This window comes from Xiphophorus hellerii, chromosome 10 (genome assembly GCF_003331165.1).
Source record: "Xiphophorus hellerii strain 12219 chromosome 10, Xiphophorus_hellerii-4.1, whole genome shotgun sequence".
NCBI classification, from domain to species: domain Eukaryota; kingdom Metazoa; phylum Chordata; class Actinopteri; order Cyprinodontiformes; family Poeciliidae; genus Xiphophorus; species Xiphophorus hellerii.
The window spans coordinates 15,329,113-15,557,410 of NC_045681.1; the positions used below are offsets into that span (position 1 = coordinate 15,329,113).

Below are 228,298 nucleotides of genomic sequence, written 5' to 3' on the forward strand. Positions count from 1 at the left end.
CATAAAGTGTACATTCAAATTTATTTAAACTTTGTTACTCAATTTTTTCCTTCACAATGGCCTTAACATTAGCCTACCTTAAATGACAGATTTGTGGAGTGAAAGACTTAATACTTGTCCCATCAACAGACAACAAGAACACTGCTTCATAATTAAGGTAAAAATGTTATATTTGACTTATTTTGTAGGGTTTTTTTTATGTAGAAGGTTGTCTCATGAGGGCCTCCTTCCTTGTCACTTCCCAACAGGAAGCCAAGGGGTCAGGGTGAGTTTGAATCGCATGTCGGGATTGTCCCCACGCTGACCTGCGCCTGACTGGCCTCCCAGCAAAAAGCCCCTGTGAAGGTAAGAGGAACTGGGGTCCCCTCCCCTGGAAGAGAGGTTCCCTCCCCTTGACAGCTCCACAGAGCCCCAGCCTCCTGCCTGCTGGGCTGGCCCCCACATAAGAAAAGGGAAGCTCTTTGTAATCCAACGGGGATTACACCACCCAACAATGCGCCACTGAAAGAGCGACAAAAGCCCTGTATCAAACGCTGCTGAGGGGGAGCACGGCTATGATCTCCCACTACTACCAACACTGACTCCTCAGCCACCTCTCATCTCCCCAAGAGCCCTCCCCCTCCCCCCCAATGCTTCTGTCCTCCTTCTGCCCTCTTCATCGCTGGGATCTGGCCTTTTATCAGCGCATTCCTTTTCATTTGCATTGCAGCGTGGGGAGGGATGGCAGGTCTCTCTGATCTGATAGCGCCAGGAGAGAGAGAGAGACAGGAGGATCCTCAGGGCATGATATGTGCATCCTGCTCTGCAACACACACACACACACACACACGCAAAAACACCACGCTGCATTCTCCAGATAGGCAGGGACCTTTCTGCAGTCTAGAGGGACAAATAAAGCACTCATGCCTGTCTTTAAAGGTCTGTTTGTCTTTATTTTAAAGGGAAAAAAACCTACAAAGTCAAGCGAGTCTGACATGTGGAAAGCTTCAATTAATTCTGAATGTGACTCATTTACACATTTATTTAAATGTGTCTGTCATAAACGTTTGCATTGCTCAAGGGAATAAAAAGAGGCGTTTTGCCAGAAATTCCTCTGGTGGACTCTCTTCACTATTTACTTGGCCTCTGGAAGCAGCTGATTCCACTGTTCTTTATTTAGGGGTATCAGAGAAAAAGGGACAGAATGTACACCACATTTTAGATTTTTAACTTCCACTTCACAATTTTGCACCGTTTCATGATGGCATATCACCAAAAAAAATCCCAATAAAATACATAAGTTTGTGTTTGTTAGTTTGTGGCAAACTGAAAAGTGTGAAAAAGATCTAAAGAGACTTTAAATGTCTTAAAAACCCTCAAATTTCCCATATAGGGACTTAAATTTCCTCCATTTAGCTCTTAAATTAGTACATCTGTTCAGCCCTCGCTTCTTCCATTGAGTTTTCCATTCATTCTCTGTGTTGTAGTCCTGAAGAATCTCTTCTCTCAGCGAGTCTTGCTCAAGATGGTGCCATGAATATATTCAGTTAATTAATGCCATTTTCCGCAAGAAGTTAGAGGAGAAATTAAAAGACAGATGTTAAGAAGTTGAAATTATACCAAGCAGAATCCAGTGCATGGCTTAGTAAACCCTGGACAAAATGCAGAAAAGTTCAAGCAAGGTGAACACTTTGCAGGTCTGTAATGTGATAAACTTTAAGATTGTCTTTATTTAATTAAGTTAATTTAACTTAATTTTTAAAGAATCAATATGTTACCAAGACACCCATAGCTAAACTCGCTTTACCAAAGCAATTACTGTATTTTAAGGGATACCAGAGTAAAAGGGGTGGACATGGATGTACAATTTACAGAATTTTGGTGGTAAAACCTTTTAAAACTATGAATAATTTTCCTTTCATTTCACAGTTATGCACTAGAAAACCCAATGAAATAACTGGAGGTTTGAGCTTACAACAAAAGTTCAAGCGTTGCGTATTCTTTGAACATTTGACGTGTGAAAAACTCTTAGAAATAATCCTGAGTGGTTCATCTTAAGTGTGACATTAATTTACTAATTTATTTTTTTTAAATTACGTTTGTTGTAAATGTTTGCTTTACTCTTGCAGGTAAAAAGAGGCAGTTTACTTTTCGGATATCCTCTAAATCATTGTGCTCCCAGACCCGCCCGTTGCTCAAACATATGTCAGTGTAAAGGAGGGGAGGCTTTTGCTGCAGCAAAGTAAAAGAAAGAAAAAAAAAACCCTAGAATGATAGATGGAGGACACAAAAATCTGAGCCTTCAACCTGCCTCAAATTGACTGACTTGGATTGTTACCACAGCTCAGATCAATGTTAGCCCTGAACGCGTTGAATGGAAAATCATTCGGATTGTATTATGTTAGAATATATGAGCCATTTCAAAATATTAATTCAGCATTATTTGAGGTGTCTGTTAAGGATGGCAGTTAGAGCTCGCACCGCTTTGACACGACTGGGCGATTACACACCTCTATTACACGTGATGTATGAATGTGTGAGAGGGACCTATTTTTCATGACCAAGACATTGTCCCTGGAGGGAGGTGAGAATACGGCTCCCCCTGAACAACTGGCCGGCTGCAACCCGAGAACAGAGAGGGGAAGAAGAAGGGGAAGCGCAGCACAATTGGTATTGGTGGAAACTGCGAAGACGTGTCTGCATTTTGCTTGCCGCTCCCCCCTGTCCAGTTAATTGGAATACAAAGCAGAGCAGGGTCGATGGGAGAGCGGCGGTGGCGAAGATGAAGAGGAGGAGGAGGAGGAAGAGGAGGAGGAGGAGGAGGTGTAGCCGCTGTCTGTCTCCAGCAACCTTCACTGCTCGCTGGAAATTGACTGTGGAAGCAGCAAGCGAGACCGACACACTGTCACTGGTAAAATGAACTGTCACCTTGCATTTCTCAACCTCCTGGCAGCGTCGAATTGGCCGCTTTGAACCATGCGACGTGACACTGATTGAGTTCTGGTTTTCCCCTCCTGGGCTCCAAAGGAAGCAGGCCGCTTTTATACCAAGCGCGCAGGGCTCTCCACACAGAGAATCCCTTCAAAACGCTCACTCCTTCCTTCACCACCCCTCATTATTTCATTGTGCTGCTTCGTTACTCTGCTTCTCAGCTAGTCGTGTTGTTATTTATTCATCTTTTTCCCTACAGTGTGCAGTCATAGAAGTCTGACAGGGACGCAGAGGAGGAAAACTATTAGGGGTAGCCATTTGGATCCTGGAGGCAATCCCAGGGAGTATTAAGACGTTAACCCTGGCCAAGTCACTTGTCTCTCTCAGTTACCGTGCTGATGGAGTGGGGAAAGGATCCAGGCGCAAGGGGAGATCCAGGAGACAGGAGCTTCGGGTCAGTTGCCGCTTCCAGGTCCAATCGAGCCTGACTCGAATGGGGGATGGTTGTCAGGAGCCTCCTTGGCTGGGCTTTAAGGAGGCTCAGCGCCAAAACAAAGGGGAAAAAACAGAAAATGTGCCATTTCTACCCACACTGGATTCAGGAAGACTCACTAATATCTGTAAAAAAGTCAAATTAATATGTTTAATTAATGTAAGCATTTTTTTATGAACAAATATTGAACATTGTGACTTTCACATTATTTGCAAAAATATTCACATCCCTTCTCATATATTGCAGTAACATGGTGTGGTGTTTCATTGGGATTTTATGTGATGGACCCACACAAATTCATGCATAATTGTAAGAATTGTAATAGTTTAAGACATTTTGGTGAAAACTCTCCACACATTACTAGATTACTAGATTAAAAATGTCTTGTACATTTGAATTCAGCCCACCTGAGTTAAGACTTTGTCTGCAAATTACAGCTGTTAGTCTTTTATATCTTCCAGCTTTGTACACATCTATAGATGCCAGAAATCCTCCAGAATCTTAAAGGAGAATTTGTATATTAGATTTAGGTAAACCTCCGTCCTAGCCTCCAGTTTTTGTGTGCAGCTCCTCCAGAGTTACCATAACTCCCTTGGGTTACGTCTGGCATGAATGCGTTCCTTGCCCAGTTTAGGTCCTCAGGTATGTTTTTCTAGAGTTTCAGTTTCATACATACATTTTCAGATGATGGATTGAACAGTGCTCTCTGATATGTTGTTTTATTATTTTATAATGTAATAAAGAAATTATTTCAATTAGATTCTATTAATCCAATTGTTTTTATCCGGATTACTAGATTATTTATTGCCGCCTCTTATTCCTGATGTAGATCATGTACTTTTTTCTTCCTAATTTGCTAATTTAATTAAATTATTTAGAATAGCTATCAACTAAGCAAACTGAAATTCTGAAATGATATGAAGTCCAACTCTGCATGACTTTATCGCATTTGATTGCAGAAGGACAAATGGTTTTGATCTAAAAATCCCATGTTTGATACCTGCCACTAAAAAAACCACCTCCTTGTGGCGTCTCTCAGATGACCAGCCCCCCTGTTATGCCATGAATACTGGATCCAGTTTCCTTTGAAGCCTTGGAGACCCCGCGGAGTGACATGCGACAGAGGAACTGGTAGAAATCCAAGGAAGTGAGCCTGGCAATAGACTTGTAAAAGAGCCTACAACAACTGCAAGCAGCGTGGGGTACAAACTGCACCAGGCTGACCTCACAGTGCAGAGGAGGGAAGAAGGGGGTGGGGGGCATGTGAGTGGATAAAGATGTGCAGGACATGCTGGTTTTTATTATCGCCCCGTTCATTCAGGTGTTTGTGGTTCTATTTGTGGGCGTACGCCGAGGAGGATGATTTCTCTTTTCTCTTACCGTCCTCTGCGTCTCTCCTTGTCCTGCGTCCTCCTCCATCAGAAAGCAAGGAGGCCCGGCGCTGATGGGAAGGTGAAAAACATCCTCTTCCTCCTCCTCCTCTCTCCCGGCTGAACATCTGTCTCCTCGGTGTTGGCTGCACCACCGACTCTGACACCTCCAGATGGAAAGCCTGCTGGGAGCGCTGAGGTATTACCTCCAGAGATGGCAGGGATCACACCCCGGGAAAGAAGTCCCACACTTGCTTTCTGCGCCGACTCCTTCTTCTTTTTTGCTGTTGTTGTTGGATCTGTCACTGCTCTCCATATCCGTTGTCACTTCCTGCCCCACCAACCCCCAGCCCTGCCCTCTGCCTTTGTGACTCATCTGATGAGCAGGCTTTGGGCCTTGTTAAGAAATACATGACATCAAACGTCTGAGCCCTTCTACTAATTTACAGTAATGGGTCGTATGGTATTTCAACTGTAAATTCTATTCAAGGAACTGAATTAATTTTTAATACAGTTGTGAAAGAACTGCAGGCTCATGCAGATGTATTTCAAACGACCGCTGATTTCCATTTCCTAAATGATTGTTTTCCAGATGCCTTAAAATGATTAAAGTTCACACAATCCTGGTCATGGCCCAAAAAAAAAAAAAAAAAAAAAGCGCCCGTGCAGTTTATTAGTGTGAATATTAGAAGCAATACCTGTGAAAATCCAGAGCGTAAAAGCCTGGGAGTTTGCTTCTCCAGAGCCAGTCTGCCGTCTTGACAGATGGACTCTGCATTCATTTGTGCCTGAACTCTGAGTGAACCTCGGCGTTGGAGAAGAAGGGCATCAACAGGCCAGAGCTGTTGGGGCAGAAACTGTGTGTGCAAACCCATCACCCAGAGCAAATATTGAAACTGTGCCTCCCTTTACAATGAGAGGAAACAAGGTGGTCAGGTTCTGGAAGCCACAATAGACACTGTTTCTATTTAAAAATGTGTGTTTTCATTTTAAAGTAACATTTCACTTAAATTCGGTCAGATAGAAATAGATCTGTGGTAAGAAGTGTCTGAGTTTGGGTAACAAATCAAGAGTGAGACTCGACTTCCTGGAGTTTGTTGTCATGTTTAAAGCCCCCGGAGGTATTTTGAGGTGAAAAGGTCACTCAGAACCACCCCGTGTGTTGTGAGAGATTCCTCTTGTCACATTATGCAAGCAGACATTGTTGGAGTTGAATAAATTCAAAATCTACACAACAAATTAGAAATGTGCCAATCAGGCTTTTACTGGCCATTACTGATTTCTGATCAGAGGTAAGCAGAAATCTGATTTTTTTATTTTTTTTTATTTGTCTTTCTAAAGTCTATGAACACATAACAGAGAAAAAAAATGTTTCACAAGTACTTTGATATAGGCAGAATACAGTAGAAAATTAAGGAATTACAACACAATTCAGTTTTTAATGGGTATGTCCCTAAACCTTATCTGATATTTACTGAACTCCACAAGTGCATGCTGTTTGTTGAACGTTGCAGGAGTTCTGAGCTTTGATGGGTTCAATAAAAAGTGTAAAAAACAAAAAAGAAACAAATCTGATCTCGTTAGCATTTGACCTGCAGATCTCAGAGTCAATCAGGGAAAAATCCTCAGATTGATGCATCGCTACAAAAATCTGTCCAATCAAAAAAAAAAAATTAGGTCCAAACTAGACTAAATATGAAGACATGGTCAGCTTTCACAAACACAAAAACTGCAATGTTATTCTTTAATATTTCATAGTCTTTATTAAGCTATATCATCTGAACAAGTGTTGGAAAATACCCTGTAAATAAATAGTGCAAAACAATGACACTGAAGAGATCAGTGACACAACACAAAGCACAGCTTGCGCTCATGATGGAGACGCAAAAAAAATACAAAATTAAAAAAAATAATAAATCGATGAAAATATTTTTAAGAACCCACTTCAGAGGAAGAGCAGCAGTCAGTCATACTGCTGACTGCTGCTAAGATTCACAAGTCCACAAGCACTTTGAGTATTTATTTTCCACGGAATGGTGAAACCCAACGTGGAAAACCGCTTTAAAAAAAAAAAAAAAAAAAAAAGTCCCATCACAGTTCACAGTTTCTCCCCTTTAGTATTTGTGGACGGGGTTTCAGAGAGTTTCTCCGGTGGAGTGCTGCCGGCCAGGACGCAGCCGAGCTTCTCTCGCTTCTTCTGCTTCATCCTGCGGTTCTGGAACCAGATCTTCACTTGCGTCTCATTGAGCTCCAGGCTGGCCGCCACCTCCACCCGCCGCGCCCGCGTCAGGTACTTGTTGAAGTGGAACTCCTTCTCCAGCTCCGTCAGCTGCTTGGTGGTGAAGTTGGTGCGGATCGCATTGGGCTGGCCCGGAACCCCGAACTCCGACAGAACAGCTGTGGGGAGAGATGAGGGGGTGAAGGGGTGGATTGATGGATGGAGAGAAACATGGAAGTCATGGAGCTGAAGAAGCATGAGGGGTGAAGATGTGAATGGAGAACGTGAGGGTTAATCGCATTGCTTTGGGCTGTACGCACCAGTGATACGAACCACCGACCTGTTTTAGGGGGGTTCCTCTTCACTTTCATCCAGTCGAAAGTTTTAGAAGTTTCCTCCGCATGCTCCTGGTCTTTCTCCTTGCACTGGGGTGGTAGCCTCCTGTAAACACTCTCTGAGTACTCCTGCTGCCGCTGATCCGGATACTGCACGTACTGGCCTGGGCCGCAGCCGTCCCCGGGGTAAGGAGCCACGCTCGTTCCGAGAGGGGATACCTGTGCGTGCACGAAGCTCCGGTCCTGGTCGGGGCCGAGGCCGAACTGGTGGTGTCCGTACTCCAGAGATGAGCCGTACACGGGATTTCCTGCTGCTGAAAACTGCAGATCCAGACTGGCGTGCTGCTGGTGGTGCAGCGGGACGCTCGGAGCCTGGTGAGGCACCAAACACCCGTCCGGTGCGTAGCTATCACTTGTTGCGCACGAGTTGGACGACGCGTACCCGTGGTTTAAATTGGAGTATCCGGCTTTTGCGCTGAAAATATTTGCTCCACGACTGCATACCGGATAGTCTAAGTAGGAGTTCATCCTGGAACCTGGGCCTGGTGGATTTGTTTTAGACCTGATCGGGAGCGAGCCGTCATTAATGGTCGCTCCCTGTGCCCTGACCTTAGGTAGTATGTCAAAGCTGTAAAAAAAAAAAAAAAAAAAAAAAAAAGAACGAAAGAAAGAAAGAAAAACTACCTTCCACCCTCATATCACCTTCCTGACTACACCACGTGACCAGCCAAACACCAATGGCAAAAGAGCCACAGCACTCCGTCAAAAGTCTGCAGGCTCGTCCATCAAAGGGCCGCATTTACAAGACAAACGCTTCAATCGGAGAGGCTCATCTATCTGATAACAACACAAACATCAGGACACATGTGCACCACAGAGGAGCATCGACCGAAAAAAGGGAAATAATCACAACATAAATCGTTATAAAACTACGAAGAAGAATAGTACCACATCTCCCGAGATTAAAAAAAAAAAAAAGACGGGGGTATAATCAATTTAGTCAATGGCAGTACTTTATCGACAAATAACAATCTTATTAATAATAATTAAAATAATTCTGAAGAAAATAAGATTAAATACAACACAAATAATAAATAAATAAATAAATAAATAAATAAATAAATAAATATAATGTATTATAATTTGGTCGCACCTTATACCTGATGGTTTGTTTCATATATATTATTATTTTTTGCTTCCAGTGCACTAATGAGAGCTTTGTATTTTTCTGTTGTTGTTGTTTCTCTTTTCTAAGCAATGTTTTATTTCTTGTAGTGATTGTGTGTGTGTGTGTGGGTGTGTGTGTGTGTGTTTTTCTGAGCTCCGGGATCCCAATCTCCATTTTTGTGTTTGTCAGACTTGCAGGACGGAGGCTGAATGAGGCATGGTCCCTGAAACAGTCAGCGCAGTGAATTCAGTGATCCATCACGACTCCTTATAAACGCTGACAGCTTGTTTGGTCCATTTTGAGCCATAAAAGAAACAAAGACCCGTTTAAGAGCCAGAGACGGAGCCTTTTTTCCCCTCCTCTGCTCTGCTTAGGAGTTATAATAATGTGGGAATTTCGCAGAATATAGTCCTCCTAAACGGGCCCTGCAGTTAAACCCGAGTTTAGGTGCTCCTTAAGAGAAATTAACTAAAAAAAGGATTTTCCATTCAGCATGGCGTTTCTTCTTCTAATTTGTAGACCATGCATAATGGGTTGGAACCTCAACATGATCTGTTTTTAATTGCCTAAATATACCAAGTTGTACTTATATGCATCTTGAGCTTTTTGAGATGGACTAACTGAAGCTAAAGGAAGCATGCTTAAAATATAAATCCGAATATGCTAATTATAAATAAATACTTATTTTTTAAAACCAGTGGATAATTATCAGCGTTGCGTGCAGAAATCCTAGAGATGAGTCAGTTTTGGAGCTTGCATGATTCTGTCCTGAGGTGTGCAGGCCTGCAAGAAGTACGACCCGCCGTGGCCGTCCAGTCCCTGGTTTGAGTCTGCGGTGCTGTCCTGCGTGTTGTACTGCGCCGTGTCAAAGTGCGGGTCGTGCGTGAAGCTCGGGGCTGTATATTTGGAGTATCCTACCGGGTAAGCCTGCTGCTGGGGCTGTTTGAGCGGAGGGGAGGGCGGCTGGTAGTCAGCACCCAGATGGACATAACCCAGGCTCGCCAGAGTGGGGCTGCCCGCGGCGGAGGGGGAGGACGGAGGGGAGCAGGAGCTGGTGCTCGTCGCGGTGAGGCCCTGCACTCGCTGGTCCTTCTTCTGCTTCATCCTCCGGTTCTGGAACCAGATCTTGATCTGCCTCTCGTTCAGGTTGAGAAGGCTGGCCATCTCCACCCGCCGCGGCCTGCACAGGTAGCGGCTGAAGTGAAACTCCTTCTCCAGCTCCACCAGTTGCGCGCTCGTGTACGCGGTGCGCGTGCGCTTAGAGGCCTGGCTCGAGCAAGGAGACTTCTCGGTGCAATCTGCGGATCCAAAGAGAGGTCCAATCAGCAGCAGCAGTACAGCTTCATGTCCTAGGTCCAATGTGTATGTGACCCCTGTGTTTGAAATAGGACGGAAAAAACTATACAAAAGAGGAAGTATCATCCTAATAATTTAACATATCTGAATATTGGCGTTTGATATGGGCAGTAAGGCTCTCTATCCAGGGCGCCACTGCTTCACAGGGTGGCAGGAGGGCTTGAAGGAAAAGGGTTGTCTTTCAGATGAGTAACAAATAAATAATTGCTTTTATTTAACAGCTTGAAATAATAATAAAAAAGGTTCTAACAGTGGTGCTTTGCTTTCTTTTCAGATGCATTTTGAATTTTTTTTATTTTTATTTTTTTAATGCTTGTCAATCGTGAGTGAACACTTCCTGTGTTGTGCACCTTATATTTAAAAAATGCTGGCAGGCTTATTAATGACAGTGAACACTGGCATCTGATTCAAAAATCACCAAAGGGTACAAAACGGTCAGAACTGGATTAATTAACATTGAAAAAAGATCATTTAAAACATTGGCATGTATGAAACCTTTATTTGTGAAAAAGCAGCATTTCAAATCCTTTTTTTTTAAAGAATTAGGAACTGTTTAGATGGAGACAACATCTAAAACCCCAACATGTATGCATGGCTATAAAGAGTCCTGATATGACTCTGACAGAGAATCTGTGAAGGGAAGCTCAAAGTTAGGGTGATGGAGTGGAGGCATTTTAACCTGAACATCTTGGTGTTCATCACTAAAGATAAATCATCTAAGATAAATCGCAAATGTCAACAACACACTAAGAAAAAATATTTCTTTATTGAGTGATGAAAGGGGAAGAAATCGTTTCTGACATGCCGTTTTTAGTGCAAATAATAAAAATTTGTTTTTTTTGGTATACTGCAAAAAAAGGATTTGGAATGAAGTATGTCTTTTAAATCATATAAATATTATTTTATTGGTTTACAAGTTATCAAGTTATAAGGTGCTTTATAAACATCAGATGAAACAGTTTTGTAACAGAAAGCACTATTCCATCCTTGCAAAGAAATTCATCCATAGATACATTTTTTTCATATATCTACTTTTGAAGTTTATGCCATTGAATTAAAGGTCTGACAACACTGCTTTAAATATTGTACCATTAAGATATCAAGGAATAAAAGTTTTGTTTGCACAATTATTACTAATAGTCTAATAAAAGAGAATGTTGGAAACCTAACTCCTGTGTTAGAGTCTCTGCTGGCTCGGAGACTCTAAGCAGCTGCTTAGTTTGCTTTTTACTTAGGCTGGCTCAGTTCTTGCAAAGATTCAGCAAAGTCTCGTTGTGCCACTTTATTTCATATTTTCTACAAATAAGGCTTAATTTGACTATATTGAAGAACTTCACCAGAGGATTGGGGGGATGATCCCTTAATGAGATACCACGTTGTGTCGTTTTGTGGAATTTAAAGTCCATGTGGGCCTTTGATTAATTTAGAAGTGCTGACTTTTAGGTTTTAGATACTGAAGCCACTATATTTTTTGTAGCTGTTTCATGTTTTTTGCTTTTCTTCATGTGTTAATTCTGTCTTGTCACACAACATTCATATACACAACATCAACAATAACAGCAAAAAAAACAAAAAAACCTAAATAAAAGAGGGTTAATCTAGCCAGGGAATTCTAGAAGCAGAGAGTCATTAACATTTCTTTTAAAGGGCAAAATGCATGCCGCAATTACGCTAAACTATTGAATGAAAGAATGTTTGCTAATTGTGATTATTTTATTATTCTCATTATCAGTATAGTAGTTGCTCCTTTAGGTTTGTTTGGTTTGATGGCTATTACTTTATTACTCTGATGTAATTCCCTCTCATTAACATCAAAATATTCCTCTTAACTTAATGTCTAATGACCTCTTTCTTTATGTGGCTCATTACAGCATAATTAATAACCAACTGACCACCTAAACCTTAAAAACAAAACACAAAAGTACCTCTATAGCTTGTTGAGAAGATACTAGATGCACATTAATCCTTTTAAGCTAATTTAACAGTAATAACACTGGCTGTTAAGATGTAAAAAAAATAAAATTGATGGAACAATTTGGATCATTTTTATTTGGCTAATTCATGTAAAATGCTTTTGAGCAGAAACTATGCAAACCTGCCATCTAAAAGACACTTTTTAAAATAAATTAGGTTGAATTGTAACTATTTGTGATTAATTTTGCTAATCTGTTTTGCCTTCAGGTGTTATAAAAAGCTTCTTTGTGACTAAAGTACAGTAAAGTGCTTGTAAAACCAATGGACAACTGTAATTGTGTCGTTCATTTTATTTTAATAGTCAAGGTATTACACATTAACATGTCAGATTTATATCTTAGTCAAACATAATTTGTATCTGTAATGAGCAATAATGGTTACATTTCATCAGCTACTTTGCTGTTGTAACAAAGCCCACATAAATTATTAATTAGAAGATGGTTCCATTTTAGCTGTACTTATTTCTCATATTGGAAAAAAGCAGTAAAACTGTTTATATAGTTTGGATTATGAATAAATATATTTACAAAGCATTAAGAACTGTCATGAGACCTGTGATTAAGAAGGTTTGTTATGAAACTTACTAAATTAGCAACAGTGCTAATTAGCATGCTACGGTCAAATTTGCTAGCAAACTTAGTTTCTAAACTCGGAGGCAGTCATTGCAAGTGAATAGCAGATTTTAGCTGCGGTTATCATCAAAGACTAATGCTATTTTGTTAGAATAGATGTTAATCTTTTTTGTCAAGCATTAGCTAGTTTAGTGACAGTGCTATTTTGGGTCAAAGTGACTAGCAAATGCAGCTTCTTATTGCTAATGAGCATCCATTTAGCATGCTAATAATCTGAGTTTCTAAGCCTGAGGTTGTCGTTGCTCGTGATATGACAGATCTCTCTGAAGCTACTAGAAAAAAATTGTTCATATATCACTTTTTTAGAGTAGATTTGAAAAAGTTTGCATCCAGCTCTAAATAGTTTAGCAATAATGCTATTTTACAAGCCATAGTCAAGCTTGCACGAAAACTACCGTACACTGCTGGTATTGAGAAGGAACGTCTTATTTGTGGTGTATCAGAGCAAAGGTTGATAATTAGAAGACAACTTAGTTTGTTGAGAAACAACATTTTTTAAAAATTCTACTATAACTTAATCTTCTCTCTAACATCTATCTAAATCAAATGCTTGCTAATGTCAACAGATCAAACACCTTATTAGCTTTAGGGTTGTACATTAGCATTGCGCCCTGCCATACGGCAGATTATGAGGAAATAAATGCAAAAAGCTGTCAAAACTATATTCAGATCGTTTTAGGTAAAACTGTGTGACTGTAGATAATTTATCTTTGAAAATTGTGTTACAGTTATGGTTAAGAAGTTGATAAGGCCAGCTGACTTTAGCCTGCTTTCTCTAAGGTACGTAGACTTAAATTGTTGCTTCAGCACATAGAGCTTCTCAGCTGCAGTCTTTTCCATGAAGTCCAAATATTATTGTTCTCTGCTGGACAAATGAGAATAACCGAACCAACATCTGAATCAACGTTTTTTGTTAAATCCTAATTAAAAATGTTTAAATAGGATTTGTTACTGAAGACACTTTTCCAAAATAAATTTACCGACATTTTAATCATTTCAGTGAAGTATTTCAAAATTCCCTTTTATAGTGTAAATGGGAAAAGGCCTTTTTAAACCAATTGCTGTCGGTGTTTTGTATCATACCAACCTGCAACCCCCCTGTGGGGATTCTGATTGGAGGGTCTCGACTCTTTCATCCAGGGGAAAACCTTTTTGCTCATTGTATACTTATTGGGGCTTTGCGATTTGGACCTCCGTGGAAGCTCCTCTGCATGCTGGTGGGTCGGGGGTTGACGGGAGCCCCCAAAACCAGACGCACCATCCACAGGCTCGATGAAGAATCCGTGAGGATGGCTGCAACTGTGGCGGTGGATGTTGCTCTGCATTGCCATGAAATGTGCACCGCGGCCCCCTTTGACCTTCTGGTGCACTGCTGGCAGCCAAATGTCACATGGCAGGTTTCCAGAGAGCCGAACGCTTCAGGCCTGAGAGGATCCAGGAGGGAGAAGAAAAGAAAGACTGAATCAGGGAGGAGATTAAATGATCCATCTTATCAACTCAATAGTAAGCTGACATGAATGGCAAGCAGGGCTGCCAGACAAAACGAGGACTTTGGTTGAGAAACACACAAAAATAAATAATAATAATAATTAAGTTTTGCGTTTTCTATCGAAAGTGATATGCATTTTTATAAATTTTTTTTTTTTAGAATGTGGGTCAAATAATATTTAAATCGCTGGAAAGAAATAACGAGGTCTGTTTTTCTGAATGCGTGTCTATCTGTTATTATACAAAGAAACCTTTAAAAAGGAAAAAAAATAATAATAATAATTACGTAACATTTCTATAGAAAATCAATGTAAAAATTAACGAGGCTTTATTGTGTTCTCCGCGGTGTTTCCTGACATTACATTAGGCCTTAAAAATAACAGCCTTTGTTCTGTTAAAGAATAGCTCTGTTTGCAACCGGGGGAAAATTAAATGTTGTATCACAATGTGCTGAAAAAGTCATCCATCAAATGCAAAATTATACAAATGTCTATACTGTGCTGCAGAAGCTGCACGGTTTGTGCCCCGCACTGAGATAAAAATCCATCTTTTTCTGCAGCGTCCCAAAGAGAGAAAGAGAGAAAGGGGGGAAAAAAATAAATTAAATTCGCCGCCCTTCTTCCGAAATTAAACAAAACCAAATTATTTTTGAGCAAGAGGAGAGCAAAATGCAGTGAGTGAGCCAGAGAATAAGTCTGGAGGCATGCAGCTTTATGAACTCTGGTTGAACCGCGGCTGGAGTCAGGCTCGTAAATCATAAAGACACATAACCCAGGCACAACAGCTCGGCTGCCTTACCTTCAGCGCTCATTCCGGCGCGGGAAACAAAAACACGTAGGACTCCTCACACCTTTAGGAGCGAGTAAAAAAAAAAAAAAAAAAAAAAAAAAAAGGTAAAATAAAATAAACCCCCCCAGCAGGTCAGGATAAACCCCGAGCAGAGAGAAAGAGTTGCAGGTGGATGAGGGGTGAAGAGCAGCAGAGTGGACACGGGGTTTTTCTTTCTGCAGCTCAGACCGCCCTGCGCGCGCTGTTAATCTGCACACTGCGTGGGTGTACGTGGGTGCGTGTGTGTGTGTGTGTGGGTGTGTGTGTGCGCGCGTGGAAAAAAAGAAGCCCTTTCTGCTGATCATGCAAGCTCGGTTTCATGTATGGCGATAGCTCTGCGATAAGATCATAAAGAAGGATTTTGTATCAGAAATAACAATTTGACATGAATAAAAATAGTTTTTTTTTTTAAAAAAAGAAGGAACATCTCAAATATTTTTTTATCTCTAATCTAAATACCATTACATTGTGAAATAAACTACTTTTAAGGCATTTTAGTCGAATTTTATGTCTGAATTTATTTATTTATTTATTTATTTATTTATTTATTTATTTATTTATTTATAATCGATATTCCCTACATGCGGCCTCCCGCTTAGGGCCGAAGAAGAAAGGCACGCTCTCCTTAACGAGCCCTTCTCCCCATCCTCTAATTTAAATCAGTGCTCAGATGGGCCCATTTCAAGGCATTAAAGTGGAGACAGAGCAGAGGCGGCCGGCGCAGCGGCGTCCATTAAAAAGTCTCCGTGCAGAAAGAAGTTGATACTGTGACGTTGCTGCTGATTTGGCTTTCCACGGTGACAGTCAGGCTGCTGCAGCGGATCGATCGGCGCTGCTTTGATCCTCTCTTCTTACTTTCTTTCTTTCTTTCTCTCTCTCTCTCTCTCTTGTTTTGCTCCGTGGTTTTAATTGGATCCTTAAGGTAATATTTAACCACGTAGCGTTAATTAATGCAAATTGGTGCCTTTGATCGCCGAAGCGAAATTGATCAAACAGAAGAGCAATCTGACACAACAACCATCGGAATATGATGTTTTCTGCAAACAGACTTTTATTGTGGAAGGTAAACATTTTTTGCAAAATATGCCACAATTAAACGCTTACGGCTAAGGGTGAATAAGCACTGAGATAAATAAAACCACTAATTATACAAATTGTATGGTGATTTAATCGATTGCATTGTGCGTCATGTTTCCAGTTTATTCTGTGGGGTTTTTTTTAATGACATTTAATAGAAAGAAAACACAGTATCGATCCTATAAACGCTCCTGTTCCGTGACACGAACGCAAAGTTCAATTTGTCGCTTTTGGTTTAGCCCTGAAACATTAAAACTCCCCAAATAAAATCAAAATGAAACGTGTTTGCCTAAAATGTATGCTGAATGCACTGCGGGAAACATGTGTTCGCAGCCAGGCTGGTCAATAATCCATACGTCTTGCTGATGGCCTATAAAAGCTGCCATAAAAACAGAAAGAAAATCAGCAATGAGTGCGCTGTTTAGAAAATAAACCGCCTGCTGATGTATGGGAGGACGCGGAGGCTGTTGGAGGGTGACGGCGGCGGTGCAGATGTGCTGATCTGATTCTGTATAAATACCCAGTCAACATGTGTATGTGGGCCCCATGTGGGTCTGAATGGGCAGCTACTGAATGTGCCTTGGCTCACAATGAGCGGCTGGTACGGGACTCGTCTGTGTTCACTAAGTTTGGTGTCTATGCAGGTTTTAGCTGTTCAAAATGAGCAACGTGGGTCACACTTATTACCCAAAAATGTCCAGCGTCAAACCCACTGAGTCAGTTCACATGAAGCCATCAAGTTTCCATGGACAATACCAGTTCTCAACCATTTCCTATTCATGTGGGACCCACAAATAAAAGTTGTCTTCCTATTAGTACAAGCAGAGGTGGTTCAAGCTATGGGGCCCAAAGCAGAATCTAAAGTGTCTTTGTAACACTTTCGATTCTGCCAATTTATTAGCAAGTCAAAACTATTACTACAAATATTGCAATAATAGAACGAGGTTTGTTCACGTCACATGAATTATTAGACAAATAGTAAATGAATGATGGAGAAAATGCTATTTTTCTGACCTATATTTACAGTGTGATTCCAGCCACAGGCAGCACCACCGGGAGGTCACAGGGGTCAATGGCTACCCCTATAAAGTAACTGTCCCTCCCCCAAAGCAGGAGAAAATAACAGAGGAAGTTCAAGAAGTTTTAACACTTATCTTTTTATGAAAAGAAATGTTAACATCGCAGTAAAGCCCCTGCTAATTCTGCTGTGGCTTTTGGTTTTGATGTTCTATGAGACGGCCCCCGTCTGGCTACCCGATGAAGACGTTTTGGAGACACCCCTGACTCCAGCACAGAAGCAAAGGTCAGAAATGATGTCATCAAATTTAATTGTTATCGCGACTGCCTGAATCTATGAAGGATTTGCTTTTGTACCGCTACTAATTGAGCTGTCAGTTCTTCAAACCCTGAATACATTTAAATATCGAATTGTAAAGAATTTAGTCGTCAGAAAACTGTACGGTGAATTTAAAAGTCGGCTGATAGAGGATAAAGGTAATCAAAAATCTGAAGTTTTGGAACCTATGTTCACTCTTGAGGACTGGTCTCCTACTGGCCTGTAGACACCAAGCAGAAGCTTAGTTCACACATGCCTTAGGCCGGCTCTGGACACACACACTCGAAGCTGAGCAGACTGTAGTTATCAGTCAGCGTTCCTGAGCTCATCACCTCACTGTCTGATGTTTGATGGACATGGGCACTTTCCAGCAGCCTCTATCCAGTCTGCAGGGCCCGCTGACAAATGCAGCTCTCCGCAGCCGCCGCTGTCAGTTAGCTGCAGAGGAGCCACGTGTTTGCAGGCACAGGCGATTCATTGCTCTGAATTAATCCAGGGACAGTTGAATCAACAGTGGCAGCAACTCGATTTCCCACCGACAACACGAGCGAGGTAATAAATAAACTAATACACTGATAAACATGCAACGCAGATTCACTTTCAGAGCCTTTTAAGAGCAGCAAATAAGCAGATTTACAACATTTCCAAGTTAGTCAGTAACTCCTACAAGAATATTTATAACAAAAAGGATTCTGCACTAAATGGCATTACCAACCAGTTCCTAATTGTCTGTAAAATTTCAGCATGGAAAATGGTTATTTAAATTAAACTGAAGACAATCAAATAATTGTTTTATTTAATTTGCTTAATTTCATTTAACTGTAAGCTAGATTGTAATTTACTTTCTGAACGAGTTCGAAAACACTTTTGCAAACCTACTTCTGTTCTGCAGTCTTCCTCTTTCTCGTCATCTTCCTCTCCTCTCCTCTGGACAGATTCCCCTTCCAGCCGACTGGGGTTGTAGCTGTTTGGTCGAGCTCCTCTTCACATTTTACCCTGCAAACAGCAACTCCTCCTCGGCCACAGACAGAAAGGACGTGACAAATGATGTGCTGAACAATGACCACATTCAAGGCTCGCCCTGCAACTCTCCCAGATGTCATATTCACTAACAATGTGGCGTAAGAAAAGGAAAGAGAGAAAAAGGGGAGGGGAAACCGGGGGGGGGGGGGGAAACTCCACTGATGGCCTACAGCTTAGTATAAATTCAAACAGAAATGTTGGAAAGTTTGTAGCTTCTTGATAGGTTCCTTTATTCTTCTTCTGCTGAAGTTGAGGTGTCAGCGCCTGCATGCTCCCCAAGATGGGAATTTGTGACTAGTTATGTTTACACAAATTCGGATCTACAGGGTGTATACAGGTGACAATGTCATTTGTCTCTGCTGACACAAACCTGGAAAAAAAGTAAATCATGCAATCATGTCTCAAAACTGCAAATTGTAAAAAGCAAACATGTTTGCCAGTATGAGATTTGACAATGAAGTTCGGTTGTTGCAAAATCTCTTGCTGGTTTATTCTTTCATTCTGCAACACTAAATATTGACAAACCAACCGGAATGAACATTTCATCAAATCCACATTGCTCTTATGACTGTTAATTAAGCACTAATAAATTGAATAATGCCTACAATAGAACTTTATAAATGCTTATTTATATGTCTGAGTTTTTCCTTTTATGGAGTAAATTGGCCTGTGACACTATAAGGCATCCCATCCCACTCGTCTTTTGTCCAAGCTGCCAGGAAAAAGACAAAAAGTAAAATGTTAATTAAGCATTTGAAATGGCATTTATTCACTAATAAATTAAAAATAATAATATTGGTTTAAAATTGGTAAATCAATTTATTAATAGGTGTAAAGCTATAGAATAAAAATAAATTAGGTTAGAAATGTTAAATAAAAGTTAATAAAGGATCTGATTATATATGACACCATTAATTTTAAATAAGTATTAGAAAAGGGCCCAACGTATAGTCTGCTGATAAAATGATATTTTCTTATAATTTTCAATATATAATTTTAGATTAACAATCTTAAACACAAGCATATGAACAAGACTAGCACACTCAATCCTCTCTTATTAATATTAATTAGGATTTAATAAAGGGCCTAATATGTTGTTAAAATGGTATTTACTCACCAATAAAGCTTTCAAATAAAAAATAATACTTGGTTAGAGATTTTTATATAGATGTATTACGGGGGAGTATTTTAAAATCGTGTTATTAATGTTATTAGTTAAGGAGCTACTACTCGTTATCCATCACGCCTAACACATTTGATCCATAAATGTTAACCATGTATTAATAAAACATAATTCATAGAGTTTGAAATGTTTAAAAAAGGGTTACTAAGTAGTCTAACATAATAACACTCATGTTATATCACATCAGAAAATACATGGTGAGGGCATGCAATATACAAGTGTAATGCTTAAAATAGTAATACTTCATTTATGCTGTTTAAAATATAAAAACATTTTGTCACATTACAACCACAAACCTTTTAGTATTTTGTGAAGTGAGAATATTTTCCTCTCACTTCACAAAATTAGGAAGTGAGAGGAAATTATACACAGATTTCTCTATTTTTTTTAACTAAGTCATGCTTTTACTCCCCCTCCCCCTTTATCCTCCTACACATAACTAAAATTCAACGCAGTCATCTGATTAAAACAGAGCCCAAAACAGAATTCACCTATATATAACGTATCTTCAGTATAAATCCAGCTGTTCTGCAGAGAAGTTTAAAGCGGTATGGTTGTGCAAAGATAACTCAAGCGTTTGGATATTTCACAGCATTGTTGAATCCTTCATGGAAAGAAACAGGGCCACTAACCTGACACATGGCTGTCCACTTAAATTGACATGCCAGGCATGGAGAGCTCTTATGACAGAAACAGCAAACCTGTTTTTAGTACCACAGGAAGATATGAAGAGATTCACGGATCAGGTGTGAGAATCCATTACACGGACTATTACTATTCAACTATAACTCTCTACGAATCTGGCCTTCATAGAAAGAAGACCAGGACTGAAAGAAAGTCTTAAGTAGTCACATCTACAGTTTCCCTCACAGCAAGTCGGATGAGATGATTAGTGTGACTCTTTGGTCTAAATGCCAAATGCTTTGTGAATCAGAAAAGCAACACACATCACCCTGAACAGCCCATCCCTCTGTGAAGCATGGTAGTGGCAGCCTCATGCTGTGAGAGCGCTTTCCTCCAACAGGTACAGGAAAACTGATCAGAGTTGACTAGAATAGGAGAATTAAATGGTGGGTAATCCTTGATGACAACCTGTTAAAGGTGGCAAAACTCTTGAGATCGAGAGTTGCTCAAAATTCTTCCTTTTGAGCAACACAAGTTTATAGCGTCAACTGTGGCAACGCTTGAAAAATAATCTAATCTAATCCGACTGATGTGGAGCAATTTGGCAAAGGATAAGGACCACAAATTTTAAATCTACTTATGCAACTTGTGGCTATTTTCAGCAAAACAGTTCTACAAAATACTGACTCAGACAGGCTGAATACAAAGACATGCCACACTTTTCAGATTTTAAATGGAAGAATGACAAGAAGTACTTTCACAGTTTTATTTCATAATGTTATGATATAATCTGCTGTTCCAGCCAAGTCTGTGTATGGCAGCCTGTGAAACAGTTAGAGGGGTAGGAATACTTTAGCAAAGCACTGTGTACATAATCCAGTGATTCTAGTTTAAAGGGTACGGCTGACAGCGAATAAACAAAGCTTCCCCAAGGCAACATCCTTTATGAATATTTATTATATCCATCTGAGATATTAACATATTTGCTGGATGAAATATTTGTTCTTGTCTCTTTGCAACGCTCCTTCACTTCATCATCTTCCCGTTTCGCCACTACGCACAGTGTTTTATTTAATTATTTATTCATTGTCCATCTACGGCCAATTTGAAGTGCAGAAGTCTTTCATTTTCCTACAAGCACTTTATTATTGCTCCGTATTGGGTTTTTTAAAACAATAAATATAAATCTTTTATGCTTATTCTTACAAGTGTTTGCAACTTTTAAAACAAATGAGAATCCGCAGAAGCATCCTGCAGCTCAGAGAAGCTTTATTTACACCACTGAACCCAAAGACTTAACCAACGAACCACTCGGCTTGCTTCTGCTTGGTAACCTATCGCTGATAAGAGCCTGACCTGAAAGGGAGGGGAAACAAACTCATCCATCATCCGCCTGGTCGGTCTGAGGCGCCCTCTGCTGGCAGAACTGCTGCATCACAGCACCTCCCTCTCACACAGACAGATGTTCGTCAGCGCACGTAAAACCGACCAGCCCCCCCAGAAAGATGCGCAAGGTGACATTTGTTTCATCTACTTTATCATCATCATCATCATCATCATCATTTTTAAATAAACAAAAGCGAATCAAATTAATTTTGATAGAAAATCTAAATGAAATGTAAATTCTTTTCTTGTATTTGAGTACCAGCAATAAAAAGGTATACAGTTTTGCACAAACACCAACTGTTGAAATAACAATAGTTGTGATAAAAAAAAGAGCTCTCAAAATAACAATAAAAATCATTCATGTGTTTTTATTCTAAAGCATAATAAACAAAACAAGCAATTCATTCTCTATCTTAAGTTTTTGTTTAGAGGTTTCTATCTAACAAAAAAAAAATGTCACTGATGATAAAAACGTATGTCATTATTAACAATCATAGATAGAACATTTAGCCTTTTTTTTCTGCAAACAGCCTTTTGTCAGCACTCTTGAGGCTCGGAGTAGTGACAGTGCAAAGTCTGGCTGCAGCGCGTTTCCTTCCTCCTGACGCATCTGTGGCTGCAGTCTATCGTCTCCTGACCCGCCGATGATCCCCTGCTTCAATGAATTATGCATGAGATCCGGGCACAGATTACCCCTATCAATATGCAATACTCATTACGCTGGCTAAATTGCCACTTAATAGTTATGAATATGTGGAAAATGTCTGGAACTCATATATAGCCCACCACTACTTTTAACTCTTTTTTTCTTTCTTTCTTTTTTTTTTTTTTTTTTACCTGAAATTAGTTGGGTAATACAGCTTCCTACTTCCTTCATTATATTTTATTATTAGTTGCTAGACAATCCGCGATGGGTTCAGGCTGGGATTTCAGCCTAAGTCCAGCTCGCGGTTGTCCGAGACTTCACCTTTGGCCGCTCAGTGACTCCGCGGAAAGGCATAAATCACCCGCTCAAGTTCGCTCCACGGCAGCCCGATTGTGCTTAGAGAGGTTTGTTTTTCCTCCGACTTTTATTGTGATGTTGAAAATAAAGCACTTTATTATGTATGTTTTTCTCATTTGGAAACAATATATTGCCACTAATATTTACCGATGCGCCAAAAACGGAGCAGCACGAGTTAGAAGATCTTTACTGACTGAAACTGACGTGTTAAAATCTGTTCAGGAATCTGGATTTTATTTTAATTAGCAAGACAAACATATCAGCCATACCGTTTTCTCACACAGTAAGAGTGTAGGAGACGCATTTTTTTATTCTCCCTTAAAAGGTACACTATAAAAAATTATTTTTCGAAGCGTATATATTAGTCCATTTAATATGTTTTTTTTTTTTAATCAACTTTGTAAAAGTAGTGCTCAAGTCTAACAATATTAATAACTTCCTTTTGGAAACAAATATCACTTAAGTTTTAAATTTGAAGTGAAACATTAGTTACGTTTGTCATTGTTCTCAGTTAGCAAACAATAAACCTGATTTGTTTATTTAAGTTGTATTATGAATTAATATATCAACTTTGTAAAAAAAAAAAAAATTACATACTGTAATAAGACTTGTGGTCGAGATGGTTTCCATGTTTGGGCAAGAATATAAGAATATCCCAGCTTTAACTATTTTAGGAACAGTGCTATTTAGCATGCTAAAGTCAAACGAGTTACCAACCTGAGCTTCTTAACCGTGAGCTAAATGTTGTCAATTAACAGGACATATTAGCTGTGGTTAGAAAAGAGGCTAATATTCCTTGTTAGAGTAAACAGAAATAGAAAACCAGTAAAGCTTACCTACCTCTGGTAGCAAAGTGACAGCGATAATGCTAACATCATACATGCTAGCAAGCGGTGCTTCCTAAGCCTGTTGTTGCCCTTCATCTTAGCTGTCAGATGAAATGTACTTAAAAACTTTATAAATGTTTCAATTGATCTACACTTTTTAAAAAGCTGAAGGGAATTTAACTACTTTACTGAAATTGCTGCTCAAAGCCACGCAACTACTCTTCAGTGAAAGTTGAACTTCCATAACTTAAACAAGCTTTAAGGTTTAAGTTAGAAATGCTTGGACAGTTTGTAACTTTTACAAAGTTGATATATTCAGTCATGACGTGGCACTTATCAACACACCAGCTTTTCTGGGCTCTGTTGGACAATGAGGCGTTTGTTTTAGGAAAGCAGCATAGCGTCATTATTAGGTATATTCTTATAAAAAATAGTATATAAAGATATTTATGCTATTTAATCCTTAATTTAATCTCTTAGACACAAACGTGTTCTTAGTACTAATTTCTTTAAGAAAGAGAGAACAAAACACGTGAGCAAAATTAACTTAATAGTTTGTAATAATTAGTTGGGTAAGTTGGTTGATGGTTATTTTGTTAAGTGAGTCCAGTTGTTAAATTAAACATTATTTCAAATTAGAAATATTGAACAAAATCTTCCAAAATATAACGTTTTAAATACTTAATCGCCTTTTATTAGACCGTAGCAAGGACTGAATCTAAAATAAAAATAAAGGAATAAACTTTTTTTTTTTTAACTTCCTCGTCGGTTCAAGCTGACTAAAAACATGACTGGACATCTCTTCTTCCCAAGTCCACCCTTTGCAGTCCCATCCATGCAGTTAAGCCGTCACTTTCATTCAAGGTTGTGAATTATATAGTACATTGTCTACTCCCCAAAACCATAAAACCAACTTTATGGACCTCACGTGACTTTTCACAGTCTGTAAGTAATATAGGCCTTTACAATCTTTGGTAAGGAGGTATTTTTTACCAACTTCTGCCTTGCCAATATACCTTTTGAACCCAAAGAAGTCCCTTTTTTTATTATTATTATTACTATTATCATTGTTATTATGAGAGATGGATTTGATCAGGATTTCTCCCGTGGAAAAAAACAAAAACAAAACCAAACTCGTCTCGCTTCAGGGAGTCCAGCAGAGGTAAGTCTGAAAAAGTCTTCTCTTTCTCTTTAAACGGAGGGAAAAGCGCGTTTAAAACGCAACGCCGCCTCATGGGCTAATCATTAATTTGGCTGAAAGTTGATATGCCTTCCTGCGCTAAAAAAAAAGAAAAGAAACAACTCAGGAAAAGTCAGGCAGTTTTTGCTTATTTGCTTTTATTCTAACCGATATTTCACTGCACACGAAATCAACCGAGGGAAAGTTTATTTTTCAAGCGCTATGAGTTCACGTACAAATACAAAAAGCTCCAAAAAGCTCACATCACTGCCTATATCCACAGAATAACCCTTTGCACTAAAAATTCATCACATTGACAGGTTGAATACACTTGCATTGCTTGTTATTCTAAACAATAATAATTAGAATAATAATAATAATAATAATAATAATTTTTAAAAAACGCACAACGTATCCTATAGAGCTACACATTGGCTTGCTTATGAAACTTTTCTATGGATTTTGGCCACAAATAACCATCACTAAAAGCGCTTTACATTCAATGAAGAGCAGCATATGGTTTGGGATTTTTTTTTTCTTCTTCTTCTTGTTTTTCTTCTTCTTCTTCTTTAACTGTACAATGATTTTTTTTACTCCTGTTAGACCGTCAAGAAGTTACAATAAAGAGCTCAACTCTAAGAGACAGAAGAGACAGAAAGAGAGACAAATTCCCAGAATGATATTTACATCTTATTATTATTCTTTTTTTTTTACCTCCCCACCCCCAAATAGGACATCTAAGCTATGATAGTACAACAACAGTAAACTAAAAATGGCATTTTAAGACCACAGAATACTTCTTTTTTCTTTTTTTTTCTATCACAATGGCATGCTGGAAGGTGCTGCGCTTTCAAAAGCTTTACAGTACTCATCATTTTTCTCTCTTTTTTTGGGAGGGCGGGGGGGATATTATTAACACTTTTCTTTTGTTTTTTGTTTGTTCCTTTTTTGTTGTTGTTGTTGTTGTTGTACCCTTGCCTCCCAAAAACAAAGCAAAAAGAAAAAAGTTGCTCAGTTGTGGAAGGCGCTGCCTCCCGTCACAAGGCTCATACTTTTCAGCTTATTGTCCTTCTTCCACTTCATCCTGCGGTTCTGAAACCAGATTTTGATCTGTCTCTCGGAAAGACACAGGGCGTGGGCTATCTCTATCCTCCGCCGTCTGGTTAGGTACCTATTGAAGTGAAACTCTTTCTCCAGCTCTAGCGTCTGGTAGCGGGTGTACGCGGTTCGGGCCCTTTTCCCGTCAGGTCCAGTCATATCTACATTTTGCACACACACACACACAAATAATAAATAAAACTAAAAAAGTATCCAGAAAATTAGCAGAACAACTTTCTAAAGGGGGAGGATACTGCCAGTTTATTTAATTGTTTTTATTCTTATTATTTTTTAATTTTTCTGGGTTTTTTTTTTTTATGATGGAGCATGGGATGGTGCAAAGAGTGGGGGAAAGCATGCACACATGCAAACTGTCAGTTATTACCGCCTTTCCTATTTGCAGCCCTCACAGAAGGCGCGTCCCCATCATTTCTGCGCGCATTTAATCCAGATTTCATGATTTCACTAAGCGGTCTCTCTCAGCCGTGGGTTTCTAAACCTCCGCCGACAAAACAAACAAGCAAACAAGCCCACAAACATCTAACAAATGCTGCCCTGTTTTCCACCAGCCTGCTCACTCATGCAACGCCTGACAGATTAATGGCACACCGGCAGCGTGACATCCCCTCCAAACACAATAATATTAGACGTGTGTGGATATACCATGGCTTATGTGCAGTTTCCGCATCCAGGGGAATATTTGTGGCGTTTGGCACTCATTTGGTGTGGGAGTGGAGGAGGTGGCGTTGGGTTCCTGGTGCTGCTGCTGCTGCTGTTGCTGCTGCGCCCTGGATGCCGCGCCGGAGACTCCGCCGCCACCGCCGCCGCTGCTGTGCGCGCCTTCCTCTGTCTCGGCAGCGACGGCGGCGGCGGCGGCGGCGGCGGCGGCTGCTGCTGCTGCTGCTGCCGCTGCGTCCTCTATCTCCGCGAAGTGCGCGCCCCCGGCTTTGCCGAGGCTGTTGCCACCCGATGAAGAGGTCGCGCTCCGGTCAGAGGGGGGAGAGGGGCTCTTGAGCTCCAGCGGATCCCGGCCGGCCGTGGCGCACGAAGGCGGCACCGAATCCGGGGACGAGAGCGAGCAGTTGGGCGTCTGTCTGTAGCGGGCGTCCGGCGCGAATCCCCGGGCGTCCTCCCGCACGGCGCCGAAGTGGCCGCCGGTGTTGTTGCGGTTCACGGTTAGGTCCATGCCATTGTAGTTGTAGCCGAAAGACCCGGAGTGCATGGTGCCAGGGTCTCTGAAGGAGCCGCTCACAGCGCCGTTAGTCCCATAATTTAGTAACTGATAGTCGGAGCCATTTGGATAGCGCCCTGAGAACGAGTTTACAAAGTAAGAGCTCATTTGCTTGGATTTTTAAAGCCTCGATTTGTAGATCTTTGTCGCTATAATCCTGTGTGCTTGCACGATTTATGGACGCAATCATGAATTATAAGCAATGAAGCCCTACTGTACTTTGCCAGGTATGCGGCCAAATATGGGAGAGCGCTCGGGAATCACGTGCCTTTGTTGACCAGTCGTAAATCCTCACTGATGACTTCAAGAGGTAATTCATGCTCCATGGTTACAAATGATGACGAAATAATGGTCGTTAGGCTCCAGTCAATGGTGCCTCCCCGCTGCGCCCCCGAGAGCCGCGCAGGCAGCGAGCGCCATCTGCTGGAAAGTGGCGGCATCGCTGCGAGGCCGCGCGGAGTCCATCCATCATCTCTGTAAACCGGCTCATAACAACAGGCCACAGCAGGCTCAGGTAACACATAACAGAAAGTTTATCAGCCCCGCTGTTGTCATGTTGCGCTACAGTGCGTCGAACCAGAATTTATTTCACTCTTTGCTTTGATGTTATATCATTTTATGGGCCTTATGGGTGGCATGAACGGCAGCAGAGACGCCACGGTAATGATAATGAGGGCAATAATAATATTTTTTAGGAAGAATGAGAGCAGATTTTGCAGATTTACATCAAAAAGCCTTTATTTTTCTTATATATACAATTCCCCTAAAGAAAATATTGCACACAATATCCAGATGTGCATTGAACACGTGAGACAACAATAAATAACATTTGTACAAATTGAACTCATCGGTAAACAACACGCCTAAAGACTATATCACAGAGTCACATCAGCGCAACTACACAACAAGGGACAAAATAAAAACCTGCTTTAATGGCACTGAGATTAAATAAAGGTGGCGCCCAGCGGGCCGATAGTGATGAGGTAACAACACTGAGAACTATAAACACTGGGTTTTATTTACAGTTTCGCGGTTTGTTGCATAGTCCTCTAAAATAAAGACACGAGCACAAGGACAAACAAACAGAGGAGGACCTGATAAATGCGGACAGAGTCACCGTGCAAATACTCAAAGTCACTCTACACGTCTCTAACGTGGGGTTTCTGCAGCACTTCTTATATCTACAAAGAATTTATACATCATTTTATGTGTACACACGCACACACACCCGCACGCACACACACACACGCACGCACACATTCAAGCGTTTCTTCTTCCGTCATTTTTTTGTCTCAGAGTCCCCTTTGTAGTTTAGCTCTTCTTCTCCGCCTGCTCCTGTTCCTCCTCCTCGGCTGTCTTTGAGGGATTCAGGAGTTTGTTCTCCTTTTTCCACTTCATCCTGCGGTTCTGGAACCAGATTTTGATCTGTCTCTCCGTCAGGCACAGGGCGTGGGAGATTTCTATCCGGCGCCTCCGGGTCAGGTAGCGGTTGAAGTGGAACTCCTTCTCCAGCTCCAGGGTCTGGTAGCGGGTGTAGGTCTGCCGGCCTCTGCGGCCGCTGCTCCCAAATGGGCCTGCAATCCAAAATAAATAAATAAATAAATAAAAGCACGAAAACTAAATTCACCTGCAAATGATTAAAACTACAAAGGGAGATTTAGCTTAGATAAAATAAAACAACAAAATGACAGTCATGATGAAACTTTGCAGATATTTGACTGAAATATGTTTGCGTATTTGTAACGTTTTCTTTCTTGATTTGCGTTTCGCAGACTGCAAATATCTTACTAAGACGATATTTTGCAAAAGAAAATCTATATTTTATAGTAGGATATCATTTCCCCCCCCCCCCCCCCAAAAATGACGCAATATAGTCCATCCATGTAGAATCATGTAAAATGACATTAAATCGACCAAGTGTGGGGTGAACTCACGTTGTTTACATTTTAAGCTATATATCTTCTAGTGCACGTTTCTGACAGTAATGCACTGTGGGTAACTATGAAAATCAACCTGCTGTAAATTATCTCGATCACTCGTCGTCATGTGCATTTTTCTGTTATTTCATGCATGCTCAGTTGGGTTTGTTTTTATTCGTTCATGCATATATATATATATATATATATATATATATATATATATATATATATATGCTGAAAACCTGCGATTTCATTCTATAAATAATACGTCGTTTAGTTCTATTCTATTCTATTCTTTTCTATTCTAATATGATACTTGAAGAATTTTTGTGTTAAAATCTGAAAAGGACCATGTGACACGGGCTTGGTGCAGGCCCAGTCAGTGCGTGCGTTGCTGGGTGCGCGCGTGCAGTCCGGTGTTTGCGGTCAAAACTGCGATAACGCACGAAGATCAGCACATACAGTCCTTATCTAGTCTTCTGTCCTGCTTCCACGCGTGCTTAAACTTTGCAAAGTTGATACATAAAAAAATATATTTTTTTTAAATTTTTATTCTTAACATAAGTGAGGTTAAAAAAAAAAGGAAAAAAAAGGAGCGCGCGCACTCACCGGCGGAGCAGGCGTTCATCCTCTGCATCCAGGGGTAGATGAGAGTGGAGGACTTGTCGTCGATGCTGCCGCTCATGCTGACAGCTTGCTCCGCGCACTCCGCCTTGCGCTGCTGGTGCTCCTGAGTGACGAACAGCGGCTGCTCCTCGCGGCCGCTCGAGAAGGCGCACGAGCCCTCCGCGTCTTTGTAGAAGGTGCCCACGGGGTTGTAGTCGCACGGCGCTCCGCCGCCGGCGGCAGCGCGGCCGTAGATGGCCGCCGCCGCCGCCGCGCCCGACTGCTGGTAGTAGGAAGCCGGGTAGACCTTCTCCTGCATGTTGGCCGCTCCATACGTGGCCGCGTTGGAGTAGTGCCTCAACGGGTCCGTGTATCCCGAGGAGTAGAGCGGTATCTGACCCAGGAGAGAGTCCTGTCCTCCCGGTAGAGACACGGGGAAAGTTGAGTTAACGAAATAGGAACTCATTGGGTGGACAACGGGGTGTATTTACTCCGGAGGAATATGATTTGTTGTCTTTTATAGTCCAAGTGCTTTTGCCATTACTTTATCGGAGATTTGGTTTTTGCTGAAAGGGGGGCTGTGAGGTGCCACCGGATACAGAGGGGAAGTGTACCATCTGATCAACCTCTGGCCAATCACCGCCGTCTGTGCTTGCACTATTGCACCCATGGGGGGCTCTTGTTGCGCACAGGAGTCCCCGGTGAATCGAAATGAAGCGCTCGAGCCAGTCGGTCTTTACGCGCGCTCACATAAAGGCACACTTTAACTCACAGAATTGCACAATTAACAAAAAGAATCATACAAACAAAAAAGAAACACACCATTTGTTAGACCCAAAGCACGTGCAGGTATAAGCAAATATCAAAACAAAACAATTATCTCTGCTTTACTCTCCCCTCTCAATTTCCACTTCCGCCCTATTAATTAACCCACTTTGATCAGAACCAGGGTGGTTAAACACTTCATTCTCAACGCAGCGTCTGAACAAGCAGCAACTGACTGGTCTCATCTCACGCTTTCGTTTCCCTAAAGGTGCGCGTCCCCTGCTGATGTGTCCAGATGCGACTCTGACGTGCAGGAAGCCGCACGCAGGAAGGACTCGCTCAAGCGCCATCATCGTCACCACCTTCATCCCCATCACAATTAACACACACCGACCGAGTGCACGACCGTCCCACAGGTTTAATAAAAGAAAAGGTGGGCTAAGTTTCAGGTATGTGCATCGCTTCGCCACATGTATCGGCGTTTGCTCGCCTGATGGCAACACAAATGTCAAGATTGCAGCAGATCAAACAACTAAGTCGTTGCGTTTTAGTTCGTTTTAATCTTGTGGGTCAAATCCTTCGCTCTCAGATGAAAACATGCGGATTTTTGCAAGTTGAACAGAGGAGTAAATAAGTAAATAATTAAATAAATAAACAAAGAAGAACACTCAAGTCAATCCACGCAGTTAAATGCTAATTATTTAAGTTTATTCGAAAGGGAGAATAACGAATATCTAATATTTATCACAAAATTAATCAGAGCAACATTTGCAGCAGGTTTAGATTTTCGCTTATATAAAAAAAGCCTCCTTCTCTCTCTCTCTCTCTGTCTCTCTCTCTCTCTCTCTCTCTCTCTCTCTCTCTCTCTCTCTCTATATATATATATATATATATATGTATATATATATATATATATATATATATAACTTCATTTTTTGTTTGTTAGTTTTTTTTAAGAAAACTTATGAAAAAACAATCGAATAAGATTTTTCTGCATTACATCCAATGAACTTTTGTTTTCTTTAAACATTTTTGCAAGTGTATTGTTCAGACTTTAAAGGGAAAAATTATATATTTTAGCATGTTTTAGTGGACGTAAAATCCTAAACATTAATAACTGTTTTGTAAAAGCATGAAAAGATTCTTTTTTTTTTTTCTATTTTGAATCAAATTTTGAATCAATTTCTGGTTCTGGAAATAACGCATCGACGCGCAGCGGAGGCGCCACTGCAGATGGAAACAAATAAAAATAAAAATGCATTCAGGAAACCGGAAAAGATGTGAATTTAAAATCAGAAATAAGGCAGACAAAGGTTGATTTTTGTCCAAAAAGAGATCGAAACTGCTGTGAAAGACAAAAGCGCAATGAGGAAACGGTGGTGCGCCAAATCACCAAAAAGGCTCTAAACGTGTTTTCCTGAAATAAACAAAGCAACAACAACAAAAAAACGGGGGAACAACAAAACACGATATAAAGAAACAGAACAAGTTGTGGGCAAATTAGGTTAATCTCAAATAAGAGACCCAGTGGTGGCGCGGGGCCTTCATGACCCTCATCTTTACCTTCATCATCATCAACAAAGTCAAGCCTGTGGCCTACAGCCACAAATTTCACTCCGTCAGACTCCGAAAAGGGCCTCAAAAGCCAAACCTTTGCTGCAATTCCCCCTCATTTCAGCAGACAGATGTCGGCGGTTGGAGGCGCTGCAGCACCTCGGGGGTTAATCAAAGTAAGCAGCTGCGTGATAAGAGCACCAACAGAAAGAGAAAACACGCTCGCCGAATAACTGCCCTTTCTTAAAGGGGAGCTTTTCCCCTTCCCCAGTCATGTAAACACCAGGCCTGCAGTGACAGCTCAGCCGCAGCAGCAGCAGCAGCAGCAGCAACAGCGCAAATCAGAAGCAGGGTGCCCTTACCTTTGTTGATAATCCATCATCACCAGCGTGGCTGCCACTCCGCTGGAGGTCCTTTCGCTTCCCCCCCACACACACACGCACACACACACACAAAAAAAATCTCCACTTTGCCTAAGTGACAACTTGAAAGTAATCCCTCCATCCAGAAGTGTGCTGATCCCTCATTTCCAAAAGCCACAGAGGTGCAGCTAGATGAACATGGCGCACGATGGAGCAAGAGGCGCCATCATCCCTCCAAAAAAAAAAAAAAAAAAAATCACACAGCGAACAACAATAACAGCTTCACCTACACGCGTGTTTCAGCTCACGGAAGACTCGGGAAAACCAAACATTTAAAAAAAAAAAGAAAAAAAAGGTTGGGACTGTGAAACAAACTGTTATAGGTGAGTGAGCGGTGCAAAAAACAGCAGCTGCATTATAACCTCATGGGGAATAAGTTCCCATTCCTGCTGGCCACATGACCGCCACGAACCAATCCCAGAGCCGGACGAGTCGTAAACTTCCACGGGAAAGTTGTAAATTTTCATAAACCGCAGAGGGGTTTTTTTTGTGCTTTTGGACGAGGTTTCCCTTCGCCATGTTTGTTCTTTTCTCTCTTTTTTGTTGTTACAAAGCAGGAATGTTTGGCAGTAAAGTGACATTAGAAAGGAAAGTGGAGATGTTATGAGGTGTACAGGAGGCGCGCTTGATTCCTCTGCTGCTGTGTGAAAGGTTTGTTTACCTTCTTAGAGCTCTGCTCTGGACTCTGTGCGCCAACAAATGCGTCACAACTATATATATATATATATATATATATATATATATATATATATATATATATATATATATATATATATATATATATATATATATATATTGCTTATTAAAATTATTTGTTGTTTAATTTACGATGTAAAGATATTTGTGTTTAGAATTAAACTACATAATAAAAAACAAAACATATATATATATATATATATATATATATATATATATATATATATATATATATATATATATATATATATGTATATATTCACAAACACAGAATTACTGGGTTTTTTCAAAAACTGAAGACATTTTCAACTCAATTACGTTCTGCAGAGAAAATGTAAACAAACATTTTCCCCAAAAATTTAAAAATAAAACTATCACTACTGGCTCATTTATGGGACAAAGTCTGAAAGAAATTTCTTTTTTTTTTTTTAAAGTTCTTGTTCTTTTCAGGTCTCATTTCCGTTTTTGCTTTAGTCAGAGTGCATCTTTTCCGCTGGCCTGCTGGTGTTTTTCAGCACTAAACGAGGATTTCCGACGTTTATAGACGCAATAAAACCATAAATTCCTTGAGTGCCTCTAGTAATTAAAAACTCTAAAAAAAAAGAAGGACTCAGTATCTATTTATTTATTGAAACAAGAAGTTAAAAAGGGGAAAAAATGGATGCATTAAAGGCATTCCGAACCAAAGTTGTGCATTAAATCTTTTTTGAGAACTCCCCCTGAAAAATAACGAGTGAAAAGGAATTGATAAAATTAGCCTAGTTTTCTCCTAGAGGCCCACAGCTGCGCGGGGATAGTGGCGCATTCAGCTTAATAATAAATTCATAATTATGATAAACAGACAGCGAGGCCTGCACACATTTCTGCTGCAAATCAACCAAACAGAATATAGAGATGTTTAAAATGCACCTTTTTTTTTCCCTCCACCAATTTTATCAGAAGTTTGTTTTGCTCCAGTCATTTACAGAGCTCTATGAAATCACCTTTTGGGTTTTATTGTTTTTATAAATTGCGGAATTTTTGATTATTTTTAACAATTTTTATAGAACCATCTAAATCTTTTTGTTTTTACTTTCTTGTTATTCTATTATTATTATTATTATTATTACTAATAATAATCTCTGTGTTTTCCATTTGTAAAGCAAACAAAGATGTTTTTTAAACTGTATGGCCTTTAAAAACAACGTGAAGAAGAAAAAAATAAATTTAAAAATTTCAACAACAAAAAAAAATAAAATTTAAATATTTATCTTAAATGCATTTATTCTCATAGTTATCTTTTTGGAAAACAATGACATGTATTTTCTTACAATTAGAACATTCAAATGTATAATCAAATTCATTAATTAGTCTGTTAAAACGGTTTCAATGGTGATTTTCAAGCATTTTTATATTGTCTTGAGTGGCAAGCAGAACATGTGACATCCATGTGGTTGTTTTTAAAGAATTATTTTAAATTAATCAAATAACACTTCAAGAAATTTTCTGATTTCAATAACCCAGTTTCTTTATTTAAAATGTTCTCAAATTAAATACATCTCTCTTTTTTAATATAGCAGATAACTGATTTTTTTTTTTTGTCATGGCACTCAACGAGGGTTTTATATGATATAAAACTTCATAGTTTTGTGGGCCGTTTTATTAAAGGAGTGTAAACTTGAGCTTCGCAGATATAAAATCCATTACAGCATTTTTTCATACAGGCACTGTGTATTTTACTATAAATTCACAGTTAAATATTGCTCTGCCTCCACCACCCAGGTGCTTTAACAAATCCTGCACAGATCGCGCTGCCCCGTCTGGATCTCCCGGTTCTCCTTCGGGGGGCTTCAGAGGTCGGTGGCCCCGCTCCTCAGAGTCTTTTATAGGGCCGGGGGACTGTCCTGGGGGAGCTGTGTTCGACGTGAGAGAAGCCAGGCCTCTGGAGCAGCGGGATGCGCGTGGAGACGATGAGGAGGCTCGGCAGGTCTGCAGAGTGGTTGGACGAGTGCAGACCCTTCTTGGCGTTTATGACGGGGACCTTTCCTCTGGACTGTGAGGCGTCCATGGTTCTGTTAACTGAAAAGAGGAGGAGGACAATGAAAGGAGCGCCAAACAAAGGCTTCCAAGACCGCGTCTCGACCGATTCACGCAGTTTATCATTTATTTGTTTATGTATTCACGCGGTTATGAACAAGCATCGATGGAGTCGACGTTAAGGATTCAATTTTATTCCACTTTTTTCCTCCCTCCAAGACGTTTTTGATCTTAGGAGTCATTAAAAAGCCATTTCTGTTGTTGTTGTTGGTTTTTTTTTCAAACAACAGAAAAGAGAGAACGCGTATATACTTCATCAGCTGCTCTTGGTCTGAAGCACGTGGATCTGATGTGCCGTGTCGGGACTGGACTCTACCTTGACAGGGTCCCGGGTGGGTGCCGGAGGTCCGGCGCCCTTCTCCCATCCTGTGGAAGCTCTCCATGTCTAGTTGCAGGCAGGTGCGCTCGTTCAGGCTCCTCTGTTTTCGATGTGGGACAAAAGCAAATACTTTTGAGTCATCATGCGTCACTGAGACTGGCGCAACAAAACAATCAGGAATGTCCTTTGAATTATGTCACAAGATTATTTGCAGCTCTGCAAATAATTTGTGTACGGCTTGAGCGTCCATGATGTGCGCACTTGACGCCGTCGTTTTGATTTTCCACAGATGTTCTCTTTAATCACAGAGCTGCAGGGCTGGTTGTTCAATTCTCTGCCATGTTTTCAGATCAAGACATCAAACTTCAAAATGAGGAATGAATATTTGAATGTTGTTAGCTTATTTGATTCGGGTTGTTCTTTGTCATGAACACTGAAAAATGCTCTCTTTGTTCATATATATATATATATATATATATAAAAGGATATATATATTCTTTTTTAACACTTTTTGTCAAGTGACACATTATTTATAACTAACTTATTTGTAATTGCAGTTATTTTTGGAAGGGACCAGGTTACAGGCATTAAACTGGGGACAATCAGAAAAAAATGTTTCCTAAAATATATTTTTTAAATGAAATTGTATAAAAAGGCAGATTTATCATTATAATAGGAATATCTATTAAGGATTGGCTTTATTTAAAAACTATCAGATTGATTCCTGATTGCCGCTTGCTTGAATTTTCCTGCATGTTTGTCATATTACCACCACAAACCTGTACTATATTTTAATAGAAATGTATTTTTTTTGTGCCTAAATTAAATTGATAAGAAAATAACATATTTTTATAATATATGTTTTTTTAAGTAAAAATCTTATTTGTATGTATCTTTATGTTTCTCTCTGAGTTAACACTTTGATGAACCACCTTTTGTTCCCATTACTTTATACAATTATAGAGTGACTTTTTCTTTTTCTTTTTTTTACCAATTCTTCTTTGAGAAAGAAGCTTAATCAGCTTGACTTTGACTGGGCCATTTTAAAATTTGATCTAAATCCTTCTGCTGTAGCTCTGGCTGCATTATTCTGCTGGAAGGCGAACCTCTGCCTCCGTCTGCAATCTTTTCCAGCTTCTGGAAGGTTTTCTTCCAGAATCGTCCCGTATTCAGCTCTATCAATCTTACCTGATCTGTTTCCATGCCTCTGCCGAATAACGCTGCCATGATGCTGCCGTCGCCATGTTTTAAATATGACGTGCCGTGTGATTTTTCTGCCACAAATAGTTTCAGTTTATGGGGACGACCATGTCTTGGTAGGGTTGCGGTTGTATCACTCTTTTTCTGAAGAGTCTTCGTATATTTTATCACCTAAACCTGCTTTAAACTCATCCGCAGCATCTTCAGTTTGGTTCCTTCATCTTCATGATGCTGTTTGTTCACTAATGTTCTCAAGCAAACCTCAGAGGCCTTCACAGAACGGTTGGGATTATACTCTGGATTCAATTAAACACAGATTAACTCTATTTTAAGTGTCTCTTAAAGGTGACTGTTTGTACTTTAAAGCACAAATTAATTGTGTCTTTAAAATGATAAAGTCATCTTTTCAATATTGCAATCCCCTCCTGTTGTAGAAGCGTATTTCCTGCACAGGGAAAGCCGAACAATGCTACCACACTGTGTGCTTAAGCTCTCTGGAGAGAAGAGTTTGAAATTAAATTGTATCTTTATAAAAAATAAAACAAAATAAAAAAAAATTGGATCACTTTGTGTTTGGTCTGTCACATAAAATCCCATTAGAATAAATTGCAGGTTGTGGTGGTAACGTGACAAAATGAGAAAAGAAAATGTGTGAATTCTTTCAGAAGGTGTGGTGTAACTTACCTGATATCTCTGTTTATCAGAGTAGTGTGTTGGGACGTTTATCTGCAACACAAGGGAACAGCTTAATAAATGAGAGGATGAATATTTTTACATCAACAGTTTTGTCTGTTCCTGGATCTGAACTCACGTCTCTCCTCTGATGCTGACTCTGACAACCAATGTCTGTGGAATAATGGTAGAGGCCCCCTCCCTCTGCCCGGCTCTGCAGCAGCTCATGGACCTTGTCCACCACCCCCAGGCCCTCCACTAGTTTTTGTCTCTGGAGCAGGGACTCGTGCCGCTCCTGCTCCTCCTCCTCGTCCACCTCATCTTGGAGGTCTGCAGCTTCTAAACCCACAAAAGCTCCAGAAATATCGGACTGCAGAGACACAGAAAGGCGTGATTTAATTTTGTTTTTATTGTCTCGGCCTACGTTTGTAATATATTTGCATTTGGTCTCACTTAGAAACATTGATCCGCCTGATTGTCCTAAAGTGACAGTAAAAAAAAAAATACTTCAATATAAAATAAGAGTCATCCAATAAAAAATATATATATATATATCTGCAAAACATTTAGCTTCTGCGATTTAAATCTGGTAAGTGAGCATCAACTGTGTGAGGGGTCAGCCAGGAGAGCAGCCATTCATCTCAGGATGCAGGCTCTGTGGAGCCCCCCAGTGGCCGCATGTGGACACTGCACCTGAGGGCCAACGTCGGGCAGATCCGAAGGCAGCAGGTCACGGGGAGGCTGCGTTGACGCTTGCCGGGGTTTGCTCCTCTCCCCTGCCGTCTCCCCCTGCGTTTCTCTCCTTCTGTTCACCTTCAGGTGGCGCTCATTCTCCTCCTGCTTCAACCGCAGCTCCTGCAGCTGCAGCCTGGAAACACAGACGCAACATCACGCCTCCACCGAAACATTACCCATTTATTTCATCTAAACGAGGAGAGAGATTCAGTTTCAGACTTGAGGTCCTTGGCTATGCAGGTGCATCTTGAGAAATCAAAAATACATAATAAACATCACCCAAAAAAGTTTGCTTATTAATTTTTTTTTTTTTTCCAAAAGGTTAAAATTCACATACGGACGAATATATTTCAAGCGATTATTTTTTGTAAATTTAACACTTATGGTACAAAGACTAAATTAAGTTTTTGTTCGTAAATTTGAATATTAGATTTCTGTAATAAAATGAATTTCAATACAGAAATGTCGGTATTTCAGTTTGGCATGTGGGCGATCAGCCTGAGGTTCTGCTGGGTGTTCGGGAAGCCCAGATTTGTTTTGTGTGAACCTTCAGCTCGTCTGGGTTGCTGCTTTCCTTGTGATAAAGCTGAGCGGACCAACACCAGCAGACGAAAACCAAATCCTTTTGTAATAAAAATCATTTTTATTGTCCTGACCCGAGGTTCTTCTTTTCTGAGAAACTGAATTTTCACAAAATACTTTTACAAATCCGCCATTTTCACAGGGCATGTAGTTTTAACAAGGGCAACATATGTCAGGATTTTAATTTAACAATTTTGAATCACAATTTTGAATTCACATAGCAGAGCATCATCAGTGAGAGGATATCCAGCTAATGATTCCATTTAAATTGCTGAAAATCACATCACAGACGATGTACTGGAGCAGGTTTAATTCCTCCATTCTGTTCAGTGGGTGGTTGTTACAAAGACATGGATACAAGTTTTAATTCTTCTCTCATTTTCCTTCTACGAGTTATATCTTCAGTTTCTTGAGAAGATAATTGAGCGAGGGTTAAACTCCTTCATTTACCAGAATTTAGGTTTCAGCTAAACCCAAATTCCATCCAGTGGCTCTTTAAGGACAAATAAATAAATCTGTTTGCAATATATGTGAAATTAAAGGTGTAAATGTTTATCATGGGCCCATTTTCATACATGAAGAACAGCTGGCATTTTACTTGAGGTTCTACATTCACTGCACATATATATATTTTACTTTAAGCAGATTTAGTTTTCCTCTTTTCTCTCCTGACCTCCTGACCTCTCTAATTCAGGATTCGTCAGAAGCAGTACACCCTCACGCTGCCCACGCTTTCTTTCTGCCCACGCTGCAGTTACCTGGCACACTCCTCTCTGGCCTTGGACGCAGCCGTTTCCTGGAAGAGCGAGCTGCTGTGTTTGAAGTACTTGTCGTATTTCTCGCCCCCGTCTCTGGGGTAGATCCGTTTAAAGCCCCCCAGGTGTTTGGCCTCGTACTCCTCCATCTGTTCCACCGTGGCTGCCTGGCTCTGTCGCAGCTCCTCTGACCTGGCGGCCGAGCACAAATGAGCGCAGTAACACACACACCCGCACCCTGCGTGTCCACTGCAAGCCTACGATAACGTGTGCGTGTGTGTGTGTGTGTGCGACCGTGGAGGGAAACTCCACGCCTCATTTCCTCACCTGGCCTCTCTGGAGCGGTTTTGCTGCAGCCTGTCCTTCACCCTGCGTCTCTCCTCCAGGATGATCTTGCGTCGGTCGCAGGCGCTCAGGTTGATGAGAACCAGAGTGTCGTACAGGAGCGCGTCCTTCACCTCTCGATCCAGCGGAGAGTCCGTGGTGAAACTGGGCGAGTGATTAACCTGGACGGAGACGGACACACTGAATGTTTTACTACGTCAAACAAAATTATGGAGAAACATTTTCACTTCATGTTTTACCTACAAATTGCTTGAAAATCAAAAAGAAAGTAACAGGATTGGGTTTAGAGTAGGGCTGAATGAGATGAATTGATTATTAAAATAATCAGCAACTAATTTAGTAATCGATTAATCGTGAACTGGAGAATACAGGCTCAAAAAAAATGGCAGTCTGCTGAAAGAGCAACATGGTTAAAGCAGTAATTAAGCCAAAACTGTGCTTAATACATATAGATATACATTTTGAATTTAAGATTAAAAAAACTTTCACTGTAAGTATGTTCTACCCAGAACTCCTCAATGGCATAGTTTTAGCTTCACCCAGTTCAGATTCTGTAAAACAAACAAAATATATATTAAGGACTTTTTGCTGTCCAATAATAAATTGGTTAATCCATAAAAATAAAAAAATTTCAACAGATCAGCCTGCTCAGACAACACTTCTGCTGACTTAACATTAATCTTGATGTTATAAACTTTTTATAAAGTTTTGCATTCATGAGTTTTTCTCGCTGACATTATTGTGTGATGAATGGAAAACCGAATTTGATGTTTTGAACAAAAGTCACCACATTTTGTCTTTGTTACCAGCTTCCTTGTGCTTACCTTCCTTCATTTAAATTCTTTCAGATATTTTCCAAGTGTAAATCAATATAACTATCGTGAGCTACAAATCCGAGGATAATTAAATAGCAGAAGTCGTACAAATCACACGTGTCCTTCAGGTTATTTTGAGCCTAAGCGGACAGAAAGCCATTTGAAGAGTTTTCTATCTGTCTTAAAAGCGGGTGAGCTTGAGTTCTGACAATCTGAGCACATAGGGTTCTCTGAATGATTTGCAGATTCCACATCAAAACCGGGTTTCCGCCACCTCTCACCTCCAGCAGCCAGGGTTTGAGCCGGTGGTCCAGCAGCACGTCGAAGCCGAGGATCTCGAAACAGGCACTGCTGGAGATGTGGTTGGGAAAACACGTGTTGTAGTTGTGCTTCAGGATGGGGTGAGCAGATATCAGTGTCTTAATGATGATGTCCTCGATGTCGTTCCACATCTTCTCTGTGTTGTAGTTTAAGTGCTCGAGGTGCTTGTTGAGGCTGGACAGCTTTCTGATTGGCAGGAATCAGAACAACGCTCCGTAAACACACAGACATGCCTTCGTCAGCACAGCACCTTCTTGGCACCTCTTTACCGTTTGCTGCCACAGTTTTCATCGCGGACAAAGTCCTCACTGTTCTTGTTGATGGAGTAGTTTGTGAGATGCATGCATACATCTTCCTGAGGTGGCAGAGTAGAGTTCAGTTTCACACATGGAGGAAGGCGCTCTGGCCAGACTAAACCTGCGATAACAAGAGTTCTGACCTCCAACAGAAAGACTCTAATCAGTCTGCACACACTGCATCTACCTGTATATATTTCTAAGCCTTTACTTGTAAACAATGTTGTTTTCATTTGACCTTGACTTCACTTCATTTGGAAATATTTCTAGGCTAGTTACCCTTGGAAAACGAGGAGCATTGACATCACATTTCACGCTTCTTACCACGTTGCTTTGCATGGGCTCGTTGTACTTCCTGGTGCAAAAGCGAGCCAAACCTTCCTTAAACATGAAAATCCTGAACGGGTCGCACGACGTCACCAGCACATAGACCCTCAGGTCAAACTTGAATCGGTCAATTATGAATGGCTGGAGGAGAAACAGAGGCCAGGATTAGGGCTGAAACGATTAATCGGATTAATTGTGATAAATGGATGATTGAAACAATCGTCAACTGATTTAGGAATCAATTAATTGTTAACTGGAGAATGCAAACTCAGAAAAAGGGGATTTGGTGAAGGAGCAACACACTCAGAGCAGTCCAGTTGTTAAGAGGTTAATCTTAATAATAATCAGGAAAACAACCCTACATTGTTTTGATGTGAAGTCAAGCAGAAAGTCCTAAATGCTTCACATGCTGATGTTAGAAGTATGTTTTAGCTACAGATGCATCGCTTGCTACAAATCATCAAGCATTCACTAAAAGAACAGAATGTTATTGCATTTTATATAATAAAATGTTTTCTTATTTTCAAAAGGATTGTATTTTTAATATTGTATAAAAAAATAAATAAATGAAAAATCTGTAGAACAATTTTATTTTCTGATTAATTGCTTAATAATCAGAAAAATCAATACCGTAGAGCTGTAGTCACATCCACAAACAACAATGTATCTTTTTCAGGCAGAAAATACAATGTAGTGCACGACTGTGAAGTGGAAGGAAAACGTTACATATTTTTCCAAAGATTTTATAAATAAAAATCTGAAATATGGGGTTTGCATTTGAACATCCACCTGGGTCTCAAGTCTCAAATGAAGGTTCATCTTCTAGCAGAACAACAGCCCTAAAAATACAACTAAATCTGCAGTGCAGTGATTCAAATCAAAGCATATCAATGTATTATGTCAAAGTCCAGACATATATTCAGCGGGAAAATCTGTGTTTATAAATGTTCCCCATGTTATCTGATTGAGCTTAAGTTGCTTTGCAAAGATAAATGGGCAAATATTTCAGTCTGTAGCTGTGTAAAGCTGGTAGAGACACACTGTAATATTTACAATTGTACTTGCAGTAAAATTCAAATAAAAGGGCACAAATTTATTTTGTAAAAAAAAAAAAGTGTCACTTTCTTCCACTTCACTGTTCTGCACTACATTATCAATACCATAAAATTCCAATTAAATACGTTGGCGTTTGCAGTTGAGACGTAGGAAAACGTAAAAAAAAAAAAAAAAAAAAAAGGATAAGAGGCATGAATACTTTTGCGAGGCTGTTCACAAAAGCCTCACCTTGGAGATGTAAACCTGGCAGATCATGTGCTCTCCAGGTTGTATGTCTTTACTGGACTTAGTGATGAAGATGCCTTTACCTTGGCACCCGGTATCTGGCTTACAGATGTAAGTCTTGTGTTTTTTGGCTCTGATGTAGGCTTGGAAGTCACTGTAGCTGTGAAGCCAGATCGGACAATTAGAGACACATTCGAGGTGTGTTTTTATGCAGCGTGACGGTGAAACAAAAGGAAAACTTACTCTGCGGGGAGGCACCATGTTCTGGGGAAGATATTATAGTCTTTAGGGAAAAGCTTCAGCATGCGGTTCAAGTTCCTCGCCAAAAAGTCTTTGCGGCAGATCTCACTCATCCCTGGGAAATGGTTTATTTTCTGCAAAGACAAGCGCGTTTACACAGCATGAAAGGACCACCTCCACTAATATAACACATTTTATACGTATGATTATGGCCGCATTTAATTCAACTTCAAGAGGAGAACTGGCTGCAATTTGTCTCAACCTGTTAAACAGCCTGGATAAGCATATCACAGTAGATTGCAAATTAAAAGCCTGACCTGAGAGAAATGCTGGGAGCTGCCGATCCTCTCCATGAAGAAGAGGCTCTATTACAACAGAGGAGCCCCATTTCTAATTCACTTCTCTCCGGCACAAATGGAATTACACGGTTAATTTGTAAAGCTGAACTCAGCTGCCGCGGTTTGTCCTGATGTTGGCGGTAATGAGGTGCTTAGTGAAGACCGCCTGACTTAAATACCTGGTAACGCTTCATGTCCCTAACACGGTCCAGAGACACGGAGAAGTCAGTCCAAACCAGAACCCAGTCTTCATCTTCTCCCGTCTCCTTGAGGCCGTATCTGCGGGCCGCTCGCCGCACTGAGGGACAGCAAACGTTTAATTACTAAAAAGATATTCTAAATGTTTCAATGATGAGACAATTCCCCGAAAAACTTTGCCAAAAGGTGAAAATAAGAATAAAAAACATTATTAGATTGGGCTGAAATGATTATGTAACTATAACTTTTTGAAAGATCAATTTGTTTTTATTTGACCAGACAAAGCACAAACTCAAAATATTAGGGTTTTGTTTTCAATCTGTATATTTTCATTTGGACTGAGGTCAGGGTTTCTTGTTTGTTTCTATGGGTGTTGGTTTTTTGTTTTTTTTTTCCATTTAAAAATCAATATAAAATATCAAGGAGGTTGTTTGTAAACATTTGAGCTTGTTTTTATATCTTCAACCATGTGTGGATCAGAGAAAATTGGCAATAAATTAAAACAGGTGCAACCGGTTATTATTTTTTTAAATTGATTGAAGTGTTGTATAATTACCTAACCTGGAAAAAAGAACAACTCAAACATATCCTTAAAGGTCCAGATGATGCATAGGTGGAGAACTAAGGGTGCAAGCCAGGGCCAACAATGAATTTTTTCTTAAAAATAGTCACTGCACTAACATCTAAAGTGCTTGTGCAGAATAAGTGGTAGTAACTTGTAATGAGTTGGGCTTCCTTCAATCTTGATACTGTCTACAGCAGAGAATTTGGGATGCCTCAAATGTAATAATGATGTTTTTGTAGACTTTGACACTGCAAGAGACGCTTGAAGAATGAGATAAAAATCCACCTGAAAATCTAACTTGATTTAAGCAGACAAATGCAAGGCATTTAAAAAAAAAATAAAAAATCAAACGTACCGCTTTCATATTTGCAGCTGGAGAGGTTGATAGCCAATCATCTGAAAGAGAAGAGAGACAAAGAGAAGGACAGACGCCTGCTTTGCGGTGTCGCCGTCTTGTCAGAAAATGCCTCAGCAGTTCACTTCCTGCAGGGACACGTACGTTTGGAAGTTAAATCCAACAAGATCAACAGGGAGAAAAATACCTCCTCTTGTATTTCCTTCTCTTCTTGGTGGTGGGTGGCGGCCGGAAGGGGATGTAGGTCTCTGTTTGGCTTTCACCTTCTTCCTCCTCCTCTCCCAGCTCGTATTTGGGTGCATCGTTGTTTGTATCTGGGCCGTCCAGAGGTAGTCCCATCCTGTGTCGGAGCAAATTGAGGGGGAAATGCTATTTGATTTTGGCGCAATCGCCAAAAACAATACGACTGTGCAGACGTACAATGAAAGCGATAGTTTGCAAAAGTATTCATGCCTGAACCGTTCCACATTTTGTTACATTACAACAATAAATGTCATTGTATTACACTGCTAATTTTAATGTGACAGAGCTGCTAAAACTAACCTGAGCTGCCACTATTTATCATTTTACGACTATTTCATTAGACAGTTATGCACAACTTAGCGTCTCACATAAACCCCCCCAAAAAATTCAAATGAAGTTTCAAGTCATAACAAACAAAATGTGGAAAAGTACTAAGTGGGTGGATACTTCTACAGCACACGGTGCTGAAATATGGCTCTATTGTCCAGCGCTCATTTACATGGTTCTTTTTTTTTTAAAGCTGCCTGCTGAAGCCCCTGACACCGAAACTCAATCAAACAGAACGCAGAACATGCTGTAGGAGAGCGAATGGAGTCAAGTTTCTGTTTCCACTCATCTCATCAGATGAGTGCCACGGCTGTCAGCATGTAGTCACACACTGGCGTTTAAAAGGTGTCGCAGCAGAGCAACTAGTAACACAACAACCATGACGAGAAATAATCCAAACTCTGATTAAATCTTATAAAATCCACTCTGCATATCACAAATCTGGCCTTTATGGAGGAAAGCCGTCGTTCAGAGGAAGTCCATCAACGGTATCCTCGCTTTTTCATTTTTCAACCACTGTTGTGCCGTGAACACGAGTCCCACCGGCAGCCAAGCGATTCTTCAATATGATGCTGCCGTCTGTCACAACAACGCTTGACATTCAGATTTAAGTAGTAATTTGCTGCATTCACTCAGATTTGAACTTGAATCACTTTTGTAAAAAAATAAAAATACTTTTAGAAGTACTTTTACTGAGCTGTACATTTTACTTTTACTTGACTAATTTTATCATGAAGTATCGCTTCTCAAGATTCAGTAAAATTTCTGGATCCTCCACCCACTGTCAGTGACTTTTGTTAATGTTTAATAGGTTCTATATTGAAAGAAACTGATTTGGAAAAATTTATATTCTGCCTGATTTTGCTCTAATCATGTCATTTATTTAAATTACTTTCATATTTGGTCCTTAATCTAATCATGTGATGATCCATGTGACGCTGGAATTTTTAAACATTAAGCGATTGATGATGTGAGAAGCCTGTTTACCAAATACTTTTTTAATATAATTTCATGGACTGTGACTTTTTACTTTTACTTGAGTAAAAATATGCTGAAGGAGCCAGAGCCAGGAGGAGGGATTTAGTGCTGTCAATCACTCTCATGTATGCACAACTCACATCCTCCCCCCCATTGCTCTCTGCTACGCTACAGTTGGTTCACCATGAATGTTCAGGCAAGTTAGTATGGCCACAGATGATGTCGGATAAATAGTTTTCCTGTAACGGTAAGTTGTGTTGGCATATTGAGCAGCACGTACAGGAGCATGACAGACAGCGCTAAGACCTTCCTCCTGGCTCTGATTGGTTGTTTTAGACCGGGAGCGGTGCAAGGAGGAGATGGAGGAGCTTGATTTTTTCACATACGATCTGTCTCATACCATACTGTCACAACATGGTGACAGTATTAGCAAATATAGAAAAAACATATTTTTGTCAAGGTTACTGCAGGTTTAAGCTAATATATGCAAAAGACAGCGCAACACACATAGTCAAGATCCACTTCCCAGAACATAAGAAAGTCCTAATATAAGAAACAAGCAAAGCTCCACTTGCTCGTCTCAATCTGTCCTCTGATCTGAACACAGCAGGAGCCGTGCACCCCCGTGTCCGATCTGGTGTCTTACAGGCAGGGTTTGAGGTGAATTTTACTCAGTTAACTCCTGGTAATCATTGTGACAGAAACCTGGGGTTGCTGGTGGTGTCGAGGGGGGACATCCCAGGTACACAGTGGGAGGCTGCGGTGCCAGGTAACGGTATTCTGATCCAGTGATCTGGATAATCCTGGCCTTCAACTGTGAGTGTTGCACTCGGCTGAGACGCCCCACTGACCTCAGCCCAGATTCAGTTACGGCCCAAGACTCTCCCTCAGTGTGCGGCGAGAACAGGTGCATGAACAACACCTCTGGTTTGTCGGACGAGCCGTCCTCACGAAACAATCAAAGTTTCCGGTTAATGTGACGCATTCAGATTTTACTCTAAACGTTTCGTTCACAAGAATATCTGGGTTAGTGATGAGTCTTTAAAAAAAAAAAAAGTTAAAGGAGAGTTTAGAAAATCAAAGAAAAAATATTTAATAATAGAAAAATAAAAGTGAAATATGTCTGTGTACATTTGGTAAGTATCAAGATAACTTTCCCTTGAATTGCTGCAATAAATCACGGTTGGGTTTTGTGGGATTGATCAACATAAAGCAGTGCAAAATATTCTTATAAAGAGCAAAGAAAGTTTTTCAATTAATTAATATGTTAAAAACAGATTTGTAATTTAATCTCGGTATAAATACAGCTACATATAAATAAAGTGACAGAGACCTAACTCTGTGGTAAAAGATGTTCTCCGTCCAATCTGACTGAGATGGAGTTATTCTGTGACAAAGAAAGGGGAAAGATTTCAGTATCTGGATGTGCAAAGCTGGCAGAGAGGTAACCATCCTCCTATGCATTTCTCCATTTGACCTAAATACAAACGCCCCACTTCAGATTTGTACTTGGAAGGAAAATTGAGAACAGTGTATCATTTTCCTTCAACCTCCCAGTTACGCTCTACTTAAAAATCCCGATAAAACCCGTTGAAATTTGTGGCTGCAACATGCGGCAAACTGATTTTAAAAGACATACAAACAGTAGAAAAACATGGATTACTAAAATAACAGCTGTCTGTGCTGTTTGTGTTTTTATGCCCCTGTTTAATGTTTAATGTACTTCAACCAGCAACAGTTGGGGCTCCAAGCCTGTGTCACTGTTATTTTCTACTACCTCAAAACAGGAAGTGGGTTTCAGAGCCTCACAGAGAGACTCGAGCATTAGCGTTCAGCTTTAGCTTCAGCTCCTGTACGCTCTCAGACAACTTCTTTAAAGAGAACAGCGTTACTCACCCGTAGTGTTGCTCCTACATTGATGAGGAAATTGGTGTTGGAAGACGCTGCAGCCGTTTGTCTCCACGCCTGCTTTCCGACGGCTTCAGGAGCTTCTCAAAGTGCCACCACGCTCCACAGCAAACAAATCAGTGAAGAACCTCATCCCACCTTCACACACCACCTGAAACTAATGCCCTGCAGAAAACAGAAAAGATTCATTGTTATCATAACGGTGGTTCAGCTCAGACCAACTTAAAGGCTGGAGAAGAAGTGGATCTGGTAACCGGTTAGAGAAACCCGATACGTCTTGACATGATGGAAGAGAAAACGAGCAGGGGACCTTGACGTGGCGGGGGGGTAAGAAGAGAGGGATAATCCCTGATGCTTGTTCACTGAAACAGGAGAGGCGCCTTTCAGCGCCGCGTGTTGTTCAATTTAAATCTGTGCTGAAAAGCTCGGCGGCGCTGTGAGTGAGCAGTGTTGGCTGGGCTAAAATAAAGCCGGGCTCTCCATTAACGACGTTAAAAATGGAGCAAGGCAAGAGGGGGAAAAATGTTAATCGGAAGACGTGGAGAGGAAAGAAGCAAACAGAGGGTAGGTATCAGTCAAACTAAAGAGGGACGGCGAGGAGGAAGAGGTGACAAGGAGGCCCTGATACAACTCTTTAATTCTGTAACTAATTAAGGATTAATTAATCATCCACTGATATCCTACACACGTCTACGACATGCTCCGTTATGAGACGTTCAAGGTTAGCTACTAAGCTTTCAGCATGGATATTAGTTGAAATGAATGACGTTGTGTGTCTAAAGGCAATTAATTTGTGAATCTGCATGTTTGACATTGAATTAGGTCAGAAGGTCATTTGTTGTAATCTAGGCTAGGGACACAATAAGCCATTAAATTGATCCATATTTTATAAGACAAAAATAATCCTCATTTGGAGTAACGTTACTAAGACATGTTATAAAGCATGGTGAGGGCTCCTTGTCTGTGAGTTATTGCATCAATGCGGGGTATTAAAGGATTATGGGTCCATTACAGGTCAGTAGTGTTCCATAAAGACAGTTGCCAAAAGCAGATTATGTTGAAAACATCTGGATTATAAATTACAATCTCAATGTCATCACTGCCACACCTGCCACCGGCAGGATCTACTTTGATTTTAGACAGACTTTTCTCAACCATATAGATTTTATCGCCTCTAAGCGCTGCTGTTCCTTCATGTCACTGCGTATTAAAACAGGAGACCAGACCTTTGCGTTATGGTTCTGAAGATAAGAAACTTATCAGACAGGTTGGCGGCTGGGGCTCATGGAAAGCACAGGAGATGAAAGTAAGGGCGAAAAAAAAGAGAGAGAGTTTTGGGAGCATTCTTTGGCACCAGCTGCTTAAATGATGCTAGTTTGTTTGGAGGTGAGGAATAATATTTGAAGTGGTTAATGCCTGAAAAATACTATCAGAGGTAGAAGATGGGAAGAAGTGGTTTGGTAATAAAATAAAATAAAGAGTGGAATATTACAATGGCTTCAATGTTCCCTAAGTTCATCTCTTTGCTTGGAGAAAACTTGGAACTGTTGTTTTCCACAGGTCCACGTATCAAAATCTAATAAAACAGTTGAAGGTTTTGGAGTGGCCTAGTCAAAGTCAAGACCTACAGTATATCTGATGGAGATGGAGGCTGCTCATGCTCCTTTATATATTACCAATGGCTGTTGTTGCTGCCTGAGTGGTACAAGCAGTTGTCAGGTTTAGGGGCAGATTACTTTTTCCCCATAGGCTAATTGGAAGAAGAATGAGTTGAGTCAGACAGATTTTTAAAAATAAAATGCTCACTGTTGCCTTTCACCCATTTCTTAGCCTTCAGCTCTCTCTGCTTCTCACACAGACTCGCTTCCTTCTTTAAAGTCATTCTGGGACACTTTTGTCTCCTTATGATTGTTTGTTCCTCTCTAATTTATTTACTCTATTTGGAGCTGATTTGTGTCCTTCTAAAGCCATTGAAACATTATTGCGTTTTTTGTCTTCAAATCATATGTTTGTCACTTTACATGTATTTTTTTATACCTACTGCCTCTCTTTATGGTTATATATGAATTATTTATGTTTTATTTGTAGCTTTTGTTGATTCTGGCACCTTGTGGCTTATTTATGGAACCATCTTATTTACTAGATTTTCATAACTCTTTGTCTTTCATAAGATACAGGTTAGCTTAGCCTTCCTTCTCCATTTTATTGAACAGACTTTTGTTTCTTTTTTCTGTGCCAGGTCTCTATCCTCACACTTATTTCATCTCCCTTTTACAGCAGTTTTGTCTGTACTTGTGCTTCTTTTTCATGCAATTAAAGATAGTTAACTTCATGGGGTTTTGTGTGCATCACCCTCTTCTTTTAGAGACTTTTGAAAAGCATATGAATCCCTAGAACATTTTCAAATTTTCTTCTGGTTAGAACAGTAATTTTCAATTCCTATTTAGATTTTACTTAACAGACCCACACAAAGTAACACACATTTGTGACATGGAAGGAAAGTTGATTATGGATATTATATTTCTTTTACAAATAAAAATGTGAACACTTTTGTGTGTATTTGCATTCCAATAGGTCCCTCTTCAGTGTTGTCTTACTGTAAGGTAATCCTCCATCTCACTCTCAAGTCTTCTGCAGTCTCCAGCAGCCTTTTCTTATTTGCATCCACCATTATGTCAACTCTAGCTTCTACATCTCTGCTAAAGAAAGCAATTACCACAGCATAATGCTAAGGAGTGATGCAAGTTTTACTAGAGTGTCTTGTCTCCAGCCGATAGCACCCAGTTGAGGAGGAATGCCAAAAAAACTGGTTTAACACTTGACGTAAACAAAGTGGTAAATTTAATTTATATGAACGGAGGAACATAGCGCCTTTCATCAAGTCCTTGCTACAGAACTGCATTGAGCAAAGTCTTCATAACTTATAAAACATCCTAAAAGCACCCTACAGTTCACTGCGCGGCCTATATGTACGGCGCCGTTACTATGGTAACGGAATGCCGACCTCTCCCAGCTCGGGCAGCGCTGGGCTAGCTCCTATTAGCAACTGACTTTTAAACGCGTACTTTCAGAGGCCAAAAAAAAAAGAAAGAAAAAAACAGTTGGTCGAAAAAGTCACATTTACCCTCCAAAAAGCGTTTCCTCCGGTTCCCGATGTGAGCCTCTAAAAGGCGCTGCTCTCTCTGCAGCTGTTCCCACGGATGGTCGTGAAGTGCTGGCTGGACGCTGAGAGGACAGTAAAAGCTACAAATGTAAACATGAATCAACTCGACGGGGGTCAGATCCAGCCAATCGCGAGGCAGAGGTGAATCTCGTCTGTGATTGGCTGGTGGCTAACACACGTAAAGACAGAAAAAAAAAAATCAGCCAAAAAACAAAAAGGAGGGTAAAAAAAAAGAACAAAAAGGAGGGGTGTATTTTAGATGTCTTAAAGGATTTTGAACTTTAAATTGCCATTTTAGACAGATATTCTTATTTGTGGAGGAAATTACTAAAAGTGTTGAACCTTATAATTTTTCTTTCTCTGGATAATCTCAAGAGAAAAACGTATGTTTCTGCCTACGAGTCATCTATTTCTTTTTTATGTATTTTTCCTCAGCAGATATTAATCTGCTTGGATTATTTGGCACATTTAATTAGTTATTTAAGATTTTATTTTATTTTTTACTTTTTGCCTTGTAGAAGTAGTTGTTTTTGAATGTATGACAAAATGTTATTTTGACACATACTTTTTGTTTGTAGACAAAGACTGTATTGCAACAGGTAATGCTGGCTAAAACAAAAAAAAGAGAGAAATGTGATCGTTTGTAAAATACAATAAAATTTAATAATAGCATAAACAATCTCAGAGAGGCAAACATGAAACACTGCAGAGACACTGTCTCTCCATTTTGTGATAATTCTTATTTTAAAATGAAATGTCATAGCTGTCATAAATGTAGTTGCTGGATAGCTGCATTCTTGGAAGTGTCTTCTTTTGCATTATTTTAGGAAATAGTGGCTAAACGTTGGAATAATGAAATATTTTCAGTTATAAGCCTGCCATCAAGGCAATTATTTCTTCACATTTTCGTTTTTAGAACCATCACCACTATTATTCAAATAAGTATAACATTCTCGTAGCACAGCAATGGATATATGTGTTTTCACAATTGTTTACATGTCTTTGAACGTTTTGTCATTGTTTCATGATGCAGCCACAAACTTCAGTTTATTTCATTGGTAATCTGTACGATATACCACCACAAAAACTAAATTGTGAAGGGAAAGGAAATGATACTTGTGTTTATGTTTACCTTTTAATTTAATTTGTAATCAGCCACTATTTGGAGAAGCACCTTTCTCTGCATTTAGAGCCACAAGCTTTTCTGTGTGGCCTTGTGTTTCTACCAGCTTTGCTCATCAAAAGACTGGAATCTTTAGCAGGTTTTTTTTTTATTATTTCAGTATGGTGATACTGAAATCACCACACTGTATCCAATTCAGATCCAATTCTGCAACAAAGAGGAGTTTGGCTCCACCTAGCGTGTTTGAATAACGCAGTCGTGGGCTGATGTATTCGTAACAATCTGAAATAAAGGGATCGGGTCTTGTTACAATCGTAAATAAGGAATATAAATGTGCTAAGTGTAGAGTTGGGCGACCATTTACAGAGTTGTATCTGTTTACAGCATGTTGTTTGTTTTTGTTTCAGCTAGAATTTTTTTTTCTAAAGTCCCACCCCCCCATTCCCTCTGCATTTTTTAAAGCCAAGAAGCTGCAACGGTCTACAATATCAATGTGGATATTTATAGTTCATTGTAAAATACCATTTTAAAATAACATAAATAGTTTTTATGTTAGGTTGAATAACATCTTCGATTTTGTTCTTTTGACGTGCGCAGTGTGTCTTTTTTTTTTTCTTTTTTTTTTTTTTTTTACATGCCGTGGCAGTACAAAGGTCCGAGGTGTACGTGAACACCTCAGTCGCTGCCTCTGTGAGAAACAGACGGGAAATCTCAGGGCTGCGTCAACTGACAACAAATGTAAGTTTTATGACTTTATCTTAAAGTTTTCTTATAACTCACTGGGTTGTTTTGAACGAACTAACGCTTACAACATTTTTTTGTTTGTTTTTTTGCCGGTTTTAACATGTGTTTACGGTACACTCTGAAATACTATTTTGGTTTCGGTTTTAAGAAGTTTTGTTCTGTCGTTTTTATATAATCCTTTTAGCGACATTAAACGTAATTAAAAATGACTTGAGCACATTAATGACTTGGGCACTTTCGGTTGTTTATGTTTGTTGTAAAGTGATTCGTTAATCCTAAAGATATGAGTAAGCAGTTTTGTAACAACCGAAAGCAAAATTCTAAATGCGCACGAAGGCGTATAAACAATGCCAGGAAGAATGTAGGCTGGCAACACAAGGGAGCTGCTTTCTGACGTTAAACGAGCCGATCTGTGCTCACTGTTTACTGCAATCAAGCTTATGGGATGTCGTGTGTTTCGTTGTAAGACGGTAGGTCAGTATGGAGACCTTCCCAGAGGCAGCAGCAGCAGCGACTGATGCCCCGGCTTGCACCTTCTCTCAGGTGGTCTTCATCGATATCCCGTACTCATACCCGCCTTCCAGCCCCATCACCTGCCGCTTCACTCTCAATGCTGCCTTCCAGCCAAATCCCAGGGACTGGGTGGGCATCTTCAAGGTGGACTACCTCACTTACTTTTTGTTTACAGTCATAATAAATTAGAGCTACTAGCCAGATTTTTCTCCTTTTTAAATCAAACTCACGTAAGATGTAGATTATTACTTTTATAACAACTTGTCGTGGTCAGTTTTTCTAGTTAGTGTGCCATTTTGTCCCAAGTGTACCTTTGTATTAAGTAGGTCTCCATACACACAGCTCTGTGAGGATGAGGAGGCCTCAGTGACCTTTGCCCCATGTCTTCCCCCTCTCTCAACCCACTTTCCTGTCTGACACCTGTGAAATAAAGGCCACTAGAGTTGACAAAACCTTTAAAAAAAATCAGTCAACGTTGCTCATCCTCCATGTTTAGCCATGCTACACTTTAGCCTGTTGTGATGTCATCAACCCAAAAACACAGAAAGAAGAATATTTTTTTTCCCCTTAAGGTGTTTTGTAAAATCCTGAAGTGAAAATTCATACTTTGTCAATATACTGTGTTTTATTGCTAGTGGGGAAAAAAATGCCTGCCACTGGATAGTATCTTAAATGAGTGTTTTTCTGTTTGTTTTGTGTTTTTGACCAGGTGGGGTGGAGCTCAACAAAGGATTATCACACATTTGTGTGGGTGGATGCAGTCCATGATGCTCAACAGACAGAGATGAGACAAGCTGTGTTTAAAGGTAAGTTTCACTTTCTCTGCATGGCGAAAGACCTTGTTTCCTGTTTGTCATGTACACTCCTCGTTGTGCGTCACGTCTACACTTTGTGAGCAAAAATAACCTTGAAATCTGACTTTGCAAATAACTGTAGCATGAAGACGAATCCTGTTTAATCCTGTTTTACATCCAGTGGATTTTCATCTGGGAGGGATTTACTTTAAACACGGAGTTCATAAGACGGTGAAAAATGTCAAATATTTTGAATTTACTAATAAAGTAGCAATTGCAATGCTCGGATATTTTTTTTGTTAACATGTCCCAAATAATTTTGGTAAAATGGGGAGGATTTAGCTCCGACTCCCCTAAAATTTTCTGAGTAAAACTAGAATGACAGGTGTGTTTTTTTTTTGTTTTATTAATTGATGTGCTGCATTTGGCACCTTTGCCTAAAAAAAGTATCGTAGCTTGGAAAACTATGCTGCAATTCTGCAACCAAATGGAGCAGTGGTATCTGCAGCAAAGAAAAAAAAATTCACTTTTTAAATTTGTGAAATTTATGCCCATGCCAGTTCCTCTTTAAGGAAAAATGCAATAGAGTTGGGTTTATGGCCCAGTCTTCCAACTAGAAGACAACCAAATGAAGCTACGGCGCAGCACCATTTGCATGCAGAACTCCTGTTGGGGTTGTGATAAACGGTTGAACAACTCAATATTTTGTGTTCTATAGTTGGTAATTGGAGATTTTTCTAATAAAAAAAAAATAGTTAGGAAAATCTGTTAAAACTCTTATCTACAGCGGTTTTCTTAGCACATATTGTCTGAGACGTCTGATCAATGTTGATGTTCAGCCGTCTGTTTATTTAAAATTTGTTGCTAATTTTTAAAGTGTTTTTAACATTTTTACTGACTAAAAATGTACATATTCATACAAATATGCATAAAAGTAACAAGGTTACAATCTAGCATAAAAGTTCATCCAGTTTGCTCCTTCACTTTCCTACCAGAGTACTACCTGCCTAAAGACGAGATCGAGTACTACCAGTTCTGCTACATTGACAACAGCGGGCAGGTCCGAGGAGCCAGCACTCCTTTCTGTTTCAGAAATCCATCAGAACAAAACACAGAGAGCATCGCAGATGATGACCTGCTGGTTATCACGACTCAGGTATCCCATGCAAACATGTACATAGATTTAGTTATGTAAACCTAGCTCATGTAACTGCTGGAAATAACCAAAACTGGACAGCACACTTAAAAAAATCATTTTAGTTTTCCTACTTAATTCTCAGGGAACTGAAGTGACTTTCCCTACAGTTGCGATAAGAGCAAATCAAACTTTCCAAATGCTAAGAGACAATCTGCAATAAACTAAATTGAAGGTGAAGGTTCTGCATTCACACTGCCGTTTGGTCATTTCCATAAAGTTGTACTGCCTGGGATTTATGTAAATAAACATTATTATAAGGAAGTGAGCATATATATGTCACCTATGGTGCTTGTAGTTCCCATTTTGTTGTATTTTATTAATCTTTTAAAGTGGTCTTCAGGTTTTCCGAAGCTCTTTCAAATTTTTTTTGTTAACAATGTGGATAAAGAGCCAATTTAACACTTATAAAACAGACATTCCTCGTGATACATGACTGTTATATCCGCTTTACATCTTTATAATTGGACTTCAACATAATTGGTGATTTAAATTTCGGCTTGTTGATTTCGGCAACTTGTATTTAACCACAGGAGCAAGTTGAACAGAGTCAACGTGAGAAAGCTGAGCTGCAGAAGCAGCTGGATCTGATGAGAGCAGAAAACGAAACCTTAAAAAGGGCTTTGCTGAAGGATCAGAAGGATATCAGCAGCTCCAGGGTAAACCCGTCAGGGTTCCTTTGCTCATTGTCCAACACAGAGGGTCATTAAACTTTAAAGTGAACTTTGATAAGTTGACGGAGCGTGTTTGATTTGTTCAGGAGCAGAACGACCAGACAGAGGCAGAAATGGCTAAACTGATCAAAGAAATGGATCAGGTGAAAGAGCACAACGAAAAACTCAAGAACACACTGCAGCTGCAGATGCAGGAGAACGACCGCTTAAAGGTTTGTCATCAGTTCGTGGTGAAACTTAAGCTGAATTGTCGGGATGAAAAGCTAAATTTGATGCTGGTGCTACTTGCTAGGAGGAGATGGTGATTGAAATGACCAAGCGGATGGAAATCCAGAAACAAAACTCCACAGAGCAGGAAAAACTGAGCTCTTTGTCATCTAGAAGTAATGAGGTAACATGGTTTCACTTTCTCATTAAACTGGAACGTATGGCAGCCTCTTCCTATGCTCATTCGTATCCATATTATTTCTTAAGGAGAAATATGATCGAGCAGTGATGAAGATCAATCAGATGAAAGAGGAGCACGAGGAGCTGAAAGGGAAGCTGGATGCACAAAGTGATGAGATTGCCAAGTAATGTTTGTACTTTCTGTTTTTTCTTCTGGAAAAAAAAAGTTTTTCTTTTAAATGTCAGTGGACATTTTATATTCTGCCCCCTTTACTCTGTTAATCCAAAAAAAATTGCATTTCAACCAACTGCCTTTAGGATATAACTTGACTTAATAATTTAATCTTAGTATAAAATATAACTGTTCTGTGAATTATCGTTATTATTGATAGCTGCCCATATCAGCTGCAATAAGAACAATATGAATATTAGCATCCCCATATTGAAAACCTTGTTAGCTGTGTAACCAAACTGATTTGCTGACATATAAGATTGGCAAACCTATTCATACTTTTCCATAAAACTCTGTTTTGTGTGATTTCAGGCTGAATTCTAAACTCAGAGAAGCAGACCGGGAGTTGTCAAACATATTTGACCGCTTTCAGCTTCTGCAGGTAGACCTACAGTTCTTCTTTTTTCAGAAGTGCACAGTTTTAGCCTTATTAAGGGTTTAAAATGCGCCTTAGGCGAGGCTAACAGGAGGTCACCGAAACATCCATTAATCGTCGTAAAATGTGTGCTTTCTCATTACCAGGTTGACCTTCAGAGCACCACCAAAGAGAAGGATCGGATCTTTCTAGAACTGCAAAAGCTGCAAAGCGTCAAAGGCAACATGGACGAAGTGAGAAGGGAGAACCAGGAATTGAGCAGGAGGCTTTCACAGCAAGATTCACTGCAAAGGGCTCCACAGGACGACCTCACGGTACTTTTTTTTTTTTAAAACAAGGAACTGAATCCCTCTTCAAAATACCGCTGAACAGATTTCAGGTAAATGTGATGAGGCTTAATCAAGCGTCCTCTTCAGGCGCAGTGTCAGACTCTTTCCAAGCAGCTGCAGGATGCGCAGGCGAAGCTGCTGGCCGAGAGAGAGGAGAAGAGGGCCGTCGCCAGGCAATGTGAGTTTGCAGAAAACGAGCTGCGGGACGTCAAGGAGCAGCTAACAAGTTTGGCCCAAAATTGTGAGATGGAGCAACGCCAAAGCAGCAAATTTGAGGTAAATCTAGGTTAATTTCAGTTTGCATTTCTTGCATTTCAAAGAAAAAGATGCTATTTACCTTTAGCAATCTGAAAAGGGAATTATTTTTGCACAAATTTCATCACACATTTAGAGAAGCAACAATATCTGAATCTGTCTTAGATTAGAGTTAGTTTCTAGAGTAGTAAATTAGTTCCATCTTGGCTTCTTTTTGTAGTTTTTATTTAATTAAGTCATTAAGAACTAGACCTTGGTGTGGCTGATAATAAAATTAAACCCTCACTACATAAATCATCAGTTCTCACTGAATTTAAGTCTGAAGTATAATTATATAAATTGAGACTAAAATGCATCTTAAGGGGATACATTTTCTGAGTAAGAAATTAAATATTCAGAGTATTTTCTAATATAACTAAAGTGTTATTTTAATCAAAAGTTTATTAACCTCAAAAGAGATTATAAAATGGATTTATGGTTTTGTGTCTGATTTTGTCATTGATTGCTTTTTTTGTATTAAATGAACTGAAGAGCCACTGACAGAATAATGTTCATGATGTTTTTCTCTTGTATAATGATGGTCATTCTTATTCTGTATATTCTCAGATGCAGGTCAGGGAGTTGAATGCAATGCTGGCAGATAAGGACATCGCCATTGAAGATAAGGAACAGGAGATCAGGCTGATCAAACAAGAGAGAGATGAGCTCAGCAGAGAAGTCCAGGTACATGTAGAAAAAAATCTGCACCAAATCCAAATCTCCTACATGATTTCAGAAATCTGAACCATCTTCATTCTCTCAGGTTCTCCAAGGTGACATTGAGAGGCTTCGCTCACATTACGCAAACATCACCTCACCTGTGGCTGAAGAGATGCCCTACTTGCAGCCAGACCCCATCGTAGCAGGCAGCGACGCTCCTGCCATCCAGGACCAGCAGGACATCCTGGGTCAGCCGGAGCACATATACAACACCATAGGTGAGGAACGGACGCGTGGTCAGGCAGAACCAGGGGTGGTCGTCTGTTGTTCTAAAAGCTTACTCAAATCACAAAACAAGTATTTATTTGAAAAGATTTCCAGATGTTTTTTTCAGATTACAGTCTGATGGGGGGCCTTTTTGTTTTGTTTTTTTCAGAAATAGTTTACGTGTCATAATGTTCAGTCCTTTAACAAAAAGATATTGTTACATTTCTGGTTATTGACCTGCTGGTTTTAATTTGGTACAGTTCTTATTTCTTATTAGGAGCTTTTAAATAACAAAAAATAAAATACTTCTAATATGCTTTCCAGAAAAATGTAAAACATTTATGGTCAACTAAAGCAAAGTCACAAGGCCGTCTCTCTGCATTACTGAAAATCCTGCAACTCAAACACAAATGATCTGCTATTTTGCACATCTCAAAATTTAGACAAACTTAACTATACATTCACTTTCTACCTGTGAGCTAAATCCCACGATTTCACCTGCTCCTCTCATCTCCATGAACCGCGGTGGCGCCACCATGATGTAGTGTAGACCAATGTAGTTGGTCAGTGCAGCGGTTCAGGTTTGAACTTTGTCCTTTTATTGCATCCTGGAGGCCTCTTGTTATCTGCCTGTCAGGGTTAATGTTTCTGTGACACATAAAACGCAACATGTCGTATTTGTTGTGTTTGCCAGTGCGGCATTAATGAATCTCTAAGCGGTTCTATTTTTAAGCTCTCGTGAGATGGAGATCAAAGTGATTTACATGTAGTTTTTTGACACAGTGCATCATTTCCACCATACTGATGACTGAAAAGACTTTCATAATGCCAATAAATGGCATCAGTCAGTGTTATCTATTGTGTGTTGCAAAAGAATTCATATTGAATGTATTTTATTTGGATTCTATATAAAAAACCAAGACCAAGTAGAGCACGATTATGGAGTAGAGGGAAAATGATGCATTGGTTTTCAAAAGTTTTTACAAATACAAACCTGAGAGGTCCGTGTTGTGTTTACGCTCGGAGTACTGAGTCACCTGGTGAGACACTTTTTCCTGCAGTCAAAGGTCAAAGTTCTCCATCTGTCCTTTTTCCAGCTTTGTTTTTAGCTCCGTCCGTGTTCCCATCAACTCTGACCAGTTTTCCCACCTCTTCTGAAGAAAAGCGTCCCCACAGTACCATGCTGACACCACCATGTTTCCACCATGATTACTTTTCCAACACACTCAGTGTTTTGCAAATAAGAAGCACATTCTTCCAATATTTTTCTGTAGCCGAATACAAATTAACTCCATTCCTTTCAGATCTCTCCTTGTAAAGAAAAAACCCTGGAAATCTTCATTTTCCACCCTTTTCTCTTTTTGATCATATCACTTTTTACAATCTTTAAAAATGTCAAACATCTTAATTTGTTTTTAACTAAATGACTTTATTCCTTTTCTTTTACAGATAGCTTGGTGGTACCAGCAGATGAAGAGGTGAGTCATATAATTTTCTTCAGCACAAAACATATCAACTTGTGAAACAAACACATTCTATACAGTTAAATACTTAGAATAACTGATCAGAAGCTGATAATCTGTTGATTTGTACTAGTTGGGTCTTTACTGTAAAGTTCTCTGTATAAAGTTACACGTGAGTTTAGTTGCATAAATACTTCAAGGAACTTTTATGACAGTGTGCTGCAGACATATTTGAGTATTTGTTTATGTTTTCATGTTCCAGATGTCATTTGTTTGCTTTAGACTCTTTAGTAGCGACATCTGATTAATGCAAGTTAGGAACAGAGATACAGTTTCTACATTCTTGGTCATAAGTTTGTATCCAGTTTTGCATTGAGTTTAACCAAAGAAATGCAACAAATTGTGTCTTTGTGGCAGGCTACTGTTGGAAAGTCCCTAAAATTGCATATTTAATTTTGGGGTTTTTTGTGTGTATTCACGCAATAATACGTCATCTCTTGAGCTTAGGCGCTTTTATGTCGGAGTGATTAGGTCATGGTTAGGAGACCAACATGGAAAATATTTCACCTAAAATGACCAGGTACTGAATCGCAAATAAGGGAAAAAAAATGGAGCCCAGATGCAAAAGAATAACCAGAAAACACTGAGACCTTAAATGCATTTTTTTTTAAAGATTACAAGAAAGTACATCTGCTTGGAAGCAGAGAAATTATTTTTATTGTACCGAAGGAGATATTAGGCACAAATTAGACCTGAATAAGAGAGAGACAACAGCACAAATTTAAAAAGCAGCATTCCTATTTCTGAAACACTCCTCCCATTCCAAAAGAAATGACGACTGTTTTTGGAAGTATAATAAAGTCATTTGAATGTTGCATTAATAAGTAATAACATACAAATTGTCTTAGACGAGTCACAGATTACACCTTATTACATATCAAACAAACATTTCAGCTCATCGGCGTAGAAAAGCTCGATGCTGTCCCGCGCTCCTACCAAAACACATAAATGGGGAAAACATCCCTCGGCACACATGATCCCTGGATGTCCACATGAGCGACTGTTTACTGTTTATTTTTAAAGTGGACTTAAAACATAATCCCTTCCTCCTTCTCTCTTGACGCCCTATTTCTGGCAGCCGGCGCGGGTGTGTCGTCACTGCCGGGAGAGCTTCCCCGGCATAACCCAGCTGGAGCTGGAGCAGCATGAGCAGAGTCACCGAGTGTGTCCGTTCTGCACGATGATCTGCGACAGCATGGAGCAGTCCATATTCGAAGACCACGTCTACGGCCACGAGCTGTGAGAGCCGCGTCATCGTCTCTGATGGGTCTCATTGGTTTAAAAAAAAGCAACAAAAAATAACAAGAAAACAAAAACTGACGTTAGCATAAGCTTGTCATTTTAGTTCCAGAAGCTTCTCTAGACCTGAAATCTGCTAGAATGATAAGCTGTCACATCCACATATGGAGAGCTAAACATCTTGAAATCACACCACATTTATTTCTGCTTTTTGTGTTACATTTCTTCAAGTGATTTAATTAAATGAAAAAACTGCATTGTGTATAATAAACACGTAGGAAATGCCTTAGAAATAATATTATTAAATATCGGGATAGAATAATTTATTTCCAATCATAGATGAATGACCCTTAATGACCAAAATGTTGGGAAACCACAATGATAACCCAGCAGGATTGGACAGATTTAAAGGTAGTTTGATCTGCAGAAAGTCTGGGCTGTTGGATCCTTCAACAACTGCCTGATATATAGATGTGCCAGTTGATTCATTGACTTACCCGTCACTTATCTGTGCAGGTGGCAAATTAGTCCTTTCCTTCTGAGAGCTTCACTGTTCTCATCAATATCTGTTTACTACATCTTTCAATTTGGCATTATTAATCATCCATGTTCCATATTTACAGGCTAAAACTGAGCAGACTGTGTATGCAGGACAGAGGTGGATTGTTATTTTGTTTTTGGGAGTTCAGATTTAATATTTGTGGGGGGGGAAAAAAGACTAAATTCAAAGCTTTTCTTGTATTTTATCAACATATTGAGATCTGAGGCTTAATTCTTGTTTTTATTTTTCTTTATCTAGTAACTTACTGTTTTGTTTTGAAGTCAGTGCCAGCAATGTGCAACAGTCCCATAAAACAGAATGTCAAAGCAGTAAAAAAAAATAAGAAATACTGATCAAACCAACTATATTATAACTGTATTTAGTTCAACTTATTTTAAAAATGAGCAAAATCTGTTGCATCTGTTAAATTTCAAAATAATCATGTAAATTAGCTTGTTATATAGTACACCATTTTTTGTTCTGCTGTTTATAGAGTAATGATATTAGTGATGCTAAGCAGCATTACATTAATAGGATGGATTCCTTTAGTTTCCACACTGTGACTCTCCGGGTCTACAAGTTTAACCTCGGTACCGGTAACCGACCCGTACCAACCTCATGATCAAACGGTAGAAAACTATTGGATATTATTGTACTGGGGTTTTTTTTATATAAAAAATGATTGGTAATATTCAGTAAACATCCATAAAATGAACACATCGCATTCAATAATTACCATCAGCATAAAAACTGCAACAGACTTGTTTAATTGTTGGAAGTGACTAAAAATGAGTTGGATTTCTGAAATTTGTAGAGAATTTGACCAAATTTACTTTGTTTGATCTTAATTATCACTGAAATATATCAGTTAGTATGATTATCATTATTCAGTAGTCATTGAGAACCTCAAGTGCTTTTGTCTGAGCTTTCTCTTACACAAAAAATACAATTTGGAAAATCCAACAGACCGAAAATCTTAAAAAAAAAATATAAAAAAAAAAGCCTTAAAAAGTTTCAAGCTGAATAACCTGTGGGACTCTGTGGGAGCAGGGCAGTTACAGCAAACAATTAGGGTTTAAACAGCATTTAGAGGTTAATGTATGCACCAAAGCTTTGCACCTTTGACATTATAACCCAAATTCTGGTCTGCCATACTGAGATCAGAGTGTATTTAATATTATCTGATGAATTTCAAGTGTATCCTGGGTGAGAATGAAGCGAAACCGATGAGAAGTGTGCATCACTGGAAATACTTTCTGCTGGTTTTGCTGCGTAATAAAAGCTCATACAACAAATCTGGTGTAAAGTTTTTTCTTTAAAACATTTTTTTACACAAGAAATTTTTAACATTTACATGTTTAGCACACAGAGGAATTCTCCAATCATTACAAAAAAAAACAACCCGCCACCAAGATTACACTGAATTTCCCATCCAATCACGCGATAAAAAAGTATTCACACCCCTTCCCTTGAACTTTTCCACATTGTCTCACCGCTTCCTGAACATATCACCCAGGAGGTGAAACATGGTGGTGGCGGCATCATGCTGTGGGGATAGTTTTCTTCAGCAGGGAGAGAGCAGGTTAATGGGGAAGAAGGATGGAGCTAAATATCGGAATAAATGACAACAGTCATACAAGTCATTTTCATTCATTATGTATGAAAAAATGCATCACTCATTTTTTAAAATATTTTAATTATTTTTTTTATGTTTCATTAACATATTAAAGACTGAGTGGTGTCATGTAGGTTTTGCAGCTGTAGGCAAGTTTTACAGAACAACAATGGCTCTTTCCTGGTTTAGATGAAAGCGTATTCACGTGCTAGAATGGTCCAGTTAAAGTCCAGAAATCAATCCAATTGAGAATCTTGAAGTTGGGTTTTTGAAACTGTTTTTCCAGAGATGCCCTCCATCCCATCCGACAGAGCTTGAGGCAAGAAAACTGGCAAAAATCTCAATCTCCTCAGAGCTGCAGGTGTAATTACAGCTCTTAGTATTGAGCCACGGGAGGCTAAAAACAGCACATTTTTTAGATTTTTATTTGTAAAAAAAGCACATACAATCTTTCTTCATTTAGAGTTCCTATAAAATACAATGACACTTGCGACTGTAATGTCACAAATATGAGAAGGTCCAAGGTGTGTGAATACTTTTGCAACCCACTGGGAAAAACCGCCGCCTTCTCGAGTCCGATGCTTGACGTGACGCCCGTCTGTCAGTCCGTCCATCGGCTCCAGGCGGACAACCCGCCCTTTCTGGCATCACATCAGTGAACGCCTCCTCCAGTCCCAATATAACAATCCACCCACAAATCTCCCTAAGGCGTCATCTGATTGGCCTCCTCGGGCGTGACATCACGAGAGGTCAGCTCGGAGAAGAGCGCTGGCAGCCAGTACTGAGCCTCCCCGGCTGCTTGAGAGTCCAGCCAGGCCAAGCCTTCTTTCAGCAGATGATCCTGGAAATACGAGGAGCCAGACATGCAGAATATGAGAACATGGAGGTCCGGCAGGGGGCTTCTTGTTTATTTAGGTAACTTGTATTCAACCCTAAAGATATTTTATTGCTACATTTCAGCACTGGTACATAGTTTGATGGGGGTGGGGGGCTCTGTTTGCTGCGTAGTTACATTTCCTGTCTCCATTTGTATTGATCAGGACAAAAAGTCTCAGGAGTCTTGCTACCAAATGACACATAAAAATATCATGAGTAAAAACAAAAAAAAAAAACACTGATTAAAAAAAAGATAGCACCAAAATGTAAGAATGTTGAAATGAAGAATCCTTACAAAGTAAAAAAAAAAGAAAAAAGAATTTGAATTTAAAAGCTTTTTATCATATTTATTTAGTGTTTTACACTTGTTGTGACTTTACTTCCTTATCAGACACCCTTGTAAAATAAATTTTTAATCTCGAGGATTTTCAGGTAAAACAAAACACAATACAGACTTCTGGAGCCCTTCTTTAGGTAAGAACATAAAAACCTTTTTAGCATAAGAGTCAACGATTGCATCAGATAAGGATCTACTAAAGTCCCAAGCAAATATATTAATTTTTAAGACTTAACTAAATGGCATATCCAGAATTTGTCGATTAGCAAAGGTAAAATACTTATTCACATTTTTGCAATCTAATAATAACCAACTTGCAAAATAAGTGCATACAAAAGTTAGTGGGAATCGGCACTTTATTAATGCTAAAGGGTTTAAATGTGACCTGGTTGCTTAAGCAGACTGCTGGGTAACTCACCAGCACGTGACACGCCCGTTCTTTCTCCCATTTCAGGCTGCCTTTGATCTCGCTTACAGTGACGTATCCTTTGTTCTACAAACCGAGAAAGAAACAAATTACTTCACTCTGCAGCAAACAGACACAAGCTTCGGTTTTGTAATGAAAAACCTAATTTTTTAAGCAGGAAATCGGAGAAGCAGATATTTTTGGTGGGAAAAAAAAAACTCAGCTGGTGTTTTACGGGGCCCACTTGAGGCAAGTCCATAGGTTTAAGCCTCACCTATGGTACTGTGATACGGATATGCAGATCAGCACACGCAAAGAGTTTGCAATGCCTCGGCCACAAATTTTCCCTGGACTTTTATGCATCTACAAACAATAATTCATCTAAGTGGTGAATAACATAACCAGATTAGTCAAATTTCGAACATAAGACATAATTACTTATTGATTTTTTTAGGTTTTAGATACCTCCATCTTGTTTAATAGTGTCTTAAGCGCACATACAGGGAAGCTCAATTTAATCATAAAGAAAGGAGAATCACAGGTAACTGATAACTAGTTTAACTAGTTACACCTAGTTGTTTAAAACGAGAGCATGTCAAGGGAGGAATCTGGTATTCCATAATGTTTGTTCAGTTCCACATTGATCTGGATGTACAAAAGGAAATGTGCTTGGATTAATTATTTAATTACAGCTTCATACATCTGGATTAGTTGGCGTGTATGCGGTTTTCTCAATGTAAATCGAAGCCAGTGTACGGTAGATGATGGATGAATTAAAATCAGCGACACTGTAATTTGGTCATATCTCTGTTGTCCAACAGGTGATGTTAGCTGTCACGAGAGACTGCCAAGTGACCTGTCAGAAATCGTCATCATCTTCATGAATGCTCACAAAAACTCCCCAAATGGTCTCGACTCTTTGTGTTACCTCTGCAAGCTGTAAAACGACAGTGTGATCCATGTTCAGTTCTGCTGGGACCGACTGGACCAGGTAAGAGCCGCCAACGGGAATCATCCCAAAACCGTTTCCCATCACCTTCAGTTTCTTTATGGCTCTGACCAAGTCGTCTCTGTGGAGGATGAGTTCAGCCGTTCAGAAGACACACGCAGCATGGATCACTGAGACGTGATGCAGATTGGATCAAACGGAATTTGACCCGTTGAGGAACTTACTGGCTCACGTCCTGAGCATATTTACCCCGACCCCTCAGCACCCTCTGGTGGAGCTCGTCCAGAGTAATGAGTCCTGACACACACAAACACCGCAGAGGATAAGAATGTGTGCGAGATGTTTTCACTCAACAAGCTCATTTTGATAAACCGAGGCACAAAGCCAGAGTGTTCACACGCCGGGAACTTTTTCAGAGTTTGTTCCATTAGAACCTCAAACTTATGAATATTCGACTGGGGTTTCTGGTTAAGTCTTGGGTTTTTATGTTTGTCCTGCATTAACTTCATCCATCTTCCCATTAGCATAACTAGCTTTCCTGTCCCTGTTGAAGAAATGAATGCCTACAGTTAGAAATATCATGATAACAAATAAATGAATTAATAATAAATTGTCCCAGTAATTATTTTGATAAATGATAAATTTTTAGACCATTTTCAAGTGTAATACTGACAATAACATAACAATGCAATTTTGCTCTGTCAACGACCAATAAACTTCACTCTTGTAAAGAACACTTGACACTGGAACAGCAAGATATTTTAAATGCTCAAAGTAAAACACAACAACCAAAAACAATAAATAAAACAGAAAGAAAAAACACTTGCAACCAAAAGCATAACTAAAATAGATTATGGTTTCTTTGTAAATAATATTGCCCTTCGAAAAAATATTAATCATCAAAGTGGAATTTGTCAAGCTCATTTTAATTTATCATGTGGTTCATTGATTAACTGGTTATTGTGACACAATAATTTGAAGTTTGAAGTGGTAAAAGTTCAAAGGCCATTATTTTGTAAATTACTGTAGCTGTCTGGAGGTGGCTATAATCTTAAGGACTGAGTTGACACTTAGAGACAGAGTTGTAACTTTTGAGCTCCGGTAAAAACATTGAGAACTAATCATCTTTCAAAAAACCCAAACTCAAACCTCCATTTCTGTGTTTCAGGGCGAGACACACTTCAATGATCTGTACCCCCAGCTCATAGTAGAAATCTCCCACACCGAGCATCTCGGACCAAAAGCCTTTACCAGCTGTGGAAAAAAGGAGACATTTCAAAGTGTCAGTTGAGGCTTCTTTGAAAGGAAAGTGAGGAAAACGTATGAAAAAGAATCAGGGTTTTCTTACAAGCTAGCGGGTCAACGCCAATGGTGGCACACATCTCCTGAAACTGGACCCTGAACTGGGGGTTCTTACGGATCTCTTGTTTGTGCTTGCTGGCAAACTCCTCAAGGTTGGATTTGAACGTTTCCAACTGTTTTGACATCTGGCCCATAAACAAAACACACAGACTCAGTGAATAAGGTGCTGTTTCTGTATGGTAAATGTATGCATCGAAACAAACAAGGCAGACTCAAACACAAGCTCACCTGAACTATCTGGTCCTCTGCGAGTACAGTTCCTCTTTCTTTGTATTTGGCCTAAAGAAAAGTAACAAATAGAGTAGGCATACAGGGACTGGAAATTTTAGAAGTATAAACATTTATGTAAAAGAGCAGGCAGCCTTGAGGGAATCATCTATGAAACATACAATCACAATCTATAAGTTATAAGTGAATTATGAACTCCCAGGGTTCTCTTTAGCTTTGATCACAATGTTAGACAAATGTTTGATTTAAATGAACTTCTATTTCCTTGGCATACGAGAGTTAAAAAATGTAACTTTTTAACTCCACAAAACATTTTGTAACCTTAAATCACTGTCTTTAGGATGACATTTTGGCATCACAGCTGATGATTTACATATTTCACTTCAAAATTTAATAAAGTATCGTAGTTGTTTTAGATTACTTTTGAAAAGTTGTCACATTCACCTGTATCTTTATATTGGATTCAATTGATCAAACTATATGAAAACAACGCATTATTCAAGACTTTTCATCGTCTTTGAAAACCAGGCTTAGAAGTCAATATGTAGTTACAGAGACGTTGAAATAGTGACGTAAATCTTATAAAAACAGCTGTAAACTTACCTCTGCTAGCTTCTTTTTAGCTATCGCCCCAGCACCAACACCTCTGCGATGCATTTTGTCGAGATTTGGATCAAATATTGTATATAACGACCCGAACGTCGGTTAATTTCTCCACACGAACAGCGCAGATATGTTTTATTTCATAGTAAACAACGAGAAATGTCTAACTGCAGACCATAGAGCGAAGCTCCACCGGAAACGTGTTACTTCCACTTCCGCTGGCCTGGCGAGCCGCTACCGGAAGTACGTAACTCTACTAACGAAATTTTGTGAACATGTCTTTTATTTATTTATTTTTTTATTATTATTTTTTGGGGTGGCGGGGGAGTACAGTGAGGGGGTTTACAATTTGATTCGTACATATATATATATATATATATATATATATATATATATATATATATATATATATATATATATATATATATATATATATATATATATATATAGTAATATAATAATAATCAGACAATAATCAGACAAAAACGTCATCATAATAATGTTTAAAAATATTCAATCAGAAAATTTGAGTTTTTAGATTTAAAGTCATGATGATGATGGGACTCAAAGTCATAAATATATATCAATAAAGTATCGTTTAAAATGTATAAGTCCTAGTAATTCTGCAACCTTCGATGTTTGAGTGAGATTATACAATAGACGGGTGGATGGATAGATGGATGGATGGATGGATGGATGGATGGATTACCACTCAAAAAATAAAATAATGTTGATTTTTGAAGAAATTGAGAGACAATTGAGAATACTGAGATTAAAACTCGGAATTATGAAGAAAGTCAGTTCAAATTATAAATACACTCCAAAATTATAGAATGTAAGAATCATAATTTTGAGTCAAAGTTATAATAATATGAATCAAAATAAAAATTATCAATCACTAAATCACATTTGAATGTAAGTTTCTCAATCATAACGAGTTTTAAAGTCAGTATTGTGAGATACAGTCATTATTTTAGTTTCAAAGTCAAACTTATGAGACAAAAAGGCAATAATTGTCAATAACATGTCATATTTGTGAGATTCAATGTCATAATTTTGAAATTCAAAGCAACAATCTCTGGCTGAAAACATAAAAGGAAAGAAACACTATGTAACTATGGAGTTTTGTTCCTCCATATGTAACAACATTGCGTCATAGATTTAATAATGCAGCATTTAGTGGGGAGTGTGCTGCCGCCCTCTAGTGGTGCCTTTTCTGAATTAAACCTCCGAAACAAGAAATGGCCATCCAACACTTTACGCATGCGCTGTAGGCAGCGTTTTAAAACGAGTCTTGAGGAGGGAACATGAAGACACTCTGAAGTCTCACTCGAGTTGTGGTCGAGGTAAGCTTGAAACCCACCAGAACATGTTAATAAAAGCGGTTCTGGGTTAATGTTGTCTGCTACAACTTAGTCATAACACGCTGTTTCCTCCGCAGACACATTTTGTTCTGTAAAATCAGCCGGCTAACATTAGCCAGCTAGCTGGCTGTTATTGTTTTTCATGAGAACCAAAATGGAGGAGCTTGGCTGCTGCTGCCTGTGTCCTACAGAGCCACTCCCGAGTCCTTGTTGGAAGCCCTTGTTTTAAAATGTCTGCCCGACTACAGAAATGGAGGGTTACTTTCCTTCAAAACTAAATATTTTGGTTCGGACTTGCTGTATCGCAGACGTAACACAACTAAGCGTGAATTTGAAATCCTGGAAGAGATTTTTTTTTTTTAAAGGATGCATTTTTAATCTGCCACTATTCTTTAGCTGGAGATTTTCTTGTAAATGTATGTGTTTCCCTCCCGACTTTCATAAAGAAGGCTGTCTGGTTAACAAACACCTGTATGTTGACTTCTGTATTTGCGTGTGTTTCTTTTTTTTTGCAGCTGTTGCGTCCAGATGGGAAGTCGGTGTGGGGCTGCAGGATGAGAAGTGGCCGTGATCGCCATGACTCTGAGATCCAAACAATTTCCACAACCGGGTTTCAAACGTAAGGCTGACACGGAAGACTTCGGAGTCAACAGCGTGGATCCTGTGAGCATCAAGAACGAGCCCTGTGACTTTGCTATAGATGTTCAGAACGTGCAACGACGGGAGATCCCAAGCAGATCCAAGGATTTAGATCAGAGTTTCATGACAAGTAAAGTTGCCCTAGCTGCCACAGCTCCAGAAACGGTTCAGGGAGACAAGCCTCTGGAGATAACGTCCCCTGTCAGACCAATGGGGGGTGAGGGAACCCCGGTGAAAGGTAAACCCCTCTCTGTTGACAACATGGATAATCCTCAGATGGCAGTGAACAATAATCCAAAGGATGCCGGTGCTGAGGATAGCACAAAAGGGGTTGTTCCTGGAGTTCTGGGCACCGCTTCTATTGAACTGTCCTCCGAAGGAAAGTGGAGGAACATCAGGAAGACCCCTGCAAGTCCGCATGCACAGGCTAACTGCCTCCGACAGATTCTCCTCCTGCAGCTGGACCTCATCGAACAGCAGCAGCAACAGCTACAATCCAAGGACAAGGAGATCGATGATCTCAAGGCAGATAAAGAGACGGTGCGTATAATGTTTGTTTTTTTTCTTTTTAACCGCTTTGATGTCCCTTATGTTCTCTTAAGTTGTATGTTTTCTTTTAAATCTTTCTATGCAGTTGCTTGCACGCATTGAGCGCATGGAGCGTCGTCTCCAGCTCACAAGGAAGGACATGCCGCGTGATAAGCGCCTTTTCCAGCCCCTGGAGCCGTGGACCCCTGACAAAGAGGACATGTGGGATCTGGACATAGAAGAGAGTCCACAGCCCAACGCGGCCACTCCCCTCCCGTTCAGCCGGGGAGGCAAAGGTCAAAAAAGGTAAAATAAGCAGCACCAGACGCTTCTCATGTTACTGACACCTGGGTTGAATGTTAAAAAAATTGCTGGTCCGTTGCGCACACAGGAAAACTTGCTTCGGAGAGGCAAAGGTTCAGAAATCCCGGGGTAAAAGTGCAAAGCTCAGCCCCCAAAAGTCTGAGACGGAGCCCGGCTCTCCCAACCAAAGAGAGCTGCGCAGTAAGGAAACCCCAGAGAAGTCTGTCCCAGCCAGGTCCGGCGCAGAAAGGGACGCTTTGCTCCCCTGCAAAGAGGAGCCCGAGCTGAGCTGCCAGATGGAGGATCTGCCCTTCATGTCAACCACAGAGATGTATCTGTGTTGCTGGAACCAACCTCCTCTGTCCCCTCTGCGTGAGACTTCCCCTAAAAAGGAGGAAGAGGTGGCCAGTGAGTGGACTCCTCATGTAGTACATGATATGCTGATTGTTTGTAAGCCTAACCTAAATCCCAACTTCAATCACTTTAGCAATCCACTCTGCTGAATTCACCGTCTATGAATAACTTCCTTTCTCCCCCCGTTTTTTTTTTTCTACCCTTCCACCTGCCAGTTCCCTCTTGGAGGGAAAACCACATAGAGCCTTTGGAGGAGGATGCCTGTAATATCCCAGAGGTGAGGAAAATCAAAAAGGAAACAATTTTTAAACCGTCCGGAAGCATTTCAGGTTTTAATGAAAATATATGACTTCTGTTCACTTCAAGCCGCTGGATGACGGCACGTTTCTGAAACGCCACGCGAAGCTGGAGCTGGACGAGAAGAGGAGGAAAAGGTACAGCAATAAACTTATTAATGCAGTTTGGTGTTAAGAGTTTAACCAAGGCAGAGTAGTGGAGTTAACACTAAGTTATGCAGAAAGAGAATGTTTTTTATATATATATTGATATATATTTGAATAAAGTGGATGTTAAAAAATGAAATTGAACTAAAACTGCAACCCAACATATTACAAATGATTAATTATTGCAATATGCAAAAAAAAAAAAAAAACCTATCCTGACACCTTGGATTTGCCTTCACTACAAACTGGTATTGTTTTTTGTTTTTTTTTACCCAATAAGACTTGTAGGTAGAATTTTACAGTCATAATTCATTATAAATGAATTGTATTCATTTATAATGAGTAATTCATTTATTCATTATAAATGAATTATTGTAGCAATTAATACTCCAATTACAATATCCAGCAATACTGCCAGCACACACATTAAATATCCTGCAACCCTGATTTTTATATAAAAAAATTCAACCAGCAAACCTCAATCTGTTTGACTTGCATCATGCAAATCATGCATGGATGTGTTTTGTGTTATAAACTTTTAACTAAGAGGACGATGTTTCAGTGGTCAATGTGGCGAATCAGCAGATGGATGTTTGGTTCAAATTTTCTGTGTAAATATGTTTACTTTTTAAAATCCGACTGCGATGCATGATGACTTTTGTGTGTTCATGTCTTCGTCACTCCAGCACTAGAGACCAGGAAATAACAAGTTGTTATTTCATGGAATTCCGAAAATATTTAACACTAAATTTAGTTATTTTAATTTTTTTATGTATTCACTTATTTTTTTCAAGAATTTAACTTAGGAAAATAGTAACAAAAATGCAATTAACACTTGTTATATACACTGAATGACCAATTGCTTAGTGTTTCTGGTATCTCATGTTGTTTTTTTTTAACTTGCCCTGCTGCAGTTTGCATGTTGAATTTTCCTCTTTAATGTTTTCAGATGGGACATCCAGCGAATCAGAGAGCAGCGCGTGTTCCAGCGTCTGCAGCAGCGCATGAACAGGAAGAAGACCGTCCAGGAGACCGAGCCCGAGCTGTCGTCCTTCTACCCCGAAACTGAAGACGGTACTATTGAAGGACTTATTATCTAGTTTTGGAAGAAGAAAAAACTTGGGTACTGCAGGGAAAAGTTTTTAATTTTTTTTTATTTTTCTTTTAATTCTAATTGCAATTCTTCTCTCTCTTCTAGTGGAAGCTATAGTGATCACTCCGTTTTTGCCTGTGGTTGCATTTGGTCGGCCGCTGCCCAAACTCTCCCAGCAGTAAGTCTGCAGGTTTTCGTTTGTCTTTCTGTCACTTTGACTGTACACCTGTTTTAAGAGATATGTTAAAAAGCTTACATCAGATGGGAGTTTGTTTTTTATATTACCAATACTAAACAAACAGATTTTATAGTAGGAGAAAATGATTTGAGAAACATTCAGAACTTGGGAAGATATTCACTCAGTGGATGAATCTTGAAATCCTAAATTAAGAAGTCACCAAGCTGTATTTATTGCTGTATGAAATACTTGGTTTATTCACCTTTGAATGCTTTGTCATAACTCCCTGTGGGGCACTAAAACACATGCATTTTTCTCACATTTTTATTTATACATATGTTGTTGGGGTTTTTCTGTGCTTAATTTTAATTGTAAGTAGCAGCTTTGAGACAATCTAACAATAGTCAAATATTTGCTATTTTTTATTTAAAATTTTTATTTATCTTCATCCAATTTTTCATCAGCTTTTCTTATTTCATTAAATCTTTTGCAATTATATTACAAGATTTTTTAAAAATCTTTACATTAAAAAATCTTTTTCTTTATTCCCAACATTAAACTGTGCATTTGAAGCCTTTAGGCTTTAAAGCGAAACCCCTGGAGAAATTAGAGAGGTTAATTACTTTAGCTGATTCCCTTTTATCTGAACAAGAAATGCCAAATGGTTCAACAACAAAAGTTATTCTCATGTGTTGAACCGTTGGATTGAAAGGTATTCGAATAAATTTTTCCCTCCAGGAACTTCGAGCTGCCCTGGCTGGACGAGCGAAGCCGATGTCGCATCGAGGTGCCCAAGAAGCACACGCCTCACCGAACCTGTCGGAAGTGAACGCCGGAACGCGACGACAGCAGAGCGGGTCCATGACTGAGTTTTAAAATGGCCTACAGTTCAGGGCAGGGCAGTCAGTTAATCATTGTGTGCAACTTGCAGTTGCTTTCAGTCTGTGGGGTATGAAACCACAGACTGGTTTTCTCTCCTGCAGAAAACTGGAAAAAAAAAGAAAAAAAAAAAGAGGCAAGATTAGTCAACTCGATTGCAACTGTTCATCCAAGAGTTCAGAGCATGTTTTTGTTCAAGCTGTGCCATTAGAAATCAGTTTTTATCACTCAAAGATGGCGTTTCAATCAGTTTTGATGCATTTTGTTCTGGCAGGATGAGACGCCTCATCTTCAGCATGTTGGGGTGAAATATTAAGTCACGCAAAGAGGAGCTTAAACTCTGTATAACAAGCAATACAGCCACATAATTCTCGCTGTGAGTAGCTTTTCTCCATGCCTAAGTGGGAAAAAAAAAAAAATCAAAATTCGATTGTATCGTGTTGCTCTTATTGTTTGCACACAAATTTAATAAGATTTTGTCAATGTTAACTGTGATATGGGAGTTTTGAACAAGCATGACTACATATATAAAATAATCTCAGTACTTGAGCCAATTCAGTGTACGGAAACAGATCGCCTAGCTGAGAGGTTCGTTCACGAAAACAGAGGAGTGGAAATAGACGCACTTGGCTTTAAACTTAGGAATCTGTTCTCTGTTTTGTTCATTTTTCATGTGAGCTGCATGGACTGTTTACCTGTTGCAAAAAGAAGATGGTAGCATGGCTTCAGCCCAAGACGGGAGAATCTTTACTTCTCACTGGGTTACTAAAACTACTAAAAATATAGTTATTTTTGGAAGCATGACAATTGAAAAGGAGAGTTATTTTTCTGCTTTAACAAGCACTGCAGCCCGAACAGCTTCCGCTTTACAGGTGATTTTTTTTTTTTTTTTTTTCTATTTCCAACCTTAAGACATGCTCGCATTCAGCAAATATTAGGCAGGTTATGTGTATGCGTTGCTCTCCTGAGTTCGGAGATGTTTTAGATTACTAAAAAGCTTTCTGCTGTAGTTCTAGCAACCTGTACGCTTCTCAACACTCTCTGCCCGTTTTCCTCTCTGAGCTCCTCACAATCACAGCGATGGATCTGTGCAGGCGTCCGCTCCACCTGTTCTGCGGTCTAAGCAGTTTGGAAATGCAACATGTTTTTTTGTTTTTTTTTCCTTGTCACTGTACATAGCTTTCAGAAACAAATGTACATAAAACATGGCTGTTATTTTTTTATTATTTAATGTTGGAAGTGTTCAGTACATTCAATATTGTTCTATGATTGTATGTTGACAAATTGACAGTTTTGAAAATAATTTTTTTGGAATAAAATTAATGTCTACGACACACATTTGTCTTTTTCAATATGTATAGCATTTCAGATCCATTCCTGCCCATAAGTGAATACAAATCACACATCTTTCAATCTCTTCCTGCCTAACCTTTAACCCTTGGGGTTAAGGGTTAAAATAAGACACCTATTGTGTCCTGTTTAAATTGGTCCTGATCAACAGTTTTTGGTTCCTTCTGAAGATTTTTTTTATTTAGCTTTTGACTTTGCTTTTTTTTTTTCCTTCTTTTTTTTGGTCCATTTCCTAAATTAATATTCATCAATGCTTTTGTTGTCTAAGGCATTTATTTAACTGAGTTGTGAATTATTCAGGCAGTAAATTAAACAAAGGGGTGTGATGAGTGTATCAACAAGAAACAATGTAACTCATTTTAAGTTGGATATCTCCATGGTTCCTCCATAATCTTTATGTGTTCATTTCTGACTTTTTTAGACTCAGATTTCCAGTTTTGTTCTTACACAAAACTGCTTCCTACGCACCATAAAAAATTTTGAAATTTAACTTTGGCATTTGCCAGGTCCTGGGGGGGGGGAGGATATATTTGTATTTCCAGACTATTCCTTATCCTGTTGTCAAATGTTTATTCCTTTTGGTCTTACCTTCATTGTATTTTCTTTATATTTTACTTTGTCATATACGTAGAGTTCTGTCTTCCTCACTTCTTCCATCATATCTGGCCTTCTTTCCTTTCACCCTTCCTTTGCTTTGCCTTCCTTCCCACATGTTCTTCCATTTTTTTTGCCCCCTCTCCATCTTTGTAAACTGGTAGATGTTGGAAACGTTATTTATCCCAGGGTTATGAAACAATTGGAATCTACTAAACAACTAGGAACCCGCAGTTTATGCCTCAAGAACGGTCAAGGACGGAGTCAACAGCCAGACCGTTTTAGGTCTTGTCCATGTTAAACTTCTGTTGCCCACAAATAACCTTATTAAGTAAATCAATAAGAATTTTAACAGCTTAATCATTGACTTGTTTGATTCTGAGTGTCCGAGCTAAATGAAGTAAAGAGGGTTTGACTGCAAATTGTAACTTGAAGTTACCCATTAGGTCAAAATGCAACATGAAAAAGACAAACTGCAGACAGTGTTCTATAGTTTGAGTGGCATGACAGAGATAATCTTGGAATTACGTTTTGACAGCTACTTTACTGAACTAAACAAAGGATTAGTACACAATTATACCATGAAAAAGCCTCTCTCACCTATTTACAAGAACCCTTCATGTTAAAGTGCAAATCATGTAATTCCCCAATCTGCTCTTAGACACTGAGAGTGTCCCAAATATATCAAATAATGACATGTTTTACACATGAAAACTGACCCATTCGCCAGTCTTCTGGAAAAAAAATGTTTATTGAATAAAGCCAAAATTAAGATTTCTCAAAAAAAAAAAAAAAAAAAAACTCACCACACCACAAACTCCTTAACATTTTGCAATAAGGACACTGCTGATCTCATAAACGTCAGTAAAAGAATCGCCAGGAGTGTTTTCCAGAACATAGCCTTCTTTGTCAAATTTCAATAACCATCATCATAATAAACTATATTTTCCACTAGAACCTTCCACATTTAAGGAGAGTAAAAATGCTGATAACGTTTTAATATTGATGATAGAAAAAAAAACACCAAACCCACCTCATGTACAAAATGCGCTGACATTTCTAAATGTCAGTCATAAAATTTAGCCTTCTTTAACATCTCTAGATTTTTTTTGGTTTTCCTTGAATATTCTGTAATTAGTGTTGATTTAAACCGTAAATACATCATGCTTTGAGAAGTTAGTCTGTACAGACAACGTGTGTCATTTGGCAGCGTCTTAACTGAATCGAAGAGGATTTTCTAGACCTATGAAGGATAATGACCCTCGTAATGATAAGATACAGAGCACACACAGTAAATGAAAATACCTCAAACAGAAAGCCATACACCTTATGGAACAGCCTGCTCGCTGTTAACAGTCGGCCACTTATGCCTCCAAAAGAATCTAGACGCAGAGATTCGAGTGCGTTTGTATTGGTGACCCTTGCCAAAGTGCGCTTCTCTGACAGTTCTTGCGCATTTAGTCTCTCCGCAGGTTATTCAGACGCTCCTCCAGGTCTGCATCCGCGTCGGCCAAGGCGGCCTGAGGCTCGGCCTTCTTTCCGCCGGCCACGGAGAGGCTCCCCCCGGTGCTGGGAAGATCTGCAACAAAAACGCAGGGGGGACTCAGCGAAATGCTGAGAAGAATATTGAGAGAGATGAGCTGCTGAAGATCGGGGGGGTTTTCTTACTTGACAGCTCATCGGACAGGTTGAGACCGAGCTCATCCAGCACTTGGGAGACGATGGCGTCGCTGCATGAGAAGCCCATGTCAACAAACAAGATATTCACTGTGTTTTTAGACAGAAAGACTTTTTGTTCCGTTGCCCCCTTATTTCTGGCCTCATGCTAAGCTAACTAGCTGCTGGAAAGTTTCATATCCCTCACAAATAAGGATAATCCTTACAAATGTAATGTTTAAAGTATTCACTTTTGACACTGCTTAGTTTACCTCTCCTCTTCATCGTCCTCATCCCCCATGGCGTCATCGATGGCGTCGTTCATCATCTCCTCCTTCATGTCCATCATCTCGCTCTGTTTCTCAAACTCCATCATGATCTTTTGTATCTGAGGGAGCTTCAGCTGCGGGAATGGGGGGAAATTACATCATCAGAACAGGAAGGAGTGCTGTTAACTTCCATCACAGAGAGCGTGGAGCACAGACCTGTCTGTTCATGGTGGCCATGGCCTTGGTGACGCCTTTCATCGCCTGTGCCATGCTGTTGTTAGACTTGAGCGTCTGGATCTTTAGGCTGACGGCCTGAATGTTGGCTTTCATCATGATGAACTTCTTGATGTAGCGCCGCGTGCGAACCAAATCCTTCGCCATGATCTTTACTGCGTCCTGCGGAGATTGAGTCAACACAACATTCCTTATGAAACAGACATATCCGTTTTTTTCCTTTTTTGTTCTTTTTTTTTTTTTACAAATTTATTCTTATTTATCACAGCATGTCCTAACCTGTACCTGGTTGTTGTTAAACTTTAAAAGTGTGTCATGCTGTTAGTTTATGGGCAAACAAATAGTTGGAGTTTTTAGTTTTGCTGCAAGTAATGGATAAGCAAAAAAATGATTATTTCCCAGTATTTGAGCTGCCAGTCACCGATATGATGAACTGGTGCATCTTCCTTTTAGCTCACCATTTGTCCCTGTTTGGCCATCTTCTTTATGTCAGCGATGATCTTCTTCTCCTGCTGCTCCAGCTTCATTCGCTCTCGGTCCAGATCTCTCATGGCCCGGTTGAGCGCCCTCTGGTTCTGCCTTAGCATCTCCTCCGGGGTCTTCCTCTTCCCAAACAGGAACTCCATCTGTGTAAGGAAAGCAAAGGCAAAAATATTCTAAAAATGTAAAAAAAAAAATTTAAGTTTAAAAAAAAAAAAAGAAAAGAAAGATGAGTGAAACGTTCATAAATGCTGAGCCGAGCCATGAGGTTTTCATAAACGCAGTTGCTATTGTAATGATACCTTAAGAGGCTAATGAGGCATTTGGAGAGGATAATGTCATAAAATGATAAACAATTCCTACAATGTTTGTGACAATGTATGCAACTTTATGCTCACTTTAACATTTTTGTTACAATATCAAGGTCCAAGATAAAAATGAAGCAAAATATAGAATAGACATCCTTCAAAAAATGCAAAATGGGGAAAAAAAGAACAGTGACTAATGTAAACAAATGTTTGAGTCTGTGAAGCAAAAAGCTTTTCCGACAAATCAATAACTTGTCAAATAATTGTTCGTGTAGGTGATCATTTCAAAAACTATAATAAATAAAAAAATAATTAATTAGATAATTAATATTCATTTAAGTGCGCAAATTATTATAACATACATACAAATTATAAAATGTGTCAGCAATCCCACCCAATGACACTGATAAAATCCAAAACAGGATCATAAAATAATGTAATTAAATTGTTCAAATAATTGTGTATATACTGTATATTTGAACAAATAAGGAATTCAAGCATTTTTAGAAAATTACTGAAGGCTTAAAATAATTACAGATAAATGCATCTATTTATGGTATGCATTTCAAACTGAATCTAAATTACCACATGTATAAATACTTACTTACCAGCTTATTTAATAAGTTATGGGACTACAGTCGGAATAAGATCACATTTCTTCTTACACAATCAGGTGGAAAATTAAGTGAACCTTAAAGTAGTCTGGAATGTGCTGAGTCACTCATCACTTGACCGATGACATCATTACAACCAGATAAAAGTCTTTGTGGGCCAGATCGTATTTGTTGTTCAGCCACAAGTCTGAACTATAGAGCAGAGAACAAGATGTCGTAACAAAAGAAGGATTCATTGTATGTTGATGTGCTGTGAACCTACAGATTAGCTATAACTGTGTCCCATCAAAATAACTGTCATGTTATCCAGCAAAGTGTCAAAAGATATTTAACCTAACGCACACAGACAAGCTGCTGGTAGCTGGCCAATTATAGCTGGCACTTTTTTTATATGTATATATATAAAAAACGTATTTCCTAACAGATAAATTTGTCTTTATCGTAGGACAGTTTTCAGCCCCACTGGCCGAATGTGCAGCAACAGGTGAGGGAGGGGCAGTGCATCTTCACTCTATGCTCTGTAGAGACAGCCAGTGAAAACTCACTCTGGCAGCTTCTTTGACATCTCACTAAACGGACTTTAAACCAAATCAACAGCAAGATAGAAGTTTTTAGTAACTATGAAGAAAAGAAGTAAAAACTACTATGAGTAATAAATGAAAGCATTTTCTCTTCTGAGGTGAGCAAATTTATGAATTTATGTACTTGCTGTAAAGAAAAGCCCCTTTCAACAACATAACATCGTTCTGGTCTCCAAAATGACAAGGTAATACGTTAATAGTGGAAAGTAGTTTTTAAAGTATGATTAAACTTTCAGATGTAGGTGAGATAAAATATATATTTTTTAGAGATATCTGACTGAAACACGAGAATGTGACACTTTCCATCCTTTTGCCAGAAAAAAATACTGACATATATAACGAAACATGACGTTATTTCTGATGTATCAGCTAACTAATCGGTTAGTTCAGTACCTGTACAAGTAGTTATATAAAAAAAAGAGGGGATTTCCATCTGAACATGAACTGTTCACCACAAAAGGATCTCGTTTTAAGCGTCTTTAAATGATTTCCAACATGTTGTCCTTTTACGTTTACTATATTAGTAAGATTAAATCCTGGGTTGTAAATCTCTCAGCTGTTGGTTATGTGCCCAAAAGGCCTAAAGTCAGGTTCGAGCCCCGTTTGACTCGGTTCTGTTCCTGTCTAACCTGACACGCCGAACCCACCGGAGCCGAGACAAAGTCACACTTACCATAGACCACAGTTTTCGTCAAAGGCAGGGAAACACAGAAGACAAACGGCGCCCAGTTGCTCTCCTCTGACTTCAAATAGACTCAAAATTAAACGCTTATTTGTTTTTCTTCCAACGCTTCCGTGTTGCTACAGTTGCCCTTCCGGGAAGTGACGTAGCCACGGAACAACAAGGAAGACGTCAGTTTTGCCGTTTCGTCATGTGAGTCAAGTTAATCAAATTGCCGGAAGTTGACAGAAATAACTTTTAAAATACAAGTGTGAATTTAAACAGGCACCCAAAAGAAAAATCCACGGCTAAAAATTACAGTAAACAGATACAGGTGACGTTGTTTTAAATAACAAATGTACAATGACAGTAATAAAACACAGCTGGGTAATAAAGTTTGAATTTCCACAATAGAATTTCACACTTAGTGGAATTCAATACACAAATATAACAGTAAAAAAAAAAAAGCAAAGCTAATTCTGCAGGTACACTTACGAGCTGATGACATCACAATAAGCACAGTGATTTGACGTCAAGCAATAAGGATACAGAAAGTTGAAAGATAAAAATCTTTACACACTAAAAAATGTGTCATAATGTAATATTTTTCTGGAACAGCGGAGGTGCAAAAAGTTCTAACAAAGCAACTACAAAAGAAAAACAAATAAAACAACAAAAAAGTACAGAATAAAATGGAGTCCATACATAGTGTAGCCATAAATCAGAAGTAAACTAATCAATAAAATTGCACTTGTGTTTTTTTACATGGCCCAGTTCAAAGAGGTGAGGTATTAATTAGAGTTATAACACTGTAGTAAAAGTTGCCACTACATCTATGGCTCAAACACCCTATGTCCTGGGTGGTTGTTTGAGCTGCTACCCTCGGATCACACATACGATATAATAACCAGGATATAATATATTATTACAGAAAGTTGATACTGGTAAATATCCTTTATTCACAAAGTTGATTTAAACATTAAAACAAATTAAGAACAAAAAACATAGAAGAAAAAGAATAAAATGGACATCGCAAAAGTATAAAGGAAAAATAATTAATTCATGATTTCATGATTTAATGATTTATTAATTATTTGTCCTTTAATCTGAGTTAAGAAGAGCTGTTTTATGTGTTTTCATCCAATGTATAGCTTTTTTTTATCTTAAAAACTACTGACCCTCATAAATTTTTTTATGATACATTCACTAACTAGTGTTGTGTTTTATCATTGATTTACGTTTCACATTGGGTAGTTGGAACGAGTTTGTTATTAGTGTGCAATTTTATTTTATATATAAAACACGTACAATACATTTTGGGTAAAAGAGTAGGCTATATAGTCCTCGTTCTATGTTATTATTTATTACATTTCATTTATTTTATGGGATTTTGTTCGAATGAAGAACTTCTAATGATTTCAGATGTGAAGAAATGATTTGTTTTGTCTTTTTAAATATTATGCCAAGAACGCTGTTCATCGCGCTTTTATTTTATTAGGTAAAATGTTTTGATATCCGGTGTTAAAATTGTTTACTTGACATAGCGTGATCCGCACATGTGCGTAGTTCACGTACAAGCTGCAGATATTTCTTCAGTAGGTGAAAATACTCCCATCTGAGACTCAACAACGCTTTGTAAAATGTATGACCACATGGAGTGACCTGAGGATTACAGACGTTTTCGGCAAGTTTCATTTGGACGGACTTTAATTGCATCTCGACCTTTTTTGCAGCTATTTTAACATGTGGCTCAGGAGCTCTACCCACCAGCACAAGTTTGTTCTTGACTGGTGCCGAAAACTGTCCAGACCAGTGTCCTCTTTGGGGCCTCCAGCAGAGACTTCCCACCTGAGCCCAGAGGACAGAAACCGGGACCCTGCGGTCAAAAGGCGCCACAGAGGGTCAAATCCCTCCACTGCTCCACATCACCCTGCTGTAGCTGAAAGGATAGCAGATCGTAAGAGGTCATTCAAGGATAAATCCTCAAAGAATGATATCCCACCACCACAGAATCATGGGAGGGGGGGAGTCTTCAAGGTATCGTCTGAGCTTAGGAAACTGAGTCTGGAAGACTTCCCTGCAGACAAAGAGAGGCAGCTGAGACCAAAGCAAGAAGATACAGCTGATGTTGTCTTTGGCATTGCTCCCTGTCTCCTGGCTCTCACTCAGGGGAGAAGGAAGGTCTACCAACTGTTGGTTAAAGATGGTGAGACCTCTCTGAGGGCCTCTGTCATATCGGTATGTGAGGAAGCACATCGGCGAGGGGTACAAGTCAGTCGGGTCAGCAAGAAGGATCTGGACAAGATGTCCTCTGGAGGAGTACATCAGGGAGTATGTCTGCGAGCCAGTCCCCTGAACTTTCTCACCTTTGACTCTGAATCCAACACAAGTGGGCATGGCATCCCTCTGTGGCTGGTCCTGGAAAGAATCCAGGACCCGATGAACCTGGGCGCCATCCTGCGCTCTGCTTATTTCCTCGGCGTGGACAGGGTGATCAGCAGTCTTCGCTATAGCTGCCCGCTGTCTCCCGTGGTCAGCAAGGCCAGCTCGGGCGTCATGGAGGCCATGAGGGTGTATGGGTGTGACAACCTGGAAGACATGTTGAGGACGAAGGTGAAACAGGGTTGGCAGGTGGTTGGGACAGTGGGAGCAGATCCGGAGGAGTCCCGGATTCCTGTTGCCTCTTGTTCGGACTTTCAGGTGACGAGGCCGACGATGCTGCTGATGGGAAGCGAGGGGGAAGGGCTCTCCGGGAAGCTCCTCTCCGTGTGCCAAACCCTGCTCACGATCCCAGCTGGTAGAGACTTGGCACCCGGAATTGAGTCTCTGAACGTCTCTGTGGCCGCAGGCATCATGCTGCACTCTCTGCTCACAAAGTCCAGATGTTTGTCGCAGAAGGAAAGTAGACCTTAATGCGCTGCTAAACAATGTCTGGGTGAAACCTGAAATTATAAAGCTGGTGATTTACTGGTATTATTATCAATAAACCTTTTCCAAAAACTAAAAGCATCAGTATATCTTAATATAATTCATGCAAACACACTAATAAACTGTATCCAGTGACACATACTGTACATAGAAATGAAAAAAGATTCAAAGGCAAATCAGTTTATTACTGCCAGCTGTATACCATTGATGATCCTTTCTCACCTACTCAAATTGAATCTGCAAAACTGGCAGCTTAATTAGTTCCATCATAATTCTCTTCTTACATTTGAATGATTTGTATTAATATTTATCAAGAATAAATGTGGGGAGGACTTAGCAAAAGGATTCACAACCTTTTTCGACAGTTTCACACAGAGACCATACATAACATGGAAGTTAAATTACACATGGTTTGCAAACCTTTTTACAAATAAAAATCTAAAATGTTACATTCATTTGTACTTTCATTTCATTGTTAATCCAGCTGCTAGTCTGTACCAGCTCTGCACATGTACAAAATAAATTTTGTAAAACAACTGAAGCTCAGTCAGATTAGATGGAGAGTCTCTATGAACATTCATTATTAAGTTTTGGATTTAGTTATGGATTTTGGACCTTTCTAACATTCATGATGTGAATTATTCCATTGCAGCCCTCACTCTATCTTTAGGGTCGTTATTATGCTTTAAGTCCAACCTCTGTCATAGTCTTTTTCTGCTTTTAGCAGGCTTTCTTTAAGAGTTTGACTGTATTTAGCTCCATCCATCTTTCCATCAGCTTGTCGGAGACTCCCTATTCCCACAGCTTAATACTGACACCAGCATTTTTCAGTGGGACTTTTTTTTTGTTTTCGGGATAATATGCAGTTTTAGTTTTTCACCACACATGGCATTTTATGTCTAATAAAAAATGAATTCTTTGTTTTGAAATAGTAATATTTTTCTCCATATTTGCAGCGTCCACCACCTGGATTCATTTTATTGCAGGGTACATGCATGAAATTACAGATCCCCTGAGATAAGTGGGATTTTCTTTTCACTGTTTCCGTTCAACGATGGTACAACAGTGAAAATTGTGGAGAATATGACTCCACAATTTACAGTTTAGATTCTCCCACCTAAACTGTAGAAACTGCAGGTCTTCTGTAGACCTCTGCAGCTCATCCAGAATGACCGTGGAACTCTTTGCTCCTCTAATTATCACTCTTACGGTCCAGTATGTCGGTTCAGGGGAACGTTCACACCTCAGTAGGTATGCAGTTGTGCCGTGCTCTTTCCGTTTTCAGCCGATGTTTGAACAGCGTTCTGTATGACGTTCAGAGCCTGTCTGCTGTGTTCCTTCTCCATGCTGTCTCTTCCCTGAGGCTCTCGATAACAACCCTCTGAGGCCTTCACAGAACAGCTGGACTTAAACTGAAGTTAGATTACACACAGATGAACTCTATTAACTAATTACTAATTTTGTGACTTTAGAAGGTTGGTTTTTGTTTTACTTCTCTCTAAGGCCCATGCCAAGCTTCTTATTCGGTGAAAACCTATGTGATTTGCTAGTGTCTCAGCATGTTACCTATTACATATAGTGAGTTTAAAAAAATTACTTACCGAAACGTTCTTTTAAATGGTGCTTAAAACCTTGACATCCAAATCAATAGTTTTCCTGCAGCAATTTGGTAACTGATTAAATCAGTGACGTCTTTGTTCCAGTGGATGATTATCGTTCTTAGAGAACTTCACTGGAGCGATTGGATGTTTTTATTGCAGGAAAAACATGAGTCACATCACTGATTCATCCAGTACGTCAGAAAGCTACGATGATGTAGCTGCAAGCTCAGCAACATAACACCCCTTCAGTTGAATTTAATTTAAAACTGATGGGACCACGTGAAGGGCTGAGATATGAGCTTATTTATGAATAAATAAGGAAAAGTTTAACTTTACAGGCTGCACTTATCTTTACACATTTATATTTATATTTAAATGACATCTTCCTTTTTATGTAACCCAAAGTGTTTTCAGTTTTTTTTATCTTCATTGGCCTGCATTTACACTGCTTTTATTAGCACTTAATATCTTTACTTTGCTGATTGGATTTTTAGATAAAGCACAAACAAAATGTAGAACAAGGGCTAGAAGCAGCCTGCAAACAATCATCATCTGGTCCATGGAGAGTCTCCATCCTTTTTCAAATCTTGAACACAGATTGTCAGCTGAATTTAGGTCTGGACATTGACTGGGCCATTCCCAACACATAAATATATTTTTATCTAAGCTATTCCAAGGTAACTCTGGCTGTATGTTCAGGGTCGTTGTTCTCGTGGAAGCTGAACCTCTGACCCAGTATCCTTTTATTGATTTTCTTCTAGGATTGCTCTCCATTTAGGTAGATCCACTTTCAACTTCAGCCAGCTTCCTTCTTTGTAGTGTATGTTGTGTTCAGGGTGATGCACAGTGTTAGTTGTCCTCCAAACACTGTGGTTATGTTCAGCTTTGGCCTGATCTGACAAGAGTGTCCTCAGAAAATTCACCAATTTTCTGTGGTGAACAGAAAATGTAACTTCTTATGTCGCTTTCTTCAACAATAGTTTTCTTCTGGCCACTTTTCCATAATGACAAGAATTGTAGAGAGCTCAATATGACTTTCATAATTTAAATTGGATTCAGCAAATTTCAGGCCCTTCACCTGCTGAAGAGTGAGCTATGAAAACAAGTTGCTGCCAATGCAGAGCTGGCTGAACAGCGATGAGTATGAATGCATCTCCAAGTACGGTAAGTTAAATAATAGGGCAGTGACAAAGGGCAGAAAAAACAATGTCTGCTTAAGAAAAAGAAAATAAAGCATGGACTGACAGTTGCAGTAAATGCAAGGACAGACTCCAGAAGACTGGTGTAAAGTTATTTTGTCAGGTGAAGCCTTCTGATTATTTGAGACATCAGAAGAAGTATTTGTCTTTGGAAGAAAAGATGAAAGCTTCCATGAGACATCAGAACATAATTTCCCAGATTACATTGAACACCTGTGTCCAGTTCTCAAAAAGGAAGAGCAGAAGCCAGCAAAACCTTGAAAATGTTCAGACATTAATAATTAAACTGTTCATCTATGATATCAAGCACGTTGCTACGATGGCGATGGGAAACGCCAAAACTAACAAGGCAAACAAAGATTGCTGGTATTACAGCAACTTGGGCTTTCTTAACACCTCAGCAGAGCCACAGCCTAATGTACTCGGTAACATGCACTTTTATGCAATAGTTCATACAAAAGAGCCCAACAAGCATTGAGATCTTATTTTGTAGAATACATGAACATAATTTTCAGCTGGCTCGGGTTCCTGTATTACAATCTCTTTCATTGGTCCCATTTTATTCTCTGTGCAAATTAATTTTATGTTTTCATTAGATGTAACAAAATCTGAATCATAAAATACAGAGAAAAAAAAAACTTTGGTGAAATTACTGTTTTTACTGGAAAACCTCCTGAATGTCCTGAATTTAAGCACAGTGTCCGCTTGGGGGCGACATAGCTCAGTTCAGCTCTAATCAACCAGCCAGATGACTGAGGAAGAAGAGCTGCGCACACAATGCACAGCACGGCTGACAAGGGTTGTGTCTGCCTCATTTTCACCATTAATTCCCAGTTCCGTGGAAACTTGCGAAAGAGCAGCGGAGCCATTCTGTATTCCTCTCGCAATATGTGTGGAGTCCGAGCTCAGCGCGATTGAGAGATCGCTGAGCGGAAGCGGCGGTTCAACTTCTTCCAAAACATTGGATTATAAGGAGGGCTTCATGCAGAAGAAGACCAGCCCGACGGGGGCTCAAGTTCCGACACCCTGTAAATCGAAATCGAGGCTTTAAAATTTGGGCCTCAGAGGTTTTTGTTGTTGCGAACGGAGAACGACGGGGGAGTTGTGTTTGATAAGGCGAAAGATTAAAGCTCTACGCTTGTTTCGCAGTTTAAAATGTACATATGTAATACTAGCCTTCCTTAAAATCTGGGAGGTTCTTGCGGAAGGCTAACAGCTAGCTGCTGTGGTAGCGACGTTACGTCTTTCTTTTGATGAATTCAACCATCACCATCGGCCATTAAATCTTCAACAGGAGGAATATTTGCTCTTTTTGGCGGATGGATCTAAGTCCAGCTCTACAGCTCGACCTGTCAGTCTTTGGAGACATTATAATAATATAGGCATATTATTAGGTTCCGAGTATATATAATATTGTATCGCCTTAGCTATGCTATCCGAAACAGCTAAAAACCGATTAACGAGTTCTATTAGGCTTTGCTATTTATAGTTAGTTAGCTTGTTTAATTAGTTACATTCGTATTCATTAACTTTGTCTGTCAATGTTAAACTTTGACATTAATGTTAAATATTATTGGGAATAGTAGGTTATTGGCCTTGCTAGCCAGCTAATCGTATGTCATTATTGCTAATAAATTTGTCAGCGTGTACAGAAAAAAAAAATCCAGAGAAATTCGGATTGGTTGCGAAAAGGATTTCTGATGATGTTGCACTTTTAAATTTGTAATATATAAGCAATCTGCTTTGGCCTGTCTGCCCCTTATCTAGACTTGTCTTTTTTTGTTTACATGCGTCTTGTTAGCTCATATTAGCCTCAGAGGAGACACTGTCAGCTATGTCCTGACATCTGCGTGACGTTCTGGATGTTTGATATTCCTATGTGGATTTAAGTTTGTGTTCATATTTAGTGAAATGACACTAAAATTTCGCAAAAAGAAAGGCGCTGATGCCAGCAGACTGCTGTCAGGGGACGGTAAATAATAGCCACTGGTTCCATTAACGCCATTTTAACAGGGGCTCCCTCTTAGGGCCTGTGTGTGGTGTGGTTGTTTTTCCCTTTTCCTTCTTTTAAATTTACGGTTCGGTGCCTTCTGCCGGACCGGGACTGAAATAAAGTGCCTTTGGTCCCATTGGAGCTACAAAGGAAGGCGGCCTCCGACTATGGAGGGTCCGAGCCGAAGCGCTGGAATGAGAAAGAGCCGACGGTCCCGTTCGCAGCGCGACAGGGAGCTGAGGCGGCGGAGGAGAGTGAACCTGGCCGAGGAGCGGGCCACATCCCTGTCCTCGGGCTCCGACCGAGAGGGACGCGGGACGAATAATGTCCTGGGTCCCGGTGGGAGAGAATGTCGGCCTGTATTTGGGCGACACAGGCCTCCGCGTCGGAGGAAGAGGGAGTCTGTGTCCTGCGAGGAAGACATCATTGACGGCTTCGCTATTGCGAGCTTCATCAGCTTGGAGGCACTGGAGGTAAATATCTTAATTTGACATCAGCTGTCACTCATCAATCAGGAGCGAACCTCATCGGTGAATTCGTGTGGCCAACTCTTTCTTTTATTGTTATCTTTTGATTCACTTTTCTTTAGAGCGGTTATCTGTCAAAAAAAAAGACACACGTCACCCGAAAGAATAGTAAGCACGACATTTAAGGGACAACAAATTCACGTGAAGCTGAAATCTGGGCTAATTTATGCCCCGAGTTTACATAAACCCCTTTAAAACATTGTGACCCAAGGTCACAAAAATGTTTAGTTTGTATGATAATGTATTATTATTCATTTTTGTTGTTATTTAAATTAGCCAAAAGCTCATATTGATTACTCTGTAGTATATTCCCCTAGAACTCCACAATATACTGAATCGCAATTGCTATTGCAGTATCTTTCTGCAAAACTGAAATAGCAAAGAACTGCTTGGATGCAGCACCTGCATTGAAACTACATATCAATAATAAATTAATTGAAACTAGAGGCACTTTTACTATTATTTATGCCCACAGCTGACATAGATCTTGGTGACCAAACTTGGACAGCTTTGGGAAAGCAGTTGGAACCTTGCAACGATGGAATAGCAAGAAAGTAGTGAAGAGAATATGGGTTAATTAAAATTCGTATTGCCATAGCAATATTTAACACTAATTATTTCAGTGTTTGTTTTCATCCTGTTGAAACAAAAATAAATTCAGTTCCTACATTTTTCAGTGAAATATTGTCTGAAATGAATCTGGCATTAACCATGTTTGATGGAGTCTGGCATTTAAAAAGGGCAATATTAATAGCATTGAGAGAACGATAAAGTGACAAAGTTTAGTTTTTTTAACACCTGATGTTACTTAAAAATTGTAGTCTGTTTTGAATTTATTGGTTATTACTCCTCGTTGCTGAGAGAAAGCCATTGTTTCTGACACGGTGTTAAACCTAAACTATTACTTCTACTTGAAAGAATCGATAAATCAGTAGATTGGCGTACGAGTTGCAGCCGATAATTCACTGATACTAACGTAGCCCGTGAAAGACGTCAGATTAAATTGATTATTTTTTAGACAATCCATTCCTCAGAGTAACCAAACGTATCCCAAGAGACCTTGGTACCCCACCCCTCTGACGGGATTTGGAGATTCCTCATTTATTTATGGCCTAATTCCTGCAGGCATTGATGAGTTGTCTAATGACTCATTTGTTAAGAAGGAAGAAGTGGAGTTAAAATGTGTGCTTCCTCTTAGTTTGCTTTTTATTGTCCAAATAGCTGAATTAGGTTTCTTGAACCAACATTTTTGGTTAATAATTTAGGTCAGTTGTACTTAGAAGGACAGACACGCGCACACACACACCCCCACACACACACACACAAAAAGGCAAATGATGTACAAGTCCTGATGTAGAGACACGCAGTCAAAGTGACTCTGTGTTCTCCTGGACAGCTTTATTTTCCAGTCAAATCAACCAGCAAATTTCACGACTACTGATTGGTTGCCTTTCCAGTCTGATGCACTCTGAGGCTTACCTGTCTCCGCAGGATTTGTTAAAATCTGCCTTGAAACGATATGATCCAATTACTGAAATTTAGTCCAGTTATGTCCAAATTTTAGACACAATCTATTTAAATTATTTTACTCTTGATTAGCATGTAGGGCGCTTACACATCTCACTGAAAAGAAACAGATGCCACAGATTAAGTTCCCCTTGTAGTTTGGGAAACTGCCTTGTGTAACTCACTTGTTTTTAATATTTTAAGCTTCTGACACTAAAATAAAACACCTTACTCGTACCCATTCTTCAGTAGCGGCTTACATTTTCTTAGAATGGTTGAAGTTCTGAGTAATCAGCCCTTCATTTCCAGTGTTGTTTAAGAGAGGAGTAAAAAAGAGGGTTTTGCTTAACAAAAAATAATTTTTCGGTCTTGTATACTAACCTCTTAATACTTCAGCAGGAAGTCAGACTCTTGGATACCTCTCTGGTGTAGTTTAAGAAGCGGAAGTAATTTTGTTTGCATGACAGCTACACCTGTCATCGGGGTGTGGCTGATAAACCACAAGCAATGTACCTGCGTCTGGCATTGAGTTCCTGTTGAAATATAACTCCTGATAATGATTATTTTAAAGAAAATCCTGTGATGGAGACGCTGGCCCAATACTTGGGATGATAACAGGCTGATTTTTTATTTTTTTTGTTAATTAAATCATTTCACCTTTTCAAGTTGGCAGCTTAACAAAGACGCAGCTCAATAGCTGCAGTGCTCAGAGCTTGATATAGTCAGAAAACTGGAGCCATTCTGGCATCTCATTAATAGGACTTTGAGCAGTATAGTAGGGCTGCAGTTAACAGTTATTTTAGTAATTGATTATTCTGACGATTAATCGATTGATCAGATAAAAAATCGCCACATTCAGCGAATTATTTAATTAACCGCTTAGGCCTTATTATAAATGCGTTATAAGATGCATATAAAACAAATGAAATTCCATTTTTTAAATAAGAAAATAAACGTTTCATTGCCTAAAATGCAATAACATAGCATTTCTTTGGTGAATTTGTCTAACACTACTCCATTTGAGAAGCTTTGAGTTAAAGATATTCACAGACAAAGGTGTTATCTTAAATATTTATATATTATGTTTTGGCTTAGTATCTGCTCTGAGTATGTTCTTTCAGGAACTTTTTTTTTTTTTTTTGAATCTGTACGCTCCACTTGACAATTAATCGATTAAATTAATTGATGATGATTTCAATAATGGATTCGTCAAGATTAATCCAATTTATTGTTTCAGCCCTACAATGCAACATCAAATTTTGCGGGTTTTTGAAACCGTTGCTTGTTTAAAAACATTGCTATATATTATTGGTTATTTCTGAGTCTACACAATCTTGGGGAAAATATGAGATTGCAGTGATTGTGTTATTGGAAATAAACCATAACTTCTTCTCTCCACTTTTTCTTGCACATTACCACAATGTGTCCACTAGTCCCCCCGAGCTGCAGCATCACTCACCAAGCTCTTTATCAGGTGTGGTCAGTAAACGTAGCACCCAAACAAGTGGCCAAATAAGAAGACTTTGAGTCTCGGAAAATGATTGGCCAATCAGATATTGCATCCAAGCAGTCATCTGCTATTAAAACACTGCAGTTCAATGTATTCTGCAGCTCCTGTTATCTTTGTTGTTTGTAGACATTAAGACTCTTGGTTCTTCTCCCTTATCAGATGGACTGTTCCTTGAAGCCCAATCAGCGCACTGATATGCTGGGAAGGCAGAACAAGAGGAAGAGGGGCCCAAGGAGCCCGCTCTCAGAGCCTGAGGATGGGGCCCCGCACAGCTACTCCAGCAGCTACTTGAAGAGGAGAAGCAAGAGACGAAAGATGGAGGTAAAGCAATAGCTCATGGCGCTGGGGGACTTTAATGCTCCAGTTGGCTGCACAGACACTCAGTCTGCTCGATGTGCAGATAATTCCTAATCAAACAACCGTGTTTATAGTTTTGCAGTGCTAATGAGCTGTACATCCTGCTATTCAAAGTGAGCCAGTAAAACTGGTTCACTGTCACGCTGTTGAGCAACACCTTTTGATACTTGTGTTTCATGGATTCCCTAAAACTATTCAGCGTGTTGTCAAAGTAAAATCCACTGTGAAATTTTCTAAATTAAATTGTCATTTGCCACAACCCCTCTTATTGTTTGTTTTTAGGGTTCTCATTTGGAGACGGGCTACATTGTAAGTGTTTCCTGATATTGCAGTCACAGTTATTAATATCTTTTTCACATAAATGTTGACATACGTGCTTTTTTTTCCCCCTCACCCTTTCAGTGCGACACAGAGAGTGACACTGGAGATAAGGTGTGTGTGACCTAATGTCTGATGAAATATCTTTGTTTTTCTTCAGATTAGGTGATTAGTAATGTTAGTCATAGGAGGTTATTGCTGTTTTTTTCTGATTGGTGGAATAATTTGCCTGAAAATAGAGTGGTGATTGTGTCCCTTCCTTATTTATTTATCTCTCTTACTTTTTGCTTGTGCAGGCCTCCGACAATGAAATGGATCCAGTGTTCACAGTCAGCACCAGAAAAGGTTTGAAAACTGTTCAATTTCACTTTAATGAAGAGAGCACAGGGGAAGATCAGAAGTTTGTTGCATCTCAACTAGTTTTAGTCTTTGAATAGAGGCAACTTTGCGTTAGTTTTCTGAATTGGACTTCGTCGGCATGTGCCCAGCTCAGCACATGCTTCATTTTAGCTACAGTTATGTAAACGCTGAAACAGTTCCTTCATTTTCATGGTAGCATCTCAGAAGAATCATTGTGCAGCTTTGTCTTACACCAGAATAACTGGTAAATATAAATAGCGTTGAACTGAGAAAAGTTGCTGTGGTGTCTTCCTTGAAGTTTTTTTTTAATTTTTATTTTTATTCACCATGAGTTTGTCAGATACAGCTTCCTCTTTATGATAAAGGTGAAGTCCGCTTTGCTTTCTGCTCACTTGTCTATGAAAAACGTGCCGTTCTGTCTGTTTTCTGACAGGCAGAAAACAAAGCTTGCTTCAGATTTTCCAGATGGAGCAGAGTGTGTTCTGCTGTCCTGGATCTTTTCCTCTCTGTATCATCGTGGCGCTCTGGGTGTGAACGCAGGATTTAACAGCATGTAGCGGAGTTCCTCAGGGTCTGGAAAGGTCTAGAATTTAAATATTCTCCAGGCTGGAAGCGTTTGTGGAAAAAGCAGTTGTATTTTCAGACTTTTTAACGATCCACCCATGTATCTTTCCTTCTATTCTTCCTTTCTTTCTTTCTTTTCTCCCATCCTTGTTCCCCTTTTTTCAATCCTTCCCTCCTGACCTTCCCTTCTCTAGTTTTTATCCTCCCCTTGTCTTTCTCATTTTCTTTCCTTTCTTCTTTCCTCCTTATTTTCCATTCCTTCTGCCTTTTTTATTTTTGACTTTATTCAAATTTCAACTTTTGCCTCGTTTCCTTCATTCTTTCCTTCTCCTAGTTTCTTTTTTCTGTTCTACTTCCTTTCCTTAATTATGTATTTATAACTCATTCCTTTTCCCCCGCTTCTTACTTTTTCCTTTTCTCACCTTTTTACTTTTTTCTCCCCATCACCCATGCTTTTCTGTTCCATCCTTGTTCCCTATTTCTTCCATTCTTTTACTAGCCCACCAGCTAGCACTTTTCTTTCATCAGTATTTCTTTCTTTTTTTCTGTCATTTGGTTTTGCCCTCTTTTGCAATTTCTTATTCAATCACCCCACCCTATTTTTATTTTTTTCTTTCTGTCTTCTTTCCTTTTTTGTCTTCCCTTCTGTACTTATGTTGCTTTCTATACCTTTCTCTCTTTCTCTATGAATTTACATTGAATTGTTGCCTTTTTCTTTAAAAATGGTCCAGACATGGGCTGAGAAGTCTGTTGAATCTGAGTTTGGAACATTAATGGATTTCGGACATGAAAATGTATGGAAACTTTGTTGCAGTTCTTTGGTGAGAGCTCACCTTCTAGTCTTAAGGATGGCCTTTGTAGGCTTATGCAGTCTTGGATAGTTCCTCATACTTGTTATCATTAGATGTTTCAGAGAACCAGAATGATGTATAACAAGTTAGTTGTGTGAAACTTTTAATTATTTCCTTGTTGGCAGGTAGTACAGCAGAGGAGGAAATGTCAAGTCTCATATTTCAGGAATATTTTTGAACAAGTAGAAATTCATCGCGACATTTCTTGTAGATCTGAAAAACGTCCGCTTGCATTCATGACTGTTCATCGTCTGTGTCTCTCAGCCGTGGATCCATCCCCTTCAAACTTGGCCACGGCGGGCAAAAGCTGCCCGCCTCTGTCGGCACGTTGCGGTGGCATCTCGCGGCTCATGGTGACCCCACGAGTGTCTGGCCTGGAGCGAAGTCAGGAGACAAGCCTGGAGCCGCACTTCCCGGAGCCGTTTTCTTCTTCTACCTCTCCTGGTCTCATTTGCATGTCTTCCCCCGTCACCGCCTCGGTCGCCGTCCCTCGGCCCAGCCCGGTCAACGGGAACGGCACTCGCCACAACGGGAGCCCGCCCCTTTCCAAGCCCAAACCGTACGGTTTGCCTCCTCGGTCTCAGTCCATCTACAGCAGGTCGGCTTCTCGCAGGCGCCATCGTAGTTGAACGTCGTTGCTGTTGCCTGGTTCTCTTCAGTGCCTGATTTTCTTGTTTCTCTTAGCAGCGGCGCTCCAGTCAAAACTCCATCGTCTGCGTCGTCTGTCGCCACTTCCTCAGCCTCCATGCGCCCTCCGACTCCTTCCACTAGCGTGTCTCTGCCCTACAGTCGGGGCTCGGGCTCTTCAGGGCCTCTCCGACCCCCGTCCCGAGCCAGCTCCGGGGCCTTGTTCACGTCTTCGCCCGGCCTGCCTCCACCGCCGCCTTTGCTTCCTCCCGCTCACTCAGCGGCTTCAGGTAAACTCAACCGATCTGCCACAGTGGCGGCTGGGTGGTTAGCTTAGTTTCTATTTTTTTTTTTTTTTTTTTCAAGGTAACAAAATGACTGCGATGTTACGAAAATAAACCAAAATGTAGACTTCCCCTGAGTGTTTTCTGGGTTCGTCCACGGTGTTGGGGAAGTAGCACATTTATGAAGTGAGAACTGATCATATAAGCGCAGAAAGTATTGCATTTTGTATTGCATTTTGCAAAACATAAGTCTTTCTGTTGTCTGCACAAATAAAAAAATTCTTTAAACAGAAACTAATCCAAGATTTTAAAACAAAAATAGATGCTCAGATCAGATTCAGTCAGATTTGGTCAATTTCCTTCATCTAAACCGTTTGTGAAGCTTCGTTCTGCAGGTGCAGGTTTGAGCTAATAAAAAATTTGTTTTTAAAGAAAATCAGTAAAAATGATTGTTTCTCAGCCTTTGTATTCATATTTTGAAAGGGGACATCAAGACTAGCACCCAGAAGCTGATGTTGTTAATAAAACATTGCCTAGTATAGGAAAAACTATTTTTCAAAACTTTTAAGTCCGAGATTTGATATCAGTCTGAAAAGCATCAATAATTGTCACTGTTGTTAGTGTAATGTGGCATAACCCTATTAGAATCAAAATAATTTTTTTGTGTTTAGAAGAAATTCATTTTTTGTAAGTCATGTAAAAGTCTTAAGTAGTCGCCTTTCAGTCATTCTGCAGCAAGCGGGGCCGATTTAGCTCTGGCTTTTTTTCTCCAGCTTCATCCAGTTGGAGAAAACCCCAGAAACTCTGCTGTCGTCTCACATCAGACAACTGTAAACAGCAGAAACAGTATAGTGGTAAATCTTTGTGGCTTTATCTCTTTAAAACTGTGGTATACGTTAATCCAACTTAGCTCATGCCTTGTCACCAGTAATGCAACTTCCCATTTTCACTTCCTGTCTACTTCTTATTTAACAAAAAAATATTTAAAAATGTGCACTTTAATTTAAATCGTGGATGCTCTTAAGAAATGTTGGTTTCTGTCAGCTGCTTTTCTCCAGCAAAGTAACGCCACACTACTGTTCAGTTCCCCTTCAGCTCCTAACGGGGTCTGTAGCAGCAGCTCGTTGGCATTACTGCCCCCAAGAGGTCAGTTGTAGAAACTGAACACTCTTCCTTTAAATTAAAATTTGCCATTCTGTTTTATTAACATTTTCCACTACTTTTTAAATTTACGTGTCTTAGGCCAGTGGCGGATGCACATTTCCAACCCTGGTAACACCTCAAAAAAAAAAAAGAAATTCCTGGTGTTTTTTTGTTTCTGTTTCCATCATATTATTTATTACATAGCCAAATTGTTCAAGGTTTTATTTCCACGTATCGACTCAAGACATAAATCTTGATTCCCACCAGAGCGCGAGGGCAGACGCAGCGTTCCCGGGGCTGAGAACAACTCCGCGGCGGCGGGCCGCAACACCCCCGGCGGTCCGTCGGCGCCGAATTCATCGTCGAGCTCGTCGGGCAGGACGTCCCAGAACGTGCCGCCGTTGGCTTTCCAGTTCCATCAGCACAACCACCAGCATCAACACACGCACACCCACCAACACTTCACGCCCTTCCTGCACCCCTCGGCCACGGCGCCGCCGCTGGTGAGCCGGCCTCTGCTGCTCCTCCGAACATCTGTGTTGTGATTTCCAACACGCCTGGAATGTTGACTGTTCTCAGTTTGAGAGGTTTTTAAGCCACGCGATTGTTTTCTGTTTTTTAGTTTGAGAAGTTTCCAAGCAAAATGGACGGACTGTACCGACACCCCGTAAGTGTCTTTTAACAATCCTGCTGATTGTTACACTAGTGATGACTTCAATGTTTTGGAACGAGTTGTTCTAGGTTTATAAACTGCGTAGTGTTTTGGTCGGTTTCTTCAGGCTTTTCTTGATCGCTTACTTGGATATCTTTGTGTGTCAGTTCTTCCCACAGTACCCTCCACCCTCGGTTTCGAGTATTCCGCCTGTTATTCCTCCTGCCGGGCCCTTCGGCTCTTTGCAGGGAGCATTTCAGCCAAAGGTAAGGCAGAACGCTGCCTGTGTCTCCGCCGGTCTGTCTCATATATCTTATATTACTCTGCTTTAATGAGGGTTTCCTGGAGTGTCTTGTTTATTTGATCTCCCACACCAAGGGGGCTGATAATGACATGTGGAAGCCTGTTTGATAAAATTTTAGAGTTAAAAAAAAAGAAAAAAAGGTAATTTGGAGAGTTCTGATTATGCGGCTTAAGTTCTGCTGGTCAAATGCATCATAATTGCTAGATTTGCATTTATTTAGCAGGGCTGGTGGACCATTAGGGTGTGGCTCATGTGTTGTGCTGTGTTTGACAGCCTCTTGTCCCTCAGGGAACGGCTCCTGATTTAACAGCACGACTCGGGGTTGTGTCTCACCACCTGCAGACCAAAGATCACAGGGTAAGGACAAAGAGCCAACAGCACCTCATGACTGAAATGTAAAATACTGAAATGCATAGCTAATTGGACTAGGATGTGCCGTAATGTGAGTCAGAGCAGTAAATGGTGCAAAATGTTATTTTCTAAGTGACGTTAGTTGATTAAAGGTGATTTTGGTCTTCTGTTCTCTCGTAGCTAACTGATCCATTTGGGACGTCACTGAAAATCAGTAATGTAAGCAAAACAAAAAGTTTTTGAATCTATTGGTTCCTTTGAAGGTGCAGTCGAGATTTTTTAAAGTGAGGTTCTGTTAAAAGGTGCAAGGAGTTGAACTATAAGCGGATTTTTATCATCCTAAAGCAAGTCTGGTAAGAAATGGTAGTTTATGCAAACACTGTTTTATGAACTTTTTTCTTTACCTTAATTTAAATATCTATAATGACAGCTGTTTTTTTAATCCCGAATACTTTTACTTTGACATTTAGTGCCAGTCATCAGCCCACTATACTGCTGTAATTTTGGATTTATATATTTTGCTGTTTTATATTTGCACGATTAAGGATTTTCCTCAAGCTCAATCAATTCGTACTTTCCTATTTTTGTCGAGCTAAAAAGATTGTTTGATTTTTACATTTTGTACAACTATTTTTTTAACAAGTTTTATTAATAACAGCAGCATCTGTGTAATATTTCTGGATTAATATTCCTATATTGTGTCATTCTTCAGCAATAGCCAAACCCATTAAGCTCCACAGAGGAGTAAGGTTTAAACCGAAGTAAATGAATTTAAAATAAAGCGGTATTTTGAATTGCAATTAGTTTTCCTCCTGTCTGCGTACGTCTGCCCACATTTAAACTTCAAGTAATCTGCCAAATCTAAAAAAATTTAGTTCGATATTGCTGATTCAAGCAGCCTGTTCCGGACGACCAGAGCTACTTAACCTTTGACCTCAGTAAATGAGTCATTAGGGCTAAACTATATTAGGACTTTGCTTTGGGAGGTTATTGCCTCAAACACTTTCTGACCTGAAGCATTTTTTGATCTATCATCTGTGTAAGCTCGCACGCATAACGGCTTTAAATAATACATAATAAGGAAGTCCTTTGTAGCGTTATTAATGTACACAGATTGGATTTATGATGAGGATATATTGTCCATGAAGTTAATTTATTATTAAGAACTCTACAGTTCACGTTAGTTTTTAGCATGAGCCCACATTTTTAATGTAGCTATGCAGAGAAATGCCATGTCATCCAAAAATAAAAGCAGTATATTTCAATGTAAAATCATGTTGAGCTTTGGCTTTTCTGTTGACGTGCTCAGGATGCTCAGGATGTGCATTTTCGGCCTGTGGTGCAGAAAATGCACAGGTCTGCTTCACACCGTTGCTTTGTTTGCACTGGGCTGGTATCTACAAAGATGATGATTATTTACGCAGGAAATTGAGGTAGGAGGTGGTGCACCACAAATAATGTTCCTGTGTGAGCGAGTTGATCATGTGAAGCGTTTTGGTCAGACAGGCTACCGAATTTGAATAATAAGTCGTGTAAAAATCAATAAATTAATGTTAACCACTGCTTTATATTTGTTCAGAGAGCGTAATATTATGTTATGATAACCTTGAGTAAAATTACTGCAGTATATATCCATTACCACAATTTATTTTAAAATGTATGTATAACATTTGAATGCATTATGATACACAAACTGAGAAAACAAAGGTGAAGGTGTTTAGTCTCTTTGTTAGAAATCACTCAGCTGTTTTACGAAACAAGTAGCGTGAAGCGAATCTGTTCCAAACATCTGGAGAGAACTCGGGTCACTCCAGATGTTTCTGTAACATCAGATGAAAAGGACATTAGTGATGCTCCGCCTCCTACCCCAAGCTCCCTTTTTTAAATAATTATTGCCCTAAGTGAACGTGGTAGTGATTTAGAGGTTCATAAAATGGTGTTTGCATAATTTTTTTTGAGATTAGAGACTGTAGAAGTCTGGGACCAACTTATCCGGATTTCTCCTAAATGGAAATGCCAGGAAGTGTCTGCTGCATGGAAGATATCGATTTCCTGTGATCTTTAAACAGAATCCCAGTTCTAAAAATCATGGACTGTCCCTTTAAGTCTTGATACTTCTTTCACTTTACACTACTGTCACATCCACTATTGACTTCTGTGGGTCTTTTCTGTCCTTGTGCACCAACTCCAAGTATTTCAGACCCAGAAATTGTGAACTATATGTAACTTTTTCTTTCATTCCAACTGTGTGTTTTTTTCCATTCTGCTGTGTTTGTGTGTAGTTTTATTTGTGTGTGTGAATATACCAAAACCTAAACTGGTCCGCAGTGAGTAACCTTATCTCCAGCTGTAAAGTCAGGCGTTGTGTTGAGGTTCGGCAAGTTATTTCTGAACTGCATGAAGAAAGCCTGACTTGGTGTAAAAGCTCTACAACTGTGCATGCAATATTCATGGGATAACGGAGCAAAGCCGTTTGATTTTTGTGCTTTGTAGAAACCAGGAAAATGGTGCGCTATGCATGTTCATGTGGCCTGGATGATTCTAAGCCATCAGAGAAAAGTGAAGGTAAAAAAGTCTATGAACGATATTAACATATTTTGATTACGCACTGAGATGGTAAAATGTTCTTCTGTGGGCTTGTGACAAATGAACTGTTCAAATCTGATCTTGTTCCTTTCTTTTAAAGCTGATGCAGGCCGATCCTCACAAGTTGGACTTCCGAAGTGACCTGCTGTCCCGGTTTTCTGGAGCTGTGGGCCTGGGAGGAGCCTTGCCTCCGACTCATGATTTGACTAGACCTCCGAGTCTCTTCCCAGCTGCAGGTACTGCAGGCCGAAGTAATCCTAAAAGGGACGATTGCAACCCTCTCCCTACGTGTTTTTGCTGAATATTAAACAAATTTTGGCATCCGATAAAAATATAGAGTAGTTACGCAGGAATAAATGTTGACCTAGTAATGGAGTTTTAATAACAACAAGCTAAATAATTATCTTCATGCTGTATTTAATGTGATCATTTTTGGCTGAAACTAGAACTTATTTGATGATTTGACAAAATATCAAAAAAATTTAAAGGGGCAAATCCTTCCTTATAGCTCTATAACTACAAGGCCATTTTTGACTTTGTATTCTTAACATTACAACATTATTTCCTTACTTTGACTGTATAGTGTCTAATTTCTGCGTACATGTTTCACCTTTACACCTCTTGTAAATGCACTTTTTGTGAAGTCATTTGATGCGGTTCGATTCATTCTCTGACAGATTTTGTTTTCTTTCTTCTTTCCCTCAGGCGCAGTCAATCCCTCGTCGGCACCTTTCATTTCCCCATCAGCGCCGCCTTCCTCTTTCCTTCCACCGGCTGCACACTTGGGTATTTTAATTCAACTTGAAATACTAACATTGACTAGTAGAAAGTTTGTGCCCACCCGTTCTGAGGGTTGTCCTGTGCTTTAGATCCTTATGGTCGATCCCCTCCGTTTGCTCCACTGGGAGCCCTTGGTTCTGGTGCCTTTGGAGGACTTGGCAGCCCAGCACTGGGTCAGTTTTGCAGTTTCAGCACACTTTTAAACACGAACCTGAAAGGATGGGTTAAGATTTTCTAAATCTCGCTTTTTTTTTTAACAATCTACATGTCAAAAGTGGGCGATCAAAACTAACAACGTTCTGTGGGAACTACACACAGTAGTTGCCCAGGAAGGAGTTTTTTAACCAGGATGATAGTGAGAAGGCACTGTTTGAGTAAACCAAGGCTTTTCATAATAATAAAAAATCATGTAGACATTTACTCATTGGTGTTTATCTGAAACTTGAAAATGTTTCGATTTCATGTCTGAACAATCTTCAAGTTTCTACCTTAATTTGTTTATTTAACCATCCAAAGTGAATTGGATGCACTTAGGAATTCATAGAAGTCCTTTCAGTTTTATGACTTGTCTATTGTGGATGTTAATAATAAACAATGTTGAAGGTAGGTACATTTAGAATGTACTGTGACATGATGATGAGCTGACCAGGCGTTTGAAATGTCAGGATTTCTGAATCGAGACTCTTTCAAATGCTTCAAAGTAGTCACTCTTATTCTCTAGATTTTTACTGACTGAAGATGGGGGGGAGGAAAGAGATATTTATTGAATGTAGAACATAAACTGTTTGTGAGCATTTGATCCTCACTTCAGAAATCCCAAACTATCCCTTTAAGCAAGAATCAAGCACAACAACAACGGACCTGAGCAAATTTGTCTAAACAGTGTAACTCTTTACCTGTAGATGTCAATAACGTTGGACCGCCCAGCTTCACCATCCACTTTGAGGCTGTGTGTTGCTTAGAAATAATCCTTTCCTCTCACATGCACAAACAGGAGCGCACAAATTCGCAACTAAAATTCAACTGAAAGTAGTCCAGCATGATCTAATCTACAAAATTTTAGCATAAATACCATGCAGTTATAAAAAATACTCCAGTCTAGAGGAATGTGCAACTGAGTTGGTTAATTTAAAAAAAACAAAGTACAAAATGTTCATATCTCTTTCAGCATTAAAAGACAGACCATTTATAATTAGTGACGATACAAAACTGTGCAACTTTGTTGGGAAACTTTGTGATCATAGAAGTGAAGATATCTGTTGCAAACAACAAACATTTCTTTCCCTCCTCTGTTTCCCCGCTGTCATCTCAACACTCCGATAAATTTATTTTGTAACGATCAGAGATGTTGATGCGGATTTTCAGATCTCTGCTTTTTTGTGAAGCTCTGACCTTCAGTGCAGTTCGCGTCTACTTCAAGAGTTGTAGATGAGACATTTTACACATCCTGGATAAATTACAAATGATCTGCAAATTATTTTGCTACTAAATATCTTGCTACAAATGTTTGTAGTAAGATAAAAGTTAAGAGATTGAGGTATTTGAACTCTGCCTAAAAAGGATAAAACGATGTATCCGTGCCAGTTGAAAAGAAGCAGCCTATAAGGACTTCAACATGCCGCTGCTGACGGTAACCATGTCAGCGGAGGCGTTTTGTGCTTCCTCTTTATATGAAATACCTCGGAGATATTGAAGATGGCACCTTCTTCCCCAAGTAACCGCATCCACACCTAAGATTGTTGGCGATATGATTTGATGGTGCTTAGGTTCAGTGATGGGGACAATATATCAGCATGGGTGGGTGGAGCTGAGTCTGTTTGCTGGTTCAAAAAGTGTGAATGCCTGGGACTTGATACCAAATGTCACCCAAAATGTTCTCTTCAACAATGTTGTGCATTAATAGAAGAAAATCTATTGGTTGAGGGGGTGTTAATAAGTTTTAAGTGCAGTTTCAAAGATTAATAGTTTGAGCTCACAATCTATTCACAATGAAGAACAATATAAAATATAAGTAGAAGTCACTTTATTTGACTTCTACTGTTGAAGGTTTTTTTTTTTTATGGGATTGTGTTATTGCTGGAGTTAACAGAATGTTACTAGTGTTCATAAAAATCTTAAATATTTAAATATGTGTGAACATGCAGCGTACGTTCTGCTTCAGTGAGCAATAGAAATTACTTAATTAAGAGATATTTGATGGAAATCAGACTAATTTGATCCCTTGAGTTTAGTCATCTGAGGTAACTAAAGTCTACAAAACCCTCATTTAACCGTCCGTGGAGGCAGAATAAAAAAAATGTTCCTCTTTCTGTAGAGAAATGTCAACAGTTTGAAATATCGGTTGACTCCTGGCTGCCATTGTTTAAAATCACATTATCGCATCACGAAAAATTTGATCCCTTTCAGTAAAATTGTGGCTAATATGCGGCGCATGTTGTGTTTTGCTTTTTGCGTACTCCCACTCCTTGTCTTAACTCTGCCTGAAGTTTGTGATCCGTGCTTCTCTCCCCTCTTAATGTTCTTCTCTCCTGTCTCATAGCACAGCTACAGCTCAGCTGTCACAGCGACATGCTGTGAATGGCTGTGCTGGGGTTTGTCATTGATAGACAAGCAAAAGGTTGTATGCATTAATTTCAGTAGCTGCCAGTTCTGGGTGCAGTCCAAACGCCAGTGCACCGACATGGATATACACGTTTTAGGGCAAAATGGGAAGACAAATGTGGTGTGTTGGGAAGCGTTCCCAACGTTTAGTTGTGTTTAATCAACTAGACTGAACTGGGTGAGGTAATAGAAGTACCCAGTACTAAACTGCAACATTGCACAGTTGGAAAAAATGTGATTATTTAGCAAGGACAAACTTATTTTCATATGCAAGATTTTGTTTTCTTGCAGCAGAAGTTTTTTTTTTTTTTTTTGGGCAAATTTTGCTAAATCATTGCACACAAGGTCAGAGGTAACATTGTGATCTTTGTGTGATTTCCCCCTGTTACTAATTATTTTATCTGTATCATATTAGATGCTAACAATAAATTGATGGGAATTGTATTTTTGGTTACACACGATGGCACCAGTAAATGAGTGTGTTTATTTTTTCCTTTGTGTCAGCAAATTTTCGGCAATGTTTAATGATTTAACTGGTTCAGCGGCCTGTTTTCTAACTATAAAATATCTTTGCCACCTGTAGCCGGCTCTGTGTTTAGCCCTAAAGAACCCCCACCGAGCGCGGTTGGGGGCTTGCCCACCTCCAACCATCACATTGAGACATGGAACCGTCTACATGGTGGTCCGTCGATGTTCTCTGGAGGTCCCTGGATTAAAGAAATGGACAGAAGGGATGAGAGAGATCGAGGGAAGGATATGGAGAGGAGAGACATCCCACACATTAAGGATGAGAAGGACAGGTATTACCGACTTTTATGTTTAAAGCAGTAGATTCATAAATGTGCACATTTTACAAGTTCCAACTACAAATTTCAATTTGTTGTCTTAGGATGTATGTTACATCCCCGTAAAATTATAGTGAAAATACCTAGAAATAGACTTGAAGATGATTGTATCCTGTGGATTTTAGTAATAGGTGCAAATATAAAACAAAACTGCACTGCAAAAACACAAAATCTTACAAAGTAGGTTTAGTTTGTAGTGCAAATATTCAACTACACTTGATATAAGACAAAACTAAACTTACAGGTTTTCAGCAATAATTAGGAGCTTGTTTCAAGTCAATAATTTAGTATTGATGAAAAAGTACTACTTTTAAGTGAAATAATCTGACAGTGGAGCAAGACATTTTTCATATATTTTAAGTTAAAATATCCTGTTCTACTGGCAGACTATTTCACTTAGAACTAGTACTTTCTTATCAATAATAAGGAATTGTTGATTCCTATATTGTGCTGAAAAGTTACATGTAAGTTAGTTTTGTATTATTTCAAGTGTGTTAAGATACTTGCAATAGAAAGTAGACCAAAAATGCTAAGTTGTTTTTTGCAGTGTGTGTCAAAACACATTGAAGTCTTAAAGTGATAAAAGAGATGGGGGGCTGCTAAATACTCCTGCAAGCCTCTGATTCATGTAATTTCAGAGATCGAATACACAGTAATAAGGAATGTGTTTTATGCGCAGGTTTCCTATTAGGTTTCCACAGTTTGAACTATGACCTCCTTTGTGTTGCAGGGACAGTATGCTATATGGCCGACAACCTGTGAGAATGTCTCCAGTTGGTCCGCTTTTCAGGCCCCGCAGTAGCACCCCGGTCAACCACATCAACGGCCACAGCAGCGCCCTGGGAGGGAGCGGTGGACCCATTGAGGACCTGACGCGGAGCTTAAACAGAGACCGCGAGCGAGACAGAGATGGAGACAAGAGGCCGTTGCCAACAATGTCCTCGAGGGCTCCTCCACTTGGCTCTTCATCTTTAGTAGCAGACAGAGATAGGCCACGGTCTTCCTCATCCTCTGTGCTCACCACGCCACCTCCCTCCCACCGCTCGATCCCATCCCCCTTGGACCTTTATCCCCGCTCCCAAGCCCAAGCGGCACATAACCTCCACAACGATCATTCCCAAAGAGACGGTAGCCTCCCTGCTTCTTCCGCAGCTTCTTCATCCATTTCGTCTTTGTCTCACGTCAAGAAGTCCGACCGCACCACGACGCCCGTTTCCAAACCTTCCCTCTCTCTGCCTACGGTTAAAGTCAAAGAGGAGAGGAAGGAGGAGCCAGAGCACATCCCCATCACCCATCCACCTCCAGCACCCAGTCACACCTTTGACCGCCCCAACAGCCACCCACACCACCCCAGTTCTGGCACCCCTTCGTCCTGCTCTTTGTCGCTGACTCCTACTCCCGGGGTTCCACTCCCACCACCCACTCATAATCCCCCTCCTCACCAACCAGTGATGGAACGCTCACGGCCGTTTGAAGCAATCCTGGGAAGCACAGCAGGACTCCTAGTCGGTTCGGCAGGGGAGCGGTTTCCCCACGGACCGCCTCCGGGACAACCGCAGGGTCCGCATAGCTTCACCTGGGACCCCTGGAGGGAAATCATGGCTCATCAGCAGCATCCGCATCGGAGGGAGGCTTTGGCACTTCGGTCAGATCCACACCTGGCCCTACGACACGATCCACACCTGGTTCGGCTTCTCCAACATCAAAGGCACATGGTGGAGGCGGAGAGGGCTGCGGTTGTAGCTGCCGCGGCCGCAGCCGGACCTCCACACCCTCCCACATCTACCTCCGCGGCTGCCTCCTCCGGCGTTCGCCCGGAGTTCGGCCTGATACCCTTCGATCGCCCGCCTCAGCTGGGACCCCCAGGCGGCGGGCTTCTAGACGAGGAGCAAAGAGCCCAGATCCTGAGGGAAGACTTTGAGCGCGCTCGCTACTTTGCAATGCACCCACACCTCCCTCACGGCTCCCATCTCTCGAGCCCGTCGCACGCTGCTGCTGCTGCAGCCGCCGCCGCTCATCTAGAGCAGCTCCATCCCGGCCTTCTGCCTCACTCGCTCCCTTCAGGAGCCAGCGCTTCCCAGCACCACCCGAGCCTCTACTCCCGTCTCGGTCCCATCAACCCACACCACATGTCCAACGGCATCCTGGCGAAGGACTTGGTGGGTGCTCTGTCGGTGGGGGCGCCGCCGCCGCTCATTCCGTCCATCGCCAGCCGGTCGGCCACGCCGCCGCGTACTTCGAGACTCAGAGGGCCGAGTGAGCTGGCGCTGTACAGCACCCACAAAGATGGAGAGTCCAGATAGTACTGGGACAACACTGGAGGAGGTGAAGGGAAATGTCAGAATCACTGTGCTGCTCTCAAACTGCCCCCCTTTTTCCTCTTGCAGACTACTAAAGCCCTGCCTTCCTAGTTACACAACCAGACCAGCTCCAGTCGTCACACAAATTTAAAGAAAAGACAACAAAGGAAAAAAAAAAAAAGTGTAAACTTATCTGGCTGGAGCTGATGGTCTGGATGAATACGAAAGACTTGGAATATGCTCAGTGGCTTTATCAGTGCAATTTAAAGGTACATGGTTTCTGTGCATCCTTGATGTATTTTTTTTTTTATATGGACTGTTGGTTATTACAGTGCTCAGATTTTGAAAGCTGTAAGAAGAGGCAGAGGACAGCTCCCCCCCCCCCCATTTATCAGGTGAATTATAATTCATGCTCTTAGGCAAGCCTTCACAAGGTGGATTGGGAATGATTTCCAGAGGGTTGCACACCTTAAAGACATTCATCCTTAACTTGGTTAACTTATAAAATGTTTTCATGCTCTCTTCAACATAAACCAGGTATTTTAGATGGGGCTTTAAAAAAAAAAAAAAAAGAGAGAGAGAATAAAAAAATTAAGAGGTAAAGTGGTGCTTTTTCCTTCCTTCTGGATCCATCGTGGTGAAAAGTCAGATTCCTGGTGAGACCGTCTAATTCTGATCATTAAACATCTTACCTCAGTTTTCTGCTTTACCCTAACCCTCATCTCTGCTCATAATGAGATTCATCCCTGTTCGGCGGGTTTTTCTTGTCAAAATGAACTGTGCTGCGCTGTGTGAGTAAACGCAGCACTTTAGAGCTTCCTGTAACTGTTCTCCCAGTTTCCTCTCATCTGTAAGAGCAGGTCCAGATTATAGTAGTCTAGAGAAATTGCCTTTGTAATTATTATACTTAACATTAATTATCTTCTATAATAATAAATATATTCATTGTTATGTTATTTGTCTTTGTTTGGTTACCATCCAGCACTCTTTCCCTCCACCCCAGGCAGGAAAAAGGCTTGCTTCGTGGAACGCTTTTTAAATGCTTGTGAACATTAAGCCTTATCCATTGCAACCTCTGGCCTCTTCAAGGAACTGAGCTGCGACTATTAAACTGAGAGCGAAGTTTGCCTGCGAGTCACTGGTTCTGTGCTATCTGTTGGGACTGCGGGAGCCTTGTACATTAAACTGTCGAGTTGGTTCATCCACAAAAGTAAATTATATACATGGATAAGTGGGACATCTGCTGAAAAACTGAAAAAAAATAAAATAAAATAGGGACTTGTGTCAAAAGGCAATTAGAGATGGTTGATATCCTGAGAGGGGAAAAGACTGGGTCGATTATTTTAATATGACCATTTTATACCTTTCAAACCCTCCCCTAGAGACCACAAAGAATAATTATTAAATGAATTGTTGTCTACTTTGTTGTGCGAGTCTTTTATTCTTAAGCTTAATATGTATAAAACTTTAATTTGAATGATTATGGCTTACAGCCGATGAAAAATCAAAATTCAGTTTGCCAGAAGATTGGGAATATTGCATAAGAAAAATGTATTTTTGATACAGAAATTTTCCTAAACGCATGCCTCTATATTGAACAGTTTATTCAGTTATCAGTTGGGTGGGTCTCCTTTTACATAAATTGTTGCATCAATGCAGCATGGCATGGAGGTGACCAAGATTACATTTGTGTCATCTTTCTCTTTATGATAGCTCACAGATTCAATCACCTTTTTTTTCCTAATGGACCACTGTCAAGTCAGCGGTCATTTCTAGAATTGTATAAACGATAACATTTCTGTATTAAAAGCACTTTTTACTTTACTTGTGCAGTTCAGGAAGTGGAAGTCATTCATTCATTTCTAAGACTGACCGTTTATTTAGTATGGCTTACATCAAGTGACAATTCCATAACTTGCATAAGGTGAAAAAAGTAACGTATGAAAGTATAACATTATCACCCACACAATTAAAGGAAGAACTGTCCAGCAGTGAGTGAAAGCATCTTACCAGATAAGATGCTGCATAAAAGAAAGTTCTGTAGTGTAGAAAGACCAGGTGTAACTATAGCCCTTAAAGAATTGTGAAGCGAAGTCCTTTCAAGGGTTTCCTGGAGATTTACAAGAAGTGGATACAGCCAGTGCCTCAAAAACCCCTTCCCACTGACATATCCAGGGCAGGGTCAGGTGTATTTCTTGAAGAAAATCCCAGATTTAGTTTCTTGAGAAAAAATATGTTACATAACCCAATAAAACATTGTTTATCACAAAAACGTCAGCCTTCTGAAAAGCCTGTGGCTCTATGTAAGTGTTAAGGAACTCTGACTTAACTCATTTACATTGTTGGTCTGGTGTCTCATTTTCTTATATCATCTTATAGGTACTATATTATTATTATTTTGTATTTCTTTCCATTCAACATCCTATTTCTAAGGTTCGGTACAGAGCTAAAGCCACCTTCTTCATCAATGAGCTTTTTGCCAAGGTGTCTGGCTTTCTGCTGGACTACCAGCTTTCCCCGAAGGCTCTTTGTATTGGAATGCTTTTCTTGTGTGTGTGTTATGTAATATAATAATTGTCTAAAAAGTAGAAATGTAGGTTTTTATTATCTGTAAGCCATAATCATTTAGAATAGCAGAACTAACTGTGTGAAATATATCACTCTATGTGTAATTAATCTGTGTGCTTTTTACTTTTTAAATTTCTAAGTGCTAAAATAAAGAAACTTTTTTATGTATATATTATTTGAATTTATTGATATTTACATGTAGGGCATGTTACCCACATGTTTCCACTAATACTTTCATGAAAAAAAGTCATTTCTAGAATTTTATGTTAAATCAACAACTTATTAAAGTTTATTTTCTTACAGTCTCACAAAAAAAAACCAAAAAAAAAAACAATCGACCTTGGGGGTGGGGCCACTAGTGTTGAAGCACCCCAAAATCACGCACTTCACTCGGACCGCCTTTGTGTTGAATACAGCCAGGCACTTCTCTGCATAATTGATAAACCTGTTCGGAAACTAAAACGAGCAACAAAAGTACCGCATTTTAAACTTCTGCCTAAATTGGCTTCTTTTTGCAAAACTTTAGATGTCTGAGGGAAATATGACTCACTGTAAACTTCCAAATTTGAATCTGAATTCTTGTTGAAACGTATCTAAAAATGTGTTAAAATTAATAAAATCGCATTACTTCATCAGGCATATGGCTAAAATTGTTTCAGGTGTGACGTACCTATCCTGCTACCCGAACAAAATAATTCGCACAGTTGTAAAGATTGGCGTTCCCAAATTTCAAGTGGCGCGCTTGACTCTATCTCGCGAGATTACGGAGTGTTGTGTACTTTGTCAGGAGCAGCGCTCCGCCACCATTTCGCTGCGTAAAGTCTCCTCCCCGCGACCGCTACATTCTGCGCCGAAACCCAGTCTCTCCCGCTCCGGATTTTAACTTCTTCCCACAGTCCTAGGTGTACCTCGTTGGGTACCGAGAGCCAGTTTGGACTGCCGGCATCACGGATTGAGTACGATTTTGCGCGGATGACGACTCCTTCAGCGAGAATTTAGTAAAAGAAAATCAGTCGGAAATTTCAGGTAGGTGGGAACTTAAGATGGCGGCCTTGAGAGGGAGGGGGGCAAGGAGGAAGTAATGGGGGGACATAAGGGAGTGCTGAAACTAACGGCAGGACGTTACCAGAGTACGTTTGACCTAGTGGTGTGTTTTAAAGGAAATGAACTCACAATTTGTTTGCTTTGCACGATAGAATGCTTATATACAAAGTGGTACCACGAATGAAAGCAAGTGTAACGCTGTGTAACACAAGGAATTCCTATTTAAGTCATGATTTGGAGGGGAGGCGTTGTTAACCCCCTTGAGTCCCCCCACATGTTCATTGCAAAATTTATATGAAACTTTATAATGGCGTTTTATACCTTTCTCTTTTTCGGTTTAAAGAAATATTTCTCAATATTTAAAATTAAGTAAGTAAATAATAATTTCCTATAGAGGTTTGACCCCACGCAGTGACGTCACTTGCGATTCCCCACTCCCTCCCCCTTCTGTTTTACGTGCACAAGCGGGTTTTAATGTGACTTTTTTGGTGTTTTTTGTGTTGTAATTTATCAGATGTGTTGGTTTCAACGGGCTGTGTCAGAACCGGAGCATTACATAACAAACAGCGAGAGGAAAGGGGCGCCTGCGCATTAAATGATCGCACCCTACTAACTCTTCAAGCTTTGCTAGTTAGCAGCTTGCTTTCTCTTTTTCGCGCAACACAACCCACTGTGTGTATTGTAGAGGCTAGCGTTAGCTAGCTAACCGGTAACGTTAGGCGTTCACTGTTTGTTTTTTGTTTTTTTTATGGTGAAAGCTGCTCCGATCACTCTCGGACGGGAAGCAAAAGTCCGATTCATGAATCACATGATCGGCGGAACCGGTGCTTGCAGACATACCCGCTGGTTAAACGCGTTAGATTTTTATCAGGGTGGATCCGAGTACATGTGGCGACTAGAACTAGCCACAGCGAGGAAACATTACCCAAATTAAAGATTGAATGACTAGAGGCCCAGCTGCGCGCGCTGGACCACCGGCTTTTTTTTTTTTTTTTTTTTTTTTGCCCGTTGGAGAGAGCGTGTGCTGCAGGATTCCCAGTAGCTTCCTGTGGGCGACTGCAGCACGTTCAACTTGGAGCTGCTGCTCCGGTTTTTATTACTGCTGCAACATTACCCAGTGAAACACAGCCTCATACACTGAGCAGGAGCAAGGAGTTGTCCAGCTTAGCAGTACTGTTGCTCCTCTACTGACTTGACTGACCCTCCCTACACACACACTGTTACTTGTTTTGTTTTATCATTTCACTCTCTAATAAAGCTGCATAGGCCTTCAGGTGCCTCCAGAAAGTTTTGTAAAGGATGACCAAATGTGAGACACTAATAATCATAGTAATAGTTATGAAATATGTTTTTCTTTTTTCTCCAAATCCCATTTTTCCCATCTGAGTTAACGTAAACAAAGATCAAATTAATCGGGTCACATTTTTAATATTAAATGAGGTTGTACAGCTCTTTAAGCTGTCAGTTATATATATATTTGTTTGTTAAAGAACAAGTATGATGCATGTTTATTCTGTGAGCAAAGCTACAGTCCTTTTTTTAAAATTACACTATGTGATAAAAGGTGTTGAGGTCAAAAATCCATTATAATGACCCTGTGTTTCACACACTTTAATGGCCAGAGGTGTATAAAATCCAGCTCCTGAGCACCCTAAAAGTTTCTGTAAACCTTTGTAAAATAAGGAGTCACACTTAGGAAATCAGTCACAGTACAATGGTAGAGTGCTAGCTGTGCAATAAGTCCAGTCAGGAAATTTAAATTCTGGTAAGATATTCTTTAGTCAGCTTTTAGTAGTATATGGAAACAGACATGGAAGTGATTAGGAATGACAACAACTCTGCCACTAAGCAATAAACCACGTAAAATCACAAAATGTGACATGGTGTGCAGAGGTTTCCAGTGTTCTCCAGGTCTGTAGCTACAGACATTCAAACTTTGTGTGGTCTTCATATTAGTTCAAGAACAGTGGACATAGAGCTTCATTGACATAGGTTTCAATGTCTGAACAGGTACACTGAAGCCCTACATCACCAAACGCAAGGCACACTGTCAGATGCAGTTGTGTAAAAGACGCCACCAATGGACTGTGGAGTAATAAATCGTACCTCTCTGTCTGGCAATTCAGTGGACGAGTCTGGGTTTGGCAGTTGCTAGGATACTGATACTTGCATTGTGTCAAGTGCAAAGTTTGGTGCAGAGGGGACTGTCTTCTTTTTTTTGAGTTGCTCTTTACTTCTCATGAAAGGAACGCTTAATGCTTCAACATACCAACACTTTTTGGTATGTTTTTTTTCTGAGATATAGAGATGCAAAAGTTATTCTAACAGAGAAACCCAGAGTTTGTGAACTGACTGCAGCAACATTCCCTAAGTGCTTGGGTGGATGGACCTAAAAGAATGAGGACAGTCAGCCATATTACCTCCAGCTGCTCAGCTGAGTCCTGTCAGTTTTGATAAAGAATGTTGCAGAGAGAGTTTTCCCATGAAAAGTCTCTCCAGGTGTAGCAACTAACGGAGAAAGACTGTTTTCAAAGCTTAGAGGCATTCCTTTTCAGCATTCTCAGTATAAATTTCTTTATGCCATTACTGTTTAACATCGTCACTATGACCCGTGTTTGTGTACATCTTGCGTACTCTTTCAACCCTTACCTGAATTATATTTTTTACGTTCATATCAGAAAGTGAAACTTGTATTTTGTATAGATTCATTACAGATAGAGAGGAATATTTCAAGGGTTTTATTTCTTCTATTTTTGATGGTAACGGTTTACAGATGATTAAAACACCCATAATTCAGTGTCTCAAATAATTAGAGTGTTACATATGCCCAACAAAAACTGGATATTTCAAACAAATGACCTTCTGAAATGTGTGATAATTTCTGTGCACTGAATACTTGGTTGGGCTCCTTTTGTATGAATTACTGCATCAATGTGGCACATCATTGATGCTCATTTATAGATCCATGACAGTGATTTATTTTAAATGTTAATTTATACTAATTAAAACTACTAGCTGAAGAAATCTAGAAGTCAGATTCTCAGAAAAGACCAATAAAAAGAAAGATTTCCGCAAATCATGGGAAAGATTGCTAACATAACATTTTTTCAGCAGGCAGCCATTGACTCTCTCAGAAAGGAAAACAATAGTGTGCAGGCCCTGTACTGTGAAGTCAAATTTTTCCAGTACGAAAAATGTATCATAGCCCCCCACCCCCTCCATTCCCGTTTAATTAGAAACATGTCACAGAGTAAAAGTGGCGAAAGCAAAATATTGTTTCACAAGAGTTGTTAATTGTGAAATGCAGTTGATCATTTAATTTTTTTTTTCTTTTCCCCACTTCCTCAGAACATGTGGAAGGGAGCCTAATTTCAGCATCCTGGAAGTAGAAAGCACAGAAGACCTGTGTCTCACACCACAGACAGGTAAGACGTTGCTTTGTAAACACACCCAATCTGATCAAACCGTTTTTAATCTCTTCTCACAGAAACGTCTCAAAACGTCCACAGAATCAAATGTTGTCTGAGGGTGGCTACAGGTTTATGATGGAATGTTTTGTTTGTGTTCAAACTGCATAATGATGATACCTGCTGAATAACAGGGTGTGAGTTTGTGTTGCTCAACACAGACTTGAGCCGCCTGCCTTGGAAAGAAACGGGGTGAGGACTGCCGGTAGATATTGCAGGGTTATCACACAGTTGGACTTCTAGTTATTTAAACGCATTCAGGCAAATGGCTAAAATGACTCGGACAGATAATAAATATTCAAAAGACAATGTAAAGTATGAATTGTAATGCCTTTTGAAGTACTTTAAGTACTAAATATGGTATTCTTGTGAGTAATTTAGTCTGTTTTAGAACATTAGGGAGCAAACATCATCATGGAGATCAAGGAACACAGCAGACGAGTCAGAGAGAAAGTTGTGGATAAGTTTCAACTGGGGCTAGGTGATTAATTAGCATAGCCAGTAGCCACAGGATACTGTTCAGTCTTGAGCTTTTTAATGTATAAAATTGGCATCATAATCGCAACATCAGCATGTGTGAAACTGTGATGCTGTGGTAACTTGAATTCAGTATTTGGTAGCTCTTTATATTTCAAGTATTCCCACACTGCATCCCAGTAACAATATGTTGGATGAACACTCGATTCCCCATCTGATGTTGATTTCATTGGCCAAGACGCTGAAACTCTTTCAGATTGACTGTGTTATCTTTCTGAAGAATAAGGAAAAAACTTGGGTTTATTTCAAAATGAACATAAAATATTAATTAAAAATATCACAGTTTAATTTTATTCTAATATTGTGCAACAATAGGTTAGTCAACATTTGAAAATGTAAAGAGCATGACACAACTGCAAGCCGACCAAAACATAGCCGCCCACCTGTACTAAGCAGCCATTCAATGAGTGTATTAATCAGAGAAGCATACCGGAGGCCTATTCTAACTCTGGAGGAGTTGCAGAGATTCACAACTTAAGTGGGAGAATCTGTTGACAGAGTAACTATTAGTTGTGCACTCTACAAACCCAAGCTTCTGTGAGTGAGTGGCGAAAAAAAATCAAGTCATATTAGGAAAAAAAGTCCTTAGAAGTTTGGTTTGCTGTCTGCCACAAGCCTTATATGGCTGCAGACATGTTGTCTGGTGTGGTCTGGTGAGATGAAACCAAAATTAACACGGCACCAGTCTTAAAGCACTAATGTCACAGTGAAATGTCGTAGAGGCAGAATCAATGAAGCTGGTCAGAGTTGATGGGAAGTCAGACGGAGCTAAATGCAGGAGTTCCCTAGAAGAAAACCTCAGAGGCTGCAAAAAACTATCCAGCAGATAACAACCCTAAACATAAAGCCAGAAATAAAATACGATGACTCTGTGAAATCAGAATCTGATCAAGAATGCGCTGATGTGAAAATGTGGGCCAATATCTGATATTAATATTCCTGTGTCACCTGATAACTGATATTTACCAATATATCTTTATTATTTCCCTTGCCTTTCAACATTATAAAAATCTCCACACCACACACATCGCCTCTCTACTTTAGTTAACGCCTCCAAATCCTGTTCTGCATCACTATAACTGTTGCAAGACTAAACAAATGCCACATGACCAAACACAAACAACTATAAGATGGAAATGAATATCGGCACATTTTTGCATATCAGATTGATGCGATATCTAAAAAAAAATGACTTGCATTGGTTAAAACTGATGTCAATTCTGATATGTTGTGCATCCCTAACTCTAGTGTGCAAAGATGCACTCCATGCAGTCTGGCTGAGCTTGCACTATTTTCCATAGAGATATGTGCTCTTAAATTACATTACTATTAGAGAATGATCTTTAAAGATTTGCCACTGTAATTACAGCAAAGCATGGTTCTTCAAAATGTGGACTACAGGAGCTGAATACAATTTCACACCGCACTTCAAAATTCTTTTTTCCGTATAAACACTCAGAAGCAACATCATTCGCCACGTTTGTGCACACAAACAAGGAATTTGACTTCAGTTCCACATTTCTCTCTTCATAGTTATTAATAAAACATAACTATGAAGAGAGTTATGTAATTATTTTATTGTATAATAATATTCAGTAAAATTTTGTAGCCATCCTTTCACTTCACAATTCTACTCTCTATGTTGTCATTCTCATTCAATCCCAATAAGCTAAATTTATTTTTGTGGTTGTAGATGTGAGAAGGGCATATGAATACTTTTACATGTCATTGTATATGAGTGGTTCATTACCAGCCTTCTGCAAAACTCTATGGCATTTGAGGATTTGTGATGCAATCATCAGAATCTGGTCTCTTTGAAGAAGAACACACCCAAGACCATGCATGATAGTGGGCCGTTAGGCACCAGGGTTGGGGGGGAATCACTGATCTCATCATTCAGACAAATTTTTCTGACGTCTCAATGTCTCTACTCTCCATAGGGGCAGTGTGTGGTCGGAGCAGCTCAGAGGAAAGAAGATCTGGAGAGGAGGCGGAGCGGCAGCTCGCCTCCCCGGCTGTGGATGTGCTGGGTGCCAACCCCCAGGCTGCACAGAATGTGGCTGGGGAGTCGCCGCGGCATGCCCCGCAGCCGGTCGCAGCTGCCCACCGCCCGGTCCCTCCGTTCACAAATCCGTCCGCAGTGCCGTTGTCGGACTGCAGCAACTCCACGTACCCCAGCATGGAGAACGCACCCACGAACACTTTGCCTGGGACTCTCCCAAGCAGCAACATTAAGGCCATCATTTCACAGGAGGTCCTTTCTGAGGAGGCCGCGTCTGGGACACAAAGACTTCCCACTCCCACTCATCCTCCTCTCACATCACAGATTAACAGCACAGTGGAAGAGCATCAATACGGGTCACAAACTATTAAAGAGAAAAGCCTCACAAATAGTCAGGAATACCAGATCCAGCCACCTCAACAAGGTCCTGGGGCTGTGGTTGTTACAGAGTTCAAATCAGAGACTGGAACAAATGTGGAAATTACCGGAGAAAATATTCTCCTGCAACCCCAATCTCAAATCTGTTTCACAGTTGCTTCCTCTGCTGGTTCCCAGTCAAGTGTTGGATTTAAAGTCCAGGAGCTGCCGGTTCACACAGTTCCTCACAGCCACAAAACTCTGTCAGGGGTTGCAGAGTCAGTGGGAAGTGGACAGGACTCAAAATCTCAACTCCAAACTAAACAAACTGACCTATCAGAAACAAAACCTAGAGCAGTCGGAGAGATTTCACACGATGCAGTGGAGACGAGGAAAACAAACTCTCTGGATTCAGTCAAGACATTTCTCCACCCTGAAACACAACCTCATCTTTTGTCAAAGGCCGGACAATCCGCACCTGGAAGAGAAACCTCAGTGTCCTTCTGTGTCGCCCCGGCAGCGGCTCCACAGAACACGGGGGATGAACCGACTGATGCCACCGCCAACATGCTGCCAGAGTTCTCCTCTTTAAAGGAGAGTTCCTCGACTCCCCCTGCAGGGTCATCGCTGCCTGACACAAGTCTAGTGGTCTCTCTGCAGGCAGGAACGCCTCATACCTCAGATCAAGTCCCCTCAACCGAGACGTCACTGATCGCTGAGATTCTGCGCTCCAGCGAGGCTCAAGAAATTGTGGTGGTCAGGGACAGTGGTGACTGGTCCAATGTGCACCTGAATCAGAATTACCTCCTGCAGCGGGAAGACGGCACCGTCTGTCAGGCTGCCATCGTCAACCAGCTTTCAGCGGGGGAACCGAAGTTGTATGAAGATGACATCCAGGCTGGGGTGGAGCTCCACTCCCAGCCGGTGGAGGTGTACGAGTTCTGCAGTCTGGTGGAGGAGGTCGCCGAGGAAACCATCTGCGTTGGAGGTGGCGGGCAGATACCTCACTCGCCAGGATACGAGGTGAACCTGTTCAACGCGCTACTGGAAAATGCAGAAGAGGACCTCGAGCCTTCTATTCACACAGTTGCACAAGCCGACACCATCATCATCTCCCAGGAAGCGCTGGCATCGCCTAGTGATGATGCTCATAACCCGATGGGACAGCATTTAGTGCTAAAATCTAACCAAACTGTAGAAGTGGCACACACAAGCAAGGTCTGCTTAGTTCAAGTAGCTGCTGTTACATCTGACTCGTTCGCCATTGAGGAGGCCGACGTCACTACGCAAACTGGGACGCATTGTTCACAGACCAGTTCGGCAGACGTGGGTTTAACGCAGATGAGCGATTCCGCAGCGGTTCAAACAGTTTCACCGCAACAGGAAGCGCTTCTATCGTCAGTAGGTCCAAGCGGGGAACCGGAAATGTCCTCTGCTGTTTCGGTGCGTGTTTCCAGCACTACAAGTCAGACCCCAGGATTTGCTGTCGTAAATGCGGTCAAGCCTGAGTTCTGCGTTTCTTCTCGAGAAGGAACTAGAATGAGTCTGTCTCTGACTCCATCTGTTCAGAACGTTGTAGTGTCCACAGAATCCAAACCAGAGGCATTCTGCACCACTTACTCCTCTGCTGTTATAAATCCAAAGCTGCTCCTTTTAAAGCCAGGAGAGACTCCTCTCCTGAAGCATCCACCCTCCCTTCAGGCAAAGGTGTCCCAGCAGCAGAATGTGGATGGTGCCCACATCGCTCTGTCTGGCACAGTGTCTAAGGAGTGCCTTCCCCAACCTGTTTTAGCTGCCGATTCTCCGTTTGTGTCTACAGCTCTTAGCGTTCACAAAGATCAGACGCCGTGCTCTGTGCATAAAACATCAACGGCAACAATTCCTGTCAAAGCTCAGCAGACTTCATCAGTGCGCCCTACAGCTTCAACCAGCAAATCAGAGGCCTTAACTTTTACCGAAACGTCAACAAAAGAGACAGATACCCTTCCGCAAGATGTCTCGGCACCCCAACCCGTCACACCTCAAACCTTTGTCATGCTTTCAGCTGCTGAAGAGAGGGACGAAACTGAGACGGCATCTACCAATCCCAACGACTCCAACAGCTACCCCGACGATGCAGAAGACGAGAGCGAGGATATGGACCAAGATCAGGACGAACAAGCAAGTGACATCCAAGAGGGCGAGTTGGGCCAGGTCAGCAGCGCTGAAGAAGACAGCGATGATGAAGCAGACCCTGACAGGAGTGAGATGACGACTCCCAGCTCTACACACAAGGTACTTCAACTGAAAATCACACCATGATGTGGGCTTGATCAAACTATGCCTGGGTAGTGCAGTCATTTACAAAAGTAAAATACACTTTTAATTTTAAAGTTGTGCATATCTGGACATATTAAAAAAATATCTGTCCTGTATCAGGTTTTAAAACTTCTTAAAAACTAATATCAGGTGTACAAAACCACACAATTTCCATTTCCTGTTGTAGCCATTTAATAAATAAAAATAGAACAAAAATAGAAAAGCTGTGTGGCGAAACAAAGTTCACCCTTTCGATATCCATAACATTTAAATTAAGTCGCTGCCAGATGCTGCTAATAGAAGCTGGACTGTTATCACATTGCTAATGTGTTCAATGTGTTTGTAATAGTGTTGTCGCCAAGCTATAGTCAATAAATTAGAATAAGTACTCTGACACTCGTTTGTCAGATTAACAATACCTTTTGAAAATAAGCAGATATTAAACATACTATTAATTAAGCTCACATTTTGTATTGTTTTTTTATTGGTCTGATGTAATATTCAAATATAAAATTTCTATAAGCAAAATATGTAAGCAGGAAACATCATAATTAACAGAAATAAAGTCTTAAACATGCGGAACTGAGCTTTGTGTCTCATAATGAATTGAGTTACTGACATAAACTTTTCAATAATATTATAATTTACTAAATATTACATGTACAGGTCAAGTCAACAACTTCCCAGAAAATTCACCACAAGGTCAAACTGTTCAGAGCTCAGAAAAATAACAAAAGAAACCCAAAGAGCTCCATGACAAACTACTGTGTACAGCTGGTATGTTAAATGTTGAAAAGTTTGCGAAAGTACAATTAGGAGAAGACTGAACAGGTAGATCTTATTTGGGAGAGTCAAAAGAGTAAACCTCTTTGAAAAGAATATGAACTGTTTTTATTTAGTGCAGTTCTTTAAGCGCTTTACAAAAAAAAAAAGTCACTTCATTCCAATCATATGTATATTCCAATTATTCCTAGTTATCAAACTGTGCATCAAGTTCAGCTTATTTTTCAAAAAGGTTAAACGTTTTCAGTCTTTTGAATCTCAACAGTTTGCTTCAGCTCATTGATTTGCAGCATTTATTCCTGGATGAGCATGTAGTGACGGCAGACAATCGCTTACACTGAGTCAACTTTACAGCAATCCCTCATACTCGGCATGCAGTGGAGAGGAAAATCTCCACTTTAACAGGAGATTTTCCTCCTGTTAAAAGCCCACTGCCACCCCACTGTTCGGCAGTGGGGTGGATGGATGATGCTTTGGGCAGTCATAACATGATGCTGTCAAACTGTTAGCAGGGCAATGATTCCAACCACAGCAACAGATCTACAACATAATAGGTGAAAAATAAAAGTGGAGACCCCACATTGGTTGAAATGCTATGGTGCGACCCAAAGAGCTGGGAGAATATCTGCAAATCTCAGTGGGCTAAAGCTAGCTATTAAATCATAGGGTGCACTTAGTTTTTCTACACAAAGCTTTTTCAATTTGGCTTCATTATAAGGAAATTACAGTATTGTCTGTCATTCATTTTGTATCCTTGATTAGATTTAAGATGAGTATCAATAAATTATCCTTTAATGCAAAATTTCACATGAGTTATGTTCACTAAAGCATCTTTTCAGTCGAAGCTGGCTTCCTTTTATTTTCGGCTGATGTTCAGCGTTCTCCGGTTTTACTTGTAGGTCTAATATTTATCCCATCATAGAACCTGGAGGAATAAAAATGTTCTCTTTTTATCTAATAACAAAGCTTTGGAGTGTAACATTGTGATCATGTTTTCCACTGTCTTCCTCCTGCATGTAGTCCATCAATGCAACTCATGGTATAGTGTCAGTTTTATGTAGCTCCTTTTAAGTTGGCTGCATGCTCAAGCCATGTGTGTTTTTCAGCATGAAGAGAGCAGGGCTGACACACAGGCACTGTTCCTTAAGGTAAGCGGTGGTTGTCAGAGAACCACATAGGCTCATGCTCACAGGACATTCAGTTTGGGTCACTTTTAACACAAATGGGCATCTTTGGTTTTAGTTTTCTTTTTCTTGCATGAGGATGACCACAAAAGATCTATGATTGACAGTATAATGGTGTTTTCTAGTAAATTTGATTATTTTGATGAGCTCAGATAATTTTAGTAAATCAATTTATGTAGTTAAACCTATAGTATATAAAGTAAACACACACAGACTGGTGTGTTTCGATAAGACCAAAAAGATTTCTACGATTGAAATGTTATGTAATGAGCCATGTGATCTGCAGGAAGACTACTGACTTGACCGTTATTATTGATGTTCATGTCCTGAGCCTTCAAAATGCTGCATATAAGAATATTAATGGATGCTTTTCTGTGTTGGTGGGTCTGATCTTGACAATACCCCACTGTTGCTCTTCGTAGTTCAGGTCAGGGGAGTTTGCTGGCCAGTCAAACATATCATGGTCATCAAAGCAAGTTTTGGTATATGTGGCAGTTTGGAAAGGTACCAAGTCCTTGAGGAAAATGAAGCTCATCGGTCGAGGGAAACATGAAGCATTCTAAAATTTCCTGTGATTATTTTTCTTTGTTGCTTTTGTACCTTTTCCCACTGCACTTTTTCCTTCCACCTAACGTCTCGGTGATATGTTTGGATACTGCAATCTGAGTGGCTAATTCTTTAACCATTTGCCTTCTTTGGCTTATCCTGTAGGTGTAGAGTATAAGTGGTAGTTGGAAAACTGTCAAGTCAGCAGTCTTCTCTTAGTTGAAAGATTTTATGTTTTCATTAGCTATAAGACATATTTATCAAAATGAAATGTATGGTTTTTTTTTCCCATTTCTCTCTCTTTTTTTTTTTTTTTACAAATTACTGAAAAGAAATATTATCTACACAGATAATTAATAAATCACAGAAATAAATGCACTTTATTCTTTGATGGAGCGTGTTCACCTCTGCTTTTGCATTCATCTCTTTTTCACATTAAAATAAAATTGTCCTCAACCGTCTGTCTCGGCCCTCAGGTGCGCCAGTGGATCTCAGATAGAGTCGCGGTCAGTTCGTCTCCCTCCTCACCGTCCGCCTCCACTTCCTTCCACTGCCCCTCATCCACTCCTGATTGGACGACACCTCAACGGGAGAAGAGCTCGCCTCTCAGGGGTCCCCATGGCAAGTTTGTTTCTCCTTCCTCTGTGGGCTACAGTTCCTCTTCTTCGCCGCCAGACCAGACCACACCCCATCGTTCCCGTGGAGATCGGCACGCTGACATGGCAGAGCTGGCAAAACACGTGAGTAAAATGTATAGGAACACAATTTGGCTTTATCTCACCAAAAATAAACATGATTTGGCACAAAACATTCCATTTGCATCTTTAAGCAAATCAAAGTAATTGCAGATTAAAGGAATATTTTCCTTCTTCTTTTTTTTGTTGATACATTAGCTGTGGTATTTCTAACAGGAACGTGGTTGAGTTTTGTTCTTGGCCCAAAGACTTTGTGGCAAAACAACCAGGAAGTTGATCACTGAAAAAGGGGAAACTAAAAGGAAATAAATACCCAGAACAATGGAGCTGGCTGTGGTTAGAGCCTGGAAAAACCATTATGAAAGAAACGTGCAGAATATATCTTTACAGTTATTGCAGTTGTTACAAGTTTTGTTACAAACAATACTGTACTCTAAATTGTGTAAATGGGGTTGAAAGGGACTAAAATGCTGACCTCATCATCATTGTTGTCAAAGCCAAATGTTCTCTGTGTTGAAGGGGGAAAAATCCTCGTTACTGTGTCATTCACCTGGGAGTTTGGGGGTAAGGGGTAATGAAACCCCACGCTATTAAAAGCTAGTATTATGAAATCAAACCAATGTAAGTCGAATTTGCAGCTGAAAAGCCCCAAACATGCACATGAATGGCCATAATTGTGGCCTTTCCATACATTTAAACTGTCTAGACAACTAAATTTTAAATCCTTTTGCCTGGGAATAATTTTCACGAAAGCGTAATTTCAACGACTGACTAAAAAGTGTTTGTACGCTGTAGGAAGCAGACATTGAACATCGAACCCAGGCTCTAAAGAAAGAAGGTTTCTGGTCAACGAAGCGTCTCTCCCGTCTGCCGGAGCCGCAGCGGACCAAAGTTCACTGGGATTACCTGTGTGAGGAGATGCAGTGGCTCTCTGCTGACTTCGCTCAAGAGAGACGGTGGAAGAGAGGTGTGGCCAGAAAGGTAAGTATCGGTTCAAAACAGAACTACAATTGGTACATTTTAGTATGATAAATGAATAGGGACGCATCTCTGATGTACACGTTAAATATTTAAGACATGTTCTACTGATGTATTGCTAGGTGGTGCGAATGGTGATGCGACATCATGAGGAGCTCAGGCAAAAGGAAGAGAAAGCCAAGAGAGACGAACACGCCAAAATCAGAAGAGTGGCCGCTTCTATCGCCAAGGAAGTCCGGGCGTTCTGGAGCAACGTTGAGAAGGTCAAAAACATCCCTGCTGCATTTTAAACTTAAAAATCGGCTCAGTTAGTCAGTAGCATAGCTGTCATGACTGATTCAGTGACAACATTTAATTTAGCATATTGTCACCTTCCTGAAATAATCACCCAAATAATTTTTTGCCCAAAGTTATTTTGGGGGGGGAAAAAAATCATCACTCCTTTACTGTCAAAAGATGATTTAGGCAAAATTGACTTAGGAAGGGACAATATGCTATGAGAATGTATATATCTTTATACATTTCTTGGCTCGGTCCTTCTCACATCTGCTATATTTTTAATTGTAAAACAAAAGTTGCCTCAAGATATTTTACTGCCAGCATTTTTGCTCAGTTCAGTTCAGCAGTGATCAAACTCTAGAAAAAAACTGGCTACGGTCCAGGTTGATCCGATATAAATTATTCCAGATAAACCAAATGCAGATCAGACCAGCTACTTTTAATCCAGTTATAGTTGTTATATTATTGCAATTTTACAGTAATTGTTGGTCTCTATGTCTGTTGTCTTGCCACTTGCTCGTTTTCAGATCCAGTTCTTAGTTGAGCTGTTCTGTAAAATATGAAACATATAATTCCCATCTTTTTATTTGAAAGAAAATCATTTTAAATCTGACAGAAGTATGGATTACTTTTGGGCTTAACTGTTTGCATATGCAATTAGTTTTTAGTCAGTGATATCAAATAAACAGACATGTTGTAAAGGGGGTGATGTTTTGATTTTTGTGTTTAAAGGTGGTACAGTTCAAACAGCAGTCGAGACTGGAGGAAAAGCGCAAGAAGGCTTTGGACCTTCAGCTCGACTTCATTGTTGGCCAGACTGAGAAATACTCTGACCTCCTCAGCAAGTCGCTGGCGAGGCCGGTGGACACCGACGTATTGCCGCAGAAATCTCTGCCACCTCCTGTTGACGAAGACGGTAGGCTGTTCTTTTGTCAACACGGGTAAAGAACGCTTTTAGAGCCAACTCATTGGATCAGACAGGGATGTTGTCATAGCAACACGCCATTGGCAGGTCATTCAGGGATACAAAAAGTGTTTCATAGAAACAAAAAGCTGTTCACACTGCCAAGCTCGCTGCAACTTTGAGTTATGTAGAAACGTGACTAATGCCGAGTGGCCCTCCGTCAGGCCTGATTCGGGCTTGTCAGACCTGCCAGACTTCTTCTTCTGGTTATCAATGGCATCTGATTACAGAAGGTCGGAGAGCGTACGTTTCCACTGCAGCGAGTTAATGGCTTCCTAAGAGCATTCTCTGTCTTTAAAACACAAGGCAAAAACGAAGCTCTTTATGGATGCTTTTCCATAAAGCATACCCAGAACAGGTGATTTAGAGTGCATCAGTTCTGGATCTGCTGCAGTTCTGCTCATACAAGTAAGGAAGTACATTTCATTTGCGTTACAACTTCTCTGAATGTTACACATATATTTGTGTTTCCATTTGAACCTTACCCATTCAATACATTGTAATATTACAGAAAAGTCCATTTATTTCAGGAACTTTATCACCAAGTGAAGCACTTAATTACACACAGGCAGGTGTTTGAGAGCCTTTATTTCTGTTTGTTATGATAATTTTCTGCTTACTGTTAATGAAAACATAACATTTTAAATTAAAATATCACATCAGACCAATGAAAAACATTTTTAATACAGAAATGTGGGCATACCTGCTTAAAGGTGTGTCGATTCTCTAGAGGGACTTTTAATCTGACAAGACTCATTGGAACACATCATAGTTTATGGAATGCGAGTGCAGATTATAATCACTGTGTAGATTATCACTTTGCTTGTCCATTTTAGGTGTGTATTTTTATTACTATTCTTTCTGTTAAAACTTGTATATTCCTTGTATTTATAAAGTTGGTTTTTAGTGGCTAAAATTTCTTGTCTATATAAAAAAAATCGTGGACATTTTGAAAATGTCATACTACAGCTACAAACCTCTTATTATTGGGATTTTATGTGACAGACAAGAACATTCCAGGAAGTAAAAGGAACACAATACATTTTTTGTTTTTTTAAGAAATAAAAATATTAAAATTATGGCCCTCATTTGCATGCAACCCCATTAACTTCAGGGTTTCTGTAGGATCATAAAAATGGTAATTTTCCAACTTTCCCACAAATATGCAGAACCATTTAGGTCCTGTTATTTATTTATTTTTTTATTTGGTCAGGAAATTTAAATCAAAAGATTTGTTACCCGATCCATAGTTGGTTTCTTCATCATTAACGTTTGTATGTTTAATGAGGCTTTGGGGAGAAAAAAAAATTGTTTAATAATTGGTCAAAACATGTCTTCATTCAGTGTAATGAAGCTTACTGCATATTTTTAAAAAGTCATTAAACAAAGGTGTAATAAAACCTTCAAAATATTTAGTTATATTTTAACTTATCTAAATTAGAACACGTTATTAATATTCGTATTTTCATTCAATTTCTTCAGGTACTCTTGATTTTGCAATAAAACAAGCTCTTTTTTAACTTCTCCTTCTGCAGACAGAGACTTTGAGCCTCCCTGTGAAGAGGAGGATGATGAAGAGACCATAGAGGTGGAGGAGCAGCAAGAAGGCAACGATGCTGCGAGCCATCAGAGGGAGATCGAGCTCCTAAAGGAGGAGAGCATGCTGCCCCTGGACCAGCTTCTCAGCACGCTCAAACTGCCTCCCCCACAGGTAGCCCAAGCAAACGGCTCTGGGAACGCTTTCACAGAGCAGAACAATGAGCAGACATTAAGTCTATTTTAAATGTTTATAATTTTTTTTTTTTTTTTTTTAGGAAAACGTACATTTCTGCTTCAGGTTAGCTTATTAAACTGGCTTATGAGAGCCTCTTTCACACAGAATGACATCTGCCAAGACACCTAGAGTCAGAGAACCGGTTACGAGGGTTTAGTCTGGAATTTGTTTGAATTTAAAGAAATCATGCACTTGAAAGTGGGTTACTTTTCTACTAGTAGTTCAAGTTTGTTGCATGTCTTGATTCAAAATTTAAAGATTAATGAATATTTGCAAACACTAAGCTGCGTGTCTTGCTGGGATATGCTATAGGTATTGTTTTTTTCAGTCCAAGCCTAATTGAAATCCTAAGTAATGAAAAGGTTCTGTTACAAGTCTGGATTTTACTGATGAAGGAAAACGGCATATGCTGGCTGAGGTGTATTTCTTTGTAGTGTGAAGTTTTATTTGCTTTGGGAGCTGTTTGCTCCTGTTGTAAAATGTCTTATTTCAGTTGCACAACACTAACACAGCAAGGTGCCTAATGATCACTCAATTAGATTGTGCTCTGAGACTTATAAAGTATGCAGTGGAGCTCTTGCAAGTTAGAGTTTTAGTGTCTGCACGTGTCTGAGCTCTGTAAATTTGCATGTTTATTCTCCTCCTTTCACATCATAACTGTTGAGCTCATAAAGAGCTTTATAGCTGAAATAATCAAAAGACTAATTTTTTAAGAGATTTTTTTAAAGACTAATGGATGTAACTGTTGAAATAAGAGGCAACCAGATATTCCTCCTTCTTCAGAAAGGCTTGTTCAGTTCAGATCATGAGTTAGGAGCATCAGACTTCAAGTGGGAGTCACTCATCAACCGTTCACAATAATGTAGATGCTGAAAAATGGAACTTTAAAAGTTTATGTTTGAATGTTGTTAAATTAATTGAATGTACAGATAGATTCAATATTATTCATACTCCTGATTGACTAAAAGTTAAAGTAATTTTACCAACATGTTTCTTCTGATTTGAGGTAATCGCAGCGTTTTGTGGTTCTGTCAAAGTCCCGACTGGAATCTGAGCTAAAGATTAGAGTGATGGCATAGAGGCCTTCCAATCTGAAAGACCTGATTTTTATCACCAGTTTTCTGCAACATCACCATCTTTCATAGCAGTTTCACAAACTGTCATAACTATGAGCTAAATATTAGCTAGTAACAACCAGTCATACTCTCTATGCCAACAGCATGCTTTAGAAAGCTTCTTCAAGGGCATTATGATGCTTCAAATGCTTACAAAATTCAAGAATGTCAAAGTTGTTTCAGTATGAAAACAGGCAGTTTTAGTCTAATGCAAGATTTTCAAATAAGAACCAACCAAGAACAAGCTTCTTGGTTGGATGAAAGGGCAATGAGCCTTACTGTTAGAAAAACCTTTTCAAATCATGTTTGATGCCTTTTGATTATCTTTTTCTAAAACATGTGAGGCCCTTCCTCTGCTTTTTGCTCTTCATTTGGAGCTCCATCTAACTGAGCATGAATTTCTGAGATGAATATGTTGGGTTAACGACACCTTTGTTCTGTCTAGGTTTTATGATACAAACATTAGACCTGAACATATTGAAGTGTAATAGACATGCTCATAAAGGATTACAGCTCTCAAGTTTTACAACATTGAACTTTCCTACAACTTTGAGTGTGAGGTATGAGTTTTTAAATTGCTCAGTTTAACCACATTGCAGCTGTAACTGAATATACAGGAAGTTTGTGCCAGTTTTGTGGGTTTTTTTGTTATTGTTGTTGTTGTTTTTGGCTAAGTAATCACCAAATCTTTGGAAAACTTAGGAATCTGGCTCAGAGGAAGAATGCTCAAACGAATCTTCTTTATCGGCGGAGGAGGATGAAGATGGAGAATTCACTGCCAATGAGGAGGATGGTAAGATTAATTTAAGATAGTGCAAGACTACAACCACTTTTTGTGTATTCTCTACAATTTAACACTTTAGATAAGGAGAAATAATACCAAAGCTTTTCTGTTGGAAAAAAATAATGATGTTTCACCTCACCTCGTGTTCAGCTGAGGATGAAGAAGACACCATAGCAGCTCAGGAGAAGGTGGAAGGAAACATCAACCATGCTGAAGAACTTGATGACCTAGCCAAAGAAGGTAGTTTTTTTTCCCTCCTTCATACTTTTATTAAAATAAAACAACAAACTTTTAATTGCTTATGTTTGTTGTTTTTTTTTTGCACTAATTTAGCCTGTTTTACAGCTCCATCATGACCTAGATAACTCCTCCTACCTGCTTCATGTGTTGTTTACATCAAAATTACTTAGAATTTTAGTGTTTTGCAAATGGATCTGAGCCTTTTTTCTTTTACATTTTGTGATATTGTGATACTATGTAGCAGACCAACACAAAGTAACACGTATTATTGATCTGTAGAGGAAATGATACCTGATTTTAGATTTTTCTTAGAGCAAAAATGAAAACATGAAAACAAAAAAAGTGAAACGTTGACAAACTTGTCCTCACATGAGTTCGGTCAGAAAGAAGAGTTATTTTAAAAACAAGAGTGGGTAAAAATTTCAGACTATGGGCGGGACGACTCCCGGCAATACTTGCTTCCAAAAGAAACTCTTCAAAGTATTGATTAGAAGCAAATAAAAAGTACAAGCCATACTTTTCAGATTTTTATCTGCGTAAATATTGAGAGCTGTATGTTTTTGTTTATCACACAAAATCCCAATCAATGCATAAAATTTTGCATTTGTAATCTTAACAAATTGAGAGAAGGGTTAAGGAGAATGGCTTAGGGAAAAAAAATTTTTTTTTGCAAGGAACTTTATTTCAGGTCTCGTTATGAAGAAGAACAATTAACTCCAACCCGACTTGTTTCCGGTTCTCTTCCAGGCGACATGAGTCTGGAAGAGCTTCTGGAGAAGTACAAAGGAGCGTACGCTTCTGACTTTGAGGCTCCTTCTGCTTCTGCCTCCAAAGCCAGCTCCGATTCTGAGGTGTCTGGGGATGAGGAGGTGGAGAATGAGGAAGATGAGAGTGATGTGGAAAGCAACACGTCATCCTCGGGTATCAGCACTCCCTGCGAATCAGGAATTATTTATTTGCTTTTTTTTTTTTTTTACTAATTTGAAAGTTTTAAAATCTTTTTGTCATTAATTTGTTGCATCTTTCTGATGCACTTTTTTCAGACTCCCCTGGAGACAGTGCAGATGACGACTCAGAGAAAGATGTAGAGGGGAGTGACGAACAGGAAGAGGACGATGAGTTTGGAGATGAAGGGATGGAGCTTTTGCTGAAGGAGGGAGACCAAAGCCCGCCTTCCTCCAGCTCGCGGCCAAAGAAAGAGATCAGCCACATTGCTGCAACGGCGGAGAGCCTGCAGCCTAAAGGCTACACTCTGGCAACAACCAAGGTCGGTTGCTGTAACATTGATTACTCAATCTTCTGACCTAGAGATGCACCAATCATCATTTCTGTAGGTCGGCTACCAATTTGACTGTATTCCAAAGTCTCCTTTAAGACCTAAAATAGAAGAAAAAATAAAAACAGTATTTACTATAATTTGTTTTTCATGCCTTTTGGCTGTAGGCGGTGTTTAATTACGCTTGTATAACATTTCCAAATCTACAATATTCTTCAAGTTGAAAGCCTTAAAGCGTAAACAATATGGAGCTTTATTACATAAATCATTCCTGTTATCTGCTGAAAGTCATATTCTCTCTTGAAACCTACTTTCTACAACCTCAGACATGTTGTAAAAAGTAGATTATTTTTAAATAATAGTTCTTCCTTAGACTACATTTTTAAACCTGTCAGTATTACCTGTAATGGCTAATTTTGACTTCCACACTCAATAACAGTCTTCAAAGTGAGGTGTGTTAAGTGTTAGGACCTGGTAAAACGATGACCTTAAGGGGATCGTTTTTGTTTTGGTTTTTTTCTCTTTCCTTTTTTTTTTTTGAGTTCCTGCCTGGCTGGTCACCAGTCAGGCTTGGATAACCTGAAAATGGTCAGATTCTGGTCACCAGTCTGCTTTTCTGTGCATCTTCGTTCTAACCCTGTTTACATCTGGATCATTACTTTCTCATATTTTTCCTTTCTGAAGGTAAAGACCCCCATCCCATTCCTCCTTCATGGAACACTGCGGGAATACCAACACATCGGACTGGACTGGTTGGTCACCATGTACGAGAAGAAGCTCAATGGGATTCTGGCTGATGAAATGGGCCTGGGGAAAACCATCCAAACCATCGCTCTGTTAGCCCACCTGGCCTGTGAAAAAGGTAACGGGCCATATTTATTTATTCCTCAAGCCTGTTTTTAAAATCCCTCTCCATGTACATGTGCTTTTACTTTCCTTCAACCAGTTTTTTTCTTCTTCTTTAGGGAACTGGGGTCCCCACCTCATCATTGTCCCCACCAGTGTGATGCTGAACTGGGAGATGGAGCTAAAGCGCTGGTGTCCAGGGTTTAAGATCCTCACCTACTTTGGAAGCCAGAAGGAGAGGAAGCTGAAGAGACAGGTGATGTTTCTCTGCTTTATTGGGTTTGTCTGCAGCTTTTCTTTTATTGGGCGCATGGTGGCATCATGTATGACTTGGGGCTAAAATATTGAGAGCATGAAGCAGAATTGTAGCCTAGGTTACACCCTTATAATACCATGAGGCTGCAGCGACCAATCCACAACCTTTGAAAAGTATTCATGTCAATTGAACATTTCCACATTTTGTTGCATTACAGCCACAGACTTCAATATATCTTCCTAGAATTTCAATGTGGAAAACACAAAATAGTGCATAATTTTGAAGTAGGCGGCAAATTATGATTGTTGGATTGTATGATAAAAATATCAAAATGGTGGCTTGCGAGAGTTGGGAATAATTTTGTAGTTTAGGGAGACTGAATACATATTCTCACCATAGATCTTTGAAAACAATGCATCCTTCTTTTTAATATGCACTACTTTGTGTTGGTCCTTTTAAAGCCTCTCGTTTTAAAACCTAAACTGCTTGAGTTAATTATCTTCTCAATAGTTAACAGGCTGATATCAAATGTCTAATTTTGAAATAAATTATTTTACATTACATCTTTAGCCGCTTTTACGTATATTTATCCTTAAATCTGCCATAACAAAAAGGGACAACGGTTCTGAGATTTTTTTAGAACCTTGCCAGTGAAAAATGAGAACAGCTCACTTTTTATTCTCCAATTCTTTTCACAGGGCTGGACGAAACCCAATGCTTTCCACGTCTGCATCACGTCGTACAAGCTGGTGCTGCAAGATCACCAGGCCTTCAGGCGAAAGTCCTGGCGCTATCTGATCCTCGATGAGGCTCAGAACATCAAGAACTTTAAATCCCAGCGTTGGCAGAGTCTGCTGAACTTCAACAGGTCTGTAGATTCTGTCAAACCTCGCTTGGTATGTTTGGAATATTTTACCTCTATTATTGCTATCATGAAAGAGCGCTACTCGTATATCAGATCTGCTATTGTTCTAAACATTAAATGGCTGCAATTATTTTAATGAGCCAGTGGTGCTCTCTGGTAGTCCCATTCTTTTGTCTGTAAGGTGACAGTTGTGAATTGATTCTTTTACCGCAGTTTTTTAATTGCAAGAGTAATACTATTGAGTCAAAACTGCTGATGTTCTGGTGTTTTATTTTTCTGTTTCTCTTGGTAATATGGTATTTTTACGGCTCATTTCATGAGTACTTCCAAAATCCAGGCCTGTCGTGATCTGCAGAAAGACATCAGACTCTTGCATGTCCCGTCACACTGTGATCCGTCCTGACTCTTAATCATTCAACTGAAAGTTGAGCTGGACTGCTCAGTTTGAAGTTCATTTGTCACAGGGTTCTATCTGTGTCTGTCGCTGCCCTCTGGTGGCTTAAAATGAATAGAAACAAAATGTAAACTTACAGAAGCGCATTTTAACTTTGTACTTCTACAATATAGTTTTCTTTTAAACTTGAGGAAATACTCAAGTGCTTTGATTCATCTAGTTTATATAAATTTAAATCACTTACAAATACAAAATATTGAAGGAATGTCTGTTTCAATTTTCTTCCCACTTAAAATAAAACATTTTATTACATGTAGAAGAAAATATCAATATTTTGGATTTTGTTTATTTTTATTCATTGTTAAACTGACAATCATTGTTGTCATTGTCATTCAAATTAAGCTTTTGTGTCATAAAAGACGGAATATTTTTGTCATAATTTTAATAGACGAAATGAATAATGCAACTGTTGCCCTTTTTTCCGTGCTGAACCAACTCTATCCGGGCTGCAAAGATGTGTAAAAATCATTATTTTTAGCTAATTTTCATTATGAGACTTTTGGCTGGAGGTATGCCAATGCGCATGTCACTGGAGAATCGTCTGCAAAGATATATGAAGCAGAAGGATAAGTTGGATTCAGGCTGCTGGACTATATTCCAGCTAAAATTACCAAAAGAGAGGAGATTTTTTGTTGTTGTTGTTCAGTAAACTAGAGATGTACTAATGTGGATCTTCTTGAATTGTTATTTTTCTTTGAGGTCTGACCTGCTGATTCAGCTATTTTATTTTTTTTTTTCAAAGGTCCATAACACACAAAAGTAAAAATGCATCAATCAGAATTTGTGCTGTTGCTAAAAAATGTTAACCATTTTTGACCACTTTCTAAAAACTATAATGTAAGATGTAAGAACTTTGAAAATGTATATTTTCTTTTCCAAGCATCCAGCATTAGGATTAAGAGTAGTTTCTTTTAAGAACTGTTATTTACTGGAATTATTTTAATGTTATGTCTAAAGAAAATGTCTAATTTCTAAAGAAATCTAAAGAGATTTCCTAAGGGCCGTCATTATTTTCTGTTATATGATAGACAGAGGTTGAAAGGTCAAAAGGTTAGAACAGATCTACTTTGCTGTACATTGTTCAGCCTTCCTATTATTTGCTGAAAGTCTTGCTCTCTGAATTGGGGGATTTTGAGTTACCGACCGTCCACTCTTGCTAGATTTAACTGTCTTCATGTTTGCTGGCTGAGTCTTTATCCTGACCTCCCTTTTACCATCTCTCCATCACAGCCACCGCCGGCTGCTGCTGACAGGAACTCCCTTGCAGAACAGCCTGATGGAGCTCTGGTCGCTCATGCACTTCCTCATGCCTCACGTCTTCCAGTCCCACCGGGAGTTCAAGGAGTGGTTCTCCAACCCGCTGACAGGAATGATCGAGGGCAGTCAGGAGTACAACGAGGGCCTGGTCAAGAGGCTTCACAAGGTGCTGAGGCCGTTCCTGCTCAGGAGGATCAAGGCCGACGTCGAGAAGCAGATGCCGAAAAAATACGAGCACGTGGTTCGCTGCCGCCTCTCCAAACGGCAGAGGTTTCTCTACGACGACTTCATGGCACAAGCCTCGTGAGTTCCTGAAAGATCAGAAAAATATTTAGTGTCTTAAAATATTCACACCACTTGAACTTTTTTTCCACAGGTTTTATGTGATACACTAATACAAAGTAGCATTTAATTTTAGAGTGAAATGATCTCGGCTGTGACTAGTTTTCCTCCTGGAAAATGAACCTCCAACCTTCTCTCTGATCCATAGGACACGGGAAACGCTGGCCAGCGGTCACTTCATGTCCGTCATCAACATCCTCATGCAGCTCCGCAAAGTGTGCAACCACCCCAACTTGTTTGACCCTCGACCCATCCAGTCGCCCTTCATCACGCAGCCCATTGTCTTCCGTACTGCCTCCCTGGTGCAGGAAGCTTTGGAGATTTCTCCTCTGAAGGTTAGCATGGATGGATGCTTAACAAAACTCTTATTTGCTGCTCAAATGAGCTGTGAAAGGATGGCAAAATTTTTCTTATGTTTTGTTGTTTTGTTGTTTTAACTTTCCAGCGCTGTGACCTTTCTTCATTTGATCTTGTCGGTTTGGAGCACCATGTCACCCGTTACCAGGCGGACATCTTCCTGCCGCTCCACAGAGTCAGCCGCCAGCTTATACAGGAGATTACAGAGTCCCCTGAACCACCGCCGAGACCCAAACCGGTCCGCATGAAGGTCAACAGGTACATGCTGCAGCCAAGATTATTATTATTATTATAAGACAAATGCAAAATAGGAGCGATAGGCAAGTTATGTATGAACATGGAAGAGAAAGAGAACTGTATACAAACCAGGGGTTTATTGAAGAAAAGTATCCAGTAGTTCTTCAAAGAAATGGACTAAACTTGGCCAGTACGTCAGATGGATTTATTAATAAACATACTTTATTATATTTTGCCGCCAGGCATCCTAAAAATAATGACGGTGATAACATGAATAATTCATACTTGATATTTTCTCTGTTTTGACATTTTTCTGACATAGTGAGTCAGAAACATTTTAAAGTCCTTCCACTGGCTCCCTGCAGCTCAGAAAACAGACTTTAAAATATTTCTGTTAGTCTATAAATTACTGAACAGCTTAGCACCAGAATACATAAAGGATTGTTTGTTGTTGTATCAACCCTTCAGATCACTCAGGTCTTCTGGTTCTGGTCTGTTCTGCCGAACCAGAACCAAATATGGAGAAGCAGCATTCAGCTTCTATGCACCATAAATCTGGACCAAACTTCTGGAAAACTGCAAAACAGCCGAAACAGTGAAGGCTTTAAGTCAAATCTAAAGACCAAAGTAGTAAAATGGAACATTGATCAAAATATTTGTTGCTTGATGATTTTAATGATGGCATTTAACAAAATGTAATGTTTATTGCTTGTTTCATAATTAGTGACTGTGTTATGTTTTTAGAATTTAAAGCACTTTGAACTGCCTTGTTTTTGAAATGTGCTACACAAATAAACTTATTAAACTTTTTAGTGAGAGCTTCCAGAGGCAGACCTTCATGAAGTTGGTTCTGAGCTTTCACGTATGGAGCAGTGTTCATTTTGCCACACATTTTAGTTTAAAATAAAATATAGTCTTAGTCACAATCTGGTCTTTTGTCATCGTTTTCTAATCGACTAAATCTTACGAAACCTTCTTCTGCTGAATTTCTGTAGACGAGTGTTTTTCTGAATGGTTGATGTGGTGTTATTTTAGGATGTTCCAGCCACCTCCTAAAGGAGATAATCGACCCGTTCTGCTGATGAACAAACCCACCTGCTCCGTTCCACCTGCAGCCCAGACCCCCAAACCTTCTCCCATCTCTGAAGCCGCTCCGGCTCCTGCTCCACCTCCTACTCCTGTTGTTCAGCAAGGTCGGTGCAAAAAAAAAAGAAGAAAAACATTTAAAAAATAACTCTTCGTAAATCTTGTTAGTTTATTTTTAAATTCGCATGCTCACAGTTTCTTATGTCTTCCAGTGGTGTGTTCAGTGGTGCCCACAGCTCCAACTCGCCCTCCGATTCATCCCGGTCCTCAAACCGCAGTGAGGTCCAGCGCGCCGAAGCCAATACTGACCGTACGGCCTCCCGGTGCGCCCAGTGCAGCCAGTATACCGGCCCATCCCAGTCCAGCTCCCAGCAGCATCATGCCACAGAGGGTTTTACTCAGCCCTGATATGCAAGCAAGGTTGCCATGTAAGTGCGTTAACTTTAGGGGAAGTACTTGAGGGGTTATCGCTCTCTAAAACTCACATTCATTATCAGCTAGTAAAAATAAAATATTGATTTCAGTGCAGCAGCCTGGTGTCACGTTAAAATATCTGCTTTCAAGTAAAAGAATAAACTAACATTAGTCTTGTTTTTCTATCCCAGCCGGAGAGGTGGTGAGCATCGCACAGCTGGCCTCGTTGGCAGGACGACCAGTGTCATCGAGCCAGGGCAGCAAACCCGTCACCTTCCAGCTTCAAGGCAACAAACTGACTCTGTCTGGAGCGCAGATCCACCAGGTCCCAGCGGCCGGCCCACGCCCAGTTCAAGGTTGTCTGAAACATTTACACAACTATACAGTTTAAATGACGTCGTGGAGGATCTCAATCTGCAGTAGTTAAACCTGGCGTGAGACCAGATTTAGTGTTTGCTACAAATGATGGAAACATGTCTCGGGCGTTTAAAATTAGATTTATTGAGATCCTTGGATCAAACTGACTCTAAATCATGTGTAACAACTGACTTATTTAAATAACTAATTTCACTTGTAGTGAAGAATCTGTTTACATACTAAGCTGTACGCTGCACTTAAAAAAAGTACGAATTATATATTTTTAGGGTATGTATTAGAAAAACAAACTGAAAATCTAATAATTTGCTAAAAATTATAGGGAGAAATATGCTTAATGTTGCTTCATTATGTCGACCTGTTAATAATGGATCGACTAATCTGACATAGGAGAAATTAAAGATGAGAAAACAAAAAAAAGTTAAACCATCTTCCCCAAATCCACCATGATGGTGACGGACCTCACTCAGTCATGGCTTTTTCTGGACATTAGTAGGTTTCTGCTGCACCGGCTGCATGTTCAGAAATGTTGACCTTACAATGTTAATTCTTAAGGAGATTAATTGCATCTAATGACAGAATCCAGCTTCATATGAGCAGAATGATCAGAAAACATTACTATTATGAGAGACTAGCATGATGTTTTGAGAAAGATTCTGTATTTTGGCTAAAGTAAGATTTAAATTTTTCTAAATAATAAAAATTAGCTGGACAGTTAATTGAGCAAAAGAGAATAGAGTCTTGAAAATGTCAAAGTTGAAAAGTTGGTTTATGCTGCACATAGAAAAAAAATAAAACAAAAACTTCTTCAATCTTTGTACTATAATGTCAGAAATTGCTTATTTTAATGTTAGTCTTGAGAAGTCTGCGCTTCTGAAGTGTAAACTGTGTAGCAACCCGGGTTTTGATTCTGTCTCATTTGGATTTCCCCCCGTTTCCTCTCCAGGTAACGTGATGCACCTGGTGTCCAGCGGGGTGCAGCATCACCTCATCAGTCAGCCTGCGCAGCTCACTGTCCAGACCACAACCGCCACACACGCTGCAAACACACCTGTCGCCAATCCAGCTGCAAACAAGCTGCCGCACAACGCCTCACCCCAAGGTATTTCACCTTTGACCTCCTGTTAATTTAACCCAAGACATAGAAGTTGGTCCTCAAGTTGGGAATTCTCCCCGTTTCATTTCAGTGCCCTCCACCACGGTGAGCAGCCCTGGAGTTGTGAAGATTGTTGTGCGCCAGGCAGCAGGCAAGGAGGGTGGGCCCGTGCCCACACTGGCAGTTGCCCCTTCCCCACGTCTTGCTCCCCAGGCTCCGCCCCCTTCCCTGCACCCTCACACCAACACCACCCCTGTCCGGAGCACGGCTCTCCTGCAGATTGCGCCACGCGCCCCCGGGCCCGGTCCCGGCCCCGCTACGGCTCACTACACTATAGCCCCCCTCAGACCTCCGAGCTCCACCCCAAATCAGCCCCAACCCACCCGGCCAGTCCTCAAGGTAGTGCAGCCGCCCCCCTGCAGCATAGAGCAGCCAGGTGAGACAACATGCTAAGAGGATCTGTTTTCCTGAGCTGCAAGCTTTCCTGGATCCACATTTCCTGCAGATGTTCCCTTCCCAGCAAACCTGTTGCAGTTTTGTTCTTAATCTATCAGCCTGCCTTGTTTGATGTTGCAGTCGTTCAATGTAACGATTGATCTAAAGTCTTGATTTGGAAAACGTTATTTACGTTACATATTTAAAGATAATAAAAAGACAGACACAATTTTTTCTAACTGTCTGAAGTTAAATCAGACTAAACTTTTGTTTTAAGTTCACCAGAATTATTTCTATTTGCTAAATCCCAGAAAACTTCAAACTGATAGTTTTTGTTTTCTAACTTTCTTTGTGCAGGAAGGCAATTAACCTTAACACAATTTGTTTGGGTTGTTTTAGTGTAATGAATAGTAATTATTCCTAATGGCCCAATGACTTGAAATAAAATGTTGGCGTATATTTTATACATTAAATATCGTCATTGAAACTAGAGAATTTTTCAGGTGCATAAGGTGTGTGAGGGATATCTTTCAAAACATAACATTTTGTTATATTTTAGTTTGCCTAGAATACCATCACAAGTATTGGTAGCAGTAATAAATTGATATCATATTATATATATACTGTATACATATACAGTATATATATATATTAGTGAATTAAGACAGATTTTTTTTTTAGTTCATTTGTGTTTTTAAATACAATGTTTGTTGCTGGAAAAGTTTGAGAACTTCCTCTAAAAATGCTTGAAATGTTATTGAATTTTACTGCAGGAAAATCGTACGAATCCTGTGTGCGGTTCCACAGATGCACCCAAGTTGAGTTTGTATTTTGTAGGTTATTAGCCGTATGTTAAGTGTTTCTCTGCCGCCTTCTCCATCCTATCCTTAGCTCCAACCGTGGTTGCTGCATCGTCTTCTGTGGTCAAGCCCTCAGCAGCACCTCGAGACAGCAGCGGCCAACCACCGGTAAAGTCGAAGCCCAGCGGGAGTGCGAAGACCAACCTCCCACGCAGGAGGGCACCCCGCCCACCTCTACGCTCTCCTTTCCATGTGGTGAGCGGCTTCTATATCTTTAAATTCAATTTTACTCAGTTTTACTCCAGGACTACAATCTGATGCCCTGTAGATTGTCTTTGTTTCTAGTCTAAATTTCTGCAAAAATAAAGCATGCATGTGAAAGAAATACCTACCGATGACATGTGAGATTCCTGTGGGTACATCTCGTTTTGGTTATTTATCAGACTGCAGTCTGATTCTGCTCTAGGATTTAGCTTTTTTTGTTTTTTTGTGGCATTCCTGCTCACGATCATCTGATTTTCTGTGGTTTAACAGTCATGGTTGGCTGACGAGATGAAACGGCAGCGAGACAGTCGGCTGGACTTCATCTTCCGAGTCAATGAGCGCCACTGTGGGGCGACGCCAGTGTTCGGCCAGGAGGTTTTAGACTTTCTGACGTTCCTCCCCGGTCCTCATCCGTCTCCGGCGGCTCTGAAGGCGGAGGGGGAGTGGAGCCGCTCGGGCCACAGCAGCTGTCTGCACGCGCAGCAGCAGGACTGCTGGTTCCAGAGCCCTGCGTTAAGGGAAGCCATCCACACCCCTGATCAAAGAGTGGAGCTCCTCAGCCATATAATCGACAGGTAGACATTAACAGACGCGTATAAAGCTAATAAAGCAGGGAGGTTTGTTTGTTAATGCTTTTTTTCTACGCTTAGGTTTGTGTTTGTGATCCCTCCTGTGGAGGCTCCTCTGATCTCCATGCACTGCTGCCATCCTCCTCCGTCTCTGAGCCACAAGCAGGCGGTGTTCTCCTCCACGCTGGCGGGTCAGGTCGCTCCATTAACGCGCAGTCTCCATCGCATCCATTGCAACATGAGGACTCAGTTTCCTGACCTGAGGCTCATACAGTACGACTGCGGTGAGTTCCAGAAGGAGTACTTTCCGTAAAGAGTGGTGGAGAGGCATGTCTAAGAGCCAAACAGATTCTTCCATCTGAACCGTTGGTCTCTGCAGCTTATCCACAGTTTTCCACATATTGTATATCTAAATCATTGCAGGATTTTTATTTGTGGAGACAGATAAACAATATATTGAAATATGTTGGTCAGAGTCCAAGAAACAAATCAACTGGCTTTCTTTTCAAATGTATATTGCTGCTCCGACTTGTTTATATAAGTTCATGTAGCACATTTCCACCACTTTTGCTTTACAAGCTAAAATCCAAATAAAATAAATAAAAGCTATAACAATGATGTTGCTAAAAGACAAAAACAGCTGTGAAAACAAAAATCTTTAAGTGTAAAAGAATGTCTTTAGTAGAGATCAATGTTCCAGTGTTTCCGAAAATGATCATCTCTAAATCTACACCATAGAGGTCCTCCTAACTTTTCTTTTTAGATGATTTTTTTAATAGAATTTTTTCAGTATTTAATTAATATTAAATAATATTTGTCTGATCCCTAGAATTAAATGATACAGTACTGTTCAGTATCATTTCTGCAGACAAAACAATTCACCAAAATCTTAATAACAGATCTTAAACTGTTTTGAACAAAAAAAAATTTTGTTCAAAGCACAGGAGCTCTGCATAAATGCAGATGGCTTTTCTTTGTAGCATAGTGACTTCACACAGTATGTAAATTGTATTTATATAGCACCGTTCTCTGTAGTAAAAATCAGTAAAAGCATCATAAACATCATAACATAGCAGGCCAGAAATGTGTGTTTACAAAAAAAGGGTCTTAAGTTTCTTCTTAAAACCACCAATAGGATATTTTACCTCAGAAGCTGACATGGACAGTCACCTATTCATCTTTCATATTATGTTCAGAAATCACACCTGGGTCCAAATAGCACTTCGGTAATCTCCTAGGTTCTGTTTTCTCAAACGTGTGTCCTCTGGATGCAGGTAAGCTTCAGACTCTGCACACTCTGCTGCGAAAGCTGAAGTCCGGAGGCCACCGAGTGCTGATCTTCACTCAGATGACGCGCATGTTGGACGTCCTCGAGCAGTTCCTCAACTACCACGGACACATCTACCTCCGTCTGGACGGCAGCACGCGCGTGGAGCAGAGACAGGTTTGGCAAATATTTCCATTTAAACTCCTACTAATGACTGAAATATTGTTCTGAAAAGAAGACTGGGGTAATCTTGTTTGGAAAATCTAACTGACCTAATCTGGCCTTTGACAATGAAACGCTTAGAAGCACTTTCATTAGCTGTTTTTAAATCCGCTACATAAGTAAACGTGGCATTTTGACATGTCTGATTCTCACTGTTTCTCACGCCTTCTTCTGCAGGCCCTCATGGAGCGCTTCAACGCAGACCGACGCATTTTCTGCTTCATTTTGTCAACCCGCAGCGGGGGCGTTGGGGTCAATCTGACCGGGGCTGATACTGTGGTTTTCTACGACAGCGACTGGAATCCCACCATGGACGCTCAGGCCCAAGACCGCTGCCACAGAATCGGCCAGACCCGAGACGTCCACATCTACAGGTGGTGCATTTAATTACATCTGTTTGTCCACAAAAAGCCTGACTTAACAAAAAATTACACTGATAATTTCAGTTTTAAGTCATATTTGTCCTGTACAATTCAACTGCTAAACAAATTCATGTTAATGCTAGGCTTGATGACAAGCCAAATTGTTTTTTCTAACAGTTTTAATTTTTCTGCTTTTTCAGACTAATCAGTGAGAGAACAGTCGAGGAAAACATTTTAAAGAAAGCCAACCAGAAGAGGATGCTGGGAGATATGGCAATCGAGGGAGGAAACTTTACTACTGCCTTCTTCAAAGAGGTACCAACATCCATCCATGTTTGAGAACGTGTCGATGGAAAAATGAAAGTATTTAATCAGCTAAACGATTCCTTTCATTCAGCAAACCATCAGGGAGTTGTTTGACGTCAACGATGGGGAGAAGAGGGAGGTGGCTGTGGAGCTGTCCGTCCCTCAGGCTGAGGAAGAGGAGGGTGTCAACAAACAGAGCACCACCATCCTGGAACAGGTGAGCTTTCATCCAATCATCTCCCAGCAATACCTTAGGTCCTCATCTCGTCGTTGCTCGACTCATCCCGTTGCTTTACGATCGGTCCAGGCGCTGTGCCGAGCCGAAGATGAGGAGGACATCGTGGCGGCTTCGCAGGCCAAAGCAGAGCAGGTGGCCGAGCTGGCAGAGTTCAACGAGAACATCCCTCTGGACGACGGAGGGGAGCAGGAGGAAGTGGAGGAGCTGTCCAAAGCCGAACAGGAAATCGCTGCTCTGGTAGAACAGGTGACTGATGAAGCAGTTCTGGGTTTCCAGATGTTGATCTGGTTCTGTTCGGCTCTCCGCTCACATCTCTCCTGCCTGTCTGCAGCTCACTCCCATTGAACGTTACGCCATGAACTTCCTGGAAGCTTCTTTGGAAGACGTCTGCAAGGAGGAGCTGAAGCAAGCAGAGGTAACTTCTCACCTCTGCCTCTTTTATCGTGTTTTACTGAAGAATCATTAGAGGGGAAATATCTGGATAAGATGAGAAGCAGATTTGTTTTCCCTGTGACTTCTACACTCGCTCAAGACAAATATGTGAATTGTATTTGTTTTTGGTGGCTGATTAATAAATATTTTCTTAATATTTTATCAGCCATCTGCTCATAACTTTAACCGATCATTGCTGAGAGATTTTTCGTTACCTATTTACTTCAGGAGCAGCATGAACTGGAGCTGCATGGAGAATTTGGCTGGTGCAACTCCAGCCAAATTATGAACAACCAGATATAAAAATCCTGTTTTCTGACCAGCAAATGTCAAATTCTTACCCTGAATAAAGAGTAAACACAGGTTAACATGTTGTGGACGAGAGCTTCTTCCATCTCTCTGCTTCCTCTTCACTTTTAAACACATCACTGATACTCAAAATACTTCAGCTTAAGTCTTCGGTCAGAGAGAACTGCACTCTGATGAGGCTTAGGTGTGGAAAGTTCACTGAGCAGAAAAAGATTTACCAAGTTATGTGTCAGGGCTGATCATGCCAAAATTGCCCATCTGCTAAACCAATACTTTTATTAAAGTCTATAGTTATGGCTATAAGCCATAACTATGAAAACACCAGAAACAAACATTGTAAATATATCACTTTCAGTATAAGATGTTCAAGCTTGACTTTTTGAATTGAATAACTAAAATAAATCTACTTCCTAATGATGATATAGTTTATCTGTATTTTAAGTGTTTGCATTCATATAAAGGAATTGGATCAAAATAACTTAAGAAATTAATTTATTCTGAACATTTACTGAAATCAAAACCTAAACGTTGAATTCTGCTCTTGTGTTTCAGGAGCAGGTGGAAGCTGCCAGGAAGGGTCTGGACCAAGCTAAGGAGGAGGGACTAATGCTCCACCCTGCATCAGATGAAGATGACGATGACTTCATGTCAACGCCTGTTTCCACTGAACCCGCTCAGCAAGCTCCGGCTCGCCGAGGACGCAAACCTAAGGACAAGACCCTGACCTCCACGCGGACCAGCGGTCGACTTCGCGGAGCTTCGCCTGAAACCGAACCTGAACCGCCGAGAGAAGTGCCTGAAAAACTCCGTATCGGTCTGAGAGGACGAGGAGCTGCCAAAGACTCCACCCCCATCAAAACGTCCACATCCACCAGGGTTCAAGACTCCAAGTCTATCAAAGGCTCGTCTCCTGCCAGAGATCACCAGACTGTGAAAACGAGGATTCAACCCAGCCGTTCCCATCCCAGTCCAGTGCCTTCCCCTTCTACAAGCTCTCCTCCTGGAGGGAAGCAGCAGGGCGCCGGAGAGTCCGACTCCAAAAGCTCCAAAGCAGCCAGAGAGGATAAGACAGATGAGAAAGAAAGGAGAATGTCTGAGTCTTCATTAGACTCCAGCTTTGGAGCAGAACATCTGACCAAAGATGATGATGGGCACATGTCTCCTCCCTCCACGAGCTCCAGATCGCCTCGCAAGCGCCAGTCGGCAGATGGCGAGGTGCTCCGGGGCCTGGTGGACGATTCCCCATTAGCCAAAGTCCTGCGGAAACTTCCAGGAAGGCTCGTCACGGTGGTGGAGGAGAAGGAGCCGCGAAGGAGAAGAAGGAGAGGAAGCGAAGCTGGAGCCTCTTCGGAGGAGGTGGCAGTGGAGGAGCATGCCACTGGATGTACTGACGAGCAAAGCAAGGACAACACATCCCAGAGCCCCAATGAAAAGACTAAACTCACTGTGGACAGATCCCCCCAGGAGACCGACTCCAGCCAAAGTCTGACTGTCCACCCTCAGCCTGTCAGAGGTTACCCTCCCTACTCCCCACTTCACCTTTCTCCTGACATGCCAGTGCTGCGAAACCTTCCTGTGCGACGCAGACTGGAGACCGAATCCCGCATGGCGGCTCAGCTGGGTGAGCAGCAGCAGCTTCAGGGTAGAGGAAGAGGAGCGCCCCAGACCAAGAAATTAGACACAGAGTCCAGCATCAACTGCCTTGGGACGCCTAGTAAAAGAAAGAGAGGCCGGCCCCCCAAGATCCCCACTGCTTTACCTGAACCTGAAACCAGAGTGACTCCCTCGACTTCCTCCCCAAGCGAGGACAAGAGCCCCCCTCTGTCCCCGAAGCGGAAGAGGGGTCGTCCCCGTAAAGACTCCACAGTCATGTCAGATTCTGTTTGTGAAGCGCAAAGCTCCAGTGTACCACAAACCGAAAGCAGAGTCCCCTCAGATTCCCCAACCGCAGCTGTTCCCAACACAGTTACAACAGTGTCTGAGTCCACCAGAGCCAACAAAACACCAACGGAGACTTCAAATTCAGCACAGCCCTCTGATGAAAATAAAGTTGAAACATCCATGTTTGATTCCACTCCGATTCAGGTGCCAACCGAACCAGCACCAGTTCCTGCTTCTGCTGCCACATCAATTCCAGTTGAGAATCTCCTCCCATCAACTCTAGTTTCCGCCCCGGAGGCCACAAGTCCCACCTCACCTCCATCAGTCTCAGCAGGATCTCCAACCACTGTTGTTTCTAGAGCTGCTTCAGAACCAACCTCTTCCCCTGTCCCTGTACCTTTGGAACCAACAAAACCGGACTCTTCTAGATCCCCTGCAGACGATGCAGCTTCAAACGCTAGCCCTCCACCTGCTGCAACAGTCCAAACACTTCAGCCTTCATTGGAGCCTGGTAAAACAGAAAGTGTCGTCACAACAGATGACTTGAACACAACTACAACTGCTGCTCCACAGGAGGACTCTGCTGCACCTCAAGAACCAGCTATTACCTCGACTCCACATGGAGGTCAGGAGGTTACAAAGGCAACTTCAGAAACACTTCCAGGTGCAACGCAAATGCCTCAGGCCAACCAGTCAAACAGCACAACTCCAGAAGAAACCGAGCAAAGAACCTCACCAAACTCAAACATGTCTGATGAGACTCCTGCAACAGTTACTCTGTCTGCTGAAGACGATACTCCGTCACCAAAGACTGAAGAGACTGTAGCCCTGAACCAGTCAGTTTCCACACCACCACCAACTGAAACGGCTTCAGAGGCTCCGGTAGTGCCAGAACATGAAAGTTCTACAGAAGCATCTGCCGAGCCCAACCCTGAAGAAACCTCTGACGCAACGTCTGCTGAGACGAACACATTTGCAGAAACGTGTTTACCTTCAATAGAGGAAGTCAGCGCAACTTCTTCTACCACTGCAGCAGAAGCTGAGAGTATGATGGGAATCTCATCATCAGAAAGTCCTTCAGAGATTAGATCTACATCAACCTCTACAGCCATGGAAGCAGTGCAAATATCAGCTGCCGCCTCTGATTCGTCTCCTTCGGTTTCCACTACCCAAACTGCTGCAACCATTTCCCCAGTGGAAGAACCGTCCGCGTCTACCGATGCTTCTGAAGAGACTCCCACTGAGACGCCTCTCCAGACGGATGAAAGCGCTGAGAAATCAGCTCCAATAAGGGAAACTAAAGGAGACTGTGAAGTAGAAATAGTTGCAGATGCTATGAAGGATGAAGCAGAGTCCAGTAAGGAGAAGAGCTGTACGTCACCTCCTAAGAGGAGAAAGGAGGAAACTTCCTCTGACCCAGGAAAGGAAAAAGAAGAACCAGAAGCTGCTCCTCTGAAAGATAGAGATGGAAAAGAAGCGGAGCAGGAAGCTGCTGAAGATCAGAAACTTTCCAAGCAGAAGAGATCCATCAGCCGTGAGAGCAGCCAGGAATCGGTGCGCTCCTCTTCTCCATCGTCTGGGAGCTCTTCATCGACCCTCACTAGACACGCTCACCACAAGAAGACCTACGAGAACAGACATCCTGCCAAGAAGAGGCGAACAGACGCATCTGAGGGAGAGCCTGAGGAGAAGGAGGAAGATGAGGAAGAGATGAAGAATGAAGCTGTGACGGCTGCCTGTCACAGGAGACGGTCCGGGTCTTCCTCTTCCTCCTCTGACTCTGACAGCAGTGAGAGCAGGGCCCGACTTACCCGATCTGCCAAGCGCCGCCTGCAGGACGAGGAGAAGGAAGAGGGCAACAAGGAGAGCAAGGACGTGAAAAATACACACAGCTCTGACAAAAACGCATCAAACAATGCCACCGCATCCACTGGGGGGGAGTCGGGAAGCGACACTTCTTCTGTCAGGATGACCAGGAAGTCCACGGGACCTCAGCCGTCACAGGATAGCAAAGCACAGACAAACAGCGCCCCCTTGTTGCCGCCCGAGCCGGAGGTTTTAGGGAAGCGTTGCTCGGCCCTGAATGCGGCTGCCAAGCTTCTAGCCATGAAAGGCAGAGTGGACACTCCTGGTCACACGCCACGGAAAGATTCAGCAGCTAAAGCTGCTGCTGCATCCACTTCCGACAAAAACCAAAAGCCTAAAGTCCCGGCCTCTCCTCAAAGTAACTCAGTAAATCCGAATAACAACAAGAACAAAAGCGGCAAACCTTCAACGCCAGATCAGGCGAGCCGCACTGCTTCCCGCTCCACCAGGCAGTGTCCCGGTCAGCTGGTGCCGCCGCTGGAGGTGGAGTACAAGAGGCCCAAACCCGAGGAGAAGGACGGTAAGAAGTTGTCCAGAGGGAAGGAAGGCGAAGGCCACAGCGCCTGCAGTAGCATGAGCAGCGACTGCGAGGGCGACTGCGGCGGGCGGAGCAGCCGGAGCCGCAGCAGCAGCAACAGCAGCCAGCGCACCCGCAGCATCAGCTCACAGAACACGGAGCGCAGAGGCTCCCGGGCCGCGTCCTCAGGCAGCGAGCGGGACAGCGACAGGAGAGACAGGCGGAAGGACGGCAGGAAGTCCCAGGAGGTAACGAGCAGCCCGGGAGCAGAGGGGATGCCGGACAGGGTGCTGCGGAGCGTCGCTGCGCTCGCAGCAGTGCAGGCGCGCTCTCCAGCCGCAAGCACCCGCTCCTCCTCCTCCAATCAGCAACGCAACAAGACATGACCAGAGTGCCAAAGATTTACAAAAAGAGTTAAAAGCAGAAACGAGAGCATGTCACAATCTCTAGGGCTGCTGTGCAGGGAGCGCGTGCTGCACGAAGCAGACACCTCCCTGCTTCCCTTTCTGAACCGAGCCGGTCCCCCCTCACTGCCGGGTGGTGCCTGCTGGAGAGGGGGGAGGCGCAGGGATACTGGACTGACGACAGAGGAGGTGCAGCGGTTTAATTCACCTCCAGGGACGAAAGGTGCAAGGTTAAACACGTAAAGTACTGTAATTATTAAAGACTGGAAGCCAGAGGTGGGACTTTACAGCACCCTCTGTTGGGGGGGGGTTTCACATAGAAATTAATTTGTCCAACATTTGCACCCTGAAGTGACCCGTTTATTGTAACTTGGAGGTTTGAGAACAACTGCTTCTGCAACTTCCATCAACTCTTGTTTCTTTTGAGAAGTTATGCATATTTTTATGATTTCTTCCAGGGTGTTAGGAAGAGAGCAGGTCTGTCAGAGCGCTGGATAACCCCCCCATCCCATGTTGCCCCCACCCAGTCAGTTCTGTTCATCGAATTAATTTGCACATTAGGAGGAGATAATGTGGCTTTTTCAGTACGTTTTGGTGTTTCACATGAACTGGGTTAATTGGTCCTTAGTATCTTGCAGTGTATCTACAGTTTGAAAAATGTACTGATTGAACAGTTAACGCTAAAGTCTTGTATTTATACTGAATTAAGGGGGTAAGTGTTTTTGTGAAGAGTGCCTGTCGGGCCTGATGGTTTCCCGACCTCAGACCACCTTGTTGAAGCTCCTGACGTGGAGCGCTTCACATTCTCGTTCCAAAATTTAAAAAAAAACTCAAAATATATGATCGGCATCATCAGCGCTAACAGGTTTCTTCTCACCCCGACATCTCTTCGTCGCCCTCCGTTCATGTAAGAGGAAATATATGTGAATAAAATGAGCGGTACAGCTCCAGATGACGGTAAAATTTAATTTTGATATCTGTCGGGAAAGGGTGATTCCTGGTGATGGTCTTACTTTTGTTTCGTCTCTCTATTTGTTGCATTCCTTTGATCCCTTGTTATTCCACCTTGTTTTACTTGAAGATTAAGACATTTGCAGTTGAATAAAAAGACCAAAAATTGCTGCTTTTGTGAGTTTTTGGAGGATGATTTCAAAAAAAATGTTGGGGGGGGAATCAGAGTAGTAGAACTTTATTTAAAAACATTCATGCAACCTTTATCAGATATAATATTACACAGTAGGAACTTTTTTTCTGCTACTTAGTGGACCTTTCCCAACATTTTCCCCAGTCACCGAAATCAGCTCAACTTTTAATGAGATGCTAGCAAAAACGTGAATGACCTGAATTTCATCTGACTCTATGAAGCAGCCCCTCCCCCACAGGCAACATCACCATTCCTCATTTCACAAGGACAAACCTGGCTTTTTTTTTTTATATATCCTTCCAGTCATAAAACAATAGGGAGCAATTAGTTCATAATATATTTTTATAGATGAAGTGGGTTTTGATTCCGGCTCATGCCAAGGACAGAGTCATCACGATGTGACAAACTGAAGGGAAAAAAGTAACCAGTTTAAGCAGGAGTACAGCTGTGATGCAAAGGCTGAATTAAAACAAAAGGTGGTTTAAAAACTCAACTCCATCCCTTCTTAACAGCGTTAGTGCATAACATAATGTTCCCAGCCCTATATAAAGGAGAAGGCACGGTTTTAAAGATTTTCCTCATTTGTATTTGTCGCCGAAGCTTGCACAACGTTCCGATCATTTATACAAGCTTCTCAGACTAAAGTGTTACGTCTTTATAAGGCAGCTTCTTACACCAGGGACCGAAAAAACCTATTTACACTCGTTACACGAAAGCGGTTTGATAGAGTTAAAAAACTAAACAAAAAGAAAAACAAATGTAAATCTGCAACATTACATTATGTACAATTATATTAGTCTCTTCTGTAAGGCTATAAAAAAATGTTTTAAGGTCTCTAATTTCATGCAAGAGGCGTAACAAGAATCAACAGTTTTTCCTGAGAACAGCATAATCAGTGTCGGGGCTTAAATACTGCACTGTGCCTTGCTCAAGGTCACTTATAGTTCCTCTTTTTGTTTTCCCTTCCGCAAGAAGGAGGTGCAGCCGAAGTAACAGTGAAGGCGGCCTCAGAGTCGTGGAAAAAGAAACCGACAAAAACCTGCAGCACGAAACCGCAGGCGAGATTGATGGTCGAGCGCGTCTCCCCTCGGAACGTAAATGAGGATGGACAGCTGTGTTAAGAGGAAGACGAGGACGTGAAGAGGATACAGGAGGAAGGTGTGGACACGCAGACTAAATTCGCCCGTGCTTCCTTGTGGGCTTGATGAATCGATGCATTTACACAATGTGCTTGAGCCAGGTGTCGCTACGCGAAAGAGGAGACCACTGCGATGACTATGATGAGGAGGAGGATGGCCAAACAGATGGCAATCCAGATCTTTTTCTGCAGTGGAAAGAAAAGATGTTAAAATTGAAACAAGAGAAGCAAAAAAAAAAATACAAAGAAAACCCTAAACACTTTCACATTCATATAAAACTGACCATGCAAAGTGCAAAATGTGTCAAAACCAACATCGCTTTGAACACATTACAAAGATGTTGAAATTTGAATTTCTTTAGCAGGAACAGATTTTCTGAGCTGATGGGAAAATTGAGGGAGCTAAATATAAGGAAACTGTTCATTCATAATGTTTTGTAACATTAACACTAAGGGAAATCTGCAGTGCTTCACAGGACAAAAACAAGTAGAAAGTAAACTAGAATTTGCCTAAAAGGGAAGCTTAATATGTCGCACACATAATTATCGCATAAAAAAAAAAACATGCAGATTTTAAAGGCCGGTTTAAATCCAAGCTTCAGTCTTGCACTTCCATCATTGGAGCAGAAATATTTGTGTTTTTTGAAGTTTCCAAAGCTGAAGACGATGAGTGTTACATTTTTGGAAGCTTGTGTTTTCATAGGTGGACTTGAAACTAGGTGGGTGGAAAGCGGACCATGTTTACCTTGCGGGCGCTGCTCTGATACGTGACGGCTTGCTCTAGGTTGGCCTTCGCTTTCTCCACGTAGTTCGAAGACTGGTTGATGTTGTTTTCAATCCTGTTCACCATTTCCCCCTGGAGACGACAAAGGCGTCAGACTCGAACCTTCTTCAGAGAAGGCTGAAGGTTCGTCATCGCTGCGGTTTACCTGGGCCTCCACCTCCATGGCGAGGTACTGGAACATCTCGTGCAGCTCTCTGATGCTCCTCTCCAGCTTGAGGATCTCATCGTGTCTGGACTCGATCTCATTCAGGGCCTGCTTCGTGGCCTGAGCATCGATAAGGATCTGGACACCAGACAGGTTTGTGTTTGTGTCTCATGTTTTAACAGACAGGAATCCTCACTCTACGCCACGGTGACACCAAAACGCTACAGTTGATTCAACCACAGATGTTCGTATTGGGTTATTATGTAGTAGACCAACTCAAAGGAATGCATAACTTAAAAAAGAAAAAAAGTTACATTTGAGCAATGTTTGCAAATAATAACTTGAATACATGCATATGTATTTAGCCATATTGACTGATTAAGCTGTCACAGTAAATGAACCACGATAAATTAAAATAAGCTCAATTTGCATTCTGATGATTGATATTTTCTAAAGAGCCATTTTGTTTACATCCATTTTATTTATGGTTTCGGTTGTGTGTGTTTTTACTTTCACCTTATTGTGTTTGGTTGTCGTGTTTTACTTGGAAAATTTAAGATGTCTTCCAATTCCAGCGTACAACTTTATTGGGTTTTGAGAGGGCGAACTTGCATTATTATGGCATTACTAATGCATTACTTGAAAACGGTCTCAAAACGACAGTTTTATCGTTTACTGCAATAATTTCTGAGACCATTTATTGTCCAGTAATATTTGTTATTGTGACTGGCCCAACTCTGAAACTTGTCAAGGCCTCAGGAAGAAGGAGATCTCAGCAGACGGGACCAAAGCAGAGCTTTTTGGTCTAAATGAAAATGTAAACCAACCCTCTGCGTTTAACCCTCCAGCAGGACAGTAACCATAAGTGTACAGCCAGAAGAACAACGGAACGGTTTATGCAAGCGTTTCTATATGGTAGAACGGCCAAGTCAAAGTCTAGATTTAAATCCAATTGAGAGTTTGTAATAATTGAATAAAAAGTTTTCAGAGTTTTATTTGCAACAAAACGTCCCTCATTTTTCATCCAATTCTCATGTAGGACACCTTCGTGTTGGTCTGTGGCATAAAAACCCCTAAAAGAAGCAGAGAGGTTTGTGGTTCTAATGTGAAAAGATCAGGGGATGAGTACTTTAGGGTATTTAATCTAGTCTAACTAGGATTTTCTTACCAAATCTGGTCCAGTTTAAAAGAAGAGAAAAAAAAAATCAAACCTGTCAACCTGACTGACAGCAGCTAATCTGTGTTTCCAGGGTTACCGCCCGTTTCTCTTCCAGAGAACTCACATTCTGAGTGAAAACATCTGTCTGGCCGCTTTCGAGCATCGAGTCCAGCTCCTCATCGGTCACGTTGGCGCCAGCTGAAATCGGAGGGTAAAGCAGATCAGAGTTTGGAACAATAACAAAGCTACATGCAGATCTGTGTGCTGTGCTAACACCGTGGACGTCTAAAACCTGCCCGAGGAGCCGCTGACGTCTGGCTCAGGTTCGAGGCTCTCCAGGACGCTGCGACTCTTTCACAGCCACTTTCTGACTGTTTCGATGTCAATACAGCTGGCACATGGAGTACTGTTTCAAGTAAGTGTGTGAACGGATTGTGTGAAGGTGTAAAGTTATGGGACATGAGTTTGTTTGCTGACCTTTAACTAGAACCGATCATCGTTGCCACATCAGACTTTTCCGAGACAAACTGAGCAACAAAACTCAGTCAGAAGTTCAACAATTTTTCATTTCTATCTGTGTTTACTGTAATAGTGGCTCGTCTGCCTCCAGTTCAGAGAAATTCTGATCATCCCTGAAACTTAACAATATTTTGCTTCATTCGTGGCAATACAAGATCGTTAGATTTGCAACTCAACACCAACCTTTGCAGATGAATTTTTGCAGCTCGTTGTGTGTGGTTTATTTATAAAAAACAGCAACACCAGCTACAAAAACTGTTTAGATTGGTTTACCAAAGTGGGGAAGAATCTGTAGCTTTTTATGTCGTATCACACAGAATTATAATTGTTGGTTGTTGTTTTGTTTTTTTTACACTATACATGTTTGAGAGCAGAAAGAACAACATGACTTGTAATTTAGTCTGTGTGAACAACACTGAGAAAAGTCAAAATATTACTTTGACCAATATGTCAATATTAGTAAGAAAAGCTCAACCAAGAGGTATTGGTTTTGTTTAGTTTTATTTCTTTACTTTTTTAAAAAATATAAAGCTACATTTCCACATAAAAGGTAATCAGGGCTGTTTTATAAATGCATTGAATACATACTTATTATTATAAGCAGATTCTCATCCATAACTCAATTGTTCTTTATCCTGAATGCAGTCAATAAAAGTGCAAAGGTTCTGATTTGCAAACTTTTATCATCTTGAAATCCCAGAAGCAAAGTTCAGATAAATAAACAGAAACAGAAACGAACACGATTGTTGCATCATCGGGGAGAGTTAAGAAATGCCACCAGCAGAGCCGTCAACCTCCAAATGTCCCCTTCTCTTTTTTAAGCATCAGTATTAGTATTTTTTTTTTCCAAATTTGCATTTATGCGACGTGTATAAATGTTAATCGGTTGTAGCCGTTAAAACCAATGTGACAAAGGAGTCTGGCGATGACTGTCATGGCAACCGGCAGCAGCTGAGCCAAAGAGGAAGTGATGCCTGATTTTTTTTTTTTTTTTCCCAAGCAGAATAAAACCACAGATACAAACTGTAGCAAGAGAAAGAAAAACTGAGCTTGGTGGACTCACTAATCTTCAGCTGGCGCTGTATTCGCTCCACGTTCCGGTCTCTGTACTGGGACTGGATGGTGTTGCAGTGGCCCATCAGCTCCACAAACTCCTTGGACAGAACGCCGTGCTGAGAAAAGAGACGCGAACCATTTCAAGTCTGGGAAACGAGCAGCAACGTCGCTCTTCTGAAGAGTGTCCAAAAACGTAATTAAACAGCTGCGGCTCTCAAACTGACGTGATGAAAAAGTTAATTTATTTCAGACGTCTTCTGCATCCCAGCATGTCAACGGAAAATTGAGTGGAAGGAAAAAAGTGTGGTCATGTTGTTCTGTGGTCTTCTTGTCAGATGAATTTTTTTTTAATTATTTTATTTTATTTGGAAATCAGGTTCTCAGAGTGTTGCTCCCAAACATTATAACAGAAGATTCAGTGGAAGGAAAAAGTGTAAAGCAGGCCATTTAGAACGCTGTATTCTAATCCATGTATTTGTTCTTGTGGCCTTTTCTCAACTACCAAATTGTACATAGAGCCTCCAGGAAAAAAAACCCAAAAACATGTTTCCCTGTTCAGACGCTACCTGAGTGCGCTGCATCCGAATGTTGATTGGAATATATTTGCCATCGTCGTCTCCCTTTTTAGGCTCGATACCTGTGGAGAAAAAGTGGCGACGGTTGAAATCTGATGGGCTGGGGACCGAAAACGTCCACTTGAAAAGCACTTACTCTTCAGCTTCTTCTGGATCTGACCCGCCAACGTTTTGATCTCGTCTCGAAGAGTTTGGAGCTCTTTCTTCATACCTGGCCGAGGATTCAGAGAAGGTTAAGTACCAGTGTGGATATTCTATCTAAGCATGCATCAGATATGTTCCTGGGGAAGTGTTTAGCTCAATTAAAGATGAAACATTTTATTAAGAACAGAGTTTTATTATTCCCTTTCTGTCTGTTTAGAGCAGCTGAAGCGAATGACGTTCTGGATAAAAACACGTACTCTCTTCTGGCAGCGCCACGCCCAGCACGGTTTTCTGCTTGTTCTCCAATTCGGTGACCATCCTCTTGAGTGCGTGCAGGCACTCGTGAATATCTTGCACCTGCAACACAAAAGTTACAATTTGTTTTTCTCATATTTCAGACAATGACAACGTTGTTTTGGTAAACAACTTGAGATGCTTTATAAATCCCTTCCATCGTCTTCTCATCCCTCCACCGCTGACCCAGTTAATATTGCTTTTAAAAGAAATTTTAAATCATTAATGAAAGTAAACGTCGTCTCTGTTTGAGGAACTTTTTGCCCCTGGATTATGAAACAGCTGGACATTAGCCGAGGGCAGAAAACGCATCACAGCGTATGCAACAGCTGGGACAGAAAACCAGAACCAGGAGCAACAGCCAGAGCAACGAGGGAAACTCAAATGCTGTTTATGAGCATCAATTTTACAAAATAATTTTTTTTTTTACAGCAGTTCTTAGTCTGTATGTAACCTTAGCAGGAAACACATGCTGACGTCTTCAAAGTAACATTTTGACAGCTGCATCGTTGTACTGCAGTTTCTTACAAGAAAAACGCGGACCAGTTATGTGGAGAAATGTGAGGCTAGCGTAACAAAATGAGGGCTGACGCCTGTCCAACAGGGCTGTTCAACTGAGAGTTTCCAGTTGCAGATGTTGTTACAAGACGTCAATTCCCACCGCGGTGAACGGCAGGGGGACTGGGTTCACTAAGAGCTCTTATAAGTCACTCAGTAGGGTGCTGGTTTGTTAGATTTCCAAGCTACTGCACCAGTAGTTACTGCAGTTCTCCCCAATGGATATATATAATTACTGCACGAGGTGGACAAAATATAAAGAACCAACAAGTTGTCAGGAAAGGCTCAATTACTGTTCAGTGATTTAAAGTTTTGATGGTGCATTTATTTAAGTTTCTCTTCCACTAAGGGGAATATGATTAGTAAGACAAGATATTTATCAAAATAATAAAACTGCATTATTATAGTCCAGGACGGGTGGCCTTATTTTTCCATTTAAAAAAAAAGAAGTTTTTATTTATTTGCTAATAGATGACATTTGCTAGCTCCTCATCAGTGGATGGTTGTTTATTATGGTAACAGGACAGGAGTTTACACCAGCAGATAATGACCCTGCTTGGTCACGTTGATTGGTAATTTCACTCAAACAGCCATGAAAAAAAAAACAACAAAAAAAAACACCTTTGTTTTTTTGCTTTTAAATTACTTTTATGGCCACTTGCTTTTCTCACACCAAAATCTTTTGAACTGAAACCAAGAATCCTCATCCATGGCCTCGGCCAGAGGAAAGGGATTACTAAGGCCTAACATGTCGTCAAAACAACCAGTCTGTGTGATATTTAAACTCCAGACAGTGTTGCCCTGATTTTAACACTTTCAGAAACTGGATGCTGTGTTCGTAAATTATTACGACAAAGTCACATTTCTCCCTTTTCATGCTTTTTGCGCTCCAGTAGCTTGATTAGTAATAATGCTCCTGGACTCACAATCACCTCTAAAAACATAAGTTTTGTCCAATTATATGCTCCAGCTTTGAGTTTTCTGATGATAAAAGTAAATACATTTGCTTGTTAGCAATGTAGCCATTCATCATTCTGATGTTTTTTATGTCATTAGAAATCTTATGCATATTAATACAACTAAAGCCATGGAGCAGCTGTACAGCATGTAGTCTGCTTGCATTTGTTTTATAATCACAACAAAAACAAAACTAAAAGTTTCCAGACTGGAAAACCTCAATTTTCAGATATGATGGGAACCCAGACATGCCAGACGAAAGCAACTAAAGCATGTTATAAAGCAGATATGAAATACAAACCAAAGAGGCTTTGTGCGTAAACTCTTTCCAGCTATTACCATGGCAACAGCGAACCGGAAAGGTTGCCATCCATTGGTCAATAAAAACAGAAACTGAAAGTGTTTGACATCACAAATGGCTGATACTGGATATCTTCATACAGCCTGGAAAAATGTTGTAATGTACCTTGGTGATGCACAATATAGAGGGTTTAAATGAGATATGTGAAATAAGACTAAAAACTTTGCAAGATGTGATTTTTTTTTTTTCCATTTTTACTTTTCGTAACTTAAACGGAGCATATTCATAACAAATGTAATCTCGAGCCACTTAACATGGCAAGTTAAATAAAGAAAGATGCACTAAATTCAACTCAACCACACAGATGGCTTGACATTCAAATACAATTTGATCCTAATTATAATAAAGTCACATTCAGTTTATTATGCCAGCTGGAATAAACAAAAGGGTTGCCGTCAAAGGGAACTTGGTCATCTGCAGTGAGTCACTAACTCTGCAGCAACACCTCCTGCTTATTCAAGCTTCCTTGAGTTTATTCTGGAACTGAACAATGTACTCCTGGACCTGCAAAAACTTTAGGTTGGATGTACAACAACCAGACATGAAGTGTTGTTGGGCATAAATGAGAAAAATCTTCTGCAGGTCATTTGATAGAAGCTTTAGTTATGAATCCAATATAAAATCCTATTTAACCCTACACAAAACAAAACAGATTTTTCAACAAATCTGCAAAATTCACTCAACGCTCACACAAAACCTACAGATTTTTTTCCTGATTTTTACTGCAAATTTTTCTCAAAATTAGCTGAAAACTTTGGGTTCCAGTGACTGCTGCCGTCATACCTTAGCACAAATACCATAAATATTCTTTACAAATACTTCTAAATTAGCGCCACAAAAGCTGTGATTTTGATTGTTAAATAAATCCTGGATGGACTCATCAGTGTGAAGACCTTCAATATTACTTAATTTTAAGAAACACGTACTGCGGCTCCTCAGATGTTTACTGATATTTTAACAGTTGGATTGGTTTTATTAAAACATTCTGGCACAACTGGCCCTTTAAGAGCGCTCAGGTTTTTGATGTGGCCCAAAATGAAAATGAGTTTCACAACCCTGCTGTAAATGAAGGGTCCTACTTTTCAACGTACACATACGATCGTGGTCTTTTCTAAAACTCTTTCAATAATAACAATAATAACCTTTTGGATAGCATATTTAGGGATGTTTCAAGTCGTCTGGATGAGGTTTCACACCTCCTCTCAGCTGGCCTCACCTTTCTGAAGAAAGCCTCATTGTCCTTGTCATCTTTCGCTGAAGATGTTCCAGGTTTGGTCATCAGAGCTTTGCTTTCGTCGTCGTCCTCTGAAGCGTCGGCATTCTGTATAAAAACAGATCCACAGAAACATGAGCCCTTTGCTAGACTTCACTGATTTTGTGCTGCTTCCCCTGCAGCCCTGCCCAGTCTGCCTCCCGGCCTCACACATCCTAACGGAAGCTCTCAATGCAGAGCCGCCCAGCTCCCAAAAATACTCAGAAACAGCCATTGAACACCGCTGTTGTGACACCATAACCCGTGCTGTTATTTTAGTAAAAGCTGTCACCACAGACTGGAGCTTAAAGCCGCTCCTCCACTACACCATTAACTTTTCTTTTTAGCAGGTTAGCTCGCTAATGTTAGCCGCTAACTTTGAAACTCACGCTTCCCAATTCTTTTGTTCGGTCCCGCATTTTTCCGAGAGAAGTTTACGATCCGACGTTGAAACCCGCTGCAACTCGACGCCGAAAAGAAACAATGGCTGTTCCCGATGATGAAACTCCCGAAATGTTTCCTCTTCTGTCATTCAACAAGTAAATTCCAGTAGTACGCTTCTTCTTCTTCTTCTTCTTCTTCTTCTTCTTCTTCTTCTTCTTCTTCTGCGGTCAACACAGCAGCCACCAACTCTTGGACGCCATCGTGTGGCAGATGCTGTTATCAGCTAAAACACATTGTTGCGGTCCATATTAAACGCTTTTCACACCGCTTTCATTTTTAATATTTTGACACTTTACTGCATCCGTGGTCAGACTAGCCAAAAAGAGGTCTTGGGTTAGAGTAAAATTATTACGATAGCAGAATAACAGTAGAGTAGAATAGAAAATAATGGCTTTTAATATCATTTACAATGAGAGTAAAAGCAACTCTCCTAGGACAGATATGTATGTAGAATATATAGTGATATAAAATACAAAAAATAAATAAATAAATCACCTATTTATTGGGTGAGTAGCAGGCTTTCATATGACTTTCTTGAGATCCTTCATTCCACTCTTCCTTAAAATCTAGATTTTTGGAGTGAATGCGTAATGGTTGATCTCTGCAGCTCATCCACGGGCCTTTTAGTTGTTTTACTGATTTATGTTTTTTTCCAGCTTACCTGTTCTTGAAAGATTTGCAAATCCATCTTCAGATGACAGACTGGAGAATGTTCTGTAAGATATTTAAAGCGTTTGGCTATAGTTTTATGATCTAACCATGGGTAAAATATCTCCACATCTTTATTCTTCATGATGGATTACCTGCAGAATAAAATACACATAGGTGTACTCCATTAGTTAGCAATGAAGTGACTGAACTGAATCCACTGGATTTTATTTAGGAGTATCAAAGTATCAGGGACTGGATTAAAATGGACGCTACCATTGTAAGGTTTTTTGGCCTCCTTCATGAGATCCCAATAAAATAAATAAAAGTTTGTGATTAAAGTCACGAACAATGAAGATATTCAAAACACAGGAATAGATTTAATGTGGTTCCCTCGCTCTTTTAAATCACAAAATAGCCTCGAGGTGGCGCTGTTTACCTGCCTAGGTTCTGCCTGATTTCTCACAAGAACTTTTTTCCAACCATGATTGCTCATTTGTTCATACAAATATATATATATATATATATATATATATATATATATATATATATATATATATATATATATATATAACTGTTGTTTTAGACTTAAGGTACCATACAAAAATGGAAAATATTACTGATATTTTTTACCAAAAACGAAGTTTTGAAGTGAAAAATAAATAATGTTTAGAGAATATGAAGTGAACGTGGATAGGTCAAAGTGCACAAAATGATGTGCCAGTCAGTTAAAGTGACAATTAGCTTCTTTGCATAGTTTTTGGCCATGTGACGGGGGAGACATGGACATGGGAGTTTTCTGAGGAACTTTAGAAGTTAGTTGGAGAAAGAAAATGTTGTAGATCCTGATCACAGATTATTGCTTCTGTGGTCCCAGATTAACTGCATAAAATAAATAATGTTCATGTTGTGTTATGCTACATGTTCCCTACTGAAAGGTTTTAAAAATGGAAGAGCACAATATAAGTATCACCACTTAGCTCAGTCATCTTGATATAATATTCTTTAGCTGACACTTGTGTTATTTAGATATAATATATATTTGTCAATATTTTGTGGTGTCTACTGCTTATAATGAAGTGAAAATAAGTGGCTTCTGTTTATTTTGTCGCTTTTGCCACTTATGCTTAAATGTAATGACAGGATAACTGATCTGGTTCCTGAGAACAACTCGTTTTTGTTTTTTGTGATTTTGAAGTACTTGCAGCACTATAAAAAAAAATGTATTTGTGCCACACCAGTATTTTCTGGTATTTCGTTTTAAGTTTTTTGTGATATGATTAATTAATGGAAAACAAAACTATCCAAACGTGAAAAGGTGACTGCCCCCTAAACCTAGTAACTGCTTGTGGAATCCACTGGCTGCAACAGCTGCCATCAAGGATTTGCATGGACTATTTACAATATTTGCTTTCTATGTTATGAACATGAACACTGAACCTAACTGAGGCAGGTGAGGCCTGCGGTGCCTCAAGTATTGTACTAGGCTCTATTGTGACCTGCTGGATAACTCTTTAATGTTCCCTTAAAGTAAATTCAGAAGGCTATCCACTCGTTAGCATATTTAGATAAAGGCTCTCGGTGTAGTTTGCAGGCTTACATATGGATTTGTAACTTTTTCCAGACTGATGGACGTCAGGCTTTTGTGTCTTCAAGTTAACCTTAGTTAACTGATTGGATTCATTGGACTTTATTCAAAAAAAAAATAAAATCAAAATAAAATAGAATAGAATGCAATAGAAGTAGCTTTTAATGGGGAAATGAAAGATATGTAGGTTCACACAAAGCTTCCAAGTGTTAAATATATATAAAAACAAGACTAACAACAATAAAGTTATAATAACAATACACTGTTGTACAACATTTTTATGAACATAATATACATAATGTGCATGTGTACTGAACATCAAAAAGACAGCAGACTGATACAGCATTTAATGTTTTTTTTAATGAATGTATGAATGCTGCTGTTTGTGTCACGGTGAGCAACACGCCCACAGTGGGAGACATGCTACGCATGTTGTTCGAGGGGGTAACGGGATACTAACCCACAGCAGAGTGTGTATTAAATTGATGTTTTTTTTTTAAGGACGGAACTACGTTTCCCATGATGCACCAGCGGGGAGCGTCGGGCTGTCAACGCCGGGGGAGAGGAATCGGTTCAGCATCTCCGGAGCTGCGGAGCGAAGCGTAGGACAGAAACACAGTGTTCACAAACACAATGAGCTGGAATTAACTCACCGACTGTCTGCCGCGATGCCCGGACCGGATATTTAACGACCGAACCGCCTCGTCTGCTTCGGATCAGCGCGGAGAGCGGACTTTAATTCATCAATGAGATCTGCGGAGAGGTTCTGCCGCTCGGTGGAAACGCAGAAAAACACAAGATGAAGAAGCAGTTCAACCGCATGAGACAGCTCGCCAACCAGACAGTGGGCAGGTAAGAGCTGGACTCATGACACGAGGTGTGGACTCATGACGCGTCCTTGCCACGTTCAGTTGGCTTTTGGAGATCTGTCGCCAGAGTCGTTTCCTCGATGCCGCAACATTTGGCTCGGTTCGCACAAAGCGTTAACTGTCAGTGTGAGTGCCACATAATGTGCAGCCGTGTGATTGATTGAGCTCAGCAAGGGAGGAGCGAACCCGCACACTGATGAGGAGGGAGCCGACATGGTACCCAAGAAGCTGGGCTGCTGCTGCTGCTGCTGCTGCTGCTGCTGCCCACCGACCAATGACAGGCAGGCGCAGGGCGGCTGCTGGCAGAGCCTCCAAGCACAATACAGCAAATGGGTTTTAATCAGGGAATAAGAGCACATTTCACCGGTGATTAGTAATTGTGAAGTGATGGATAGTTAGAGGTGGAAGGGTCAAACACTCAGGCTTAAGGGCAGCAAACTCTCCACTGGAACTTTCTCAGGTGACAGAGATCTGTTTGAGGGGATCACATGATGCCAGCTTCAGGTTGTACTCGTGGGGATTAGGGGTTGAACCAATTAGTCGACTAGTCGACTAGTCGACTCTAGGACATCTCGCGAGTTTTTACATTTCATGTCGACTAGTTGCAGTCATGTGATTGCCGGTGGTGACAGCCTGTGCTGATCTGGCAGCACAGTATAGGTCACAAGACACAAGAAAAATAAGTTAATACATTAGTTTAAATGATATGTAGATGGATGCATATTTGTGGTTTTACAGTGTTTTTAAAAGGAGATGGAGTTGCAGCTGCAGTCCACTACAAAACACGAGCCGTCTAAAACTCGCCCGATCAGAGCGAGCCGGTGACCGGGAAAAAAGTCAGACGTGAAGAAGATTTTTTGCAACTTTTTGGGCCACATTACCAGAGTTACAGGGGATCAGCAGCACACAGCACCAGTGCTGCCGAAGAAATCCTTGATTTTTTTTCGCTACCACAGATCCCCACCATGGCGAACCCGCTGCAGTGGTGGGCCAGCAACCAGGGCAGATTTCCCCGTCTGGCAAACCTCAGCAGAAAATATTTAGCTGTTCCGGCAACCAGCACTCCCAGCGAGAGGATTTTCTCTCTCGCTGGGAATACCATTACGAGAAAGCGGGCAAGCCTTCATCCGGCTCATGTTGATGCCCTTGTTTTCCTACATGTCAACCAAGAAAAAACCCCAACAACTCTTAGCGAAGAGAATATTGACAGCGAGTGAACTTTATTTACCCCCCTCCCCCCCGCCCCCTCTTTTTATTGTTTTTACATGCCATCTAAAAGATGTGCGTTTCCTTTTGAATGTTGGTTTCCCAGCAACTTATTATTTATCATAAACTATCCCGATGTTTTGTTGTTTCACTTGTTGCTGTTCTGTGTAAATGCCGTATTTTTCCGTGAAAACGGGTAATAAAGCCTGTACGTTACTCCAAAGCTTTGCGTCTTGCGTTGCTATGACGTCACAACGACTAGTCAACTCGACATCGACTCGACTTTTATCATGTTGACGTTGACTAGAAAATATCTTAAATCGTTCAATCTGCTGAGTCAGCAGAGCTTCCTGCCGCGCATCGGGCGGAGGAGAAGCAGGTGGTTTCGTTGAATTCAGCTGTAACCAAACGGGATCCGTTCATAACAAGTTTGGCTTGTGATGTTCCAAAAGCACCATGTAGTCAGTGTGATAATTTGACTCCTATAGTAACTATCCAGAGATCATCAGCATCAGCCGGTGTTTAGAAAAAAAAAGTCAGACCCGACTTTGTGCAACAAACTTTTCCCCGCTGCTCACGAAGAATCTCCATAATAGACTTAGTAAAAGCAGGAGAAGGGGAGAGTGTGTGTGTGTGTGTGTGTGTGTGTTGGGGGGGGGGGGGGGGGGGGGGGGGGGTCGATATTTGCCGTGAAAATAGCTAATAAAGCCTCCAAGTAGTTGTGAAGGGTTTTTGCGCTTACGTCACTATGACGTCACCGCGACTAGTCGACATCGACTCGACTATTATCATGATGTAGTCGACCTTAAAAAATATGTAGTCGTTCAACCCCTAGTGGGGATAACACTATCCAGGTATATCCAAAATAATAAACTGGACCCGGCCACACAAATTTGTGTGCTGTGCTCTATTTGACCCAGAAGGTTGAAGTCAGACCTGATTATGACTTTTCTGTTGAGTTTATTTACGTGGCGCCACTTCACAGCTAATGTAATCTCAACTTTACAAGACAAAAAGGCCCATTTCATCTGTAGTTAATATACATCCTGTTATATAGATTCATAAAGTCAGAATAAAACCTTTTTCTTATGAGTTGATGTTGATATGAGAGCCTTATCAAAACTTTATCAATCAATCCATACAAAAAGAGAAAATCCAAGTCAGCCCATTGATTTCTTTAAATAGAAAATTGTGAAAAGTTCCCACAATAAACTAAATATGATTGCTTTGTTTTATCAGATTGGACTATATTGAATTTTAATATACTTATATGAATGCATCCATTTGTTTATGTATTTCTGTGTACAACTTTAATCAGTTTTATATAGTGCTAAAATCAGTTTATGACACTACTTGGTAAAGTCGTATGTGTGTGGATTGTTTCTATGATTTTGGAGCAATCTCTCATCCTCAGTAAGCGTGTGGCAACAGGGGGAAGGTACAACTCCGCTTCCCCTTTTCCACTTCCAAGGAAAGTCGAAATACCCATACCAGGCCAGTAGGTGGCAGTAATGCTGACACAAATCAAATGTCAATTATGTTAATAAACAAAATAACAGTCTGAGTCTGACCCATGAAGCTCTATTTGTATGCCGAAGATTGGAAACACAAAAGGGAACACCGCCTGAATTCAGAAATCCAACTTGGAAAGTCGGTCTCCAAGCAACCCAAAATTGAATATTCAAAATGGCTGCTCCTCCGTCAGGGTTTCAGATATAAACTATTTACTAGCACTTATGGTAGCTTGCATTGAGTTACACCAATGTGATATGAAGTTGAAGTACCATACCACCTTTGTTGCGGACATGCTTGTTCAGTGTTTGAACCCATAAACAGAAATGCACAGATCAGGCATAACATTATGACCACTCGCAGTAGTGTTCTGGTGGCCCTTGTTTTGATGTTGATGGTGTGCATCTGGTCCACACAAGCAGCAGATTCTCTAAATCCTGTAAGTTGTGAGATGGGGTCTCCATGGATCATGGATTTGTCTAACATGTCCCACAGCTCCCACGCCTAGTGTAGGTTATCCCTTTTAATAACAGCTGTCACAATGAAAATGTAACGTCTTGTCCTCTCTGCTTGTCTGTGGTCATAATGTCATGCCTGATTATTGCAAATAGTTATTGAATTTTATTTCCATTAGTAGCTAGCACCACCAAAATTAACCCACAGGTTTTCCAACTCGCTAGTAGAACAAGCTCGACCCGATCTTGACGCCATTCCCAGATCTGAGCTTTGACTTTTGAGACAAATCAAACGTAGCATAGATCTGCGTTAGACTCGTCTCAAAAGCTGGAAATCTGGGAATGCCACCACACCCTTCTTAACAGTGTTCCAGCTGTAAGTTGGCAAACCTGTCGATTAGCTAATTGTTGTGCTAAGAAACCTATTGCTTACTATGTAAACCAAAACAGAGGTGTTGTTAAGATCCTGAAACGTCTTGGGACACATGCCAGAATAGTTTTCTTTTCTCGTGTGAAAGCTCTGTCCACATTTGCAGGAATATTTTTGCAAATTTGGTAACTTTTTCTGCAGTGTTTGCGTGTTTTTGTTTTTTAATTATATGGAGAAAAATATCCTGTTTAAAATATGCACAGAACCTATAAATTTTGATTTTTATTTTATGATTGAGAATAGATTTACTTGAGAAATCCCATGTCTTCATTTTCATAGACAGTGGCCTCGTAGTTCAGATTTTTAACTAAAGAAAAATCAATCAGCTAAGCATAGTGCCTCACGTAATATCAGAATGCACAATAATGATTGATTTATTTAATACTTGTGGACATGTTTGAGGCAAAAGTTGACACTATAGATAAATCTGAATCCAAATACTTATTTAACTCCTTTAGTTAGAAAACATGTCTATTTTATCACCAAGTGTTAGTAAAGTGTTGTTTTTGGCATTATATTCCTGTTTAGTGGATGTAAATTCACTTTTCCCTAAGCGTGTCATCAGTGCCATGGCCTCTTTCGCCTCTGATTTCTTAGTTATGCTTTTAGTAGGTGTTGTAAAGCCTTTGTCTGTCTGTGTTTGTCAACCCCACCCTAAGGTTTTTGCAGAAAGTCAGAGTCATGTGTCAACACTGCTCCCCGGGCAATTTGGGTCACGTGTTAGTCAACTCTTTGATGATGTTAGGCAAGTTCGAAACACATTAATTGTCGTGTTTGGAAATGACACTTGCTGGATCAACGAGGCTGATTGAAGCTTTTTTTTTTTTTTTCTGATGAGTTGAGGCTGGTACAACTTGTTTGTTTTGTTTAGCTCGCAAAGTAACTGATTTATCATTGATTACAGGTTTTAAAGTGATACTTGTATGATATAATCAAGGATTGAGAGATAAGAGGCTTAGAAGAGTTAGAAAAGTAGCAGCTTAAAACACAGATGAGACATTTGGTCATTATATCTGATTTATGACCTGTACTTTTTCTTTGCAACCTTTTAGGTAAATAATATAGAATTGAATTTTAGTCGTTATCAGTGGTGTTGTTTCTCTATGTCAGCATTTATTATGATAAAATTATTGGTATATTTCCCACAGCGCCCTCTGGAAAATGTGTCTTCCCACAATATTTTCAGAGGTTGTAGCCTTTTATTGATTAGCAATAATCTGAGAGGCCCATTAACACTCTGACAATATTGAACTGATTAGTCTTAGATTTGGTTATGAGTGGAAGTCTGAGTATCCTATTCCTCAAGTTTCTCTGCTTTGCATTTGCAGTCGTCTCCACATCCTTGCATCTGTTTTGTTGTGCAGACAACAAGGGCATCCTCGCTCCGATGAAGTGTGCCCTCTTTAGGGCGGCATTGCTGCACCGCTCCAGTTGAGGATATAGGTCAAGAGAGGTTCAGACAAAGTTAAATTCATCTCTGAAACAGTCTGCCTGGACCATTAATCCTGTGTAATGCTGCATAAACTGTGCGACTGAATGAAAACGTGTAACTCTGTGTGTGAGCACAGCGGCGTTATGGCAGGAAGGGAACGGGCTCTAATCCTCTTTTGGCTCTGTCACTTTTCCTGCTGGGTGTTTCAACTCATCTTCTCGTTTCCATGTTTGTGCTGCCGATAAAAGAATATGTCTGGGTTTCTCACTAGTGTCTTTGCTCGTATTGAGTGATACTGTTTGCCCAGACCGGCACTTCAAAGGAGGCAGAATACTTATTTAAAGATGGCAATGGATTGAAATCTGAGATATCATGAGACAGTTTTCTGATCTTTTATCTAACTACATCAGATAAAAGAAAATTGTTTTTATTTTGTATTTTTTTGTTTCTGTATAATATTCAAGCTGCAGGTTGACAGGACATAAGGGACTGTGGCAACATAGTCTGTCAGCTTTGGTGATTGAGGAGAACACAAGAAATTGTTTTCGTTTTTTTAAAGCAGCAAATCATTAATGGCTTCATTTCCTGCACCGCTGTTTTCTTTGTCACATTCCAGGCTGTAGGAAGAAATAGTGACTGAATGATTAATTGATGAGCGAGGGGCCAGAGATTATTTTTTTTCTTTCTGTACACTGTTTATTTCTGGGTTATTTCTCTCTGCCTCCATTTGATGAAACCTGAGGAGCGACCTCGTAAAACCAGCCTTGCATGTCAGGTTTTATTCGATTGCAGGAGGAGGGATGTGGTTTCCCTGCAGTTCTCCACAGGATCACAGTCTTGCGCTCTTGTCTGTGACACAGCCGGAGCCAAAAGCTGAACGGTTCGGCGCTACGATTAATCAAGACAGGGCCCATTTTTACCTCCTCACAAAGGGACAGTTTTGGTCCCGCTTCAATATAAAGAATATTGTCAGTTCATACCCAAACCTGTGCAAGCCGGTGTTTTGCGAGGCAGTTTGATAAAACCGTATCATATTTACTGTAACCATGCATGAAAACAGTTCAGAGAAGCAGAATCTGGGTTTGCAATGATGGGCCATTTAGACAAGCTTTCTTAATTGTGAAGAAATCAGGGGAAAATGTGAGCTTGAGATGGTTTAGACTCACCGTTTAGCTCTTTTATGACAAGCTGTGTTTGAAGCTTTTTGGAAAAAGCTGTGTAATGTCTCATACTTTTTCTCTTATGTATGTGTTCCTTATATCACGTGACAAGTGACTCATGACTAAAAGAATGAGATTCATGCTGCTGAAATGTTCTTCGATTTGTTTCTTATTCTACTTTTTAAGTATTTTATTCTGTTTATTTTAAGATTTCATTCATCGTTTTGCTTTTTTCTAAAACCCTACGGTCAAATCCAGACATTGTTAGATATATCATAATTAGAGTTGGCTTTTCTTGTCTGTAGGATGCTACCACTCCCCCTTGGGGATGAAATTGGGGAATTATATAAAACTAGAACTGAATATTACTTTTGACTTTGTATAATATCTGAACATGCAGGTTTGTGTCTTTCCAAACTGCTATGCTAAAATATAATTAAATCTAAACTGTAAAACAGGTTTTTCAAGATGTTGACTCAACCCTGACCCAACTGGAAATCCAACCTGAGTTATGAGTGCTTATTGTTTCATAAAATATGTATTTACTTAACTTATCTTCCTTCCTCTTGAAATAACTCCAAATAATTCCCCCTCCTTAGGCTCACGAGACATAAAAAGCTTCTTCTCTGTTATTGTTACAGATTTACAGGATAAAACCAGTAACCACCAGTGTGGCCTGTTAAACCAACACATCAAATGAAAACACCAGTTTATGCATCACGTGAGGATTTAAGGGCTTGCTTGTTTTCTTTATTGTTGATATAAATCACACATGAACTGTATCAAACTTCAGCCTATGCACATCCTGCAGATCTTTCACATTAACAAAGTCTTGTGATCTCTTCTGCAGTCAGACACTTTAAGGCTCTCTTTACACTCAGATTTAGTCCTTATAGTCGTTTTTGGACAATTATGGATTTCTTCTATAGGTTGTATTAATATAAATGGCTCCATAGAGGTGTACAGTAATTACCCCAACATGTTTTTCCTCCTTGGCTGCCAGACAACTCAGCCGAAACATAATGAACCCATTTGTCAAAGACAGAGCTGTTTGCGCACCTGCTAATTTGTGAAACGCTGTCTTGATTTTTTATAATTTATTGCCTTTCATTTGTAACATAATAAGGTATTCGGGCTGCTTGCTATACAGTAAGATATGTGAAAATGTGCTTAGAACGAGCTGAATGAACCTGACGTGGATGGCATTATGTTTACGGCAGGAGGTGTTGTATGTATCTCTGCAGGCTCAGCTGAGGTGTTAATCTACTGTAGGTGGGGAAGATTTTATTAGAAGTGCATCAGATTTGTTGAATGTCATTTAAGGCCATGGTCAGTGGATAGCACCAAGTAGTCTTATCAAGTGTTTGTGGTCTAGTTTGTAGTGCATCTTGGTACACTTGAAATAAGACAAAACTAACTTACAAGTAACTTTTCGGCAAGAAATAGGATCTTGTTTTAAGTCAGTAATTCCTTAATATTGATAAAAGAAATGTACTAGCTTCACTGGTAGATTATTTCACTTATAACAAGACACTTTCCCCATTTTATAAGTGAAATAATCTGCTACTGCAAGTAATATTTTATCATAAATATTAAGGAATTAGTAAGAATGCAGCGTCAGCTTTGTTGAAGGAAATCTTTTCCTTGGTTTTAATTTTTTCCTTTCCAAATAGAAATTTGAAAAGTGTGGAGTGCATTTCAAATGAGACTCCCATCCTCTCATACCTCTAAATAAAATCCTGTGTAGTCCGTTTCCTTCAGAAATCCTTCAGCCGTCAGAGTCTAATTGTGCACACATTAATCTCAGCATAAATCCAGCTGTTCTAAGACGACCTTAAGGGTTTGTGAAAGAGTACAAGTGAATAAACAGCGGAAAGGTCAGAAATAATGTGGAGAAGTTTAAAGCAGGGTTAAGTTATAAATTAATGTTCTGAACTTTGAGGATTTCGCAGCGCTCTGTTCAATCCATTATCTTAAAAAAGAAAAAGTATGTCACAACTGCAGACTAAGACATGGCTGTAATATATTCAGAAAAATAGCCTAAAGGCTCATGGTAACTCTGGAGGAGCTGCAGAGATTCACAGCTCTGGTGTTTGTTGACTGGATAACTATTATTCGTTTATTACCCAAATCTGGGTTTTATGCAAGAGTTGAATGAAGGTCATGAGAAGTGTTGTTTGCGGCAGCAAATCTGGAAGATCAGTTTTATAAAACTAAGACCCGGTGTTCACTGTGTGTCTGTCCTCTGGTTTAATGTGGACAATAGGCTAAGTGCAATTTGACTGGTCAATTCACCAGCAGGAAAGAGCAACCAATTCTTTCACAGGACCGGAAACAAGTTCACCAGTTAAGAGTGGAACCATTAATGCAAAAGACACAAGCAGTAGAAAAAACATCAATAGATACTGGAATAAAACCTCAGAAATTAAAACTTAGCTTGTTAGAGGCTGACATAAAAAAAACAAAAACATCTTTGATGCAGCACCAGTCATAAATGTTGTCAGAAGAGATTCACTTGCTTTGTTTCTTGAATTTTATAGAGATTTGTAGTTAAGTCAGCGGTGAAATATGTTTACGGTGCCGTCAGTCAAACCGCCTCTGAGACGTGAGTTTATTTTTTGGGGGGTGGACGCCTGGGGATTTTCTAAAGGAGATGTTTCTGCCAGTGGAGCGTTAAGAAATTCACTGGAGTGTGTTGATGGAGTCGCTTCTCGGTTTGTTTCTGAGCCGCGAAGGAGCCGACAAACGGATGACAGGGCGGCTTTTCAAACAAATATTAGTAAATTAGACATCAGGCTGCTCCATCAAGAGTGAGACATGATCTTTATTTCTTTTATCTAAAAAGAAAAGTCTAATTATCACTATAAACATCACTTTGCAGGTGTATCTCAATGAATTAGATTATTGTCAAAGAGTGCATTTACTTCAGGAATTCAGGTCATGTATTATTCTGCACCTGTTAACTTAATGAAAACCCAAATTCAGTGTTGAAATTTACACAGATCAATAAAAATACAACCATGAAAGACAGCTGACCTGACATCTGTGCAGCAGACACCCCCCATCAGGCTGGCTGTCAAAACCTATATCCTGGTGTAATAATTGAAAGTTAGGTGGAAGGAAACAAGTAACAGGATTTTAATGGTTTTCTTTGGATTTTGGTTGCCAGTCCTTGTCATGCAGACATTAAAGTTTAGATTCTCAAATTAAACCAACATGATTGTTTTTGGACAGTTTTATCCATTTCCAGTGACATCACATCCTAGTATATTTGATAGTTTGCACATCTCATTTGAATAAAACGGAAATAATTCATTCAACAGTGACCCCTGGGGGACCTCACAGGTAATGTTCAAACTGTTTCCTCAACAGCTCTTTTAAAACCTTTTTAAGCACCAGTTCTCTAATACCAAATATTTCCAAATAGTTAATAAAAAATTATAGTTTGCTATTGGTTTTTAAAGAAGCTGCACTCACTTAATTTTTTTTTGTGGGGGGCGAGGGGAGGGATTTCATTACTCTCTTTTAACGAATACAACTTCACAAATTGTACTTGTAAAACTCTGAAATAGATAAAGATACATTAAAAAGGATCAAACAAAGACTAAAACCGCCTCTGACGCAGCCCTAAAAACCATGAGGTCATAGTGGGCTCCACCTAAAACCAGCATGGCTCCTCAGAGGGTTGTTAAGCACAGCACAGGAAATGACATCACTGGGAAGAATGAGAGGGACCTCCCGAGAGCCGCTGAGGCTTACTGCGTAAAATAACAGAACATGATTGTGAATGCGATCAGGCAGAGGAACCTCGCTCAGGAACGAGTCGCAGACGCGCTGATGTCAGGAGGAGTGTTGCCGAGCGACGGCGTAGAAACCGGCACTTCAGCATCCTGTCAGAACATGATGCTGAAACGATTACTGGTCTGGATGAAAGACTCTCTGAAGGCGCCACAGGTTCATGTTTCGGCAGGAGTTCAGCTCAGGGACACATTTTTAATCCCTCCACGAGGAATAAAACAGCTGAATCTTAGTTTATGTAGTTTAAAGTACAAAGAGGACAAAGTTAGTTTTTTTCCAACACCTTACAAAATGTGAGCTGTTAGTTGCTGCAATGCATTTCATTTAGATTTCATGAGTCAGGCCAAATCAAAGCAGTAGAGAAGAGAAAGGATACATTTAAACATTTTTACAAATATAAATCTGGCAGGTATGTTGTTTATTTTCAGCTCCACTGACTCAGTACTTTGTAGAAATGTTTATCTTTTGGGTGTAAGTTTCTTTGTGCTCATTGTCAGGTCAACCTGCTGGATAGTCTTGCATCTTTTGCAGCTCACAGTGTTGCCGTGTGTTTAGTTCACCGCTATTCACCGTCCCGCTGAGGAAAACGTTCCCACAGCATGATGCTGTCATCAGATGTTATTGTGACATGGCAAAGAAAAGGTCAAACCTATTTTAATCCAAAATACATTGCTTAGTGGTTGTTTTCGTTAACATTGTAATGAATTAAAACTTATTTATTTTCATCGGGAGGTTTTCTGAGCTGTTTTAATTTGCACACGAAGCAGATTTAGATTGTCTGCTTCTGTAAGCCGCAGCTTCACTGCGACTGCTGCTTCGTTTCTTTCCTCTCTGTCTGCTTTGGAGTCGAAAACCAGGGTTAATCTTTGGTTAACAACTGATGCAGCAGCTCTGCTCTTCCATGAATGCTGGGAAATACAATAATTAGGGTCCCAGTTTTCATGCTCTTAATAGACACTGAAAAAAATAAGAGTATGGGGGGGGATGTGTGTCCTGATTTAATTTCCAGTCCAGTTGTCCAAAAACCGAACCCATCTGTATGTCGACCGGTCTGTCCATCTGTCTGTTTTTGCTTCCTCCCACTGAGCATTTTTGATTCAAAATTCAGCGTAGCATTGTCAGCAGATAATTGGTATAAATGTGAAAGTTTACAGAAGGTGTGCAATCGCCTTTAGATGTCTGTTAAACTTTACATGTGTGTTTGTTGAGAAGAAACAAACACAGAGCTTCAGGATGAATCCAAGCTTCGCTGCTTTGTGTCCTGGATCTGGCTGGATTGGTTTCTTTTACAAATGCAAATAAATTTACATCACTTAAGAATATTGTAAGACGTCTTGTGTACGTAATGAGATCAAACTGGGATTTAACTATTGGTTTAAAAAAAAAACATATGCAGACTTACCAGGTTATTTCACCTTTTTCATGTTTGACATTTTCCACTTGGAATACTAGTTTGTTTTTCGGCTGGAATGAAATCGAAACTCGTCTGTCGCAACCTTATGCTTCCCACCCGTTCCCTCTCACATTAAACAACACACCGTCTGAGACGACGAGCTGAGCTGATTGAGGAGACTCGCCAAGCTCATTATTTACACATTATCTGGTGTAGCCAGCTCTGCTTCTAGACTCATTCAGCTCCCACTCCGATGGGAACGTCTTCACGCCTGGCGACGAAGGGCTTCAGCCTCATCTGTTCATCTGACGAGCAGACAAATTTCTATTTCGTTAATATGAGATTGTGGCTAAAAGGACAATGTTTGTAGGGTTGAAAGAGCAACTAATTGCTTTATTTTGTCCAAGAATGAATGCATGTCCATCTCTGTGCTATTTTTTCATCATCAAAATGTTAAATTATTCCAATAATTAAAGCTCATATGTTCGCTAGATTTGTAACATATTAAATTTCAGTCATTTATTCTGACTCTGATGGCTTATGATAGGTAATTGTTGAAGAAAATGGCTGCTCACGCAGTCCTGTATCTGATCACATTATTGGAAAATTAAGTGGAAGGAAAAGGTTTGGTAATAAAACAAGAGGTTTAAGAGCAACAGAGATTTCAGAGAGAGAGTGACAGCAGAGCTGCAGGCTGATTGCCTTAACGCAGCAGTATGAGTGCATATACTGTGTATACATGGATATACTTTTCAGAAAAATACTTTGTTTTTTGGGTTGTGTGTAATTTTCTCAGAAACTAATTAGTTTTTTTTAATTATCTGTAAGCCATAGTCATCTGAATTAACAGAAGTAAATAATTCAGATTTATCTCTCTATGTGTAACGAACCTAAACGAGTTACACCTTTTAAATTTAATTCCTCAGATCAGTTATCTTTTTAACGATCACATAATTTACTGGGATGTGCCTTTGCCATTAAAACTGGTTAGAAAACATTAGAAAAAGTCCCGTTTACCACCTGCTGACTGTGCAGTGAGCTTGTGGGTGCTCCTTTAGTCCGACAGGTTGCATTGTGGGAAAAAAACGGCTGTCTGACACGGCGCCACACAGGTGAGCGTCTCACCTGCTTCCACCGTACCTGCTGCCGGCCGCGTTGTTAAACTTTAATGAGGAGTCAAACCCACGCGGCTCAGATGTCTCCACCTCGCCAGCTGTGGTGCGAGACGAGGCCGGGGTCAGGGGTCAAGAGGACAAACGATCACGTTCACATCAGTTTGTGTTTCCAGTTAATTAAAGTCTAACGATGCGCGTGTGTTTTTGTTTTTCGTTGTTGTTGTTGGGTTACGGGGAAATGTTTTTGTTTTTCTGGTTGCTGTTAAAAATAGTTACAACAATGACTAAACAAAATGTTAATAATTAAAATGAAAATAAATGGAGACATTATGTCTTATTTGGCAATAAATACTACAATTATTGTTTATTTAAAAAATATATTGCGAATATATTTTAAAATATATTTTAATTAAAAAATATATATATGTACATACAGTATATTCTATATATTTCTGATTTAAAAAGGCTTTTGTGGTTGTAGATAATCCTGTTGTGTTGCCATAGTGATGTAAAAAACATGCACACTCCTGCAGAAAGCCCTAAGGACTGACACTGAACACCCCTGACCTCGATGCTGTAGGGTAAATATTGTTCAAATCTGTTTTTAGTTGTTAATAGGAAAACATTTACAGCTCAAGCTGTTCAGTGCAGAGGCAGAAAGTGACTCTTAACATTTGTATTTCTGTCACGTGATCTGTAATCACCAGGAATGTACCAATCAAAAAGCCTTTGATTTCTAATCAGTCTGTTTTTTAAAACTCCCACCTGCTGATACCACTTGATCAGTTTCCAGTTTCTCTTCAACAGCTATAAATGACAATAAAACCTGCTTTTCTCCTTTTTGAATGAACTGAACATTGAACAGATCTAAAAAATATATATTTCATTCTCATTTTCTTTTCTCAAATCTAAGGTACCACTTTTTCTAGATATTTGCTATATTGTCAAAGTAAATAACAAATTTAATAAAGGAAAAAGCCTTGCTTTTCTCTTAGGTGTTAGATTGACATTTATTTGAACTATCCTGGTGCATTGGGAAGACTTTCAGCTGTAATTGATCTTTAATTATTGATACCAGGAGCAGATGTGTTGTCTAGAGAGCAGTCGCTGTTACACAGCCCTGCAGGCAAACAGACTTTTATGAAAAAAAAAGAGTCTACAGGATTTATTTTCAGCAACTTATATTAGCACTAGCATAGTGAGCTAGCGTAGGACTCCTAAAAACAGCGGTCTTTTTCTGCGTTCCTTATGACATGTTCACCCTTAACCTAAACTTTTCAAACGATCACAAACATTTCCATATCCTGCATGTCCACTGATGGGTAAAAAGGGAAAAGAAAACAGCCTTCTGTCATCTGCTGACATCTACTTCACAGTTGTAGCTGAACGATTAGACCCCTGAGAAACATCTTTAGAAAATATTTTAGTTTTTAGAAGCTTCTTACAGCTTCTGACCTTCATTTCCAAACACTCAAAACAACAAGCAGTCGTTTTTTTTCTCAGTAACAGCTTCCACTCAGAAGAGTGTTAGGGTTGGTGTGAGCTGGCGTGCCATGTTTAATGACCAATAAAAATATCAGATTTGTAGTTTCTAAGTGGCTGACCATCAATCAGCGTAATACTGAGAGATTCCCATCACAAGACGATTTTTCTAGAACTTTGAAAATTACCGTTTGCCTCTCCAGACTCAGGATTGGTCTCATATCTGTGTTTAGGATTTACTGCTTTTGTACTGGAATTAGTCGTCTTTTCCAGTTATGGCAACCCAGTCTGAGGGATGATGTGGAGAAAAGAGCTGTGTGGGCTTCAGACCATCTGGTGCATCCCGTCTTTGACCTCATGATGCGTCTTTATGGCTGCATGCTTTCTGTTCAGTCACAGACCATCTGATATGATTCACAGATATAAATAACATCACATTACAGAATTAGTAATTCATAGTTTTTTTTCTTTTTCTGTCACGTCATATTCTATTTAAATTACATTTAAAGACCTAGAAAGCAGATAATCAGGAGGAAGGTTCTTCAGTTTTTCTCCCAATACAGAATAAATGTGTTAGAGGGGAAAACCAGAGCAAAGGGAGGTAGAAGTTTCTCTTTTCCGACTCTTTTGACTGACATCGCCGTCCTCGGCTATAGAGCGCTTTAATCGCTGTGCTGGTTTCCATGCAGGAAACTCCATGGCAACAGTTGAGTCATTTCCACAGGGAGCCGCTGACGCGATGATGCAAACACCCCGACAGCATCGATGACTTAAACATGAAGCGACAGCGATGATGGGTGTGAGGTGATTAACTTTTAGGCTTACTTAATAATTTAAACGCTCTTTTGTGTAGAAGAGAAAAAAAAACTGTTGAAGCGTTTATTTTCTATTTCCAGTTGCAGTTAATTTTTTCTTCTTTTATATTATTTCTTACCAGCTGTCATTTTGTGCAGGGGCTCTCTCTGCTCAGCCACTGAACAGCAGGGAACCTGCAGCGGTGCCAGCTGAGTGGCTCATAACGAACCGCAGCAGCTGGGTTCGCTCATTATCGGCCACAAGTAGGTGAACAGAGGTAATTGCCCTCAGACTAAATGGCTTGTGCGGCTCTTTTGGAAGCTGCAGAGGTGCCAACTTCTGAACCAGGCTGAGAGCTACACCGCAGTAAAAAAAGGATTTGGACTCTTACATTTTTTTCCTTAATGTTTTAGACGATAAAACATTAAGATGGGAGAATATATCTAAATAAGCCTGCCTGTGTGTGAGTAGTAATTGCTCTTTTTAAAATTATGAATGACCTTTTTATTGCCTAACCCACCGAATCAAGAAATCACTTAAATATAACTTTCCGGGCTAAGAGAATAAGGCATAATGCTCCAAACTTAATTTGAGTACATTTATTCATGTGTTTAAAAAAATATCTCATGTTACACGTTAATCATCTCTATAAAATTAATAACTGTAACTGAATTTTTTTTTTTTTTTCTCAGCATCGCGTACATGCTGCAGATCTGCCTAAAACTTAAATTAAACAAAAACCCAGCCATCTCATCAAATGGGTGAGGCTAAAGCACAAAATCTAAAACCCTCTGGACTGGAGGGCCTGTTTGATACAAATTTGACAGATTCAGTTACATTTTAGCTGTTAAAAAACAGCAAAATTCAAGAAGAGATCACGATAGATACTTGTTTTGAGGAAATACTCTAAGTAGATCAGATACAAAAACTAATTTCTGGTTAGAAATTAGTTTACCTTATGTTCTCTCAATTTATCACCAAGTAAAGCCTGTTCCCTACAGCTTCTTCTGGGACCCGTTACAGCGTTAAAAACAAAACAAAAAAAACAGTTTAAATAAGTTAAATTTGTCAAAGACCTGACACTGTGTTAACAGCCAGAAGCTTTGCAGTAAATCTGGTTTCATTTTCAATGTGATAAAGCTTAAGTCAATTCATGTTACTTTAGTCCAAAGCAAAACAAACTCTTGTGCATCGTCTAAAACCTGTTCTGAGACCAGAAACAGGATTGACGTTTTTTCTCTCCTCTTCTGCTCAGCCCAAGTGTTTCCCAGAGCAGGCTATAAATAGCATTATAGGATTTCCCTGTTATGACTCAGCTGCTGAGTCATAAAGTACCAGACAGCCCACTTTCTCTCTGGGCCATTTATTTTACATGGATATGTGAACTCTAAACTCATTCATCTGGAAGAAATGTGAAACTTTCAGCGGATTTATTAAGATCTAAAGCTGTTGCTTGATTTAATTTATTTTTGTGATATAAGGTGTTAAACTGTGGACTCATTACATTTCTCTCATAGTGGGTTAGAGTGACCACAAGCTTTAATGCTCCAATCCAGTGGAGGCAAAGCGGACCATGTAACCTAACCGGAATAGTTCTGCTTATTCTCACCAGAATAATCTTCTCGGGGAAGTTCAGTTATGTTCCAACACCACTATTGTTTAAAAAAGGTGGTTTTTTTCAGCACTAGAGGCTTTTATTGAACAGTAGGTAGTCAGAAAAAAGGTCAGAGAGAGAGAAGGGGAGAACATGCAGCCAACTGACCAAGACCGGGAATCAAACGCAGCCGCTACACATCACATGGTGCACACTCTCTACACTGAAATTTTAAAAGCATATTTTCAATAAACTCCAATACTGATTCTATAAGGAACAAAAAATCTGTTTTAAAGGAGCTGAACACATATTGAGGAGCTAAATTCAGAGGTGACTAACTAGCCGCGGCCTGCAGTGGGTGTTGTTAAAGGAGGTGAATGTGAGGAACCTGAATAACATTTGAACTTCTCTTGTGTCTGTCTGTTGTCACACTGTGACTCCTTCATGTGAAGCAGTAGATTGAAGCTGAAGGATTCACGGCAGGAAGCATGTGTTGGGTCTCTCTGAGCTGCAGAGTAAGAGGGTGCAGAGAGAAATGTGTGATTCACATCCCAGAGAGAATTTCAAAAACATGTTTCTGTCAGAGTTGGGAAGGAAACAACAAAACAGGTGATGGATAAAGCAAAGGCATTTATCTGAAAAACACGTAACATTAGATAAGGATTTTACTTCCAACATTCCCTTCAATCTCATCAGTTTGTAAACAAACGAAGTTAGCAAATTAACCATTTCTATAAACTTTATGCTTCTTACAATTTGGGATGATGAAGGAAAATATTTTTGCCTCAATGTCCTGCTGAAAAATTCAGTGAGAAAGAACCATTTTTATTATTGTGCAACTGTTCAGGTGTTTCAAATAGTTTACATTGCCATGCAAGGTAGAGTGTTTGTTGACAAAATGTTCAACTAGTCTTATTTTATCAAACACATAGTTCTAGTTAAAGTCAGATTCATGTAACTCCATGAGTTTATGTTACTAGATAACAGTAACAAAGTACTTTTATTTTGAGATTTTCAAATTAGCTGAACATGGACAAAACATGATGAATGATGCTGGATTGATGAACCAACTTTCTTTGGGTCTATCTTCACCCATAGATAGACCCAAATATGTTAAGTTCCCACATATTTGAGGATCTAATGTAAACATCTGTATAAAGGCAGGATAATTATTTCTCGTCTGCAACATCTAATGCAGACATGAGAGAAATTATCATACATTTCTATCATTTCTATGGTTGCTATAAGGTTGATTGAGAAAAATATAATGGGCAAGTCTCCATCTGAAATTAAGGTGCCATTAACCATTAGACTTTTTGAAATATTTAAAGCTTTTATTCTATTCAACTGTGCAAGAAATGTCTACAAAGAAGGGAGGGTAGTGGGGAAATGCATGCAGCTGTAATTGTAGTGAAAAGTGATTCTACAGAGTAATAATTCAGAAACCTGACTACAAATGTGCACACAGATTTCACATATCCATCTATAACTCTGTTCATAATTATGCTCTAACTTTTGTTGGTCTTATACTTAGAATCCCAATCTTGTACATCAGAGTATGTGATTATAGCAATACTTCTAGAAGGTACTGTAAATGTGCTAAGTGGGAGAAACTTGTTTCAAACTCAAAAAATCAAAGACAAAGAACTGCTCAGAAGGTGATAGATGTTCCACACTAACACCAGTAGTTTCCTCCACTGTGGGTCACATTTAAGCACAACTAAAGGGGAGCTAATTGACTCTGCTGAGTAATGAGACTCATCATTCACAGTAAAAAAGACTCGTCTTTGTCTCAGGAATGACAAATCTCTGCTGCGTTTTAACCGCTGTCGCTGCTGCGGGTTTATGGACGCCGCCTGTTTGTCATGCATGGAGGCGTCAAATCACACTGCTCTGCACTTTGTCAGCGTTCTGTAACGGTGGCAGCAGGTGTGGGGATGATGCACCGTCCCTTTGTGTCATCACAAGTTGACTTCAAGGACTTTCTGCGCTGGGGTGGCTAAGCGTTTAGTCATTATTGATGCAGGCCGGCCCTGAAGCTTGTGGACGGGGACTAATGAGAGGGATGCTAGCGTTTGTCAGAAGGCTGCTCAGTGTTTGAAGCACTGATGGAAGAGACAGACTGCCATCTCTAATGCTTCACCAGATATCAATCATTAATCATCTTGTTTAAGATAACTTAGACACAATTCCTTAAAAGTTTCTTCTTTTTGTGGCTTTTCTTTCAATAGCTTTTCCAAGTTGGTGCTTAGCATCTCCAAAACTCTGACAAAAAAAATAAGCCAGGTTTATGAAGAGACCCACACTAAATGCTTTAAAACAAGCTAACCATGGTGCAATTTACTGCAGGAGGAAACTTCATGTGTCTGCATTGTACTCCCAGGATTTACAGAGGAATATTGTAGTGTTTTTTACTAATGTGCTAACGGTATTTCACATACAAGCCAAGACCATATGAGGTGAAATGTGTTACTGTGTGTGGGCAGCAGTTGTGTTTTCCTGGGTAAACCTTTTTCTTGTTGTCATTGATCACTGGTGTGGATGTGTACACCTCATCTGCATCGGCGTTCCAGCATTCGGCTGTGCTACTGTTCGGTTTTCCTTTCACAATTTTCAGATCTATTTTTGTAAAGAAAAAGGTGTGATAAGCTTTGTGATTCCTGTATGCCGGTGCATGTGGATCTATTCCTCCAGAACGTTTCGAGCGGTCTGTTGTGTCTCAGCCTCCTGAAGATAAATGATGCAGGCGATGACTCACACAGCCAGGCTTCCCTCATCTGCCCTTCCTCTCAGTTTAACCTCTCAGGAGGAGTTTCTTCATCGACCCGTCCTGCTGCCTGTCGCTGCAGTGACCAGAAACAAAACGAAAACCTGTAATAGTCGACTTCCTCTCAGGTCTGACCTGCTAAGTTAAATTTTCTTCTTAAGGACTCAAAACATCAAAGGACTGGCTATTTGTTGATTTGCTTACAGACTTAAGAAATGTGAGTTTTCAGTTTCAGTGCAATCGATAACAAATAAACATTTTTCAGCATTTGACATTATAGTATTTTTATTAACTTTTCTGTTATAATATATATATATAATATATTTCTGTTATGTAAATATTATTTTTGAAGGCAACACCTTGCTTGCACCTTTGAGTCGTACACAACTGACATGCAGTTTTGTATCATACTTAACTAAATGATTAGTGCTGTAAAAAGTTTTTCTGTGTTCACAGAAGCTTTTAACAAGCAGTCAGAACCAGGTCTGATCACCCAAATGTAGTTTTTACATTGGAGGCTTTGCTTTTTATTTATTTTGGTGGGAAGTTAACAGAATAGATCTTTGTTCAGATTTCCCTTCACACCCGTGTTGCGTTCAACGACCCTCAGCAAATCTCTTTCAGTGTGTTTATCTCCAGTGCAACGTGAGGAGCTTCTGCCCTTCATAAAAGCCGGTACCAGGAGGAACTGATGCCACCTGCCTTTTTAGAGCTCCAGCCAGAACCAGACTTGGAGCTGAACCCGTTTATTTTGCCAGTAAAAATTGGGACAGAAGTTGAGAACAGAATCCCAGCCTGGCAGCAATTATGATGACAAACTCATTAGAGAGTTTGTCATTGTAAGCGGCATGATGGAGGAGCATCGTTGTGATAACATGCTAAAATGTCGGAAAGCTATAGGAGCTTCTTAAAGTGACAGGCCAATTTCAAGGCGTTAAATTGCAAAGTAAACTTTAAGTCATGTTTTATACATGTAGCATTTTTATGACAACTGAAGGTAACATAGTTACTTGATTTTCCAAATTTATAATACTTCCCTTTAAATGTTCACTTATGTCATACAGTAAGTATAATAGATTATGTTGCATTTCAATTTTCTGATCAAAAATACCTTCCCTCTGCTGTCTTTCTATTATACTTGCTTAAATCTTCAGAAAAATATGTTGAGTGTGATTAAACAATAAACAGGTTCCTTGATTACTTTGATTGTGAACTCCTGGTGGTTCTCAGAATCATTAAATGAGGCGTAATTTTTCATATTCCTTTAAATAAATAACAATAATGCAGAATCCTCTTGTGTTTCTGTGTTTATGATCAAAAATCTGATTTTCATAGAAAATGAGGCCAATTGAACTGTGTATTTTCTCACAATCCTTCTCTCCATTAATGAATATCTCTCCATTATGTACAGTAGTAGTGGACAAATGGCTCTCTCCTGTTTGAAACACTTGTTGTGAGACAGACTCGTAGCTGAGAGCAGCAGCATATGTTCCCTAATAACCAAGCAGGTGCTCTTCCACAGCAAGCGGTGATGCAGGCTCGTTATGTCTCTCTCTCGCTGTGCCTGATATGTTTTCCCGTGCCTCCTCCCATCAGCTCTGGCTTTGTGCTGAATTGCAGAACAGTGGCGGTTCTCATTTCTCACTTTTGCCGCATCACGGTGCGTTTGAAACAAACCGTTGCTTGTGTTTGCAGACAGACGAGAGATTAGATGCTCTGCCCATGCCCGGCCCAAGAGGCCCGAGGATGACGGATTTAATCCCAGATGACATTTTGAAGACAGTGGAGTTGATGGAGTGAACTGGCAAAGGATTATATTTGTTTCGGGGTCAGATGCAGCAAATTTTCCTCACCTTTTCCCCCTCCCTGGTTGTTTTTTTTCCCTCCTGTTCCTCTTAGCTGAGAAACCTTCTTCTGGTTCATTGATTAGAGCTTCATTGACGCAAAGAAGGAATATAATCCTTCGCTTTGTTTACAAACTGCTAAAATGTGCAGCTCTGCCGAACACGGCAGGAGCTGATGTTTGTTGCTTTCATGCTGATCGGTGGCGATAAGAGCGATGAATATTTCACAGTTGCCGAATGTGGGTCGCTAAGAGGAAGCGAGGCCTTGCTGGGAGTGCCATAAATATCTCTCCTTGGTTCTGATGCCCGTGTTCTGTAGCTGAGTGGGTGTGTGTGGGGTTGCGTGTGTGTGTGTGGCTATTGGGTCCAAGGAAACCCTGAAGAGCCTGAGGCGTGTTGCCTCATCTGTAGAGAAATTACTCCATGCTTTTTATGTAGTAGAAACATTTAAAAAGAAAAGAAAAACATGATTTTGTTGTAAAAATAAAATAAAACACTTATCTGTTATTTTGTGCACAGCACCTTCACACTGATGGAACTTTTCCACATAAAAACCACAAACTTCTGCGTTTTTTGATTTCATAGACGAACAAAATGAGGAGCATAATTGTAAAAGGAAAGGAAAATGGCTTTTAAATCAATAAAATCTCAAAGGGTGACATTTGTTTTCTGTCCCCTTTTCTCTGGTACCCCTAAATAAATCCCAAGGTGAGCATATATCTTCAGCCATCATCTCAGTTTCCACAAGCTGCATGTGAAATCACAAATTCTGTTTGGATGAGAACAAACTGAGCCTCTTTTTTTTTTTTGACTCGACAAAATTAGCATCACGAACGCACCATCCCTACCAAAGAACACGGCATTGGCAGCATCATGCTGTGTGGATTCTTTTCCTTGGCAGAATAAGGCCAGTTTACTCTGAGCGATAAGTGCAGGTGAAATCTAAGACACCTGCAGCAGAAGCTGATGTGTTTATTTTAGCTTCAGCAGGATGCTGAACCACATTCCTTCTGCTGGAATGCTACCTGATCGTTTTCGTTCACAAAGTGTCACTTTAACGTGCCGCTCCGTCGTCACCCTGCTGATCCACACAACCTTTTCACTTTAGTTTTACAAATAAAACTCTGAAAAGTGTCATGTGCTTGTATATTTAACAGTTCAGAGTCAGTACTTCGTAGAACGGAACATGCCTCTATTAGCTTAGCACATCTTTACTGAAATATTTGTAAATTCTTCTTTAAAAAACATTTGAAGCTCATTCAGATTGGAAAGATAACCCTTGGAACCTCCCATTTTTAAGTTTTTCCACAGATTCTCAAACTGATTCAAGTCTAGACTTTGACTGGACCATTCTAACACAGAGATATTATTTTATTTAAAACATTTCATTGTTGCTCTGGCTGGATGTTTGGGGTTGTTGTTTTTCATATTTAACTTAAAGTTACAAATTTGCAGATGAAAAACTAGACCATTTTGGTTGTAGTTTAATATTAATAAATAATGCCAAATAAATGGATAGGAAGTGCATGTGAACATCAACTTAGTATTGCCACTGACTCTCATTTAGAGCCGGACTTTCACTGAACTGAGGAAAAGTGTCACGGAAATGACAGGATCCTTCGGCATTCTTACAGAGTTTTAAATACCGTATTTGAATAATTAATATCAATACATAAAGGCCTGCAGACTGCCTCTTCAGTTTCCACTAAACCTTCATCTGTATTCATAAGAACCGGCCACGCTGCTCCATAAATCGGTAGAGTCGCCTGAAGTCAGATCCCAGCTGCAGCGCCACGTTATTCTCCGGGTGTGACTCTCTGCTTGTGGATGTCGTGTGTATCTGTGAGCTGCTGACAGGGACTCAGTGCTGTGATTTCTCAAGGCTGCTATCCCCCCAACACACACAGGGACTCATTAGAAGAAAGAAATGTAGAAGAAATGATTGTTTAATATTGCAAATATAGAAGCAGACTAGATAACTAGAAGTAAAATGCACTCTAATGTTGTTATGTAATGGAGTCAAAACTACATAGGAAGCCTGTTATGGACAGTATTGCTGGGTTACTTACCATTCAGCTTAGCACTAAAGCTGTTCAAGTTATGGGAAATTTAACCATAACAATCTTTACTTGGCTGTAATAATGCTGTTATGGTATTGGTTAAACTTGCTTACCTGTTCAATCCTCCTCAGCAGGATACATTTCAGTGCATTTGTGTTTCCACAAGAGGACAAAGTTTTTGTCCAAAATATGTGGTTTTGTATGTTACTCTAATTTGTTTGGGTTTTCTTAAGTTGTAATCATCAAATCTAACAGAAGTCATCTATTAATAACTCTACATTAAGTTCTTGAGGATGTTCTAATTCTTTGACATGCAAGGGTATTTATAGTTTAAAAACTAAACTATCTGTGCGACACTATTTAAGACAACATTTCATAATATAAACTTGTTTTATATCTGCAGGTGGTTTTCAGTGATCAGAGTCAAACATTTAGCAGTTCTTGTAACTTTTTTACCATAAAACTGAAGGGAAATATGCAAAGAGCAGTTTATTTATTTTTTACATTATAAAATATGAAAGCAGCTGGCAAAGAAATAAGAAATGAAATTATAATCTGGCATCCTGTAATATCAAATTTGACATATCCTCAATTGTATCTCTTACACTTCCATTTAAGGTGCTGGGATGCTGGGGCATTTTTAGATTATTTTGTAATTTGTGGTTATAATACGCGTATAATCCGCTTGTTTGGATGTCTTTCCCGTAATCAATGGCAGATATATGACAGAGGAAGTGATTTCATGCTGTAAATCCCAGCTTGCAATGCATGAAACTGTAACACATGGCGCGTTAGCGAGCTGCCTGTCTGATGAGCCAGAGGGGGAAATTTCTTCATGAACTGCTGCTCTGAGAAATGTGGCAGGACAAAGGCTGAGGCTGCGAGGCCTCGTCTGCATGACCGAAGAGGAATGAGGTCATTGGTATCCACGGCGACAGCACAACCTCGCTTTTCCCCAAAAGCTGTGGCACAGAAGATATGAGAGGGAAGGGAGGGAAGATCACAGGAGCGGAGAAATGACTCAGGAATCCTCCGCGGACGAAGCAACAGGACCTGATTGTAAACTCCCGACGCCTGCAACCACAAACCGTCTCATCCCGCCCGTCACCTGCTTTGCTCATTTCACTGCTCTGACAGCAGAAAGGCGTCTCTCTGGTCGCTCTCCCCTTTCTCACAGTTATTAGTCATTCTCTGCCAGTGTTGAGTATGACGAGAACTTGGCAGGAGAGGAGTCTCTCTGCTGATCTGTTCCCCTGCAGAGACGAGTCCAACGGCCTGTCCACTGCCAGAACCCGGTTCCCTCACACTCACTGAACTGGGAAGGCTGACGAGAGGCTAGCATGAAGATTTATTATTTTTTTTTCTTACATAGGTGTAAGGAGGAAGAGGAGGGGGAAATAAATTAGGCTGGAAAGAGATAAAAAGGAGGGGATGAGTGAACTGCCCCAGAGCTCAAACCTGCCTGCCAAGATTTGTACAAGACATCGCTGGCTGAGTGCCATCTGGAGGCTGGAGGATAAACAAAACCTGTCAGTTGTTCGATGGAGGGTAGCCACTTCACCAGATGGACCGATTTTTGCTGAACAACTCACACAGTTTGTCAAAATTAACAACAGTTCAACAAAAAGGGAATGTCATCTGCAGAATGTCATCTGTTCTGGATGTTGTTGTTTTTTTAAAGGGGCAGCATCATGTGAAATATACTTTTTTTTTTAACCTTTATGTCATGTTACAATGTTATTCCCCCATCAAAAACATGCCTGGTGTGTTGCCTTGATTCTTTAATGCATGTTTGAGAAAACCTTTAATCTCCATGGCAACCTTTCAGCTGTGCAAAACACTTGGGTGAACCTAGCTCCGCCTTCAAGGCACAGCTCCTCCTCAGAGCGGCAGTTTCCATGCTCCTCACCGAGCAGCCCTCCCCCAAGTCTCCCCTATTCAGCTCCTTCAGACTAGCAGCAGCAATTAGCAAACACCTGGTAGAATTTCATATCAGCTGAGCTCATTATAGGAGCTACTTCTCAGTGAAATGCTGGTAAAAACGTTGATAAGGGGTTAATAGAGGAAACATGTTGTGATGACTTCCTGAAGGCAGAGTTTCAGAGAGAACAGAAGCTTTTAAAGAGACAGGTTACCAATTTCAAGGCATTAAATTACAAAATAAAAAATTGTTTAAGTCATAATTGATTTATATATAGCATTAAAAAAACCCACCTTAAGTTAACATAGTTGCTTGATTATGCTATGACATGTCACCATGTGTCTGGAAAACACATAATTCTGCTCCTGGATGATTTAGATTAAAAAATATATTTTAATCAAGAAGCTTGTTTCTAATAGTGAGACAGGCCACTGTAAAATATAATGTCCTAATAAAAAATATTTATTCTCTTCTCAATAATTAATGGAAAAATCTTTCAAATTAGATAATGTGCATTTTTATTTTAAAAGTCTTAACACATTGAAACATTGCAGATTTACTCCAGGACATTACAGTTTGAAAACCTTATATTGGTACAAGCCTGGCTTCTACCAGACATTGTTTGTAGTCAAACCTGTCTCTTCACTCAAACCTGCCCAGAAATATTAATGTAAATGTTTTAAAACGGTACATAAATCTTTTGGAAAGGCTTGTAAAGGTGATGGGGAGAATGAGAACTGCCTCATAGGCATTTATTATGAATGAATCAGCTAGCAAAGATAGAAAGTGACATGTCCATAATTCAGCTACTGGGAGCACAAAGGAACAGCAAATTTGCAGTGAAGCATGTGCAAATAAATGGGATTTTTGTGTTTGAGAAAAAGGAGACGTATCGCAGCACGGCTGTCCAGTCTGCGACTCTGAGGTCAGCGTCTTCTGTCTGTAATGTTCTACGTGCTGCAGTCGCTCTGGTATTCTTAGTTTTGTTTGGGTCGTCTTTGTAAAGACGTGAAAATGAAGGCATCGCGTCAGATCACATGTAAACACGAGGACGTCTCCTCTGAGAGTGTTTTCTGTGTGTGTGTCGGGTCAGGAGACGCGTATTGGCAGGCGGAGGATGGGAGGTTTCAGCGACTGGAATCATATGAGCATCAGATTTATGTCTTCAGTGGCACTTCAGGTCCTGCCTGCAGGCGGCTCAGTGAATATGAAGTCATTTTTAACAGATTTAAAAGAGAGGTAATACACACATATATGTGCATGCATAAATATTTAGACCATTTCTAATCTATCTGGACTAGTTTCATTATTGTTAAACTATTTTGTGCTGTTGTTTGTTTTACTCTCAAGGTTTTTGTATTTTATGTGCTAAAACATGTACAAAAATGATCAAACTCAAGTTTTTATAAGCTTAGGTTCAAAGCACAACAGAAAATTAGATACAAAAAATATTACTTAAATGAAAATCTTCTTTCATGTGATGAAAAATGACCTACAGTGTGTCTGTTTACCTCCAGGCTGTTACAGAAATTCCTTTAAATCTTTATATAAAACATAAAAACTTTAATAATAAAAACTGTTGAACTTTAATATAAAGCATGCAAGAGTGCCAGGCAGCTTTTACTTTTAGAACTGGTCAGGAACCTAAATCTTAAATCTGCCACACTTTTCAGATTTCTGATTGTAAATCTAGACTTGGAAGCCATATGTGTTTCCTTCTACGTCATATTTATTTTTTATTATATGTTGATCTGTCACAAAATTATGAGAACGCCAACACAAAGGAAATACAAAAAAATTATTAGTCAATCATTTCCTCATAAAAACATTTTCTTGGTCTCATAATTTTAAGACATTCTTCTGGTAAAGTTACATCTTTCTTCTGCTAATGTTATGTCAACATACTCTGTCGTACAACTCACAGGATGATTGAAATAAAAACTACTTTTTGAAATTTCTTTTGTAATTTTTATTTTAGAAAAGAAAGTGAGAAAAAAAATCAGTTAACATCGGAAATTGGATCTGGTGTGGAAAAAATCTGAGATTTTACTTTTAAGCTCACCTTACTTTGTTATAAACGCCCTAATCAGTACTTTCTCGTCATCAAAATGCTTTCGTGTCATGACAAAATATTGTTCAGTCTCTGAAGGTGAAAACTGAATCTCTTAAGGCTTTAAAGAAGCGCACAACCTGCTATGATTGATTTTATTTTCTGAGCTTTGTGCACTTTTGTTTTTGCTTTGTCAGTTGTGAGGCCCGTAGGGGCTGAGATACTCGGGGTGAATCTGGAATGAGTCGGCCCATTTCATTGTATTCAACTCGGGGAAAAGCTTGAGGGATTTAGAGCTCCTTTAAAGAAAAAGCCTCTGGGGAGCCGGACCTGGACTCTCTGAGCTCTGGCTGTGAACAGCATTTTGATTTGCTGCTGGGAGCAGCTTTATCCTTCAGTTTTGTGTTCTCTTGTGTTGTGTTTGATTGTAATTCAGTGCCGGACTCACATCAGAACCAAGGTGTGTCTGTTATGAACAGCTCGAGGCCAAATAATGTGTTGCTAAGCAGATACATTTATTTTTGACCAAATAATAACTTGGACAAATATAAACTGCCTGTCACTTTGTGGTAAAATAGTCAGACATTCTTTGTGTTTTTAGCTAACAGTGCTTTTTGCCATGCTTTCTGTCTATGCATTAGCTTTGTAGCATACATTTTCATTTTGATTTGTGAAACACAGACTTTTTATTTCTTTTTTTTACAAAATGCCCACATATAGATAATTTTTTTTGTTAGGGAGATATACAGTATGTTGCTACATTTTTGAGCACAGATTCTGCCTCATTTGCATATTTTTGCAATAAAGTTAAGAAGCCTCACACTAACAAAAGACAGTGCCTGTGTGTAAGTATTGAGACTCGGTGAGAGAAGAAAGTAGGTGACCTTGAAGCATTAAGAAGCTGGAGTGTGTGTGTGTGTATGCGGGGGCGTGGGGGTGTGTGTGTGTGTGTGTGCGGGGGCGTGCCTGTGTGTGTGTGTGACACATAAAGATACAGATCTCATCCGAGGTGTTTTTGTTGCGACAGACATCAGCTCGACCACCAGCGCCGCGCCTCATGCTCCCTTCATGACTGTATTACACTCCACAGCCTCGTTCATTCTCACACACCTTCATGCTAAACCCACCTGCTCTGTTGCTGCCATAGCAACCATCAAATCCACCCCCGCCCTGGATAGCAGTAAAGGCATGCTGGGTAATTTGACTTCACCTGGAACATTTTCTCCTGTGGGGCTTTTTTTTTTTTTTTTCCGTCCTTAAACCATTTTTATGTCGTCATAAACAATCCCCCCCTGTCTGGCCCGAACTGAATTAATTATTCACCGTGTGAAACTTAAAATAATAATAATAATTAAGCCTACACATATTATTACATCATTCAGTCGGGTTGCATTATACAAAATTTGAATGAGTCTGGGTTAAAAAGAAACGTCTGACCTGTTCCAATTCTTATGTTTTTGACTGACACACCTGCTCTATGTTCTGTTTATGCTTTTCTTTTGTTCAAATATTGTTCAGACAAGCCTTTCTTAAGTAATCCGACTTATCTGATTGCTGCCCCAGTGTTCATCACATTCTTATCACTGCTACTTTTTTCTTTGTCATCTCAGAACTTCCTTCATGCTGGTTTGATCTTCTGTGTTTCCTCCTGTTCAGAGGTGATTATGAACCGTCTCCTGCCTGCGTTTGGGTTTTTCCAAAAGCCTGCCAATGTTTCCCAATTGAAAACATTCCATGACGGATAAAAGGTTGAAATCTCAAAGGATAAAATAGAGCAACTTAGCTGTAGTCCTTTCAGCCTTCCTGTTACCTGCTGAAAGTCATGCTCTCTCTAGTTGTTGTGAAGCCTGAATGAACTAAAGACATTTCTTGACAATTGAAAACTGTTTCCTTTCAAACATCTTCTTACATCAGTACACTAAATATAGCTAACTGCTGCACTAAAGCATGTTGTTGGCATGTCCATCTGGTAGCATTGGCATACGGTGTGTTCACTGAAAGGAAAAATGTAGGACTGTACCCCAAGCATAAATTTATTCAAGTATAAATTCAATCCATTGGCCATTTTTGTTTCAGACCAAACTTTATAGGCCTTTTGTCAAAAGAGCTGTTCAGAAAATCAAATCGTTCTTTTTCTGCTTTTCTTCCACTTCAACTATTCATAATCTATCAAGATGCTTTATCTCTGAGGGAGTAAAAATCTTTCCAAACATGAATTTTCTCTCTCCATTTCTATCCTGATCACATCTCTCTGCCTCCGCCTCGTTTTCTCTCTGCTGGTGGGAATCCCGGCTGTGACGACAGAAGCTGCTGCAATAAAATCCCTCGCAGCAGAGGCTCTGGTCCTGGATCCTGCGGTGCACTTCCAAAGTCAGAAAATTAACAAAACGCTGCAGTGCAAGCCAGGCAATATTCTGTACTGTGTGTTCTTTTTCCGCCTGTTTTCAATGTCAGCGAGCTGCCGTTTCTATTTGCTTGTACTTCACCAGCCTAAAACATTTTTTCCGTAATATGAAGCATGTGTTTTTCAGCCTCTCCCTTCCGCAGCTGCAAACGTTGTCACGCTGCTTTACGAGAGCCCCCCTACCTGCCCGAGTGGAAACGTTAGCGCATCAAGAACAGCAGACCTTCTCCTGTCCTTACAGATTTGTAAAAACCCAACAACAAGAAACTGTTGGCTGCTGCATTTCACTGAATGGGGAGATTTCACCACTTTGAGAGTTACATGAGATGCATTCAAATAGACGTCCTCTAGTTTTTTATTACTTTCGTGGTAAACATTAAGTTTTCCGTGTCCAGTCTTATCTGTGTCAGTTTTTCTCTTTTTCAAAAGCTGAAGGTGAAAGATGGCCCTTCAAAAGTCAAAGTCCAGATTTAATTCTGGTTTTTAACCCGTAAGAAGACTCAAAGGCACGACCCGCCCAGTCTGACTGAACTTACAATTTTTGGCAAAGAGCAGTAGGCAAAAGTTTGTGACTGTGGTTATTATGTCACACAACATGAAGAAGTTTAAAGGGTATAAATACACTAGACACTATAAGAGTTCACACTGCAAACTTCAATATGTGTTTTCTTTATTTTGTGAAAAACTCTGAAACTTATAATAACTGAACAGACCAGTTATTATAGAGAAAGACCTGAGAAAGCCTCAGGTCTTTCTCACCAACACTGCCTCATATTCTGCCAGACTGAAATCTGCTGTAAACAGTTCAACTCTGATAACATCTGTGTCTTTTAACATCTGGGGAACTGAGAGCTGTTAAGATTTCAGAAAATGGATTCTTGCTGCCATTAAATCCAATGCTTACAGGCTTAGATATCTGCTTTTCATGAAAGGTTGTGTGAACAGAGAAGAGAGTCACACTGCGGGAGGCGAGGAGGAATAAAAGCAGCATCCCGTTGTCCTCCTGAGCCCGGCCTCTTTTTCCTCAGACAGATCAATAATCATTCAGCTTGCTGCACTAAGACCTCTGACTCAGCTATGAGATTGTTTTCTTTGTGTCAGGAAGGTATATTCAGTCATAAAATACAACCTTTACTTTTTTTTTGTTTGTTTCTGAGATCCATGCTTTTGACAGGAGTAGCAGAAAATACAACAGGCGTTTGAGAAACAAAGGAGCAGCTGGTCAGGTCTAATTCTTCAGACTGACATTCCCCTTCCTCATCCCCTCCTCAGCCTCCTCTTCTCACTCTGCTTCCCCCCTCTTTCTGTCTGCTTCCTGTCACTGGGCTGCTGCCTGAGAACAGGTGTGTTATCACCTGCCAGCAGGGGGGATGTGGAGGAGAAAGCTGCAGACCAGAGTCTGGCGCGGGAGCAGCGTGGCGCTGTAAGTCCACTCAGCCCCAGCGGCGTGTCAGCCGGAGGCTTTTCTATTAGACTATGTTGCAGCAGATTCTGTTTGTGCCTCAGTGGGCGGGTTCTCAGGGCCGCTCAGGAAGCTTGGTGAGGTGGACCCAATTGATTTGGTCTGTCAGGACATGGCTGTTAAAGTTGGCTTTTGTTGCTGTTCTTTATAGTAATTCAGCCTGCTTTGAAGAAAATACCGGCTCAATTTCCTTAATTATATTTGTTGTACAATTTATGTACTTCAGGCATTGGTTCTGAAAAACTTCAAACAGTTTCTTGGCTGTCTTTAGTCATCTTTAGGCAGTAATTATTTTGTATATCCTCCTTTAAACATGTCCCAATTTCCCCCCTGACCATGTAATCAAGTTCTATAAAGGCCTGATAATGAGAGCTTCATTTAATTCAGGAATGGCCCGGATCTAAACTTTCATTTGGATTCTGACTGTTTCTCAAAACCTCTTAATATGTTTTCTTCCTGGATTATCCTGTTTTTATCTCTATCCATCCATTTTCTCATCTGTTCTAACTAGCGTTCATGTACCTAGCTAAAGAATAGCGTTCCCACACCATGATATTGCCACCACCATGTTTTCCCGTAGCTATGGAGTGAGTCAGGGGATTTTCCATGTTGGTTTTCCATCAGTGCTGTTGCAAATCAACCAAAAAGGTTTAGTTTTGTTCTCCTCCTGAGCACCATCTCCAAAAGGCAGAGACGGTCGAAGCCTTTTTGGCGTCCTGAGTGAATAACCCAATTAAACAATCCCTTATCTCCACCCTAAGAAATACTGAGGAACCTTGTTGTGCACTGTGGCTCTCAGCCATGAGATACATGCACACCTACAAATTGTAGCCAGGATTGGCTTTGCTGGTTGTTGGGAGACGAAAGGAAGGTGTAAATTCAGGCTGCAGTATGAATGTAAAATATACCTGTTACTTTTAAAGATAAAGTGCAGAGGCTGTAACGTCGATGGCAATGACGAGGAAGAGGCAAGAGCAGCAACTCATGTTTGAAATGCTTTCGAAATATTCGCATATACTTGCAAAAGTGTCCATAGTTTTCCTGCAGCCCAAAACCCATGTGAGATGTTCTTGTTTTCTATCTATAGCTACTGAGGTCATGACAATGACAATCTTGTGACAAGGACACAAAAACCTAACCCATATGTGAAATGTGTAATATGCTTATTTCTGTCTGCAAATGTATCCTCACAGAGTGCTACATCGAGACAAATGTAATACATTTTGTATTTTCACCTCACTTATTTCAAGCCCAGACGTTCTCAGCTGTCATTTTTCCACAGTAAGGATTTTCTCTCATCGCCCTAACAGCCTCCTCTCTGTCTTGTTTTCTTTTCCAGAGCTGAAAAAACAGAAGTATTGAGTGAGGACCTACTGCAGGTACTAATAAGTCTTCATCAAATACGTGTGAGCGCTTGAGTGAGCGTCTTTCTTGGGGAAAAAAATCATTAGAGGTGCAAAGTATTCGGTTATCATGAAATGACTTTTTCCAAATGGCTCCGTGAGCCGCCTTCAGGCAACCGTAATGAGCGCAGAAATTTAAATTTTCTTCAACACAAAAGGCCGAACGTCCCGAGTGATTGATTCAGGGTGCAGCATTGTAATTGACCAGATTAATGATGCCTTCGGTGGCATCAGAGTCTGCTCCACTGGGTTGGTTTAATAATGAAATGAAAGGCGTTTAAGCACAGGTGGAGTAATGGTGTTTATATGCCAGCATAAAAACAGCTACAGTGTCCAAATTTATTTAAATCATACCATTTTCTTTATACCACCATGATCTGGGTCGGACTCGAGTCGTTCTGATGTGCGTTTTCTGTATTGCTGTGTGTTTGTTTCAGGTGGAGAAACGACTGGAGTTGGTCAAGCAAGTTTCCCACAGCACACACAAGAAGCTGACTGCCTGTCTGCAGGGTCAGCAGGGTGTGGACGTGGACAAGAAGTCTGTCAGGTCGCCCTCGGTGAGACTCGAATGCCTGAAAGTTGCTAAAAACATTAAACTGTGTAAAAATTGGTGTTTCTTGACAGATTTGATTAAAGCTGGTGCTTGTGCAGACTTTATCTTTGCTTCAAAGAGGATAGAGGTTTTTGTTTCTATTTTAAAGGCTGGATTATGGATTAGGAATCTGCAATCAACAAGTTGCTCGCTAAGCATCATTTAGATAGAATCAGAAACAAATTCTTATGGTCAGATTAATGCTATGATTCATTATTTGAGAACATGTCTACAAAATGTTTGGTAAAAACAAATCTTAAAAACGTTTCAGGACACTTGAAGGAAAAAAAATCAATGAAGAGCGGAACAAAAACACCTTTCAACTGGGCCGTATCTAAATGTGGTTTAAGTGTTAATCTTATTACTAACTGTAAATATTGAATTTTACCATTGTAGTAGCTGTTTCATCCTTCCTATATTAGAACTGGTTGTGCAATCAAAGAAACAATAGAAAGATGAAACTGATGAGTTTGTCTAATAATAAAAGTGTAAGAAACAGAATGTGCCTTATAGATAATACCACAGTTTTATTTGGCAAATTGACATGTTATTATTTTTAATGATCTATTATAGTTCCCAATGTGGCTCATTACTCCGGGTGACACAACCAGAGGGGCAGTACTAACACTTGACTTCCAGGCATCCACAGTTTCTCTGTTGATTATTTTGCCTGTCCAACCAATGTACTACAAAAAATATGGCCATGTTGGCTAAAGTTGGGTATTTCATCCCCAGCTTTATTAAAGTGTCAAATCAGTTTTGTTTTTAAGGAATCAGGAAGGCATTGGATCATCTCCGGCTCAAAATCTAAAATGCTTTGGCCAGTCTGATGTGAACTTGGAGTATTCTCCACAAATATGCTTTAAAAATGGAGAGTCATTAAATCTTTATGACAATAGGGCCACTGTAAAATGCTGATGGAGATTCTTTGAGTGCATCGGTTTTTCTGTGCTGCCTACACTGATGTGTTTCATGTGCTAATCACAGTTTTCGGTGATAGCCGACACATTTCGCTGCTCAGGCTGACTCACTGACTGTTTCTGCTCGTCTCTTTTCAGAAAAAGCTTCCTCTTACAACACTTGCACAATGTATGGTGGAGGGGGCGGCCGTGCTGGGGGATGAGTCTCTCCTGGGGTGAGTGCTCCAAAACCTGTCACAACATTTTTATAAGAAACCCCAGTGAGTAGAGACTGTGATAACTTCTCTGATTAAACGTGTTTCACCTTCGGATGCAGGAAGATGCTGAAGCTCAGCGGCGAGACGCAGGAAAAACTGGCTCAGGAGCTCATCTCATTCGAACTCACCATCGAGAAGGATGTGATAGAACCACTGTGTGACCTGGCAGAGGTAGACATGTTTCTTTCATCTCATGTCTTAGTTTGAATTCAGAAAATGTAAATTATTAGTTAAAGACTTTAATATTTTTTGACACCGTATTGCAGGGTTGGACCGAGTCTATTTTTAAATACAGTCAAACTTTCCAAAAAAAAAAAAGACCTGGGTAATTCAGGATTACAGTCTACCTAGACAGACTTATGATATTGTTTTATAAATGCGTTTAGGGATAACTTAAAACAGGCTGTTCATGCATTAAAAAAACTAACTGCTAACTTCTCACAGCTGAAAGTGAGACAAAAGTTACAGACTGATGTCAGAGATTAGCAGAAAGCTGCAAGAAGTGCCTCACTGAAGTTATTTCAGCCCAAAGAGGGTCTCTGAACTTCTTTCACAGTTGGAATCCAGACTTTTGTTAATATTTTATTATTATTGAATGAGTAAAACAATGGAATTTTTTTTATTAATTCACTTTTTATGCTGGAAAAAAAGAGATTAAACATCAACATGTGAGAATTTCATAATAAAGACTGGATTTAATGAGGTGTGTCCTGTTTTTCTTATATTTCTTAAGCTAAAGGATGCAAATGAGTTAATCTTAGAATTTAAATGAAATCCAATGGCGCTTCAAGTAAATATTATTTTGAGTGTGTCGAAACTTATAAAACAGGTGGGTGCAGAAAAACAATATTCTCAGAACGAGGAGCTTCCAGTGCTCGCTCCACATTTAGATAATTGTGAAACACACGCATGGTGGTGCCGCTAACAATAATAAAACTGTTCTGCATTATCATCTTCTTCTTCTTCTTCTTCTTTTTTAAATCAAACAGCAACTCTTTGCTCCGTCTTCTCAGGTGGAAATCCCAAACATCCAGAAACAAAGGAAGCATTTAGCAAAACTGGTCCTGGACATGGACTCTGCTCGCACAAGGTGAGGTGGAAACATGCATGACTTTATTGTATAGGTGAGAGGGAATAAACATTACGCTTCCCAGTCTACGAACTGGGAAACTTTATCCCTGTGAACAAAATCCTGCTGAAGTTTCCCACTGAATGTCACCAGGATTTGATTGCACACCTGTGAACTCCTAACACTGCATTCTGTGTTAAAATTACTCATTACATTACAAAATTACCTCCGGCTGTTGCTATTTGAATGAGACATTTACTCTTTATAACGACATTATTTAATAATTTTGTTACTCAGCACGCTGTTAAAGTTGTTCCTGTTAAACTACAAGAGAGCGCAGACTGATTCATGCTCACACACCTACTATTAAACATACTTAACGCAAAATATTTAATTTAGTTTAATTTTTTATAAACAAACACCAAACAACACCTCTGCCCTTGTCACATAATCTCTACCGATTCTCAAATTGTTCTAAAAAATAAGAAAGTGGCAAAGAAAAAGGTTTACAGTGAGTTGGATGTGAGGCGGGACACTAAAGAAGAAGAAAAAGACTTTTATTGATTGGCTGGACGAAGAGATAGAGCTGAGCGGATGTGCAGCAAGTTAGAAATGAAAATAAACGAAGGAGAGAAAATGGAGGGAGTATTTCAAAGAAAGAAAATCACAATAAAATACGTAAGGTATGCAGCTGTAATGTGACAAAATGTGGAAAAGTTCAAAGGATGTCATTACTTCAAAGAATGACAATAATCCTTTGCTTTTACGATAAATTTTACTTAAAAGATGTTTGAATTATGAGTTTATTCCAATGTATTAGACAGCGTAGACAGTAACTTAAAAAATGTAAATATCTCCATGACATTTTCAGACCATATTTTCATTTCTTTAGCTCCTGCTGACTCATTGTTGTATCAGAGTTATCATCAGCAGTGACATTCAGGATGTTATTTTCCTCACTGCGGTCAAGTCTGGTGGTTTTTTTAAAGTGACCCAAATATGAAGCAATTTCTCCCATCATCCTGCTGTGTGCTGAACTCCTCTGGCAGCGCTCCATATCATCTGCACTCGGACAGAAAACTAGCCAACTATGCAGACCCACAGACGGAGGACAGAATTAGAAATGGAAATAACTTGAGTTTAGGAGACAAAATAATAACTCATTGTGCTGCTTATTTTAATGGCTGAATGTTTTTTTTAGATTCGTTTTCAGGAACAAAAATCAAAAGCATCTTTTACCTTTCTCGTAACAGTTTTGAAGGCCTTAGAGATGCATAAAATATTTCAACGTATATACTTTGTAAACACCCTGACATACTTTTTGCCCAGGTACTACCAGTCCAACAAATCCTCGGGACTATCCAGCAATCTGCAGCCAACAGGAGCCAAGGCCGACCACCTCAGGGAAGAGATGGAGGAGGCAGCCAACCGCATGGAGATCTGTCGAGTCAGTGAATATTGTCTCAAATGTCAATGAGAGAGAAATGCAGTGCTGTGAAGGACTCGATTCAGATCATCAAACTATTTTTAATATTGAGCAAGGATAACCTGAGTAAAAACAAACAGCTAATTTCAAATGAGGTTTTTACTAATTACTAAAGGGGGGGAAAAAAGCTATTCAAACTGTTATGTATTTGGAATGTTCAGAGTTGCTATGGTAACGGTAGCCCGGGGGAACAGAACATGGCAGTTGAAAAGTGACAGCTGATCCATGGTGGAGGTTAATAATCAACACAACAAGAATGAAACGGTGAAACGCCTCCATTGTCTTGACCAAAACATAACACAAACCAACCTGGCCCTCTGTGGAAAAGGAAGCGGCTACAGGTTAGTAAAAGGCCTGTAGGATCAGGGAGTCTTGAATTGAAACTGTCTGAGATGAAGTTGTCACAAACAAAGTCTCAATATTAGCTCACCAGTCAAGAAAGACGTCCAGTGAACAGCTGAAAGAAATGGGGAAAACATGGAACAATGGAGAACCTTCCCAGGCGAGGCCACTCTAGTAAAACTTGTTGTAGGGCTGTAGCTCTTGAAAACTGGAGTTGGTCGGATACTCCAAGTCTAGACTTAAAATGTTTTGTCATGATCTCAAACAAACTGTTTATGCTCAAGCACCCTCCAGTGTGGACGGTGAGTTAAAGTTCCCCTATAGTATTGTAAAATTCTTGTTACCAGCGGTTACGCCTGATGTCAGCTATTGCCAACAAAGGTGGCATAATCAGTTATTGTTAGGAGGTAACTACTATCCAAATCAACTACTACGGTTGATTTGGATAGATTCTTTTCTTTAGGAAATGAAATCATCACTTGAAAACCGCACCTTGCATTTATTTTCTTTAATATTAAATTATATTTGATCTGTAAGGGGTAGCTACTTTTTTTATTGCACCATGTTTACCTTGAAGAGATGTTTTTTAGTGACAAGCAAGCTAAAGTACATAACTTATAAAAAACCTTATTGATTTCTAAGCCCTTTTATGAATATAACATTATAAAAGGGATTGATTTGGCACCTTTTGTTTATTACATCAGTATTTTCACTATCCTCCAAGGACAACTTCCATCATAAAAGCAGGTTATTATTGTCCCTATTTGCCTCCAGTTGGTTTGTGTGGTCTGTTGTCTTGAAATGTGTTTTCTGTCTAACCAGGATCAGTTATCAGCCGACATGTACAGTTTTGTGGCCAAAGAAATAGACTATGCAAGCTACTTCCAGACAGTAAGTCCAACACCTGCACAAGCTGTGACGCAGGCGTCCAACCAGCCCATGTCCTCCGCTGACCCTTTGGTCTCTCTGTGTCTCTGTCCAGTTGATAGAAGTCCAGGCAGAGTACCACAGGAAATCATTGGAGCTGCTTCAGTGTGTTTTGCCGCAGATCAAAGCTCATCAGGGTGAGTCTGAGTTTACAGATTGTGATTCTGCCTCTCTCTTAGTGTCTGTCAGTTTGTGTGACAGTGACGTGTGCATTATAAAGTACCGTTATCCAAAATGCAGCATCTGTTGTAATTTAAAAATGGGAAAATAAAACACAACTAGAAAAAGAACCAGGGAAGCTCTGTTTGCAGACAAAATTGGAGAGTAACTTTGCAGTAAGACCAACCTTAAAAACCAAGATTTGTGTTATGAAATTACTAACTCGCTTATCCATAAGTCTGACTCATTTATTTGGAGAATCGGTAAACTTCATTTTGAAGGATCAAATCGGTCTCTTTTTATTCACCTGGTTATCTCTACGAGGAATTTAAAGTCCTGTAATGATCCTACTTACACTAGATTTAATGTCTTATTTTGAAAATAATGTGGTGATTAATTTTCAAAGCATAAATAAAAAAAAAAACATTGAGATTTTGGATCCTTGTTTTCTTGTAAAGTCACATTTAAGAGCCCAACACTGTAACTTTGACGAGAATCTGTACATTTATGAAGTCTGCGTGTAACACCTGCACTTTAGTAATATTCAAATATGAGTATTTTATTACGTAAGGTATCTGACTGCATCATGTTTTAAGTTTTCATCACATGGTTCCCTTGTTGATTGCTGATGTAGACCAACTGGGAGGCTGAACGCAGCAGTAATCCAGTTCACATGAGACTGTTTTTTGAAGAGTACGTAGTAACTTCATTTTGACAGCGTAAATAAAACCCTTTTTCATTGCCGGTTTGAGCGGATTAGAAATTTTGATTATTTTATCGTTTTAACCTATGAAAGACCAATACACTTATTTTGAAGAGCATCTCTGAGCTTTTCTTTGAAAGTCCCAACTTTAAACCAAGAGCCCCAACAAATGGGAGCTGCTAGAAAAAAAAATCTTTAAACTGTCAGTAGCAACAAGTATATGTCGCCCACTCTTGGTTATTTTCATTCATTAAGTCTTTATGAGAAAGGCCACATTTGAGAGGATAATAATAAAATCAAAGAAGCCGGTTTAGAGGTGGAGAGAAATCTGAATTTTAAGCAAAAATTCATAAACATTATGTAACTGGAGTGTTAAATGGAAACTTTTAAAGGAGGTTTTAATTATGCTGAATTCAACCGAGGTGCTAATGTTAAATGGCTACTATAGTTATAGAAAATACAGAAAAATGCTTCAGATAATGAATTAATTCATACAGCAAATTTTCCAAAATACTGATCTGTAGCAATCAGTGGAACATGGCAGGATCATTAAGGCAGACAGTTAGTGCTGTTTATCTAACAGTGTGTGTGTGTGTGTGTGGGTGTGTGTGGGTGGGTGTGTGTGTGTGTTTGACAGAGACCTGGGTGGAAAAACCATGCTACGGGAAACCATTAGAGGAGCACTTAGCGCTGAGCGGGAGAGATATCGCCTTTCCTATTGAAGCCTGTGTCACTATGCTGCTGGAGTGTGGCATGCAAGAGGAGGTAAACACACTGCACGCTTACAAAATGCATTTACAGAAAGTGAAGCATTATTGTACGTTCAGTCAGTCTTAATTACTGCAGGGACTCCTAATGAGATTCACACTTAAACGTTTCATGGCTTGGAAAAAAAATACAAAATCCCCGTTGGTTTAATTAAAAATCTACAGCAAGAAATTATCCAGTTTTTGCGTTTTGGGGATGCAAAGCTGTACACTTACACTGCTGGACCATGGTGGTTTAAAGAGAAATTGATTAACCCTGCAGCTTAGGACAACAAAATTCCCCTCCTTACGTCTCTCATCACTAATAACAATAATAAAACATGTTACACACAACGTTTGCCCAACCTGCCTTCAGCTGCGACAGCTTGATGTTTTGTGTTTTCAGGGTTTGTTCCGAATCGCTCCTTCGGCCTCCAAGCTGAAGAAGCTGAAGGCGTCGCTGGACTGCGGCGTGTTGGACGTCCAGGAGTTTTCTACAGACCCACACGCCATTGCAGGTGAGTGAGCAACGCCAATACAGCTTATTGGTAAAAATATTTAAAAAGCATGAAGATAAATTCATCTTTTATTGCAGTAGTACAATCTTACTACTGAAGGAGGGAAAAATGACACTAACAGTCCGTAATAAATAAACATAATTGAAGTATTTATAAAATTTCCACTATACTCTTTTTGTTCTTTGGGAACTTCTAATTGTTAATCTGTGAGATTCTGCTTTCTTTGGCCAATTTATCTTAGCTACTGTTCAAAATGGGAAAAACAGGAGAACAGATCCTTCCTTTTTCATTTACATTTGCATCTAAACTCAACCTTTGAATGTCGAAATGTCGTATCTTCAAATCGAGCCATCCATTTCAGAGTCTGTGCTCTTATGCAGAAGTGAAAAGAAAATGTCTGATAACATCCACATGTAAGTAACATCAGAGAGTTTTCATCGTGGGACGAAGCTGCAGCTGGGAGAAAAGAAAAGATCAGTTTTCTGTGTGCCGCTGTCACTTCACTGCTTTTAAATCAGAACCATGATGGACTACAAAAGAAAGAAAAGCTTTCAGGCTATTAAGGTGCTGTTATTGATTTTTTTTTATGACAGTACTGCTTTTTTTTGCTGCAGCTGACTGCTGCACAATGCTACTGTCAGAGAAAAACACATTTATCAAGAATAAGAAAAACTAAGAGATGTGTTTTAGCCTTAAATCGATATTTTTAATTAAACTGTTATTGTTTAAGACGCTCCCTTACCAGAGTAAACATTCACTCTGGTAGGTTTACTGCAGGTTGTTTTGATTACAAAGTGATGGAAAAACTGTAAATACTTTAAAGAAGTAATTAGTTAGTTAAATATTTGAATGAATCATTAAATGCATCCTGAAATAATTAAATGCAGAAATCATTAATTAAACATATGATTCATTTTGCGTAATTGGGATATGCAGTTATTGTTTCTAGTGTTTGTTATTCGGTTCATATTTTGTTACATTGTGAATTTATTTTATCTGCCAACCATTTTTATGCGGCTAACGCTGCTATTGACAAGGTGATCGATCTGCATTTAAACTGCTGAGGTCAAAGGTTAGGTTCATACTAGTGAAAGTTGACATTATTTCATGATCAGAAAATATAAAATAAATGAATAAATAAGTACTGAAATTATATACATTTTACATTGGATCTAAACCAGAAGGAAAATTTGTTTTAAAATCATTTTATAACGTAACACAGCTACTCTTGTGCTCTGTTATTATAAAAATTTAAAACAGCTTAGATCACCACGTGACAGATGTTATGATACTTTTCTTCTCATGACATGAAGGGTTGCGACTTGTTTTGCATTGCCACAGATTGCTCTAACAGCTTAGAAATACAACCAGTGTATCTAAATGTAATATTATTACTTGCAGGTTTTACTGATCTGAGTTTTGGTCACAGATAGTTATTATTGATCCATTTCTTTGATATAATCTGATCATACTGCAGGCTTGCCTGCTTCATTCAAACTTTGTCAAACTTTCTGTGCTGGATTCAGAAACCCTACAATTTCTTGACATTGTTTTGCTGATATATGTATCTTTTTACATAACTTTTAAAGAATAAATTTTGGCTTTTGTTATAGTACATTTATGTTGAAAAAACCACCCGATTTTATAGCACAAGGCGAGTGCTGTTGGGGAATTAGTGCTTCTCTTCAGTGTGATATGAAACTATGTTGTGGCGTTTGAAAGATGTAGCAAAACAGAGCAGAAATGAAAGCTTTTTAAAAATCTTCCTGTTAATTTAGCCTGATTAGACTTATATACTTTCCCCAGCAAGACTAAACTCTAAATGTTTAGAGCTTCTTATTGACTGAAACAATAAAGTTTTTACATAAGTCACTTTTTTATAACATAACCCATTTGGAAATAAAACTGAGGTCTGTGCAAAAGCCATTTCTAGTCAGTTCATAAGCAGAATTAGGCTCTTTTTGTCTTCGTTGGAAAGGAAAACAGATTTTCTGTGCATTCATCAGAAACTCATTTTCTCTGTAGCAGCAACAACATACAGCATCGGTTGAATTTAGACACAGCTGAGCAGACTTAACGGTACATGCAGCCGTTTCCCAGTGAGGGATGCCCTGATGTTTGTCATCAATCATACTCGTACCTTTGGGAAATGAAAACCGCAGAGCAGAGAGAAGGAAAAGACAAACTGGAAAGGAGCCCAGTCAGCCGACACCTGCTGTCAGCCACTGTGGGCCGGTGTGTTTTCTGTTGCTTTAATAGGTTTACTGCTGGTGAACAGACAGTCTGCAGGTATTAGGACAAGATTACAAAACTTAACACTTGGTACACCAATATAACTATGAACATGTCTATTATCCATCCATCCATTTTCTTTACCCCCTTGTCCCTACTGGGGTTGGAAGAGCTGCTGGTGCCTATCTCCAGCTAACGTTTGGGGCGAGAGGTGGGGTCACCCTGGACAGGTCGCCAGTCTGTTGCAGAGATGTCAATTATATTATATTATGTTATATTATATTATATTATATTATATTATATTATATTATATTATATTATAATACAACTCTCTCTCTCTCTCTCTCTCTCTATATATATATATATATATATACATATATATATATATATATATATAATTATATGGATATATACTGTATGTACTGTATACATAATATAATAACACAATATAAACTATTTTATTATATAATACTGTATATTGCATTATATTATATATAATATAGTATAATATAATTGTAGATTATATCAATCAATCAATCAATCAAATTTTATTTGTATAGCACATTTCAGCAGCAAGGCATTTCAAAGTGCTTTACATCATAACAAACACAGAATCACAATGCAATATAGAATCAATCATTAAGTCAAGTTACATCAATAAATTTGTAATTGATTACATTTCAAATACAATTCTAAACAGGTGGGTTTTCAGTTGAGATTTAAAGGAAGTCAGTGTTTCAGCTGTTTTACAGTTTTCTGGAAGTTTGTTCCAAATTCGTGGTGCATAGATGCTGAAAGCTGCTTCTCCTCGTTTGGTTCTGGTTCTGGGGATGCAGAGCAGAACCAGAACCGGAAGACCTGAGAGGTCTGGAAGGTTGATACAATAAAAGCAGATCTTTAATGTATTGTGGTGCTAAGCCGTTCAGTGATTTATAAACTAACAACAGTATTTTAAAGTCTATTCTTTGAGCTACAGGGAGCCAGTGGAGGGACTTTAGAACTGGTGTTATGTGCTCTATCTTCCTGGTTTTAGTGAGAACGCGAGCAGCAGCATTCTGGATCAGCTGCAGCTGTTTGATTGATTTGTTGGACAGACCTGTGAAGACGCTGTTGCAATAATCAATACGACTGAAGATGAACGCATGGACGAGTTTCTCTAGATCTGGCTGAGACATTAGTCCTTTAATCCTGGAAATGTTCTTCAGGTGATAGAAGGCCGACTTTGTAACTGTCTTTATGTGGCTCTGGAGGTTCAGGTCAGAGTCCATCACTACTCCCAGGTTTCGGGCCTGATCGCTAGTTTTCAGTTGTAATAACTGAAGCTGTGCATTGACTCTAGATTGTTCCTCTTTAGGTCCAAAAATAATAACTTCAGTTTTGTTTCTGTTCAGCTGGAGAAAGTTTTGGCACATCCACACATTTATCTGTTCTAAGCATCTGTTCAGTGATTGGATGGGCTCTGAGTCACCTGGTGACATCGTAATGTAGAGCTGTGTGTCATCTGCATAGTTATGGTAGCTAATATTATTTCCTGTTATAACCTGAGCTAGTGGGAGCATATAAATATTGAATAAAAGGGGTCCTAGGATTGAACCTTGGGGTACCCCACATGTGACCTTTGACCTCTTTGATGAAAAGTTTTCAATTGAAACAAAGAAATCCCTGTTCTTTATTTAGGATTCAAACCAGTTAAGCACTGGACCGGAGAGTCCGACCCAACTCTCCAGTCGATTCAGTAATATGTCATGGTCAACAGTGTCAATTATAGTCATGTTATATTGACTTATTTTCAATAAATTTGAAACTAAAAACCCAGTTCTTGTTTTCAAAATTAACTGTGGTTGCATCATCTTTCTACTCAGGAAATAGAACAACTCAAATGTGTCCTTAAAACCCCCAAATTAATTAATAACTAACATTCACGCTGACCTATGACCAATAGTGGGCCTGAAATACCAGAAAAACATTCAAATGAAAAGTAACGAAGATATGCCGTCTACACCTTCTTCAGTAATAAAGTTGTTTGGTGTCATGGAGTAGGAGATGTTTGTATCTATGACACATTTCTAATGGGAAAAAAAATGTTTTCATTCTCATTAATGTTTACTTCTTATCACACCATGATCACCGTCGGCCATCATTTTCCACCATTATCTCACATCAGTAGAAAAATGTCATTAATGCATCAGAGATTCGTGGAAATGTGGGCTCATTTTCTCCTCAGCATAATTATGTTTGAGGTAAAAATCATGTGGGTGAAAGAACATTTACAAAATACAGATAATGGTGCTCATTTTGTCTCTTCAGAGAGACATTCAAATGGAAAATGGCAGGAAAAAAGGGGGAAAAAAGCAAAGAAACAAATGGAAAAGGAGCTGAAAGGAGAAGCCTTGGAGGTTGCAGATCGCATGTCAACAAGACACTTAAATTATAAAAATATAATAATGCTTTCTCTCTCAGTCTGCTCTGCTTTGTTTAGATGTGATGAACATAAAAAAGGGAAAAGCAGCTTCAGAGTTGATTATGTTAATGTAAACAAACTCTCTTTTCATTGCAAAGCTGGAGCTTAGTTTAAGCAGAGGTAGAAATTAAATGTACAAACCCTCATAAAAAATATTCATGCCACTTGAGCCTTTCATATTTAGTCACAGCACAGCAACAAACTTCAATGTATTTCATTGGCTTTATGTGACCTTATGTAGTGAAATGCAAGAAATGTCATAATTTAGCATGTATTATTGTGCTTTCTGATTCAATCGCGTGTCCAGCTTTGCATATTTGGAGACTGAAATTTATATCCATTCTTTCTTGAAAAGTTGCTTAAACAGAAATTAAAATGTTACTGTCTTTAGATGAGAGCACCTTGAGCCACATGTTTGCTTTGAACCCAGCATGGATTGTGCTACACTTATGAGTATATAATAATTTGAACATTTTGATACATAGTGTGTGAAAGCATAAAAAACTGCAGCATGGAATAATACTTTACGAGACCCTGTAATGTTATATGATAAATACGTTTTCCCTTGCGCATATTCTGCATGCATGCATATACGATCTCACTAAATGCATGCTATGCATTCTTATTGTGGTTTTATTCTCTCTTCAGGTGCTTTAAAGTCGTACCTGCGTGAACTCCCCGAGCCATTAATGACCTTTGAGCTCTACATTGACTGGATCCAGGCCTCCAAGTGTGTATTCTTCACAGAATAACAAGTTCAAGACATGTTTTCTTATATCTGTGTTCAAATAACTGACAGAGTTTTTCTTTTGTTCTGCAGTATTCAGGACCAGGAGAAGAGGCTGCAGGCTCTGCTGGGCGCCTGCGAGAAGCTGCCGTGTGCCAACAACAACAACTTCAAGTGAGTCAAGTTCTCTTCCTTCATTTTGTGATTGTACCTGTAGGTAACTACTGCAATACAAGTACAAATTAAAGAAAAGGATTTTCAGTGTAAGACGTAGCAGGAGAACAGAGCGATGCATGCAGCTGGTGTAACATCTCAGATTTATTCACTTAAACCTGCGGTGTCAAACATATTTTCGTTTTGGGCCAAATCAAGATCATAAATGCACTTAAAGAGCCGGTTGTGCCAGAATGTATTGATAAAACATGTTCACAAACTGTTAAAATATCAATGAATTCTCAAAATTAAATAATATTATTGAGCATCTTTTCAGTTCCTTCAGGATTTCGGGATACTTTTTGTGATTTTTTTGCAATAAAAATCAAAGTGCTTGTGGTACTAATTTGGAAATATTTGCAATATTTATTTATGATGGTAAATGCGACTTTTTATTACTCGCTGTATAGATCATGGGCTATAATCTGACATCAATTAAGGCTGAGTTAGCTGTTTAGTACAAGTAAGAAAGTTTTTGACAATTTTTGAGAAAAATCTACAATAAACTCCCAATTATTAGTGCAAAGAAGTGCGGGGATTTGTTAATTTTGCATGAGAATTCTCATAAAACTGGAGAGATTGATATAATTTGGCAGTAAATGGATAAAAACTGGATTGATTTGATTGAAAACATATTATTTAAGCACATTCAGTGTTTGGCCTCGAATCTAGAGGGCCACATAAAAAGCTACTGTGGGCCGGATTTGGCCCACGGGCCTCGAGTTTGACACATGTGACTTCAACTATTAATAGTTCAGACATCAACTCTGTAAGTATGCTACACATGTGGTCAGAAAGGTGTTCAAAGAATTAGACGTAGCAGTTTCCAGTTGTAAAACACTATTTTATAAAAGATTTAGTACATTTTTTAAAACATCTGCTTCTGGCTTGCTGACCGCTCGTACGGTTTTCTAATTATTTTACTTTGCTGGTTGGATATGTTGCTTTTTATTTGATAGATTAGTCCAACCTAAGCATTATTTTTGCCAGGAGATGTTTTATTTTGTTTTTACATTATTTTATGGGGAACACACCTTTTTTTTAAAAAAAATTCAATCTGTTTCAATATATTTAATCGCTTTACTGATACAAAGATTAATTGTAAGAAAACTGTAGGTTTAGGCAAAATATTGAAATGCAATGATGGAAAAACATCTGATCATGAGTTCATCAGGTTTAGTTAATTTTAGAGGTAAATCTGGAAAAATGGAACATGACTTTTTAAAACAACTACTATTTCGATTTCTGTCATATTTTGGTGTTAATCGTAGATTTTAATCCTGAGGGAAACATCTCCAGCGGCTGTCTCACGAACAACTCGCTGGGGTTTGTCTCGCGATCAAAAGACAAAAGATGTAAGCCGTGATGAGAACGACGAGAGGAGAAAGAGGATGAGAGAAGCGAGGAGCCGCAGCTCTTGTCAGGGTCGTTTTGAAATCTCACAAATAGGATGATTTTCCAGGCAGCGCTCCTGACGGCAGATCTGTCAGAAGATTGTTGCTCACGATGATGAGCTGCTGGATGGTTCGTTTGAGTAAAGCGTAGCTCAGATGAATCACAACCAACCTACTGGTTTCTTACAACACAAAAATGCAGTTGTTCTCTGGCATTAGCAACTGAGTTTAAAACTCATCAGTTCCTCTGACTCGAAATGTGCGTCTTTTTTGCAGCACAATAAATCCTGAAATAACATCAAAACATTATTTAGAGAAGTGTGGAAATATTCTGCATATTTCTCCAAACAATAGCCACTCACTTTTTATAAGAAAAAAAAAACAACGAGTTTGTTTCATCTTCATTGTGTTAGTCAAGGCAGATTTTGAAACAGGAATGAGCAATGAGATTCTGACTGATTCAAGATTTTCCTTCTTGCAGGGTTTTCTCTAAATATTTAGTCTAGTGAGGGCAACTCATTGTCAGATGAGTAGTCAGATTTCTGCTGACTGCTGGAGAAAAACTCATGCTTTCACCCGTCTACTGACAGGTATTTGATCAAGTTTCTCTCCAAGCTGACTGAATACCAGGATGTGAACAAAATGACTCCTGGAAATATCGCCATCGTCCTCGGCCCCAACCTGCTGTGGACTCACGATGAAGGGTGAGACACCAGCTAACCCATAACAGAAGTAGAGATCAATAATTTTGGGGTCGATTACCGATCCACTTTAAGCAACTGTTTGTATCTAATATGTAGCATAATCTTTCTTAAACATTCTTATCTTTTAGTTATGTAAATATTTTTTTCTGGGATTTTGTAAGTGTGATGTTGTATAAAATATTTTTTGACCTAGAATGCCTCTACACGTGTTTCCTGTCTGTTTGCTGCAGTAACATCACAGAGATGATGACGACCGTCTCCCTTCAGATCGTCGGCATCATCGAGCCCATCATCCAGCACGCCGACTGGTTCTTCCCCGGAGGTCAGAAGAAAAGAACCGACAGACAATGAAGCGCAATCTGAATTTTTTTTTTTTTTTTTTTTTTTTTTAAAGAAACTTAAATCTTGCTGAGTTTAATCTCTGAATTTTTCTTTCTTTGTTTATTTTATTTGTCTTAGAAATTGAGTTCAATGTCACCGGGAACTACGGCAGCCCAGTCCACACCAACCACAACGCCAACTACAGCCTGATGCCGTCTCCGGACCTGGATCAGGTGGACCGGAGGCAGAACGATCAGAGCCGACGGCCGCTGAGCGTCGCCACGGACAACATGATGCTGGAGTTCTACAAGAAAGACGGGTACGAGTCAAATCAGCTGAACTTTCAGCTGAACGTGTAAACATAGCTTGTTAGTATTTATGCCTCTTGGACTTTTTAACACTTTATCACACTGCAATCAAACACTTTCATGGGATAAACCAAGAAAAATAAATCTATAGCAGTAGAAAATTATGTTTTTTACTAATAAAACCAGCAAATGCTTGCATGGTTAGCCTCCCAGACTAATGGCCTAGTCTGGACTTTGACTAGGCCTTTCTACCACATGAATAAGCCTTGATCTAAAACATTCCACCATACTTTTGATCCACCATACTTTTGGGGATTATGACAGTTTCTCTTCCAGGTTTGCTAGTTTTAGCTTCACTCAGCTTCCCATCATCACCTTTCACGTCTCTGCTGAAGTAAAGCATTTCCATAGCATGATGCTACCACCTCCTTGTTTCCAAAAAGTTAGATTTTTCCCCCGCATCTATTCAACGTAAAAAGATTTGCATGTTTAAAATCTGCCTGCAGAGCTTTTCTGAGCCCGTATCTCCCAAACAAACGTGCCCTGTTAATAACTGACTTGATAACACCCCGTTATTTAAATTAATCATATGAAGATCTTATTTGTCGGACGCAGTTCTATCTATGCAGCTCTGTGTTTTTCATTGAGCTTTCTTGCTAAGTTGTTTTCTGCCTCGTTAAATTAATGGTTGTCCATTACAATACAACATTTTAGATACATGTCTGGTTCCGTACATTTGTGCACTTTGATCTGTTGCACGACATTATCAGTCATGTGTTGAGGCATTTTGACGTTTTATTCCTCAGTGGATGTTTGCTAGATCGGGTTGATTGTTTGTTTGGGTTTTATTAAAAAGAAAAATGTACTGGGATCGTTTTCTAACCTATGAAGCAGTTTATTACTTTGTAGTGAAGGCCGGGGAAAAAAAGGGGTTGGAGATCATCATTGCAGTTGAAAAGAATGAGACCGAGTGGCATTAGTACAGGATTTAAAGTTTTAACCAAGCTTATAGGTTTCAATATGAATCCTGCAGCGTTTGATCACAGAGAATGAGACTTTAAACATAAATGAACCTAGAGAAAATGTTGCAAAGCTGACATTTCTGGCCTTAATGAATGACACCCTACTTTGGATGTTGTTAGGTCTATCTGCCTCTGAATCATCCAAGGTTTCACATTCTTACTCACCATTCTGACAAAAAGGAGACACGGTTTATTTCTCTTCAACATGACCTCAGTAAATAAGCTGCTTTGCCCTGAGGCGGACAGAAACGACTCGCCCTGCATCACCTGCCCTCAAGCCTTCGTCCCGTTAAGAGACAGTTCGGGGGCTGAAGTTTAGTCTGTGAAATAACCATTCCCACAATCCGGGAGCCGTGGAGGAGGATTAGTGGAAAACCAGCCAGTCGCTTTCTTTCTCTTTCACCGCCTTTTTCCCTCTAATGCTTCCTTACACCCGCTGTCTTATCGGGGCCCAGCGAGGAGGCTGAGCTCTGCAGCCCAGGGACCGCGAGCAGCTGAGCTAATTAAACCTGGACTGATCAATGGAGGGAGCTCTGCTTCCAGTGGAAAAAAAAAAACACTCATCAAAAACCAGAATGAGGCTTCTAAAGAAACGCGATATGAGGCAGACGCATTCAGTCAGTGTCTGACTAATGGAAAGGAGACTGCTGGGTTTTATCTTGAAAAGATTTTAGTTGCAAAAGGGCCTTTAGATACAAAAGTATTTGCATGCCTTGAACATTTTCACATTTGGTCACATCGCAGCCACACCTGTTGGGATCTTAATGGGACAGACCGACATAAAGCAGTGCATAAATCCGAAGAGAAAGAAAACTGGAGTCTGGTTTTCAGTGATTCAGAAAAATATGATGTGTTTGTAGTTTGGCATTTGTTGCATTGTTTTATTATCTAACCCTGCTTTAACTTTTCTACCGAGTCCTTTTCTTTTGAAAATGTAGAATTTTCCCTCTATTTTACAATTTTGCAATTGTTGACCACATAAAATCCATGTAAAATACATTGAAGCTTGTGGACGTAAGGCGACAAACTGGAAAAGTTGCAGTAGCAAGGTACTGTATAGAGTGGACTCTTTTTGTTCGTGAGGGTTTGAAACCATAACCATCCACAAATAGCGTAAAACTGCAAATACCTGAGACTTTCAAATGGTTTCGATAAACATTCTCACCACACAACATGCTGTAAAAGCACTTCAGGTGGGCTTAAGAAGCAGCCAAAGAAAAAAATCACAAAATTGTTGATTAAGGGAAGTTATTTTACCTGTTGTTTTGCAGTTATTTAATAGAACAGCATAGAATATAAAAACTTTATTACTATTCTCCTTAAGGTGCATTGTTATAAAAACCCTAGTGCCACAACAACATCCTGTGAAGAGATTTGGTTCTTAAATGTTGAAAAAGCACAAGTAAAGACAAACCTTTGAGTAACCAACCAGACCTACATAGAAAAACCAAACTTGAGAAAATGTATTGGGAGCTGCAGAAAGCCTTTCATTTTGGGGGGAAATTGTGTTGTATCCATCAGGGAAACACTGACCTAATTAGAGTGAAATAGAGCAGTAATTTTCTCCCTGGACTGGATGTCATTGAAACACTTAAAGTAGCGCATATTTTACACGCAGCGTGACTATCGTTTGTTCTTTAAGTCTCTTTTTTTTTTGGCTTGTTTCTCTAATCCTCTCTACTGCTGCTTCGTTTCTGCCCCTCAAGGTCTTACGTCTGCAAAAGACAACAGTCAAACTTTTTTTTTTTTTTGTGATGGTCTTTGTTAATGTCCTCACAGTTCTTGTTTCTGTTTTAACACTGCAGCATAAGGAAGATCCAAAGGTAAAGTAAGACTTCGTTTACGTCTCTCAGTCCCGTCACGTCCATCATGTTTGTCTTAGCTGCACATTTAAAGGAGCTGACAGTCGCTGATCATTTGTTCTGCTATTCAGGTGTGTCTAAAGCAACACATTTGACTGCTATGGAGCAGACTTTGTTTTCTGTGGTTCCATAAATGCATCTCTTCAGTCACCCTGAACAGAGATGTTCAGGTTTGAAGACTATCTCAGCTGGAAACACTGACTTTTGTTCTCCTTATCTTAAAGCTGGCTGGACATAAAATGTTCTGTAAATTCAATTAAACTTACTTCACATTCACTTTATCTGTAGAACAACTTGTCACTTTTTTTTTTCTTTGTTTTGCAGTTTTGCTATAAATTATTTAATTAAGATCAAATCTTCCCTGCCGGTAACAGTTTTTTACACTTACTTGCCTTTGGTGTCATCAAATAATGGATAAAGCCACAAGTCAGAGTTCTTTTGAGTATTTTTCATGGGCAGCTTTGTGTTTTTAGTCACATTATTTGAATCAAACTCCTCCTTCTGGAAGATTTTGCAGACTGGAAAGACAAGATTTCATTATCAAAGATCTTTAGCAATCATTTCGTGCCAAGTACGAAAATCATCAGTACAAGGATTTTTAAGTCCTGACAAGGTTTCCTGCAGAACTGCAGCATTAAACAAGCAGACTCACTTATAATGAGCCTGATCCTACAAATTAGCCCAAACAAACACACTCAGCTCTGTGCAGCAGTTTTACGTTTCACTCAGTGCAGCACAACTTCATGCACATAAAACTTGTGCTGCAACAAATTCTGTTTTGGTGTTGAAACCCCCAGGAAGCTTACCTTCACAAAACAAGGGAGAGCAAAATCAGTATGTGCTGCATTCGCTTGCAATGGGAAATTTAATATCTACTCGTATAAACACTACTACATATGGCACACAGCAGTTTACATATGGAATATGCTTTAATCTGGTAGATATAAATTAAACTTATGCAAAACCAAACAAAAAATGGCGCTAAATGTTTTTGGGACAAGCCTTGATTTTGAAATATTGGTTTCAGCAGATATTGAAATTCAGATGTTTTGATCATAACCCAAAAATCCACAATGGGAGAATCTTTAAATAGACTGAGATTTGCACATTTTATGTGCAGTGGATATGAGCAGAAACCAAAAGAACTACAGGTTTAATCAGCAACTTAAACTATCCCATTTAAAGTCGGTCATTTTCATCGTCAACAAACATGGCTGAAATCCTAACTAAAAATCTTTAAAAGTCACATAATTGTTGTGATGTCATCAACCCAATTCTCTGCCTTTCAGCAGTGTTTGTATTGTCAAATTACACTTTTTTTTTTATTACAGAAAGCAAACCGTCACTGGATGGAGTTTTTAAAAACACATCTTACCATCTAATAACATTTCTGTCATTTTGATGGTGGTAAAACACCCAGAACAAGGCACCTCATTGGCTTTCAGGAGAATCCGCAGAATTAAATAAAATAATAATTTCACTAACGTTAACTCAGAGTTGGAATCAGCTGTTCAGTGTCAAGACAAAAGCTGAATTTACATTCTGGAAACCTTAAACTCGCTCCCTCCTCCAGCCCAAACCGTCCTATCATATGATTGGCTGTGCATCTCTGTCCCACTGCAGCATGGGGGTCAGAGTGATGGACACTTCTTGGGTGTCACGCAGGGGTCCGTCATCGACGCGTAAAACATCCTCAACACCGCCAAACGTGCACCCCTCTACCCCGCCCGCTGACGCTCCCATCCCCGAGCAGCCTGGGGATTTCTATGCGTCCCTGTCCCCCACCCCTCCTCCCACTAGCAGCGACCGAGCCAGGTAAGGCCGTGGTGCCCCACCCTCCTGTCCCAGCCCCCCCAGACCCCCCAGGCCTCCCACATGCTGGTGTCTCCCTCCCCCCAACACAAGGCTCCCGCCCAGCGCAGCAGAAACCAGAAACCAAGCCTACAGTTTGTCTGTACTGTCATTCATCCTCTCACCCCCGAATGAACCTCAGTATCTCAGTTCTGATCAAGTGTTTTACATTTCCTGTCTGTTTTTTTTGCTGTCATTTTTCTAAACTCTTAGAGTCCTTCATTTTTTCCTGGAGTGATAAACTGCACATCATCACCGTCCTAAAATAAGTTGGGTTTTTTTGCCAAAAGTGATTTTGACCGTTGCTTTAGGAAGAAGATGATAGGAGTGACACTTAGAGATTTCACTCCTCTGTAAGTTTAATGTTTAACTTTAATGTTGATCAAAGTGGATAAAAGTTAATTTCTGGTGAAGATAAAAGCATTTTCAGTGCTATGTAATAGTTTTCCCACCCCATTAACTATTTCTCTTTTTGCCAGGTTTCATCCACAAACATCAATATTAGTATTTAATGTGACAGACAACACAAACTACTGCATAACTTTGATGTAAAACCAAATTAATGCCTTCCTACAAATAATCTGTAAAGTATGGCGTTCATTTTATTCAGCCCCCTTTTCTCTGATTCCCCTAAATAAAATCCAGTAGGACAACTTACCTTCAGAAATCACCTGTTTAGTAGATACAATCCTGTTGTGTGTTATCCTCAGTATAGATCTAGCTGTTATGAGGACATTTTGGCCTATTTGCAACATAAGTGGAAGAAAACATGATGAAACATGGTGGTGGCAGCATTTGGCTTGCTTGCTTTCTGGAGGAGATCAGAATGGAGAAGATGGGTGGAGCTGAAAACAGGGCAATCCTGGAAGAAAACATGTTCAAAAACCCCAAACACTCATCGAGAACTACACTGGAATGGCTCAGATTCAGATGGCCTAGTCAAAGTCCAGACCTAAACACAGTTGCAATTGATGCTCTCAATCCAATTGGACGGAACTTGAGATGTTTGGCAACAACAAACTCGCAACTGTTTTTCTGGTAACAATTAACTCAAATACAAATGATCGCTAAACTTTTAAGGTTTTTATTTATACAAACCACTTGCCGATTTCCTTCTACTCTGCACTTATGCACCAATTTTTATTTCTCCATAAAATGAAAACCCAGTACATTGAAGTTTGTGGCTGAAACTTGAGACAATGTGAAAAAGATTAAGGGGTGTGAATACTTTATAGACTTCCCTTTTCGTTTCAGTTTTAGTCTCAGTAACACATAAATCCCTGTTTCATCTATTTGTTTCCCATCTTTCTCTTCAAACACCTTTTCCGATTTCCGCCCTGTTAATGGAACAAACTTCGATAACGCCTCTTTCTCTCCTGAAGTTCAAATAATTAGATCTACATCAATGGCTCAGTTTCCCATGAAACGCTGATATTCTTATCATTGCAGCTCAGACGATGCTTCTTCCAACTGGTCCGACTCCTGTTACGTCTATCCCTCCCCTGAGGAGGAGCGACCGCCTCCGCCTTATCCCTCCTTCTGTTCCTCCTCCTCTTCCTACTCTTGCTCCTCCAACTCGTTCCCTCACCACTATAGCTACACCCGAGCACTGCAGAGTATGCGTCCCGCCGCTCCCACTCCTGAATCCGTCGTGCCCCCCGGCCCGTCCCCTCCGCCACGCCTAGCCGGATGCAGCCCGCCCCCGCTCCCCTTCTCCCCGTGCCCGTCCCCCCAGCAGCTTGACGTCAACTCCAACCCCAAACCTAACTCTCTGCACCTGCCCAAACGGGCCTCCCTGCCCGACACTATGCATGCAACCCCGTCCGAAACAAATGGCTCCACCCTTTACATCAAACCCCCGCTCGTTCTTACCCGTCATGACCTTTTCCTGGGCTCCCCTAAACCTCCCAATACCCCTCTTTCTGCTCCCCCTCCGTGGGCAGCCTCTGCCTGTAGCCGGGAGAAAGGAGCCAAGCTGAAGAGGTAAATGGAAACCCAACCCGCTCCAACTTCCAACACAATTAGCAAAAACCACGGAGCCAAAGAGGAACGGGAGTGAGGTGAGAGGAGGGTGTGAGTAGCAGACCCTCTCCAGCTCCACTCCGTTTAGTTTCATTCATTTATGTGATTTGCACCAGTCAGTCATGAATGCAGGGTTACTGCATGCCTGGAAGAAATGGAGCAGAACAGTTTGCGTTTGATGTCGTGTCCGCATAAGTACGAAAAACAAAAAAAACAGTATTGAAAATATTTATATTTGCAGACTTTTATAATAGTATCTCCATTGTTAAATCATATTTCCTTCATTTATTTTTTCTTTTGTTCCGTCATGTTTTTTAAAGCCAGGCCTGATCAAAATATCAGCAGTTTGTGGTGAACTTTAGTATTTTTCTTTAAAAATGGGCTAAAAGTGGACAACTCTTCTAAAATGAGCAATAAATATACAAAATGTGGAGATAAAGGTTTAACACCTCCATGTCAGGCAATGGGTTCATGAGGGCACCAGAGTCATCATGGCAGTTAAAGGGTTAAAAAAAAATGTGTGTGGACCTTGTTAAAGCTTGTTTTTTCAATCTATATCCACCTTCATCTTTAATGCAACTGCCATGTTTGGAAATTTCATAACCATCCATGTTGCCTGGATATTCAGGAGACGGTTGCCAGGCAACAAAGGGAATTCAAAGCTCCCATTGAATACGATCACAACAGTGGGTGATCATGAGTCAGATACCAGTGAGCCCAGTAGGTCCAGTCGGATCATAACGTCAGTATGAACACGGAGGAAACACCAGATGAGGAGATGTTAGGGAAGTCGTGATTCAGATTGACATTAGAGAAAACACAAACGTTGTTTTGCCCAAGATTTCATTCTCAGTTTCAACTATCAGAGCTCTGTTCAACTGCTGGGAGTGAAAGCCTAGTGATGACAATCCGGGAGAATTTTAACTGGTTGCACTCCGACCTTCAGGTTCTGCAAACATTGGCATTTTGCCTGCACTCCTCTGTAAAAGTAAGAAAAATCCATTAAGCCACCAGAGTTCATCGGAGATTTCCACACTGCCTGTGCAACAGTGGTCACTCTGACATTTTGACATTAACCTACGGTTCTTCTCACATTACTCTGCTTATTATGGCTGATAATAAAAATATAATGCAACACCTCTCTGTTTTTGTCCTGCTTTTTTCCTGTAGCACTCTGAAAAACAAAGAGCTGTCTCCGGTGATCGGACAAAAGGGACTCCAAGGAGTAGTGACCCCTAGTGGACAGTCACAGCACTCTGAGCACAGCCCACACAGTCTGAGGAGAGGTGAGACTGACCTGATCATGTGGCATGAATGACATTCACTTTCAAAACTTTCTGCCTGAATCGAATACCCTCAAATAAAACCTATGGATATGTGCCTGCGTAGTGGCCCTTAGATTCTTCAGCTTTCTTGCAGACACCCGAAGGTTTTGGGTCAAAAGGGTAAAACTTTATTTGAAGGGGTGTGCATAAGACACGGTCATAAACAGGACATAACACCTGCTATGAACATAAAAGAGTTTTTATGAATTTTCTATGACTGTCGTCATGAAGTGTCATTCGGTATATAATGACACTTTTAATGCAAAGTTGCTTTAAAAGTCCATTAAAAGTGCCAGATTTGCATTACTTTGTAAATAATGACACTTTAATGCAAATTTGGCACTTTTAATGGACTTTTAAAGCAACTTTGCATTAAAAGTGTCATTATTTACCAAATGACACTTCATGACAACAGTTATAAACATTCATAAAGACTCTTTCATGTTCATAACAGGTGTTATGTCATGTTTATGACAGTGTCATGTCAGTCTTATGCACACCCCGTCAAATAAAGTGTTACCATCAAAAGTGATTGTTGTCTGGTGCTGATCATAAACTTATCCAGCTTGTTAGAAATTCCTGCAGCTCTGTCAGCGCTACTGAAATGCTCTCTGTTGTCTCCCTGATGAATTTCTGTCTCGTCTTTTCACAAATCCCATTTTATTAACATGTTGTCCCATTTTTTCTCTTGCTAATTATTGATGAATGTTTTAACTGTGCCATTGTGTTTATGCAATACTGGGACTTTTTGAGCCCTTCTCCTGACTGAGCCTTTTTTCAATCAACTTTTTCTTTTTTAAATTTTTATTTATTTTAAATGGATTTAGCTAAAGGATGCAGGTGACTAAAATTGATGAGAATCCTACCACCACAGCTTACCTTTATTTTGGTTTTTATCAGTTTCAGTGTATTTGGGTGAACTTAGAAGACCAAATGTTAGAACTGACTGCTAAAACAAATAATTAGCATAAGGTTGTGAACACATTATGAAATCACATTATTGCAGCTTTTTAGTTTTTTGATCATTCTCCCTCTAAGAGATTAGCTTGATTTCAGTTTAATTGTAAAGGTCAAATTAAAGTTTAGAAATGATTTATCGTTTGAATCTTTTTACACTGTGACAGGCATGTACACTTTTCAGGTTCTCTTGTTGCTTGTTTTTTTATTGTTTGTTTCAGCAAAGAAGCTTGCCCCTATCCCACCAAAAGGCCCTTACTGCCAGACAGGAGCCATGTCAGACCAGTCGACAGGTCAACCGTCTCCAGTCAGTCTGTCGCCCACCCCTCCGAGCACACCCTCCCCTTACGGCTTCAGCTACCCACAGGGTTATGCCACCATTGGTTCCCCGAGCCAGTCCCAGACGGCAACCACCCCATCTCTGTCTTCTCCGCCCTCGCTGGCAGGCACACTCACCAAGCCCAGACCAACCCCTAAGCCTCCCCGCCAGAGGCCCAACCTGCCTCCGCCTCAGCCCCCCTCCACACCCGGCAGCAGCCCCCAGCCTCTGGAACATTCATCCGGTCTCCTGGACGGTTTACCCCCTGGGGAAAGCATGTCCACAGGTAAACATAGCAGCAAATGTGGCTGGACGTCTGAACAACAACATGGCACATTTGTGTTTTGAAGTCTCATGAAATTACCTAGTATACCTTAAATCTTTTTTTTTTTAATTGGATTTTCAAATTTGCTTCACGTTTCAAAATGTATTTGAGTTTGATTGATTGCCACAATTGCACATTTTTAGACTCTCTATATAATATATTGTTCTTAGTAAATGAGAGTCCAGAGTGAGTCCAGATTTCATTGGATATAATCACATATTAATGCCATACTACTGGATAAACATAAACAAATGATTAAACAGGCTTAATATTCAGTGTTTCTTGGCTAAATAACTGGACTAGAGTCCCCAGTGTTCTGGTTTTCTATAAATAAAAAGATGTAAAGTTTCCTTGAAGCGATTTTGGCTCTTTTTGTTTTGGACTTCAACTCTACTGCTCTAGTCTGACACCTAGTGGCTGTCCAAGGTTTTACATTAAATCTAGCAAACTAACCATAATCTTTTTGTACATATAAATCGTATTTATAAGTGAAATTAAACAAAGTGAGCTACATTGTAAAATACAAAATAAATAAATAAAGGTGACCAGTTATAACTTGCTGTATCGACCAACAAAAGGAATTTAAAAAAAAAATCAAATATAGGTTAAATCACAATATAGGTTAAATCTTTCATTTTGATAGTATTAAACCATTTTTTTGGAAATAGAAAAAAATGTATTTCCTCTGCATGATGTTTTGGTATTCCTAAATGAAACCACAAAGTTTGATTTTCAACAGAAAATCATTTATAATCATTCTGATTATAAATGAAAAGATGAGAGATTTTTACTTGAAAGTGACAATGTGAGAAAGTCTCATTTTACTTTTAAAGTTCTTTTAAATAGTATTACAGTTTCAAGCAGTAAATTTGTAAAGTTATTCAATGTTTATGTGTGACACTTTACAACAAGATTACATAAAATCCTCCCTTCCCATCTCTTTATACTGTCACGTTATGTTAAAATATTTAATAGAAGTTGAAAAAACATCCCAGTGTTGGATGACCAGATCCTTCTAAGCACATTTTCTAGACAAGCTGATCTAACAATAATATTACTCCTCACCTACTTTTCTTACTCTGATCCTACGTCTTGGTTTTATCGCGTCTCCACGCTGGTCGCTGTTGAACTTGATGTTCTGTTCATGTATTTATTTGTTTCATCTCCAGCAGATTTTCATCCTGTTCAAATCTAACTCTTCCTTCTTGTCTGACTGCTCTGGTTGTCTTGAATTTCAGCTGTATGAGAGGCGAGGTTCACTATCATTCTAAGTGTCAGAGGGCGTTATTAGGGTAAGCAGGATTTCCTGTGACGAAGAACCTCTTCTCCTCCCGTCTCATCCCTCCGCCCCCTCTGCCATCTCACCTGAACATGGAGCCGCTGATGATCTCTTTTTGACAAGTTAATGCTGCTAAAGGAAGCAGATTTTGGGTTTGGTTTCTCTGCTCTGCGGCTGCATAACTCAGTTTTTTATTATGTGTTACACCTTTACAGCGCTGTCCACACCTATTGGCACCCCTGGTGAAGACGAGTAAAAAATTCAAAAGGAAACATTCAAACAAAACACGTTTATTTAACGGGGGGGGGAATGTTCCTGCATGTTTTCTTTTTTTCCTCCCAATCACTAGTTTCATACTTCTTGTTTTACTCTTTCAGGTTTTCTAGAAACTTTTAATACTTTTGATAGGTAATCAATGATGGTAATCGATATGTATGTTAAAATGGCTACCAAAAAATAGCTTCTCACTTAAGATTGTCCATATTTATAGTAAGAGCAATAATTAAGTTTAAAACAGCTGGAACTGTTTTAAACTTAACAAGGAGGATGTTAAGAACCACTTTTAGAGAACTGCAGCAGGAAGTGGATTGCTGGGGTCACCAAATTTCCATAACAATTATTACATGCATTTCTTTTTCCAGGAAAAGCATTTTCTGTCCAACTTTAATTCACTCACCATCATTTGTTTTGCACTTTGTGGCCACATAAAGTTATTCTAAGTGCCAGAAAAATGCATTTGAGCCACACTTTGAACATCCTTACCCTATTCTAGACAGATTGAGCTCAGAAGAAAGATCAAATATTCATCTCATTGCTGCAAACTTGTGAGGTTAGTGCATTGTAGAATGTTTCAAAAGAACAATTATTCCCATATATTGGAAATCAAAGAAATGATTTCTTTCCTAAGCTTTTCGGTGGGGCATTACATCACTGCATATCTATCAATATCTTCACCAGAGGTGCCAGTAAGAGTGGCAGATGCTGCTTTCCCTTTGTATATCCAGCTGCTAACATTAAACACATTTTGTTGGCGTTTGCATGGAGGCTGAGAGTGGCGCATGTCCACCAATAGGAATCCTGCACCTTCCCATCTCACAGTCTCCACATTCACAGTCTCCGCCGACCTCCTGACCCTCACTACACTGTTATCGTGCATCACTGCCCTTTAAGCACACTTCCTGTCTGTGGCGGTTTCTAGTCGTTACCCTGCGGATGTCATAAAAGATGCAGCAAAGCAACAATTTCCTTCAGATTGATGTGCAGCATTGCACATCGCTGTAGATGACTCTGATCTTGTGGTTTTTGGTCGTGTCTTTGATGAACAGATAATTAAACTCTGACTAACCGAGCTGCGGTCACTTACTGCAGGGATACATTCTCAGAAAATATGGAAGGATTTGATTTGTGAAATGAAGAGGAAACTTGAAATCATGATAATACTTTGTAAAAATGTCTAAATATGTCACACAGGCACCATTTGACAGTTAAATGAATTCATATGTATGTGAATTCAAATTGTGAAATTGGATTTATTACACATAGTGATATATTTCAGATATTTATTTCTGACATTTACGACTTGCCTTACTTACGACTAACAAAAACCCAGTTCAGTTTCTCTAAAAATTAAAGAATGTCATTATACTAGATGAAAATATTTTTAATTAAGAAATGTACATCCTCCACCAGGAGGGTAAGCCACACAGGCGAATGCTAAAAAAGGTAGCGCTTCACAGAATGCTGGATCCAGATGTATTACTGGAAAGTTTATTGGAAGGAAGATTTGTGGTAGGAAAAGCACTGGCTACTTCTCTGTAGTCCTTTGGAAAGGCAAAGAATCTGATCTGATATTTAAAATTAAATTAAGATGAATGCAGAAATCTGGTTAGTGATAATTAGTGAATCTTCATTTTTTAAAATTTTATCTGTGAAAATGTCTCGTTAAAAGATAAAAAGAAAATGACCAATCAGAATCAGCAGCATGCGCTGGGCGGCTGGATTTCTTCAATGCTAGAATTGAGGTCAAAGGTCACACAAAATCCATGCCTTCCCCTTCATGCAGAAGCTCTGGAGTACCAGAACTAACAATACAGACAAGATGAACGCCGTAAAGCTGTAAAAGCTTCTTCTACTTAACGACTCCATGCCAAGCCGTAAACTGCGCTGATCAGTCATTCAGTTTATTTACTGTACAGTTAATAAATCTTTATTTAATGGTCTTATCTAATATTTTCATTTTATGAGATGGAGCCGGGGAAGCAGAAACCAAATTTCCTGATTTAATAGGCGCATGTTGCTATACGTATAGTAACCACACAGTGCATCCTTCCAGAGCTTCTTTATTCTTTTAGTCATTCATTCCACTTGTGATGACCCTTTATCGTGCTTTGACATTGATCAGGACGATCCGCTTCAGTCTGCCTGTTTATGTTGAACTAATTAAGCATTGTACACTATATGTGTGTGCTCATTATTGTCTCCTCTGTCTGCTCTGCCAGATTCCCTCTGCAACTTGGACATCCCCGTCATCAACATGGAGCTGGACAGCATCTTCGACTTGACGTACATCTCCCCCTTCAGGAACTCAGAGGCGCTTCCGCTGTCGCCAAAAAGCAAAGCAGACTCCGAGGAGGAGTCCGAAAGCACAGTGCTATGACCCAACATCGCATCGTGTCCCGTCCCTCTCCCCGTCAGACCTCACCCGCCCTCCGTCTAGAGGAACCGACATGTTAAAACAAGCGCCTCCCTCAAGAAGCTTTCCATTTCATCCACAATTAGCATTTTACAGTTCCATTTCCTGGATTATTTTAAGATTTTTTTTTCTATGTTTTCTATTTGTTTTTGCCTTATTTAAATCACATGCAATATTGCCTTTAACGCCACGCAGGAGGCTGTCTGGATGCTGGAGGAATGGGAGTTCCTCGCTGCTGCTGCTGCTGCTGTGTAATGAGTGACACAACATCACCGCTCGTTTCCCACACCGATTCATTTTTCCACTTCACTCCCCCACTCCTCAGGGGTGCCCGTTTGAAATGCCTCGCTCGTGTAGTTCTGTCCAGCCTGAGCGTTCACTGTGAGTGTCGGTATGCGTGGGTGCGCGCGTGTGTGTGTTTTGCTAGTGTGTGACGTGACAATTGTACGACATGATGTTGCACTGTTGGTGTCGTGGAGCAAAAGCAGGAGTGCATTATTTTAGACTAGTAGGCGATAATGTGCTTTTCTTTAAAAACAACAAAAAAATGACATTCAGTTAGGAGATCAGACACTGGATATTTATTGTTTATACAATATATTTTCAGAGTATATGAGATATTCACAATAGGAATCCAATCAGATCGTATTTTGTATGAAGAGGAGAGTTATATAGGGGACATTTTCACTTTTAACGGATGCATGCAGGGAGCTTGGAAAGATATGACATGCATACTGTAGTTTATGAAAGATTGAGAAATCCAGACTCTAATTATTTTGGCAGCAGTCAAAGCTGTATGGGACCTTTTTATATTTCATTCCTCAGTCTGGAGAAGATTTACGATGGTATGGATGTGCAGGACTGGTATTATGACGCCTGGACTTTCCAACAAAGCTGCTACAGTGCTAGAGCAGGACGCTGCTACCCCAGCTTCTCCACTGTGGAAGAAAAGCCCACTCTCTCTGTGACATTGTCAGACATGTACTCCAAGAATACGTGGGGAGAGGAAAGAAAATGATGCTTGATTTTCTGGTTTTTTTTTCCTTTTAGCTCAAAACCTGTTAAAAAAAATCCATAAAAAATGAGTTAACAAAATAACAGAGTGTAATTTAAGCTCAGCATAAATGCATCTGTTCTGTGAAGGTTTGTTAGAGGATTTTGATGAAATCTGGCTTTGATGGAAGAGAGGCAGAAAGGTGAGGGTCCCGATCCTCTGTACGAAGCAAACCATATAACCAGGCGACCTTCCAACGCAACATACAACCAGATCTATAAAGGATTTGTTTAGATCTAAGTAAATCTATGTTAAAACGACACAGTCAGACTGAGAATCAATCTTCACAGACTCTCTCCATTCGATCTGATGGAGTTTGAGTCTGCCTCTAGATGTGCAAATCTGGCAGAGAGCCTAAAATACTGTAACCGCAGTGAAACATGGTTCTGCAAAGGCGTGCCTAAACTTTACAGATTTTTCTATTTGTAAAATGTTTTAGATCCATGCATCATTGTCCTTCCACTTCAGCCATGTGGATGCTTTTCCGAGGCGTTGTGTCATGACTGCAGCTGCCAGCATCACAATTATCTTTACACTGCAACAGATTTTCCCAGTTCTAACAAGTCAAGCACTTTGGGTAGAAGGTGATGGGGGTCTTCACTCAGTATGAAGCTGGTATAGCTGGTTCTATAAAAACGCAGCTCTTTAGCTACATCATCTTGAACTATATCTGCAGTGGATGCTTATCCTGCTACAGCAAGATAACAAGATCTGGCAGCAGCAGCAGCTTAGTACTGGAACCAGTTTGTGTTGTGTTGCACTCCAGGCTTCATATGAGAAATAAACCAAGCAGTCTGTTGTCAATATCATAACAAAAAAAGACAGATCTTAAGCACCACCAGAAAGAAAATGTGCTGTATTTTTATGAATAAGCACATATTTATTAATTTATTTTTTTCATCACAGTGCCATTACACCTGCAGTTCCAGTTTATAGGACACTCTGATGATGCTGATATTTTTGGGGGGTTTTACTGGTGATCCAGAGGCAAGTGCAAAGATATCTGTATATTTGTTTATTTTGATGAGAGTATTTATAGATGTATGTCTGAGTACGGTTTACTTGGTGTAAGGAGCTGCGAGTATTTGCTTTTCACGTGAATCTTGTCTGAGGATTTAAGGAAAAAAAAAAAGAAATTACGTGTTCAGACACAGGACCAGATTTTTTCTGCTGCCGCATTAAAACTTGAAAATCAGTCAAACTGATGTAACGAGGTTAGGAACAGCAGCAGTTTGCTACATGCCTTGTGGAGGGTTTCGTCGTGTAGGACCTTTGGTTTCTGTCCTGAGAACGTCCACTGTGCTGCTCTGCCATAGCCTCTCGGTAAGTGCGAAATCACGAAATCACAGGACTTTTGTAAATCTTGATGCATCTGTACATATTTATTCTGTACATACGGACAACAGGAAGAGTCAGATATATCGAAATCTATTCACATTTACTGAAAACTAAACACGCTGTACATATATGGTTATAATGTTGGTGGTTGTAGCACAATAGTGTCACATTTACACATCAGATGTTGGCTTCTCTTTTCTACATGGAAACATTGTGTTTGTGTTGCAAACTTCCTGACCTCTCAGTCCTGTTTTTAGCTTTATTGGTAGAAAAAACAGACGATACCACATCTATTTTTGTCTTTTGCTTCTTGGTCTGACAAGTCATTGCAGCTACATGATGCAGCATGACATTTAACTGGACACTCAAGTTATTTTGGCCATTTTTTTTTTTACATTTGAGTGTGTGAATGTGTATATTTTAGTTCTAATTATTTATGCTACTTGGCAGCAGAAACTGCACCTGTGATTGTGGGATTGGTCATAGCACCTGTCGGCAAAACTGCCTGATAGTCTAGATCAGGGGTGTCAAACTCATTTTTGTTTTGGGCCAAATAAAGATCATTGAGTGCTCTTAAAGGGCCGGTTGTGCCAGAATGTATTGATAAAACCTGTTCACAAACTGTTAAAATATCAATGAGTTCTTAAAATTAAATAATATTATTGAATATATTTTCAGTCCCTCCAGGATTTTGTGATTTTTTTGCAATAAAAAGTGTTTGTGGTAGTAATTTGGAAATATTTGCTCTTATTTATGACGGTAAATGTGACTTTTTATCACTCGTATTGATAATAGACTATAATCTGACATCAATTAAGGCTGAGGCAGCTGTTTAGTACAAGTAAGAAAGTTTTTGACAATTTTTGAGAAAAATCTATAATAAACTCCCAACTATTAGCTGAGAAAAGTGCTGGGATTTGTTGACTTTGTGAATTTCCACAATAATTCTGAAGAAACTGGAGGGACTGATTGATATAATTTGGCAGTAAATGAATAAAAACGGAATTAATTTGGTTGATAACATAATATTTAAGCACATTCAGTGTTTAGTCTAGAATCTTGAGGGCCACATAAAAACCTACTGCGGGCTGGATTTGGCCCACGGGCCTTGAGTTTGACAAATGTGGCCTAGCTCTTCAATGTACATTTTTATTCCACTGATAAAGTGAGTCCAAATGGTTACAAGAAAAAATTACAGTTTACCTTTTCATAAATCAACCAGTGAAGAGCAGATGTAAAACTTGACGGTATTTTTATTGAATCAACTATTAAAGATTAATTTATTTTACAGTTCCACTTGGAGAGACAGTTTGAAATAGTCCAACTGTTTATGGCTGTGAGTTTCTTCATTATGGTTTACTGTTAATGAAAACCTCTAGTTTTGTTCTGAAAATTATAATAACACAACAGACCAATAGAAAGGATAAAAAGGGTTAATGTTTTAGATTCAGCTCAGTGTGGCTCTTTTCCTTCAACTCCACTTTCCGTGAATGTGCTTTACTTACAGGACTCTGCATATAATTTATTATTATTTTTAGCAACAACCTTTTGTGGTTGTTGCTAAGGGTTTCACTGAGTTTCTGCTGTTTATTTGATCAAATCAGCAGGTCTTACTGTGACCATAACATTTCTGTACTAGAAATATTATCCTGTATATATATACAGGATAATATTCAGCATTAAAAATCGGTTATTTTTATTATAATAATGTCAAATTTACTGAGTAACTGAGTTGTGGGTTTTCATTGGCAGTAAGCCATAATTAGAAGAATTTACAGAAATAAAACCTTAAAATAAATCTCCGTATGTATAATCAATCTATTCATGAGGATTTTTAAAAACTGAATTACTGGAATAATTTGACTTTCAGATGATTATTTCTATCAAAGAGCACCTGTACAGGACATTAATTTAAGTTTCCATGATTTTCTTAAGTTTTTACAACCCCAGCTTTTGTTTTAACTCTCCAGTGGCCATTATATTTTATGTTTTGAATCGTTTTTAATCTGCTGCCATGTCACAATCTATCAGATCCACCAGATGAATTAACATAATTCAGCATTAATGAAGTAGTTTATAATTAGGAGGAGAAAAACAAAGCAAGAATTTAGCAGCCATTGTAGTTGAGCTGAGGTCTATCTGTCCCCGCTCTGTATTGTTTCCTGTAGCGACTCACCTGCGTGTTTTTTACCAAATGATTTTAGAACACATCAAACTTCACATCCCACATAGTTTTCAGCTTTTTGAGCACTGATATATATATATAAATATATATATAAAGCCTTTTTCTACACAAACAGGTGGAATGTACAAACAATATTCACCTCAGAGGTTGCGATCGAAGCAGATGTGTGTGCGTCGTCCACGTAGTTTCATGCATCAGACTGGATGGATGCATTATGAGCAGTTTTGTGGGTTGAACTTCAACATTGTCTTTTGTGCATTGTCTACAGCATGCTTTTTCACCATGCCTATGAAACACGTCTTATATTTGGTCCTATCTAAATGTGCTTGTATTTATTTTTGATGAGAGAAAAGATCAGGCTTTACAGGAAGTAATAGTCAGCGCTGCCCTTTACCCTTTTCTTTTTTAGCGAAACTCCTCATCAGTTCTTAAATCCTTCAGACGTTTACTCATATGTTCCACCTTGTCGTGAAAAAGCAAATCAGCTTAAAACAGAGACGAAGATCCTTTTAAAAAAAACTGTTTAGTAAACTACTGGACTTTAATCTACTGGAACGCTGTATACCCTAGAATAATCCAGTTTAGTGTGTAGATTACACTGTGGTGCATGCATTCATTGCAGCCAAAATACTCACCCTTATTCTTTTTTTTTTTATTATTTTGCAAAGGTTCAAGTTATACGTTAAGGGGCCAAACTGAAAAGGAAAAAAAAACCAACAACATTTGATCCAATCTTTGTTTTAAACTGTAGTGATGCTGTTGACTCTCGAAGTCTGGAGTTAAAAAGGAAATTACATTTCTTTAAAAAAAAAAATCTTCTTTTATCTCTTGGTCACCAAGTGGAATTCAGTGTAAGACGGGAAAAAATTAATCATCCGAATGTTGAAACTATTAAACTTGTTTTTATATTAATCTGATGTCCTTTGTTTTTGTTGCAAACACATTTCAATCTCAGATTTAGAATATAGTTAAGACTTTAGCATAATATAATTCAGAAGG

General features: G+C 39.9%; 14 protein-coding genes and 1 long non-coding RNA gene across 27 annotated transcripts; 7 read left to right on the forward strand and 8 right to left on the reverse strand.

Annotated features, from left to right (window-relative positions):
* Window positions 1–6,492: 6,492 nt before the first annotated feature.
* Window positions 6,493–8,562, reverse strand: hoxb1b (homeobox B1b). Its single transcript, XM_032573334.1, has 2 exons — window positions 7,332–8,562; window positions 6,493–7,170 (listed from the first exon to the last, which is right to left on the reverse strand). Exons 1-2 carry the CDS (start codon window positions 7,852–7,854, stop codon window positions 6,872–6,874), a joined length of 822 nt encoding a protein of 273 aa, XP_032429225.1. The 5' UTR covers window positions 7,855–8,562; the 3' UTR covers window positions 6,493–6,871.
* A 75-nt stretch (window positions 8,563–8,637) lies between these two features.
* LOC116726573 (homeobox protein Hox-B3a) lies at window positions 8,638–18,456 on the reverse strand. Of its 2 annotated transcripts, none has more exons than XM_032573335.1 (3): window positions 18,065–18,456; window positions 13,544–13,880; window positions 8,638–9,792 (listed from the first exon to the last, which is right to left on the reverse strand). In XM_032573335.1, exons 2-3 carry the CDS (start codon window positions 13,785–13,787, stop codon window positions 9,224–9,226), a joined length of 813 nt encoding a protein of 270 aa, XP_032429226.1. In that variant the 5' UTR covers window positions 13,788–13,880; window positions 18,065–18,456; the 3' UTR covers window positions 8,638–9,223. The 2 variants fall into 2 exon arrangements, with proteins under 2 accessions (XP_032429226.1, XP_032429227.1); XM_032573336.1 differs by lacking the exon at window positions 18,065–18,456 and adding an exon at window positions 14,743–14,811.
* A 6,093-nt stretch (window positions 18,457–24,549) lies between these two features.
* hoxb5b (homeobox B5b) lies at window positions 24,550–27,021 on the reverse strand. The gene is made up of 2 exons (XM_032573442.1): window positions 26,173–27,021; window positions 24,550–25,670 (listed from the first exon to the last, which is right to left on the reverse strand). Exons 1-2 carry the CDS (start codon window positions 26,846–26,848, stop codon window positions 25,423–25,425), a joined length of 924 nt encoding a protein of 307 aa, XP_032429333.1. The 5' UTR covers window positions 26,849–27,021; the 3' UTR covers window positions 24,550–25,422.
* Window positions 27,022–27,460: 439 nt separating this feature from the next.
* hoxb6b (homeobox B6b) lies at window positions 27,461–30,839 on the reverse strand. The gene is made up of 2 exons (XM_032573515.1): window positions 29,269–30,839; window positions 27,461–28,314 (listed from the first exon to the last, which is right to left on the reverse strand). The coding sequence occupies exons 1-2, from the start codon at window positions 29,729–29,731 to the stop codon at window positions 28,052–28,054; spliced, it is 726 nt and encodes a 241-aa protein (XP_032429406.1). The 5' UTR covers window positions 29,732–30,839; the 3' UTR covers window positions 27,461–28,051.
* Window positions 30,840–34,269: 3,430 nt separating this feature from the next.
* ttll6 (tubulin tyrosine ligase-like family, member 6) lies at window positions 34,270–50,859 on the reverse strand. Of its 2 annotated transcripts, XM_032573877.1 has the most exons (17): window positions 50,703–50,859; window positions 47,567–47,743; window positions 44,310–44,462; window positions 44,123–44,160; window positions 43,184–43,302; window positions 42,670–42,800; window positions 42,430–42,586; window positions 41,143–41,286; window positions 40,792–40,877; window positions 40,483–40,708; window positions 39,369–39,547; window positions 39,045–39,233; window positions 37,663–37,837; window positions 37,109–37,339; window positions 36,982–37,023; window positions 35,095–35,197; window positions 34,270–34,760 (listed from the first exon to the last, which is right to left on the reverse strand). In XM_032573877.1, exons 3-17 carry the CDS (start codon window positions 44,459–44,461, stop codon window positions 34,555–34,557), a joined length of 2,178 nt encoding a protein of 725 aa, XP_032429768.1. In that variant the 5' UTR covers window position 44,462; window positions 47,567–47,743; window positions 50,703–50,859; the 3' UTR covers window positions 34,270–34,554. The 2 variants fall into 2 exon arrangements, with proteins under 2 accessions (XP_032429768.1, XP_032429769.1); XM_032573878.1 differs by lacking the exons at window positions 47,567–47,743; window positions 50,703–50,859 and having other exon boundaries at window positions 44,123–44,163; window positions 44,310–44,425.
* Window positions 41,080–63,750, forward strand: LOC116726930 (uncharacterized). The gene is made up of 3 exons (XR_004340725.1): window positions 41,080–41,092; window positions 41,629–41,631; window positions 63,644–63,750. It is a non-coding gene; the product is annotated as an uncharacterized LOC116726930 (long non-coding RNA).
* calcoco2 (calcium binding and coiled-coil domain 2) lies at window positions 52,473–62,927 on the forward strand. Its single transcript, XM_032573879.1, has 15 exons — window positions 52,473–52,602; window positions 53,076–53,265; window positions 53,831–53,927; window positions 54,911–55,071; window positions 55,644–55,769; window positions 55,871–55,996; window positions 56,077–56,175; window positions 56,259–56,356; window positions 56,716–56,785; window positions 56,926–57,093; window positions 57,196–57,384; window positions 57,970–58,086; window positions 58,166–58,340; window positions 59,779–59,807; window positions 60,931–62,927. Exons 2-15 carry the CDS (start codon window positions 53,089–53,091, stop codon window positions 61,093–61,095), a joined length of 1,797 nt encoding a protein of 598 aa, XP_032429770.1. The 5' UTR covers window positions 52,473–52,602; window positions 53,076–53,088; the 3' UTR covers window positions 61,096–62,927.
* On the reverse strand, window positions 63,657–68,247 carry snf8 (SNF8 subunit of ESCRT-II). Its single transcript, XM_032573880.1, has 8 exons — window positions 68,009–68,247; window positions 67,406–67,456; window positions 67,164–67,302; window positions 66,965–67,069; window positions 66,040–66,112; window positions 65,795–65,936; window positions 64,879–64,953; window positions 63,657–64,088 (listed from the first exon to the last, which is right to left on the reverse strand). The coding sequence occupies exons 1-8, from the start codon at window positions 68,060–68,062 to the stop codon at window positions 63,951–63,953; spliced, it is 777 nt and encodes a 258-aa protein (XP_032429771.1). The 5' UTR covers window positions 68,063–68,247; the 3' UTR covers window positions 63,657–63,950.
* Window positions 68,248–69,224: 977 nt separating this feature from the next.
* Window positions 69,225–75,125, forward strand: msl1b (MSL complex subunit 1b). Of its 2 annotated transcripts, none has more exons than XM_032574104.1 (9): window positions 69,225–69,354; window positions 69,888–70,551; window positions 70,646–70,845; window positions 70,931–71,292; window positions 71,412–71,473; window positions 71,563–71,630; window positions 72,589–72,713; window positions 72,838–72,910; window positions 73,649–75,125. In XM_032574104.1, exons 2-9 carry the CDS (start codon window positions 69,949–69,951, stop codon window positions 73,737–73,739), a joined length of 1,584 nt encoding a protein of 527 aa, XP_032429995.1. In that variant the 5' UTR covers window positions 69,225–69,354; window positions 69,888–69,948; the 3' UTR covers window positions 73,740–75,125. The 2 variants fall into 2 exon arrangements, with proteins under 2 accessions (XP_032429995.1, XP_032429996.1); XM_032574105.1 differs by having other exon boundaries at window positions 70,931–71,250.
* Window positions 75,126–75,323: 198 nt separating this feature from the next.
* chmp2a (charged multivesicular body protein 2A) lies at window positions 75,324–80,712 on the reverse strand. The gene is made up of 6 exons (XM_032574106.1): window positions 80,549–80,712; window positions 78,351–78,518; window positions 77,875–78,054; window positions 77,662–77,792; window positions 77,402–77,463; window positions 75,324–77,312 (listed from the first exon to the last, which is right to left on the reverse strand). Exons 1-6 carry the CDS (start codon window positions 80,549–80,551, stop codon window positions 77,191–77,193), a joined length of 666 nt encoding a protein of 221 aa, XP_032429997.1. The 5' UTR covers window positions 80,552–80,712; the 3' UTR covers window positions 75,324–77,190.
* A 1,352-nt stretch (window positions 80,713–82,064) lies between these two features.
* On the forward strand, window positions 82,065–83,913 carry mrm1 (mitochondrial rRNA methyltransferase 1 homolog (S. cerevisiae)). Its single transcript, XM_032573342.1, has one exon. It carries the CDS (start codon window positions 82,280–82,282, stop codon window positions 83,447–83,449), a length of 1,170 nt encoding a protein of 389 aa, XP_032429233.1. The 5' UTR covers window positions 82,065–82,279; the 3' UTR covers window positions 83,450–83,913.
* A 3,109-nt stretch (window positions 83,914–87,022) lies between these two features.
* fbrs (fibrosin) lies at window positions 87,023–108,143 on the forward strand. Of its 6 annotated transcripts, none has more exons than XM_032573343.1 (19): window positions 87,023–88,730; window positions 91,960–92,121; window positions 92,440–92,466; window positions 92,560–92,589; window positions 92,772–92,820; window positions 94,515–94,848; window positions 94,935–95,167; window positions 95,935–96,015; window positions 96,572–96,807; window positions 96,927–96,971; window positions 97,124–97,222; window positions 97,534–97,617; window positions 97,792–97,830; window positions 100,105–100,176; window positions 100,298–100,433; window positions 100,903–100,983; window positions 101,067–101,150; window positions 104,162–104,378; window positions 105,154–108,143. In XM_032573343.1, the coding sequence occupies exons 1-19, from the start codon at window positions 88,425–88,427 to the stop codon at window positions 106,724–106,726; spliced, it is 3,888 nt and encodes a 1,295-aa protein (XP_032429234.1). In that variant the 5' UTR covers window positions 87,023–88,424; the 3' UTR covers window positions 106,727–108,143. The 6 variants fall into 6 exon arrangements, with proteins under 6 accessions (XP_032429234.1, XP_032429236.1, XP_032429235.1 ...); XM_032573345.1 differs by having other exon boundaries at window positions 97,549–97,617; XM_032573344.1 differs by having other exon boundaries at window positions 94,938–95,167.
* A 1,941-nt stretch (window positions 108,144–110,084) lies between these two features.
* Window positions 110,085–148,191, forward strand: srcap (Snf2-related CREBBP activator protein). Its single transcript, XM_032574748.1, has 33 exons — window positions 110,085–110,317; window positions 113,684–113,760; window positions 116,280–118,972; window positions 121,986–122,249; window positions 123,000–123,185; window positions 123,305–123,445; window positions 124,194–124,377; window positions 125,961–126,136; window positions 128,017–128,107; window positions 128,249–128,338; window positions 129,086–129,259; window positions 129,382–129,605; window positions 130,299–130,476; window positions 130,580–130,716; window positions 131,415–131,584; window positions 133,266–133,595; window positions 133,783–133,969; window positions 134,080–134,249; window positions 135,264–135,421; window positions 135,527–135,742; window positions 135,920–136,084; window positions 137,050–137,205; window positions 137,291–137,635; window positions 138,526–138,689; window positions 138,969–139,273; window positions 139,349–139,551; window positions 140,542–140,711; window positions 140,934–141,130; window positions 141,319–141,433; window positions 141,516–141,641; window positions 141,732–141,908; window positions 141,994–142,077; window positions 142,956–148,191. The coding sequence occupies exons 3-33, from the start codon at window positions 116,519–116,521 to the stop codon at window positions 147,051–147,053; spliced, it is 11,835 nt and encodes a 3,944-aa protein (XP_032430639.1). The 5' UTR covers window positions 110,085–110,317; window positions 113,684–113,760; window positions 116,280–116,518; the 3' UTR covers window positions 147,054–148,191.
* Window positions 148,192–148,478: 287 nt separating this feature from the next.
* On the reverse strand, window positions 148,479–157,747 carry stx4 (syntaxin 4). Its single transcript, XM_032574749.1, has 10 exons — window positions 157,547–157,747; window positions 157,122–157,226; window positions 153,993–154,092; window positions 153,728–153,802; window positions 153,583–153,653; window positions 153,024–153,132; window positions 151,566–151,639; window positions 150,283–150,420; window positions 150,099–150,209; window positions 148,479–149,539 (listed from the first exon to the last, which is right to left on the reverse strand). The coding sequence occupies exons 1-10, from the start codon at window positions 157,574–157,576 to the stop codon at window positions 149,462–149,464; spliced, it is 891 nt and encodes a 296-aa protein (XP_032430640.1). The 5' UTR covers window positions 157,577–157,747; the 3' UTR covers window positions 148,479–149,461.
* A 2,255-nt stretch (window positions 157,748–160,002) lies between these two features.
* On the forward strand, window positions 160,003–225,232 carry LOC116727149 (rho GTPase-activating protein 44-like). 5 transcript variants are annotated; one of them, XM_032574359.1, is made up of 23 exons: window positions 160,003–160,689; window positions 192,926–192,965; window positions 193,427–193,546; window positions 194,640–194,716; window positions 194,818–194,929; window positions 195,772–195,848; window positions 197,157–197,274; window positions 198,478–198,546; window positions 198,638–198,719; window positions 200,082–200,209; window positions 200,597–200,708; window positions 206,050–206,131; window positions 206,222–206,302; window positions 208,326–208,439; window positions 208,670–208,761; window positions 208,899–209,079; window positions 211,896–211,913; window positions 213,576–213,767; window positions 215,253–215,786; window positions 216,996–217,111; window positions 218,329–218,712; window positions 219,990–220,043; window positions 222,529–222,640. In XM_032574359.1, exons 1-22 carry the CDS (start codon window positions 160,637–160,639, stop codon window positions 219,995–219,997), a joined length of 2,790 nt encoding a protein of 929 aa, XP_032430250.1. In that variant the 5' UTR covers window positions 160,003–160,636; the 3' UTR covers window positions 219,998–220,043; window positions 222,529–222,640. The 5 variants fall into 5 exon arrangements, with proteins under 5 accessions (XP_032430250.1, XP_032430249.1, XP_032430252.1 ...); XM_032574358.1 differs by lacking the exon at window positions 219,990–220,043 and having other exon boundaries at window positions 222,529–225,232; XM_032574361.1 differs by lacking the exons at window positions 215,253–215,786; window positions 219,990–220,043 and having other exon boundaries at window positions 160,006–160,689; window positions 222,529–222,686.
* The last annotated feature ends 3,066 nt before the right edge of the window (window positions 225,233–228,298 follow it).

What these genes read in the sequence shown, in the direction of transcription:
- mrm1 (XM_032573342.1), top strand. Translation starts at nt 82,280, where the DNA reads ATGTGGCTCAGGAGCTCTACCCACCAGCACAAGTTTGTTCTTGACTGG.
- srcap (XM_032574748.1), top strand. Translation starts at nt 116,519, where the DNA reads ATGGAGAACGCACCCACGAACACTTTGCCTGGGACTCTCCCAAGCAGC. An exon ending in TGGAGATTTCTCCTCTGAAG is followed by an intron (nt 133,970 to 134,079) that starts GTTAGCATGGAT and finishes TTAACTTTCCAG; the next exon opens with CGCTGTGACCTTTCTTCATT. An exon ending in TACTCCTGTTGTTCAGCAAG is followed by an intron (nt 135,422 to 135,526) that starts GTCGGTGCAAAA and finishes TATGTCTTCCAG; the next exon opens with TGGTGTGTTCAGTGGTGCCC.
- chmp2a (XM_032574106.1), bottom strand. An exon ending in TGGCCAAACAGGGACAAATG is followed by an intron (nt 78,055 to 78,350) that starts GTGAGCTAAAAG and finishes CAATCTCCGCAG; the next exon opens with GACGCAGTAAAGATCATGGC. An exon ending in TGGCCACCATGAACAGACAG is followed by an intron (nt 77,793 to 77,874) that starts GTCTGTGCTCCA and finishes CCATTCCCGCAG; the next exon opens with CTGAAGCTCCCTCAGATACA.
- hoxb1b (XM_032573334.1), bottom strand. Translation starts at nt 7,854, where the DNA reads ATGAACTCCTACTTAGACTATCCGGTATGCAGTCGTGGAGCAAATATT. An exon ending in GAGGAACCCCCCTAAAACAG is followed by an intron (nt 7,171 to 7,331) that starts GTCGGTGGTTCG and finishes CTCTCCCCACAG; the next exon opens with CTGTTCTGTCGGAGTTCGGG.
- msl1b (XM_032574104.1), top strand. Translation starts at nt 69,949, where the DNA reads ATGACTCTGAGATCCAAACAATTTCCACAACCGGGTTTCAAACGTAAG. An exon ending in ACATGATATGCTGATTGTTT is followed by an intron (nt 71,293 to 71,411) that starts GTAAGCCTAACC and finishes TCCACCTGCCAG; the next exon opens with TTCCCTCTTGGAGGGAAAAC. An exon ending in CTGCCCAAACTCTCCCAGCA is followed by an intron (nt 72,911 to 73,648) that starts GTAAGTCTGCAG and finishes TTTTCCCTCCAG; the next exon opens with GAACTTCGAGCTGCCCTGGC.
- stx4 (XM_032574749.1), bottom strand. Translation starts at nt 157,576, where the DNA reads ATGCGGGACCGAACAAAAGAATTGGGAAGC. An exon ending in CGTGGCGCTGCCAGAAGAGA is followed by an intron (nt 153,803 to 153,992) that starts GTACGTGTTTTT and finishes ATCCTCGGCCAG; the next exon opens with GTATGAAGAAAGAGCTCCAA. An exon ending in CCATGGAGGTGGAGGCCCAG is followed by an intron (nt 150,210 to 150,282) that starts GTAAACCGCAGC and finishes TGTCGTCTCCAG; the next exon opens with GGGGAAATGGTGAACAGGAT.
- snf8 (XM_032573880.1), bottom strand. Translation starts at nt 68,062, where the DNA reads ATGCATCGCAGAGGTGTTGGTGCTGGGGCGATAGCTAAAAAGAAGCTA. An exon ending in CTAAAAAGAAGCTAGCAGAG is followed by an intron (nt 67,457 to 68,008) that starts GTAAGTTTACAG and finishes ACTTTTCTTTAG; the next exon opens with GCCAAATACAAAGAAAGAGG. An exon ending in TCGTTTTACAGCTTGCAGAG is followed by an intron (nt 64,954 to 65,794) that starts GTAACACAAAGA and finishes CTCGGTTTGTAG; the next exon opens with AACAAAGGATACGTCACTGT.
- ttll6 (XM_032573877.1), bottom strand. Translation starts at nt 44,461, where the DNA reads ATGGGACTACCTCTGGACGGCCCAGATACAAACAACGATGCACCCAAA. An exon ending in AGAAGGAAATACAAGAGGAG is followed by an intron (nt 44,161 to 44,309) that starts GTATTTTTCTCC and finishes CTCTTTCAGATG; the next exon opens with ATTGGCTATCAACCTCTCCA. An exon ending in GCCAGAGAGGAGTGTGCCAG is followed by an intron (nt 37,838 to 39,044) that starts GTAACTGCAGCG and finishes CTGTGTTTCCAG; the next exon opens with GCTGCAGCTGCAGGAGCTGC.
- fbrs (XM_032573343.1), top strand. Translation starts at nt 88,425, where the DNA reads ATGGAGGGTCCGAGCCGAAGCGCTGGAATGAGAAAGAGCCGACGGTCC. An exon ending in GCAAGAGACGAAAGATGGAG is followed by an intron (nt 92,122 to 92,439) that starts GTAAAGCAATAG and finishes GTTTGTTTTTAG; the next exon opens with GGTTCTCATTTGGAGACGGG. An exon ending in CGTCACTGAAAATCAGTAAT is followed by an intron (nt 97,831 to 100,104) that starts GTAAGCAAAACA and finishes TGTGCTTTGTAG; the next exon opens with AAACCAGGAAAATGGTGCGC.
- LOC116727149 (XM_032574358.1), top strand. Translation starts at nt 160,637, where the DNA reads ATGAAGAAGCAGTTCAACCGCATGAGACAGCTCGCCAACCAGACAGTG. An exon ending in CACTGTGTGACCTGGCAGAG is followed by an intron (nt 194,930 to 195,771) that starts GTAGACATGTTT and finishes CCGTCTTCTCAG; the next exon opens with GTGGAAATCCCAAACATCCA. An exon ending in GCCAACAACAACAACTTCAA is followed by an intron (nt 206,303 to 208,325) that starts GTGAGTCAAGTT and finishes GTCTACTGACAG; the next exon opens with GTATTTGATCAAGTTTCTCT.
- hoxb6b (XM_032573515.1), bottom strand. Translation starts at nt 29,731, where the DNA reads ATGAGTTCCTATTTCGTTAACTCAACTTTCCCCGTGTCTCTACCGGGA. An exon ending in GATGAACGCCTGCTCCGCCG is followed by an intron (nt 28,315 to 29,268) that starts GTGAGTGCGCGC and finishes TTTGGATTGCAG; the next exon opens with GCCCATTTGGGAGCAGCGGC.
- calcoco2 (XM_032573879.1), top strand. Translation starts at nt 53,089, where the DNA reads ATGGAGACCTTCCCAGAGGCAGCAGCAGCAGCGACTGATGCCCCGGCT. An exon ending in AGCTCAGCAGAGAAGTCCAG is followed by an intron (nt 58,087 to 58,165) that starts GTACATGTAGAA and finishes TCATTCTCTCAG; the next exon opens with GTTCTCCAAGGTGACATTGA. An exon ending in TGGTACCAGCAGATGAAGAG is followed by an intron (nt 59,808 to 60,930) that starts GTGAGTCATATA and finishes TATTTCTGGCAG; the next exon opens with CCGGCGCGGGTGTGTCGTCA.
- LOC116726573 (XM_032573335.1), bottom strand. Translation starts at nt 13,787, where the DNA reads ATGGCAATGCAGAGCAACATCCACCGCCACAGTTGCAGCCATCCTCAC. An exon ending in TCCCCACAGGGGGGTTGCAG is followed by an intron (nt 9,793 to 13,543) that starts GTTGGTATGATA and finishes TTGGATCCGCAG; the next exon opens with ATTGCACCGAGAAGTCTCCT.
- hoxb5b (XM_032573442.1), bottom strand. Translation starts at nt 26,848, where the DNA reads ATGAGCTCTTACTTTGTAAACTCGTTCTCAGGGCGCTATCCAAATGGC. An exon ending in GAAACTGCACATAAGCCATG is followed by an intron (nt 25,671 to 26,172) that starts GTATATCCACAC and finishes TGCAAAATGTAG; the next exon opens with ATATGACTGGACCTGACGGG.